The 288,358-nt window shown below is 33.4% G+C and overlaps 4 protein-coding genes and 2 long non-coding RNA genes across 10 annotated transcripts; 4 read left to right on the top strand and 2 right to left on the bottom strand.

The window, feature by feature from the left end:
* Positions 1-23,934: 23,934 nt before the first annotated feature.
* LOC126878533 (oxysterol-binding protein-related protein 1) lies at positions 23,935-183,295 on the top strand. 2 transcript variants are annotated; one of them, XM_050641293.1, is made up of 9 exons: positions 23,935-24,067; positions 24,140-24,267; positions 110,141-110,358; positions 127,193-127,451; positions 149,192-149,389; positions 163,601-163,823; positions 167,879-168,001; positions 168,122-168,330; positions 181,836-183,295. In XM_050641293.1, the coding sequence occupies exons 2-9, from the start codon at positions 24,242-24,244 to the stop codon at positions 181,936-181,938; spliced, it is 1,359 nt and encodes a 452-aa protein (XP_050497250.1). In that variant the 5' UTR covers positions 23,935-24,067; positions 24,140-24,241; the 3' UTR covers positions 181,939-183,295. The 2 variants fall into 2 exon arrangements, with proteins under 2 accessions (XP_050497250.1, XP_050497249.1); XM_050641292.1 differs by lacking the exons at positions 163,601-163,823; positions 167,879-168,001; positions 168,122-168,330; positions 181,836-183,295 and adding an exon at positions 160,178-161,025 and having other exon boundaries at positions 149,192-149,340.
* Positions 36,413-40,049, bottom strand: LOC126878532 (uncharacterized). The gene is made up of 2 exons (XM_050641291.1): positions 39,861-40,049; positions 36,413-39,785 (listed from the first exon to the last, which is right to left on the bottom strand). The coding sequence occupies exon 2, from the start codon at positions 39,635-39,637 to the stop codon at positions 37,133-37,135; it is 2,505 nt and encodes an 834-aa protein (XP_050497248.1). The 5' UTR covers positions 39,638-39,785; positions 39,861-40,049; the 3' UTR covers positions 36,413-37,132.
* On the top strand, positions 40,654-47,584 carry LOC126878531 (uncharacterized). Of its 2 annotated transcripts, XR_007695692.1 has the most exons (3): positions 40,654-41,528; positions 41,604-44,630; positions 44,706-44,846. XR_007695692.1 is itself a non-coding variant. In XM_050641290.1 (2 exons), exon 2 carries the CDS (start codon positions 44,854-44,856, stop codon positions 47,356-47,358), a length of 2,505 nt encoding a protein of 834 aa, XP_050497247.1. In that variant the 5' UTR covers positions 40,654-41,528; positions 44,706-44,853; the 3' UTR covers positions 47,359-47,584. The 2 variants fall into 2 exon arrangements, 1 of the variants encoding a protein (XP_050497247.1); XM_050641290.1 differs by lacking the exon at positions 41,604-44,630 and having other exon boundaries at positions 44,706-47,584.
* LOC126878535 (uncharacterized) lies at positions 52,807-61,186 on the bottom strand. Its single transcript, XR_007695694.1, has 2 exons — positions 61,100-61,186; positions 52,807-55,049 (listed from the first exon to the last, which is right to left on the bottom strand). It is a non-coding gene; the product is annotated as an uncharacterized LOC126878535 (long non-coding RNA).
* Positions 55,049-63,428, top strand: LOC126878534 (uncharacterized). Its single transcript, XR_007695693.1, has 2 exons — positions 55,049-55,135; positions 61,186-63,428. It is a non-coding gene; the product is annotated as an uncharacterized LOC126878534 (long non-coding RNA).
* Positions 183,296-227,328: 44,033 nt separating the features above from the next.
* On the top strand, positions 227,329-274,508 carry LOC114329559 (protein ABHD18). 3 transcript variants are annotated; one of them, XM_028278708.2, is made up of 8 exons: positions 227,331-227,641; positions 237,908-237,992; positions 239,128-239,307; positions 239,370-239,618; positions 250,128-250,217; positions 259,598-259,736; positions 269,119-269,572; positions 274,267-274,508. In XM_028278708.2, the coding sequence occupies exons 1-8, from the start codon at positions 227,550-227,552 to the stop codon at positions 274,340-274,342; spliced, it is 1,365 nt and encodes a 454-aa protein (XP_028134509.1). In that variant the 5' UTR covers positions 227,331-227,549; the 3' UTR covers positions 274,343-274,508. The 3 variants fall into 3 exon arrangements, with proteins under 3 accessions (XP_028134510.1, XP_028134509.1, XP_028134508.1); XM_028278707.2 differs by having other exon boundaries at positions 227,338-227,641; positions 259,598-259,784; XM_028278709.2 differs by lacking the exon at positions 250,128-250,217 and having other exon boundaries at positions 227,329-227,641; positions 259,598-259,784.
* The last annotated feature ends 13,850 nt before the right edge of the window (positions 274,509-288,358 follow it).

The following is a 288,358-nucleotide window of genomic DNA, read 5'->3' on the forward strand; positions in this document are numbered from 1 at the left end:
CGAGATGCGATCCCTGTAATAGCCACTTTACACGATGCAAGTAATTGCGAAATTTATTGCACAAGTTCTTGCAGCAAGAACTTCTGCAATAAGTTGCAACTAGCTTTCTGCAATAAAGTGATTACACAGTGCAAGTAATTGCATAAACTGACATGAAATGGACAGAAACTTTCGATATACCATAAATTTTGGGTTATGTTGTTTTTATAAATTAAAAATGTAATTTTTTGAGTAGAGTTATCGATATATTAGATTAAAAATGTTAGATTATAATTTGAGAAAATTATAATATGTATTATGTATAACAAAATCAAATAATACCTAATGCAAGTATACCTACAATACATTATTCATTTACAAAAGGAAATAAGTTGTTAAACATTGTTAAATACAAAAGAAATAAAAATAGAATATAGTTTCTTTAATCCCTATGTTGCATAATTAAAGTTATCCACCAGAATAATGTTATCTGTGAAGCGTGAAATTGGTAAAAAGTTCCTCTAGTTTTGTCAAAAATTGTTTAATTTGAAATTTCGGATGACAGAATATCAAAACAAACAGTGTAGCCTTAAAAGTTACTAAAAATATACCCAAATTGCAGAAAAAATTGCATGAAAAATAGGACATGTTCTATTTAGCTGCAACTTCTTGCAGCAAGAAATTGATGCAAGAAGTTGCAGCTTTTCTGTGCAATTTGCGTATGACACGATGCAATTTCTATTGCTGCAAGAAATTGTGCAATTAATTGCGCAATTAGTTGCATCGTGTAAAGTGGCTATAGGAGTTATGAATTTAAGGGAAACTGCTATCAAGTTAAGTAGAGGAGCTTTGATTGGGCAGTGTGTTCCCGTGGCTTCAATTTGCTCTGTGAATACCAATGAGAAATCATCGAAGGCGAAGTATCCAAAGGAGATTGTTGAGATGATCATTGAAAGATGCCAAGATCTTGATCATGAACGAACGGAAAAAGTGACATCTATGCTGATAGAGTATCAAGATGTTTTTGCTATTGACACGAAGGATAAGGGAAAAACAAGCATAGTAACGCATAAAATAAATACCGGAGACGCTCAGCCAATCAGACAACGGCCTAGACGACTTCCATTTGCAAAAAGAGATGAAGCCGAAGAGATTATCAAGGATATGGACAAACAAGGGGTAATTGAACCATCGAACAGTCCATGGACATCACCAGTAGTTCTGGTAAAGAAGAAAGATGGTTCAACGCGTTTTTGTATCGACTACCGCCAGCTCAATGCGGTAACAAAAAAAGATAGTTATCCTTTGCCCAGAATAGACGATACATTGGACACTCTCTCCGGTTCTCGTTGGTTTTCCACACTCGATTTAAAAAGTGGATATTGGCAAGTAGACATGGAGCCAGCCGATCGGGAGAAAACCGCATTTTCGATAGGATCAGGGCTTTGGCAGTTTACGGCTATGCCGTTTGGTTTATGTAATGCCCCTGCCACATTTGAAAGATTAATGGAGGCAGTTTTAAGAGGTCTAACATGGAAAACATGCCTGGTTTACTTGGATGATGTAATTGTGGTTGGAAGGTCCTTTGATGAACATGCCAAGAATCTAATAGAAGTCTTTCAACGATTGAGGGCAGCGAACTTGAAGTTAAGTCCGAAGAAATGTCACATGTTTCGACGAGAAGTTAAGTATTTGGGACATATTGTATCGAGTAATGGTGTAACAGCTGATCCTGAAAAGATTGAAGCAATTAAAGATTGGCCAGTACCAAAAGATAAACATGAAATTAGAAGTTTCCTTGGCCTATGTACATATTACCGACGATTTGTCAAAGGATTTGCCAATATCTCCAAGCCCCTAACAAAGTTGACGGAGGAGGGCAAAGAATATACATGGAGTGAGGAGTGTCAAAAAGCTTTCGAACAACTACAAAGGGCTCTGATCAGTGCACCGATATTAAACTACCCGGGACAGGCAGGAAAATTTGTTTTGGATACCGATGCTAGCAACAGTGCCATAGGAGCTGTTCTCTCACAAATCCAGGATGGACAGGAAAAAGTCATCGCTTATTTCAGCAAAGTCCTGTCGAAACCAGAAAGAAACTATTGCGTTACCAGAAGAGAACTGCTGGGTGTAGTGAAGGCTTGCGAACATTTCCATAAATACTTGTACGGCAGAAAGTTCCTTCTTCGAACAGATCACGCTGCTCTAAAATGGCTCATACAATTCCGTAATCCAGAGGGCCAGATGGCAAGATGGTTAGAACGACTGCAAGAATATGATTATGAGATAGAACACAGGGCCGGAAGAGTTCATTCAAATGCTGATGCCCTTTCGAGACGACCATGCAGTGCAAATTGTAATCACTGTGCCAAATTAGAGGAACAATTTTGCCCCATGAGACGAACCACCGTAGTTAATGAGCAATGGCAGCCCCGACAGTTACAAAACGCCCAAGAAGATGATCCATGTATAAAAAGAGTATTGGATTGGATGCAGCAAGGTGAAAGACCTAGTTGGCAGAACATTAGTGCATATAGTCCAGAAGTCAAGGCCTACTGGAGCCAATGGAATTGCCTGGTACTAAAAGATGATCTTCTGTACAGAACCTTTGAGAACGATGATGGTACAGAATCTAAGCTGCAGCTGATTGTACCTAAAAGTAAAGTGTCAGAAGTATTGCGTCAGTTGCATGACGGTACATCAGGTGGACACTTTGGTATTACGAAGACTCTGCAAAAGGTTCGAGAACGGTTCTATTGGGTGAACTGTAAAGATGATGTAAGAAGATGGTGCCGGAAATGTGAACTGTGTGCATCCGGTAATGGTCCAGTTGGTAAAAAGAGAGCACCCATGAGACAGTACAATGTTGGAAGTCCTATGGAAAGAGTAGCAATCGACATTGCAGGTCCATTTCCAGAAACCGATGCTGGAAATAAATACATTCTGGTAGCCATGGACTATTTTACGAAATGGACCGAGGCCTATGCATTACCGAATCAAGAAGCTGCTACCGTTGCAGAGGTACTTGTTAAAGAATTCTTCAGCCGATTTGGTGTTCCCTTGGAGATCCACTCCGACCAAGGGCGAAACTTTGAGTCAGCTCTTTTCCAAAACGTTTGTAAATTGATTGGTGCCAATAAGACCAGAACAACACCCCTGCATCCTCAATCAGATGGAATGGTCGAGAGGATGAACCGAACGATGGGTAAACACTTGTCCAAAGTTGTATCTGAACATCAGCGAGATTGGGACCAACACATTCATTTATTCCTGATGGCCTACCGCTCGGCCGTGAATGAAACTACAGGTCAAACACCAACCTGCCTGATGTTGGGTCGTGAAGTTCGTTTGCCCTGCGACCTAGAGTTTGGCTGCAGACCTTCCGAGGAATATGTTGCAGGCGAAGAATACGTAGACCGCCTGAAGTTACGAATGAACAACATTCATGAACTTGCCCGACAACACATCCAGATAGCCAGTGACAGAATGAAAGATCAATATGATTCTCGCTGCAAGAATGAAAGCTTCGAAGTAGGTGATCTTGTCTGGCTTTATAATCCACAACGTCGTCGAGGCCTGTGTCCTAAACTGCAAAGACAATGGGAAGGTCCGTATGAAGTTAAGAAGAAAATAAATGACGTAATATACAGAATTAAGAAGTTGCCAAACGGTAAACCAAAAGTTATTCACATAAATCGTCTTGCACCATATGCTGGCTCCAATGAAACAGAAGAAGCCCGAGTCCTCCAACAGGAAATGAAAGATGCCGCACAGCCAAGTTTTAAGGAATTTATGTCAAATTACGCAGAAAGAAAGAGTGCTAGATTCGGCGTGACCACAGAAGTTCAGCAAGATCTGTTTGGTGTTCCAGAAAACGTCTCTCTAGCCCACTGTGTTGCCCAAGACCTCGAGATGACTAAAGGAATCTCGTCCGTATTCAATAGAAAGTTCGGCCGCCTGGACGAGTTAAGAAATCAGCAGCCTAAAATTGGAAGGGTACTGCGATTTGAAGATGGTCCTCGATCTTTGCTGTATATGGTGACCAGGAAGTCTTATACGGACACGCCAAGCTATGAGAACATATGGCGTGCTCTATGTAATTTGAAGAAAATCGTGTGTAATTATCACATCAAAGATTTGGCTTTACCAAAAATAGGCCATGCAGTAGAAAATCTGGATTGGAAGATTGTGAGAAGCATGCTTGAAGTGGTCTTCAGAGAAACTGGCGTACGAATTACTGTGTGTTGCATGAACCCGAAGATGTCGGATCCTTCAAAGACAGTAGACTGTTATTTCTTCTTGAAGGGTGTATGCAAAGCTGGAGAGTCGTGTAGATTCCGCCATCCTGGGCCTTCATCTAGAGTTGCTGATCGGGACGCTCAGATCTTAAGAGGGGAGCAATGTAGCAAAACAATGAGTCACCAGCCGCAAGGCGTAAGCCGAGAAAAGTCTAGATCGAAGCACGCTATACGTGGAACCGATGCGCGGTTGTTGGAAGGTCACACGATAGTCGGAGAGCTGGCTTAGCCCGGAATGATCGAGAATAACGACTAGGATATATAAGGCATAATTTTTGTGAATAGAGTTAGTCTTAAGCTAAAGTTTGTAAAGTAAACTTGTATAAATAAATAATAAAGTCGTATATAAATACACGAACCGCTAGTTTTATTGTAATTAGAAGTAATTACACTAATCACGTTACAATATAAACTATAAAATATACATAACTAACATAGAAAACATGCGATCTGATAAAAGAATAAAACAAGCTAAAGTTAATTTACAATGTCATATAAATGCTTTTTACACGCGTCAATTGACTTTAATTTTAAAACATCCAACTTATAGGTCTGGATCCAGCGTATGAAAAAAAAGTTGATTAATAGCAAGCTGAAAATTTGTTAATAGCTTAAGGGTGTCTAGTGGGATAAACTTTGATATATGAGAACACTGGAACAGGGGCAGTTTTAATTGTGGAACAGGTTTAAAATTTTGAAAGGTCACACCACGAAAACGGCACATTTATTTTGTCCTACAGAACAGAATTAAACTCTCCGAACAGAGATTAAACTCTCATGCAAAAATCAGACTGCTATTTATCGCCTGTCATAATTCCTGTCATTTGACATATTCTACATGTTCCACTCATTAAAACGCCCATTTGGTGATAAATAGCAGTCTGAATTTTGCATGAGGGTTTAATCTCTGTTCGAAGAGTTTAAGTCTGTTCTGTCGGAAAATACATGTGCCATTTTCGTGGCCTGAGCGTTCCAAATTTTTAACCTGTTCTACAATTAAAACTTCCCCTGTTCCAGTGTTCCCATATATCAAAGTTTGTCTGATCCTTAAGTTATTAACAAATTTTCAGCTTACTATTAATCAACTTTTTTTCATACGCGGGATCCAGACCTGTTATTGACTATAGGCTGCATTGCGGCCGCTTTAATATATCAATTAAATTGATTGTGGCTTTATATAAAACCATTTTAGAGATTAAATCAAAACACCAACAATACAGCAACGATTAGCCTTCTACCTTTTATAAGTTAGAATTTGTTTTATTTTTATTATATTGATATTCATGCCACAATTAAAATTAGATATATTGATTTTTTGTTACGGGTAATGAACTGTTATAAAGAATCATGAAATTATATCGTTTAGGCTTGTGAGGCTATACAAACACCCAAAATTTAAAATTATTTGATTTATATAAGAACCCCCTCAAATAAAAAATGACTGCGCCCATGTGTAAATAGTCAAACAACAGCGGACCAGTCAATTTGTTCATTTCTTTCTTAATCCGTCACCGGTGTAAGCCTACCGAATAGACATAACTTTCTTTGCAGAGCTCGTCTCGGAGAGTTCTCTCAGACCCATCTGCATTTGTGAGTGCAGTCTCGAGGCTACTCTCGAGAGTATTTTGTCTCAAATGGGCACATAGCTTAAGATGCAGTCTTCTCAATATCCCTTCCATCAACAAAAATATTACGATTTAGCACCAGGTTAGTCATTATTTGCGTAGTGAGTGCAGAAAGAAAGGAAAGGAAGGAATCCCACGAAATGCTGCAAGAACTACGAGTTTCTCAAAAAGTAGGGTTGGAAATAAACTTTAAGGAAACTAAAATGATGACCAAATTAGTACCTAACGGACCATTGAAACTAGAAAACTGCCATATCGAAACAGTTGACAGATACGTCTATCTGGGCCAAGATATACAAATAAGTAGAGACAACCAAACATGCGAATTATCTAGAAGAATAGCTTTAGGATGGGCAGCGTATGGCAAACTAAGGGACGTGTTCAAGGAAAACATTCCAATAAAGCTAAAAAGAAAAGCTTTTAACCAGTACTCCCGGTGCTTACTTATGGAGCTGAAACACTGACATTGACTAAAGCATCAATAAAAAAATTACAAGTAGCACAACGAAAAATGGAAAGATCCATGCTTGGCCTAACTTTGAGAGACAGAATACGAAATGTTGAGTTACGGCGAAGAACTGGAGTGGAAGACATCATAAAACGCATTACGAAGTTGAAGTGGAAATGGTCAGGACACGTCACAAGACAGAGAGACAACAGATGGACAAAGAAGATTTTAGAGTGGCAACCAAGGGCAGACAAGTGAAGTCGTGGAGGACCACCTACCAGATGGACCGATGACATTAAAAAAATAGTGACAAACTGGATTGCAGCTTGAAGAAAGAATGTGAAGTCATAAAAACTGTTAAAATTAGAAAGATTCAATATCTGGGTCATATAATGAGGGGTGAGAAGTACGTATTACTTAGGTTAATTATGCAAGGGAAGATACAAGGGAAGAGAAACCCAGGACGACGCAAAATATCCTGGCTAAGAAATTTGAGAGAGTGGTTTGGTTGCAGCTCATTAGAATTATTCAGAAGTGCGGCCAATAAAATTAAAATAGCGATGATGATTTCCAGCCTCCGATAGGGGAAGGAACCTGAAGAAGAAGAAGGATTGCAGCTGCGCAGGACAGAGAAGAGTGGAGACATATTGAGGCCTATGTCCGACAGTGGACAAATTTGGCTCTGATGATGACAATGATGAATGCAGAATAGTGCATTATTTGTCATAAAAAATAGTAAGTAGTAAGTAAGTAAGGTATGCTTTATTTTCATAAAATTTTACCAATTTGTGTACAAAGCTTAAACAAAATAAAAAATACAATAAAAAACACAAAATAATAAAAAACTACAGACAAAACAAAAAGAAAAACAGACACCAAGTAAATGACGTGAGTTATACTACTTAATATAATTTTACAGTTATTAAGTACACATTAAAAAATTAAAAATTTTGCAAACAATATGTATACAACGTCAGAGCAAAAAGAAGGCGAACAAGGAAAAGGGAAAGGGAAAGTAAATCAAAAGTTCTATGCCGCTGCAAATATGTACAAATGTACTGGAAAGTAATAATCCTGCAAGTTAATTTGCTGAATTCAAATCGTTTATAAAAAAAGTCATTCACTGTATAAAAAGCTCTCTCTAGCAAATAAGCTTTCAAGGCCTTGCGAAAAGTGGGAAATGCTGTAATAGATTTGATGTTAGATGGCAGGTGATTGTGCATTTTTCTCGAATTGTATAGTATAGAGCACTTAACCAGCTCAGACCGTGGGGTTGGCAGATAAGGATTATGCTCCACGTTTCTAAGGGGATAGTTGTGAGTGGGTCTCTCTGGACCTTGTGATGCATGTTTGCGGATTAAACAAACGGATTCAAAAACAAACAAAGAAGGAAGAGTTAATATTTTAAATTTTTTAAGAATTCTTGGCAATGAACTCTGCTATTGAGTCTCAGGGAGTAACGAAGAGCTCTCTTTTGTAGTTTAAAAATACGCTCAAATTGAGTCGCACAACACGTACCCCAGAATGGAAGGGCGTACCGAAGATGAGACTCAAAAAGGGCATAATAAACGGTCCTAGATGTTGACAAATTCGTTTCCGTAGCAACTGATCTTAGCGCAAAACAAGCAGAACTTAATTTTTTGTGTAAGGCATCAATGTGCAAGTTCCATTTTAGAGACTTATCCACAATAAGCCCTAAGAACTTCACCGATTCAACTACCTCTAGACTGTTGTTATTAAGTACTAAAGGTTGCATCATACTGTTGTAAGGTAGGACTTTGGTTTTAGAAACGTTAAATAACAGGAGATTCGAATCGCACCACGATTTAATGGTGACTAGGTCTGTAGCTATGGTATTGCGAAGATCCATAATATCCGTGTTACTCCAAGTAATACTAGTATCATCTGCAAAGAGACATATTTTACCTTTAATGTTCAGACTAGAGATATCATTTATGTATATCAGAAACAATATGGGGCCTAGAACTGAACCCTGAGGTACCACACATTCTAATGGCATGCAAGAAGACGTCTTCGTGTCAACCCTTACAAACTGACTTCTTTAATTAAGATATGATTTAAGCCATTTAAGAGCCTTTCCCCTTAATCCATAGTGCTGTAATTTATCAGTCAAGATGTTATGGTTTACAAAATCGAATGCTTTAGAGAAATCACAGAAAATTGTTACTGTAGAGTGATGGTTGTTTAGACGGGAGTAAACATGATCGAAAAGGGAGAACATAGCATAATTCGTGCATTTGTCACTCAGGAATCCAAATTGATGTGGAGTAAGCAATTTGTATTTCAACAGAAAAGATAATATTCTTTTTTTTTACCAGACTTTCAATTATCTTCGACAACGTGGGCAGGAGTGCAATAGGGCGATAATTCGAAGCAAGATCTTTATCGCCTCCTTTGTGTATAGGAATAATTATCGCTGTCTTAAGGCAGCTTGGAAAAACTCCAGTTTCGAATGACCCGTTTATTAATGTAGTAAGATGGTTTAAAGTGCAATAAGGTAGAGCAGAAAATATTTTAAGAGTGAGGCCATCAGTCCCAGATGACGATTTATTTTTAATGTCATTTATTGTAGAGCGTAGTTCACCTAATACTATGGGTGTAAAAAAGAAACTATTTACATTCTTATGCGAAAGATATGAAATCGGATCCTGAGAAGGAGGTATAGTATTTGTTAAATTTTTTGCCACATTTACAAAGTAATTGTTCAGGGTCTCAGGAGAAGTCGGGATTGTGGTGGGAGAAGAAGTCTTATCTCTCAGTTCATTTACGATAGACCACGTTTCCTTAGCAACATTACCTGATTTAGCCAGCCTCGCATTATAATAAATTTCCTTGGCGGCCTTTATGGCTTTATGGTAAATTTTCCTGTAAAGCCTAACGTAATCATGGAAGGATATGTTGTCCGAGAATTTTTTTAGGTACGATAATGAGCGCATGTTCTTTGCAGATATACGTAGACCTCTAGTTGACCAGGGTTTACGATGTTTAGTTTTCATGGGCCTAAAAGGAAAGGATTCGTATGCCAGACCACACAATAGCTTTATGAATCTAGAAAACTCGATGTCGACATCAACAGAGCGGAAGTCCCAGACAGTTGTTTGACATAGGTGTTTAAATGTTAGAAAATTTTGTTCTCCAAAGACACGGAACAATTTTCGTTGCGTGTTTTCACTATTATTTTTTGATTTTAACCAAAATTAGTCAATACTGCTTCATGATCAGAGAAACCTGAGTTGAAAACAGTACAGTCAGTAGAATTTGGAGCCAAAGACGATACGACATAGTCAATGATACTAGAGCCAGTTTTAGTTATTCTGGCTGGAGAATTTACATGCATACCTATACCAAAGGAATAAAAGATAGAATGAAGAGATTCTTGAGCAGTACACACACTGGAGTAGTCAATATTTAGATCGCCACATAGAATTAATTTACTTTTTGAAGGAATAGATTCTAGCATAATAATATAATAAATTCTGTCTCAATACGGAAACAAAGACACGGAACAATTTTCGTTGCGTGTTTTCACTATTATTTTTTGATTTTAACCAAAATGTAGTCAATACTGCTTCATGATCAGAGAAACCTGAGTTGAAAACAGTACAGTCAGTAGAATTTGGAGCCAAAGACGATACGACATAGTCAATGCTACTAGAGCTAGTTTTAGTTATTCTGGCTGGAGAATTTACATGCATACCTATACCAAAGGAATAAAAGATAGAATGAAGAGATTCTTGAGCAGTACACACACTGGAGTAGTCAATATTTAGATCGCCACATAGAATTAATTTACTTTTTGAAGGAATAAATTCTAGCATAATAATATAATAAATTCTGTCTCAATAACAAATAAAGTTAAGTTAAATTGAAAAAGAAACACAATATTTCGAGAACATACTTTGATTTTGAATTTTGTAAAAGTACTAATATCGTCATCTTTATTGACAGTGTGAAATTGTTAGAAACGCAGTTTCCGGATTGAAAAACAGATCATAAATATACCAAGGCAGCAATATTTGACGATGTCTAATAATCTATTTATAAAGCACAATGTTGGTAAAATAATAAATTTTCTTTCAGTGAGCACTGCGAAAGCGCTCAACATTCTGTAAACATTAATAAGAATTATAATTACATAACTACACATCATCGAGAAAATATTTCTTAATTTATATTCGGTTTAGTCTTCTGTACAGTCTGAATAAAAACAAGAAAAGAAGCAAGAATGGATGGAAGAGCGAAGGAAATTTTAAGGTAGAAATGACAATGAATACAAAAAGTTGCAGAAGAATATACTAAGGGAAATAAAAAGTTCAAAATAAGCATGATTGATAAAGAAATGTACGGAAATTGAAACACTACAACGCAAACATGACCATTTCCGTATCGTCGCCTCAAAGCAACAGTAGGATATGTAAAAAAATGACTTTTGGGATAACCATTTCAAATGATTGGAAATAAACCCTTCTGTTGAGTGTAACACTAAGATAAATAAAAAATTGAATACTTTTTTCACAATATTACATATCCTTGTGAAGCTTAATTCTCTTTAACTCATATGATATTGTAACACTAAGACAACATACATATCCTACTATTATATTTTGTCGTTTACTAATTTTGGTCACAAAATATTAATGCAACACTAAGTTATCTACGCATATCCTACTGTTATAATGTAGTTATTGCCGAATTGCGAATATTTGTCTTTGTTTATATTAAACGGCTTGCACCCAGAATATTTATTATCTTCAGAAATCTTACCACAGTTCTACTATTACATTCATATTAAAAGTTGTATTGTGAGAATAAAAATGGATAATTCAGCCTCAGTCAATTTAAGTTATAAAAAATCTAAAATATCTAGTAGAATTCAATATTTAGTATATTGTATTGAAAAGGAAAGAACAAGAATACTTAAAAATGGTCCAATTTATGTTCCATCTAAATTGGCCACCATTGCTAAGTCAGCTAAAAAGAAAGGTAAGTTATGTGAAGTTACTGAGATGTCAACTGAAGAATTTTTTGATTGGAAAAAAATAGCCAAAGACATGAGAGCGAACTTTAATATTAATGAAAAAGGCCAAAAAGGTTTAATCAACGACATCAAATGGATTAAAGTCAAGAAAGGCGAACCTGAAAAAATTTTCTATAAGACTTCATTCAAACAGGAAGAATTTGATGTTATCAATATTACCAAAAGTTAAGAAGCCAGAGAGATAAGCCATCTTTAATTCTTGCCTATCAGCAAGCACCACCGATACGGCTTAAAAAAAAGAATGATTTAATGAGTATGTGCAACGATAACTTAATACCAAAGAGACACCATAATTTTTTCACATCGTTATCTGCATCCGATGTGACCACAACTAATTCTGATTAATTTTTCATTCTCTTTTGTTTGTCATTTTCGTTGTCAAGTTTTAAAATTGTCGGAAAACATGTATATTGAGTTTATAATTTATCTAATAAAATGTTTGAACAACAAAATTGTTTTGTTTTTTATAATAAAATGTGTAAAATTTTAAACAAAACTTCAGTACCATATAAGTTTATAGAGTGAGGACGTTTGAGTTGGAATAAATTCATTATCTCGAGAAAGGGTGAATTTGGAGAGAAATCCTGAGACAGTTCCATTTTTATTTTTAAATTATGACTCTTTGCCATATACATCATACTACTGACGTCATCCATCTGGTTGTGATGACGTAATCGATGATTTTTTTAAATGAGAGTAGGGGTTGTGTTATAGCTCATTTGAAAGGCTATTTAATTCTCTATTCAGTAATGTAAATATTAACACAATTATTTATACAGTGTGTTCAAAAAATATTTTCTTTATTAAATTATTTGACACAAAAAAAAGAATGTAAGCAATTTATTTAATTAAAAATACATTTTACTGCTGTCAGAAAAACAGGTGATAATGTTTATCTCAAAAATAAACATTACTTTTCGCTTAAATTCAATGGAGACAGGTGGGTGGCAGATTTAACATTGCATTTAAGCGAAAAACAATGTTTATTTATGAAATAAACATTTCTTTTTGTTTTCTGACAGCACTCGAATGTATTTTAAAGTAAATGAATTACATACACTTTTCTTTTTATCTCAATTAATTTAATAAATAAAAACTTTTTTTGGGCACCCTGTATAAATAATTATGTTAACGTTTATATTAATGAATAGATAATTAAATAACCTTTCAAATGAGCTATCGCATCACCCCTACTCTCATTTAAAAAAATCATCGATTACGTCATCACGACCAGATGGATGACGTCATTAGAATGATATATATGGCAAAAGTCATCATTTAAAAATAAAAATGGACCTGTCTCAGGATTTCTCTCCAAATGCTCCCATTCCAGAGATAATGAATTTATTCCAACTCAAACGTCCTCACTTTATAACACATATTAACGGATATCGTTAAAAAACAGAATAACTTTTAGAGCAACAGTAGGACAAGTAATTTTTTTTGCAATTATTTTTCACTTTTTTATAAATTAATATAAATATTTATGTAAGGCCTGTAAAGTTATATACTCAAACAAAATTCCATGTAAATCCATTCAAATATAAAAAAGTTATTAAGTAATGAAAAATTCGTAAAAATTTCAATTGCGTTTTTCTCGAAACTACAATATTTGACATATCCTACTGTTGCTTTGAGGCGACGATATACACAAAAAGTTTAAAGAGATACAGAAAACCAGAAAACTTACATGCATAGGCGCCCATACACACGTGCAGGAGGGGCCGTGCCTCCCCCCTAGCTTTTCGGAAAAGAACAAAAATTAAATTTATATTAAATAAACGTATTTTTGTCAAAAAATTATTGGATAATTTTGAGAGATAAATTGGAAACAACATATTTATTAATAAAATAATTCACATATTGGGTAATTAATAGTTTAACAGAAAATATGTGTGTCTGCGACAGCGGTCTATATGGAATGTGCATAATACACATTTCGCACAGTCAGGGTATGCTATTAACGAAAACATTGAAAGAGATTAGGAACGTGGGAACATAATATATACTGTAACCGACACCCAAAATTACAAATTAAATGAATCATTTATAATACTGCAAAAAAAATCATATCAACAAGAAATCCGATCTCTGACCGATAATCACTAATGAGCCATTCGTCTTTGAGAACTGACACTATATAGATAAAGTGTAAAATCTGTGATTATATTTGTTTTCTATAATATTAAGTTTTGTGTACCTACACCGAATAGCAGAAATATCTTCATAAGCAGAAATAAATTCATATGGAAAAATAATTTTTTAAATTTATTGAACATAGTTAGTCACATTTTATCTAACAATAAAACACGAAAACGTTTGTTTTCTATACTTCCACAAAATTTATTATATCTAAGTGACTACAGCTGTTTCGGCGGAGTGCCTTTCTCAAGTTTCTCCGCCGAAACAGCTGTAGTCACTTAGATATAATAAATTTTGTGGAAGTATAGAAAACAAACGTTTTCGTGTTTTATTGTTAGATAAAATGAACTTCCATCAAGTAACGGTCGAATCCATCAATTAGTCACATTTTAGTTTGCAAAAGTATTTTTTAGTAAGTAGATTATTTTTAAAGTGTACATTATGATGAACACAACAATTTTATTTAAATGAAAAACAGGTGATCTTTCATGACGAATGAGTGTTATATACAGGGTGTCCCAAAAGTAGCGGAAAGGTCGAATAATTCGCGAAATGGACATCGGATCGAAAAACTGAAAAATATGTGTTAAATATTTCTCAAAAATCTATGCGATGACACTAAACAAGTCCACCACTTCAACCCCTGGGTGAGGAGAGTAACTTTAAAATCTTAAATGGAACCCCTAATTTTTGTTGCAGATTTGGATTTTCCTTGTAAAAATAAGGAAATTTTATTCGAGCCATTTTGCGAGTTGTGGATAGATAGCGCTATAATGGGAAAAAACGATATATCGTGATACCATAGCAAAATTATAGAAACGGTCTAAAAGGCGGCACACATAGTGAAAGCGGTTTCCGCTAGCGGGCAAACCGCGCGGTTCTTGCGCGCGGGTATGGTAACACAGTGAAGACGGGTAAAAGCGAGAGAGATCGTTCAAATCTGGCAGTTGCGTCTACTACTTGTAGCAAAATGTCGTCTTCCGATGATGATATAATTGCTTTAGATTCTGTTTTGACTAAACTGAAAAGAAAGAGAGTTGATGTACATCCTATTAATCGAGAAAGATTAATTTATGGAGAATATCATCATCTATTTCAAAAATTAAAAGATAATGAACGATTCTTCCAGTATATGAGAATGACTCAAGAGGCTTTTAAAAATATTTTGGAGAAAGTGGAGTATCGTTAAAAACAATATTAAACGCTCAACTTACAGTCAACCAACAGAATATCGAAAGAGTTGAGAATATACATATCTGGGTACGAATTTAAATAGCGAATGGGACTACTCAGAAATTAAACAGCGAATAATAAAAGCGAAAGCAGCATACTTTAGAATGAGACCCATTTTCAACAGTCGAGACATATCATTAAAAACAAAATACCGTCTGTTGAAATGCTATATATTCACAGTTCTGCTCTACGGAATGGAAGCTTGGACACTAACTGTTACATCTATGAATCGGCTCGAAGCTTTCGAAATGTGGTGTTATAGGAGAATCTTACGTATATCCTGCGTTGACCGAATTACTAACGTGGAATTCCTGCGTAGAATGGGGAAAGAGTGTGAATTTCTCATAACCATCAAAACAAAAAAAAAATAGAATATCTAGGACATGTAATGAGAAATCAAGAACGTTACGGCCTTCTCCAACTGATTCTCCAAGGGAAGGTAAATGGTAAAAGAGGACCGGGAAGAAGACGCATTTCCTGGCTTCAAAATTTACAAAAGTGGTATAATACCACTACCACTGAACTGTTCCGCGCTGCGGTAGACAATGTCAAGATAGCCATGATGATCGCCAACATCCGGAACGGATAGGCACTTTAAGAAGAAGAAGGAGTATCGTTTAATTAAAAACTGGTGTAATTTACATAAGCAGGCTATCCTTCCGGAAGAAAGGCTTGTTATAACATTGAGGTAAGTAGTTTTGTTGTAAATTTATTTTTCAAGTTCTGATTTAGTTAATAGTTAATACTGGAATGGTTTTAGAAATACCTAAGTCACACAAAATTACGGTTTCAATAAGATTGACTTTATTACTTTTGTTTATTATAATGTACAATTATTTATAAAATTAATCCATGGAGAACTATTAATTCTTATTATAAAAGAGCGAATAAATTACATTATCATTGCAGTAAACATTAAAACCGCGCGGAAAAAACTAAATTCTCATTCTAGCAAAAGCGGTCAGGCGGGTTGAGGCGGTTGGCCCGCGCGGACCTGCTTTGACTATGTTCGTGTACATTTAAAGACGTGCATTGTTTTTGAAAACGTTTAAAAGCGGGTCCCGCTAGCGTTGCCCGCTAGCGGAAACCGCCTCCACTGTGTGCGCCGACTAATATCTCGAGAATATACCAAATGAAAAACTAAAAAACATGTGTTTAATATTTTTCAAATATCTATAGAATGACACCAAACAGGATTTTTCATTCCACACTCTGGAGGTGGGGTGAGAGTTAACTTTAAAATCTTAAATAGGAACCCCCGTTTTTTATTGCAGATTGAGTTTCCTCCTCAAAAAATAAGTAACATTTATTCGAAACTTTTTTTAGAATTGTTGACGGATGGCGCTATAATCGAAAAATGCGATTTTTTTGCACCATCTATCAACGATTCTAAAAATGTCTGGAATATATGTGACTTATTTTTCATAAGGATTCTAAATCTGCAAAAATAAAGGGGGCTCCTTTTTAAGATTTTAAAGTAAAAACTTGGTTCGACACATACTCATGATTAGTCTACTCGCCAAAGTTGAAGGCAGGGCTTTGCAAGCATTGTATTCTTTTCAAACGGGTTTTAAAGAGAGGCGCAACTTTTGTGGTACCCATGACAATTCCATTTAAAAACTTGGTCTAGTATTTAAATGTATGAATAATTTCTCACAACAGGGTTCAAACTAGGTTTTTTTAGGTGGTTTAAACTACAGTAGACTCCCAGGGAGTTCCATCCCATTCCTCTGGGATGGAGAGAGTATAATTTTGCATTATTTAGCGTTTTCTATGTTTAAGTTAAAAAGGCGGCAAAATCAAGATAGCCTGTAGGCGGCAAAATCGTAAATCCGGCCCTGGACTCCCTCTATAACGAGAACTGAAATGGTGGACTAATTATCTCGTTATAAGCGGATTTCGTTATATCAAACAACAATAATAATGACATTTTTTGATGCCTCTTACGTAGTTAATCAGATGTCGATGGTCCACCTGAAGAGTGAACAATGAGACTTCGCCGTCATAAATTGCAAATTTCCTATAATATTCAATATCGGTCGATAAACAGACAGAAGTTTATTACAGGTGGCCGAGTTTATTACAGCACTGGCCTCGATAATAAGACAGATGTTGGGCATTTCTATGTACAGGCAGTTGGGGCATTTATTTATTTATGATCATTACAACGCTAAAAACAGGTAAAAACACGTATTCTTCGATTTCAATTTTCCTCGTTGTAACCAAATATGCCTCGTTATAGAGCGTCATAGTTCAATAGGAATTTCAAGGGACACCTAATGTACCTCGTTATAAGCGAAACCTCGTTATACCCATGTTCGTTATAGAGAGAGTCTACTGTATATATTGTCATCCGAAATATACAAAATGTAATGTGCAACATCTTCACGTTTGGCCCCCCCCTAAAAATTTTTGTATGGGCGCCCTTGCTTACATGCTAGAATTCGGTTTACTATAAAGAGACCGAAATTATTAGACCGAAAGCAGTAGACCGAACTCATTAGACCGAAAAGCACTTTACCGAAACCTCACTAGACCGAACAGCAGAAGACCGAAAAGCAGTTATTTTTACTTGCCGCAGTAAAAGAAATAAGAATAATGTAATTACAACTAAATGTTATTTGGTTGGTTATTATAAACAGTTAAAATGGTGTTAACGTCACTCTACCCTTAATTTAATTTTACCTTCACTAAGTTGTTTAACAGATGAAAATTATATCATCAAACTATACAGAGTAACAATTTACACAGTCTTCTTCTTCTTTTTATATAGACATTACTCTATCTGTTTTTCAATGTGCCTCCAGTAAGTTGTCATTCCATCTTTTTCGTGGTCTTCCCACTGATCGTCTTCCTATTGGGGAACCGTCTCTCGCCGTCCTTACTACTCTGTTTGTTGTCATTCGGCTTATGTGGTCGTTCCATTCTACTCTTCTGCTTTTCACCCAGTTATTAATGTTGTCCACTTTGCATCTCCTTCGTATATCTGCACTTCTAGCTCTATCCTACAGCGTCTTACCATCGATTTTTCGCAATGTTTTCATCTCTGCTGTTTCTAGCATTCTTTTTGTCCTTTCTGTATCAGGTCGTGTTTCTGCCGCGTAGGTATGTCATTATTGGTCTGATAACTGTTTTGTAAATTCTGCCTTTCACTTCTTTTCCGATGTTTTTATTTCTCCATATTGTTTCATGCAGGCAACCTGCGGCTCTGTTTGCTTTATTCACCTGATCTTCCACTTCTGTTTCGAGCTTTCCGTAGCGATATTTAAACTCCATGACTTGTTCTATTTTTTGACCCTCCAGCTCTAATTTACACCTTATTAGATCTGCTGTTATAACCATGCATTTAGTCTTTTTTGGGGAAATTAACATGTTAAATTTTCTAGCGGTTATATTAAATTCGTGCAGCATACGTTGTAAATCATCTTCACTTTGAGAGATTAGTATTGCGTCGTCTGCATAGCAGATTATTTTAAGTTGTTTTTCTCCCATTTGGTATCCTTTTTTTGTTCTTACTTTTTTTATTATTTCGTCCATGATTAGGTTGAATAACAGAGGACTCAGGTAATCTCCCTGTCTCATCCCATTGCCAGCTTCAATTGGGTCAGTTAGTTCTTCATCTACTTTTACTTTTATTGTGTTATTCTGGTAAATATTTTCGATCGTTTTAATTATTCCTAGGGGTACCTCTCTTGCGTACAATAAATGGATACATAATTTACACAGTCAATATATAAAATAATACAAAAAAAATACAATAAACAAAAAGACAGATATAAAAAATCTTAGCATAATTTACTACAATTTTTTTTAATTTATGTACCATTTCGGTCTAATGCTGTTCGGTCTAGTGAGGTTTCGGTAAAGTGCTTTTCGGTCTAATAAGTTCGGTCTACAGCTTTCGGTCTAATGATTTCGGTCTAATTGTCGTGTACCTAAAATTCTTCGAAGATACAGCAAGAAGACCGACTGAATAGACTAAGAGCTAGAGCGGAAAAATCATCGTCATAAGTACAGTAGAACCTCGATTATCCGTCAGGGCACCGGACCAAGGGTATGACGGATAATCGAAAAGACGGTTAACAGAACATTAAAAAGAATTAAAAATTCATAGTACAACTCTCAAATTTCATTTGTATGTTTTGTTTGACAATATAAGAGGGATTTGTATTTGTGTTCGTACAATCGAATAAATTTAAAATATTCTGAAATCTTTGTTTCTTTTACTGTTGCTTCACATTTGGCGACGGTTGAATTTCTTAATCGGCATAAGATCATACCATCTACTTTATTGGCTTCTTCTTGTTGAGAATACCACTCGATGAATTATTCCATGTGCGATGCAGCTTCTCTAGATTATTTACGTAAATCTTTGTCAGTTACAATAGGTTCATCAACATATCTACAGTCAAATTCCAAGTCTGTGTCAGCTTCTGAATCTTTTTGGTCCGCCTTTGTTGCCATTTCAACGATTTCTTTATCTGTCAGCAATGGATAGCCGTTTGTGTCCTCATCACAAATCAAATTGACTTTTTTTTAATTTTTGTACATTAAAATTTTTGCTTATGTAGTCAATACAACGTCTGCATGTACCCTGACGGTTAACAGAGGTGACGGTTAATGGAGAGACGGATAATCGAGGTTCCACATATGGAGTTTTTCCTGTGAAATGCGTCCATTGTATATTGATAATTATGATCCCTTGCAGGCTGACACCTCAGTGGATACAGGAAGTAGCATAGTAGCAATAAGGGGTGAAAGGGGAAAATTAGTGCAGTCACTAAAGCTTTTCACCTCCTATTCGTTGAACCTCCATCCTGGTCGATAGTACACCGTCCTGGTCTGAATCCAGCCTGATATTCTCCTTTGATTTGTTCTGTGGAGTGACTTAATCGTTGATTTATGATCCACGTAAACACCTTATAACTCGCACAGAGTATGTATATGCCTTTGTACATAGTTATTATAACTGAGTTTGTCTTCTTTCTTGTGGATTGGGCATATACTTCCTTTTTTCTAGTTTCCTGGAATTTCTTCTGTATTCCACACGTCTGTTATTAGTTAATGAAACCTATCTATCAGTCTGGGTCCTTCGATTTTCAGACTTTCAGCTGGTATGTTGTCAATACCTGGGGCTGTATTATTCTTTAGTGCTTTAATGAGGTCCATTATTTCCTGTCTTGTAGGTGGGTATGGTAATTCATTACTCTGGTTCTTATCTTCTGTTATTGTGAAATCCGGTACTACATGGGCTGTGCTTGTTTGTGCTTTTTCTGTTAGCAGACCCTCGAAATACTTTTTCTATCCTGCTTTTATTGCTGCATCCTCACTGATAATTTTTCCTGCACTATTTCTAAAAAGAATAGTGCGTGGTTTAAATACCCCGCTGACTTGTTTTAGGGATTTATATGCACCTCTAGTGTCACCCTGATTAAAATCTTTCTTCATTCTTAGTATTTGGTCTTTTCCGTATGTCCTCTTCTTACTTTTGCATCTGTGCGCCTTTTTCTTTTGTTGGGTACTAATATTAACGGTCTTATCACTCTTCTTCTTCTTCTTCTTCTTTTTATATACACATAACTCTGTCTGTTTTTTCAATGTGCCTCTAGTAAGTTGTGGTTCCATCGTTTTCGTGGTCTTCTCACTGGTCGTCTTACTATTGGGGAACCGTCTCTCGCTGTTCTGACTATCCTATTTGTGGTCATTCGGCTTATGTGGTCATTACATTCTATTCTTCTGTTTCTTACCCGGTTATTAATGGTATACACCTTGCATCTCCGTCGTATATCTGTACTTCTAGCTCTGTCCGATAGAGTCTTACCATCGATTTTTCGAAGGGTTTTCATCTCCACTGTTTCGAGCAATCTTTTTGTCCTCTCTGCGTCGGGTCGTGTTTCTGCCACGTATGTCATTATTGGTCTGAAGCATATCTATCTATCTGGTAAGCAGAAGCGTATTCAAAACTATACGATCAACTTGATACCAGGGAAGGCGAAACGAAGATATATAAAATAGCCAAACAGAGAGCAAAGAAACAAAAGCTTTTAATCAGATTAGATGTATACCAGATGAAAATAATAAAATACTAGTTCACGAAAGGGATGTCAAAAAGAGATGGAGAAAGTACTTTGACAGCTTATAAAATGAATAATTTGACAGACAGCCTGTAGAGTTAACGGAGACAGTAGCAGCAATGGTCACCAAAATAACAAAGGAGGAAGTGGCTCAAGCGCTTCAAAAAATAAATAAAGGAAAAGCGGTAGGACCAGATGATATTCCTGGGGAAGTATGGAGAGCATTGGGAGAGACAGGAACAAGGTGGCTAGCAGGTCTATTTAATAGAATTATGAAAGTTGGACAAATGCCAGACGAATGGAGAAGCAGTATACTAGTACCTGTTTACAAAAACAAGGGAGATATATAACAATGTACAAACTACAGGGCTATAAAACTGCTTAGCCACACCGTGAAAATATGGAAAAGAGTAATTGATAGACAGATACGCGAAGAGACCGAAATATCCGAGAATCAATTTGGCTTTATGCAGGGTAGATCAACAACAGATGCAATTTTCATTATAAGGCAGTTGATTTAAAAATACAGGAGTCAAGAAAAAATCGCTCATATGGTATTCATTGATCTTGAGAAAGCATATGATAGAGTTCCTCGAGAGATTCTGTGGTGGGCACTCAATAAGAAAGGAGTCCCTGGTGAATATGTAAAGATTGTGTGGGATATGTATGGGGGATAACGATTAGTGTTAGGACAGGTGTGGGACGCACTGATAAATTTCATGTGAAAGTAGGATTGCGCCAAGGCTCGGTGCTTAGTCCGTATTTATTCTCATTAGTTTTGGACCAGAGAACAGCGAAACTACAGGGTAACATTCCATGGTGCTTAATGTATGCTGATAATGTCGTGTTAGTAGGAAATAATGAAAGAGACTTAGAACAAAAACTGGAACAGTGGAGGCAAGCTCTGGAAGAAAAAGGTTTAAAACGTAGTAGGACAAAAACAGAGTATTTGGAATGTTCATTTAAAGATGGAGTTACTACAAATATAATGGTATCTTTGGATGGTGAACTGATTGTAAAAAGCAATAGTTTTAAGTACCTGGGATCGGTATTACAGAGTAATGGAGAAATAGATGGAGATGCATGCAGTAGAATTAGGTCTGGATGGATGAAGTGAAAAGAAGCGAGTAGTGTGTTGTGTGACAGAAAGATTCCAATGAAGCTGAAGGGAAAGTTCTATAAAACAACCATAAGACCAGCTATGATGTACGGAACTGAATGTTGGGCAGTGAAAAAGAAAGAGGAACAACGAATGCATGTGGCGGAAATGAGAATGCTTAGATGGATAAGTTGAGTGACAAAGAAGAATAAAATTAGAAATTAGTATATTAGGGGAAGTCTAGGTGTGGCACCAATTGATGCCAAAATGAGAGAGCATAGGTTAAGATGGTTTGCTCATGTTCAATGTCGAGACATTAATCACCCAATACGAAGAATAGCTGAAGTGCAGATTCCTGGAAGGAGTAGGAGAGGAAGACCAAAGAAGACCTGGGAGGAGACGATAAGGCAGGACATGTTGGTAAAGGGGATTAACATTGATATGACCCAAAATATAATTGTGTGGAGAAATGCAATTAGGGAAGCCGACCCCGCCTACGGGTAAGGCAAAGAGAATGATGATGATGTAATTATTGGTCTGATGACTGTTTTGTAAATTTATGCCTTTCATTTCTTTTATGATATTTTTATTTCTCCATATTGTGTCATTTAAGCAACCTGCGGCTCTGTTTGCTCTATTCACTTAATCTTCCACTTCTGTTTCGAGCCTTTCGTAGCTAGATAGTGTGATGCCTAGGTATTTAAACTCCGTCAGTTGTTCTATTATCTGACCTTCCAGCTCCAATTTACATCCTATTGGATCTGCTGTTATAACCATGCATTGTGTCTTTTGTGAGGAAATTAACATGTTAAATTTTTTGACGATTATGTTGAATTGGTGCAGCATACGTTGTAAATCATCTTCACTTTGAGAGATTAGTATTGCATCGCCCGCATAGCAGATTAGTTTAAGTTGTTTTTCTCCCATTTGGTATCCTTTTTTAGTTCTTACTTTTGTTTATTATTTCGTCCATGATCAGGTTGCACAATAAAGGACTCAAGGAATCCCCCTCCCTGTCTTATCCCATTGCCGGCTTCAATTGGGTCAGTTAATTCATCGTCCAGTTTTACTTTTATTGTGTTGCTCTGGTGGATGTTTTCGATCGATTTAATTATTCCTAGAGGTACCTCTCTCGAGTATAACAAATGGATAACGTCCTTTAATGTGACCCTGTCAAATGCTTTCTTAAGGTCCACGAAATATAAATATGCCGGTTTGTTGTATTCCAACGAGTTCTCTTGAACTTGCCTCATTATAAATATAGCGTCAGTGCTTGACCTTTCCGACCTAAAACCTCGTTGTTCTTCTGCTAATGTTATAATTCTTATCACTCGTAGGGTGAAAATAGACAAAATCCGAATCAACTTCTCGGAGACCTTGACCTTTATTCGTACGGTGGTTATTATTAGTATATTAGTCGAAAAAAGTTACTCCCCCTTACTAACAAATAAAGTTTAAGGACATGTTTTGGCATTGACTTTCTTAAGAAGAAATTTACTCTAAGAAATTTCACGTGTTTCTTGCTTTCAACAGTTTGTTTACTAGAATGAATATTTATGTCAAAGTTTTCTTATTTCTTGATGAATTAATACTACAAAAAGAATGTTTTAAGAACAATTATTCAGTCTTCAACCAGGTAAACGTGCCAAGTTGATTTTTTCCAGTACAAGTTGATTTTTGACTACAGTCTGTACGATAATTGACAATTTGTATAGTCCTAAACTATATAAAATCAATTGTGTTAACTATTTCTCTCTCTCTTGTGTCCTAATTTACGAAATATTTTTGTCACTTCGCAATAATAAATGAACGATTGACATTTAATATTTAAATTCGTTGAGGGCTTCAGGTGTAGGTAGCAATATATTAGTTATGCTTTTACAATATACCTACGACCTACACAATGAAGTCCATTTCTGTCTCTTCGCCCTTGCGCAGTTTCGCGTCCCTGCAGGAGACTCTGTTTCTGTTTTCCCAACCGTTTCCCGGTGCTCAGAGAAGAAAACATTTGGTTTTCCACACATCAGCACCACCTTTATAAGGGCGTTTATAATAAGGGCGTCAGAGGTCGATGTGCAACTCTAAAAATTGAGTGCGGGGGTTAGAGGTGAGTTTCAAAACGATTCTCACCGATGCAATTTATAGATCGATACTTCTATAGTAACCGTATGTTTTTCAGTGCATCTCAGGCCAGACCACATGTCGATGGTTCAGTGAGGATAAGGGCAAATGATTTTGTTCTTGTTACCACAGCAAAGGGGTTTGTTGCAAGAGAAGAAGGATGGAACAAGCGGAAAGACAGTACAGGTATGTACTTATCACGTTTTTTTACTAATAACAGGTGTTTTTTATGACTTACGCAATATTTAACGTGTATATTCAAAAATTTTGTAATATCTGGTAGTAAAATAATTTCAGTATTAAAAATTGAATATAAAAAATATAGAGGCACAGAAATTGTTTTGATTTATGGCTGCTATTGATTTTTATGTTTTTGGAATATAAATTTAATGATTTACGCCAACTTCGTATTTTATATGGCTTCATAAAACTCTTTTATTAATATTTTTTTACTACATGCATTGATGGAAAAATGGAACGAAAGGGTGTCTTCATATACCTAACTTTAATACTAATAATACTAAAATAAATATTAAAATTATTATTGAGCAACTTAAAACGTTAATTCCTGAACAGTTTTTTATAACTTAGTTTCTTTCATTGTCTTCTACGGAATTTGACGTTAGTCGATTTGACGAAGCAATAATTTCAGTCTACATACAGGGTGTTTGGTAAAGAATGGGCCATAGCTTAACCTTAGATTCCTGAGGTTAAAATACGTCGATTTAAGCTAACTTACCTTAGTACAAAAGTTGATAATAACCTAAATACAGGGTGTCAAAGTTAAACTTTTATTTTATTTATTTTTGAATATTTCCTGACAGGCATGGGACAACAACACGAAATTTGGTAAGTGGTGCTGGTATTGTACAATCTACTAAATTATGTTAAACAAACATGTCTGGCTACTACCAGAGGCGTACGACGGGGGAACGTGGATAGTTGACCCTTCCCAAATTCTACGCCAATGGCGGAATTGCTATTTTAGTGTAATTTTTTGATTCTACAATACTTTCTATGTAAAAAAACATATTCTTCATTTGTAACGATAAGTTTTATTAATGATAAGCCATTACTTTTCGAGATATTTGAAGCTAAAATCGAAGGAGCATAAAACATTAATCAAAATAAGTGTAAATGTAAAGACTGAAATAGTTTTGTACACACTTATGACAACAGGTAAATAGGGAGAAGAGTATTTTTGAAGTGTGTAAAATAAATAATTCTTAGCTGAGCGCTTTCGGCTTACAAAGCCATCTTCAGAGCTATGGTCAAAAGGTTCAAAATACCACTATGAAGAGAGATGGATCCCATGTATGATATAAAATGCTTCTATTTCTTATGCAGTTTTTTTATTTTTTTTTATTTATTTTATGGAAAAAAACCTTGTCTGACTGTTGTTTTTCCATAAAATAAAAAACTGCATAAGAAATAGAAGCATTTTATATCATACATGGGATCCATCTCTCTTCATAGTGGTATTTTGAACCTTTTGACCATAGCTCTGAAGATGGCTTTGTAAGCCGAAAGCGCTCAGCTAGGAATTATTTATTTTACACACTTCAAAAATACACTTCTCCCTATTTACCTGTCAAAATAAGTGTGCCTTTTCATTTTTAACTTCAAATATCTCGAAAACTAATGACTATCGTTACGAATGAGGAGTATATTATTTGCATAGAAAGTAATGGAGAATCTAAAAATTATGCTAAAATAGCAGTTTCATCAGTGGCGTAGAATTTGGGAAGGGTCAAACATTCACTTTCCCCTGTCAGACGCCTGTGGTATTAAACACAAACGATTATTTAACATAATTTAGTAGGGTGTACAGTGCCTACACTTTCTGCCAAGTATCACACGGATAAGTACCATAAGGATATGTCAAATAGTTTTATAGTACCGGCACACATAGTTCTTAAAGTTTTAAATAAAGAATAAATTATTTAAAAAAAAAAGAATACTTTAAAATAATTTGACATATCCGTGTGATACTTGGCAGAAAGTGTAGGCACTGTACACCCTACTAAATTATGTTAAATAATCGTTTGTGGTTAATACCAGAGGCGTACGACAGGGGAAAGTGAATGGTTGACCCTTTCCAAATTCTAAGCCACTGATGAAACTGCTATTTTAGCATAATTTTTAGATTCTTCAATACTCTCTATAAAAATAATATACTCTTCATTCATAACGATAAAGTCATTAGTTTTCGAGATATTTTTTTTTTTTTTTTTTTTTGTTATGCTTTATTTAACAATCAGAATACATTAGCATCCTATAAGTTAAAGTGTTGGCTTGGGAGCTGGGCCCCTCATTGGCGTGAAGGGACTCCCTCCAATGAAGGAGTCCTAGATAGTCTTCATGTCAGCTGGCCATAATCTCTTCAACCTTCTGGCAATTGGAGCTTGTACTAGCGGCTGTAATACTGCGTTGGGGTGTGTTTCCATTTTCTCGTGGTGTTTGTTGTACCTATCTTTAATGACATCTGTGATGAATGGAACCTTCAGATCTTCATGTAATGTTAAATTCGACACGAACCAAGGTGCATCTGTGATCATGCGTAGTATTTTTGACTGGCTCCTTTGGATGATAGCAATATTAGATTTGCTTGCACATCCCCAGACTTCGATACCATACATCCATATTGGTTTGATTATGGTGTTGTATATCAGCAGTTTATTTTCCAAACTTAGTTTTGATTTTCTACCTATCAACCAGTAGAGTTCTTTGACTTTCATGTCTATTTGTTTTCTCTTCTTTGTTATGTGCACTTTCCAAGTAAGTTTAGAGTCTAGATGTATGCCGAGATATTTGGAAGAGTTGTTTTTAGCAATAATTTTGTTATTTATGTATAGTGATGGACACTGATCTTTTCTTGTAGTAAAGTTGACATGGACGGATTTAGCCTCATTTATCTTAATTTTCCATTTTCTTACCCAATTTTCTAGATTTGCTAAGTCATTTTGTAGGATGTTGGAAGCTTCTACTGGATCTTGGTGAATTGCTAAGATGACGGTGTCATCCGCAAAGGTTCCTATGACAGTGTGTGGAGACGTAGGAATATCTGATGTGAATAATACATATAGAATGGGACCCAGGACACTGCCTTGCGGAACTCCGGCCTTGATTGGGAATTTTTGCGAATATTCATCATTCACTTTTACAAGAAACTGTCTGTCGTGAAGATATGATTCGAGCAGTCGATAGAAGGATAGTGGAAAGATTTTAGATATTTTGTATAAAAGTCCATCATGCCAAACCTTGTCAAAGGCTTGGCTAACATCCAAGAATACTGAGGGACAGTATTGTTTTTGTTCTATTGCTAAATTTATTGAATGTGTTATTCTGTGTATTTGCTGAACTGTTGAGTGGCCTTGTCGAAAACCAAATTGGTGTGATGGAATCCAATCCTCAGGGAGTACTTCCTTATTTATTCTTTGAAGTATGAGTCTTTCTAGTAGTTTTGACATAACTGGCAATAAGCTGATTGGCCGATAAGATGAAACTTCGTTTGGGTTTTTGCCTGCCTTCAGTATTAAAATTATTTCTGCTGTTTTGAGTTGCGTCGGCCAGTAGTTTAGTCTCAGGATAGCATTGAAAATGTACATCATGAGTATGACTCCTCTGCGTGGCAGTTCTTTTAACATTTTGGAGGTTATTTTATCGATCCCTGGAGATTTTCTTGGATTTAGGAAGTTTAGTTCATTTTGAACTTCCTTTACAGAAAGTTGTTTGGTTGCGGGTATGTTGTTTGGGATATTTGAGAGATGTCTAGCTATTTCGTCATCAACTACATCACAGTTCGGTGTGAATACATTGGATAAGTATGCACCAAATAGTGAAGCCTTTTCTTTATCGCTTCTTGCCCATATAGCTGCAGGATTGCTGGAGTCACGTACAGGAGAATTCTGCATTTGAGGCTTGTTTTTGAATTTGCATGGTTTCCAGATGGAGTTATCACTTCGGTTAAGACCCTTCAAATATTCATTAAATGAACTTTCACGCAGTTCTTTAATTTTTGCTTTTAGTCGACTACTGGCTCGGTTGTACACTGTTCTGTCAACAGGGGCTTGCGTGCGTTGTAATCTAGCTCTTGCTTTTCGTTTTAGAGCTATGAGTTCCTTCACTTCTTTAGGTACAGAAATGTCTTTCTTTTGGATAGTGGGACGAGGAGTGGCTTGTTGTACTGATTCTATTAGGAGGTCATTAAAAGTTGTGATCGCCCCTTCGACTTCATTGGGTTCCTTTAGTCTGATGTCGAGTTTTACTTTTTCTTCAATTCTGGTACGATATTCTTCCCATTTGGTTTTCTTATTATGTAGTCTTGTGGGAGTTTTTCTATGTAACGCTGCTGTTCCTATTGAAGCTATTATCGGAGAGTGGTCAGAAGAAAGATCATGGCTTGGTATTACGTCTAAGTAAGGAGCTGGTAACCCATTTGTCACAAAAAAGTCAAGCAAGTCAGGAGTTTTAGCAGGATCAGTTGGCCAGTAAGTTGGAGTTCCTGTTGACAGGAATGCGTAATGCTTCTCTTGAATCACTGATGCCAATTCTCTACCTTTGGTTGTTGTAAGCCTAGACCCCCATAAAATGTGTTTGCTATTGTAATCACCGCCCGCAATAAATTTGGATCCTAGTGTATCGAAAAAATCACTGAAATGTTCCTTTTTTATGTTGTGTCGTGGTGGACAGTAGACGGCGGCAACTTTTAGATTATATGAGTCCATGCAGACGTTGACAGTTGTGGCTTGTAGAAAATTTTCAGCATATTTTGGCATTTCATGGTGCTTTATTGTGTTCTTTATTAGGATAGCAGTACCAGCATGTGCAGTGTTGTCTGGGTGATTGCTGTGATATGTTGTGTAATGTGGAATGTAAAAGTAGGATCTGTCAGTGAAGTGTGTTTCGCTGATGAGAAGCAGGTCTATGGAATTGTGTTTTAGAAATATTTCAACTTCTTGTTTGTGATGTAGAATGCCGTTGGCATTCCACAGTGCTATTCTAATAAACTTAATGAATTTTATTTATTAACGTAGTAAGCATATTCATCACCATGGTGTTTTGATGAATAAGTTGCTGAAACATGGCTTTGAATTCGTCTAAGAATCTATGTAGCATATCTGTTGTGGTGTCACATTGATTCTGCTGAGTATAATTGTTGGATGCTACATTTGCATAGGTCACATTATTTCTTACCGGCGTTGTTGTTGGCTTGGTGGTAAGATTAGGATGGGCATTTGGGCAACCCTGACTGCTGACTGGCTGTACATTTTGCCTATTATTTTGATTATTAGGGCGTCTCATTATGTTGTGATAGTAGCTACAACCTTTATAGTTGGCTGTATGGGCACCTCCACAAAGTGCACATGTTGCTGGAGTGTTCCTTGTTTTTGTGCAGGTTGATGTACTATGGGCTCCCCCACACTTAACGCAGACAAAAGGTTTATAACAGTAACCCTTGGTGTGTCCATATTGTTGGCATCGCGTGCATTGAGCTGGTCCATAGTTAGGTTTTGGAGGTTCTACCTGTATGATTAAATTTTGCATTTTTTGTATTTTATATACGTCTTTGTTATTTACCGCAGGCTCTAAATCCACAAAGAACAGATTAAGAGGCTCCTTAGTTCTTTTGTCCTTGGCATTGAGAATATTTCTGACTTGATGGCCTTTTGCGTTGAGTTCTTTCACTATTTCTTTTGTATCCATAGTGTGGTGAAGGTGTCTGATCACTACTCGGAATGCACGTTCTTCTTTGAGTTGGTATGTGTGGTGTACAATTTTTTTCTCACGCATATACGTTACTAGTTGCCTGTAAGACTCAACAGTATCACTAATTATTTTAATTGTATTATCTGCAAGTGTTTTTGTACTGTAGTGCACATCATCAATGGCATCTCTTAAACTTACTATCATTTTCTGGTAATCTGTTACTCCGTACACAAATATTGGAGGAGGTTTTATAGTTTTAGCTTCGGTGATATCTATTTGTTGGTCTGTTTGACTCTCTTCTACAGTTTCTTCTACAGGAAGCTGACTATATCTATTGCTTATATCTATGTCGAAGTTTTGTGAGTTGCTTCTTCTGATCTTCCTTCTTTTTGTATTCGTTACTTGTTGCCATTCGTTCTCGTTGGCTGCGTGTTGTTCCATCTCCTCATCGTCACTTGTAGAGGACAATCTGTGATAATATTTCTGACTGGTTGATGGTATATGTTGTGATTTTTGGATCATTGGTACCTGATGTATGTAATTTTGTTGATTAATTGGTACCTGCTGAGTGGAATTTGCTTGAGAAGCATCAAAATGTTGTTGAGATAAACAAGAATTATTATTATTCAATGCTGCTTGAGTTATTGGTTGAGAATTAATAAATTGTTGTACTTGCATATTTGTATCTGCTACACCCTGTATGTTGGTTTGCGAAACTGGCTGGCTATAGGAATCTCCAGGTCCATTACTAGCTGGTAACACATTCATGTTTTTATTTCACTTAAATTAGCACTGGGTTCAAAAACTCATTAAATTTCAATGTAAATGAAAATAAATATTTCATTAATTGTTTTTAAATTGTAGGTATCGGTTTTTAACAAAAATTCCGGTTCGAAATTTTTATCGTGGCGTACGTTGCTTGATGATTAAGGCAATACATCCGCACAGCACGAGAGGCGATTCGGTACGTTCGAGATATTTGAAGTTAAAAATGAAAAGGCACACTTATTTTGATTAATGTATTATGCTCCTTAGTTTTTAGCTTCAAATATCTCGAAAACTAATGGCTTTATCGTTACGAATGAATAGTATGTTATTTACATAGAAAGTATTGGAGAATCAAAAAATTGCACTAAAATAGCAATTCCGCCAGTGGCGTAGAATTTGGGAAGGGGCAGCCATTCACGTTCCCCCGTCGTACGCCTCTGGTAGTAGCCAGAAACGTTTGTTTAACCTAATTTAGTAGATTGTACAATATCAGCACCACTTACCAAATTTCGTGTTGTTGTCCCAAGCCTGTCAGGAAATATTCAAAAATAAATAAAATAAAAGTTTAATTTTGACACCCTCTATTTCGAGAATCTATTTTGTTGATATAAATTTCATTCCATTGTTCATTTTTTAAAACCTGTTTTAGTTTTCCCATAATAAGATTTTTAATTATGACTGGAGATTTAGATGTAACAAATTTTTGAGTTCCATTATTTATAAAAACGGCTGGCGTAAATTGATCAGTCATGTCAGTATGGAAACGATAGGATTAATATTAACTTACTGTTTTAACAGTCCATTATTTTTTTAAAAAGTTTCAACATCAAAAGTAAGTAAGTTACGATCAAAATAATGTTGATATCTTTTTTTTTGGTTTGTAAACAAAAATCGTGAAAATCACAGTCTAATTAGCATCCAAAATGAAATTAATGGTTACCGCTTCACAAATTACTTTACTTATGTCTTGTTTATAAGATATATAAGATTCGTTGGTTCAAAATGCTTATCTTTGAAAAGGAGGTATGCAAATTTTGAACAGCCATATCTTATATACCTAGTCAATTTTTGTATTACAGGAAAACAAATAGTCCAAAATATTCACAATAGCAAAACCAATATTTTCTTACTAGTTGAGATTTTTGGTATCACCGATATTTTTTAAGTTATTTAAAAAAAATTTTTTCAAAATTGAAAAAAAAATTAAAACCAATATTTTTCAAAAATGAGCACTTTGAACCGATAAGAATATTATGTGTTCGAGATATTCTAATGTATATCTAGCTTTTTTAATCTATGTAGATTAATAAATATTCATCATTCTCAACTCATGTAAGATGAAAATTACATAATTAGAATTATTTAAACATTATTTGAAATTATTCTTGAAAAACAAATAGCAAAACAGATTTTTCCAGTTAAGGTACTCTTTTTAAAAATATATATACGGTATAACGATAATAAATACTAAGAAACTTATAATTTGGAATTTCCATCCCTTCCTTACTCTGTAATTATGTGATAACAAGTCTGCCAACAAGCATCCCAACATCAGAATATTTTATAAGACGGTCTAGGCTATCATCTCGTTCTAATTCGAGCTATAGTAATAATAATTGGACATAATTGGATAACACGACAATTTGATAATTCTGATACCTAAACAGGATATATGCAAGACAGTAATAATTATAGACGTATCATAATCTTATCTTATCTAATCAAGACTTAAAAAACACACAAAACAATAATGGATGATTATCAAAATAAATTTGTTTAAGCAAAGGAAGTCAATCAATCGTTGATTCAACACATAAATATATTAGGAAATATTGGAAAAAGCTACAAAAAAAACATTGAAATATGTACCGGGTGTCTCAAAAGAATGGCTCTCGGCCATATCTCAGGAACCGTTTATAGTACAGCTTTGAAAAAAAAATATTTATAACAAAAGTTGCCTCGGGACAAGCCTGGAAATTATTTTCATAATTATAGGTTCACCGTTAGAGGGCGTAATTGAATATCAAAAATTTAAAAATCTAAATTTTACAAAATTTACCTAATGAAAGGGCACTGGAAATCTAATGATCGTATTCTTCATAAAAATCTGCGCATATTTGATTTCACAAGTTTAAGTCTACCTTTGCAAATAATAGGTGGGGGTGAGTGGGAAACTTCTTATGGAAAAATGGCTGTAAGTCCGGATCTGCTAAATCGAATTTTGCATACTTGGTCTTGTTGAAAACAGCTATTTTTCGTCAATGTAAGAGTCTTATTTTTGAAATAGCCTAATAAGCAATATGCCAGCTAGTAGGCGTTATTTAATTATTTTCGGAAATTTAGTTTTCTTTGGAGAATATTAAATACAAGTATGCATTTTTAATCCTGTATTACAAAATAAGACCAAATTAGCAACATAATACCGAAAACCTCATGTCGATACCTACCTTTTTTCTATCTCGAGATATTTTAAGAAACATGTAAATTTTAAACAACTGTTAATGTCACCGGTAACCGGTAAAGTTAAGGAAAAGTAGTGTGCAATGGAAAAATCAAAGAAACGTTTTCCAAATGTAAACGTATACAATTAATTAAAACAACAAGACAAACAACACTATAAAATATAACAAAGAAATAAAAGCAACTACTTACTTAGTGACGACCTGAATTTTCAAATTGTTGCCCATCATTTACTCTTTCAAGAGTAGATTGAACAGCAGTCTCAATTTCTGCTTTCGCAATGCTTTGAATGGCGTTTCGTATTCTCTAGATTCTAGATCATGTTTTCTCGAGTAGTGGGCCTAGCGGCAAAAACAATGTCTTTAATCCGTCCGCATAAATAAAAGTCTAAAACAGTTAATCTGTTCCTATTCGGTCTACTCTTGAAAGAGTAAATGCTTGCTTGCATCGAAAATGATGGGCAACAATTTGAACATTTAGGCAGTCACTAAGACTAAGTAAGTAGTTGTTTTATTTCTTTGTTATATTTTATAGTGTTGTTTGTCTTATTGTTGTTTTAATTAATTATATACGTTTACATCTGGAGAATGTTTATTTGTTTTGTTCCATAGCACACTACTTTTCCTTAACCTCGTTTACCGGTGACAATATCAGTTATGTTTAAAATTTACACATTTCTTAAGATATCTAGAGGTAGAAAAAATGTATAGACATGCGGTTTTCGATATTATGTTGCTAGTTTGGTCTAATTTTGTAATACAGGATTAAAAATTCATACTTTTCATACAAAAATTCATGCATATTGTATTTAATATTTTCCAAAGAAAACTAGATTTCTGAAAATAATTAAATAACGCCTCCAAGCTTGCATATTACTTATTAGGCAATTTCGAAAATAAGACACTTACATTGACGAAAAAGAGATGTTTTCAACAAGACCAAGTATGCAAGATTCGATTTAGCAGAACCGGACTTACAGTCATTTTTTCATAAAAAGGTTCCCACTCACCCCCACCTCTTATTTGCAAAGGTAGACTTAAACTTGTGAAATCAAATATGCGCAGAATTTTATAAAGAATACCATGATTGGATTTATAGTGGCCTTTCATTAGGTAAATTTTGTAAAATTTTGATTTTTTAATTTTTGATATTCAATTACGCCCTCTAGCGGTGGTCCTACAATTATGAAAATAATTTCCAGGCTTTTGACGAGTCAACTTTTGTTATAAATATTTTTTTCTCAAAGCTGTATTATAAACTGTTCCTGAGATATGGCCGAGAGCCATTCTTATTGGGACATCCGGTACATGTAGATTTAAAATGAACTTTTGACGAAGTTAAACAAAGACAATTATTAAATGTTCTAGAAAAATATGATAAATATCAAAAATAAGGAACAAGATAAAACTTACCATGAAAGAATCTTATTCTTCTTCTCGTAGCACTACAATCCCGCGAAGGTCTTGGCTGACTTCACAAATCGCTTCCATCTCGAGTGGTCGTCCATGACAGATGAATCAGTAAGCAGCTCCATTGTTCTTAAATTTTACCATATGCTATCTCTCCACCGCATTCGTGCACGTCCTAAGGGAGTCTATGGACATGACCAGCCCATCCTAGACGTTGGGATTTAATATCTTGGACTATGTCGCTTGCCCTATACATGTTTGACCTCGGCATTTGTTCTCATTTGGTATAGGCCCAGTATAAAGAGGGACAGTAGAACCACTCTCCGAAAAATTGGAAGTAAAATCTGTAGTCGCGCATGGCGACCGCGCAATGTTCCCAGTCGCTTTTGCCCCACTCTCGCATTGCTAGTCGCATAGAAACGTACGGCTTTTAACAGGGAAACCCGCATCCACCACTGGTGAATTACCAATTGCGTACTGCCGGTATTACTTCCTGAGATCAAAGCGCCGACAGAGGAGTGATTTTACTGGAACCTCTATATACTGTGGTATAGGTTAGTATTCGGATCGTGATAAGGTCCAAATATTCTTCTGAGGATTTTTCTGTCAAAACAGCTGAGTTTTTTCCATTACTTTGGATTACTTTCCATTACTTTCCAAGCTCACTACTGGTCCAGATGGCATCCCAAATTTCCTGTTGTGTTTGTACGATTGTTGTGCCATTATTTTTATTATTTAATAAATCCTTGGAAACTTCGACGTTTCCGATGGCCTGGAAGGAAAGTTATATAGTACCTGTATTTAAGAGTAGTCTGAAGGATAATGTTGAAAATTACCATGGTGTCTGCATCCAATCTGCTATTCCTAAGCTGTTTGACTGCCTTGTAGCTAAGCAGCTTTCTTGGTCTTGTCGATATTTACTGTCTGAGTCACAACATGGTTTTTGCAAAAATAAGTCCACTGCGACAAGTTTGGTATGCTATCAGTCTGACCTTCTTACTCAGATGGAGGATCGTAAGGAAATCGATGCAATATACACAGATTTCTCTAAGACCTTTGATCGTGTGGATCATCAGGTTCTTTTGTGTAAGTTGGTCTTGTTTGGTTTTCGTGCTGAATTTGTGGAGTGGATAAAAAATTACTTAACGGGTCGCAGTCAAAGGGTGAAGATTGGTAGTCATCTCTCCGATGAAATAAAAGTAAGCTCTGGAGTTTCTAAGGGTGGTCATACTTCACCTCTCCTTTTTAACATCTTTGTTAATGATATAATTGACTGCTTTCGTAATAGTAAGTGTTTAATGTTTTCTGATGATTTAAAATTCTGGAGAGTTATAGAAACGATTAGAGACCAAAATTTGCTAAAGGAGGATTTAGACTGTCTGCATGCCTGATGTGTTCAAAATAGACTTAATTTAAATACCAATAAGTGCTCTTTCATAAGTTTTACACATAAGGTTGGGAGAGTTGAAACTGGTTATTCTATATGTAGCCAACCACACAATCGCGTTTCTTTCATTAAAGACTTAGGTGTCATTATGGATGAAAAACTTTCTTTTGTAGAACACATTAATACTATTTCTGTGAAGGCATCTAAGCTTCTAGGTTTTGTTATGAAAAATTGTAAGTAACGAGATTGGTTTATTGCTCAATTGTTAGAACCTTGTTGGAGTACTGTTCGGTAGTTTGGTCCCCTTACTATCAAAACCATATCAATACGGTCGAGAGGATCCAACATAAATTTTTGAGATTTTGTGCTTACCATGTTCACACTACCATTACAAATCATGATTATTCCTCTATTGAACAACAATTATTATCTTTACCCCCACTTAAGAACCGTCGTGATATATCAGGTGCTATATTTATATATAAAATCATACATCGATTTATTGATTGTCCAAACCTGTTAAATCACATTAACTTTAAGGTTCCAAACCAAGCTCTACGTTACCACAATGTTTTTAACATTCCTTTCCACAGAACAACATTATGGTATTCACAACCCATTGGATAGATACATGGAGCTATTAAATGAATTTGATTATGATATTTTCAATTTAACTTTAACTCGGTTCAAAAGATCTCTTGCTTTGTGACATGCTTTGTGATATATATATATATAAGGAAAAGAAGTCTTTGCTGACAACGTAGAAAACGGAATTCTGAGGTTATTGGGATATGCAGCGGTGAAATAAGTGTACTCTTTTAACTAAGTTTCAAGCTTTCGAAAATGTTTATTTTCATCATCAGGAATAACTGAAATAAAGTGCTACTGTTAGTACAGCATCCTCGAAAACATACAGTACAAGGTGTAAAGGTTTAAAAACTTACGTTATTGAGATTTGCTTTCCGTGGATGTTATACTCACAGGTGACAAATTCACGCACCACTCATTGATTGAGTCAAATATTAAAAAATACATGGTGTAAAAGACCAAATTGACAAATTATTTTCTACACTAACACATAAGAAAAAGACAATTAAAAAGGTTTACATGCCACGTGTGCCGGCAAGTGTGAAATGTGAGGTTAGAAGTCAATGTCATTCCTGGACATACGCAAATGACACCACTTCTTCTTTTTTCTTTGTCTTATGTAGTACTAATACTTTAAGAATACACATCAAAAATTTACCAGAGTTTTGTTTGAAGTTAAAAACCAAAATTATAAATAATTTACATTTCAATGTACTGAAAGCTGGAAACTTTACAATGAATCAGTTGAAAAGACATCATTGAAATGAGGATAGTTGTCCAAACATAATAGATATGAGTAAATAGAGCTTAATTGATTTATGTCACTCCTTTTGTTCATTGCATTAGAATTCTGCGAAATGAAAGCCATCTCTAAGAACAGTCTTTTAGTATAGTTGGATTCAGAAGCTAAAACTCTGACCGATTCGTAATTCATTTTGTGATGTTCTTTATTAACATGTTCGGCAAGAGCAGATCTTTCAGGATATAATCTGCTATCACTGCGGTGACTAACTAAACGACTACCTAAATTGCGTGCGGTTTGTCCAACATATACCAAATTACAGTTGTTACAGGGAATCTGGTAGACAACGTTAGAACAATCCCTAATGTCACTCTTGTCCTTAACCTTTGAAAATATAGATCGTGAAGTTAAAGATGTTTTAAAGGCTATTTTCAAGTTAGGGATGTCTTTAAACAGTCTAGCCAGTCTGGGTGTTATGCCTTTCACGTATTTTAAAGAAGTATATAAACAATTGGCATTTTGTTCTCCGCTTGTAACAGTAATTTGCAACTCATCATTGTGGCGTATTATGTCAGGGGTCAAACTGAATAATATCTTGGTGACTAGGTGTTTTGGATAAGAGTTGTCGATAAAAAGGTTAGACAGGATTCTCAGGTTCTTCTGATGGCAAGAAGGATCACTGATAGCTATGATTCTAGCCTTCATTTGCTTAATCAAGTTGATTTTTATTGAGTGTCGATGATATGACCAATAGTTAAGAAAACGTCCAGAACTATGAGGTTTTCTATGCCAGTCAATTCTCAGGGAGTTGTTATGGGTTCTAATGAACCGGGTATCAAGAAAGGGGACTGAGCATAGATCATCCTCATGTTCAATTGTGAACTGTAATAGAGGGTCATAACTATTGAATACTTGCAAAATTTCAGCTGATCTATTGCTAGGAATAGCGAGGATTAAGTCATCCACATACTTTTTAACAAAAGGAATATAGAAGGACAATTCTGGGATCACCATATCCAGTAAATGATCCATCACATAACAGGCCAGAATGGGAGAGATAGTACCTCCCATAGGAGTCCCTTGTGTTTGTCTAAACACAGTATTATTAAATGTGAAATAGGTGTTGTTAAAAAGAAAGGAGATGAGTTTTTTGAAAGATTCCAAGCTAATATTGCAATGAGAACTAATAAAATTCCAATTGTTTTCAACAGCTATTAAGGCTGCATCTAGATGTACATTAGTGAACAAAGAGACTACATCCAGACTGATAATAACATAGCCCTCAGGTAACTGATAGTTGTTAAAGCTGTTAAAGACATCAAAAGAACTTTTTACGTCATATTCATTAGAGACATATGCATTGGTCAAAATCTCAGTCAAAAAAGATGCTAATAAATTAGTAGGTGAACCAATGCATGCAACAATGGGACGTACCGAAAGCTGTGGTTTATGAATCTTAGGTAAAGCGTAAAACTTGGGTATGACACCCTTATACCCTGTTAATTTTTTCTTTGTATCATCATCTATTTGTCCCGAACTGCATAATTCCTTGATGAGGTTATTGCATTTAGTTTGAACAGTATTAGTTGGATCTCTGTTCAATCTCTCATATATGTTATCAGAATTTAGCAATTGGAGACATAGATCTAAGTATCTCTGCTTCTCCAGAACTACAGTTACATTACATTTGTCAGAAGGCATGACAATAATGTTAGTGTTTTCACTAAGAAACTTACGAGTTTTATGTAACATAGCTCTGTAGAAGTTAAAGCTACTCTTACTGTTATTTTTATGTACATAATCAGTAATGATGTACGTAGATTTAGCTACTAGCACGTCCCTCAGTTGTGCATCCGTGACAGAGTGCATAATTGTTTCAACGTCAGCCAACATATCCCTGATAGGGATATCTTTCCCTACAATAGGTTCTATACTGAACTTTGGACCCAAAGACAAAAATCTAGAAATATCATCGGGCAAGGTTACATTGGAGAGGTTCTTAATCCAACCCGGTTTTGTCTTTAGTTTCAAGTTCAGTTCTTGATTAAATAATCTATTATATTTGTTAGTATTTACTAATTTGGTTTTATGAAAAGTTTTGTTATATAAAACTTGTTGTTTACTAGAAAAGTTGTTAAAAATGAATTCAGAAGTAAAGTCAATGATGTCTCTTTTGAGTTTAGATAAATTAGACTCTAAATTGTTAATGACTTTAATGCAATTAGAAATTTCTAAATTCAAAATTCTGTTTTCTAACCTGGTAAATTGTAAAGCATCCTTGTTCGACTGGATGTCCTGTCTTTGTAATAATTTAGTGATGGATGAAGTGGAGTGTATGATGTGTGTAGGTGAAATGTTTGATGATCTACATCTTAATAAAAAACATCTTTTATTGTATTCTCTTGCCAATTTTTGTTTAGTCTTTGACCAATCCTTGAGTGCCCGTACAGCGAGGTCACCATAGCGATATGCGATGTTCTGATAAAATCCCATGCCTTAAAAAGAAAAGGAAAAGAAGTCTTTGCTGACAACGTAGAAAACGGAATTCTGAGGTTATTGGGATATGCAGCGGTGAAATAAGTGTACTCTTTTAACTAAGTTTCAAGCTTTCGAAAATGTTTATTTTCATCATCAGGAATAACTGAAATAAAGTGCTACTGTTAGTACAGCATCCTCGAAAACATACAGTACAAGGTGTAAAGGTTTAAAAACTTACGTTATTGAGATTTGCTTTCCGTGGATGTTATACTCACAGGTGACAAATTCACGCACCACTCATTGATTGAGTCAAATATTAAAAAATACATGGTGTAAAAGACCAAATTGACAAATTATTTTCTACACTAACACATAAGAAAAAGACAATTAAAAAGGTTTACATGCCACGTGTGCCGGCAAGTGTGAAATGTGAGGTTAGAAGTCAATGTCATTCCTGGACATACGCAAATGACACCACTTCTTCTTTTTTCTTTGTCTTATGTAGTACTAATACTTTAAGAATACACATCAAAATTTACCAGAGTTTTGTTTGAAGTTAAAAACCAAAATTATAAATAATTTACATTTCAATGTACTGAAAGCTGGAAACTTTACAATGAATCAGTTGAAAAGACATCATTGAAATGAGGATAGTTGTCCAAACATAATAGATATGAGTAAATAGAGCTTAATTGATTTATGTCACTCCTTTTGTTCATTGCATTAGAATTCTGCGAAATGAAAGCCATCTCTAAGAACAGTCTTTTAGTATAGTTGGATTCAGAAGCTAAAACTCTGACCGATTCGTAATTCATTTTGTGATGTTCTTTATTAACATGTTCGGCAAGAGCAGATCTTTCAGGATATAATCTGCTATCACTGCGGTGACTAACTAAACGACTACCTAAATTGCGTGCGGTTTGTCCAACATATACCAAATTACAGTTGTTACAGGGAATCTGGTAGACAACGTTAGAACAATCCCTAATGTCACTCTTGTCCTTAACCTTTGAAAATATAGATCGTGAAGTTAAAGATGTTTTAAAGGCTATTTTCAAGTTAGGGATGTCTTTAAACAGTCTAGCCAGTCTGGGTGTTATGCCTTTCACGTATTTTCACGATCTATATTTTCAAAGGTTAAGGACAAGAGTGACATTAGGGATTGTTCTAACGTTGTCTACCAGATTCCCTGTAACAACTGTAATTTGGTATATGTTGGACAAACCGCACGCAATTTAGGTAGTCGTTTAGTTAGTCACCGCAGTGATAGCAGATTATATCCTGAAAGATCTGCTCTTGCCGAACATGTTAATAAAGAACATCACAAAATGAATTACGAATCGGTCAGAGTTTTAGCTTCTGAATCCAACTATACTAAAAGACTGTTCTTAGAGATGGCTTTCATTTCGCAGAATTCTAATGCAATGAACAAAAGGAGTGACATAAATCAATTAAGCTCTATTTACTCATATCTATTATGTTTGGACAACTATCCTCATTTCAATGATGTCTTTTCAACTGATTCATTGTAAAGTTTCCAGCTTTCAGTACATTGAAATGTAAATTATTTATAATTTTGGTTTTTAACTTCAAACAAAACTCTGGTAAATTTTTGATGTGTATTCTTAAAGTATTAGTACTACATAAGACAAAGAAAAAAGAAGAAGTGGTGTCATTTGCGTATGTCCAGGAATGACATTGACTTCTAACCTCACATTTCACACTTGCCGGCACACGTGGCATGTAAACCTTTTTAATTGTCTTTTTCTTATGTGTTAGTGTAGAAAATAATTTGTCAATTTGGTCTTTTACACCATGTATTTTTTAATATTTGACTCAATCAATGAGTGGTGCGTGAATTTGTCACCTGTGAGTATAACATCCACGGAAAGCAAATCTCAATAACGTAAGTTTTTAAACCTTTACACCTTGTACTGTATGTTTTCGAGGATGCTGTACTAACAGTAGCACTTTATTTCAGTTATTCCTGATGATGAAAATAAACATTTTCGAAAGCTTGAAACTTAGTTAAAAGAGTACACTTATTTCACCGCTGCATATCCCAATAACCTCAGAATTCCGTTTTCTACGTTGTCAGCAAAGACTTCTTTTCCTTTTCTTTTTAAGGCATGGGATTTTATCAGAACATCGCATATCGCTATGGTGACCTCGCTGTACGGGCACTCAAGGATTGGTCAAAGACTAAACAAAAATTGGCAAGAGAATACAATAAAAGATGTTTTTTATTAAGATGTAGATCATCAAACATTTCACCTACACACATCATACACTCCACTTCATCCATCACTAAATTATTACAAAGACAGGACATCCAGTCGAACAAGGATGCTTTACAATTTACCAGGTTAGAAAACAGAATTTTGAATTTAGAAATTTCTAATTGCATTAAAGTCATTAACAATTTAGAGTCTAATTTATCTAAACTCAAAAGAGACATCATTGACTTTACTTCTGAATTCATTTTTAACAACTTTTCTAGTAAACAACAAGTTTTATATAACAAAACTTTTCATAAAACCAAATTAGTAAATACTAACAAATATAATAGATTATTTAATCAAGAACTGAACTTGAAACTAAAGACAAAACCGGGTTGGATTAAGAACCTCTCCAATGTAACCTTGCCCGATGATATTTCTAGATTTTTGTCTTTGGGTCCAAAGTTCAGTATAGAACCTATTGTAGGGAAAGATATCCCTATCAGGGATATGTTGGCTGACGTTGAAACAATTATGCACTCTGTCACGGATGCACAACTGAGGGACGTGCTAGTAGCTAAATCTACGTACATCATTACTGATTATGTACATAAAAATAACAGTAAGAGTAGCTTTAACTTCTACAGAGCTATGTTACATAAAACTCGTAAGTTTCTTAGTGAAAACACTAACATTATTGTCATGCCTTCTGACAAATGTAATGTAACTGTAGTTCTGGAGAAGCAGAGATACTTAGATCTATGTCTCCAATTGCTAAATTCTGATAACATATATGAGAGATTGAACAGAGATCCAACTAATACTGTTCAAACTAAATGCAATAACCTCATCAAGGAATTATGCAGTTCGGGACAAATAGATGATGATACAAAGAAAAAATTAACAGGGTATAAGGGTGTCATACCCAAGTTTTACGCTTTACCTAAGATTCATAAACCACAGCTTTCGGTACGTCCCATTGTTGCATGCATTGGTTCACCTACTAATTTATTAGCATCTTTTTTGACTGAGATTTTGACCAATGCATATGTCTCTAATGAATATGACGTAAAAAGTTCTTTTGATGTCTTTAACAGCTTTAACAACTATCAGTTACCTGAGGGCTATGTTATTATCAGTCTGGATGTAGTCTCTTTGTTCACTAATGTACATCTAGATGCAGCCTTAATAGCTGTTGAAAACAATTGGAATTTTATTAGTTCTCATTGCAATATTAGCTTGGAATCTTTCAAAAAACTCATCTCCTTTCTTTTTAACAACACCTATTTCACATTTAATAATACTGTGTTTAGACAAACACAAGGGACTCCTATGGGAGGTACTATCTCTCCCATTCTGGCCTGTTATGTGATGGATCATTTACTGGATATGGTGATCCCAGAATTGTCCTTCTATATTCCTTTTGTTAAAAAGTATGTGGATGACTTAATCCTCGCTATTCCTAGCAATAGATCAGCTGAAATTTTGCAAGTATTCAATAGTTATGACCCTCTATTACAGTTCACAATTGAACATGAGGATGATCTATGCTCAGTCCCCTTTCTTGATACCCGGTTCATTAGAACCCATAACAACTCCCTGAGAATTGACTGGCATAGAAAACCTCATAGTTCTGGACGTTTTCTTAACTATTGGTCATATCATCGACACTCAATAAAAATCAACTTGATTAAGCAAATGAAGGCTAGAATCATAGCTATCAGTGATCCTTCTTGCCATCAGAAGAACCTGAGAATCCTGTCTAACCTTTTTATCGACAACTCTTATCCAAAACACCTAGTCACCAAGATATTATTCAGTTTGACCCCTGACATAATACGCCACAATGATGAGTTGCAAATTACTGTTACAAGCGGAGAACAAAATGCCAATTGTTTATATACTTCTTTAAAATACGTGAAAGGCATAACACCCAGACTGGCTAGACTGTTTAAAGACATCCCTAACTTGAAAATAGCCTTTAAAACATCTTTAACTTCACGATCTATATTTTCAAAGGTTAAGGACAAGAGTGACATTAGGGATTGTTCTAACGTTGTCTACCAGATTCCCTGTAACAACTGTAATTTGGTATATGTTGGACAAACCGCACGCAATTTAGGTAGTCGTTTAGTTAGTCACCGCAGTGATAGCAGATTATATCCTGAAAGATCTGCTCTTGCCGAACATGTTAATAAAGAACATCACAAAATGAATTACGAATCGGTCAGAGTTTTAGCTTCTGAATCCAACTATACTAAAAGACTGTTCTTAGAGATGGCTTTCATTTCGCAGAATTCTAATGCAATGAACAAAAGGAGTGACATAAATCAATTAAGCTCTATTTACTCATATCTATTATGTTTGGACAACTATCCTCATTTCAATGATGTCTTTTCAACTGATTCATTGTAAAGTTTCCAGCTTTCAGTACATTGAAATGTAAATTATTTATAATTTTGGTTTTTAACTTCAAACAAAACTCTGGTAAATTTTTGATGTGTATTCTTAAAGTATTAGTACTACATAAGACAAAGAAAAAAGAAGAAGTGGTGTCATTTGCGTATGTCCAGGAATGACATTGACTTCTAACCTCACATTTCACACTTGCCGGCACACGTGGCATGTAAACCTTTTTAATTGTCTTTTTCTTATGTGTTAGTGTAGAAAATAATTTGTCAATTTGGTCTTTTACACCATGTATTTTTTAATATTTGACTCAATCAATGAGTGGTGCGTGAATTTGTCACCTGTGAGTATAACATCCACGGAAAGCAAATCTCAATAACGTAAGTTTTTAAACCTTTACACCTTGTACTGTATGTTTTCGAGGATGCTGTACTAACAGTAGCACTTTATTTCAGTTATTCCTGATGATGAAAATAAACATTTTCGAAAGCTTGAAACTTAGTTAAAAGAGTACACTTATTTCACCGCTGCATATCCCAATAACCTCAGAATTCCGTTTTCTACGTTGTCAGCAAAGACTTCTTTTCCTTTTCTTTTTAAGGCATGGGATTTTATCAGAACATCGCATATCGCTATGGTGACCTCGCTGTACGGGCACTCAAGGATTGGTCAAAGACTAAACAAAAATTGGCAAGAGAATACAATAAAAGATGTTTTTTATTAAGATGTAGATCATCAAACATTTCACCTACACACATCATACACTCCACTTCATCCATCACTAAATTATTACAAAGACAGGACATCCAGTCGAACAAGGATGCTTTACAATTTACCAGGTTAGAAAACAGAATTTTGAATTTAGAAATTTCTAATTGCATTAAAGTCATTAACAATTTAGAGTCTAATTTATCTAAACTCAAAAGAGACATCATTGACTTTACTTCTGAATTCATTTTTAACAACTTTTCTAGTAAACAACAAGTTTTATATAACAAAACTTTTCATAAAACCAAATTAGTAAATACTAACAAATATAATAGATTATTTAATCAAGAACTGAACTTGAAACTAAAGACAAAACCGGGTTGGATTAAGAACCTCTCCAATGTAACCTTGCCCGATGATATTTCTAGATTTTTGTCTTTGGGTCCAAAGTTCAGTATAGAACCTATTGTAGGGAAAGATATCCCTATCAGGGATATGTTGGCTGACGTTGAAACAATTATGCACTCTGTCACGGATGCACAACTGAGGGACGTGCTAGTAGCTAAATCTACGTACATCATTACTGATTATGTACATAAAAATAACAGTAAGAGTAGCTTTAACTTCTACAGAGCTATGTTACATAAAACTCGTAAGTTTCTTAGTGAAAACACTAACATTATTGTCATGCCTTCTGACAAATGTAATGTAACTGTAGTTCTGGAGAAGCAGAGATACTTAGATCTATGTCTCCAATTGCTAAATTCTGATAACATATATGAGAGATTGAACAGAGATCCAACTAATACTGTTCAAACTAAATGCAATAACCTCATCAAGGAATTATGCAGTTCGGGACAAATAGATGATGATACAAAGAAAAAATTAACAGGGTATAAGGGTGTCATACCCAAGTTTTACGCTTTACCTAAGATTCATAAACCACAGCTTTCGGTACGTCCCATTGTTGCATGCATTGGTTCACCTACTAATTTATTAGCATCTTTTTTGACTGAGATTTTGACCAATGCATATGTCTCTAATGAATATGACGTAAAAAGTTCTTTTGATGTCTTTAACAGCTTTAACAACTATCAGTTACCTGAGGGCTATGTTATTATCAGTCTGGATGTAGTCTCTTTGTTCACTAATGTACATCTAGATGCAGCCTTAATAGCTGTTGAAAACAATTGGAATTTTATTAGTTCTCATTGCAATATTAGCTTGGAATCTTTCAAAAAACTCATCTCCTTTCTTTTTAACAACACCTATTTCACATTTAATAATACTGTGTTTAGACAAACACAAGGGACTCCTATGGGAGGTACTATCTCTCCCATTCTGGCCTGTTATGTGATGGATCATTTACTGGATATGGTGATCCCAGAATTGTCCTTCTATATTCCTTTTGTTAAAAAGTATGTGGATGACTTAATCCTCGCTATTCCTAGCAATAGATCAGCTGAAATTTTGCAAGTATTCAATAGTTATGACCCTCTATTACAGTTCACAATTGAACATGAGGATGATCTATGCTCAGTCCCCTTTCTTGATACCCGGTTCATTAGAACCCATAACAACTCCCTGAGAATTGACTGGCATAGAAAACCTCATAGTTCTGGACGTTTTCTTAACTATTGGTCATATCATCGACACTCAATAAAAATCAACTTGATTAAGCAAATGAAGGCTAGAATCATAGCTATCAGTGATCCTTCTTGCCATCAGAAGAACCTGAGAATCCTGTCTAACCTTTTTATCGACAACTCTTATCCAAAACACCTAGTCACCAAGATATTATTCAGTTTGACCCCTGACATAATACGCCACAATGATGAGTTGCAAATTACTGTTACAAGCGGAGAACAAAATGCCAATTGTTTATATACTTCTTTAAAATACGTGAAAGGCATAACACCCAGACTGGCTAGACTGTTTAAAGACATCCCTAACTTGAAAATAGCCTTTAAAACATCTTTAACTTCACGATCTATATTTTCAAAGGTTAAGGACAAGAGTGACATTAGGGATTGTTCTAACGTTGTCTACCAGATTCCCTGTAACAACTGTAATTTGGTATATGTTGGACAAACCGCACGCAATTTAGGTAGTCGTTTAGTTAGTCACCGCAGTGATAGCAGATTATATCCTGAAAGATCTGCTCTTGCCGAACATGTTAATAAAGAACATCACAAAATGAATTACGAATCGGTCAGAGTTTTAGCTTCTGAATCCAACTATACTAAAAGACTGTTCTTAGAGATGGCTTTCATTTCGCAGAATTCTAATGCAATGAACAAAAGGAGTGACATAAATCAATTAAGCTCTATTTACTCATATCTATTATGTTTGGACAACTATCCTCATTTCAATGATGTCTTTTCAACTGATTCATTGTAAAGTTTCCAGCTTTCAGTACATTGAAATGTAAATTATTTATAATTTTGGTTTTTAACTTCAAACAAAACTCTGGTAAATTTTTGATGTGTATTCTTAAAGTATTAGTACTACATAAGACAAAGAAAAAAGAAGAAGTGGTGTCATTTGCGTATGTCCAGGAATGACATTGACTTCTAACCTCACATTTCACACTTGCCGGCACACGTGGCATGTAAACCTTTTTAATTGTCTTTTTCTTATGTGTTAGTGTAGAAAATAATTTGTCAATTTGGTCTTTTACACCATGTATTTTTTAATATTTGACTCAATCAATGAGTGGTGCGTGAATTTGTCACCTGTGAGTATAACATCCACGGAAAGCAAATCTCAATAACGTAAATTTTTTAAACCTTTACACCTTGTACTGTATGTTTTCGAGGATGCTGTACTAACAGTAGCACTTTATTTCAGTTATTCCTGATGATGAAAATAAACATTTTCGAAAGCTTGAAACTTAGTTAAAAGAGTACACTTATTTCACCGCTGCATATCCCAATAACCTCAGAATTATATATATATATATATATATATATATATATATATATATATATATATATATATATATATATATATATATATATATACACATATATATGTATGGTATTGTTGATTTTTTTTTATTTAGAAAGTATAGCCGCATCCACCTTAATGGTGATTAGCGGCGGCTACAGAATACAAAGCTAAATTCTATAAAATATTCCTATGGATTTTAGAAATGTTACAATATTGTCCATTGAGTAATTAGTGCCCAATAAATTACTTATACATTAGGTATGTCCACTTGCACAAAACATGATTCTTAATGTAAGCTTTTATATCACTCGCGGTATTTCGGCACTCATCTTTTCTATATCAGCACATACGGCAATTTCACTCGCGCACTGGTTGGCTTTTTCGTTGCCTGCAATGCCAATGTGGGATGGTATCTATAAAAATCTGATTCGTCTAGCGTTTTCTTGAGCCTACATCAGTTCGAATTTTATGCGTTTCTCAATAGGACAGTTGGGATAGATCTTTTTAAGGGTTTGAAGAGCGCTTAGTGAGTCACTTAAGTTAACTGAATTAGAAATATCATTAGAATTCATATGCATGATAGCTTTGAGTACTGCATAGATCTTAGCAGATAAAATCGCAATAGAAAATTCATAAATAAGTGTTTGAAAGGTTGGTAGTCGATGGAAAAATTTGTCTATATTCTACTCCAGTAGCTTAGTGAATTTTATTATATGAAAATGTAAGTTTACTGGCTAAACTGAGAAGACTCGCCCTCGGATTCAGAGACCTCGTTACCCAAGTGTCGTAGGATTTTCTTTCTGAGAGTGGTGATAAAAGGTTTGGATGATCTGTTTTTCAATTGTTTATAAACTTCAGTTAACATATGGTGTAATCGCATTAGGTCGGGAGTAAAATCTTGAATAATGATATCAATAGGATTTTTCGCGCCAGTAATATTGCTAATAAGAAGGTTCAGTTGGTCATAATTGAAGACAAAAGGGGTCGAATGATTTTCGATAAAATTTTTGACAGGTTCAAGGTCATATGATTTTGATGATTTCAATGCAACATGCTGCTCGTCGCTTTTAATCTTCTTGGCTTTAGGTTTAGTTGTAGGTACAGTAAAGGGTTTTTCTGCATGACTTGTTTCTGGAGAAGTGAGTACCTCGCTGATACTACGTTTCGACTGAAGGTCGACATTAATGGCTATGGAGGTGTCCATGGTGCTAACTTCTTGACTTTCTTCTATATTAGAAGTGTTCAGATTATTTGCTGAGCTTTCTTCGATAGGAATTTGTTCGTGAGATAGAATTGTAGCATAGGTTGAGGCATAGTTTCGGGTGAGGAAGAAGAGATCGATTGACTGTTATTTGAATTTGCTATTGACTCCATTTTATTGGAACAATTTGTGGCGATGGGTCCAGACTTTTTGCAGGTATAACAGGCCAAAGTTTCTAAGAAAATTCGATATGTTGTATTATCGAAGTCTAAAAGGAATGAGTCGGGTAAGGAGATATTGTGAGGACTAACGTGTATTTGTCTTCTGAAGCTCAAAATATGATTATATTTAGGCAGATTAGAACTAATTTTTAGGAAGGTGACTGGGGAGAGAAGATTAAGTCCTATTTTTTGTAAATAATCAGTTAACAAACTGTGTGGTATACTGGGACATACGCCTGATAAAACGATACGTTCGGCTAGAGAAATCAGTCTTCTAGCTTGTACAATATTATACTCGATTTTTATTTGTCCGTGCTTTTGCATAAATTCGTCCACCAGTTGTTTGCTTGAAAGGTACATACATATCCGATTGTTCGATAATCGAGACGAAAATATAATATTTTTGGTTGTATTAGATTTCCCAACGGAATTAAGTAATCTTGCAGCTTCGTATTTTCTAAGGCGCTGAAGACAATCGCTTGAAGTTTCGACGGAAAAGGTGTAGAAGTTGCTGATGAATAGGTTTTATTGGTATTTGTCTGCAGTTGTTGTACATATTGCGAGTCAGAGAGACTCTGAATGTTAGGTTCGATTTTTAAATTTAACACGAGACATGTGTTTCAAACTAATACGGACCTGACCAGTAAGTTAGCATGTAATTAAACCAGTAAAAAAACTGGGATAAATTGTAGCTTATATCGTACTTTATTGATGTTATTAAATAAGAATTAGCCAAAACTGGTTTACCACGTTGTTAAACAAAAATAATACGATGGATGCACTTACTGGTGTCTAATAAACTTGTCACTGAACTATTTATAAATAAATTATTACTCTTTCTACACAAAATTTGCAATTTTCTTGAGACTAGAAATAATCACACCTTTCGTTAGGTTATTCAGGGCCGTCGTCATTGTTGAATTTTCTTCTTATTATATTTTGTATGTTTTTGGTATGTCTGTAGTGAACTTTTTAAATGTAAATTTTTGTTATTGATTCTATACTATAGGTAATTTATGTTTTGAAACCTAACTGATATTGTATTGTAATTTAACTGTTAATGGGGTTATCCCGTGTTTTAAATAAATAAATAAAATAAATAAATTACTTTTGTCAGTGTCCACGTCATCCAACCATCTTGTTATGGACCTTTCTTTTTCTTGTCTTCTTATCGGCTTCCATTGTAATATTGTCTTTGCTGTTTCCGCATCTTCTTGTCTCTGAACATGTCCCAGCCATGGCTAAGACTGTTTTTCACAAATCTTACAATATCATACCTTTCATTCAGTTCATTATCCTCGTCATTTGTCCTGATTCTCCATGTGCCGTCTTCCTCTTGCACCGGGCCACAGGGCCCCCGTAACCGGGCGTGCAACGTGTGCGGCGCACGCGGGCGTAACCCCAAAGGGGCGCCAAACCGAAGGTTTGGTAAATAAGAAATATTTATTTTAAATGAGATAATCATTTTTTATATACAATTTTAATTATTTCATGAACAGCTAGAGAAATCTCAAAAATCAAATAATAATTATTCCTGCCCTGAAATGTTGAACTTACTCCTCTAAAAATATATTTTGTTGTTCCTTCCTAATTTTTTTCTTTGAAGTAGATTGAAGTACGTTTGGCATACCATCCAATCGATTTTATGTTGTAATGTAAACTAAAGCGACACTCAAAATAGTCAAATAAACATCAAATCACACTCCTTCACGAGTAGAAACATAAATCATTAACACCCATAAAACGCAACTTAGCAGTTTACTTGTACAAAAACACAACTTGATAGATCAAGCAGTTTTACTCGTATAAAGTGAATCTTTTACTCGAATTTATAATAAATACCCTTAAGTAAACAAATACTCTATGAATTATGATTATGTATTTGAGCAGAGTGTGGGTCGGTTGGGCATGGGAAAATTTTGACAGCGTGGGAAAAATTTTATCTGCCACGCCCCACGCCACGCCCACCACAAAGCCACGCCCACCACAAAGCCACGCCCACCGCAAGCCACGCCCACCACAAAGCCACGCCCACCACAAAGCCACGCCCACCACAAAGCCACGCCCACAGACCAATGGTTGCCCACCGGCCAATGATTGCCCACCGACCAATGAGAAGGAAGCCTCGCCCACCCACAGCATCGCCCATGGACCAATGAGATCAAAGTCCAGCGACCAATGAGAACTTAGCCCCAATCACCGACCAATGAGAACTTAGTCCCGCCCAACGACCAATGGGAACACAGCCAGGCCCACCTACGTCACAAACCCTCGCCTTCCAAGATGGCCTCCTCTTTATTTCGTTTATCGCAAAATATACAGGGTGTAGTCAGAAAGCCAAATAAGACACTTATCCATGAAGCACCTATCTGCCATCTGCGCTGTTATTGGTTCGTTTATTACATGTAAGACATTAAACGAAAGAGGAGCAATCACAAAGACATTAGCAAAAGAGCATTAGAGCATGTCTCCGACCTGACTGATCATATATTGTTGGAAAGAGGAAGGCATGTTACCATATAAACAAAGATGTCAGCAATGACAAAACGGCACTATATCATATCTTCGTGTCTATTGGTCCAATTCGTGTGAATATGGTCTCGTTGGGAAAAAGAGGGGATATTGAATATGTTAACATAAAAACAAAGATGTCAGCAATGCCAAAACGACACTAGATCTTCGTTGCTATTGATTTTAGCGTAACAGCCGTTGAAGGAAAGGAGAAACATGGCAACACTGCCAAAACTGTAATATATTTGTTGCTATTGGAGATATTTTGACCTGTCAACTTAATGGGGATTCCACGTCTATCACAGTTCTCTAATCATGCCACCTGTCGGCTGCAACATGTAACTATGCCCAAGCCATCTAGAAGAACGTATACCATTTTTACAGTACGACCATCAAACATCCTCGATCTCCCTCCAATCATACATTCCTACAATGAACATATACCATTCTTACGCTGTGGCCAAACCAGCAAACATCTCACGTACAAGTCTTTTCTACGGAAAGTTGGGTAGTATCATGAAAATCACCAAACAAAAAAAAATGGTATTGCGATTCGCATACTGTATTTTATCTACTGCAAGGAGGGTAATATTATGTAGGTTGGTATTTTACTTTTATAGTTAAATAATCGTCTATTCAATATATAGGAGACTACATTTGCCATCTAGTTTTTATGTTTATTATTAGCTCTAATCCTTCCGTAAACGGAACATAATAATGTATACAACGTTTATATGATATATAAACCTTCGGTGTAGAATACTATGACGTTCCCCCCACTCATGGAAAATTCACAGATACACGATAGAATACTATGACGTTCCCCCACTCCTTCAAAATTCACAGATACATGATAGAATGAATAAAGCAAAAATCAGTATCATTCAATCATTCGATGAAGCAAGATGGAAAAAATTGAGTTGTTCAGAGGTCCGAACGCAGTCAGAAAAATTAAGCAGTTAAATGTAGATGATATACTTATTGATCAATGGATGACAAACACAAAAGTTACCTGCTACATCCTTTATGTCAGCGGAGTACCAGCATCATTTGTACTCTTATCGAAACGTGACTTTGATCCACTTGGACAACATGATGTACCAAGAGTATTAGAATACGTATACACTTTACCTAATCATCGGAGAAGAGGATATGCATGCAAACTTATACATCACATAAAGAAAAATAATGAATTCACTGCGTTCTGCTCCAACGAAGAATCTGAACGGCTTTTTTTAAAAAGCAAATGTATTAATCACGGCTTAATGAATTATAATGTAATGTTTAGATATCCATAATAAATTTATATAAAATATATCTTGTCTTATTTCTTACACGTTTAATGTACTTGTAAATAATAGATGGTGTAGCTTACAATGACAATACATAAAGATGCATGAAACTGCCATGGTTATTAATCCTATTTGATATCGCCCAATAGAAATATGGGGTATAATAAAATGAATGAAGAGATAAAGAAATGATAAAAATAAAACTTTTTTCATTTATCCACTCACTTATGCGGTTAAAAAAAACCTTAAAAAGGAAAAGGTATCTGCTGTTGCCATGCAACGCAGCAGTAGCACACACATTAAAAAACACATCCATCCTTGTTTGCATACAACAATACACTGATCCATAATATAAGAATCAATTTATAAATAATCACATAAAGCATATGATAGAGTGCCAAAGAGGCCTTATACATAACAGGTTGTTAAAACAGACATCTTAACGTAATTTGTCATTCAAAATCCTGTAATTTGAGGTGCTACATGATAAGATTCAACATATCAGGTAAATAATATAAGATAGAGGGTCAAAAAGGCCTTATACATAACAGGTTGTTAAAACAGACATCTTAACGTAATTTGTCATTCAAAATCCTGTAATTTGAGGTGCTACATGATAAGATTCAACATATCAGGTAAATAATATAAGATAGAGGGTCAAAAAGGCCTTATACATAACAGGTTGTTAAAACCGACATCACAACGTAATTTGTCATTCAAAACCCTGTAATTTGAGGTGCTACATGATAAGATTCGACATATCAGGGAAATAATAAACGATAATGTGTCAAAAAGGCGTTATATGTGACATGTTGTTAAAACCGACATCACAACGTAATTTGTCATTCAAAACCCTGTAATTTGAGGTGCTACATGATAAGATTCGACATATCAGGGAAATAATAAACGATAATGTGTCAAAAAGGCGTTATATGTGACATGTTGTTAAAACCGACATCACAACGTAATTTGTCATTCAAAACCCTGTAATTTGAGGTGCTACATGATAAGATTCGACATATCAGGCAAATAATAAACGATAATGTGTCCAAAGGGCGTTATACATGACATGGCGTTAAAACAGACACCGCAACGTAATTCATCATTCAAAATCCTTTAATTTGATGGGTCACACATTGATTTCTGATTATCCGTTCCGAAGATACATGGTACATTGCCATAACGGCCTAAGGGATAACTTGGTTGAGCTGTAAATGCTTATTTATTGTTATTGACGTTAAAACAAAGCCATTAGCATAGAAAAATCTCTTATCGCAGTTTGATCTCTAGCAAATCCTAATTCGCTCAATTTTGCACCAAGTGCTCCGTGCAATATATCAGTAGAAAGGTCTTTTCATGTATATTAAGAAAATCACTGACCAAGTGTGTTACGGTCATTATTTATGGCTGAAAACGACAAAAAACTACAAATTCTCAATGTACTATATTGACACAAAATGTACTTATATGGTACAAAAAAAAAAAAAGGCCTTATACAGAACATTGTGTTAAAACAGACATCACAACGTAATTCGTCATTCAAAATCCTTTAATTTGATGGGTCATACATTGATTTCTGATTATCCGTTCCAAAGATACAAATATTTGTACAAAATTATGAAAAATCGAATAATTTGAAATATTTACAAAAATATTTTAAGTTGTTTGTTAACATGCCGGGTGTGTATGGTTGATAAGAAAAGAGTGCAGACGTTATTTTTGTTAATATTAACCTCCAAAGATATGACAAGCCACAATGCTAAAAGTCCGAATGTAGTCGGATGATAACATGTAACCGCAGTTGTTATTTGTGTAAATGTTATCACATATTTTTAAAACTATAAGGTCTTGTTTTTGCAAAACACATTCAAACATTTGATCACGTTCATGCTGTGTGAATTTCGCCTATAAATACTGAAACAGACGAGCATATACCACAGTCGACATCTGACAGTTTCTACAGTATAGTTGCAGTGTTCAGTGGAAAATATTCAATTAAGGTAAGAGATTTTGCTGTTTATTTTACATATGGTTTTTATGAATTTATTGGTTTGCTATTTTTGTTAAATAATTTGGATGTACATGTGTTTCCTTTCATCTATGGGTAATACTGGTTTTAATTCTCTCTTCCCAACTTGTTTGCAGGTCTTCTAGGTATCTATATATACTTCTCTTAAAATAAAATGTGTGTACTATAGGTGATTTTATTCTTATATTCAATGTGATTTATTATAAGTAATTTTATTACTTGTTTTTATCATATCGTAGGATGTATCTGTCGCTAATATTTTTAACTGATTTTACGTTTTATCCCTAAAATAATAATAGCTGTTTATGACTCATTTCTACGGTACTTTTTCATCTTTTAATATTTCCTTGTTACATAAATAAATGAGGTAGGTTTTTACATTAAGATAATCATATTTTACTATTTAGTTCTAATACTTTCATGGTCTAGAATCCGCATATGGCCCAGAATCGGTATGCCGATACGTGGCCACTTTCGTGCACCAGAATCGTCATGTGGCGCAGAATCGGTATGCCGATACGTGGTCACTTTCATGCACCAGATTCCAGCTCATCATGAGCCAGAAGCGGTAGGCGGATTCCAGCTCATCATGAGCGGGAATCGGCATGCCGACTCTGGATCATGATGAGCCAGAATCGGTATGCCGATACGTGGTCACTTTCATGCACCAGAATCGCCATGTGACTCAGAATCGGTATGCCGATACGGGGGCCACTTTCATGCCCCAAAATCGCCATGTGGTCCCGAATCGGTGGTATGCCGACTCCCGGGCACTCAAGAATAGTAACTTTTTATGATACATTTAGCGCGGTACTCCGTCTTCTTTTAGCACATTTTTCTTGTTATCTGCATCACGATAATAGTATTTTACCGTTTAGTTCTTATTTTCTAATTTGAATTATAAATATGTGTTATTTCATGTTTTTTCAGGCATGTATGATGCAACACCCGTCCGTATATTTCTGAACAATTTTATGATTTATTTCAGTATCTTTTTATGCCGCATTCTACCGTACTTTTGTTTTTCAACAATATACAATGAAGCGTAGCTGTCATTTATATTTTATATACGACCAAGCGTAGCTGGTATTTATTTTTAACAGTGTGATAATAATCGTGTTGCATTTTCTATTTTATGTACGACCCAACTTATTTTTATTTTTAAAAATATATTGACACTCTTTGTAATGCATTGGGTTAGTAAATAAGAGACAATATGAGTCATTTTATTATTTCATTTAAATTTTTTTTTTTTTTTTTTATGCTAGTACATTATTACAGTTTTTAATTAAAAACTAAATGCCCTAGTCGATTTATTTTAACATTTTTATCCAGAGGTCCAACGACATAATGGTTAAACGATGATGTCTCGTAATCTATGCTTGTGCGCTGTTTAAATTGTCGGTCAGAGCGTTCAACACTCTTACGATGTTTTTTCTCAGTTTTCCGAACATTTTCACAGGGGCTTCGACGCATGTTTGAGTTATTTTTAAACAAAGGTTTTATGATCTTATTAAATTTATCCGGGAATGCTTGATGCCTCAAATATCCTAGGGAATCTCTATGAACACCTGTGACTTCTAATATTTTTTTTATAGTTTAGGCTATCATTTGGTGTAAAGTCTTGAGGATACATATAAAATTATAGTATATAGACCACAAGTAGCCTTGTACTTGCTATCGTTAATCAGTATATTCTTAGGAGCAAATTTGATTTCCATATCACCCATTAGCCATTTATCAGTTTTCCAAACATAGTGTGGACCATAAGCTCTATCAAGGTCTGGTGAATGATGCCAATATTTTTGAAGGTGTTCATCTTCTTCTTCATCTGTGCTTTCTTCATCCTTCTGGCGCATATTTCTCAAACGATTGTTTTGGTGTCCGCTGGTCTCTTCATGCTTCTCTGTCTGATGTGAAGTTTTCAGATAATTGTTTAGTTCTCCAAGAGGTTCAGTACTAGGTGTTAAAACTGTTTTGAGTTGTTGTTCACGTTGCATTATTATTTTGAGTGAATTATACTTTTTTTAATAACTTAGCAAGCTGCTTGACACGATGTTCACCGTTAATTTTCTTGTATCTGAATGCCGTTTCTCTAGTTAACACCTTTATCTATATCCGCTAACTCGCATCTGACATATAGCTAACATGCATCTGGCATACATCTGACTTGCATCTGACTAGCATCTGACTTGCATAGTATGACAGATATGTTAGTTCTGTCACGTATTAACGTGACAGAACGTGACAGAACGTGACGTAAAATAACGTGACAGAACGTGTCAGCACCTAACAGAACGTGACAGAACGTGTCAGCACCTAACTCTCTCTATCTCTCTCTCTCTTTCTCTGCTATCACACTTTCTTTGCGCTCAACAACCTTTTTGCTACAAGCATCAATGACGTACTTAAGTAACTAACAGAACGTGACAGTAACTAACAGAGCGTTACGTGAATGACGTAAATCACGTGACAGTACTCAACAGAACGTGACAGAACGTGACAGAACGTGACGTAAAATAACGTGACAGAACGTGTCAGCACCTAACAGAACGTGACAGAACGTGTCAGCACCTAACTCTCTCTATCTCTCTCTCTCTTTCTCTGCTATCACACTTTCTTTGCGCTCAACAACCTTTTTGCTACAAGCATCAATGACGTACTTAAGTAACTAACAGAACGTGACAGTAACTAACAGAGCGTTACGTGAATGACGTAAATCACGTGACAGTACTCAACAGAACGTGACAGAACGTGACAGAACGTGACGTAAAATAACGTGACAGAACGTGTCAGCACCTAACAGAACGTGACAGAACGTGTCAGCACCTAACTCTCTCTATCTCTCTCTCTCTTTCTCTGCTATCACACTTTCTTTGCGCTCAACAACCTTTTTGCTACAAGCATCAATGACCTACTTAGCTATAAAACAAATAATTAAAGAATTAGGTTATATTGTTACAAACAATATATCACTTGTTAATAGGAAGTACGTCATTGATGCTTGTAGCAAAAAGGTTGTTGAGCGCAAAGAAAGTGTGATAGCAGAGAAAGAGAGAGAGAGATAGAGAGAGTTAGGTGCTGACACGTTCTGTCACGTTCTGTTAGGTGCTGACACGTTCTGTCACGTTATTTTACGTCACGTTCTGTCACGTTCTGTCACGTTCTGTTGAGTACTGTCACGTGATTTACGTCATTCACGTAACGCTCTGTTAGTTACTGTCACGTTCTGTTAGTTACTTAAGTACGTCATTGATGCTTGTAGCAAAAAGGTTGTTGAGCGCAAAGAAAGTGTGATAGCAGAGAAAGAGAGAGAGAGATAGAGAGAGTTAGGTGCTGACACGTTCTGTCACGTTCTGTTAGGTGCTGACACGTTCTGTCACGTTATTTTACGTCACGTTCTGTCACGTTCTGTCACGTTCTGTTGAGTACTGTCACGTGATTTACGTCATTCACGTAACGCTCTGTTAGTTACTGTCACGTTCTGTTAGTTACTTAAGTACGTCATTGATGCTTGTAGCAAAAAGGTTGTTGAGCGCAAAGAAAGTGTGATAGCAGAGAAAGAGAGAGAGAGATAGAGAGAGTTAGGTGCTGACACGTTCTGTCACGTTCTGTTAGGTGCTGACACGTTCTGTCACGTTATTTTACGTCACGTTCTGTCACGTTCTGTCACGTTAATACGTGACAGAACTAACATATCTGTCATACTATGCAAGTCAGATGCTAGTCAGATGCAAGTCAGATGTATGCCAGATGCATGTTAGCTATATGTCAGATGCGAGTTAGCGGATATAGATAAAGGTGTTAACTAGAGAAACGGCATTCAGATACAAGAAAATTAACGGTGAACATCGTGTCAAGCAGCTTGCTAAGTTATTAAAAAAAGTATAATTCACTCAAAATAATAATGCAACGTGAACAACAACTCAAAACAGTTTTAACACCTAGTACTGAACCTCTTGGAGAACTAAACAATTATCTGAAAACTTCACATCAGACAGAGAAGCATGAAGAGACCAGCGGACACCAAAACAATCGTTTGAGAAATATGCGCCAGAAGGATGAAGAAAGCACAGATGAAGAAGAAGATGAACACCTTCAAAAATATTGGCATCATTCACCAGACCTTGATAGAGCTTATGGTCCACACTATGTTTGGAAAACTGATAAATGGCTAATGGGTGATATGGAAATCAAATTTGCTCCTAAGAATATACTGATTAACGATAGCAAGTACAAGGCTACTTGTGGTCTATATACTATAATTTTATATGTATCCTCAAGACTTTACACCAAATGATAGCCTAAACTATAAAAAAAATATTAGAAGTCACAGGTGTTCATAGAGATTCCCTAGGATATTTGAGGCATCAAGCATTCCCGGATAAATTTAATAAGATCATAAAACCTTTGTTTAAAAATAACTCAAACATGCGTCGAAGCCCCTGTGAAAATGTTCGGAAAACTGAGAAAAAACATCGTAAGAGTGTTGAACGCTCTGACCGACAATTTAAACAGCGCACAAGCATAGATTACGAGACATCATCGTTTAACCATTATGTCGTTGGACCTCTGGATAAAAATGTTAAAATAAATCGACTAGGGCATTTAGTTTTTAATTAAAAACTGTAATAATGTACTAGCATAAAAAAAAAAAAAAAAATTTAAATGAAATAATAAAATGACTCATATTGTCTCTTATTTACTAACCCAATGCATTACAAAGAGTGTCAATATATTTTTAAAAATAAAAATAAGTTGGGTCGTACATAAAATAGAAAATGCAACACGATTATTATCACACTGTTAAAAATAAATACCAGCTACGCTTGGTCGTATATAAAATATAAATGACAGCTACGCTTCATTGTATATTGTTGAAAAACAAAAGTACGGTAGAATGCGGCATAAAAAGATACTGAAATAAATCATAAAATTGTTCAGAAATATACGGACGGGTGTTGCATCATACATGCCTGAAAAAACATGAAATAACACATATTTATAATTCAAATTAGAAAATAAGAACTAAACGGTAAAATACTATTATCGTGATGCAGATAACAAGAAAAATGTGCTAAAAGAAGACGGAGTACCGCGCTAAATGTATCATAAAAAGTTACTATTCTTGAGTGCCCGGGAGTCGGCATACCACCGATTCGGGACCACATGGCGATTTTGGGGCATGAAAGTGGCCCCCGTATCGGCATACCGATTCTGAGTCACATGGCGATTCTGGTGCATGAAAGTGACCACGTATCGGCATACCGATTCTGGCTCATCATGATCCAGAGTCGGCATGCCGATTCCCGCTCATGATGAGCTGGAATCCGCCTACCGCTTCTGGCTCATGATGAGCTGGAATCTGGTGCATGAAAGTGACCACGTATCGGCATACCGATTCTGCGCCACATGACGATTCTGGTGCACGAAAGTGGCCACGTATCGGCATACCGATTCTGGGCCATATGCGGATTCTAGACCATGAAAGTATTAGAACTAAATAGTAAAATATGATTATCTTAATGTAAAAACCTACCTCATTTATTTATGTAACAAGGAAATATTAAAAGATGAAAAAGTACCGTAGAAATGAGTCATAAACAGCTATTATTATTTTAGGGATAAAACGTAAAATCAGTTAAAAATATTAGCGACAGATACATCCTACGATATGATAAAAACAAGTAATAAAATTACTTATAATAAATCACATTGAATATAAGAATAAAATCACCTATAGTACACACATTTTATTTTAAGAGAAGTATATATAGATACCTAGAAGACCTGCAAACAAGTTGGGAAGAGAGAATTAAAACCAGTATTACCCATAGATGAAAGGAAACACATGTACATCCAAATTATTTAACAAAAATAGCAAACCAATAAATTCATAAAAACCATATGTAAAATAAACAGCAAAATCTCTTACCTTAATTGAATATTTTCCACTGAACACTGCAACTATACTGTAGAAACTGTCAGATGTCGACTGTGGTATATGCTCGTCTGTTTCAGTATTTATAGGCGAAATTCACACAGCATGAACGTGATCAAATGTTTGAATGTGTTTTGCAAAAACAAGACCTTATAGTTTTAAAAATATGTGATAACATTTACACAAATAACAACTGCGGTTACATGTTATCATCCGACTACATTCGGACTTTTAGCATTGTGGCTTGTCATATCTTTGGAGGTTAATATTAACAAAAATAACGTCTGCACTCTTTTCTTATCAACCATACACACCCGGCATGTTAACAAACAACTTAAAATATTTTTGTAAATATTTCAAATTATTCGATTTTTCATAATTTTGTACAAATATTTGTATCTTTGGAACGGATAATCAGAAATCAATGTATGACCCATCAAATTAAAGGATTTTGAATGACGAATTACGTTGTGATGTCTGTTTTAACACAATGTTCTGTATAAGGCCTTTTTTTTTTTTTGTACCATATAAGTACATTTTGTGTCAATATAGTACATTGAGAATTTGTAGTTTTTTGTCGTTTTCAGCCATAAATAATGACCGTAACACACTTGGTCAGTGATTTTCTTAATATACATGAAAAGACCTTTCTACTGATATATTGCACGGAGCACTTGGTGCAAAATTGAGCGAATTAGGATTTGCTAGAGATCAAACTGCGATAAGAGATTTTTCTATGCTAATGGCTTTGTTTTAACGTCAATAACAATAAATAAGCATTTACAGCTCAACCAAGTTATCCCTTAGGCCGTTATGGCAATGTACCATGTATCTTCGGAACGGATAATCAGAAATCAATGTGTGACCCATCAAATTAAAGGATTTTGAATGATGAATTACGTTGCGGTGTCTGTTTTAACGCCATGTCATGTATAACGCCCTTTGGACACATTATCGTTTATTATTTGCCTGATATGTCGAATCTTATCATGTAGCACCTCAAATTACAGGGTTTTGAATGACAAATTACGTTGTGATGTCGGTTTTAACAACATGTCACATATAACGCCTTTTTGACACATTATCGTTTATTATTTCCCTGATATGTCGAATCTTATCATGTAGCACCTCAAATTACAGGGTTTTGAATGACAAATTACGTTGTGATGTCGGTTTTAACAACATGTCACATATAACGCCTTTTTGACACATTATCGTTTATTATTTCCCTGATATGTCGAATCTTATCATGTAGCACCTCAAATTACAGGGTTTTGAATGACAAATTACGTTGTGATGTCGGTTTTAACAACCTGTTATGTATAAGGCCTTTTTGACCCTCTATCTTATATTATTTACCTGATATGTTGAATCTTATCATGTAGCACCTCAAATTACAGGATTTTGAATGACAAATTACGTTAAGATGTCTGTTTTAACAACCTGTTATGTATAAGGCCTTTTTGACCCTCTATCTTATATTATTTACCTGATATGTTGAATCTTATCATGTAGCACCTCAAATTACAGGATTTTGAATGACAAATTACGTTAAGATGTCTGTTTTAACAACCTGTTATGTATAAGGCCTCTTTGGCACTCTATCATATGCTTTATGTGATTATTTATAAATTGATTCTTATATTATGGATCAGTGTATTGTTGTATGCAAACAAGGATGGATGTGTTTTTTAATGTGTGTGCTACTGCTGCGTTGCATGGCAACAGCAGATACCTTTTCCTTTTTAAGGTTTTTTTTAACCGCATAAGTGAGTGGATAAATGAAAAAAGTTTTATTTTTATCATTTCTTTATCTCTTCATTCATTTTATTATACCCCATATTTCTATTGGGCGATATCAAATAGGATTAATAACCATGGCAGTTTCATGCATCTTTATGTATTGTCATTGTAAGCTACACCATCTATTATTTACAAGTACATTAAACGTGTAAGAAATAAGACAAGATATATTTTATATAAATTTATTATGGATATCTAAACATTACATTATAATTCATTAAGCCGTGATTAATACATTTGCTTTTTAAAAAAAGCCGTTCAGATTCTTCGTTGGAGCAGAACGCAGTGAATTCATTATTTTTCTTTATGTGATGTATAAGTTTGCATGCATATCCTCTTCTCCGATGATTAGGTAAAGTGTATACGTATTCTAATACTCTTGGTACATCATGTTGTCCAAGTGGATCAAAGTCACGTTTCGATAAGAGTACAAATGATGCTGGTACTCCGCTGACATAAAGGATGTAGCAGGTAACTTTTGTGTTTGTCATCCATTGATCAATAAGTATATCATCTACATTTAACTGCTTAATTTTTCTGACTGCGTTCGGACCTCTGAACAACTCAATTTTTTCCATCTTGCTTCATCGAATGATTGAATGATACTGATTTTTGCTTTATTCATTCTATCATGTATCTGTGAATTTTGAAGGAGTGGGGGAACGTCATAGTATTCTATCGTGTATCTGTGAATTTTCCATGAGTGGGGGGAACGTCATAGTATTCTACACCGAAGGTTTATATATCATATAAACGTTGTATACATTATTATGTTCCGTTTACGGAAGGATTAGAGCTAATAATAAACATAAAAACTAGATGGCAAATGTAGTCTCCTATATATTGAATAGACGATTATTTAACTATAAAAGTAAAATACCAACCTACATAATATTACCCTCCTTGCAGTAGATAAAATACAGTATGCGAATCGCAATACCATTTTTTTTTGTTTGGTGATTTTCATGATACTACCCAACTTTCCGTAGAAAAGACTTGTACGTGAGATGTTTGCTGGTTTGGCCACAGCGTAAGAATGGTATATGTTCATTGTAGGAATGTATGATTGGAGGGAGATCGAGGATGTTTGATGGTCGTACTGTAAAAATGGTATACGTTCTTCTAGATGGCTTGGGCATAGTTACATGTTGCAGCCGACAGGTGGCATGATTAGAGAACTGTGATAGACGTGGAATCCCCATTAAGTTGACAGGTCAAAATATCTCCAATAGCAACAAATATATTACAGTTTTGGCAGTGTTGCCATGTTTCTCCTTTCCTTCAACGGCTGTTACGCTAAAATCAATAGCAACGAAGATCTAGTGTCGTTTTGGCATTGCTGACATCTTTGTTTTTATGTTAACATATTCAATATCCCCTCTTTTTCCCAACGAGACCATATTCACACGAATTGGACCAATAGACACGAAGATATGATATAGTGCCGTTTTGTCATTGCTGACATCTTTGTTTATATGGTAACATGCCTTCCTCTTTCCAACAATATATGATCAGTCAGGTCGGAGACATGCTCTAATGCTCTTTTGCTAATGTCTTTGTGATTGCTCCTCTTTCGTTTAATGTCTTACATGTAATAAACGAACCAATAACAGCGCAGATGGCAGATAGGTGCTTCATGGATAAGTGTCTTATTTGGCTTTCTGACTACACCCTGTATATTTTGCGATAAACGAAATAAAGAGGAGGCCATCTTGGAAGGCGAGGGTTTGTGACGTAGGTGGGCCTGGCTGTGTTCCCATTGGTCGTTGGGCGGGACTAAGTTCTCATTGGTCGGTGATTGGGGCTAAGTTCTCATTGGTCGCTGGACTTTGATCTCATTGGTCCATGGGCGATGCTGTGGGTGGGCGAGGCTTCCTTCTCATTGGTCGGTGGGCAATCATTGGCCGGTGGGCAACCATTGGTCTGTGGGCGTGGCTTTGTGGTGGGCGTGGCTTTGTGGTGGGCGTGGCTTTGTGGTGGGCGTGGCTTGCGGTGGGCGTGGCTTTGTGGTGGGCGTGGCTTTGTGGTGGGCGTGGCGTGGGGCGTGGCAGATAAAATTTTTCCCACGCTGTCAAAATTTTCCCATGCCCAACCGACCCACACTCTGCTTATTTGATAATACCTTTTCCCTTCTCGTCTATTAGGCACAAAAATTATTTACTGTTACTGGTGAACGGGTGGTTTCCTACAGTGAAAGGTTTAAAATTTTATTTTATATTGAAGTTAATAATTACGACTATTATTGCAGTACCCGTTGGGTTTATTCTGCCCTGATTTTAAACTTTTGTTTTCGTGTAAAAAATATAGGACAATCTTTTTTATTTGTTGTTATTTTAAGTGGTGTGGAAATTAAATTAATAATTGGGAAAATGGTAAGTATCATAATCATTACATATACCTATGTAATAATAATAATTCATTTTAAATATAATCGGGTTTCCTCTAATAAAATCCACAATTTACAATTGAGAAAAAAAAAAGAAAATTATGACATTTTTGCCTGCGTAACTTGGAACCATATGGGAAACTTTTTTATTATTAATTTTACGGAAAAAATTTACTCTTCATAAAATGCTTTGCATAGTCTTAAAACTAAAATACCACCAAATTAATATAAAATTGTATCAATCTTATTACGAGTAACAAAAATATGAATTTCGATCAAGAGTACCTTATATTTCACAATATCGAAAATTATTATTATGAAAAGTTGTTTGGAATTAATTAAAAACTAGGTCTTAATATGCAAGTACATCCTTTTAATTAATTTTTTTTTCTGAAATTACAGATACCCAACGCCCTTTTCATTTATTACGAATAATGTGATAACTCTTTTATTTTTAATGATTAATTAATTAATAATAATAAAAGAGTTATTACTTTATTTGTAATAAATGAAAAAGGCTAATTATTGGTAATAAAAGATTTTTCTACGACCGTTTAATAACATGCTCATTATTCGTTATTTTTTCATAGATAATAGCACCCATTACTGTACCCGTGAGTAATAATTCATTACTCACGGGCTAAAGTTACTCACGGGTCATTACTCACGGGCTGAAGTTAGATTCAAGTAGCGCATGCCACTTTTAATATTAATCGTATATAAACTGCAAATAAAATTACTTAAACTTGTTTATTTAATACAATAATTATTGTAATTTATACCAATAATTAACTTTTATTTTTTACGTTTTTAATTTTAACTGTAACAATGTCAGTATATTTTTTACGTTTATATCTTGTTTACTAAAAATTTTGACGTTTATCATTTAATTTAGTGACAGTGACATTAGCGCATTTTGTTTATGTTAATTGGAATTTATAACTAATATTGTGTTTGTTTTTCAAGTTATATTGTGTTAAATATGTTATAACATATTATGTATAGTTATATTATTATATTATAATAAATACCTAGTTAAATGTAAATATACATTATAACTATATATGAAATACGTCCACCGACAACAGCCATTTATTAGATTCACTGACAGTAGGTACAAATTTAAGCTTATAATTTTTCGAAAACGAATAGAACTTATATTGACTATTTCTAGTTGTATTTTTACAATAAATAAGAATTTAGTAATAGAAGGTAACCAATTTTTCAGCCACGTACTAGGGGTAAATAGCATTTAGGTATTTTTGTAAATTATTATTATTTAAATCTACAGTAATTGATAATTAAATTTTTTACTAATTAAAATAAAAAAAAGGTCGTAGAAAAAGTATAGTATTCTACTCGCATGTAATGGCTATTACTCACTCTGATAAATTACGACACTCGCCTACGGCTCGTGTCGCAAACTTCATCATCGTGAGTAATAGCCATCATTACAAGCTCGTTGAATAATATACTATTATTATATTATTTCTAATAAACGAAAAGGCGTTGTTGAAAAGTACAATTACATATTGTACGATAAAAAGTTCTTTATAAAAAGCTTTGCATGGTTTAAAATCTAAAATGCAACTATCAAATCCTATCAAATTTTATCAATTTTATATGAGATATGTGTAAAAGAATATGAGTTCCCATCAAGAGTAAAGTGCCTTTCTAGATCACAATATTTTAATTAGATGGATGTAATTGCACATTATAGAAACATAGTTTTTAATGCTGAACAACTTTTCATAATAACTTTTCAATATTGTGAAAACTAAAAAAATGTACTTTGCTCTTGACCGAAACTCATATTTTTTGGCATACCTCGTTTAAGATTCCTAAAATTTGATACTTGATGGTTGTATTCTGAGTTCTAGACAATGCAGATATTTTTATGAAGAATAACTTTTTCTCGTAAAATTAATAATAAAACACTTTCCCATATGGTTCCTAATTATTCAGACCACCTATATAAAATTTGTTTGAAAACTTTGAAATGACAAAATATTATTGTTTATTTACTTAAATGTATATTTTTAATTTAATATACAGGGTGTTTCATTAATTTAGCAAAAAAATTTAAGGGGAAAGGCGCAAAATGTCGCCTGTCAAAATTGTCAATGTGTTTTAAATGTATTAATTTTTTTAGAATCCTGAGAAAACTAATAAGTATTTTTTTAAAATTTAAACGCAGCATGGAAGATAACGTTATTGCCGAGGGCCGACAGTCACTTGGAATAAATAAAAAGTTTTTTTTTAATTAAATATTTGCAATTAACCCGGGAAAAGTCGCGCCCTTTTCTGTCACGAAATCGGTCGCGCATTAGATTTTATCTAATAAAACGGATTTAAATACGAATTTACAACAAATTTTTAGTTTATAGTATTTTTTTTACTTGTTATGTTACAAATGTTATTTCTAATAATTATTAAAGCTAATTAATTCTCACCAAAGCCATAAATTCCAAAAAAAAGAAGATGAAAGAAAAAGAAAAAAAACCCACGCATTACTACACCCTTCCTCAAAGTACAGTGGAACCTCGATAACTCGGATTAATTGGGACCGCGACCGATCCGGGTTATCGAAAATCCGAGATAGCCGGATAATATGGTAAAAATTAATAAAATACGGTATACTTACAGATAAACTCCCTTAGAATTGAAATAACATGAAATATATTTATAAATATGCACAGTACCTACTCATTAAAATTACTAAAAAAACACCAAACACAAACGTAAGCAAATGGAAGCGAACAATACAAGACACACAATACAGTTACAACGATGTAATGTTATTATTAGAGCAGTGAAAACTAAAGACCATTGTTTTTAAAAGAATTTTTTAAATAGTCTTTCCTAAACAATGCTGACAGTTTGAAATAAAAAGGAATAGATACTACAGACAGGTGGCTGTTGTTTCTGCGGCGTGTGCTGAGTCATTTTTAATATCGTATAGTTCAAATTACCCACATACACATTATCTCTCAAATATTATATTACATACATTGTTATTGTTGAAAGGTTTGTCTGATAATTAACTATTTTGATGGGAAATAAGCCACAATTAAATTGAAAAATACAAAATAGTGAAAATCAAAATGTTTATCTGATGAAATGCGGTCCGGGTTAGCCGGATTTCCAGGTTATCGGGGGCCGACTTATCGGGGTTCCACTGTACTTACGAGTGGAAAGTTATGTTGCAAAATTTTTCATTGAGTTATCACGAAAAAGGAAAAAATGTTACATTTTTTCTAACGGCGCGACTGCTCCCAGGTTAAAAATCACACTAAATTTTCTCTTTTATTTTCACCCCTGTAACTTATTAAAATAAACATTATAGAAGTTTTCAGGGACTTTCGGCCTCGGCCAGGTGTTTAAATTTTTTAAAAATATTTCTTAGTTTTATATAGTAGATTAAAAGGGCGCTAAAATATGTCACGCACGCGGGCGCCAATCAGCCTTGCGGGGGCCCTGCCGGGCCATATACTTTTTTCAGTATCTTTCTCTCGAATGTCCTGAGTTGGGCTTTATCTTTCTTTGTCATTAACCAGGTTTCACAACCATAGGTTATTACGGGTCTAATCAATGCTCTGTGGCTAGTCATTTTGGTTCTTTTGTCTAATAATTTCGATGTCATCAATCGTTTATTAGCATAGTACGATTGATTCCATGTACGATTCCCACTGGAAACACCTGCATTAATCTCGCTACTGACGGAATTCTTCCCGTCTTCTTGACGGATTGATTTTTTTGTGCCCATATGTGAAGGATCCACACGTTCAATGGTATTGTTATCTATTGCGATATTATTTTCATTGACAGGTGTTCTTTTGACGGTCATATACTTCTTTTCTTGTTTCGTTTATTTTAATCTCTCTTTGTCGTGCTTCAGAATCAATTTCCTTGAACGTTTCCATTAGTAGTGCAGTCATTGAAGCGTAAAATAGGTTTTTACCTCCGAAATTTTTTTACTGTGAACCGATTTACATGAGATTTTGGAATTAGGCTTATCTTACCCTTAACTTCAAAAGTGATATTGACCTGAACTCCTTTTTTATTTTTAAGGGGTGAAAACAACCCCTAAATGGAAAAATTGACATTGACCTATTTTATCGCCAGAAAACGTGTTTAATAATAAAGAGTGACATTTTGAAGTGTTTTCTAACACAATAACCTCATGTTAAACTCATTTTCATCCCCTTGAAAACCGTAGAACCCTCGCAAATAACCCCTAAATCGACAAAATTTACAAAAAATTAATTTAGTATAACATAAAAGATTTAAATATAGAGTAAATGATATTTTACGTTCTCTCTCTTAATTATCATATTGTTAACCCCCTTTCAACCCTTAAAAACAACCCCTAAATAGAAAAAAATTACAAAAATTTAATTTGGTTTGACAAGAAGACTTAAATATAGAGTAAATAATATTTTATGTTCTCTATCTTAATTATTTAATTGTTAACCCCTTTCAACCCTTAAAATCAACCCCTCGATTAAAAATTGTATGAAAAATTTCTTTTGATAAACTAAAAAGATTTAAATATCGTTCCACGTTCTCGAAAAAACTATGCTGGAAAATCATATGCTCAAGTTCTTTAACCCTTAAAACTATATATATAATCTTTAGACCTTCTACCCTCTCGGGTGTAGGTATTCTTTAACCCTTAAAACTACCCCTAAATTGAAACAGTGAATATGTATGATTATATGTACATTTAAAAATGTTTAGGTTACTAAGTAGAAAAAAATACGATTAGTTTTTGGGCCATAACTACTTCAATTTTGAAGCTATCACAACTTATAAACAACCATTTTAAAGGTAATTAAAAGAGCTACAACTTTCTTTATTATAATATGTAGTGATTTGAAACGGTGAAGGGTCAAAGGCTCGAGAGAGACTGTGGTTGCGCTACCGCGCGCTATTTAATCAATCATATTTTCGTCAATTTTTGTGCGATCGAAAAAACAAATAAACCAAAATTTTTGTCAAAAAACCTATTTTTTTATTATTACACTTTTTTACGTATCTTTCATTATTTTTGAGATATTGTGAAAAGAAAGGTGGTTTTCTTAAAATCGTGATTTTTTAATAAATATGTGTTTTAAAGTAGCGAAACTGCTAGAATCCATCAAACTCTTTATATTAAAGTTGATTCTAGACGGAATACGATTAATTTTAATTTTAATATGAGTGGATTCAATTTTTCAGCTGACAAGACACAATATATTATTTTTTCCAAAAAGCCTATTCACACTAACATACCTGCCTTAAAATTCGGCACAAAGTTTTTGAAACGATCTACAGAGATAAAATATTTAGGTTTAACATTCGACGAGACTTTAAGTTGGAAATCACATATTAAACAATTGGCTATAGCATGTCAAAATGGTATAAATCTTCTTAAATGTCTAGCCAACAAACAATGGGGTGCTGACGGAGATACATTACTACTGTTGTATAGAAGCCTAATCCGATCAAAATTGGACTACGGATGTATTGCATATTCTTCAGCGTCAAAGTCAAATTTAAAAATCTTAGACATTATATACAACAATGCATTACGCATGATATCTGGAGCTTACAGAACAACTCCTGTTTCAAGCCTCGAGTGGGAACTTGGAGAGCCATCATTACATGAACGACGAAAATTACTTAGTCTATCTTACGTTTCAAAACAATCATCATTACAACCTGACAACCCTTTTCTTATTCAGTCATCGTTATCTAGTATCAACATAAGGACACATTTACCATTTCAATTAAGGATCAAAAACATTTTAAACTCTATTGAAATTTTTAATTTTCCCTCAACACATTCAGCAAACGTAAACACGGCATCTCCCTGGTTAATACCTTTGCCTACTTTAAATTTACAACTATTATCATACCATAAATCTGAAACCTATCCACAAATATTTATAAACAATTATAATAGAATACTCTCTTCTTTCCCTGAATATATCCAAGTTTACACAGATACATCTAAAACAACTTCTGGTGTAGGATCGTCATTTGTTATAAGAGACATAATAAAAAGCTTCAAATTGCCCACAGAATCCACTGTGATAACTGGAGAAATGTATGCAATATACAGAGCTCTAAATCATATACAAACAGTCGAATCAGAAAAATTCCTTATTATTACTGACTCAATCAATTCCCTCCATATACTATCAAAAATGTACACCTGCAACCCGATTGCTAAATTAATTAAAAACAAGATGCAGCAGCTGAAGAACAAAACATTAGTCTTCGTGTGGGTACCGTCACATATAGGCATTAAAGGAAACGAACTAGCTGATAAAAACGCTCGAGAAATAGCAAATTCTCCAAATATCAGACCAATAATGAAAGCACTAGCAGAAGATCTCAAACCGTATTTTAAACAAAAGCTTATAATGTAATTGGACTAAATGTTGGGAAGAAAAATCTTCAAAGTTGAAAGAAATAAAACCAAATTTTGGACGATGGAATAACAACTCCCCTAGCAGTTTCTTTAAGGTAGTATTAGCCAGGCTTCGATTGGGACACAGCAAACTTACACATGAATATCTAATGAAGAAGGAACCTCAACCAAAATGTTCGAGTTGTGATGTGCCGTTAACAGTGAAACATGTATTAACAGAGTGTCCCAAATCTAGCGCTGAAAGACTAACTTATAACACCCCATCAGTTATAACGGAGATTTTTAGTGTCTGTACCAGTGAAAATATTGTGAAATTTTGAAGAGACTGGAACATATTGTACCACATATAATTATGTTATTTTTAGTCATTATTGTATAGTTATACTTCAAGTTCATTCTCAGTTAGAGTTGACTCCAACTAATTGGAGTCAACTCCAACTGAAACGAGCAGTAAAAGTTGATTTTAAAAATTTAAATCAACTTTTACTAGTTGGAGTTGACTCTTCCTGGATCGATTCAGTAAATGTTGATTATACGAGAATCTCAAGTGCATTTTTGATGAGTGTGCGTTTCTTTGTTTTGACCGTTTTAACTACTTATTAGTATAGTCTGTAACGTCGCCCCCGTTAGGTAAATTATTCTGATTCGATTTTTTGCACAAACTTACTCAAAGAAATACATCCGTATAACAATCCTTATAACAAATACACAGGGTGTCACGCGGTACCGCGGTCAAAAATTTGTTTAACCAATTTTTGTTAACCAAATTCACAAAATAATTTTTATCTACTCTATCTCATATTATGTAAAGCAGCGGTTCTCAATCTGTGGTACATGTACCACCGGTGGTACATATCATTATTTGCGGTGGTACACAAAACACACAAAAACTTAAAATAGTAGTACATAATAAGTCTTGATTATACAATCTAAAAATATAGAAATATAATAAAAGAAACTTTAGATGGAACATGGCTCAAAAAGACTGAGAACCGCTGATGTAAAGGTTTTATTGTGTGAAAATTGTAAATACAGATAGCAGTACATGAAGGGTTTAAAGTGTGTCTGAAGTAACAATCTATTTTGTATGAATATAATTGCGAAACATAAATTTTTTTGACATAAATTTTATTAATAATAAGATAAATTTTGTTCAATATTTTTAATAATTAAAGTAAATAAATTTTAATTTCACTCAAATAAATAAACGATTGCTGCCATTGACCACTTACATTCAATCTCGGTTAATTTGATTAATAATCGCGGCAGGTAAAGTAACATTCTTCTTTCAATACAACAAAGTGTTACTTTACTGCCGAAAATGAGGGCAAATGAGTACAATAATGAATGATTTTAGTGAAGTCAGAAACTAAAAAAAATCAAAGATTAAAGCTACCTCTATAAGATCCTGAAGAAATTTTTGTCATTATTTCATTAATAAGATATTATTTTTAATTATCAACAATGGGCGCTAAGCGTGTATTGAGGCGGCCGTCAATGTGAGTGCGAGTGAGATTCACCATTGGACGGCCGGAATGGTGCATCTCTTTAGCACTCACCATTGACGGCCGCCTAATACGCACTTAGCGCTCATTGTTAATAATTATAGATAAAGCTTAGTAATAAAATAGTGACAAAAAATTTCTGCTGGATCTTGTAGAGGGGGCTATAAACTTTGATTTGGTCACTTTCCGACTTTCATAATAATGGATTTTAACCGAGTTATTAAGCCTTGAAAATGGCTATTTTCGCATTTTTCAAATTTTAAATCGCGTATAACTCGACAACAATCAATTTTAGAGAAATATCACAAAATACCTTTTTTTGCTCAGAATAACCCAAATGATCTAAAAAAAATTACTCAAGCGAAAAAATTATTTTTGTGAATTTGTCTAAAAAAAATTGTTTAAACAATTTATCGATCAAGGTACTGCCTGGCACCCAGTAGATTTGTTATAAGGACCTCTTTTTTAGTAAGTTTGTGCAAAAAATTCGAATCGGAGTAATTTACCTGACGGGGGCGACGATACAGCCTAGACTAATTTGAACATATTCAGTAACATTTAATTTCTAGAATCGGCTGTTTGTGTGAATCAGAATCAACTTTTACTAAATGGCATTGGGAAGAGTATACTTTTCCTAGTTGGAGTCTACTTTTACTAGTAAATGTTGAATATAAATCTTCATTTTATATTTATAATCAACTTTTACTGAAACCAGCCGTTAGAGTTGACTTCAACTAGTTGGAGTCAACTCCAACTGGATAATCAACTTGAACTGTAACATATAGACCAAATCCATCCGCTAATATCCAATATGGTTGATGCGGCTTACTTTAAATAAAAAAAAAATAATTTTGGTGGAAATGGCACTTATGAAATCCAGTGATTTAAAAGAAAAACCATTAGATGTTCCTCTTTTTTTCATTACAGCTCACTCATTTTACGTACAAAAGATTTTTAACAGTGCTCATTTTAAAGCTTATTTTCTATAAAATCCTTTCTCATTAGCATGCATACAATTTATTTGCTCTCCGCTAGATGGCATTGAATACTTACATCGATTAAATTTCACACAAAATAAAAAACGGCTTTGATTTTCAATATCTCGCTTAATATTGCACTTAGGACACTACTTAAAAACCAGTTTGTTCATTTTTTTACCTGCTACAATTTTGTTCAGGATAATATTATCGTTAAAATGCATATTTTTGGAGATATTTGCAAAAAACTGTTGAAAATCGTGAGAAAATTCCGAATTTTCAATTGCCAATAACTTGATGAAAAGTATTGGGTTTTTAAAAAAACTTTATACAACATGTTTTAAGAACTAGGTTGAACAGCATCGTTTGACGCATGTATTCCTACTTGGTTCAATAATTACAAATATAACGAAAATTGGGAGATAAAATTTCATTTGTAAATATACGCGCGCATTCGGAAGAAAACAAAGGAATTAAAGGAAGATTTTTATAACTTACTGGCCTAAGTAGATGAAAGCATCCCCAAGTATGATCATAGTTCTTGGAGATGCCAATGCCAAAATAGTTAGAGAGGACTTATTTATGCATTCTTCTTCTTAAGGTGCCGAGACCGCTTGTCGATCGTTGGCTCTCATGTTGGCCAGCATATTAACACTCACTGTCTTATTTACAGCCGCACGAAATAGTTCAGTGTTAATTTTCCCAAACCATTGGCGTAGGTTTTTAAGCCAAGAAGTTGTACGGCGACCCTCACTTCTTTTTCCCATTATTTTACCTTGCATGACAAGGTGAAGTATGTCACTTTTTTTCTGGGTGACGCATTATATGACCAAAGTATTCCAATTTGCGCCTTTTAACCGTGTTCACTACTTCGCAACTTTTATTCAAACGTTGCAAAATCCTTTCGTTTGTGACTCTTTCTACCCAACTGATCTTCAGAATACAGCGGTAGACCCACATCTCAAATGCTTCTAGGTTTTTTAAAAACGATTCTGTCAGGGTCCATGCTTCAACCATGTAAAGTAGTACTGGGAATATATAACATCGAACCATTCTTATGCGAAGTTCCAAATTTAGATCATGACTGCACAGGATTTTCTTAAATTTCATAAAACTTGTTCTTGCTTTGGCAATTCTACTTTTTATTTATGTACTAGGGTTCCAGCTTTTATTAATATGAGTACGAGTACCCAGATATACAAGATTACTTACTCGTTCAAATGAGTCATTACCGATTGTTACGTTATAGTTATTATTATTTACGGCTGCTTGTTTACTAATAACCATAAACTTTTTTCTTGCGTTGGGTTTGAGTCCATATATCGCGCAGAACGCCACCATTCGGTTCAATAACGCTTGAAGATGTTCAATTGATTCTAATTGATGGATTCGACCGTTACTTGATGGAAGTTCATTTTATCTAACAATAAAACACTGAAAACGTTTGTTTTCTATACTTCCACAAAATTTATTATAACTAAGTGACTACAGCTGTTTCGGCAGAGTGCCTTTCTCAAGTGATATAGTTTACAATGTGTTTGCCTTTTTAAGTCTTCAACTGAAGAGGTTGAGGAGTGGGGAGCTGTTTGTCTCGAGTTGGTCATTCAGAATTATATCTGTATTTTTCAGTTTATTAATTTCCATAGATTCTAAAAAAGATAGCTTAAGGCCTTTATTTTGAATATGCAGAATTTGAAACTCTTCATTGAAAGAATGATTATGATCTAGAAGGTGAAGTGCGTATGTAGAAGTGTCTGTTTTTCTATTGTTGAATGCCCTTTTGTGTTCTGCTATCCGTTTGTCAAAAGTTCTGCCAGTTTGACCGATGTACATTTTCGGACAGTCACCACAAGTTAGTTTGTACACACCACTCTGTAGTTGCTTTCTCTTTCGGCTTTTATTGTTCTTAATATATTTGCTTAAGTTGTTGTTAGTTCTGAAAGCTGGTGTTATTCCTTTCTTTTTTATGTATCTGGCTATTTTTGTTGTTATCTTGCCAGTATATGTGAGAGAGCAGAAGGTACTGGGTTCTTTCTGTGGTGGTGGATACACTAATTTCAGGGCTTTCTTATGGAGTTTTTGGTTTAAAATTTTGTTAACTGTTTGTTAGTTATAGCCGTTGTTTACTGCTATTTGTTTAATGATGTTTAGTTCTATCTCGAAGTTATTTTTTGTCATGGGAATTTCTGTCAGTCTATGTATCATGCTATGCTAGGCTGCTAATCTGTGTTGTGTAGGATGGGATGATGAATTGTGTATAGTTGTGTCAGTATGGGTAGGTTTATGATATACGGAGAACTCATGTTTGTTGTGTAGTCTAGATGTAACGATTTCCAACGATTTCCAACGATTTCCGTGCATACATAGACTGACAGAAATTCCCATGACAAAAAATAACTTCGAGATAGAACTAAACATCATTAAACAAATAGCAGTAAACAACGGCTATAACGAACAAACAGTTAACAAAATTTTAAACCAAAAACTCCATAAGAAAGCTCTGAAATTAGTGTATCCACCACCACAGACAGTACCTTCTGCTCTCTCACATATACTGGCAAGATAACAACAAAAATACCCAGATACATAAAAAAGAAAGGAATAACACCAGCTTTCAGAACTAACAACAACTTAAGCAAATATATTAAGAACAATAAAAGCCGAAATAGAAAGCAACTACAGAGTGGTGTGTACAAACTAACTTGTGGTGACTGTCCGAAAACGTACATCGGTCAAACTGGCAGAACTTTTGACAAACGGATAGCAGAACACAAAAGGGCATTCAACAATAGAAAAACAGACACTTCTACATACGCACTTCACCTTCTAGATCATAATCATCTTTCAATGAAGAATTTCAAATTCTGCATATTCAAAATAAAGGCCTTAAGCTATCTTTTTTAGAATCTATGGAAATTAATAAACTAAAAAATACAGATATAATTCTGAATGACCAACTCGAGACAAACAGCTCCCCACTCCTCAACCTTTTCAGTTGAAGACTTAAAAAGGCAAACACATTGTAAACTATATCACTTGAGAAAGGCACTCTGCCGAAACAGCTGTAGTCACTTAGTTATAATAAATTTTGTGGAAGTATAGAAAACAAACGTTTTCAGTGTTTTATTGTTAGATCAATTGATTCTGTCACTAACAAGTTTTCATTTATTTATGCCTACGATAGGAATATACAGTTTTCATTCAACAACGAATGAAAATGGTCACATGGTAATAAGGACAGATCCACAACCGATTTTCGGTGGGGGAGGGGGTAGGGTTAAAAATTAGGTTTTTAAAATAGTAAGTTTTAAGGCACTTTTCACACACTTTTGAGTCCCATAAAGACATCCAAAACATCGTTATTAATAGTACTATATTATTCAACGAGCCTGTAATGATGGCTATTACTCACGATGATGAAGTTTGCGACACGAGCCGAAGACGAGTGTCGCTATTTATCAGAGTGAGTAATAGCCATTACATGTGAGTAGAATACTATACTTTTTCTACTACCTTTTTTATTTTAATTGGTAAAAAAATATAAATATCAACAACTCGAGAATAGAATTATAATTTATAAACAATAAATGTTGTTTACCAATAGTACCTACACGGCTGAATAATTGCTCGACTGCTATTAGCAAATTGTGCTGTCTTATGTATTGTAAAAATACAACAAGAAATAGTCAATTCAATTTCTATTCATTTTCTAAAAATTATAAGCACACATTTGTACCTACTGTCAATGGAATAAATAGCGGAAATGGCTATTATCGGTAAACATATTTTATAAAGTTTTAATGTACATTTATAGTTAACTATATATTTATAATATAATAATATAACTATATAGATATCATCATCATGAAAGAGCCTCGACCTTTCCAAGTCTATTACGCCAGTCAGTCCTATCCATTGCCAACCGTTGCCAGTTTGCTGGGCCTATTTTTCTCCCATAATCATCTACACCATCCTTCCATCTAAGTTCTTCTTGTAATGTCCTCACACTCAGCATCGAACCAGTTATTGCGTGATGGTGGTTTTTCTGGCCCTAGAATATTATTTGCTGCGTCTTTAATATTACTTTTACACATTTCCCATTGTTCGCTGGTTGTTAGATTCTCATTAATTATGCAGTTAGTTTCGATATAGTTCTGAAACCTTCCTACCGTTTTCGGATTTTTGAGGAGTTCAATATTAAGGCGCGTTGTTTTGGTACTTATCTCCTTCTTCGCGTTTGAGATTCTAGCTCGAATTATTGTGCTAACTAGAAAGTGATCTGAATCAATATTGGCGCCTCGATAGGTCCGGACATTCATTAAGTTTGAGAAGTGTCTAGCATCTATGATCACATGATCAATTCAGTTGTTGGTTAATCCATCGGGCGAGGTCCAAGTTCCCATATGTACTCGTATTTTTTTTTAGAAAACATGTGCTTCCTACGATCATGTTCTTTGCGGCTGCGAAGGTGACTGCTCGGTGTCCATCCGAATTGGTATTATTAAGGAGACTATATTTACCGATGTGCGGTATATATATTTATTCCCTTCCGATCTTTGCGTTCAGATCACCGATTACTATTTTAATGTCACTTCTGGGACAACTGTCATATGTTCTTTCTAATTCATCATAGAATTCGTCCTTTTCTTCGTCTTCATTGTCCATCCTCTGTTGGGGTATGTACAGCTGGTTCCTAAAAAAACTGATACGACTCTTAAAGCGTATTTTGTAGAAAATTGAGCAGTGTATTTTGAAGGATAAATACTTATCATTTACATACTGTCACTGTTGCCAAATCTTAAAATTTGTCAGATAACTTATTCTGTTCAACCTTTAAAAATGGCTCCACATGCTAGCAAAGAACTAAAAACAAGAATTGTCACGAAATTAGAAGATGGTTGGTCACCATCTGCAGTAGCGAACCATTTTAACGTAAGCAGAACAACAGTTTTTAATATTAATAAAAGATGGAGAGAACAAGAAACTCTCGAAAGAAAGCAAGGTTCTGGAAGACCAATAAACCGATACGACTTATTTTATTCCTTAATGATAATTAAAATAATAACAACAACCCTATTTTATGTAAAAAATATCATTTATAGTAATATACTCTTTATAAAATGCAGTAATTCAAAAATAATTGTTTGTTTATTTTATTATTTGTCATAATAAATATAATATACTGTCAGATCAATCAAATACACTGCTCAAAATGTTCAAATCGTACTAAGAGTCGTATCAGTTTTTTAGGAACCAGCTGTATATTAATAAGGCTTATATTAAAAAACTTGCCTTAAGCAGCTCATTCGTGGATTAATCGGCTTAAGATCTATAACTAAATGCTTGACTTTATTGTTGACTATAAAGGCTGTCCCAAATTCATGTCTAGTTCTATGGCAGCTATAGTATATGTTGTAGTTTGTTTTTTGAATTATGCCATGACCGGTCCATCGTACTTCTTGTATCGCAGTAATATAGGCGTTATATTGTGCTAATATGTCGCATAGTTTGCGGATGTTTCCAGGTTCGTTGAGTGTGCGAACGTTCCAGGTAAATACTTTAAGATCATTGTCCTTATTTCGTTGCATAGGTCGTCGTTGAGATTTCCGTCCGGCATCTTTAACTTTAGATTTCGTAACTATGGATTTTTAGGGGGTTGGGTAGTTAACCCAACGCCTAACCCCCTTTTCGGAGGGCCATTTCACCAGCTCTCGTCAGTTCCCGACCCAACTTTCCACCCGGGGTTGGATACCGGATCTCCAGATTGGGTTGCTCGGTTAACAGGGGACACCAACGTGAAGGTGAGAGTCGGATTTGAATAGAAGAGGCTAAGTGGAGTAAGCTGGAATCAACTCCATGTTTACGCATTATATATCTCGCATCTCCCTATAATTTGGAATATTTCCCAACATGTTTATTAGATTATTTAGCCTCAAAGTATTTCAAAAACATATTTCATAAACCAAATAATGACAGGATATCGTGGCATCCCTATCTAAATCTGATTAAATATGTACAATTACGAGTACATACATAAATGAAATATGAGGTTATAGTCATCTAAAAACGCACTTATTTTTGTTGAAGATCCATTGAATTTTCAAAAATTAGTTTTTAGGTTGTATTATGTTGAAAGAATATTGTTGGCACCCTTTTTTAAGACGCAGAAATACATCTCAATAGTAACAGATACAGTGGAACCCCGATAGTCGGCCCCCGATAACCCGGAAGTCCGGTTAACCAGGACCGATTTTTATTAGACAAACATTTTAACAATAAAACTGTATGTAATATAATATTTGAGAGATAATGTGTATAGTCGGTTCACTAAACTCAGACACAACTGGCTAGATATTTTAGTAAGTAGTTTTGCCAATTTGGTAAAATTGGCAAAAAAAATAATTACTAAATAATTAATAATTACTAAATAGTTAGTAATTTTGCCAATTTTGCCAAAATTGGCAAAAAACAAAAAAATTACCTACTAAAATCACTAACCCGTTGTGTCTGAGTTTAGCGAACCGACTTTATTTGTGTAATTTGAACTATACGAGAGTAAAAATGACTCATGGCACACGGCGGCAGAGCCACGTTCATTGGCTCGGATTATCGGAAACAACAGGCACCTGTAGTATTTCTTTATTTATTTCAAACTCTCTTAGGATTGTTTAAAAAAGACTAAAAGACTATTTAAAACATTCTTTTTTAAACAATGGTCTTAGTTCTTCACTGTTCTTAAATAACATAACATAGTTCCGATTGTGACTGTATTGTGTGTGAGTCTTGTATTGTTCGCTTCCGTTTGCTTAGGTTTGTGTTTGCGTGTTTTTAGTAATTTAGATGTCAGGTACTGTGCATATATATGTGTATTTCATGTTATTTCAATTATAACGGAGTTTATCTGTAAGTATACCGTATTTTATTAATTTTTACCATATTATCCGGCTAACCCGGATTTTCGATAACCCGGAACGGCCGCGGTCCCGATTAATCCGAGTTATCGAGGTTCCACTGTACTACTATAGAGACAGTAAATCTTTTGAAACTGTTTGAGGACGTTATAATAAAGAGGAACTATTACAAATATACAAATTTCTGTAAAAATGAACATCTCGCCCTATACATATATTATTAAACAATGGGAGCAAAAACTTTTTAATGGTCATTTGTTATTCCCCATAGGAGCCTCTATACGAGGTAGGAGTATGTACAGTTCCTCATGGCTCATCCTGTAATATCTCATATAAAAGCCTTCAAAAAACCTAGCTGAATATATTAAATAAAAATCACCCACACTTTTAAAATTTTGAAATCGTACTATTATCCAAGAATACTGTGTATTTTTCTTGTTTTTCTTCCTCTCTATAACCAAGTGTTCTTATTGGATGACTGACTGATATAATACCTCTTGTTTCTTCGGTCTTAATCCGGTCAACTTAGACATCAAAATGCTTGGCAAATAACAAAAATTGCCGGAGAGCCAAATTTTGGTGGAGAGCTAGGGTATACCATAACAAATAAAGTTTAAAAAGTCCCCATCGATCCCATGTGTGCGTTAAAAGTTATTCGGGGTCAAAGGTCAAAATTTGAGATTTTTTGGATTTTTTTCGAAAACGGTAAGTTTTATCAAAAAAAAAACCTCAAACCAAAGTTGTAGATCTTAACATTCTCTACAAAAATTGTCCTTACAATTTTTTTCCTAAGAGTTACCATTCCTAAGATATCGCGATTTTAAAAGTTACTTTATACATTATATGCACATATACGTATATACATATGTGGCCCTTAAGACAAGTATAAATGCCTATTTGTGTTTCTTTTATATAGTATATTATACTATTCTGAAAATATTTCTTCAAAAGTCCCAAACTGAATTTCCTCTATCCACGTGGCATTGAAAAACATTTGGCTATACCATTGTTTAAAAAAGAAAAGATTGTCTATTATAGGCAATGGCTACAGTATTGTCCGTAGGTCTGGTTCATAATATTATCTGTTTCTTTTAGTGCTAAAGGTTCAGTTCAAGTGAATATAAGTACTTATTACAAGCGTCTACCGTTTAGTACCGTTACCGTTATTTGTACAATTTTATAGTTTTAAAAATGTCTCAGTTTTGCTTTATTTGCAATAAACTTTTAAGTGAAACTAAAACAGTTGTGGTTGATCGTGGAATGCCAAATTTAATCGAGGCTAGTGTCGAGAGAGGTGATGAGTTTATTGAGTATTTAAGAACTCAAAAATCCGTTACAATACACGTTAATTGCAGAAGATCATACATTCGGAAAACTTCAACCGCTGCAGTGAAAAGACAACGTGAGGAGGAACAGGCTAGTACTTCAAAAGTAAGTCCACCTCATACTAGAACGCGAGTAAGTAAATCATATTTTTGTTTTAAAAAATACTGTTTATTTTGTGGCAATGAAGCCAATGAAGAATCTGAGATAAAGAAAGCACAGCATCTTCGAAAAATAATTCGTAACGTGACTACACTAAAATTCAAAGAATCCCTGTTGAAATTAGCTAAAGATCGTCCTGATGATGTTTCGAAGGCTGTTCTTGAACGTATTAATCTTGAGTATGATTTAGTCGCTGCTGATGCAAAATACCATGACAGTTGTTTCAAATCTTTCTTAAAACCTAATACTGGTCGTAAAATTGGCCGTCCACAAGATGAAACTGTAAACTCTGCGATGGAGAAAATGTTTCAATTCATAGAAACGAGTGATGATTGCCAGTTTTCGTTGGATGCATTAAGGAATGTTTGTCAAGATATAGTTTTAGATGACAGAACTATAAAAATACGATTGAAATTGAAGTATGGTAGTAGAATTATTATTACAGAAAAGCCTGGAAAATTAACATTTATTTGTTTTATTGACAATTACCAAGATATTTTAAGTCAAGTCTGGTCAAGTTCAAACATGGCTAGGCAATGAACTGAATCCAGAAGACTGGGGTTGGAAATTAATAGATAATACTCTGGAACCGATTAAAATCTTACTCCCACCTGCTCCAGAAAAACTCCTTAACACTATTTTTTGCAATTGCAAAAAAGGTTGTAGTGCCAAATGTGGATGTAAAAAAGTCGGGTTGCTGTGTTCTCTAGTGTGTACCAACTGCCAAGGTCAGTCTTGCTCAAATGTCCAGTTTAGTACAACAGAGGAAGACTCCTGTGATTTTAATGAAGAGACCAATGACTCAGTCACATTTGAACAATTTTTGAACATCCAGCAAGAGGAAGAGGAAGAAGATGAAATCGAAGAAGACTTGACTTTTGAAGTAGACTTTCAAGAACATGAATCTGTTTAAAATATCTAAAGAAATCAAAACAATAGTTAACCTAATAATCAATAGCAATATCAATAATCAATATCAATAATAAGGTAATATCTAGAACTTGACCGGTATTGTTTCCTTAAATTATCCTAAAATTGTCAAAACAGTTAGTGGAGTAGGCCTACAGGGGAAACCACGGTAAAAAAAACGCTCCGAGTACACTACCTCACAGGTGGTGTGGAAACGTGTGCATATCATGTATAATGTGACTCTTTGAATCGCGATATCTCAGGAATGGCAACTCTTAGGAAAAAAAATAGTAAGGACTATTTTTGTAGAGAATTTTAAGATCTACAACTTTGGTTTAAGGTTTTTTTTTGATAAAACTTACCGTTATCGAAAAAAATCCAAAAAATCTCAAATTTTGACCTTTGACCCCGAATAACTTTTGACGCATACATGGGATCGATGGGGACTTTTTAAACTTTATTTGTTATGGTATACCCTAGCTCTCCACCAAAATTTGGCTCTCCGGCAATTTTTGTTATTTGAAATGTCTATATAGACCGGGTTATCTTGTTTCTGATAAATTCGTAATTATTATATTTCAGGTACCCAAGTATTTCTGGTGTCGTTACATTTTTTCTCCATTGCTACGCAGAACTATAAAGTGTTTTGCTTGGGGACACTTTATTTATTTTTCTTTATTCCGCCAAGTCGTAGGTGATGTAATGAAACGATCCAATTATGCCAATGTCTTTTCATCCAAATCAATTAAGAGATATTAAAATTAAGATATAAACAATAATAAACTTCAGTGTTTAAAAGTTCTTAAAATTTCGTCGCAAATACATAAACAACGTCTCTTTTCATTCCAAATCAATTAAGAGATATTAAAATTAAGATATAAACAATAATAAACTTCGGTGTTTAAAAGTTCTTAAAATTTCGTCGCAAATACATAAACAACGTAGATATCTTTGCTTGATATTGTTACTTAAAAATTCAATTAGTAGAATAAATAACCAACTTATTTCACTGACCGGTGAATCTTAAAATAATAAAGAATGGAAGTGGTTTTTATGGTAACATCCATGGAAATACACTATTAAAAAATACAATAATATTTACGCTTCAGCGGACCAACGAAATAAAATTACACAAACACAAATTCAAAAGAAATCAAAAACAAATGGATCAATTTACCTACACACATCGGAAAAGTCTATAAGGAATAGGGATATTTAAAAAACGAGACGTAATTTGTTCTTTAATTGGACCGCGTTATGTAATAACGGATTAACCGCCAAAAGTCTAAAATCGAGATATTAGTGCCATCTTGGAGCTAGGGTGCAAATCTATGTATAAAAATATGTTTTTTGTAAAAAAATTTAAAAAAAAAGCTGTTTTTAAATGCCTGTATTAAGCGAAATTTTTTATTTTATTAAAAAAAATCTCAGACTAGGATTTGTAATATCGAACTAAACGCCAATAATGGTACATAATCCATTGTCATAAACAAAAATCCGCATCTTTGTAAGTGTAATAACGAATCAAGCGCCACGAATAGTCGGTTAATTCTTTATGACAAAACATAACATATTTACTAACGTTTAAGATAACGAATTAAAAGACATCCTTTGTCAGGCAACATCACATTAAGCGCCAAATATGTCTCTTAATCCGGTATTCGGATCTTAACTTATGCATATCTTAAAAAATCATTAACGAATTAAGCGCCATTTGATCGAATAACTTTTAAAATATAAATTATTTTTAAAAAATTTTAAACACATGTAAAAGTCTATTTACATTTGCATTAATATATTAAATATGAAACATGTCAGTATTATATTTTAGAAATAGTACCAAAAACAAATTTAAAATCTTTAAACCGATTTATCTCAAAACTACATTTTGGCGCTTAAACCGCTATTACATAACGCGGTCCAATTATTTTTAATAAAATAATAATCGATTTTTAAATGCTTTTATTTAGTTCAATAGTTTGCGTCAAATCTTTATACGTTAATTTGAGTGCCTTTTCTCCAATCCAAATGAATGAAAATTTGCAGACATATGCATTCGCGGGATCAATACACGAATAATCAATAAACATTTTTTTTATGTTTATTAATTGTTTAAATAAAAAAAAAACGATTTTAATGGAAAATGCTTAAATTCTCTTGTTTTTTACAATGTAAAAACTTGAAACTTTTACGTGTTGTAGCTAATGATATGAACTATACATAATTTCACTTTTTACGTTAATTGTTTACGTTATGCTTCATAAATAAACAATAAAGTTTCAAATTGTTTGCCGATTCCGACTACTTTTCATGTTAGTACATCATATGTTTTATACATATTTTAATAAACATGACGATATTAGTCCAGGATAATAAGGTTTTTTCCATGACACTTGAACAGCCAGAGTACTGAAGCGTTTTTTCGACAGGTAATACCTATAAGAGCAAATTGTAACTATTTCCTGCGTAGGATCTGGCGGCCATTTTTATTTATAAACAGTTAAGTGTCAAAAAATGCCATTTTTCACTTTTTTTTGAAATCAATGGAAAACAGGATAACTTATGGTTTTTTTAGTACAAATATCTTCGAGATTATGGAAAAAGCTTTAAAATGACTTATTACAAAGTTTGATATACTCATTTATTGTTAATATAATTGCAAAAAAAGGTCGGAATTGCAAAAAAAATTATTTTCGCCATAACTATTGTAAAAATTAGTGTACAGCTTTGAAATTTCTGTCAAATAAGGGTTCTTTGGTGCTTAATATGTGATAAAAATTTCAAAGCGATTCATTCAATTGTTTAAATTTTATTCAAATTGTTTATCCCAGAGAGCATTCTTTTTGCACTAACATAATTCAGAAGAAAATGACCTTAGAACCATCCCACAGGTGTCAAATGAAAGAGCATGAACTATATTTTCAACTTGGTTTAAAAAAAGTGAATAAAAAAGGCATTTATTAGTAATAAATAATTATGCAAAATTATCGTAAATCTTTCCTTATAAACTTTTTATTTTGTTATATAAGAAATTATACATATTTATTACAATTTTTTATCAATTATGATATAGATAACATTACTTGGTAGTTGTGCACTTAAAACAGGGTAAAAAAGTTAATTTTTTTTGGAAAAAGTTATTCAAAAAGTTTATAAAGAAAAATTTACGATATTTTGCATAATTATTTATTACTAATAAATGCATTTTTATTCACTTTTTTAAACCATGTTGAAAATGTAGCTCATGCTCTTTTATTTGACACCTGTGAAATGGTTCTAAGAGCATTTTTTTCTGACTTATGTTATTGCAAAAAAATGCTCTCTGGGATAAACAATTTGAATAAAATTTAAACAATTCAATGAATCGCTCTGAAATTTTTATCACATATTGAGCACCAAAGAACCCTCATTTGACAAAAATTTCAAAGCTGCACACTAATTTTTAAAACAGTTATTGAGAAAATATTTTTTTTGCAATTCCGACCTTTTTTCGCAATTATATTAACAATAAATGAGTATATCAAACTTAGTAATACGTCATTTTAAAGCTTTTTCCATAATCTCGAAGATATTAGTACTAAAAAAATCATAAGTTTCACTGTTTTCCGTTGATTTGAAAAATAAAGGGAAAATGCCATTTTTTGACAGCTAATTGTTTATAAATAAAAATGGCCGCCAGATCCTACGCAGGAAATATTTATAATTTGTTCCTATAGGTATTACCTGTCGAAAAAACGCTTCAGTACCCTGGCTGGTGAAGTGTCACGAACAGGGTATATTTTTGTCTTATTACCCTGGCCTATATATTTTAATGTTTGAAAAGTGTAAGACTAAAAAGTAAAAAATAAAAAATATGAAAAAAAATTTTTAGGAAACGCTTTTCTTTAGTTACGAGTGACTAAAATTAAAAACATTATACAAAAAATCAACTAAAAAGCAAAAAATAAAAAAATTGAAAAAATCTAACACATTCGTTAAAGAAAAGCGTGGGGCGAAAACCGTTTATTCGATGAAGACGCTTTTCTTTGACGAATGTGTTAGATTTTTTTTATAATATTTTTAATTTTAGTAACTCGTAACTAAAGAAAAGCGTTCCCTAAAAATTTTTTTTCATATTTTTTATTTTTAGTCTTGACTAGGATTTAATATACAACAAATTTGTTGGAAAGTATAACGACAATATCAAAAATAACGAGAATACCTTTCAGAAATGCCAGAAATAGCAAGAAGTACAATTAAAACAAAATTAGGTCATCACAAAATATGATCGTAATAAGAAAGAAACAAAATTAATACAAAGTATGGCATCCACCCTGGTTTATTAGACACTATTGGCCAAAAAAATCCTGACACCTTAAAAATGGGTCATTTTTGATATCTTGAATCTCCTAAACCTGTTGTCCGATTTTAGTGATTTTTTTAATATGTTACAGCCTTATTCTTTATGAATCTCGATGTAGTAATATTGTTGCTGAACACGTACATGTCATTGTATACCGGGTGTAACAGTATTACTGTGTTTTTTCCACAAAGTTCGGAACACCCTGTGGAATATTCTAGCACTTAAACAATATTGAAATTAAAACTCAATTGTAGCCTTAGGCTTTCTTAACATTATATTTTTGACTCATTTACTTATGTTGGATAATCAAAAAATTAGGTGCTTTAACAACTAGCCATGTTCTTCATCAATACAGGGTGTTTCTAAATAAGTGCGACAAACTTTAAGCGGTTAATTCTGCATAAAAAATATTGACAGTTTCCTTCCGCAAATGCTTCGTTTCCTAGATACAGGATGTTGAATTTTTCCTTACAAACTGATGATTTATTTATTGCTCTAAAACCGATTGAGATATGCAAATGAAATTTGGTCGGTTTTAAGAGTTAGTTATTTTACATTTTTTAACATACAACTAAAAATTTTATATTCACCATTGGCGTGCATACAGGTAATATGACCGGGTAATATGACCACATGCACGCCAATGGTGAATATAAAATATATAATTGTATGTCAAAAAATGCGCAATAACTACCTCTTAAAAACCACCAAATTTTATTTGCATATCTCAACGCGTTTTAGAGCAATAAATAAATTATCAGTGTGTAAGAAAAAATTCAACATCCTGTATCTCGGAAACGAAGCATTTGCAGACATATATTTATAAATCAAACGGTCATTATTTTTTCATGCAGAAATACCCCTTAAAGTTTGTCGCAATTATTTAGAAACACCCTGTATTGATGAAGAATATGGCTAGTTGTCAAAGTACCTAACTTTTTCATAATCCAACATAAGTGAATGAGTCAAAAAGCAGAATTTTAAGAAAGGCTAAGGACGATAGAGACGATTTCTTACAGTATCACGGACTATGGTTACCTTATGTGTCCGCTGTAATTCGCTAACCAATTCAGGTCTTGTAATTATTGGTTGTCTTCTATCGGTTAACACCATGTTAACACTAAAAATCGGTCTACAGCTGCAGTTGTAGCACGCTTACGTCATAGACGTTCGGCTGGACTTCCAGTGTCCCAAAAACGCCGCCACAATTGACTTGTAACACTTTGTGAGACTCCCATACGCCAGATACATTTAGTCCAGGACGCATCTGTTTTGAGATGGACGTTGAGAGGTAACTCATATTTTTTTGCAGAAATTGCTTGAAAGTTACTCATACATATAATAATAATTGAAGTATCCTCCCACTTAAAAAGGTCCGGAGCATTGTATAAATAATCAAAATGTCAAAAAATGAAGGAAAAATTCGATTTTTTCTTCGTTTTTTGATTATAACTTTGAAAGTATCCACTTCCGAGAAAAGTTGCACTGACATAAAACTTGCGTAATTAAATTTCCTACAATATAGGATTGGTTAAAGATTTTAAAAAGTGTCACCCTTGTTGCAAAATAGCAATAATTGCGAAAAAAACCGTAAAAAAACAAGTATTTGCATTTTACGTTTTTCAACCATTTATGCTACACTTAAGACCTTTATATTTTAACCAGAAAAATTTTATGGTATAGTAAAAGACTACTGTGCATTTCAATAAGATCAGTTCAATAGATTTTGCAAAATAAATTTTGAAATCCAGCTTTTGCAAAAAAAATTAAATTTTCAAAATGTTGCAGGACTGAAAATAAAGCAGATAGCAAGTTGAAATTATTTTTACTATAGAAAAATATTGTACCTTTCATTTGCAGTTTGCAAAATTAAAATCGGTTAACTACTACGGCATCGGGAATTTTTTTGAATAAGCATTAATTTTTGGTATTACGCGCAGGACAGCGGTGTTCGATTCACACAAGTTGATTTCCACCAAAATTTCTTCCAATCTGTATCTAATATATTATTTTCTTACTCTATATTTTGTTGTATTTTAATATTTTAATTCCACAAAAATCAAACTAATTTGATTATAGTTTGTGAAATATTGTTTAAACAATTGCATATATGTAAAAATAATAAACTTTTATTCTCTAAGTTAAAATACACTAAGCGCCAAAATTAACGCACCACCTTAAAAATGGGACATTTTTAATATCTCATATTTCCTAAACCTGTTGTCCGATTTTAGTGATTTTTTTAATATGTTATAGCTTTATTCTTCAAGAATATCGATGTAATAATATTGTTGCTAAACAGATAAGTGTCATTGTATAACAGGTGTAAAAATGATAGTGGGTTTTTTCCTCAAAATTTGGAACACCCTGTGGAATATTCTAGCGTATATAAAATATTGAAATTAAATCTCAACTGTAACTTTAAGCTTTGACTCTTAACATTTTGCTTTTTGATTAATTCGCTTATGTTGGATAATAAAAAGATTAGGTACTTTAACAACTAGCAACGTTTTTCATCAATACAGGGTGTTTCTAAATAAGTGCGACAAACTTTAAGGGGTAATTCTCCATGAAAAATAATGACCGTTTGGTTTATAAACATATGTCCACAAATGCTTCTTTTCCGAGATACGGGATGTTGAATTTTTTCGTACAAACTGACGATTTATTTATTGCTCTAAAACCGGTTGAGATATGCAAATGAAATTTGGTAGGTTTTAAGATGTAGTTTGTATGTATGCCATTTTTGGCATACAATTAAGAATTTTATATTCACCATTGGCGTGCATACGGGTAATATGACCGGGTAATATGACCGGGTAATATGACCCGTATGCACGACAATGGTGAATATAAAATTCTTAGTTGTACGTCAAAAAATGCGCAATAACCACCTCTTGAAACCCACTAAATTTCATTTGCATGTCTCAAACGGTTTTAGAGCAATAAATAAATCGTCAGTTTGTTAGAAAAAAATGAACATCCCGTATCTCGGAAACGAAGCATTTGCGGACACGTTTATAAAGTAAACGGTCATTATTGTTTCATGCAGAATTATCCCTTAAGTTTTGTCGCACTTATTTAGAAACACCCTGTATTGATGAAAAACGTTACTAGTTGTTAAAGTACCTAACTATTTTATCATCCATCATAAGCGAATGAATTAAAAATCAAAATGTTAAGATAGCTTAAGTTTGCAGTTAAGTTTTAATTTCAATATTTTATATACGCTAGAATATTCCACAGGGTGTTCCAAAGTTTGAGGAAAAAACACACTAACATTGATACACCCGGTATACAATGAGACTTATCTGTTTAGCAACAATATTATTACGTCGATATTCCTAAAGAATAGAGCTATAAAATATTTAAAAAATCACTAAAATCGGACAACAGGTTTAGGAAATATCAGACATTAAAAATGTCCCATTTTTAAGGTGGTGCGTTAATTTTGGCGCTTAGTGTATATTAACAAAGAAAGTTTTTGCTAAAAAAAGTGTTATTTCAAAGGACAGGGTATGTGTTTTTATTTTGCAATAAACAAATTTATTTATTTATATCGAAATGAACTAAAAATTAAAATTTATCAATCATTATCAAAGGTCATTGAAATGCCCAATCAGAGCAAACGTATTCGCTGTCCTGCGCGTAGCACCAAAAATTAATGTTTATTTAAAAAAATCCTGACGTCGTGGTAGTTAACCGATTTTAATTTGAAAAATTGCAAATAAAAGGTACAGGATTCTTCTATAGGTAAAAAAAACCAACTTGCTGTCTGCTTTATTTTTAGTCCTGCAACATTTTGAAAAATTGATTTTTTTTGCGAAAGCTGGATTGCAAAATTTATTTTGCAAAATTATTAAACCGATCTTAATGAAATTTACAGTATTGTTTTATTATGTCATAAAGTTTTTCTAGGTGAAATATGAAGGTCCTAATTGTAGCATAAATAGTTGAAAAACGTAAAATGCAACTACTTGTTTTTTTATGTTTTTTCGCCATTATTGCTATTATGCAACAAGGGTGGCAATTTTTAACTAATCCTATATTGCAGGATATTTAATTACGCAACTTTTATGTTGGTGCAACTTTTCTCGGAAATGAATACTTTTGAAGGTATAATCAGAAAACCAAGAAAAAATCGAATTTTTCCTTTATTTTTTGACATTTTGATTATTTAAACAATGTTCAGGACCTTTTTGAGTGAGAGGATACCTCACATATTATTATATAAAAAAAAATGAATAACCATTTTCAATTTCGTTGCAAAACGAAAACACAGACGAACCATATTCCAGTCCAATCAGAGAGTGCTGAAAGCACCCCTACCGGTTTCGAAACTTATTAGTCTCTTATCAGGAGGCACATATGCTGCTCTCCCTGATCCAACCAAAACAAACCCCAGCGTGCAGTCCCGGATTGCAACGAACGAAATGGCATAGATGCCCTAGCGGCAACTGCTAGCAAAAGACTAAGTTTTCACTCTAATGGCATATAAAACAACATAATGCTATTCTACATCCCACCAGAATGAAAACAATGGGAACCCCATTGTTTTCATTCTGGTGGGATGTAGAATAGCATTATGTTGTTTTATATGCCATTAGAGTGAAAACTTAGTCTTTTTATTATTATATAAGTTATTTTCAAGCAATTTCTGCAAAAAAATGCAATGCAAAAAATATGAGTCACCTCTCAACATTCAAACGTACTAATATTTTTACAGATTCGCCCTGGTCTAATTAGTTTGCCGCATACCACATTGAAGAAAACCTACACCCCTATTTATCTAATTAAGTTAAATGACGTACTTTCATGATAAAAACTAATACATATTGTCAATGCACTAAGTAAATAAGAACTTTCTAGTCTAGAATGAACAAAATCGAAACTACCAGAATATTTACTGCAGTATAAAACCTAGTTTTTTCCTCTCCTGTAAAAAGCTTTGTCATATATTCGTTATAGCTTTTGCTGTTATGTTTTATTCACAAAAATTTACAGGATGAGCAACCGTAAATTTTCTATTTAAATTTAAGAAATATGGTACAGAAATATCCCTATACTTTTCCAATGTGTGTAGAATAGTATGTAGTTACAGTCATCAGCATTACTACATAGTTCGGTTCTACATTTCCATTATGTAGTTCCTAGTTAATAGTTCGTAGAAGTTAATTCTTAACGTCCATCAAGTTAGCAGAACAAAGTCAGCAGAACACAGTTATTCTTATACCATATTTAAGTGTAAATAAAATGCAAATTTAATGTTCCAAGAAAAAATTTATAGCTCTTTATTGTAAAAAGTTATCGCATGTTCTGCTAACTTGATAATCAAGCTAGCAGAACAATAGTTCAAAAATTTGATAAATCATTTATAATTGCATGCTGAAGTATTCTCTGAATTAAATGCAAATTTAATGTTCCAAGAAAAAATTTATTGCTCTTTTTTTTAAGTTATCGCATGTTCCGCCAACTTATTTTCAAGCTAGCAGTAGTTCAACTTTAACATTGAACAGTAGTTCAATAATTATTGATAAAATATCAAATAATTGAATACCACAGTATTCTCTGAATTAAATGCAAATGAAATGTTCCAACTATAAATTTAATTAAGAAGTTAATAAACCGTGGGAATTTTACCAATAATTACTACCAAACGCAGATGCGATTGGAAACTGTAGAACCATTCTCCTTCACTGCAAAATAGAAGTTTTTGTACCATATTCAGGGTTACCAATTTAGTAGATTTTCTACTAGATCTAGTAGAATTTCTTGTGATTTAGTGGGAAAATTTTAAATCTAATAGATTTTAGAATCTGGTAGAAAATATAGTAGATTTTAGTAGTAAACATGCGATAACTTAAAAAAAAAGCAATACATTTTTTCTTGGAACATTAAATTTGCATTTAATTCAGATAATACTTTAGCATTCAATTATAAATGATTTGAATTTTTGAACTACTGTTCTGCTGGCTTGATTATCGAGTTAGCAGAACATGCGATAAGTTTTAAAAAAAAGGGCAATAAATTTTTTCTTGAAACATTAAATTTGCATTTAATTCAGAGAATACTTTGTCATTCAATTATATATGATTTATCAAATTTTTGAACTACTGTTCTGCTAGTTTGATTATAGAATTAGCAGAACATGCGATAAGTTTTAAAAAAATAGGTCAATAAATTTTTTCTTGAAACATTAAATTTTCATTTAATTCAGAGAATACTTTGGCATTCAATTATATATGATTTATCAAATTTTTGAACTACTGTTCTGCTAGTTTAATTATCAAGTTAGCAGAACATGCGATAACTTAAAAAAAGATCAATAAATTTTTTCTTGGAACATTAAATTTCCATTTAATTCAGAGAATACTTTGGAATTCAATTACTTATAATATATGATTTATCAAATTTTTGAACTACTGTTCTGCTAGCTTGATTATCAAGTTAGCAGAACATGCGATAAGCATAATAGGTGTAATAAACGTGTTTAGTAAATATTTTTTACAATGATATTGGTTGTTTATCTCCAAAAATAATTTCTTGTAATAGCAAAAAATATCTTAAGTCCACTTTACATCAACAATAAATTGAACAAGAAATTGACCAAGTTATTCAAGGCCAAATTTAACGTGTACAGTATGTATGGCTTGTAAAAGAAAATGAAGCAATTTGATGAAATAGAACAATTGAATATGTTTTATTTTGTCAAATTTCTTTATTTTCTTTTTATTCACGGCAAAATTGGGTGTTTTGTATAAGTCAAATTTGACCTTGAATAAATTTGTCAATTTCTTGTTCAATTTATTGTTGATGTAAAGTACACTTTAGAAGAAAGTTTATTGTGCATTAATTCACTTTTTATAAATTAAGCTAATACCGAAATACCGGTATTTTTATTATAAATACCGGTATCGAATACCGGACAAAAATCGTCCGGGATTCCGGTATTCGGGATCCCAGAATTCCGGTATTGTAAGCCCTATTCGTACCTATTTGGAAAATGTAAAAAAAATAATGTACTTACCTAGTACTTGCTATGCTATACCCCTAGTAGGCAATGCTTTAATTTACATAATCTGATTACGAACAAACTTTCTACAAATTTTCATCTAATGTATCGTTTTCTTACTCTATATATTGTTGTATTTTAATTCGACAAAAATGAAACTAATAAAAATTCATATAAACAAAATGTCAAAAAGTTGTCCAGTTTGTGTATATTCCCACATGACGTATACGCGAAGGTTGTGAAGTTTGAAATCGCTTCGACTCTCGTACGGCGGGATACACGGGAAGTAGGTTCAAGCCCAATGTATCATTTTTTTATTTTTTTTATAGATTTTATGACTGTAAGTATATTATTATATAATTTTTTTCAGAAAATACGTATTTAATTAAAATTTTTGGCAACAATTATTGTTCAGAAATCATTTGTGGCATTTTTCAATGTATTTGTGTGTGTTTTATTCTTTTATTTTTTTAATTTTTGGTATTGTTTTAATAAAAATTTTTGGAAAGTAGTAGAGAAACTGTTTAAAGTATATTGATTTAGTTGAAATCATATAATAGAAGTATACCTAACTTCTTACGTGCGTACAAAGTACACACATTCTTTTATTTTATCTTCTTCAGTTACCGAAGCTACTACCTATATGTTTCACCCAGTTATTTCATCACGTGCATTTTTATTGGTTGCAGCTTCACTAGCTATGAATTTCCGTGTGAAGCTGAATTTAAGTAAGTTTTGGTTCTGTTTTCGAACTTGTTAAGGGTATTTTCTTTCTGCTGCTTTTTCTTGCGTTTTTATGCTCCACTCTCGAATCGTCTTTCTTTTTTCCATGTGTAGTACTGTTCCTATTGTTACCAAAGAGTATTCATTAGCGATTTGTTCTCACAACATGGACTTTCTATGCATTGGTGTCATGGCAAAATTAGCAGTGCCTAGAGTTTCACGATATTCGATAAAAATATCGATATTGTATTGATATCGTATCGAAAATCAATACGATATCCATACAATACACACCTTAGCAATATTAATGTCCATACGATACTCATTAACTGAAATCAATACAATACTCTTGTATTGTCGATACGCTTGCCTCGATATTATTGAATATATCGATATCGAGAAAAAAAAAACGCCACAGTTGTTTAATTATATCTCGTGGAATAGGCATTTAGATAAGTGATCTGCAAACCAAGCATCAGCTGTTATAATATTTTACACTTGAGTGCTTGAAATTGAAGCTCTTGTGAGTGACTAAATGACTGTTATGATTACACTGTTTATATCATGTGGAATTTGTGGCAATACCTATTATGGAAGTAAATGATAATAACGCAAAAATAATTTTCAACAAAAATAATGAATTGCGATTTATTCCGAATCTCCAGGATTTCCCTATCTTTTCAAAAGTAGTTTTTAAACAATAGATACAGAATTAGTAAGTATTAGTCGTTTCAAAGAAGCATTCAGCTATATTCAATTTTTACAAGAATCTATAAGTTATAAGAAATATTTGTAATATTTTTAGAATAATGCCCATTTGCCTTGCCAAGCATTCAAAAGTGGGCATAAAGAGCCTACACAGCTCAGATATATAATTATTCTTTTTATGTCGATATTTTATCGAGTATTGTATTGATCTCGTATCGAAATCAATATCAATACGATATTTTTATAAGAAAGTATTGCCGATATCGATACTCGATACGATACTTCATTGGCATAACCAATACAATACTCAATACTTAAAAAGTATCGATATTGTATCGTATCGTGAAACTCTAGCAGTGCCGGTACGCACTTTCCTTAACTTTTTTACAAGTAAAATATTACTCTATGTTTTTTTAATACAAGTTACGTTTGCATATTTTAAAGTGTATATGCATTTGCTTAATTCAAAATATTTTATTTACAAAACCTAAATTCTCTATTTTTTTTTCTTTTCTTAACCAGTGCCGGAACGCCGCTCCGGCGCGTTCCGGCACCATGACACTACTGTTTCTATGTGAACAAAAGTATGCATTGTATTGTAATGTAGTTTTATACGTCCACCATTACTCTTATGGTATTGCTCGATATTTGAGTTTTTCAACATTTATAGTTTTTATTTAATTCTAATTATTATTTTTTCGTTTTGGGCCCTGCGAGGCCCCCTTTGGGGCCAAGGCCCTTAGGCAACTGCCTACATTGCCTATTGGTTAATCCGGCACTGATTGGATTTTCTGTTATAACAATTCATTTTATCTTTTTTGGGGAAATTACCATCTTAAATTTTCCGTCGGTTATATTAAATTTGTGCAACATACATACATTGCAATTCTTCTTCATACTGCGTCGTCTGTAGGTATAGCAGATTATTTTAAATTGTTTTTGTCTCATTTGGTATCATTTTTTAATTCTCACTTTTTTTTTATTCGCTACAAAGAAGAACTTCAAGAAAATAGACAGGAATACATAAATACATCACAAAAGCACTACAAATTAAATGGGCAAGTCGTAGAATTAAATGACGAATTCGTTGAGAGAATGATTAAATCACTACAAAATAAAAAAGCATGTGGTCCAGAAGGAATCCCAGCGGAACTTATAAAAAATCTAACTGCAAAATTGATCAAACTAATAACCTTAATTTTCAACAACTACACAAATGGAGAAAATATACCAGAAAATTGGAAAAGAAAATGGATAACTCCAATATACAAAAAGGGTAACAGGAAGACTGCAAGAACTATCGCTGTATTACTGTAACCAGCACCTTTAGCAGATTATATGGAAAAACTTTAAAAACTCTAATAGAAAATTAATATGCACATTTAGAGATCGAACAACAAGCAGGATTCCGAGCAGAAAGATCCTGTATCGACCATATCTTCACGCTCGACCAACTCAACGAAAAAAAAAGTCAGAGACAGAGAAATACATCTACTATTCGTCGATCTAACTAAGGCATATGATACCGTACCACTTTGTAAATTATGGCAAGTCCTGGAAAAATCCCCTATAAAAATATAACTTTAATAAAAGCAGTGCAAAATTTCTATAACAACATCCAAGCAAACATAAAAATCAACAACAGATTATGATATAGCTTCATGGTGAATAAGGGACTACGACAAGGATGCAGCTTATCGCCAACACTGTTTAAAATCTATATAAATGAGGTCTTGAATAAGTGGCGGAAATCGTGTTCTGGAATGGGTATACAGCTAAACGACGACTCAACACTATACACACTGCATTTTGATGACAGTCAGGTGGTGATTGCCCAGGATAAAGATGATCAATGGTTATGACAAACCGGCTGTTTCGAGAATACAAAAAATGGGGCCTATACGTTAATTTAGAGAAAACCAAATATATGTGTATAGGAGGACAGAAAAATGAGTAACAACTAGAGGGCGATATGGTTATCGAGCCAAGCTATTATTATGTATACCTTGGAACGAGAATCCAACAAAGGACAGAATTCGAAATAGAGGAAAGAATTATGAAAGGAAAGAAAGTAATAGGAGCTTTGAACTCACTACTTTGATCAAAAACTATATCAAAAGAAAAGAAAACACAGCTATATAATAGCATATTTAAAAGCGTGGTACTGTATGGATATGAAACCTGGCAACTGAATAAGCGAACAGAACAAAAGTTGCTCGAACTAGAAACGAACTTCTGGCCAAGATCTGCATCTCCAGAGTTTCACATATAACGAATGAACGGGTACGAGATATTATGAATAGAAAAACAAACATAATAGAAGTCCAACAAAAACAACTGTGTTGGTATGGCTATGTACAAAGAATGAAGGAACATCGACTCCCAAAGCTAATAATGGAATGGCAACCCCGGAAAGAAGGAAAATGGGCAGACCGAAAACAACCTGGATAAGTGGAATCCAGAAAGCCATGTCTGAGAGAGATCTCCGACCAGGATATTGGACAGATCGACCCGGGTACCGGGTGTCCCAATAAGAACGGCTCTCGGCCATATCTCAGGAACCGTTTATAGTACAGCTTTGGGAAAAAAAATTTTATAAAAAAAGTTGCCTCGAGAAAAGCCTGGAAATTATTTTCATATTTGTAAGTCCACCGCTAGAGGGCGTAAATGAATGTCAAAAATTTTAAAATCAAAATTTTACAAAATTTACATAATGAAAGGGCACTGAAAATCCAATCATCGTATTCTTCGCAAAATTCTGAGAATATTTGATTTCACAAGTGTAACTCTACCTTTGCAAATAAGAGGTGGGGGTGAGTGGGAACCTTGTTAAGAAAAATGGCTGTAAGTCCGGTTCTGCTTAATCGATTTTTGAAAACTTGGCCTCGTTGAAAATAGATCTTTTTCGTTAATGTAAGAGTTATAATTACGAAACAGTCTAATAAGTAATATGCCAGCTACGGGGCGCTATTTTATGTTTTTTAGAAATCTAGTTTTCTTTGGAAAATATTAAATACAAGTATGCACTTTTAACCCTGTATTACAAAATTAGACCAAATTATCAACAGAATATCGAAAACCGCATGTCGATACCTTTTGTCTATCTCAAGATATCTTAAGAAACGTGTTAATTTTTAAACATAACTGATGATGTCTCCTGTAAACGAAGTTACGGAAATCAAAGTGGAAACAAGTAGTGTGCTGTGAAAAAAAATTAAAGGGTGACACTTGCGGAATGCCGACAGAAGTGAATACTTACTATAGATTCGATTATATTCGTTTTATTCAATTAGATTCCATTCGATTAGATTTAATTTTATTTAATATATATATATATATATATATATATATATATATATATATATATATATATATATATGAAAAAACAAAAGATGTAGATCTTTGAAACACACTCAGTGATCAAAAGATCCACATGTACTGGTTTAACGACCACTCGTACGAAATCAAACAAATGAAATAGAGAATGTGGAAAAATCCCCTTACGAATAACTCACACATCCACTATTTCTGGCTGGGAAAAATTTTTCGAATAGAATCAAAGATCCAAACACCAGTTCTTAGAAATGTGTTTCGCCCTCTTCAACCTCCGTGGGCTCATCGGTAAAGATGAGAGGTTGAATATCTTTAGACACATTCCATCAAAAAACAACATCCGAGACATAGACATAACAGGAGCGTAAATCTACGCCCAACCTGAAAATGACAGTCTTAAGTTTTAATTCCCTAATTACTTTAGAGTAAGTAAGATAATGTTTATGAAAAAACAAAAGATGTAGATCTTTGAAACACACTCAGTGATCAAAAGATCCACATGTACTGGTTTAACGACCACTCGTACGAAATCAAACAAATTAAATAGAGAATGTGGAAAAATCCCCTTACGAATAACTCACACATCCACTATTTCTGGCTGGGAAAAATTTTTCGAATAGAATCAAAGATCCAAACACCAGTTCTTAGAAATGTGTTTCGCCCTCTTCAACCTCCGTGGGCTCATCGGTAAAGATGAGAGGTTGAATATCTTTAGACACATTCCATCAAAAAACAACATCCGAGACATAGACATAACAGGAGCGTAAATCTACGCCCAACCTGAAAATGACAGTCTCAAGTTTTAATTCCCTAATTACTTTAGGGAATTATTAATTAATATATATATATATATATATATAAAAATATATATATATATATATATATATATATATAAAAATATATATATATATATTATATCTATAATTTAATATAAATATATAATATATACCTAATTTAATACATAATATTATATACTAGTGATTTTACCCGTTAAAATTAGGATAAGATATAAAGATACATAAAGCTTTAAATTATTATTTTTCTTAATAATGTAACCGATATTTTTAATTTAAAAATTTAATTACTGATGAAGTATAGTAAATACTTCGTGTAAATTTTAATCGTAAATAATGCATGGAAGAGTTCATTTATTTTTAGATACTCTCATTAAAGAGGAGGACGTTATACAAAAGTGACTTTTTTAAATTTGTTGATTACATTATTCCTTTCAACCTACTTATCCTCAAATTGTATTTTTAAACATCCTATTCATTTTATATAATAACAATTAAATTCACTATCAAATTTGAAGTAAAACTTCTTTTGAAAGTTTGCTAATTCTAAAATTAATGGGTAAAATCACTAGTACAGTTTGTCAAACGTAACAAAAAGTTTAAAAATTTCGGCGATTGCAAGATTTTCAAACTCTTTCCTACGTTTGACAAACCATATATATTATGTATTAAATTGGGTATATTTTAAATATATTAAATTATAAGCATAATGATAATAAATAAAATTAAATCCAATTAAATGGAATCGAATTGAATCGAACCGAATATAATTGAATCTATGAGAAATATTCACTTCTGTCGGCACTCCGCAAGTGTCCCGCTCTAATTTGTTTCCATAGCGCACTACCTGTTTTCACTTTGATTTCCTTAACTTCGTTTACCGGTGACATTATCAGTTTGTTTACAATTTATACGTTTCTTAAGATATCTCGAGAAAGAAAAAAGGTATCGACATGCGGTTTTCAATATTCTGTTGATATTTTGGTCTAATTTTGTAATACAGGGTTAAAAGTGCATACTTGTATTTAATATTTTCCAAAGAAAACTAGATTTCCGAAAAACATAAAATAGCGCCCCCTAGCTGGCATATTACTTACTAGGCTGTTTCGTAATTATAACTCTTACATTAACGAAAAAGATCTGTTTTCAACGAGACCAAGTTTGCAAAAATCGATTAAGTTGAACCGGACTTACAGCCATTTTTCCATAAGAAGTTTCCCACTCACCCCCTCCTCTTATTTGCAAAGGTAGAGTTACACTTGTGAAATCAAATATTCGTAGAATTTTGCGAAGAATACGATGATCGGATTTTCAGTGCCCTTTCATTATGTAAATTTTGTAAAATTTTTATTTTTAAATTTTTGATATTCAATTACGCCCTCTAGCGGTAGACTTACAAATATGAAAATAATTTCCAGGCTTTTCTCGAGGCAACTTTTGTTATAACATTTTTTTCCCAAAGCTGTACTATAAACGGTTCCTGAGATATGGCCGAAAGCCATTCTTATTGGGACACCCGGTACAATTGATGACTCAGGGAATACTCCTCTCTTATTCCATTGGCAGCTTCAATTATTGCCAGTTAGATCTTACTCTACCTGTGTAGACTTCTGAAGTGCTGAAAATATAGACACTAATTTACGAATAGCAGCATCCCCAATAACTATATAGGAATCAGAAATCTGCAACAAGTTGAAAAACGAAATAGTCAACAACAAGCAAAATAGTAACAACTTCGTGAAACGTACCTACTATATAAGGCAACTTTGCTAAATATTTATCATCACCTTTTTTATGATTTAAAGAAGAAGAAATCCTTGAGGAAACGTATTCCTAAGGTTTTTTGTAAAAAAATAGTTTCAGCTATTTAAATTTCTTGATAATATAGTCATTTTTACCGTCCCCTGTAAAATTTTGATTTGTTTTAACAATCTATTTTTATATTTATCACTCACTGTAAATTTCATGACAGGAATTATAATTCATGAGAGAAATAGTGGTTATTAATTAACTACCCTTTATATTCACATTTAATAGTCTTCGCTTGACAAGTTTCTGCACTTATAAACTGATTATGAATAATATAAAATAGAGTATGTGGGTTATAAAGTTCATTTTATTAATATTGCAAATTCTGATTTAATTATGGCAGAGCCAAAATTCAACAGGTCCTATTATGTCTGAACACTTAATTGAATCTTTAATAGTTGACAAGCTAAAATATATTTTATCCTTTGACCAAATCTCGCTTTAGAAGACAAAAGGAAATAAACGCAGTAAGAAATACATCAAAGCAAATTCAAATAAACTCAGAACAAATAGCTAGGGTATGTAAAGAATATTATGAGAAAAAATTTGATACCGAAGTAATTAATGAAGACGACAATGTAATAAATGAAGGCTAAGAAAAACATAGAGCTAGAGCAAATAAGTAGAAAAGACGTAATAGAAGTATTTTCATAAAAATAGGCAAGGCAGGTGATGTTGAAGTTGAACCGGAAATGGTCAAATACATTGGAGAAGAAGGAACAAACAGGGTATAGAAAATATATAAAGAGGCGTGGGAAAACCAAACAGAAATCCCTAAAGACTGGAAGAACAACATCATCGTGCCAATATACAAAAAAGGAAAACATGTAAATGCGATAACTATTTATAGTTATCACAGTGTTTGCTCTTGACCCTTTTTCTTCGTTGGAGGACTGTAAAAAATCAACGGGGTTTTTGAGCACTTTTCGTGATGTCCTATCTTTTTTGCAAAATGGTGTCTGCTGTAGGAAATTCACAATAACTTTACATTCGATGAATTGTGCATTCGACCAACTGTTTGTCGACCAAATGTTGTCGACTAATTTTACGTCGACAAAGTGTTCTCGACCAACTTAACTCCAACACCGATATAACTACCCTTTATATTCACACTTAACACTCTCCACACTGGAAAAGTTTCTGCACCTAATTTAAACTGATATGAATAATACAGGGTGTCCAGAAACTCTCCTCACAAACGAAGACCGGGAATTCCTCAGATAATTTTAAGACAATTTAACCCAATTCACGTAGTCCGAAAATGCTAAGGGAGCTGGAGCTCTTTGAAGATGGCGTCTTGTAATTAGTTTTTTTAAATACCTCCAGGACGCTTCTATGTAGAAAAACTAAAACTGGTACGTTCATTTAGCTTGCAGAAATAAATCGATTCCATAAATTTCGAATTTCCAGTACCGGTCATAGGCGTCCGTTTTGGGTAGGGCAACGGTTATTTTATCGCATAACTTTTTGTCTTTAACTTTTAAGCATTTTTGATAATGGATTATAAAATTGTGAGGTATTCTAGTACTACAAAGTACTCTTACTTTAAGTCGGTACAATACACCGTTTTCTAAAAAAATCTTCAAAAATTAAAAAAAAAACTATTTAGAAAAAGGAAAACTGGTACGTTTATTCAGGGGCGGCGATAACGGGCCTACAAGGGATGCACTGCAGGTGGGCGCCTCTGCATGAAGGGCGCCATAATGAGCTATTTTTCCACTGGTGTTATAGAAAATACTAAAATAGAAAAATTTATTTTTTAAATGTTTAAATTCCAGCCCTAATACTCTACTCTGGGAACAGCTTGGTACCACTCCACTATGGAGTGTAACTGGTTTGATCTTCGGACATGTGGGTCCCACTGTTCCATTAGAATACACAAAATTTTGTCTCCTGAGGCTAGCGTTATTAAGTATGTGTGTGTGTGGGGGGGGGGGTGTGCCAGGGCTAGTTTTGCAGGCAGCACCTCATACCATAGCGCCGGTACTGCATTTATTTATCTTCCAAAAATGAATCGATTTCGTCAATTGCAAATTTCTAGTACCGGTCTTATGCATCCGTTTTGGGTAGGTCAACATCAGTTATTATATCGCATAAATTGTTTGTCTTTAATTTTTAAGTATTTTTGACGCTAGATTATTAAATTATGAGGTATTAGTCTAAGAGCTAGTGAACCCTCCGACTAACGGTCGTCCTGTAAGGCTAGAAATTTGTCTAGTGATAATTCATAGCACACCAAGGCTAAAAACCATGACCTGGCAGGCATCAGCGGTGCATGTGTATCTACCAGGTGAATCGAAAAGTGCAAATTTAGGGGATAAAATAAACTTTCTCCTGTAAGGTTTAAATTTAAGTATGTGTTTGAGTAAGTCATTTAGAAGAAATGTGTACAATGACAAGCGATTCTGAAGAGCATAAGACCTTTCCAGGCGAGGAGAAAGATTAGGGGTTTTTCCTAAAATTATTCTTTTTGCATCGTTTTTGAATCATTCCAAACAAAAAAGGTCTTTAGTGATTTTTCTCTTAAGTTAATAGTTTTTGTTATGTAAGCGATTGAAAATTTTGAAAATTGCGAAATCGGCAATTTTTAACCCTAAATCGGACATTTATCTAAAAATTTCAATGTTGCCAAGGTACGTAGATATTCTTTAAACATTGATTGATGAAATCCCGAAGAGATTTTTGCAATAAAATTTCGAAAACCCCTTTGTTTTTTTAATTGCTAATCAAGCGGGCGCGACACTGTAGTATAAGTGAGGACGTTTGAGTTTGCATAAATTCATTATCTCGAGAATGGGCAAATTTCAAGAGAAATCCTCAGACAGGTCGATTTTTGTTTTTGAATTAGGACTTTTTGGCATATATATAATACTAGTGGCGTCATCCATCTGGGCGTGATGACGTAATCGATGATTTATTTAAATAAGAGTAGGGGTTGTGTGATAGCTCATTTGAAAGGTTATTTAATTCTCTATTCAGTAATATAAACATTAACATAATAATTTATACAGGGTGTACAAAAAAAATTTTCTTCTATGTGTCAAATTTAATCAAAGTTAATTTAATAAAAAAAAATTTTTGTACACGATGTATAAATATGTATGTTAATGTTTATATTAGTGAATAGAGAATTAAATAACCTTTCAAATGAGCTATCACACAACCCCTACTCTCATTTAAAAAAATCATCGATTACGTCATCACGCTCAGATGGATGACGTCACTAGTATTATATATATACCAAAAAGTCCTAATTCAAAAATAAAAATAGACCTGTCTGAGGATTTCTCTTGAAATTTGCCCATTCTCGAGATAATGAATTTATGCCAACTCAAACGTCCTCACTTATACTACAGTGTCGCGCCCGCTTAATTAGCAATTAAAAAAACAAAGGGGTTTCCGATATCGTATTGCAAACAATCCTTTGGATTTCATCAATCAATGTTTAAAGAATATCTATCTACCTTAGCAACTTTGAAATTTTTAGATAAATGTCCGATTTAGGGTTAAAAATGGCCGATTTCGCAATTTTCAAAATTTTCAATCGCTTATATAACAAAAACTATTAACTTAAGAGAAAAATCACTAAAGACCTTTTTTATTTAGAATGATTCAAAAAACCTAAAAAAAATTTGTTCGATGCAAAAAGAATAATTTTAGGAAAAACCCCTAATCTTTCTCCTCGCCTGGCAAGGTCTTATGCTCTTCAGAATCGCCTGTCATTGTACTCATTTCTTCTAAATGACTTACTCAAACACATACTTAAATTTAAACCTTACAGGAGAAAGTTTATTTTACCCCCTAAATTTGCACTTTTCGATTCACCTGGTAGATACACGTGCACCGCTGATGCCTGCCAGGTCATGGTTTTTAGCCTTGGTGTGCTATGAATTATCACTAGACAAATTTCTAGCCTTACAGGACGACCGTTAGTCGGAGGGTTCACTAATCTAGCTTTAAATCGGCAAAATACACCGTTTTTTTTTTTGAATTTTTTTAAAATTTATTCAGATTCAAAAGACGAATAATTTTCATACCGATGTTTCTAGAAAAGGTTTATCATACCGACTTAAAGCAAGAGTACCTTTTAGTACTAGAATACCTCACAATTTAATAATCCATTACCAAAAATGCTTAAAAGTTAAAGACAAAAAGTTATGCGATAAAACAACCGTTGCCCTACCCAAAACGGACGCCTGTGAGCGGTACTAGAAATTCGCAATTGATGGAATCGATTAATCTCTCCAAGCTAAATAAATGTACCAGTTTTCGTTTTTCTACATAGAAGCGTTCTGGAGGTATTAAAGAAAACTAATTACAAGACGCCATCTTCAAAGAGCTCTATCTCTCTGAGGAAGCATTCTTGGACTAGATGAAGATGAATTGAGTTAAATTGTCTTAAAATTATTTGAAGAATCTCCAGACTATTTTTGTAGAGAATTTTAAGATCTACAACTTTGGTTTAAGGTTCTTTTTTGATAAAACTTACCGTTTTCTAAAAAAATCCAAAAAATTTCAAATTTTGACCTTTGACCCCGAATAACTTTTGTTGCACACATGGGATCGATGAGGACTTTTAAAACTTTATTTGTTATGGTATACCCTAGCTCTCCACCAAAATTTGGCTCTCCCGCAATTTTTGTTATTTCAAATGTCTATATAGACCGGGTTATTAGAAGAATTGGTCATTGACAATAAGACATTTCCAGCTGTTGTGTTTGTGTTATTCGGCATGAATTTGGTTTTATTTTGATTTATATGTCATCCCATTCGTTCTGCTGCTACTTACTATACTAACTAGGTTAGGATTTTCGTGGTTCTCACCCTGTTTCTTGTTATAATCGCGTAATATTCACGGTAAGTCTGTTTTAGACTATAACATAAAATGATATAAGAAAATGGTATAACAAAAACTTACATGAAATGATTGTGTATGTACAATATTAATACAAGAAGTTTTGTGTATTACATTGTCACATTTTGGTATCAAAATATGTTATGTGATTCTGCGCATTACATCCTAAAAAAGTACTTTTTTATATTTTTGTGATGGTACATGTACTGTTAATCTCAATTTTCTTCTTCTTATTTTATAACAATATTTTAACCCCATTTTTCTCAACATTTAACTAGTTAGTTTTATCTTTGATATTTTATATTACAAAGATATATTTTATATGATGGATAAGAAAACTCTATTATTATCAGCTACTTCCATTGCAACATTTCTTAAAAGAAAAGTTAACCTTAAAAGAACCCATGTGACAGTATAACGAAAATAACTTAAGTCCGCATGCCTGTGTACTAAAAATTTTTTTCAAATAGGACATGTTCTAATTTGTATAACATTTTCTGTTAACAGATTTTGTTTCCTGTTTTACATTGTGACAAAACTTAGTATACCATTTTCTTATATCATTTTATGTTATAGTCTAAAACAGACTTTAACCTCTTATTATAATGTCGCACTGTAGTTCCAGATGCCGAAAGGTGGCCATGAACTTTTAAAAGCGTATATTGTACATACACTTCGGAATTACAGTAAAACCTGCCATATCCGGATCAATGTGGTGACAGACCGATCCGGATATGAAAAAATCCGGATATCAAGACCACTACTTCTTTTACAGTTTCTGAAAGGGTTTCTCCTTCACACATTCCAGTAATCAACGCCGTCAATAACTTTCGTCGATAGACACGTTTTATAGATTCTATAATACATTATTTCGCCATCTTTTAGTTCTTCTTTTAGTGCGTTGTCCAACAGCAGGACTGCCTTTTTCGGTAGATTTCGGTAGATCCGGACGGCGCAGAACCGTCCGGATATGGGGAGGTCCGGATATGACAGGTCCGGATATGGCAGGTTGTACTGTATGTACTTTCGTACTTAGGGGTTTTTGGCATCGCTGATTAGGAATATGAAATTATTTTTTTGAAAAACAAAATGGCGCATCCAACATGGCGGAAAGGAATTGAAAATATCAATCAAAACGCAAATTTTTTTGTGAAATTTGGTAGTTTAATAGGTAGCTGATTACAAGTATAACATAATTTTTCTGAAAAAAAATGGCGAATCCAATATTGCTGAAATAAATTCGAAAATTTTATTTTAAACGCTACATTTTTGAAATGTTATATTATAAGGAACTTTTGAAATTGCTGATTACAAATACATTTTCTTTTTGAAGTATAATATTAAATATTATTTAATGTTATTAAATTTTAGAACCTATTACTTATTTACATCCGCCCATAAATACGCAACAATCGACAGAATCATGTAATATGCGTCATTTCACACTTTTGTATTCAAACAACTGCCAGCAATAGCAATTCAAAGGCAGTTAAAGGCAGCTAAACCAATGTGACTCTGTATCTTCTGACTGTATGTACATTTTGAGATTAATAAACATTGATGCAGAATTATATACCTTTTGAATGTATTTTTACGAAATTTTGATTATTTAAATTATATTGCATAAAATACAGTGACCACATAAAAATTGCCTAGTTTCTTTATCAATCTATTAATAAATCACAGAACGGATTATTTTAGTCCTTTAAAAATAGCTGAATCGATTAAAATAAAGCGAGATTTGGTCAAAGGATTTAGGATATTTTTAGCCTTGCCAACTATTACAGACTCAATTAAGTGTTCATGCATAATAATCGGGCCTGTTGACTTTTGGCACTGCTGTAATCAAATTAACAGAATTTGCCATATTAATAAAGAAGAATCCGTGCTTGTTATTGTGCCAGTCTGCCGAGCGTTTCTGATCCCACACATTTCTTTAATTTTCTTATGGAGAAGTCTATCATCATGTTTATTCTGTAGGTCTTCTATCTCTTCGCAAGTTTCTGCAAGCCACTTTTCTTTTGCTTCCACTATCATTTTTCTTATTAATCTTTGTATTTCTTTATATTTATTCCAGTCTTTGTTCTTGTGTTGTTGTCTCACATTCATCATTTCTAATATTTCATTAGTTATCCATGGTTTGTTGCCTCTTTGATTTGTGGGTTTAAGGTGGTCTTCAGCTTTTAGAAATACAGTCTTAAGTTCTCTCCATATTTGGTTTAAGTCGTCGGATTCTTCTGATAAATCAGTTTTCTTTTGTCTGTTTTTAAGTTCTCGACATTCGTGGTTAAGTTCTTGTGATATCTTCTGTTTTGTTTCTACGTTCTTGAGTAAGCTCATGTCTGATGTCTGTTCTCTCTTCTTTCTTTCTTTTATGCTTTTTAAATTTAGCGACAAGCAAGGTATGGTCGGAAGGGACATCTGCACCGGGGTAAGTTTTTGTGCTTTGTATGCTATTTCGGTATCTCTGGTTGATCATGATGTAATCTGTTTGGTTTCTGACGCAATTTTTATCATTGTCTTGTGGCGATTTCCATGTGTATAGTCTGCGCGCAGGTAATTTGAACCATGTATTCATAATAGTAATATTCTGTTCTTGACAAAATTGAAACAGCCTATCGCCTCTTTCATTTCGCTGACCTAATCCATGTTCTCCAATGATATTCTCAGATCTACCTTTTCCCACTTTCGCATTGAGGTCTCCCATTATTATAACTATTTCGTGCTTTTTTGTAAGCTGCATCAATCCTTGTAGGTCTCCGTAGAACTCTTCTATTTCAGTGTCGGGTTTATCAGTTGTTGGAGCATATACCTGTATGATATTGATGTCGATTGGACTTCCATGTAATTGTAGAAGTAACATACGATCCGAGTGGTAGATCACATTTTTAATGTATTTTGAACTACTAAACTTTAATCCTTCTCTTTCAAGAATTTGTCTTTACTTTTTGATTCTAACTTTAGCCTTGGTTGTTATAATAACTGTTTGTAACCAACAAACTGTGACTAACCATAGATTTCGCTGATGTTTACTTACTACATCTAACTCCAAACATTATTTTCAGAAAATGCTTGCCAGTTCCTATGTACCGCAATGAATTCACCAGCTGGCAGGTTTTAAAAAATTGCATCGGAAAAGAATTAACCACAATCGCCATGCCAGTCGTTTATAATGAGCCGCTGAGTTTTCTTCAACGTTTGGCAGAGTATATGGAGTATGCATATCTGCTAAGGAAGGCAGCAGAACAGGAAGATCCTATTGAGAGAATCCAATTAGTAATAGGCAAGTAACAAAATATTTATTTTGGAATTATTATTGTTAACACGTATCTGGTGGTCTGTTAAGTAACCTTGTAATGTTAGCACTAACACATTAGTCCAGTCGCAACATAGGGGGTCCCGTGGGAAATTTTAGCTCGCCGTGATTTGATGGTGGTATTATGGGTATTTTGGGTCGCTGAATCCAATGAAAGTGGTCTGGAAACCTAAATATGGTGCGTTTAATTGTTATTAACAAGTTATGGTAAAATTGGGTATTTTTCAGGTATTATTAGAATCCCTGTAAATAAATTGATAGTGTTAAGGTCTTTTCCGGTATATTTTTGGTCGCTGAATCGAATGCGACTAGTCGCGATTATTTAAAATATGTTCTTATTAATTTTGTTAATAATAAAATAATTGATGGATTCGACCGTTACTTGATGGAAGTTCATTTTATCTAACAATAAAACACTGAAAATGTTTGTTTTCTATACTTCCACAAAATTTATTATAACTAAGTGACTACAGCTGTTTCGGCGGAGTGCCTTTCTCAAGTGATATAGTTTACAATGTGTTTGCCTTTTTAAGTCTTCAACTGAAGAGGTTGAGGAGTGGGGAGCTGTTTGTCTCGAGTTGGTCATTCAGAATTATATCTGTATTTTTCAGTTTATTAATTTCCATAGATTCTAAAAAAGATAGCTTAAGGCCTTTATTTTGAATATGTAGAATTTGAAACTCTTCATTGAAAGAATGATTATGATCTAGAAGGTGAAGTGCGTATGTAGAAGTGTCTGTTTTTCTATTGTTGAATGCCCTTTTGTGTTCTGCTATCCGTTTGTCAAAAGTTCTGCCAGTTTGACCGATGTACGTTTTCGGACAGTCACCACAAGTTAGTTTGTACACACCACTCTGTAGTTGCTTTCTCCTTCGGCTTTTATTGTTCTTAATATATTTGCTTAAGTTGTTGTTAGTTCTGAAAGCTGGTGTTATTCCTTTCTTTTTTATGTATCTGGCTATCTTTGTTGTTATCTTGCCAGTATATGTGAGAGAGCAGAAGGTACTGGGTTCTTTCTGTGGTGGTGGATACACTAATTTCAGGGCTTTCTTATGGAGTTTTTGGTTCAAAATTTTGTTAACTGTTTGTTCGTTATAGCCGTTGTTTACTGCTATTTGTTTAATGATGTTTAGTTCTATCTCGAAGTTATTTTTTGTCATGGGAATTTCTGTCAGTCTATGTATCATGCTATGGTAGGCTGCTAATTTGTGTTGTGTAGGATGTGATGATGAATTGTGTATAGTTGTGTCAGTATGGGTAGGTTTATGATATACGGAGAACTCATGTTTGTTGTGTAGTCTGGAAATCGTTACATCTAGAAAGTTTATGGAGTTATTCTGTTCTGTTTCTATTGTAAACTCAATATTATTATGAAGTGAATTAATATATGATAGAAATTGGTCAAGTTGTCTGTTAGTTCCTGTAAAGCATACTAGTATATCATCCACGTATCTCCACCAATATAAGAACTGTTTAAATACGGGATGTTTAGAAATTGTTGTTTCAAGTTGGTTCATAAATATATCTGATAGCAATGGATTTATGGGTAATCCTCTAAGCCCATTGCTATCAGATATATTTATGAACCAACTTGAAACAACAATTTCTAAACATCCCGTATTTAAACAGTTCTTATATTGGTGGAGATACGTGGATGATATACTAGTATGCTTTACAGGAACTAACAGACAACTTGACCAATTTCTATCATATATTAATTCACTTCATAATAATATTGAGTTTACAATAGAAACAGAACAGAATAACTCCATAAACTTTCTAGATGTAACGATTTCCAGACTACACAACAAACATGAGTTCTCCGTATATCATAAACCTACCCATACTGACACAACTATACACAATTCATCATCACATCCTACACAACACAAATTAGCAGCCTACCATAGCATGATACATAGACTGACAGAAATTCCCATGACAAAAAATAACTTCGAGATAGAACTAAACATCATTAAACAAATAGCAGTAAACAACGGCTATAACGAACAAACAGTTAACAAAATTTTGAACCAAAAACTCCATAAGAAAGCCCTGAAATTAGTGTATCCACCACCACAGAAAGAACCCAGTACCTTCTGCTCTCTCACATATACTGGCAAGATAACAACAAAGATAGCCAGATACATAAAAAAGAAAGGAATAACACCAGCTTTCAGAACTAACAACAACTTAAGCAAATATATTAAGAACAATAAAAGCCGAAGGAGAAAGCAACTACAGAGTGGTGTGTACAAACTAACTTGTGGTGACTGTCCGAAAACGTACATCGGTCAAACTGGCAGAACTTTTGACAAACGGATAGCAGAACACAAAAGGGCATTCAACAATAGAAAAACAGACACTTCTACATACGCACTTCACCTTCTAGATCATAATCATTCTTTCAATGAAGAGTTTCAAATTCTACATATTCAAAATAAAGGCCTTAAGCTATCTTTTTTAGAATCTATGGAAATTAATAAACTGAAAAATACAGATATAATTCTGAATGACCAACTCGAGACAAACAGCTCCCCACTCCTCAACCTCTTCAGTTGAAGACTTAAAAAGGCAAACACATTGTAAACTATATCACTTGAGAAAGGCACTCCGCCGAAACAGCTGTAGTCACTTAGTTATAATAAATTTTGTGGAAGTATAGAAAACAAACATTTTCAGTGTTTTATTGTTAAATAAAATAATTGTTTATTCCTCGAGAAGCTCGAAATAATGCGCTATCTACAGCAAGTTTGTAGTCTTTTTCATAGTATTTTTATACGCTAGATCAATTGCCACTAGTCGTAATAGCTTAAACCACGTTCCGACTTTGTTATTAATAAATTATTGCAAAAATAACGGTTTATAGTACGTTTACTCACGGTTTTTGCTCTAAATTTTAGAAAACTACTTGGATTGACATGAAATTTGGCATACACGTAGCTAACATGTCAAACAAAACAAGTGATTTCGTGCCGGTGTGTACTTTCACCCTGGGAGTGAATTTCACCCCTTTTCGGGGGTGAAAAAAGAAACCTTTAAAATAAGTCCGTAATTGGATAAACTGATTAATTCTAAGCAACTTTTGTTCTATACAGTTTTTTCCCCAAGTTAATACTTTTCAAGTAATTTGCGAGTGAATATGTTCATTTTTCAACAAAAAAAACACGTTTTTGGTGGTTTTATAAGCACTTTCGAACTGATGAAACTTATAAATCAGATCATATAAATACAACATAAGTAAAGCAACTTGTGAAGCGGTAACGATTAATTTCATTTGAGATGCTAATTAGGGGGTGATTTTCCTGTTTTTTTACCAAAAAAAAGGAACCAACTTTACTTTGAGCGTAACTTGCCTATTTTTGATACTAGATACTTTTCCAAGAAACAAGAATAAAGCTTTTTTAAAGGCTTTAAAAAAGCTGTAATGAGTTTTTCTCAAAAAGTGCTTCATTTTTTGGTTATTTTATGTTGAAATATTTGATTTGTAATTTGACGAATATGAACCTGTTGTTCATTTGCTACAACTCTGCTTCTACTGGGTCTACGGACCTCACACATACACCATTTTTTTCACTTTTTATAGTCTATATTTTTGCTAAGAAAAAATTTTTTTAAATACTTGCTTTTTGAGTTATTTGCCAAAAACTGTCTAATAACGTGGGTTTTTTGTTGAAAAATGAACGGTACATTCCATGTCAAACCACTCAGGCAAAAAATTTTGGATCTCCGATTTGTCTGAAAATTGGTATATAGCTTCTGCGGGACGTAGAAATAAGATATTTAAGGTCAAAAAATCTTCTTCTTCTTTTTTTCTCAAAATGTGATTTTATGCGATTTTACAGTGATTTGGTGTTTATTTAAACAAATTTGCATTTTCTGTCGTAAAGTATTAATGAAAAACATAATATTATTATAGAAAGGACTCAAAAATGTCATTATATGGCATTAAACAAGTTATTTTGAATCAAAACAAGTTTTTGATCAAATTTTATAGTGTAAAAAACGTTAAAATACCGTTTTTTACATTTTCCTCCATTCCCAAAATACATCATCATCGATTTGGCTGAAAATTTGCCCACAGATATCCAAAAGATAGAACTTTAAGTGGTTAGAAGGATTTGAATTATATTACAATACCAAAAAAGTTACATGCAGTAATATCAGACTCACAAGTATATATTAGTCCAGTCGGGATAGCATTTGACCTTGAATGCCGAGCTGCCCAAAATTTTATTTTTCTGATCTTTAAGGGAGTCAATAGTAGCCTAAATTTAAAATCACGAATGAATTCCTCCGTTACGTTAGCCGCCATCTTGATTTTAAAGGAGAACCTGTTTGGCTCAATATCTCCGCCATTTTTAACTTTTCGGCAAAAATGGTAGGAACTGAAATTGTTCCAAATAAATCGTATTTACAATTATTACAATTTCTTTGTAACAATTTTTGTCGTGAGGTCGATATTTTCGAGTTAATTTTACTTACAGTAGACGTCTATATTTTTGACTATAATATTGCATGTAACTTTTTTGGTATTGTAATATAATTCAAATCCTTCTCACCACTTAAAATCCTATGTTTTGTCTATATGTGGGCAAATTTTGAGCCAAATCGATTATGATGTATTTTGGGAATGGAGAAAAATGTAAAAAACGGTATTTTAACGTTTTCTACACTATAAAATTTGATCAAAAGCTTGTTTTGAATCAAAGTAACTTGTTATAATGCCATATAATGACATTTTTGAGTCCTTTCTATTAAAATATTATGTTTTTCATTGATACTTTACGATAGAAAATGCAAATTTGTATAAATAAACACCAAATCACTGTAAAATCGCATAAAATAACATTTTGAGAAAAAAAGAAGAAGATTTTTTGAACTTAAATATCTTATTTGTACGTCCCCCAGAAGCTATATACCAATTTTCAGACAAATCGGAGGTCCAAAATTTTTTTTCGCTCCAAAATTGAGTGATTTGAAATGGAATGACCCGAACGTATTCACTCGAAAATAACTCGAAAAGTATTGACTTAGTGAAAAACTATATAGAACAAAAGTTGCTTAGAATTAATCAGTTTATCCACTTCCATACTTATTTTAAAGGTTTCTTTTTTTCGCCTCCGAAAAGGGGTTAAACTCACCCCCAGGGTAAAAGCGCGCATCGGCACAATATCATTTGTGTTGTTTGACATGTTAGCTACTCGTATGCCAAATTTCATGTAAATCAAAGTTGTTTTTTTAAATTTAGGGGAAAAGCCTTGAGTAAACGTATTATAAACCGTTATTTTTGCAATAATTTATTAATAACAAAGTCGGAACGTGGTTTAAGCTATTACGACTAGTGGCAATCGATTTAGCGTATAAAAATACTATGAAAAAGACCACAAACTTGCTGTATATAGCGCATTATTTCGTACTTCTTGGCGAATAAACAATTATTTTGTTGTTAACAAAATAAGAACATATTTTGAGTAATCGCGACTAGTCGCATTCGATTCAGCGACCAAAACTACACCAGAGAAGACCTTAGCACCATTAATTTATTTACAGGACTTCTAATAATTCCTGAAAAATACCTAATTTTACCATAATTTGTTAATAACAATTAAACGCACCATATTTGGGCTTCCAGACCACTTCCATTGGATTCAGCGACCCAAAAAACCTATAATACCACCACCGTATATAGAGGTTCCACAGTAAAATCACTCTTCTGTCGGCGCTTTGATCTCAGGAAGTAATACCGGCAGTACGCAATTGGCAATTCACCAGTGGTGGATGCGGGTTTTTCCTGTTAAAATCCGTATGTTTCTATGCGAATAGCAATGCGAGAGTGGGGCAAAAGCGACTGCAAACATTGCGCGGTCGCCATGCGCGACTATAGATTTTACTTCCAATTTTTCGGAGAGTGGTTCTACTGTCCCTCTTTATACTGTGATACCACCATCAAATCACGGCGAGCTAGAATTTCCCACGGGACCCCATATGAATTTGAATTCTTGTTAAAATTAAATGGGATTTGTATGCATTCTGTGATGAAATTATTCAATTAGCAACATAACATTAAACTTCAACGTATTCGAAAAAAATTTAGTGTCGAGATTTCTGTCAAAATAACTGACTTAAATAAAATATAAAATACACTTAGCTTACAACTGCGAACAATTCAAACTAATCGGATATTACAAATGATTACGAACCATTACGAACTTGCCGGTCTCCAGTTACGTCACGACTTCAGGATGTGCAATAATATATTATCTTGTTATTTATAGTATCATGCTTCAGACTACACTGTGGAATTTTGGTTCCATGAATTTTGTAATAGCCCTATATCTATACATTGGATGTACCACATACTGGACGGCCCATCGATACAGTTACATCGGAAAATGTGAAGAAAGTCCACGAAATGGCTTTCTTCTTCTTTACGTGTCATCTCCGCGACGGATGTTGGCAATTATCACGGCTATTCTGATCTTAGATGCTACTGTTCTTAATAGTTCGGTTGATCTGCATCTGTATCTGTACCATTCCCTCAAGTTACGCAACCATGAGATTCTTCTCCTTCCTCTTGCCTTGGATTTTCCCTTGTATAATTAATTGAAGTATGTTGTATCTCTCATTACGCATAACATTCCCCAGGTATTGCAGCTTTCGTGTCTTGATGGTTTCCAATATTTCCATTCTTTTGTTGACTCTTCTCATGATTTCGTTGTTTGTTACATGCCCAGTCCATGATATCTTCAGGATTCTTCTATACAGATGTTTCAGATGCTTCCAACTCTTTAGTAGTCGACGCGTTAAGTGTCCATGCTTCTATCCCGTAAAGTAGATTCGAGCAAATATAACACCTTGCCAGCCTAACTTTCAAGTCTAATTTCAGTTCTCTTGCACAAAGTACCTTTCTCATTTTATTGAAGTTTGTTCGAGCTTTCTCTATTCGAACTTTGATTTCTTTGGAGTATGCAATCGTTTGTGTGATTATTTATTCTGCCAAGATAGTTGTAGTTTTCAACTTGTTCTAAAGTTTTACCGTTAATTGTACACCATCCATTTTGTTTTCTTTGTGTTGATTGTTAAGCACTTTGCAATACATTCGTTGTTTACAACATTCAACAAGGTTTGAAGGTCTTCCAGACTATCTGCCATTATTGCGGTGTCATCTGTGTATCTGATGTTATTAATGATTTCACCACCGATTTTAACACCTTCGCGGCGGTTATTTAACGCTTTCTCAAAAATTGGTTCGGTGTAGGCATTGAACAATGTCGGTGACATAGCACATCCTTGTCTGACACCACGCTTAATAGAAACTTTAGCTGAAACTTCTTGGTCCAACTTAATACAAGCGGTCTGATTGTAGTAAATCTAAAAAGAAGACTATATCGAATAAAATAAAAGAATTTTATGGAAAAACATGTTTTCGATTTCAAAGGAGGTTACTTATCAAATCATCTAGTATGTGGTGCAAGTAGTGAGGATTTTAATAAAGATTATATGTACCTAGTTCTAAAACTGTGTTCTTGTAGTATTTTTATGTAATACACTGATCGAAACGAAAAAGGAGCCACTAACTTAATTTAATGTAAATTGTTTATTGCATTAGGTAGGAACTTAAGGGTTTTTATAGGTAAATGAAAGAAAAAAAAAGTTTCTTACCTTCGTTTTTCTTGTATTCAATAAGAAAGCAAAACTTGATACATTTTGAACTCACATTTATTCCGTTATTGAATTGCTGTCGATATTTCCGTTAACGTTGTTAAGAATTAAGGATAGATTTTGATGTGCCTGGAAGGCCACGAAGGCGCAGAATGTATCTGACAGCGATTCAAATTGCTAGGACAATAACTAACTAATTAATAGAGGTTACTAATAACTAATTCATAAAGGTTACTCAAGAAATCGTACAGCATAAATGTTAAATGTTAGTCGTCCCGCGATAAATAAAGCCTGATCCAGACATTAAGGGTCAATTTCTCATACCTGCGTTAATCTATAGTTCAGTTGACTGAGGTTCACCGGTGAACTTCGGTTTTGTTTGGAATGCATTTCTCATTGTCAGTGCACGTTCTACAGCTTTCGAGAAATGCCAATAGATAACAAAAGGTAAAAAACTATCGCCATTTTGTACGACCTTTTTATGCTGTTTTTGAATAAAGTTAAATTTAAGTACATATTTATAGTCAAATAGTAATTTTAATAATTATAAATAAATGTGAGGCGATAAACTACCCCAGATAATTGAAATAATATTCGAGAATAATATTTCAATCAACTATGATAGCTATCGTCTACCCTAGACTAGCTCAATCTCCCAAGTTGTGAGTCCACCTTGTCCTAATCAAAAACATGAACAATGAAAATGCAGAATGGAGCAAATAAAACAATAATATTTAACTAATTACATTTATTTTTCATAAAAGACATAATTAATGTATTAAAAATAATTTACAAGACCTTGCCGAAACTTAACAGATCAGAGATTATACTTATCGATGGCACTTGGTATCTGTCTGCGGGTTCTTGGTGTCTTGCTGTTGGTTCTGCAACGGGCTCTGGCGACGTGGATGTTCTGGGCCACCGGGTGTAAAGATGTTGGTCGGTTTCTAGGTGTTTTCTTACTGCAGCATCGCCGGCGATATTGGGGGCTCCAGTTTCAGGGAGTCTTCCCACGAGGTGAAGGGTTGTCCGGTGAAGATTATTATTTGTCCAGAAAACTAGAATACATACAAGTACAGGGTGTAACAAAAATACAGGTCATAAATTAAACCACATATTCTGGGACCAAAAATAATTCGAATGAACCTAACTTACCTTAGTACAAATATGCACATAAAAAAAGTTACAGCCCTTTGAAGTTACAAAATGAAAATAGATTTTTTCGAGTATATCGAAAACTGTTAGAGATTTTTTATTGAAAATGGACATGTGGCATTCTTATACAAGGAGCATCTTAAAGAAAAATTATAGTCAAATTTGTGCACCCCATAAAAATTTTATGGGGTTTTCTTCCCTTAAACCCTCCCAAACTTTTGTGTACGTTCCAATTAAATTATTGTTGTGGTACCATTAATTAAATTCAATATTTTTAAAACATTTTTGCCTCTTAGTATTTTTTCGATAAGGCAGTTTTTATCGAGTTGCGAGTTCGTTTTTAATATGTTTACATAAAAATTTTATGGGGGTATTGTACCTTTAAACCCCCCAAATGTTTGTGTACGTTCCAATTAAACTATTACTGCGGTACCATTAATGAAACACAGTGTTTTAAAAACTTTTTTGCCTCTTTGTATTGTTTCGATAAGGCACCTTTTATCGAGATGTGGCTTCTTTTTTAATATGGTTCGAAATTTTCATGTTATTACCAAGTCTCCATAACCGTACTTAACCGTATACAAATATGTGGTGGATTTGACAAATATTCAAAATATCTCGATAAAAACTGACTTTTCGAAAAAGTACTAAGAGGTAAAAAAGTTTTTAAAACATTGTGTTTAACTAATGGTACTACAATAATAATTAGATTGGAACGTACATAAAAGTTTGGGGGGATTTAAAGGAACAAAACCCCCATAAAATTTTATGGAGTGTCCAAATTTCACTATAATTTTTTCTTAAGATACTACTGCCATAAGAATGCTACGTGTCCATTTTCAATAAAAAATCTCTAATAGTTTTCGATATATTGGAAAAAATCGATTTTCATTTTGTAACTTCAAAGGGCTGTAACTTTTTTTATGTGCACATTTGTACTAAGGTAAGTTAGGTTAAATCGAGCTGTTTTTGGTCCCAGAATATGTGGTTAAATTTATGACCTGTATTTTTGTTACACCCTGTATATTAGACACCAAGAATAAATGAAAGATATCCTTGCCATTCCATGAAATAATCCAGAAATGTTGCAGAAAGGCAAGGTTAGACAAAATTAAGAGTAATAATTAGTATAAGTAGTTAAATAGTTGTAGATTACTACATACATATTATGAAAATAATAGATATAATGTGAAATTTATGAAATAATCACCATGAGGTGTGAAACTAGAAAGTAAGGTTAGATAGGAACATAAAAAGATTACGGATATAGGCTTAGAAAAATGTGTACAATTGTGTTTAACACTTACCCCAATTAAGAACGTCTGTTTGAAAATGTGGCTATGAGGCCAGACATTGCCTTAAATAGATTTTAAAATAAACAGAAAAAATATTCATTTATTTTGACAAAGAGGAAGGGTTTCACTTGACATTGACAGACTACGAGAGTGGGGGCTTAAAATTTGAAACGAGAAAAGACAGTGCGAAGTCACTGTCATGAACCACAGAAAGATTGAATAAGAATGTGAATGCTGAGATAGAACAAGAATGTTGAGATATGCCTATAAATGACGAAAGAGGGAGCCAACCAATTTTTAACGGGAAAAAAGGTAAAACAAATAGAAGAGGATTATTATTAAAGAATTATTAAAGAAAATAATTATTTTAAAATAAAATAGCAAAGATGTGACGTTTGTAACGTTACAAATGTAATAAAAACAAAAATAATGTTATCGTTATCGTTAGGCTTAATATAATAAAATAGGTTATATTTATATTATGACAGTGTTTCGTGTTAATACAACGCATGCGTAATCCATGAAATCATCTGAACTAGGTTCTGAAATCTTTGAACGGCCGAATTCCAGCGTTCAAGTTGAACGTAGTTTAAACTGCCATCGGTTGAACGTGAATTGAGAAAGACGATTTTGACATTAAACTGGCGTTCACTAAAAGTTCAGGTTAAACTGGAGTTGAACTTGATATGAGAAATTGGCCCTAAATGTATGGAGTTATTAGTAGACAACTTATACGCATCATGCAGGGGCGACTACAGACAGACAGATTCGACTTTTACAAATATGGGCCGTCAGAAATCGTCGAAGTACTACTTGAACGCCACAAAATAAGTTGGTAGAAGGTAAGGGTACGAGAGTAATTACTCAAACATACATAATCGGCTTCACGAACATGGGTTGAATGCAAGAAAGCAAGCTAAAGTACCTCCTTTGACCCCTGCACATCGTGGAGCCAGACGCTTGTTTGTAGAAGAAGACATGAATTGGACCACGGCACAATGGAGTAACGTGATGATTACTGACGAGTCCAGATTTTTTCTAAATTATGTTGATGGACGTGTTGTCTGCAGAAGACCAGGCGAGAGCTTTTTAGATTCAACAATTCAAGAAACCTGGGCTTTTGGAGGAGGTTAGTATTAGTTACTCGGCGAGGGGCGATGACGGCAGAGCTGTACATTAACGAAGTTCTTGAAACACATGTTGTCCTATTTGCTGAATAAATGGGTTCAGAATTTATCCTTCAGCAAGATAATGCGAGACCGCACGTGTCCAGGATAGTGCAAAATTATTTGACTGCCACACTATTCAGGATGGACTGGCCAGTGAGGAGTCCAGATTTAACATTGGACACATTTGGGATACACTCTGAAAGCACTTAAAGTATCATCAGCTACTAAGACACCTACAACATGTTGAGGAAGTTCTCGTAGAAGAATGATGGGAACAACTAGATCAAGAAACTATTCGAAATATGATTGAAAGCATGCTTGGACATTGTACAGAAGTCCGGCGAGTTAGAGGAGTCCATACAATCTAGTTTAGTTAGTTTAGTTAGTTTAGTTAGTTTTGTTTTAAATTAATTTTTAGCAACCATGCTATTAGAAAAATAAATCGAATTTTTGATTTTTATCACCTTTTATTTTTTTTTTCCACAAGAAAATTTACAGTTCAGTTACAAAAACTTTGCTACATTTATAACGGAAAGCCTTAGATGTAATTAAATCAAAATAATATAATCATAAAAAGAATTAGTTCAAAACTGCGAACATCTTTATAAGTGGCTCCTTTTTCGCTTTGATCAGTGTATGTATAATGTAATGGGAACTAACCACGATATTAAGTGAAAATATGTTTTGATTTCCCCGTAGGAAATCATTCCCAAAATATACACTTCTCCAAGAAATTAACGCACCACCTTAAAAATGGGTCATTTTGATGTCTCGAATTTCCTAAACCTGTTATTTGATTTAAGTAATTTATTTAATATGTTATTGCCTAAAGCTTGTCACGCACGGGGAGCTAAACTATAATACAGGGTGTTTCATTGGAAAAGTAACATACGTTAACTGTAGAAAGAGGAAACTTAGGCAGTCCAAAAATATCATACTTAATGGGTCTTACTCCATTAATAACAAAGATACTGGGTGTTTTATCTATTTTGCCATTCTCTTAATTGGTCCATAACTTTTTAACCATACTGTATATTTATTTTATATTTGGCACGCAAATATCGTTAAAGGTGTACAATAAATTAATTTATTTAAAATTTTAAAAAATCCTGGAGCGGATTAAAAAATATTGGAGAAATATTCCGACCCAAAAACAACACCCTGTACATTAAATTTTTTTAAAATGGATTTTTCAGTTGAAAAGAGGATAAAAAACTAAATTTAGAGGTATAATTTGAATTTTCGGCAAAATGATTTTTCTGGTGAAATTTTGAATTTGAATTCTGAAATTAAGTGAATTGCGAGAGCTCTAAATGGAAAAAAATTGAAATACAGCTTACAACTTGTCAACCACACTGTATATTGATTTTATATTCAACACGCAAATATTCTTTTGGGTGTCCAATCAATTAATTTATTTACAATTATAAAAAATCCAGGTCCGGATTAAAAAATATTGTATACATTTTCCGACCCAAAAAACACCTTGTATATTAAATTTTTTTAAAATGGATTATGCATTTGAAAAGAGGATGAAAACCAAAATTAGTGGTATACTTTGAATTTTCGGCAAAATGGTTTTTCTGGTAATATTTTGAATTTGAATTCTGAAATTATGTGAATTGCGAAGCTTAAAGTAAAATAAATTAAAATATGACTTAATTTTAATTAATACCATTATTTAATCTAAATTGGTAAAATATTAACATTTACACACATAACAATAATTTTTGATGACCTCTCTGTGGCTCAGTGGTAAGAGCACCTACATTTGGATCGAAAGGTCGTGAGTTCGAATCTCACCAGGGTCAGAAATTTTTCGTTAATAATAAATTAATAAATGAAAATAGTTTCTGTCCTTGTGGGATCGGTACTCACCGGAGTGACCGTAGACGTTCGGATACAATTAGCGTCTCTTTGCAAAGACAATGACAATTTGCAAAGTAACAAGACACTTACTCAACACACACACTACACATGACACTAGGTACCTAACTACAAAAATTTACCGTACCTACGTATAAAAAAAATAATAATTTTTAATGTTGTTGATTAAAGTGATGTATTCTTTATTGACCCTTTATTATTTATTCATTATTTAAAGATGAATATTCGCCAAAAACTATTTTTCACACATAATAAAAAAACACTAAAATATTAACATTTTACAAATTGACATAATTTCAGAATTCAAATTCAAAATTTTACCAGAAAAATCATTTTGCCGAAAATTCAAAGTATACCACTGAATTAAGTTTTTTATCCTCTTTTCAACTGAAAAATCCATTTAAAAAAAATTAATGTACAGGGTGTTGTTTTTGGGTTGGTATATTTTTCCAATTTTTTTGAATCCGGACCTGGATTTTTTACAATTGTAAATAAATTAGTTTATTGTACACCTTAAATGATATTTGCGTGCCAAATATAAAATAAATATACAGTGTGGTTAAAAAGTTATGAACCAATTAAGAAAATGGAAAAATAGATAAAACACCCAGTATCTTTGTTAATAATGGAGGAAGACCCATTAAGTACGGTATTTTTGAGACCGCCTAAGTGTTCTCTTTCTACAGTTAACGTATGTTACTTTCCCAATGAAACATCCTGTATACAGCGTGTCTACTTAAGTTGGAAACATTATGGGAAACTTTTTTATTATTAATTTTACGAAAAAAAGTTATTCTTTATAAAAAGTTCTGCATGCCCCAAAACCTAAGATTCAATCATCAGATATCAAATTTTCTCAATATTATACGAGGTATGTCAAAAAATATGAATTTCGGTCAAGGGTAAAGTACCTTTATTTCTCTCAACATCAAAAATTCTTATGATAAAAAGTTGTTTGGAATTAAAAACTAAGATCAAATATGCAATTACATGCTTCTAATTGAAAAAAAAATTTTTTTTTCTCAAATTTATGGATACCCAACATCGCTTTTAATTATTACAAATATGATAACACGTTTATTATTCATTTTACGAAAAAAAGTTATTCTTCATAAAAAGCTTTGCATGGTCTAAAATCTAAGACACAACCATGATATATCAACTTTTATTAATTTTATACGAGGTGTGTCAAAAAGTATGAAATTCGCTCAAGATTATAGTACCTTTATATTTCACAATATTTCAATTAGAAGAATGTAATTGCATATTGAAACATAGTTTTTAATTCTAAACAACTTTTTTAATAACCGTTTTCAATACTGTGAAAAATAAAGGTACTTTACTCTTGAGTGAAATTCATATTTTTTGACATACCTCGTATAAAATTAATAAAATGTGATATCTGATGATTGCATCTTCGGTCTTAGGACATACAGAGCTTTTTATAAAGAATACCTTTTTTTTCGTAAAAGTAATAATAAAAGAGTTATCGTATGTGTAATAAATAAAAACGAAGTTAGTATCAATAAATTTGAGAAAAATTTGGAAAATATTTTTTTCCAATTAGAAGCATGTAATTGCATAGTTGATCTTAGTTTTTGTTTCCAAACAACTTTTCATAATAAGAATTTTCGATATTGAGAGAAATAAAGGTACTTTACTCTTGAACGAAGTTCATGTTTTTTGACATACCTCGTATAATATTGACAAATATTGATATCTGATGATTGAATCTTAGGTTTTAGAGTATGCAGAACTTTTTATAAAGAATAACTTTTTTTCGTAAAATGAATAACAAAAAAGTTTCCCATATGTTTCCAACTTAAGTAGACAAGCTGTATATTATAGATTTATTCGCGCAGCATACCCGGGCGTATCCTGAACTTAGCGTTCTCCCTCTGGGTAAGTTGGGGTAATAAAGGGTGTTTTTAAATATGGCAAAATTTAGGGGGTAATTCTGCATGGAAAAATAATGATAGTTTGCTTTATAAACGTATGTCCGCAAATGCTTCGTTACTGACGATTTATTTATTGTCCTAGAACCGGTTAAGATATGCAAATAAAATTTGGTAGGATTTAAAAGGTAGTTATTGCGCATTCTTTGATATACAATTAGGAATTTAATATTCACCTTTGGCGCGCATACGAGTAATATGACACTTATGTGCGCCAGTGGTGAACATAAAATTTTTAATTGTATCTATGTCAAAAATTGCACAAAACTACCTATTAAAACCCACCAAATTTCATTTGCCTATCTCAAATGATTTTAGAGCAACAAATAAATCGTCAGTTTGTAAGAAAAAATTCAACACCCCATATCTCGGAAATGAAGATTAGCGGACTGTTTATAAAGCCAACTGTCATTATTTTTTCATGCAGAATTACCCCTTAAAGTTTGCGATACTTATTTAAAAACAAAGTACCTAACTTTTTTATCATCCCACACAAGCGAATAAATAAAAAACAGAATGTTAAGATGAGGCTATAGAAAATGAAAATAATAAGAAATAAAGCTCCCGGAGGAGACAATACCTTTAAAGAAGCCGTAAAGATTGGAGGAGACAGACTTGTAAAGAACGTATAGGAACTGCTCAACTTATGTCTACTTCAAAGTGAAACACCTAGAATATGGCAGAGTGCACTTACTATCTTATTACAAAAAAAAAGTGTGATCCAACAGACCTCGAGAATTACCCACCCATAAGCCTATTAAACCACCTCTACGAATTATTTACAAGAATAATAACAAATAGACTGGAAACATAATTAAATTTTTACCAACCTAGAAACAGGCAGGTTTTAGGAAAGATTTTGGTACTAACGACAACATCCACTATATAAAAGGGATTATACAGTGCGTAAAAAAAGTAGCTCATAAATTCATTATTTCGTAAACCGGCTACTTTAAGGAAAAATTCCGAAACAGGTCGATTTTTATTTTTATTTTTAAATTACAATTTTTTGGCATATACATTATATATTTTATATATATAATATATATATATATATATATATATATATATATATATATATATATATATATATATATATATATATATATATATATATATAATAAAATATATAATAAATATATATATATATATTTTAAGTTTTCTCAGCATTTTTTTCTTAAGTTAAATAAATTAAAGGGTTGTTTGGGGGTGAAGGGGATGAGCTCAAAAATCAAAACTATATCATTTCAAGAGCTCATAAATAGCTCGTAATTCTGCCGCAAAAATCGATTCATTATTCCTATTTTTAAGTAGTGGGGGGCTGACTCAGCCCCCCCCCCCCCCCACTAAAATATTAAATTCCTGCTCAGTGGAACGAGCTCAAAATTTTTAATTTACGGAATATGAGAGCTCATAAATAGCTCATAAATTAGGGCTATTTGTTTTTTAATTTTTGCAAGTGGGGGGCGGCAGCTCAACACGGGTTGGAGTTTGCGGGGGCTCTAAATATGTAGAAACGTCAAAATAAAAGTATTTTCAATAAAAATTATGGTTAATTTCTTTTAAATAAAGATATTGAAAAATTGAACAAATATTATTTAAAATGCAACCCTGTCTGTATTAAATCTTCCCTAGTCCGTATTTTACGATTCAGGTTACGCTTTTTTCTGTTCAGGATTTGCCGTAAGTGCTCTGGCCTCGAATTGGGACAGACTGGGGAAGCCGTTTAATCCACTTTTAGGTGAGACCTTCGAATTAAAGCGGGCCGAGTTCAAAATGGTTTGCGAACAAGTCAGTCACCATCCTCCGGTGTCGGCGTTCCATGCTGAAGGTGAGGGTTGGATCTTCCACGGATCTATTCATCCGAAATTAAGTTTCTGGGGAAAGAACGTCGAGATCCAGCCGCAAGGAGTTATTACAGTGGAATTTCCAAAGTAATTTACCCCATACGCGAAACAAATTAGGTTGCACGTCATATTTACCGTGTTGCCACATTTTAATTTTCAGTACAAAATCGGCGTAATCCAATAAATAAAATTTACAAAAAAAAAACAAAAATTTATTGCTCTCACCACAGAGTTATATTAAATAACTTTAGAGGTAGAACTCTCATTGATTGTATTAAGAATGAATTGAAGCCGGCTATAAGAGGCGGAAAAAAATAAGGGAGCAAGAATTTCAAAAATTACACTTAAATTCAAATAAGAAAATTTAATGAAGTATTATTTAATTTATTTATAATTACAATAGGTTGTTAAGACTAAGGGCATTTTTATAAAACATAATGAATAGGGTTAACTCGACTACAATCACAATAAATATGCACTAGAAATAAACAGATATAAATATAGAAGCAATAGAACTACTAGACGAGGAGAAGATCGAAATCCTGGTAAAGCTGTTCAATAGAATTTATGACACTGTAATCCGGTCAACTTAGACATCAAAATGGTTGGCAAATAACAAAAATTGCCGGAGAGCCAAATTTTGGTGGAGAGCTAGAGTTTACCATAACAAATAAAGTTTTAAAAGTCCCCATCGATCCCATGTGTGCAACAAAAGTTATTCGGGGTCAAAGGTCAAAATTTTAGATTTTTTGATTTTTCTCGAAAACGGTAAGTTTTCTCAAAAAAAAACATCAAACCAAAGTTGTAGACCTTAACATTCTCTACAAAAATGGTCCTTACAATTTTTTTCCTAAGAGTTACCATTCCTGAGATATCGCGATTTTAAAAGTTACTTTATACATTATATGCACATATAAGCCACGTATATACATAATGTGGCACTTAAGACAAGTATAAATGCCTATTTGTGGCTCTATATATTATACTATTCTGAAAAATTTCTTCAAAAGATAATCAGTCCCAAACTGAATTTCCTCTATCCACGTGGCCGTGAGAAACATTTGGCTATACCATTGTTTAAAAAAGAACAGATTGTCTATTGTAAACAATGACTACAGTATTGTCCGTAGGTCTTGTTCATATTATCTGTTTCTTTTAGTGCTAAAGGTTCAGTTCAAGTGAATATAAGTACTTATTACAAGCGTCTACCATTTAGCAGACATTACGGGCTTACAGTGACATTGGTATTTGACGGTTAAAGTGACTCGACAAAGAATATTAAAGCTGCAGTGCAGAACAACGTCGTCGAACTACAAAAACATCATCGGGTTCCGAGATTATCTTTGATGAAAATATAACACTTCCAGCGAATCAGCAACAATTTTTCGCTAACATTAATAATAAATGTCGTTTCACTTCCATGTTAACTGACAAATTCACAGCTGCGAATATTGAAGTGAAACAAGCTAAAAATGACGCAGATGTCCTTATAATTGAGACAGCAATTGAAAAATTTAAGGCAACAAACACAACAAAATTGTAGTTGGTGAAGATGTTGATTTGTTAGTTCTGCTTACTGCAAGGACTCCAGTAGATAAAGTTATTTATTTTCTGAAACCTGGAAGGGCTCAACAGCGAACAGAGATATACATTCTTCGAAAAGTTTATCGGCTTATCCCAAATGCCAAAAGTACATTTTATTTTTACATGCGATAACCGGCTGCGACACTACGTCAGTAATGTACAGAAGGGGCAAAACGTCAGTACTTAAATTATTCAAAAAAAGAGATTTGACTGACTGCTGTAAATTTTTTACAGAACTTGATTCCACACCGCAAACAATAATTACGAAAGGAATTCGCTTTCTTCTTGCGGTTTATGGAGCTCCAAAAAAATTAGTTGTCTTGATAAATACCGATACTTAACTTTTGTAAAAAATACGCGAAACAAGAAACAAGTATCAAACAAATGAAATAGAGAATGTGGAAAAATCCCCTTACGAATAACTCACACATCCACTATTTCGGGCTGGGAAAAATTTTCTGAATAGAATCAAAGATCCAAACACCAGTTCTCAGAAAGTTCGGTGAACCAACTTTGTATCTTTTGATCACTGAGTGTGTTCAAAGATTGACTTCTTTTTTTTTTTGTTTTTTAAAGAAACAAGTACAACTATCATGTCTTCCTCTAACATCAGCATCTGCTTTTCAACATTTGTATCGAGTATATTATCAAGTTCAAACATGGCTAGGCAATGAACTGAATCCAGAAGACTGGGGTTGGAAATTAATAGATAATACTCTGGAATCGATTAAAACCTTACTCCCACCTGCTCCAGAAAAACTCAACACTATTTTTTGCAATTGCAAAAAAGGTTGTAGTGCCAAATGTGAATGTAAAAAAGTTGGGTTGCTGTGTTCTCTAGCGTGTACCAACTGTCAAGGTCAGTCTTGCTCAAATGTCCAGTTTAGTATAACAGAGGAAGACTCCTGTGATTTTAATGAAGAGACCAATGACTCAGTAACATTCGAACAATTTTTGAACATCCAGCAAGAGGAAGAGGAAGAAGATGAAATCGAAGAAGACTTGACTATTGAAGTAGACTTTCAAGAATATGAATCTGATTAAAATATCTAAAGAAATCAAAACAATAGTTAACCTAATAATCAATAGCAATATCTTGACCGGTATTGTTTTCTTAAATTATCCTAAAATTGTCAAAACAGTTAGTGGAGTAGGCATACAAGGGAAACCACGGTAAAAAACGCGCCGAGTACACTACCTCACAGGTGGTGTGGAAACGTGGGCATATCATGATGTATAATGTGACTCTTAGAATCGCGATATCTCAGGAATGGCAACTCTTAGGAAAAAAAATAGTAGGGACTATTTTTGTAGAGAATTTTAAGATCTACAACTTTGGTTTAAGGTTCTTTTTTGATAAAAGTTACCGTTTTCGAAAAAAATCCAAGAAATCTCAAATTTTGACCTTTGACCCCGAATAACTTTTGTTGCACACATGGGATCGATGGGGACTTTTAAAACTTTATTTGTTATGGTATACCCTAGCTCTCCACCAAAATTTGGTTCTCCGGCAATTTTTGTTATTTCAAATGTCTATATAGACCGGGTTACTGGTTACATTCCTCGAGAATAGCTGCAGTCATCCTTTTTAATGCACAAAATGCGATGACCACCGCTTAATCAGTTTAATGAGCCACTTGTTGAAACTTTTTCTTAGGATATTACACTCAAGAATGTACAAGATACTAGGAGAACTTAGCGGGACATTAAAATTTGGTTTTAAGGGAGGAGTAGGAACAAGAGAGGCAATTTTATGTTTGAACACCTTAATACAAAACTCCTTAAGCGCTGGTTTCCTCGAAAGCGGCACCGACAAACTGCGACCGTAGCACTGCGATGAATTACGTCAGATTATGGTGAAAAAGTCAAGGTTCTTCACTGCGGCAATGGAATATGCAAGCTCAGCAAGCGATGGTTTCCAAGTCATCCTTGGAAACCACCGCTATATCTTGCATGGTACAGTTTTTTATGATGTCATTCATCGCAGTGTTACGATCGCAGGTTGTCGGCACCGCTTTCGAGGAAATCAGCGCTTTTGATCAGTGGTCGGCAAAGTGCGGCTCCGGAGCCGCATGTGGCTCTTTGGCTTCTTAGGTGCGGCTCTGGCACAAATATCCACGGAAAGCGCAATAATATTTTCATTTAAAAAAACTTGGTGGGAAAAACATTACCTACATCTTATTCTGATAAATTAGCTTTTATCAAACTTACAAACTTTATCATTTCTCAAAAATCCCCTTGATGCTACGATAACCGAGTTGAAATTTTCTCCTTTTGAAATTGGCATTTTTTTGCATGGGCTGTCGTCAGTCAGCCAGTCACAACAAGTATATTTTAAAATCTAAATACATTTCAAAAATATAAAACAAAACAAAAATAAGAAAGATAAGGAAACGTTACCGTAAAGGTGGTTGTTAATATTACAATTATTATATTCAGGAGTTAAGGTAGGAATAAGACAGGGTCACTTGCTTCTTCTCGTCTAGGGACCCTTCAAGACATTTCGTTTAGACATAACTAGACCAGGGGCCTGATTCTAATTCATTTCGACAGTCGCAATTTCATTTCGACACCGCCATGACAGCCGCAGAGTATAGCGATTCTTATTCATTTCGATATTAGTTACAACTGGGGATATTAACCTTATCATGTTGACACTGCTCAAAATTTGGGTTGGCGCTCCGGTTTATTGGAATTTGTTGATAGTCTGGGAAAATTATCGAAAAAATGCCATTTTTGGGAAAAATTATTTACCAGCTATTTTATTGCTAAAATCGAATCTTAAGATTGCATATATTAGTAATAATATGGGGTATGACAAGTCCGCAGAAAGTGTGTTATTTTATTTATAAACAAATTAGCACTCCTAAATCTTCTTTTTTTTTCAATTAGTGCATGCTCTGTAACTCCTAAGATTTTTCCTTTGAGCCAAAAACACTCAAATAAAATTTCACCGTAATTTAGTTCTGCACAAAGTTATTTTTTTTCCGATTTCCTTCAACAAAAATTTTACTTTTACCTCTGATGACATGAAAGATTTATTATAGTAGATTATACAGAGGGGCTAAATTATGGAGTAAATTCATTTCTTTAAAACGGACGATTTGGAGCAAAATCCCGATAGAGGTCGATTTTTATTTTTAAATTACAATTTTTTGGCATATATTTCATACTAGTGACGTCATCCATCCGAGGGTGATGACGTAATCGATAATTTTGTTAATGGGAATAGGGGTCGTGTGGTAGGTCATTTGAAACGGCGTTCAATTCTCTATTCAGTAATATAAACATTAATATCATTAGGTATTTATACAGGGTTGCCAAAAAATAATTTTTTACTGCTGTCAGAAAATAGAAAAAAAGGTTTATTTCACAAATAAACATTTCTTTTCGCTTAAATTAAATCACAAACAGCCTCCCTCCTACCTATTGGCAGTTTGAACATTTAATTTAAGCTAAAAGCAATGTTTATTTTCAAAATAAACATTTTTTTCTGTTCTCTGACAGCAATAGAATGTATTTTGAGTTAAATAAATTACATGCATTGTTCTTCTTGCGTCAATTAATTTAATTCAAAAATTTTTTTAGCCTCCCTGTATAAATAATGATATTAATGTTTATAATACTGAATAGAGAATTGAACGCCTTTGTAAATGAGCTACAACACGAACCCCTATTCCTATTTAAAAAATAATCGATTACGTCATCACGCTCGGATGGATGACGTCACTAGTTTAAAATATATGCCAAAAAAATTTTATTTAAAAATAAAAATCGACCTGTTTCGGGATTTTTCTCTAAAATCGTCCATTTTAGAGAAAATGAATTTATTCCATAATTTAGCCCCTCTCTGTATATCAGGAGACCGGCGACAATCTAACCAATAGTTTAGCAATAATTAAAATGTTATTTAAAAAATTTCGGTCGAAATAATAACCAGAAAGATTATGATACACCAGAATAACTATGATTTTCGTATAAAAAAGCACTATACCTATTCAACGTACCTTACAGGATTGAAATTGGACCATTTGAGCGGTCTCAGGAATGTTATAAAGAAACAATTTTTTGGCTTATAAACAAACAGAACCCTCAGAAAATATTAGATTAAACTAAATTAAGTTAACGCAGAAGAAGAAAGAAGAAGAAGAAAAAAAAATTGAATTGCGAGGAGTGATTCCAGGTGTAACCGGTCAAATTTGACCGGCATTTGCGACAGAGTTATAAACAACAGGATTTTAATCTTTGAACCATTAGATACCTTTTAATTCCGGTCCTCTTTGTACATACAAATTTTCATATCTTCAAGACACTCATAACAAAAAAGATTTATGTCACTGTCACCAAATTATTTAATTATTGATAAATAATTACTTCTCTCAAATTTTAGTTGAAAATTAAAGATTTTTTTTGGAAAACCCGAATTTTCCGAGGAAAATTTCCGTCGAAGGAAATTGGAATAAATTATCAATGTGCAGAATTAAATTACTATTTTTATGCGAGTGTTTTGGTTTTTATAGTTTTAAGTTAAAATTTTCGGCGTTATAGAGCAATAATTAAAATAAAAAGATTTCGGTGCGCTAATTTGTTTATAAACAAAATAGCACACTTTCTGTGGACTTTGCACAGCTATATTACTAATATAGGAAATCTTAAGATTTGATTTCAGCATGTCCAGCAATAAAATAGCTGGTAATTAATTTTCCTTGTTTTTTACTAATTTTCCCAGATTATTACCTTACATCTTTCATTGAGTTGATGATTCATGTTGTGGACATTCTCAATTATTATATTTCTAATTTAATACTATTCTATCTAATTCCTCAAAACAAGCAAATTTCAATTAAACCCAGCCATATTAATACCTTTTGCTTTAGTTTTCCTTGCAAGAAATAAACAAAACACATCTAAACTAAACCTAACCTCGCTTTTGGCCATTCATTCATCTCCGTGTCAAATAATTTCGACATCGAAATTATAATTTCAACCACTCTTTTGAAGTCGCTATTAATTTCGATAATCGCTATTTCGTGACGTCATTTCGTTAGTTCAACTAAAATCCACAAGGCTCGCACAGTCGCATTTCGACGTCGCCATATTGAAAGCGACTTGTTTAGTGTCGAAATTTGATTTAGAATCAGGGCCTAGGTCGCGGATAGGAGGTAAATATATATGGGATAAAACAAAGGTAAATATCATTTGTGGATAATGCTTAAAGGTTGATTTTACTTTTACAAATAAATTCCATTAAAGAGTCATATATTTTTTTCCTATTTAGAGAAAGTACGTAACATAAATTATAAGGTGGAAATATATTATATTTTAATAAATTTTCAATTAGTTTATTAGTTTGTTGAGTATACTTTGAGCACTCAAAAAATATATGATTTAAGTCTCCCTCTTTTTGACAGTCTAGACCAGCGATACTCAACCTTTTTCTTTCCTGGGCCACATAGTAGCTATTGCCACAGCTTGCGGGCCGCAATCAAGATTAAGTAGTATAAAGGGTGTTTCATTGGGAAACGAAAATTCTTGAACGGCAAATAGAGGTAAATGACGCGGTTCTAGACATACTAAATTTATTGCTTCACCGACTTTATAACCGAGTTACAGGGTGTTTTATCGATTTTGCCCATAACTTTAAAACCACCTTGCATATTTTTTTGATATTTGGTACACATATGTCACATTTAGAACCCAAATCACCCAACTACTAATCACAAGAAAAATCCAGGTCCGGAGTAAACAAAATTTTAAATCCATTGTGACCTTGAATCAACATCCTGTACATTGAAATTTTCAAAACCAGTTTGCACATTTGAAAAGAGCTTTAATGGAGCTTCCATTTTTTGCGCATACAATTCAATGATTTTAATTTCGAAATTATGTCGAAATTTTTAAGAACTCGATCTTTCAAAAGACATATTATGTCGATATATGTAATTTCAAAATTAATGTCATTAAATTATCTGCGCGAAAAATTGAAGCGAGTAATTAAACTTAGCTTTTTGTGCTCTTTTCAAATGTGCAGACGAATTTTGAAAATTTTAATATACAGGGGGTTGTTTCAATGTCAATTATTTTTTTTTTTAGTTAATTTGGACCTGAATTTTCCTTGTGATTATTAAATGGGTCGTTGCAATTTGTAAATAAGTATTGGTTATTTTTAAAATGAGTATGTATTCATTAAATTTAATAATTTATTATTAAAAGTTAATAATACTTTGCTTTTTAATCAGAGTTCTTAAAAATTTCAATATAATTTAAAATTAAAGTCATTAAATTGTCTGCCTCACGCCCAAACACGCCTCAAACACTATCAAATGATTTAAAAAACACGTGAAATTTGACAAATAATTTGATCACAGGGGCGTTTAGTTAGCCTGTGAGCCGCATAAAAAACTCTAGAGGGCCGCATGCGGCCCGCGGGCCGCAGGTTGAGTATCACTGGTCTAGACATATATTTGAAGATAAAATGTTCATTTTCGCCAAATGAAAAGGATAACAGGTACGAAATTGGCATTAATAGCTTTAAAATACAATTTCTGAACTTAAGAACAAGGAGGTATGGCGCTCTAAATTCGAACGTCTTTGTGTTAAATTGGAAATATTGGAGAAGAAAAAAATGTTCACAACACAGAAAGTGGTCTGCTTTGAGTGACCTGGATAAGGAAGACATGATCATTTTCAACGCTTTCGTTAGTATTCCTGATTCTTATAATCAGCTGAAAAAGCTCACGTTTGCTGTTCTTACCAAAAGGAGACCAGAAGAGAATTGACCAGAAGGAGATCTTTTTTCTTTTTTTCTTAAAGTTCAATCTCTAATCGGAGGTTGGATGTCATAATGACTATGGTCACTTTGTTGGCTGCTGCTCTGAACAGTTATAATGAACTACAGTTAAACCATTCTCTAAGGTTCCTCAGCCAGGAGATGCGGCTTCGTCCTATGCTTCTTCTTCCTTGGATCCTTCCTTGCATAATAACTCTCACCAACTCATACTTTTCTCCTCTTGTAATGTGACCCAAATATTCCAATTTTCTTGTTTTTATACTGTTCATCATTTCTAACTCCTTATTTAAACGTCGTAGCACTTCAACATTGGTAATCCTTTCAACCCACTGAATTTTCAATATTCTTTTGTAACACCACATTTCGAACGCTTCTATTTTTCTTATGTATTGTCTCTTCAATGTCCAAGCTTCCATTCCGTATAGTAATATAGAAAATATGTAGCATCTTAGAGCCCTCAATCTGAGAGGCAACTGAAGGTCTTTGTTTGTAAGCAGTGTCTTCATTTTTATAAATGCTTGCCTTGCAGTTTCAATTCGGACTTTAATTTCTTTGCTTTGGTCATTTTTGTCATCAACCCAGGTTCCCAGATATTTGTATGACTTTACTTTTTCTAATTGGGTTTGCTCTAGTATTAACCTTACATTCCCATGTTGTGTTTTTGAGACAATCGTAAATTTAGTTTTTTTCTTGTTTATTTTGAGTCCATATCGAACGCAATAATCGTTAATTCTATTTAACAATTCTTGTAGCGATTGTCTGCCATTATAACGGTGTCATCAGCGAATCTTATGTTATTTACTATTCTTTCGTTTATAGAGATTCCATCACAGAAGGAGATCAGAATTATTCAAAATCTATACTGGAACCAAGTGGCAAAGATGAGGTTTAATCAAGACCAATATACGGATGAGTTTGAAATCCGGAAGGGTGTCCGCCAAGGCTGCATACTCTCTCCGATGCTTTTTAATTTATATGTGGAAAATATATTCGCGGAAGCATTATAAGGCACGAAATTAGGCATTAATGTGAACGGTATACAAATTAGCAACCTACGCTATGCGGACGACACAGTGATTATAACCGATAATTTGGAAGATCAGCAGTTATTATTAGATAGGGTGAAGAGCATAAGTAAAAACTATGGCCTTAAGATCAACATTTTGAAAACGAAATATATGGTCATTAGCAGAAACCCTCCAGAAGACCCGATAATATGCATAGGTGACGATCGTATAAAATGCGTGAAAACTTTTAAATACCTTGGCACCACAATCAATGACCAATGGGATCCACAACATGAAATAAAAACCCGAATACAAATAATGGCAAGACAAGTTTTTATGAAATTTAGACCGCTCCTATATAATCAAAACGTAAATTTCTTAATACGCTACAGCAGAGGCGTGCGGTCCATGGAAGCGGGGGAAGCGCCGCTTCCCTATTTATTCGTCGATATAAGAAAATATATTATTAATTAATATTTAATAATAAAATTGTTTCCCTAATCCAAATAATCTACATATTACCTAGCCAATAGGCATTGAAAAATATTAAAAATTAATCGCGTACGAACGAACTCAATATGCACACAATTCAACTATTTGGTCCACTCCTGGCAGAAGCGCATCTCAAAATCGCCGCTTGTCATGCAGTTGTCCCTTTTAAAATTGGTTAGGGTTCAATGACCGCAGCCACTAGTCGCGCGAATTTTGGTATGCCATGGAAGCGCTCGTCGTATCGCCTTCCCGAAAGTGAGATGCTTCGACTGTTACTGCTGCTAAGGGGTGCTTAGGTATTACATACATTCGCTTAAAGAATATTTCGATTTAAATTTTTTGCAGAGATATTTCCTTTTACTGATCTTTTATTTGACATTTTACAGAAATCAAATGGTATTGCATTTTGTATAAGACAAATTGATGACTTTATTAATACGATAATTAAAAAAACGAGAGCAGTTTAAAAATATCTGGGATAAAACTGAACATATGGGGTTTGAACATGAAAGAAAAATAATGAAGATTGATAATTTCGGAGACAGAGAGACAGAGAAAACAGAGGAAACAAAGAGACCTATTGATAATATTCTACAACAAATGAATTCTAGCTTTCAAAATTTTAACGATTTAAAAGTTGTAGAATTATATATAATCTTAATATTTCTAATTATAATTCATCAAAATTTCCCACAGAGGAATTTATGTCATTACGATTAAATAATGAAAATTTTTTGATATCCCAGCTTTGCATTCTCAGTTAAGTATCATTTATGAAACAACTGACATGAATGATAAAGAAATACCCAGAAAGCTGGGATTTCTTTATAACTACTGGTTTAAACAAGTCGCTGTGTGAAGTGGTCAAGTTGTGTGAATTAGTACTACTAACTATCCCAGCCACAAGTGCATCAGTTGAACGAAGTTTTGCAGTATTAAGATGCATTAAAAGTTTCAAATTAAGAGTTTAAAAGAAATTCAACAAGCGAAGACAGACTTTGAAAGTTAGCCCTATTATCCATTAAAAAAGACTGCATTCAACAATTATCAGAAGTTGATAGGAGAATAGACTTCGAGTATAAATAAGTGTCATTTTAGTGAAAGTTGTGGGTTGTGGAAAATGCCTCGGAGTATATATTTTTTTTAAATATGATTCTTCTTTAGAAAACCAAGCCCGGCGCGAGGACTCAAGGCCCGAGCTAGCAATACAGATCAATGATAGGTCACTAGTCACTAGAAATAGCGGGAATAGAGTGCCTCACGCATTCACGCGTCACGGATTTAGTGTGTGAGTCCTTGTACGCAGGACGTCTCACATAATTAAGTACTTTGCTGATAGAGAGCCCCTGCGCATCAGAGTGTTATCAGGTGGAAAGTTGCTCGACCCTCGACCCTTAAGAAAATATTTTTATATCCTTATTGAATCGCTTCCCCTTTCGAAAAAGTCACCGCACGCCACTGCGCTACAGAATGGTCAAGTGCTACATATTCTGGTCCATCTTGCTTTATAACATGGAAACGTGGACTTTGAAAAGAACATCAATCAACAAACTTGAAGTATTTGAAATGTGGTCATTGAGGAGAATGATGCGCAAACCGTGGGTGGATAGAGTTCGAAACGATGACGTCCTTAAGACAGCCGGCGTGGAAAAAGAACTCTTTGGATTAATTAAGAAACGCAAGATTAGTTACCTTGGGCAGATATTAAGAGGAGAAACATATGAAATACCACAGTTAATCCTACAGGGGAAGATCGAAGGTAGGAGAGGAGTCGACCGCAAACAACTATCCTGGTTAAGGAATATTAAGGAATCGACAGGAATACACAACACAGGCGAGCTGTAAGAACAGAACCTTAGTAATGAGATAGTCACCTACGTACTTTGGTGTATGGCATGTTATTAAGAAGAAGAAGAAATAAACAAACCAAGGGACTTGAACGTTACGAGGAGCACTTCCAAATCATGATTTGCAAAGTAGTTATATACATTTTAATCCCAAATCATGATTTACAAAGTTTATAGGGGAAAGGCGGGCAAAGCGGGGTAGCTGCCTACAACGGGGTACCCCCTTTTCTTTCAATATCACTCGCTCCATCTCTACGACGTTAATGAAATTATATTTTAGACGCCTGTTTACGCCTTCTGTCATAAAGCAGATACATACAGAGAGGATCTAAATTATGGAATAAATTAATTTTCTCTAAAATTGACGACTTTGGAGAAAAATCCTGAAACAGGTCGATTTTTATTTTTAAATTACAATTGTTTGGCATATTATACTTCATACTAGTGACGTTATCCTTCTGAGCGTGATGACGTAATCAATGATTTTTTTTTAAATGGGAATAGGGGTCGTGTGGCACTTCAGTTGAAAGGGTGTTCAATTCTCTATTCACTAATATAAACGACAATATGATTATTTATACAGGGTGACCAAAAAAATAATTTTTGCATTAAATTAATTGACGCAAAAAGAAGAATGTATGTAATTTATTTAACTCAAAATACATTGTACGGCTGTCAGTAAATAGAAAAAAATGTTTATTTCACAAATAAACATTTCTTTTCGCTTAAATTAAATCACAAACAGCCTACTACCTACCTCTTGGCAGTTTGAACATTTAATTTAAGCGAACAGAAATATTTATTTGCCAAATAAACATTTTTTTTTCTATTGTCTGACGGCGATAGAATGTATTTTAAGTTAAATAAATTGCATGCATTCTTCTTTTTTCGTCAAAAATTTATTATTTTGGCCACCCTGTATAAATAATGATATTAATGTTTATATTACTGTACAGAAAATTGAACACCATTTGAAATGAGGTGCCACACGACCCCTATTCCCATTTAAAAAAATCATCGATTACGTCGCCACGCTCGGATGGATGACGTCACTAGTATGAAATATATGCCAAAAAGTTGTAATTTGAAAATAAAAATCGACCTGTTTCGGGATTTTTCTCTAAAGTCGTCAATTTTAGAGAAAATGAATTTATTCCATAATTTAGATCCTCTCTGTATATACTGTTGTGAAGTCGATTGTTGTGAAGAGTACATGTGCGTTTTTAGTTAACCAAGTTATAATATCGGCCGAGAAATAATCCATCGTTAGCATTACTAAAACAATTTATTATTTAATATCATTACTTCCAACTAACAGTGAATGTGTTCTAGAGTATTGGTTTGTCATTATGTTAAAAAATAAAAACTTGTAATAATTTAAACAGGTCATAATCTCAAAATCTTCTCTTTGGGCAAAATGGGATACCAATAGGTAGGGTAAAATGGGTTACCCTTTTTACCATACCTATTGGTAGTCTTTACCCTTTTACCATACCAAGTAAGATAGCCGATGATCAAACCAAATCACAGACGAGTAAGAAATCGCAATTGAATAAACTAAAAAAGTTTGTTGTTGATTCCATGTTGTTGATGTTGTTTGATTCCAATATAAATTTGCAATTATTCGAACATCTCTGCCGTCCAAGCCTATGTCTTTTAGAGTTTCGATCAATATAGAGTGCTTAACACGATCAAATGCCTTTTGGAAGTCAATAAAACAACAGTATATATCTACAGATATATCTCGACATCTTTGAGCAAGTACGTTCATTCCAAACAATGCCTCTCTCGTTCCAGACCCGTTACGGAAACCAAACTGTGTTATCCAGGTCTCGCATTTATTGTAGATACGACCATGTATTGCTAACATCCAAGCAAATCTCCGAAAAATGAAAATTCCATTTGACCCTGGGTTGATGGAAGACCGAACAAATTGGAAGAAAGTTGTACAGTCAGCGAGGACCTACCCAGGGTTGTAGCGCTACCCAGCATAAGATAAGATTGTGGTTTAAGTAAACATTGAATACAATCTACAGGGCCGTGCCGTGCTATGATGCGGTGAGGCAGTCGCATCAGGCGGCATCACAAGGGGGCGGCATAATCAGTAAAATCTAATATAATAACGGATAATTCAAGATTGGAGCGAAGTTCTGAAAAGAATTAGACTTTTGGCCTCACAATGTTTAGCTTTTCGTGAAACAACTGATCATTTGTTTGTTTGTTTCAACCTAATAATGGAAAAATTTTAAAGTTAGTAGGTACAAAATGCTCTCTGAGTTTGATCCAGTAATGGAAGAACATATCAGGAGAGTTTAACGAGAGTCTGATAAGTGGTTTGTGACTTATTTAAGCAACAGTAGGCAAGATGATTTGATAAGTTTAATGGGTAATGTTATTTTAAACAAAATTTTCGAAATAGCAAAAATCGCTAAATATTTTTCGATAATCGCCGATTGTACCCCAGACGTAAGTCATATTGAACAGCTCTCATTGACAATAATAAGAGTTGTCGCTTTTAATTCTAGTCAGAATAAATTATCGAAGAATTTTTTATTGGTTTTTTTTAAGCTAGTGATTCAACCGGTAAAGATTTAACAACTTACTTTGACAAATTTTGAAAAGTTATGGAAAAGCGGTGTAGTATAAAGATGTTGCAATATGTAACTACATAGTAATTTGTCAGATTGTGTAAAAATGTTATCAGAAACTATTAGGTCTGGATCCCGCGTATGAAAAAAAAAGTTGATTGCAAGCTGAAAATTTGTTAATAGCTTAAGGGTGTCTAGCCGGATAAACTTTGATATATGGGAACACTGGAACTGGGGCAGTTTTAATTGTGGAACAGGTTAAAAATTTGGAACGGTCAGACCACGGCACAAACGGCACATTTATTTTGTCCGACAGAACAGACTTAAACTCTCCGAACAGAGATTAAACGCTCATGCAAAAAATCAGACTGATATTTATCACCTGTCATCATTCCTGTCATTTGACATATTCTACATGTTCCACTCATTAAAATGCCCGTTTGGTGATAAATAGTAAGTAGTCTGATTTTTGCATGAGAGTTTAATATCTGTTCGGAGAGTTTAAGTCTGTTCTGTCGGACAAAATACATGTGCCGTTTTCGTGCACAAATTTTTAACCTGTTCCACAATTAAAACTTTCCCTGTTCCAGTGTTCCCATATATCAAAGTTTGTCCGACTAGACACCCTTAAGCTATTAACAAATTTTCAGCTTGCTATTAATCAACTTTTTTTTCATACGCGGGATTCAGACCTATATAGAAAAAATGAAAAGTTACCGTCAATCTAGCTATGACCAAATGAAGATTACTGCTAATGAAATTGCAGAAAATCTTGATATAAGTTCCGAATTTCCAGCTGAAAATTAAATTCGAGCCAGAAGAAAAAAGCGCCAATTAGATTACGAAAAATCTGTGGATGAGTTCTTAACAGAGGAAGATAAATTTAAAATAAATGTTTTCATCTATATTTTAAAAATTACCATTAATTCTTTGATTGTCCGTTTTTGGCTTCTATAAAACAGTAAAAAAATAGTGTATGAATCTTCATTCAATACTTTCAACAGAAAAAGAATAAGAATTGGATATAGATAAGTGATATATCTCAAATGATACCATACTCCATGAAACCTTTTTTAAGGTTTTGAGATTTTGAACTGTTACCAAAACTGTGCCAAAATACACTAATTTCTTTATACCCAAATGTAGTTGTATCACGATTTTTATTAACACTGCCTGTCTCGGTAGCTAGTGGAGAAAGAAGTTTTTCAAAATTAAAAATTATTAATAACTATTTACGAAGGTCCATAAGACAAACAAAACTTAAAAATTTAGCACTCATTTTAAAAGAGTCGTCACTAGCTGCTACTTTAGACTACACCAAGCTGATTGACAGTTTGCCAAAATTAAGGTCAGAAGGGCAAAATTGTAATTTTTGTAAATGTTATTTAATTTTAATACAAATTTCATTTAATTTAAGTTGTGTTCTGTTTTTAAAATAAAAGTTTTCATGTCGAAATCGTAAATTCGTAAAAATTTTGTGTCGTTTCATTTAATAAAAAAAGTTTCAATAATACTTAAGGGGCGGCATTTCGAAGACTTGCATCATATTGAAAAGATGTACCGCACGGCTCTGACAATCTAAACACTAAAGTCTAGTTATGTTTACATTTTTTTGCCCTCTTATTTGTGTCCATCTGGCGGACACCACGCAAACTAAGTTTTAAACAAACGGCTTCGCTTCATCCACTTATCCTCCAGTTCTAGATCTAGTTTATTATTACTACATCTATGTCTCCCACCTAGTTGTGACGTGCAACGATATTTGTTTTGCTATATTATCGAACAGTGTAGATAGTGGCGAAACTACAACCATAGACATATTATAATATCTAGACTGCGCGCTGCCATCTAAAACTAAGTGACGATTGCGACAGAGAAAACTGCGGCTATTAGGTGGGAAGTCTCTTTCTAATCGGAGGAGTTCATCAAATCGGCGACAGTGGGAAAGTGACGTGATCGATAAAGCCAACGTCATTGGATAAACTCCGTCGATTAGAAGGATACTTCACCCACCTAATAGCCTCAGTTTCTCTGTCGCAATCGTAGTTTTAGATTGCGATCGCAGTCTAGGTGTTACACGCAACCAAACTTATAATGGAATCACCATGTATTTCAAAGCAATATTCATTTTTTTTGAAAAAACTTGTTATTGTTGCGAAGAATAAAGGTTTTTATTGAAAATAAACAAATCGATAAGACAATCAGATAGTACAGCTCGATACGGTATAGGTTATTTGCTTAATACTCCAGGGAAATAAGGCAAAAATATACCATGTTCGGGACACTTGAGCAGCCAGGTTGCAAATGGGTTTTTTGGGTACTATATACCTAATACATTATATATACAAAAATGCCCGTCGCAGTTCGGACGAGAAATTTAGTTATTAACAAATAAGTGTCAAAAATGGCAGTTTTTTCGTTTAAATCGCTACGGGTAAAAATAGGGCAATTAAATACCTTATTTATACTATTATTCTTTTAGTAGATGAGCCAAGGTTTAAAATAGCAGTTCTTGAATTTCGGTTCAATCATTTGTTGCTTCAGAAATTGCAAAATAAGACTAACATTTTAAAAATAAAAAAATTGCTATAACTTTTGTCAAACTGACCTTAAGACTTTCGTATTACACAAAAAGTTGAGAAAAACAGTCCATATAATGCAAAAAAAAATTTTAAGATGATTCGTCAATTAGTTTAAATTCTATTCAATTTGTTTTTCCCAATGAGCTTTTTCTTCGCAATATTGTTGTTCAGAAAATAGTAATGTAATAGCAATTCTGTGAAAACCACATGAAAGAAGAAAAGTCATGTTGTCAAAGTATTTTAAAAAAATCATTAAAAAGTCATTTTTATCATTCCGAAAGCATTTTACTGAAGTAGGGTCATTTTTAGTTCATAAACAATTTGAATAACTTTGTTAATATTGACTGTATAATTAAACTACTTTGGGATTAGGAAATCTGGTATTTTTATACGAATTTTCAAAAAACACTTTTTCCTACGTTAATTACAGTCAAAGTTAGCCACTTTTTTATTTAATTGACAGCTACTTTTTTTATAACAATTAAGCAACCCAACTAGCGCCATTTCGAAGTTGAAGGTATATAGTTTATGTGTAAAAGTTTGAGTAAACTTTAAACTTCAACAGAGTTGTTAATAAAGCTTTAAAAATAACGTTCTAACAAAATCGATTTGTGGTCGGTGGAAATGAATTATTAAAATCCGTGCACTCAAAAAATGAAACTGATTCTTCAAACATATGCTGCGATTAATATCTCCAGAGCTTGCTGATGGATTTTGATCATATTTTTTTTTAAATTGTATGTACTCGTAGTCTTGTAGAGTACGTTATGTACGTAAATCCCCACCTAACATTTCAAAATGTTAGGGGGAGTTCCCCTTATCACTCAGGGATATGAAAAATAGATTACGACCGATTCTAAGACCTACCGAATATACATATATAATTTCATAAAAATCGGTCAAGCGGTCTTGGAGGAGTATGACAACTAACACTGTGACAGGAGAATTTTATAGATGTAAATATATGTAAATATATAGATGGCTATTAACAAATAGGGGTTGGTGATGGAAAAGTGTAAATTAAGGGTTGTATGTGTTTTTTAATCCTACATCATATAAAATTAAGATAGACAATTTTGTCCAAAAAAATTTAAACAAATGTCAGGGGGGCTACCCCCTTATAACTTATGGGTATGAAAATAGATTAAAACCTATTCTCAGTCCCATAGGATATACTTGTAAAATTTCATAAAAATCGGCCAAGCCGTTTCGGAGTAGTATGGTAACTAACACTGTTACAGGAGAATTTTATGTATATTCAAGTAACTGTGAATTAAATAATAAAAGTGGCTAACTTTGACCGTAATTAACATAGGCGAAAAGTTTTTTTAAATTTGTCTAAAAATACCAGCTTTTGAAATTCCAAGGTAAATTTACTCTACAGTCAATATTAACAAAGCTATTCCAATTGTTTTCAAGCCAAAAATGTTTCTACTTTAGTAAAATGTTTTCGTAGTGACAAAAATTACTTTTTAATGATTTTCTTCGATAACTTGAAAACAAGACTATTGTTCTTTCATGTGGTTTTCACAGAATTTATATATAATTATTATTTTCTGAACAATAACATTACAAAAAAAAGCTCTTTGGGATAAACAAATTGAATAAAATTTAAACTAATTGACGAATCGTCTTAAAAATTTTTGTGCAGTATATGGACTCTTTGACTCAACTTTTTGTGAAATATAAAAGTTGTAAGGTCACTTTCGCGAAAGTTATAGCAAATTTTTTATTTCGAAATTTTACAAACAAATTATCGGGAACAAATTAGCGGACCAAAATTAAAAAACTGCCGTTTTAAACATTGACTCATCTGCTAAAAGAAGAATACTATAAATAAGATATTTAATTATCCTATTTTTACCTGTAGCAATTTAAACGAAAAAACTACCATTTTTGACCCTTATTTGTTAATAACTAAAATTCTCGTCCGAACTGTGACGGGCATTTTTGTATGTATAATGTATTAGGTATATAGTACCAAAAAACCCATTTGCAACCTGGCTGCTCAAGTGTCCCTACAAAAACCTTATTTCCCTGGAGTATAAGTTGCAAATTGAACGAAAATAAATAATCTAATTTTTGCTTCCAAAAGCGAAAATATGCCTCATGTGGGGTTATAGAACTTACAACGGGGAAAGATATTGGTCTTGTGGAGAAAGTAATGTTCTCAGAGGGACATATCTCTAAAGCTATGCGTAACACTGTGTCCAAAACCTATGCTAGGTAACAGGAACTAGGAAAGCTTAAAAATATAGCAAGGGGAAGTCGCCAAAAAGTAATAATGGCTCGCTACGATCGTTTAATTGTCCAATCAGCTGAAAACACCCAACAATTTCTCACCTGCAGCTCCAAAGGCAGCTTTTGGAAGCTACGGGTGTAACTTTTTCAGTTGAAACGATAAGAAGAAGAGTTCGTGCCAAGAAGTATACAGCAGGAAACAGTTATGAGTTCCCGAGTTATCCAGGCAGCACAAGATTGATGTCTTCACCACCAAAACTGGAACATTGGGAATTGACAAAATGTGCTATTTTCAGAAAGTCAGGATTGGTGTAAAATCAGATGACCCACGAAATCAGATCTGTTCACAAATCATCATCATAGTCATTAACATCTTAGTAGATGTGTTGTGGTTCATAATTGGGCTTCAGCAGCTCGGACAGTTTGATTGATAATATTTCTCCACTGGTCGCGGTCATCAGTTACATGTATTGCCTCAGTATACTGTTTGTTGAGAAGCTTTTTAGTAATGTCCGCCCATCGCTGTGGAGATCTTCCGCGTTGGCGTTGAGTCTGAGGCCTTCCTTGGACCACCAACCGCTCCATTTTGTGATCACTCCGATGGATATGACCAAAGAACTTTCAAATTCTAGAGTAAACGGTACTGGAGAGACGCTGATCCGGTTTAATTTCATCCAGAACCGAGACATTTGTACGGCGAGCCGTCCATGGAATTCGAAGCAGGCGTCTCCATGTCCACATTTCAAAGGCGTCTATACGTCGTCTATCTGATTCTTTGACTGTTCACAAATATACAAGGGGAAATATAATGTTCTGGAGAGGAATTGTGATCCGTAAAGAAACTCCTTTATTTTTCATCCAATCAACTTTATCTGCTCACGGGTCTGTTGATAACCTGTAGTTAGGTTCTGGAGAGATGCAACAGGACAAAATTTAATTTTCCTGCATGAGAATGGATAGAGACATCATTGAAGCAGAAGGTATCCCTTGTTTGGAGTGGACTGCTTGCTCACCCGAGCTTAACCCTGTAGAGTATTTGTGGGATATGCTTAAAAGAAAAATTAGAGTTTGCCGGGATAATCCACAAAACACCGCACCGGCTAGTGTAAGCTGCTCTTGAAGAATGGAGCAACCTACCAGAACAAAATGTTGATAATTTGATTAGGAGCGTGCCCACGCAAACTGAAGCTTGCATAAGGACTAGAGGTGATAACACTGACTACAAAAAAAAAATAGAAAAAAATATAAAAACAATTTAAACATTATTAGTTTTACATTGAAATTTTTTTATTCTATTGACTTTAAAACAACTAGTTTCAATTTGTTTGTTAAATACTTTATTGTTTTCTTTAATTGTTACGTATTTGATATTAAATTGCTTTAAAATAAATTATATATGACTTCGTGTGTTCGTTTTATTTAAATTCGCACGAAATAATAAGAAATATCAGATGATTCCATATAAGTTTGGGTGTGTGTGTATACAGGGTGTCCAGAAACTCTACCGACAAACGAAGACAGGAGATTCCTCAGATAATTTTAAGACAATCTAACCCAATTCACCTAGTCCGAAAATGCTTTCTAAGGGAGCTAGAGCTCTTTGAAGATGGCGTCATGTAATTAGTTTTTCTTAAATACCTCCAGAACGCTTCTATTTAGAAGAACAAAAATTGGTATGCTTATTTACTTTCCAGAAGTGAATCGCTTCCATCTATTGCGAATTTCTAGTACGGGTCATAGGCGTCCGTTTTGGGTAGGGCAACGGTTATTTTATCGCCTAACTTTTTTTCTTTAATTTTTAAGCATTTTTGACTCTGAATTATTAAATTGTTAGGTATTCGAGTATTAAAAGGTGCTCTTACTTTAAGTCGATAGGATACACCGTTTTCTAGAAAAATCGATTTGAAAATTTTTCGTTCTTTGAATGTAAAAAAAAAGATTAAAAAAAATCTATTTAGAAAGATGAAAACTGGTACATTTATTTATTTTCCAGAGATTAATCGATTTCATTAAGGGCGAATTTCTACTACAGGTCATAGGCGTCCGTTTTGGGTAGGTCTACAGTTATTTTATAGCATAATTTTATTGTCTTTAATTTTTAAGTATTTTTGACACTAGATTATTCAATTATGAGATATTCGAGTACTAAAAGTTACTCTTGCTTTAAGTTGGTAAAATACATCGTTTTTTTTTATTTTTTTCAATTTTTTTTTTCAAATTCCCAAAACTAAAAACTGTCAAATCGATTTTTCTAGAAAACTATGTGTCCTACCGACTTAAAGTAAGAGTACCTTTTAGTACTAGAATACCTCGCAATTTAATAATCCAGTATCAAAAATGCTTAAAAGTTTAAGACAAAAAAGTTATGCGATAAAATAACCGTTGCCCTACCCAAAACGGACGCCTATGACCGGTACTAGAAATTCGCAATGGATGGAATCGATTCATTACTGAAAAGTATACATGTATACAAATTTTCGTTTTTCTAAATAGAAGCGTTCTGGAGGTATTTAAGAAAAACTAATTACATGGCGCCATCTTCAAAGAGCTCTAGCTCCCTTAGGAAGCATTTTCGGACTAGGTAAATTGGATTAAATTGTCTTAAAATTATCTGAGGAATCTCCTGTCTTCGTTTGTCGGTAGAGTTTCTGGACACCCTGTATAATGTACATAGAACTGATTTGATTTACTTCTAGGTTAAAAGAAGCCTATTGGTGGTCGAATGTTAAGTGTATTGTCCATAATATTATAGTTGGAAAACTCTGGATGGAACAAATCGGCAAAATGGAGATAAATAGCTACGCTTCAGATATTAAAGCCTATTTACATTTTAAAGCAGCTACAGGTAATAATAAAGAGCTGCATAAAGTTGAAGGGTTTATTACAAATAAAGCGTAAGTTTTAACTACCCGTTGTAAAGGCACATATCCACTAGGTTGACGCTCCGCGCTCCCTGCAACTGCTCCAATCGATACGGCATGCACTCCTCTACATATAAACCGCCACCGATTGGATCACCGAGGCGGAGCGCGCACGGTTTCACGGTCCGGGTGCGCCAACGTATCCATTATATAGAGGAGTTGTAGGTGCGCGGAGCGCTAATATAGTGGATACGTGCCTTAATATGAAATTTTTACTTAATTTTAGTAAAAGTAGGATTTTCAATCAGTTTTGTTGCTGGATATTAACTGTAGGCTTATTAAGTTTGTCACGCAGGGAGAGCTATAATACTAAAATATTATGTATATAAATTGTATATAGAAATATCGCTCACTATTGTAATAAGTGAGCCTGCATACACGGAACCATAATATATATATTTTTATATGTGCGACATATTATATAAAACAAGTACATATATCTCAAATATGCCTCATCGAGCGATATTTTATATTTATATTAGTACATATTATTTCATTCTCCTTGTTACGCCTCTAGACCGGTCTAGTTAGACTCAAAAATAGGAGTGAGGTTACAATAATTACCATCAAGCTGAAAATTGGCAGGATTGTTTAAAATACCATCATAAATGAAATCTAAAATCTGACCCGAGCTAAAAAATTTACGCGGGGTCAAAGGTCACCAAATATGGTTTTTAGCAATTTTCAGCGAAACGGTAAGTTTTCTCATAAAATTAGTTCTAACAAAAAATGTAGATTAAATAATTATCTATAAAAAATACCTTAATACTTTTTTTACTAAGAGCCACCGTTTTTGAGATACAACGATTCAAAATGTTGAAAGAGTTGACTAATCGTCATAATATGTATTAGTACACCACGTATATACATCACTGAAGCTGTAATACAAGTAAACATAATATTCTGTCGGTCAACTAACTTATATTACACATAATAATATAAGATATTATAAATATGATAATGTTTCTACTATACAAATTGCGGTCTACCGAGGGATGCAATGTATAAGCTGTATTATATTACAGTGCTAACAAAAAATCTTTACAAAGTGAATGTAACGCGAAAATCATAATAAATTTTTATTTCAATTTTACGGCTTATTCCCAACAAAAATAGTAAATTGATATGACAAAGTATTAACTTAAGATAATTCTTGTTACTTTTGCGTCTTATTCAATTTGTAATGTACGGAGCGCCTAAAAAAACTACGTGCTTAGATAAGTTTCGATATGCATGTTTCTTTAAAAATACTCGAAATAAAAAACAAGTGCAGTTATCTTGTCTTCCTCCAACCTGAGCGGCTGCTCATCAACATCTTTTTCGGTTATATTACCAAGTTTAAGTGTGACTTGGTTATCAGTTAGATCCAAAAGACTGGGGATGGAAATTAGTCGACAGTTCATTAAAACCAATTCAAACTTTACTCCCACCTGCGCCGGAAAAACTCCTAAACACAATTTTTTGCAACTGTAAAAAGGGATGTAGCGTTAAATGTGGTTGCAAAAAAGTTGGACTGTTTTGTTCGGTAGCATGCACTAATTGTCAAAACCGGTCGTGCTCCATTGTTCAATCACCAACAATTGAGGATTCATTTGATTCTATCGAGGAGCCATGCGATGTGTCATTATTGGGGCAATTTACTTGCACACAGGATGAAAAAGAAGAAGAAGAAGAACTAGAAGGTAAAGAAGAAGAAGAAGAAGAAAAAGAAGAAGAAGAAGAAGAAGAAGAAAAGAAGAAGGAGAAGAGGGAGCAGAAGTATTAGAAAATTATGAACCAGTTGGATAAATTTCCCTTTTTTTAATTTATACCGCTTTTTATAACTTTTATCATTTTTAACCCTTGCCAATATCAATTATTCAATAGCTTCAAATTAAACAGAATCATAACAGATCCGTGGAATAGGTCTACTGGGGAAACCACGTTAAAAAAATGCGCTAAGTACACTACCTAAAAGTTGATGTGGAAACGTGTGCACATATTATGACGATTACAACTTTTTGAATCGTTGTATCTCAAAAACGGTGGGTCTTAGAAAAAAACGTAATAAGACATTTTTTATAGATAATTATCTAATCTACATTTTTTGGTAGAACTAATTTTATGATAAAATTTACCGTTTCGCTGAAAATCGCTAAAAACTATATTTGGTGACCTTTGACCCCGCGTAAATTTTTTAGCTCGGGTCGGATTTATGAGGACTTTTTAGATTTCATTTATGATGGTATTTTGAACAATCCTGCCAATTTTCAGCTTGATGGTAATTTTTGTAACCTCGGATGTGTAATCTACCTCGGAGTACTCCTCACTTTTCAATCTACCAAACCGAAGTGCGGTTTGTTTATAATTTATTGACGTACTTCGTTCCGGTTATTTAAGTTCCAGACGAACACCAAAAATGCACAGTTAGGAAATTGTTTAACTATTATGTAAGAGTGATTTTTATTTCTTCTTCTTAAGGCGCCTTCTTCATTACTGAAGGTTGGCTATAACTACAGCAAATAAAATCGCTCTCTATCTTAAGCGGTTCTTAGTATCGAATGTGTGTCCATGCCTGTCCAGTTCCTTACGTTCTTCAGCCAAGATCATTTTCTTCTTCCTGGACGTCTTTTTCCTTCCACTTTCCCTTCCATTATGAGTCGTAAAAAGTTGTATCTTCCTCGTCTGTAAATATGTCTTAGATAACTCGTTTTTTGTTTTTTTACAATATTTAGGAGTTCTCCCTCAGTCCCCATTCGTCTCAGCACCTCGTTGTTGGTCACGTGCTCTGTCCAAGAGATCTTCAGCATCCTTCGAAAAACCCACATCTCAAAGGCTTCTTTACGCATCATACTTGTAATTCCGACAGTCCATGTTTCCACTCCGTATAGAAACATGGAATAAATGAATGTTTTTACACATTCTTCTTCTTGTAGTGCCTATCCGTTTCGGATGTTGGCGACCATCATGGTAATCTGTACTTTGCACACTGCTGCTCTGAAAAGATTTGTAGTGGTTGTGTTGAACCACGTACGTAGATTTTTCAGCCCCGAAATCCTTCGCCTTCCTGGTCCTCGCTTTCCTTCTACTTTTCCATGTAAGACCAGTCGCAGTAGTCCATATCTTTCACTGTTCCTCATGATGTGACCGAGGTATTCGATTTTGGCTGTTTTTATTTTGATTAACAGCTCTTTTTGCATTCTCAGCAAAACACCCTCATTAGTAATGTGGTCGGTATAAGATATCTTCAGGATTCGACGATAAAACCACATCTCAAAAGCCTCAATTTTCTTGCAGGTGGCGTCTGTGAGAGTCCACGACTCAACTCCGTACAACAGTATAGGAAAGAAATTTAGGTTTATTAGGAATTTTTTCATTCTTTGAAAAGCGGACCTAGCATACTCTATATATCGACCTCGTGGTCAAGCTCGTTTGTTATCCAGCAACCGTCGGTATTTGGTGCACGTGTACGTAACAGCCATTAATTTTGTTTTATTTGTGTTTATATTCAGCCCCCAGCCACAGAATTAAGAACAACTTGTTTTCTATTCTGTGCCCCAGCTATCTCCCTCTCTGGTTATGACATTCAAAAGTCGTTGCAAACCCTCAGCACTGCCCGCAAGAATAACGGTGCCGGCTGCGCATCGTAAGTTGTGCCTATACGTATTCTCCGTTGATTTCTATTCCTTCTTCAATATTTTCGAAAGCATTTTAAAAGATCTTTTCGGAATATATATTAAATAATAGTGGAGAAAGTACACACCTGACGAACTTTGCTGTTAGACGATTGTCTATTTTGATTGACGCCATTTGATCCCAATATAGGTTTTTAATAAGGGCCACATTGTTATGGTCTATAGTAGTCTATACCATGTTGCGTTAGGGTTTTTATGAATTCTGTGTATTTTACTCGATCAAACGCTTTTTCGTAATCGATAAAACAGAGAAACACTTTTTCGCTGATCTCGGATTTTTGTCGTAAAATCTGGAGGCCAAATAATGTATCCCTCGTACCAAGCCCCATACGAAATCCAAATTGATTGTCGCTCAGGTTTCTCTCACATTCACTGCATATACAGGGTGTCCAGAAACTCTACCGACAAACGAAGACAGGAGATTCCTCAGATAATTTTAAGACAATTTAACCCAATTCACCTAGTCCGAAAATGCTTCTTAAGGGAGCTAGAGCTCTTTGAAGATGGCGTCATGAAATTAGTTTTTCTTAAATACCTCCAGAACGCTTCTATTTAGAAAAACGAAAATTGGTATGCATATTTACTTTTCAGAGATGAATCGATTCCATCCATTGCAAATTTCTAGTACCGGTCATAGGCGTCCGTCTTGGGTAGAGCAACGGGTATTTTATCGCATAACTTTTTTGTTCTTAACTTTTATACATTTTTGATACCGGATTATTAAATTGTGAGGTATTCTAGTACTAAAAGGTACTCTTGCTTTAAGTCGATAGGACACACCGTTTTCTCGAAAAATCGATTTGAAAGTTTTTTGTTTTTGAAATTAAAAAAAAATTGAAAGAACTTTTCAACAAAAAACGAAGTATTTTACAAACATTAAGTAAGAGTAACTTTTAGTACTCGAATACCTTATAATTTAATAATCTAGTGTAAAAAATGCTCAAAAATTCAAGACAAAAAAGTTATGCTATAAAATAACTGTTGACCTACCCAAAACGGACGCCTATGACCAGTACTAGAAATTCGCAATTACTGAAATCGATTTATCTCTGGAATATAAATAAATGTACCAGTTTTCCTCTTTCTAAACAGTTTTTTTTTTTGAAATTTTTTTTTAATTCAAAAAGCGAATGATTTTCAAATCGATTTTTCTAGAAAACGGTGTGTCCTATCGATTTAAAACAAGAGTATCTTTTAGTACTAGAATACTTCAAAATTTAATAATCCAGTGTCATAAATGCATAAAAGTTAAAGATAAAAAAGTTATGCGATAAAATAACCGTTGTCCTACCCAAAACGGACGCCTATGATCGGTACTAGAAATTTGCAATGGATGGAATCGATTTATATCTTGAAGATAAATACGCGTACAAATTTTTGTTTTTCTAAATAGAAGCGTTCTGGAGGTGTTTAAGAAAAACTAATTACAAGACGCCATCTTCAAAGAGCTCTAGCTCCCTTTGGAAGCATTTTCGGACTAAGTGAATTGGGTTAAATTATCTTAAAATTATCTGAAGAATCTCCTGTCTTCGTTTGTCGGTAGAGTTTCTGGACACCCTGTATACGTTGATGTACAATTTTGAGTAAAATTTTCAGAAAATGAATCATCAGGATAATTAATCTCAACTGTGAGCTATTTGCTTTATTTTTCTTGGGTAGCTATAGGTATAAATGTCGATTTAGCAAGTCTTCTGGGAAGATTCCATAAGCCAAAACTCCATTGATTCTCCTAGAATGGTAGCTGCATCATCTTTGGGTAAAGGTTCAAAAATTTTTTCAGAGATAAATTTTTTAATCGATAAATGCCAACGAACGGAAAAGGCGCACCGGCCCGTGGGCCGGCCGGCCAGTCCGGGCGTGCTGGCGATATATTAAGGTTATAGCGTGTCATAGTATATCTTGACTATGCCTCGTCGAGTCGTCGAGCGGTATTTGATATTATTTATATTAGGACATATTTCGTTCCCCGCTGTACTCCTCCTCACTTCTCAGTCTACCATCACGCAGCGTGGTTTGTGGTTTGTTGTATGTTGTATTTTGTGTTTAGTTGTGTTTCGTTGAAAGGGCAAAATGGAGCAACTTATCAAGAGCGTGAAAAAATATCCATGTATATGGAAAATGGATAGCGAACATTATAAAAATACGGAATTGAGGGAAGCAACATGGAGGGAAATAATTAAAGAATGCGGTTATACAGATGGTGAGTAATTTATTTGAAAAATTGTTTAATTTTATTGCATACATAAAATTACGTAGACCTACTTCTTTTTCTTCTTTTTGTATATATGTTATAGTCAAAGCCCGAATTTCAGGCACTCCTAGGTTTGACTAGGCAATCCTTAGGTCTGACTGACGGTCTTCGTTAAAGCCCGAAATAAATTACAGTTTCGGCCTTTGACTAGTTAAACCTAGGAGAGACTAAGTTGTTCAGGCAAAGGTCGAAATTTAATTTTATGAAATCGGGGTTTGACTAGTCAAACCCCGATCAGCTATTAAAATGTCGTAATTTGTTAGATTAGGTTTAATAAAACGTCATATTTTAATTTTAATGTTTATTATTCTTATATTGTCGGAATGAAAATAAAAAAATTGTGTGTATTCTCACATATCGAGGCATTATGGCATTTAGAGTTGCACAATGCGTTAGACCTTTTACACTTACATAATTTTGAAGAGCATTTCTCATTTCACTTTATAGAGCATTTTATAAAGCCTTTTCCACCAAATTTAGAATATTTTGTACCAACTTCTCTTAGAGACAGCTTAACGTCTGGAACATCTTCGAAATTAAGGAAAAAGTGTGTTTACTGTTCCGTATTTCGTACCAACTCTAGGTAAACCGTCTGTTGTTTTACCTTGTATGTTACCCAAAACATTTCGAGCATCTCCTTTGGCTCTATTAAAGCTGGGGATAGGTATTGTTACAGTTTTTTTAAATAATTAGAATTTATTTACACCATAACAAATGAGAAAATTATTTATCATTAAATATTTAAAAATATTAAATTTTTTACACAGAATAAAAATATTTTGAGGGAATAGATTCCACAGAATTGTATGAGTTTAGTATACACTCCCAACATTTCCAATAATCCTTCTTTTTTTAATGAAACCAACTCTATTTGAGCTGTTAATATTGTGAGGTAGGAAATTTTATGTTGTACCTTTCCTACTCTGAATCTGTCAAAATGTGTCTGAATTGAGCGAACGGAGTTTGATTATTATTTACACGTAATTTGGTCAGTGGCGGATCCAAGGGGGGTGTCACGGGGTCATGACCCCCCAGACGAAAATAAATAAATATCAATTTAATAATCTTAAAAAAAGAAAAACCGAGAGCCGTCAAGCAAAAAAATTTTTAGGCCCATCCAAAAAATAATTGAAAACCCACTTACTTATGCTAGGGGTGGTAAGACTAAGTGACCTTGCATCAGAGACAAGTATTTAAATCACCCTCAAGATCCATGACTCCCCCCCCCCCCCAATTTCTGAATCCGCCACTGAATTTGGTTTGACCAAGTATATGGTCAAACCTCAAACCAAAAAAAGTTACATGCATGCGTTGTGCACAGATAGAAAATATTAAAATAAATAAAGGAAAGGCGATTGAAGGTCTTCATGCCCAGGCTAATGCTATGAAACAATTAAGTGAAAAAAATTTCCTGCAATTTCGATCGTAAAAACTGTAACAATACATTATATCCCCAGCTTTGATAGAGCCAAAGGAGATGCTCGAAATATTTTGGGCATCATACAAGATAAAACCACATTTTTTTCAAGAAATCAAATCGAGAATGCAAAGAGAATTTTTTTAATTTAGAGGATGTTCCAGATGTTAAGCTGTCTCTAAGAGAAATTAGTACAAAAGATTCTAAATTTGGAAGACCAGGCAAAATGCCACTGCAATAAGAAATTATGCTTCAAAATTATGTAAGTGTGAAAGGTCTAACGTATTGTGCAACTCTAAATGCCATAATACCTCAACATGTGAGAATCAACACTTTTTTTTATTTTAATAACAATATAAAAATAATAAAAATTAAAATTAAAAAATGACGTTATATTAAACCTAATCTAACAGATTACGACATTTTAATAGCTGATCGGGGTTTGACTAGTCCCACCCCGATTTCATAAAATTAAATTTCGACCTTTGCCTGAACAACTTAGCCTCTCCTAGGTTTGACTAGTCAAAGGCCAAAATTGTAATTTATTTCGGGCTTTGACTAAGACCATCAGTCAGACCTGAGGATTGCCTAGTCAAACCTAGGAGTGCCTGAAATTCGGGCTTTGACTATAACATATACATGAGTCTGTCGGTTTTTCGATGTGACTCCAATAAATTGTTCTATTGTTTTCGTGGTCTTCCCACTGCCACTGATTTTCTTCCTGTTGGGGAACTGTCTCTCGCCGACCTTACTACACTACTTTACTGGTCATTCGGCTTGGCTTACATAGGTATGTGGTCATTCCATTCAACTCTTCTGTTTCTTACCAAGTTATTAATGTTCTCCACCTTGCATCTCCGTCGTATATCTGTACTTCTCGCTCTGTCCCAGTGTCTTACCATCGATTATTCCTATGATTTTCATTTCTGGTGTTTCTAGCAATTCACGGAGTCATCTGCTTAATATAAGATATGCAGATGATACCGTGATTATGGCAAGCTCTGAATTACTACTAAACAAAACAAACAGTTTCTGTGAAGAATATACAAACAAGCATTACATTTGGGAAATGTACCGATAGAAAGGGTTGATAAATACAAATAGGTACCTAGAAACCTGGATTTCAGAGAAAAATGATCAAACAACAGAAATAAGGACCAGGATATAAATAGCAAGAAATGCGTTTATAAAAATTAAAACAATTCCCTGCAATAAAGACCTTAGGTAAGAACTGAGAGTAAGAGCTTTGAGTTGCTACGTGTTCTCGATACTCCAATATGAACTTAAAAGCTGGACATTGAAGCAAGAACACATAAATAAGCTACAGTCATTTGAAATGTGGTGTTACAGAAGGATGCTTAGAATAGCATGGACACATAAGAAAACGAACACGGAAGTATTGCGAGAAATGGGCAAAGAATATAAATAGGCGAAATAATAAACTCAATTAAAATAAGAAAGTTACAATATCTGGGGCCCGCGGCCTGGATAAGGGACACGACCAGAGTAAGCAAAAAAAAAGTGGGTGGTCCTTATTCTGTTGGACATTAAAAACGCTTTTAACTCAGCAAACTGGGGCCTCATTATAGACAGAATAGTCGATGTGGGGCTCCGGAATATGTGTCCAACATAATAAAAGACTACCTATCTGAAAGAACCGTATGCATATCCAAGAAAAAGAAGATGAAAATGACCGCGGGAGTACCCTAGGGGTCAGTCCTGGGACCCTCACAATGGAATATATTATACAGGGTGTTTCATTGGGAAACGGAAATACTTTAATGGTGAATAGAGGTCACCGAAGCCGTTCTAGGTATACTAAATTTTTTGCCCTACCGACTTTTATATCCGAGTTACAGGGTGTTTTATCGATTTTGCTCATTTCTTTCCTAAGCCATAACTTAAGAACCACCCTGTATATTTTCTTAATATTTGGTACACATATGTCTCATTCAAAACCCAAGCGATCGACATACTAATCACAAGAAAAATCCAGGTCCGGATTAACAAAAAATTATAAAGTAATTGTGACCTTAAAACAACACCCTGTATATTGAAATTTTGAAAATCTATTTGCATATTAGAAAAGAGCACAAAAAACTAAGTCAAGTGGTTCTCTTCGATTTTTCGGCCAGACAATTTTTTAACTTTAATTTTGAAATTATATTGAATTTTTTAAGAACTCAACATTAAAAAGCAGGATTATTAACTTTTAATTATAAATTATTAAATTTATTGAATAAATACTCATTTTAAAATGAATCAATACTTATTTACCACTTTGGAAATAACCAATTATTAATCACAAGAAAAATCCAGGTCCGGATTAACAATAAAACATAAAGTTATTGTGACCTTGAAACAACACCCTGTATATTGACATTTTCAAAATTTGTTTGCACATTTGAAAAGACCACAAAAATCCGAGTTTATCGGTTCACTTTGATTTTTTGTGCATAAATTTATAAACTTTAATTTTAAAATTAAATATATTCAAATTTTTAAGAGCCCTGAAATTAATAAGCGGGTTTTTAAAACACTTTTAATAATAAATCATTTAAATTAATGAAAAATACTAATTTTAAAAATAATTAGTTATTGTTTACTGCGTTAGAAGGACTCATTTACTAATCACAAGAAAAATCCAGGTCCGTATTAACAACAAAATACAAAGTAATTGTGACCTTGAAAAAACACCCTGTATATTGAAATTTTTAAAATGCGTTTGCACACCTGAAGAGAGCACGAAAAATTAAGTTTAATGTCCCGCTTTAATTTTTTGTGCAGACAATTTAATGACATTACTTTTGAAATTATATCGAAATTTTTATTATGAGTTCCAAGAGTTCTTAAAAATTTCGACATAATTTGAAAATTAAATTCATTAAATTGTCTGGCCAAAAAATAGAAGCGAACGATTAACTTAGTTTTTTGTGCTCTTTTCATCCTTATGTGCAAACGGATTTTGAAAATTTCAATATACAGGGTGTTGTTTCAAGGATACAATTACTTTAAATTGTTTTGTTAATCCGGACCTGGATTTTTGTTGTGATTTGTAAGTGGGTCGTTCGTTGTGGTCTTTTCAAATGAGCAAACAAATTTTGAAAATTTCAATATATACTGTTGTTTCAAGATTACAATTACTTTATGTTTTTTTGTTAATCCGGACCTGGATATTTCTTGTAATTAATAATTGGGTCGTCCCAATGTGGTAAATAAGTATTGATTAATTTTTGGCCTAGGCCATACTAGTTTATCCTAACGTGCTTAGGACAAACTAGTTTGGCCTAGGCCAAACTAGTTTGTCCTGAAATCGGGTTTGGCCGATAACAGATATATATACCTAGAGTATTGTAAAGTAGCATGTAGCTAGATATCTAAAACCAAAAAAGTAATTCTAACATGTTTTTTTTTTTCAGTAAAGGAAGCAAAACATTTATGGAAAAAATTACGAGATGGGCATAGACAAGCCATATCGAAGAAAAAACCAGCTACAGGACAAGCAGAAATTGACACTAGGCCTTGGAAATACGAGAAACTGATGGAGTTTCTCCTTCCTTATATATCTAACCGGAGTAAATCCACTAATATCATGTCTTCTCGTATAACTAGGACCAACACTGTCAGAGGAGCCACGCAAAGTCCCGGCGAAGACTTAGAACTCCATGAAGAAATTAAAACTGAGACCATCGACGAGGAGCCGGCAAACACCTACCGACCCAAGAGAAAAAATGATAACATCTTAGATTATTTACAAATACAACAAACAAAACGAAACAAGAGGTCATCTGAACCAGAGGTATATCGGAGAGAATTTTTGAATCAATCAGAAGTTAAGTCACCAAAATTGAAAACTGCTACTGAAAAATTTTTCGACAGCATGTGCGACATGAGTATGACTCTGCCTGAATATGTCCAGATTAAAATTCAACGACAAATATTTCAGACTGTCATGAAAGCCCGGGAAGAACACTTAGAGAGTCAGCCTGGAACCTCCGGACTAGTGGGTTTGAGTTATCCAAAAAATGTGGGCCAATCCGGATCTTCTGCATCATCTGGATCACGTCCTTCATCTGCTCTTTCACATAGCTCTGCCGTATATGATGTGTTATCGCTACAAATGGAAAATCCTCCAGCAACAAGCCCACAAGAATTTCCATTATCAGAATAGTTTGTACATGAGCCAAATACAAATGTAATATTTTACTTTTCCAATATAACTCTGTAATCGTTTCATAGAGATTAATAAAAGTTAGGTTTAATAGTATTTATTGTAGTTTACTTACCTCAAAGTTCCATGGATGTAATACTGTCACCCATATTTTCCTGATGTTGATGTAATACTGTATTATTCTTCTTCCTCTTTATAAGCAATTTGCTTGTTCATTGGCGGATTGATACCTCTAAGGTTGTCACTCCATCTTTTGCGCGGTCGACCTATACTTCTACCGATTGGTGATTTATCTCTTGCTATTTTGACCACACGTGTCTCCCGGCTTCTGCTTATGTGGTTATTTCATTCGTTTATACAATGTACGTTACATTTTCTTCTGATGTTTTCACTCTTCCGATCTCTCAGCGTATTTCCTGTAATTCTTTTCAGTATTTTCATCTCTGCCGTTTCCAGTACTCTTGTTGTGGCTATACTGGGTTTTGTTTCTGATGCATAAGTCATTACTGCTCTTACACTGACTTTATAAATTATTAACTTCAGCTCAGTGTTAATATGTCGGTCAGCGTTACCACATTTAGTAGATTTCTACTTTTTTGGTAGATTTTTGACATTTCTGTAAGAATTCTAGTACGCAATATTTTTTAGTAGATTTTTGGTAGATTTCAACATTTTGTTATGAATAAAATGAAATTTGCTTTTTTTATTATTTATCATGTATTTATCACATTTTTAAATTAATTTTAAAGCTTTCTTGTTCCAAAAAAAGCTGACAACGTCGCTTTTCTTTCATCGTCATGAGCACATGTGAAACAGGAAACAACAAACAGACTTCCTTCGTCTTCGACTCTTACTTACTTTACTTTTTACTTCCTCTCCAGTCTCCAATTCCAATTTGTGCCTTGTATATACTCGTCTGGGTTGTTTGTTTGTTAGTAAACATATAAATATAAACATAACCTTTATTCAATAGAGGTCAATAGGTCAATATTATATTTATTTGGTGCTGTAAAATTATTGCATAAGTAGAATCTACTTACATTTCCAATTTAAGAATGTTTTAATTAGAATTTTAGACATTAATTCCTCAAGTAGAATTTACTTACATTTGTAATTTACAATTTAAGATTTTTTAAATTATAGCCAAAATGAAAATTTCATATGACAAATGACAGATAACTTTTACATGATGGCCGCTTTCGATTTTTAATCGATAGTTATCAATATTGAATAATTACTAAATCGGCAAAGTTTTGATTTGTTTTATATGGATATAATTACAAAATACTACGGAATTTCACTTTTTGACATAAATTTAATTAATAATTATGTTCATTTTGTACAATATTTTTAATAATTAACAAAAAAAAATTTAAGTTCACTCAAATAAATAATCGATTACTTCCATCAAATTCACATAAATTACTAGTATAGCTGTTGTTTTTATTATAAAAAAAAATCATAAATTATTTATACAAATATGTTAATAAAGTTTCAGTATACTTTAGTTTTTGATTTAGTAGATTTTAGTAGATTTTGGCCAAACATGCAGTAGATTTCGTAAATAAAATGTGGCAACGCTGTGTCGGATTCGCCATACAGTGATATTAAGGTATCCTGTCAGTCTATTTGCTTTTTGTACTTGATTTCTCACTTCTTTATCCAGGTCTCCGTAGCTGGGCAATATAATTCCCAGGTATTTTATTTCGATTATTTGTTCATTACTGATGCCACCAATTTCTATTTTACATGTGATTGGTTCTTTACTGATTACTATTTTTTTTAATTAGATAGTGAGGTTGTAATGAAATTGATTTCTAGACCTAGCTCCAGGATTTTTTCAAGTATAAAGTCAATGGGGATATAGTCAGATCAATAAGAGCATAGGTGGTTTGCTTAAAGAGTAGCGCTGGCTTCCCACGATCCGCACTATCGCGGACCAGCTCGCACCGTGGGAAGTGTCTCGTCCGTGGTCCGGTCCGAGCACAGACACAACTGTGCTGGTGGGTGTATCCGTCGAGATATCCGGTAAGATAAAAGATGCGGTATGGGTCCGTGCGACTGTTTTAACAGACGGCAAGTCAGAAGTTGTTCATTCGCTGACACAAGTAGTTGTCTGTGGTGTTGCTAAAGTGTGTTGCAGTGGTTTTCAGGAGTTTCTTTGCTAAAAACATGGAATGGAAGAACGAACTTATTTTTGATTTTTTAAATCTGTATCAAAATGAACAAACTTTATGGAATTCTACCTCTGCCACGTCAGAGCATAACAGGAACAATATATACGATGCATGGAACCGTATAAAGAATCAAGTAAATGATAGTACCGTTTAGATTAAAGAGTTTAAAAAAGAAGCGGGTTAAATCAAACACTACACAGACGGACCTACACAGACTGTCACGGACCATGGGAAGAGCTCTGTCTGCGGTACGTTGCCGTCCGTGGTCGTCGGTGCGTGATGATCCGTAGAATCGCAGACCGTGGGAAGGAGGTATAAGAATTTGTAGTAGTCCTTTTTTCTATGAGATTTTATAAGCAAAAATGTAAAAGAAAGCTATATTGCACTGTATTTCATTTACTCTCACTTTACTGGATGCATTTGACGTACCTAAACAATTTGAAAGAATTCTAAACTAATTCTTATATTTAATTTATATAATAAATAATTTTTAGCAATGAAAAGCTTTTATTCGTCTATGGAAAATGGTCGGACTATGTTAAGGTTACAGACTTAGATTCTTTTGACGAGTATGTTCGAGCACATCCCCTGCAGTTTGCGGGGCTTTCCGAAAACAAAAGTCCCGGTGCATCCCCGTCACGTTCTTCCAAAAAGGTGCTTCAAAAATTGAATAGCCTGAAAGTTAGTTCATTGAACAAATCGCAATCCACTTCAGAGGTAATCACAGTTTTGAAGTCAATACAGGTGAACCGAAATAAGAATAGACGTTGCGCGCTAGCAAATTTCAAATTACGGAAGGAACATTCAGATCATTAACAACCGTTTGGCTGTTTATGTGAATAGTATTACTATAGGGCTGATTCGCGACGTCGCACAGTGGTTCCAAATGCTGAAAACGTGGTCATGAGGTAAAATAAAAAGTCCCTATTTAGGGATTTTCATTTTTACAGTTGTTTTCTCATACTATCGTAAAGTCGTCATACGTAGGTATAATGATCAGACCGGATCTATTCTTACTCATAACTCCGGGACAAGTGAGCCATGTACGACACCGTATTTTGGTCGGCAGTGAAAGTTAAAAAGAACGCATGTATTGAAAACGCTGTAAAATGTTTTGTAGTTTATCAATTTTATTGCTAAAAAGCAGATTCTTCTTTTTTTAATTGTCTATTGATCTAAGATAAAAGTTAAAAATTATAGAGGCTATTTATTGGAATCAGATAGCAATCATATACAGACCAATGGTAACACGTCAAGGCCAATTGAAATACAACGAGGTGTCAGACAGGGTTGTGTGCTATCGCCCATAACGTCTACTCTGAGGTAATATTAGCGAACGCTTTATCGCACTCTTCAGAAGGAATCATGATAAACGGGCAAAGAGTAAATATGCTATGCAGATCACACGGTATTAATGACTAATTCGGACCATAGTCTACAGATACTGTTAAATAGGGTTACTGGGAGTTGTGAAAAAAATGGGAATGAAGATCAATGCTGTGAAACCCAAAGTTATGAAAATATCAAGAAACAAAAATTTACCCCTTCCAATATATGTGAACCACCAACAGCTTGAATACGTAAACCAATACAAATACACCCATACCTCGCTATACGGCCGCTCTTTATACGGCATTTCGCTATAAGGGCGCTCTTCAGTTAAGGCACGTTTTTGATTTACGGCCTAAAATGTTTCGCTATAACAGCCAAAAAACTTTTTTCGATGTTGATACATTTACATTATGGAAAATTGTATTAATTCGATTATGGAAAAAAATGGAAACATTATTGATTATTATATGAATTGAGGACAATAACAAACAGAGAATGCCAATAAGCCAAAAGAGGTGGTTGCTATTACGTGACTATTTCCAGTTGGATCCGGCGTCCTACAGGGCAGAGTCTTATACCTAGATACTGTACACACCGGACTTACCAACAATTTTTCAAACCACTACAGCTACATATGCAGATGACACAGCAGTGATGTCAGTACATCGGAACCCACGGACAGCTTCCCAACTTCTTCAACTAGCCTTCTTCAAACCTGAACAAGTGATTAACGTATACGAAACAGGGTTTTACTGAAAGCGAATGCCTGATCGCAAGTACATTTTATAAACCGAAAGCCTGGTTATATCTAAGATGTCTAAAGAACGATTAACATTGCTACTTAATGCAAATGCCACGAGTAATTTAAAGCTAAAACCAGTTAATATATTTTTGACCGAAAATCCAAGGCCTCTTAATGGATTATAAATAAAAATCAATTATCCGTCACATGGAGATCCAACAAGAAAGCTTGGATGACTAAGGCTACTTTTGAGTATTGGTTCAAAAATCACTTTTGTAGAGAAGCGAGATTTGCGAGACAATGGGTGGAATGCATAAAACGTAGTACCTGCTAATGCTTCAAGTATGTACTACATTTTTGAAGATTTTACTACACTTAAAAAGCATTAAATGCTTTGTAAGTGTAGTAAAATACTTACAAAGCATTTGTAAGTGTAATAATGCTGTATAAGTGTAGTAAAATCTTCAAAAATGTAGTACATACTTGAAGCATTAGCAGGTACTACGTTTTATGCATTCCACCCAATAACTTAAATAACAAAGCTTTGCCAATTTTGGATAAAGCACCAGGGCATCCTACTAAATTATCCGAACTATCTGAAGATGTCATGATTGAGTATATCAATCAGTTGATTTGGATAAAATAAAATGCCTCTCGAATGATAAACCATGTTACATATTTAAAAAATTTGGAACCGATTCCATTGAATTTGTATTAGAGTACTTGATTCCTTATACGGCTTTTCGCTCTGCGGCCAAGTTTCGTGGAACGTATCTAGGCCGTAAAGCGAGGTATGTGTGTACCTTGGTTGGTGGTTCAACAATCAACTTGATTATAAACAAGAAGTAAGAGCGAGAATAAAGGTAGCCCGACAATTATTATTATTTTGTAACAGTAGCATTAATATCAGCCTTAGATGTCGTTTTCTGCATTGCTATGTGTGGTCAATACTTTTGTATGGAACGGAGGCCTGGACACTCAAAATAACACTGATGAACAAGTTAGGAGCCTTTAAACTCTGGTTTTATAGAATAATTTTGAAAATACCTTGGACAACCCACACCGCCAACAAAAATGTTCTGAAGAGAATAGGTACAGATAGGGAACTGATAAAAATCAATAAAGTCAGAAAAATTCCTTGATCATCCAGGGCAAGATTGAAGGAAAACGGAGTCTCGGCAGGCGCCAGATTTCATGACTTAGAAATATGAGAGACTGGACCGGCCTTGATTCAATATCTTTGTTTAGAGCCGCATTGGACAGAGACAGATTTGCCAGTGTAGTCGCTAACCTCCGCTAAGAAGAAGAAGAATTTCAAAATAAATCAGTAAATATTTGTAAGAAACGTGGCAATTATGTAATTTAAGCCCCGAATGAATTCTGCATCCCTTCTCCAATTTGTGCGCAGCTCACGTCTATTCCTATATCGGTCGGATTATACCCAATAATAAAACAGTCATTTAATATATGTATCGTCGGTTAAGAGTCTATATCTGCTAAGTCCATGATCACATATTTCACAGGAGAGCATAAAAACTGTAGCGATCAAGAAAAAGTATTAAGTATTCAATTGGTCAAAAAGTGTACCTAATAGATTTACACTCTTAGAAGACGATATGCCATGTTGATGATGAAATTTCGTAATATGTAGTATACAGGGTGTTTCATTAAGAATGTCCAATCTCTGAGTTGTAGCTTCTAGAACTCAAAATATTAAGATTTAACCCAAATAAAATGTGGCTCCTGACTGAGTTACATGGTGTTTTATTTAAAAATTTAAAAACTATTTTACTCAGTATTTTAAAACTATTCGACGTATCCTTTTCATACTCAGCAATAAGTGTAGGTACTATACATCCTATGAAATTATGTTAAATAAACGTTTCTGGCTTTTACCAGCGGCGTACGACAGGGGACAGTGAATGGTTGACCATTCCCAAATTCTACGCCACTGGCGGAATTGCAATTTTTAGCGCAATTTTTCGATTCTCCTATACTACCCATGTAACGTACTCTTCACTCGTAACGATAAAGTCATTATTTTTCGAGATATTTGTTAAACGTGTAACGGCACAGATATTTTGATTAATGTATTGTGCCGCTTAATTTTAAACTTCAAATATCTCGAAAACTAATGATTTTATCGTTAATACTGAAGAGTATATTATTAGATATTTAAAATTAAAAATTAAGCGGCACATGTTTAACTTCAAATATCTCGAAAACTAATGAGTTTATCGTTACGAGTGAAGAGTATGTTATTTACATAGAGAGTATTGGAGAATCGAAAAATTGTGCTAAAATGGCAATTCCGCCAGTGACGTATAATTTGGGAAGGGTCAACCATTCACTGTCCCCTGTCTTACATCTCTGGTAATAGTGGTAATAGCCAGAAATGTTTATTTAACATAATTTCATAGGAGTGTATAGTAAATACTTATGTACACTTTCTGCCAAGTATGAAAAGGATACGTTGAATAGTTTTAAAATACCGAACAAAACTAGTTTTTTAATATTTTATATAAAACACCCTGTAATTCAGTAAGAAGCCATATTTTATTTAAGTGATTTTGGTTAAATCTTAATATTTTGAGGTCTATTATAGAATATACAACTCAGAGATTGGACATTCTTAATGAAACACCCTGTATATTAAACAAAATAAAAAGTGCTAGTCTCTATATCTTAATACTTTTAGGATGTTAGTCTACAAGAAATGCGTGATAATGCAATATGCCAAAATCATCACACGTATTTCATAGAAATTCCTAATTCAACACTTATCTGGGAATCTGATCGAAGGCCAGATCATACTTCAGATGTAAGTTTTCTAACAAAAAAAATCTTGTCTAGAAATTTTTTGTTATACATATTCTGATTTTTCCCCTTTTATCCACTAATTTCATATTCTCTCCAATGCATATACGTTTTTTGTTTGTAGTACTACAATTTTACCAATTTTGCGATGTCTTTAAATGAAATAGAGAATAGTGATCCCTTATGTCCCACTGATTCGAGACTTAGACCCGATATAAGGAAACTTGAACAAGGAGATATTGAGGGCGCAGCTACTGAAAAAACCAGATTGGAGGAGAAACAACGAGATGCGAATAAGAGCCGGAAGAGTAAGAAATCACCGGAGTGGAATCCAAGGAAAGTATAGAACTTTTTAATTTTTCTGATATGGTATATTGTTGTCATCTTTGAATCCTTTGTTATGAATGTTTATGGATTGCTTGTGATGTATTTGTTGTTTCCCTTCTTCAGTATTGTGAAATTATTTGTTTATAGATGACAATGGGTAATCTTTTTTTGTCAAAACCTTTGGTAGCAAGTTTTTTTCTTCCCGAAATATAAGTATTGTAGCGAGTTTAATAATTAAATAAAACCCACGGTTCGGATTTATATATGACTATTTATTTGTAACAAGTTTACAACTCAGAATTTATCTGACAACTTCTCTAAACTTAACATAATCGTTCCTCATATACTAAAATACGTTCTTCGAGAATCATCCGTGCCCATCTCTAAACATCGCGCTCTGGCTTCTGGCTACATACATAATACAATATTATATTCATAGTTAGATTTGAATAGTCCTTAGGAGGTGTGATCATAAATATAATTAATGAATAAGAGAACTTAAGTAATAAAAAAATATAACTGATGGGCTTCATGACTATCGCAGCTTTAACTTTTTTTATCATTTAACATATTACAATTTTATTGTTACCTTTATTTCATCGTCAGTACATGTATTATACAAGGTGTATAATAAATGTATTATATATAGGGTGGAAGGCCCTTATGGAATAAAATTATTTCTGTCCTTGTTTTAAAATTTTTTTAAAAACGCTGAAACCCGTTCAGTTTTATATATAAATGTAGGCTTTTTAAACCTAAATTAAAATTTAAACAGGGTTTATTTTTAATGGAACACCCTATATATTTTTATATTATTAAAAGCTACTTAACGGCCTGATTTCAACGACCCATATCATGTATGGTGTATTATGAATAATACAGGGTGAAATTTTGAAATTACAGTGTATGGAAACCACTTATGGAATAAAATTGTTTGTGTCCTTATTTTAGAAAATTATAAAAAACGCTAGGATACGTCAACTTTTCAATTTAGATATGCTCTCTTTAAACATTAATTAAAATATACGGGGTGATCCACACAAGTCTATCATAGTCCATGATCTTTAATTGTAATGAAACACCCTGTATATTTTTATGTTTTTCGAATTTGCTAAATAACTTCATCACAAAAAAGTGGTATAGGGCCTATTATGAATAATACAAGATGAAATTTTAAAATTATATAGGTTAAATTTTCGTCAATATATTAAATAGGTACCTAGGTACATAAAATTTTGAAATTATCTAATAATTTATCATACTTTAAATAATAGTAAAGTATGTATATAATAATGGTATTTTTAAAATTAGCTAAATAAAGACATATATTTTCTAAACTAAGTATAAATAATATTTATTTTTTTTTTGGTTTTGTGTTTTTAATATCTTGACGAAATTTATTAATAATTTAAAAATTTCACCTTTTCAAAATTTCACCTTGTATTATTCATAATGGACCCGAATACTACATTTTTTTTAGATGAAGTTATAAAGTAGCTTGTAAACACATAAAAATATATAGGGTGATCTATTAAAACTAAAGATCATGGACTATGCTGTACTTGCGTAAATCACCCTGTAAATCTAAATCTATGCTTGTAAAGCGCCCATTTAAATTTAAAAGTTGACCTGTTCCGGCATTTTTTATAATTTTTAAAATAAGAGCACAAACAATTTTATTCCATAAGTGGATTCCATAGTTATTAATTTCATCCTGTATTGTTCATAATTCACCCTACATGATATAGTTAGTTGAAATCAAGTTGTTAAGCAGCTTTTAAAAATATAAAAATATACAGGGTGTTCTATTAAAAATAAAGCTTATGGACTCTGTTTGACTTTTATGAATCACCCTGTAAATTTAAATTTGTGTTTAAAAAGTGCAGATATTTATTTAAAAATCGACGAGTATCAGCGTTTTTTATAATTTTTCGAAACAAGGACAGAAATTATTTTATTCTACAAGTGCCTTCCACACTGTATATTAGACGTATGTTGCCTAATAATAAAAAAATCATGTTTCTGATTGATTTTTATTATTAGAATATATTCTCAATAATTATATTTAATCCTACTAAAGAAAACAGCACTTCTAGAAAGTTTCACAACTGATATTAAAAGCTAAAATCTCCCAATCATAATGGCAATACATTCGAAATTTAACGGATCTACTCACAACGTGACGTCATGCGCGACCTGAACGAAATTAGGAACGCTACATATCATATCTTGGGTTATTGTATCATGATCGCGATATTGGAGTAATTCTATAGAATTTAGGCTCCGCCTACCAGACAACCGAGTGTCACCGTTAATTGTGGTCGGCCAAAAGTAACTGTTTCGTTACAGTATTTTAAACAGAGCAGGTGTTTTGGGCTCTTTCATATAATATTTGATAATTCTTTTTTTACGTTTACGTTGTAGTTAATGTTGATCCTCAAGAAACTTGATATAGACCAAAAAGACATAAGATGCATTGAAAACTTGTACTCGTATCAAACGGCACAGCTAAAAATAGACAATTCTACATCCAAACCCATACATATAAAAAGGGGTATTCGACAAGGATATGTGCTTTCCCCTCTTTTATTTAGCATTTATTCGGAAGCCATATTTCAAGAGTTTTTGGAAGATGCTGAGATGGGAATCACAGTGAATGGAGTATTGATCAATAACATACGATATGCTGATGATGCTGTCTTAATTTGTGACAACATAGTCGATCTTCAACAACTTGTCACTATAATCGGAGAATACAGTATGCAACTTGCATGGTGCTAGCATTGTGCTACAGTCTGAACAGTGGCGTAGCTAGCCCCACAGGGGCCCGATATCAAAGATTGTCGCGGGGCCCTTTTCCACCACTGATATGGCATAGTCACAGTATATAGAGGTTAGTGCTAAAAAAATGTTCAACAAAAGAAGCAAAAACGCTTGTATAGAATAGAATAGAAATATGTTTATTGTCACTGAAAGTTTTACAATTTACAAAGATTAGGAAAAAAACAATAACAAATAGAGTTTACTGAAATTACATAAGACGTCAATAGTATTACAAAATAAAAGATAATGAAATAAAACAAAACAATACAGAGTGTTTCATTATTAATTGGAAATAGTTTAATGTAGATTCCAGGGCTTAAAATATTAAGGGTTAACCTAAATCACCTACTCCGAAAATGCTTCCTAAGGGAGCTGGAGTTCTTTAGATGGTGACTTTTAATTAATTTTTTTAGATACCTCTAGAACACTTCTATTTGGAAAAACCAAAACTGGTAAGTACGTATATTTGTCTGCCAGAGATAAATCGATTTCATAAATTGCGAATTTCTAGTAGGTACCGGTTACAAGCGAGGGGTATAGAAGCAAAAGCAGCAATCTCCATATTTTCCCCAAATTGAGTTATTTCTACCATCTATATCTTTGTGTTCATATCTACAACTTCACAAAATATTGTGTAGCAAAACCCTCAATATCTTGTGCAAAAACAGCAATCTCCATCGGTCCGCTAATGGCTACACCGGCAATCTCCATTTGAAAATTCTCTTTCCTGAACAATTTGTCAAAGTGGAGATTGCTGGTTTTGCTTCTAGACCCCTCAAGCGTCCTTTTTGGGTAGGGCAACGGTTATTTTATCGCATAACTTTTTTGTCTTTGACTTTTAAGCTTTTTTGACACTGGATTATTAAATCATGAGATATTCTAGTACTCAAAGTTACTCTTACGTTAAGTCAGTAGAATACACCGTTTTCTAGAAAAATCCGTTTTGAATTTGAACAAAATTTGGAAAAAAATTCCAAAGAAAACGGTGTAGTTTACCGACTTAAAGCAAGAGTAACTTTTAGTACTAGAATACCTCATAATTTAATAATCTAGTGTCAAAAATACTTCAAAATTAAAGACACAAAATATGAGGCGATAAAATAACCGTTGACCTACCCAAAACGGACGCATCTGACCGGTATTACAAATTCGAAATTGATCAAAACGATTCAACTCTGGACTAAACGTACCAGTTTTCGTTTTTTGTTTTCATAATTTTTTGAAAATTTTTCTTAAATTAAAAAAACACAAAATTTTCAAATCGACATTTCTAGAAAACGGTGTATCCTACTGACTTAAATCAAGAGTACCTTTTATTACTAGAATTCCTCAAAATTTATTAATCCAGTGTCAAAAAGGCTTAAAAGTTAAAGACAAAAAGTTATGTGATAAAATAACCGTTGCCCTACCCAAAGCGGATGCCTATGACTGGTACTAGAAATTCGCAAATTATGGAGTCGATTTATCTCTGGAAGATAAATAGGCGTACCAGTTTTCGTTTCTCTAAATAGAAGCGTTTTGGAGGTATTTAAAAAAACTAACTACAAGACGCTTTCTTCAAAGAGCTCTAGTTCCTTTAGGAAGTATTTTCGGACTAGGTGATTTGGGTTAAATCATAATATTTTGAGCCCAAGAATCTACAGATAAATTATTTCAAATTATTAATGAAACACCCTGTATATTGCAAAATTTAAATAAATTGCAAATTGCATAATACAACCTTAGGAACTAATAAGTTCTGCGTTTAACACCCAAATATAGATAATAATAAATCTAAAAACTCTAATAAACCAAAATCGAACAATAGATTTGAATTGTTGAGACTCATTGTTTTAAAACAGGTTTAGTATTTTCAAGCCAAGGGTAAATGAACATTGAAAATGAAGGTAAACAAAGAAGCTCTGTACTTTAACGGCGTGCGACCGGTATACCTAAATATAATTTATAGATAAAGAACAGATTATACGAAAATATACGCAAACAATACATATAGTGTTTCAATGTTTCAAATGTTCAAAGCTAAAGCGATTACAAATATTCCAATTTGGCATTATACGTTATACAATGTCTCACACACAGCCAACGATGAATAGACAATAAAAAGTAGTTTAAAAACAAAAAAGCTCTGTAGTTATAGAAAGGCGAGAGGCAGAAAATAGATAGGTACCTGTACATACATGTAATTTATATATAGATAAAGAACCCATTTCACGAAAATGTCGATATCCATACAATATACACTGTTCAAAGCGTTTTATTAGTAAAATAATTTTGTAGAATATTTTGTTCAATTTTCTGAATGGAATTTTGTTTGGACATGTTACGCTGGAGCCTCTGAATGTCGGGGGCCCCGTATAATTGATACGGCTGATACGGCGGTAGCTACGCCTCTGAGTCTGAACAACACAGAAAGGATGAAGCTTTTCTCGAAGACGACGACGCAAAAACTGGGTTTTGTTCTGCAACAATATGTGCAGACCTGCCAACAATAAAAAAAAATGCTGTGGAGCACCCTATAAAAGTGATAATTTTGTCAGTCATTATCGGCAAGGGTACTGGACGTCTGTACGTAGTAAAATGAATGATACGGCAAGACCAGTACAAGACTGGTTTTAAATTTTATGCAAGATGGAGCTCCTTGCCATACAGCATGGTCTGTTAAAGCTTTACAGAAACTTTATCAGATTTGGCAGAAAAAAACATCCTTGTGTTGGATTGGCCGGGTAATAGCCTCGATATGAACTCCATCGAAAACTTTTGGGAGTAAAAGAAAACAGAAGTAGCTAAAGATATGATCATAAACAAAACTCAGCTCTTAGAAAGAATAATTTATGTGTGCAACCATCATCCTCAAATGCAGGAAATCGTACAGGTTTGCGCACTGATAGTATGCCGCGCATAATTAAAGCTCTAGTATCGGCTAAAGGTGGCTCAACAAAATATTAGAGAGTTATTAGAGAGATATCGAAACCGTCGTTTGGTAATAAAAGATCCTTTATTTTGACACTTTTGACATGTAAGCATGGTTATTTATGTCAAAATAAAGGATCTTTTATTAAAGGACGATGTTAAATAGGGTTTCGATATCTCTCTGCCAACGTCTTTTAAGTCGGCCCGTAATAAAAGATCCTTTATTTTGACATATAAGCGTGCGCAGTATTGCGTCTTTTATTTTTGTCCTTTAATAAAATACAGGCCGCCTGTATTTAAGGAAAATTCGAGGACGCCCTTCTTTTAATAAAAGTTCCTTTATTTCGACATAACGTGTCAAAAATGTGAAGAAAAGTCTAACTTCACTTGTATTTTGAATTTATCTTGTCGTTTCTTTTGATTGATAATTTTATTGTGGGATTGATATTTGATTAACTTTCATCATTAAAGTTGTATGTTGGGTTTTATTTATTAAAAAAAAACTCTAAGTAATATTCTCAGATATAGATTATTGATGTTTTGACCCAAAGGAATATAAAAAAGAACATTTTATTGAAGCTTGAGTGATTACAAAAAGTTGTAAAAAGGAATATTATGTAAATAAATTTAAAGTGTTATTAATTACAATGATCAGACATAGATTATCATTAACTCATTTAAACTCAATATATTTTACATTTTTGTATAGAAATAAATATTTATTATAGATATAAGAGGTAATTTCAATAAATTTTAAAGAAGGTTAGGATTTGTTAAAATTCTAGATTCAAAATAGAGTTCAATTCAACAGGTATATAACAGGTTAGGTTAACAAAATAAAACAAAGGTTTAAGTACTTATTTATGTTTGAAAATTTAGTCTTTTATAGATTAGAATCTATAAAGTTTTTAATCAAAAGTATTAATACACTTTCATTTTCATGCCATCTTCTTTTGGTTCCTATCCGTTTCGAATGTTGGAAATCATATTAGCAATCATAACCTTGCTAGCTGCAATTCTAAACAGTTCCATTGATATTCTCCATCTACTGGGTCTTCTCTTACCTTTGACTATGCCTTGCAATATGTACTGCAGCTGGGAGTAACGGTGCTGATTTCTCATATGTGTCCCAGATACTGCAGTTTTATGCGTTTAATGGTAAACACAATCTCCAATTCTTTCTTCATTACTCCTAGAACCTCCTTATTCGTGATTCGTGATCCATTTCATGCCATCAGTGTTTGTTTATTTAAACACTGCCAAAAAAATTAATAAAAAACCACCATAAAGCTTAATTCTTCTATTATATTTTTGTCTATGGGGAAGTTTATTTGACAGATTAGATATTAGAGGTATTATCATTTACAGATAACTAATTATTGGGAAGTTTATATAACAGTATCCTTAGTATCTGTCTTTTCAGCTCCGGATAACTAGTTAACGGGAAGTTTTTCTCTGCCAGATATCTATTAGTATCTTGTCAGATAAACTTCCTGATAACTAGTTATCCAGAGGTGAAAAGAGAGGGCCATAATGAATCTTAATGAACAATGAACATATTTTAAACGATAAAAGATCAAACGCCAATAGCAGTATATATTTATAAATTTATTATTTAAAACCTGCTAATGATCATAAAATACTTAAAATCAGTCACCAATATAATATTTATATTTATTTATAAGTTTATTAACAAACTGCAGTCCAATAAAAATAAAATTAATTAAAGCTAGCTTTAAATATCCAACAATATTTTTAAACAAACACACACACAATTTAGTTGCATTAGATTAGCTCCTGGTTGAAAATGTACTGCCACAGCTTCTATATCAATATCAATAGCACACTCATTTGCCAGTATTTCAACGTTTTCTCTATTATCTACTGCAATATTATGTAAAACTGAACAAGCTGATATTATTCTTTGAACAAAAGGTAACTTGCATCTCATTACATATGTTAAAATGGGAAGTCTCTTCAAAATACCAAATGTTCTTTCAATAACAATTCTTGAAGGGGTTTGTGATTGATTATAAAACACAACTTCTGTCTGAATGTTCTGCAATGGTGTCATAGGTAGTTGCACTATTCCCTAATAATATATTCTGCAGAAATTCCCCATTTTATATACCCATAATCCAAAAGTATTTAAAAACTCCTAAAATAGTAGGTATTTCCAATTGCACTTCCATATTATTGAACGATGAGTATTATGGAATATAAGTTGTTGTCTAAACATCTTTAAATGACAAAATAATTAAATTTAACGTTTTACTCTTTTCAATTATCTTATTTTAACTTTTATCTTATCATCAAATGGAATTTTATAGGTTATTTTTATATTTACAAAAATATATCATGTCATTTGTCAAAATAAAAGATTCCTTAACTGCGTTTGCAATACCACTCTTTTAGACCCGTCCTGTATTTGTCTTTTATTAAAGTATCCTCTAATAAAGGATCCTTTATTTGCTGGTGGCAATAACTCTCTATTAACATTTAATTGTCGTTATTTCGGATTTCCTTCGAGAGTTAATAATAGTCCAGAGAAATAAGGTTTTTGTCGGGACACTTGAGCAGCCAGGCTGCAAATTGATTTTTTGGATACTATATACCTAATAAGTACATTATAAATACAAAAATGCCCGTCACAGTTCGGACGAGAAACTTAGTTATTAACAAATAAGGGTCAAAAATGGCAGTTTTTTCGTTTAAATCGCTACAGGTAAAAGCAGGGTAATTAAATATCTTATTTATAATATTCTTCTTTTTGTAGATGAGCCAAGGTTTAAAATGGCACTTTTTGAATTTTGGTCCGATCCTTTTTTGTTTCAGAAAGTGCAAGACTAAAATTTCAAAAATAAAAAATATGCTATAACTTTTGCGAAAATTGCCTTAAGACTTTCATATTGCACAAAAAATTGAGTCAAACATTCCATATAATTCAAAAAAAAATTTAAGACGATTTGTCAATTATTTTAAATTTTATTCAATTTGTTTATCGCAAAGAGCTTTTTTTCGCAATGGTATTGTTCAGAAAATAATAATGACATAGCAATTCTGTGGAAACCACATGCAAGAATAATATTTATATTTTAAGTATTGAACAAAATCATTAAAAAGTCGTTTTAATCACCCCGAAAAAAGTTTAGTAAAATAGATTCATTTTTGGCTTCTAAACAATTTGAGTAACTTTGTTAATATTGACTATAGAGTAAATCTACTTTAGGATTTCAAAAGCTGGTATTTTTATACGAATTTTCAGAAAAAATGCTTGCCTAGGTTAATTAGGTTCAAAGCTAGCCACTTTTATTATTTAATTCGCAGTTACTTCTATATACATCAAACTATCCTGTAACAGTGTTAGTTACCATACTACTCCGAAACGGCTTGGCCGTATTTTATAAAATTTTACACGTTTATCCTGTAGGACGTTGAAGAGGTTTTAATCTGTTTTTTATACCCATAAGTTATAAGGGGGGTTGCCCCCCTGACAATTTTTTATTTTTTGGACAAAATTATCTACCTCAATTTTATATGATGTAGAATTAAAAAATACATACAACCCTTAATTTTCACTCTTCTATCACCAACTTCTATTTGTTAATAGCCATCTATATATTTACATCTATAAAATTCTCCTGTCACAGTGTTAGTTTCCATACTCCTCCGAGACCGCTTTACCGATTTTTATGAAATTATATATGTATATTCGGTAGGTCTTAGAATCGGTCGTAATCTATTTTTCATATCCCTGAGTGATGAGGGGAGTTCCCCCTAACATTTTGTAATGTTAGGTGGGGTTGTGTGTACATAACGTACTCTATAAGATTACGAGTACATACAAATTAAAAAAATTATGATCAAAAGCCATCAACAAGTTCCAGCGATATTAATCGCAGCATATGTTTGCAGAATCAGTTTCATTTTTTGAGTGCACCTATTTTAGTAATTCCCCTCCACCGACCACGAATAAATTCTGTTCGGACGCCATTTTTAAGGCTTTATTAACCACTCTGTTGAGGTTCAAAGTTTACTCAAACTTTTACACATAATCTATATATCTTCAACTTCAAAATGGCTCTAGTTAGGTTGTTTAATTGTTATAAACAAAGTAGTCGTCAATTAAATAAAAAAAGTGGCTAAAGTTGACCGTAATTAACCTAGGCTTTTCTTTGAAAATTCGTATAAAAATACCAGTTTTTCAAATTCCATTGTAGTTTTAGCCTAAAGTCAATATTAACAAAGTTATTCAAATTGTTTATAAGCCAAAAATGACTCTATTTTAGTAAAATGTTTTCTGAGTGATAAAAATGACTTTTTAATGATTTTTTTTTAAATGCGTTGAAAATATGACTATTATTCTTTCATGTTGTTTTCACAGAATTGCTGTATCATTATTATTTCCTGAATAACATTGCGAAAAAGAAGCTCTTTGGGATAAACAAATTTAATAATATTTAAACTAATTGACGCACCGTCTTAAAATTTGTTGTGCATTGTATGGACTGTTTGACTCAACTTTTCATGCAATATCAAAGTCCTACATTCATTTTCGCAAAGGTTATAGCAATTTTTTTATTTTCGAAATTTTATTTTTATTTTGCAATATCCGAAGCAACAAATAATCGGAAAAAATTCAAAAAAGCTATTTTAAACCTTGGCTCTTCTACTAAAAGAAAAATATTATAAATAAGACATTTAATTACCCTATTTTTACCTGTATCGATTTAAACGAAAAAACTCTTATTTTTGACCCTTATTTGTTAATAACTAAATTTCTCGTCCAAACTGTGACGGGCATTTCTGTATTTATAATATATTAGGTATATAGTATGTACCCAAAAAACCCATTTGCAACCTGGCTGCTCAAGTGTCCCGAACATGGTATATTTTTGCCTTATTTCCCTGGTGTAATAAATACATATTTGGTGAATAATAATGATGTTTTATTTGTAATAAAATATAGACAATTAAATGGACAACCAAATAACATACATTGTGTCTGGTACATACAAAAAACCTATAGTATCACCTTAGAATTTAGTATCACCTTAGAATTAACATTTTTTATAAAATCTTATAGTGCGTTTAATAATTTGGCCAGGGACTGCAAAGAAAATTTATATTTAAACAATTAAACATTGTTTATGGAGAACAGTTTATGGTTTATGAATATGACTCTAATTGTTAGATAGGTATCATATCATTTCGCGTTAGTAATATGAAAGAAATTTGAAAATTTATTTTGTTATTGCAATAGAAATTTTGTGGTGATCTTTTCAGGCCCTATTAAAATGCGGGCCCGAGGCAGGTGCCTCACGGGCCTTGTGGTAAAATAGGCCCTGTATGCAAATGGGATTAGAGATTAATACCAAAAAGACCAAAGATACTTGGATGCACTTAAAAAAAACTTCACCGTAACACTGAATACCAAGTCCATTGAAATAGTGAGCAATTTTAAATACCTAGGAACGTGGCTTTTTGAAGACTGGGCATCGGACAGGGAAGTAAAATGAGCAAGCTCGACAAGCTTTCGTAAAATTCACGAAGGTACTGACCTGTTCAGAGTTCTATCTTCAACTGTGACTAATTTTTACTAAGTGCTACGTATGGTCGGCGCTGCTATATGGCGTAGAGGGCTGGACACTCAAAACGAGGGATACAAACAGATTAGAAGCTTTCGAAATGTGGCTTTATCGCCGTATCCTAAAGATACCATGGACGGCGAAAGTCACAAATGTAGATCTCCTTAAAAGAATCAACCAAGAACGCCAACTTTTCGAAACAATCAAGGCGTATCTGGATCACATCATGCGAAATAAAAAATACCAGTTCCTTCAACTTATAATCGAGGGTAAAATTGAAGGTAAGAGCGGAATGGGGCGCAAGAAAATGTCCTGACTTCGAAACATAAGGCGATGGGCAGGGATTAACGACATACAATATCTGATACATATTGCAAGAAATAGAGAGTTAATGGAAAATGTGATCGCTAACATCCATTAGCGGATTTGCATCTGAAGAAGAACACGTTGTGGTTTGACTGGTAATTTGTATCTGTTGTTGTGGGTTGCTTTCCTGTAAACTTTGTTTGCATATCGTGTATCCTCTTTTGTGATTAACACACCCAGAAAAGGAAGTAAAATATTGTTTTCTTTTTCCATGGTGAGGATACAGAGTATGCAATCAAAGTGTATCTTCTGTATTTGTATTTGTTGTCTATTTAAGCTAGTAAAACAGATTTACACTAGAACACAATTTTTATTATTGATTTGAACACGAGGCTCCTTTATAATCAGCCGTGTGATGGATGACCGAAGTTATCTTTAACGTTTGAGTTAAAGTTAAGATTACTCTCAGGTATAACGATGCCCATAACTATTTAGGTAAAATTCGGTGTGATGTATTCTTCACAGTTATGAGATAGTTATTTTTTAAACGTTATATTAGAAATAACATCTGAGGAACAAAGTTTGACGTAACAAAGAGAACCTTTGTAGAAATAGTACAAGTTGGAGTGAACGTGAGAGATTGTTCGGAACATGCCTCAGGATGGATAGATGATCGTAAAAGTAAATACTCATCGTCGGCCACCGTCGATGACCGAACAGTGCTGAACAGCAAACAGCTGTTCGGGTTCGGTGGTGTTTCAAACGGTAGATAGAAACAGGGTTGCCAGATTGGTGTATATTCCCACAATTTTGGGGTAATTTGAAAGCGTCTAGAGAAATTTTTTTAAGCAGAAATTGTAGTGGAATTTTTTGGGGGCTGAAAATTATGGAGGATTTTAAGGGGTCATGGTAAATTAAATTTGCGAATGTACATAGAACTGTATATTATACGCCCATATAATCGAAGATGATAGGAACTATTAATTATTTCCAGGGCCCTCGTTGATAAGTAGTATAATTTCAGTTTACTGTTCTCTTCATTTGACTACTAATTTATTAAAATGCGGCAAAAATTTAAATTTGGGGTATTTGAGCTTCAATTTGAGGGAATTTCAGTTTCTAAGTGGGGGATTTATAAAATATCATCTGGCAACTCTGGATAGAAAGCTCAGTAGGTACTTAAAATAAAATTTCAACTTATATCTCTCAATTTGATTTTTGTATAATTTTTAAAATTGTATTACCTTTCTATTCTTAACTATTAAATTATTAGCTTCTAAATTCACTTGATTTCTGTCTAAAAACAAGTCAAAAGATGAACCTAACTTTACATATCCTTACATAACATGGGCGCCCATATAAAATTTTTTAGGGGGGCCAAACGTGAAGATGTTGCACATTACATTTTGTACACTTTGGATGACAATATAACAGTTTATGGCACCCGAGAACCTAGGGGGGCCACGGCCCCCCTCTGTCCATAGGTATGGGCGCCTATGTTACATAACTACAAAGCTATCTCATAACTTTAGGTTTAACGTCGCGTTATAAAGTGACAGTTGATATATCAGATAACTCAAGAACTGTCAAGAAATAACGCAAGTAGTTAAGTTAAATATGATACATCACACCAATTCGTGGATTATAACTTAACTACAGGATAAATTTACGTTAAAGATAACTTCGGTCATCCATCACACGGCTGCGTGTCGATGTTTTTCCCAAGTACCTCATGACAAGTGACATGACCGGTGATGTGGGAGGGAGGACATGACATAAATTAGACAAACAACACAAGTGACATGACATAAATTAGACATACAACAGTATTGTGATGTCTGTTTTTTCATGCTGTTCTTGTTATTAATACTTATTTCTACCCTTTAGGTGGTTCAGCCTGGGAATAAATCCATACACGAAGCAAGAAGATTGGATGTATAACGGAAATTATTGGAACAGACAGTATACTGACCCTGATATATTCTAAGTAGATTGTACGACGAATTTAGAGATTGTAGTAACCAAATAATAAGTGTTAGAAATGTCCCCCCATAGAAGTAGATGTCGATGTGTGCCAAATGTGCACAAATTGTTACCATAAAGAAAAAAGCGCTTCCGGGGATATTGTGATTCATGTCAATTTTATTCATTTAAAATTGGAAGTATAAAGTAGGTTTGACTTAAGTGTCGACAAAAAACAGAAGAAACCTTCTAGGATATGCACTATAAATAAAAAAGTATAAATACATATAAAGCAATCAATTGAAATTTTAAAAAACGAAATAATAGTGATTGTTAGTATTAAATTTAGGATCTATTTTTCTGGAAATCTACTTGTTTAATCACTCAACTAAGAGCTGTAAAAAGTAGTATTCTTAAAAGCAATGTATACTGTAAGTATTTAATGTACTTTAATATAGTGCGTACCAAATATAACGCAACTTACTAATTTTTCGATTTCTGATGCGGTATTGTTCAATTTTTCACATGTAAAAAATAATATTATATTTCTTACTGTATCAAATCTATAATAATTACAATAATAACAAAGCCAACCCTGTCCTGTCCAGTAGTACCTAATACATCCCTACTTAATTTCATCCCTTCCAATACAGACAATTATTGTACTTGCGGACATTTGCGAGGGAGAAAAACTCTCTCTTCTACTACTGCCCATTGAAGAGTAACATTGTATATCGAGTGCCACTCACCTCGCGTTAAGGGTACATTCTCTCTCTTCCAGTACTGCCCATTGAAGCGTGAAGTTGTATATCGAGTGCCACTCACCTCGCGTTGAGGGTACATTTGCTTTCTTCGGTGACATTACCCATAGCATACAAACCGGTTGTGCTACCCCGTACGTCACACCAATATTATTCTTTTGGACATTTCTATCTGGGTTCCAGTGACGTGAAACAAACACTGTTTACTTTAAAAGTACTAGTGAATCCGCGAATAAGGGTTAATCGTGCACGAATCCCTGATTAGTCAAAACGTGAGTGAACTCATACACCTGTTTAACCAAAATGCGAGCGAACTGCCGAACTGGTCCACGTGTGTAAAAAGGCCGCATATGAAATGCCTCCCGAAAAAGGGTTTCTTACCTGTCGCTAAAAAGGTCACATACGAATTGCCTCCCAAGCTTTAAATAAATTACATGCTTCTAATCTTTATGTGAAGGTGAGACGTTGCCACATCTTCGTCCCTTTGTGAATTTTTGGCAAAATTTGTATTTTGTTATTTAATTTATTTTATTTTCAACCTTTATTGTATGTATTAAACATTATTGACACTAGGCGGTATTTATAAATTTCAACTAACTTCATATGTAGGTAATTAGTTTTATAACCATTTTAGTATATTTTATAATAACCATTATTTTTTGTTATTAATAATTTAACAAAAAATGCAAAAACGTAATAAGTATTTTATAGATTTATTAAAAATAACATCACAAAAAACTTATTTGTAAAATATTACAAAATGTGTATAGAAATATAAAATTACAAAATATTTTTCCTAAATTTATATGATACTACTTTGACAAATTCTAATCTATTTATTTTACATTCTCTTAATTCTAAATTTTTTTCATTCAGATTATTTTTTAATGATTTTAACTTCCAATCGTATAGTAAGATATTTGATCACGTGTTTAATTCTGTCCAATCAGATTAAAATTATACTGAGAATTATCTACTGTAGAAAATTACCGATAGAATTTTTTTAAGTAGATTGTTTCTGTTTAATAGCAACCAGTTTCTTAGTTTTGACAACTGTCACATTTAAGATAATATCCATAATATACGTATTAAAAAATAATCTTACGAATATCACACGACAGTAAGAATAAATAAGAAAATAATGCTTCATTTTTACTCAAATTTGTTGTCATTGGGCAATAGCCACTCGAGCCCTGCGGGCTCTCGTGTCTATTGTCAGACAACAAATTTTCGAAAAACTGTCGCATTATTTTCAATTTATTCTCACTCTCTTGTGATATTATACCCGAAAATTTATTTTTGCTGACTTTCCACAACAATTTTTTTTGGTGTCGAAACAGAATAATAATATAGTATTCAGTATTTGAAATTGTAAAATTATGTATATCAATAAAATTATTAATGTTAGGATGAGGGCAGTACAAAGAAGAATTATACTTGGAATGAAAACTTTCGCATGGGTTTGTGGTTCTTTGTAAGGATGAAGAGTGTTCAGTCCAAAGATGTGGAAGAAATGTCGAATTTTCAGATATGTAATTATCAACAAGAAAATCACAAAACTAGGTGACTCTTTCATCGACTGGTTTAATTTCTGCCAAATCTATAGCAAAAAAATCGCTAACATCTTCAGGATGTAAGAATGAACGACCAAAAATATAAATAAAAAAAATCCGTAATTTCGGTTGAGTCAACACCTTTTTTCTGGTATTTTGAAGCCAATCCCAGTGCTTAAACCTTTCTATACCATGTCTGACCCAAATGAAAACGACATCGATGAAGATATGCTTCAGGAAATGCCATACGAATACCATTATGAATAGAAATTTCAAAGTCTGAAGTTATTACTTTAGGGGATACAGGACAATTAATTTTAAAACATTCTTCTAAGATATGTATATTTAAAAGCGAGATAATAAAGATTACTTTTTATCTTGAATTAAACAAAAGACAAGAGGAATATAATGTCCATTTTTCAAGCCATGTATACTAAAAACAATTGAGTGAAAAAACGAGGACAGTATTCAAAAGTTCCATCAAAAACATACCAATTGGAAACAGTCGAAGGAAAACGAAGATTTGAAAAACATGTCAATATAACAATATGATTATCTTTGTCATTTTTAATTATAAAATTTGCATTTCTATTTGTAATAATAGAAGATGAATCAAGAGCTTTATGAAATTCAGATATATTTTTGGGAAGTTTAATTAAAGAATTTGTGGTTCTATTTGCCAATAAAGAATTTGGCCAACATTTTTTGAAAACCGAATGTAAAACCATCAATTGATAGTAAAGGTTTGACCTTTTGACTGGTATTTATCGTTGATTCCATTATTTCGGATGTTATGACTTAAACACAATTTGATCTTGAAATCTACGAACTGACAAGCTTGAAATAGACAAACTGACTGACGCAGGAACTAATAAAATTTCAAGTATTTATACAACATTTAGCCCATTAGCACAATTTACAAAAAAGAATATAAAGAAACAAATAGATTAAGGTAAAAGTACCTATTCATGGAATTATAAATATGGGAGAGATTAGAATCGGAATTGGAATTACCCAGAAAAGCTGGATATTAGATTGTCGGGTAACAACTTTCTTTTCTAAAAAGAAATATGTCGTACTGTGAAATATTTATGTGAAACAAATTTTATGTACACTGCATTAAGAAAAATCAAAATAGATACCTACCTATTTAAATTATGATTTGGCAACATTGTGTCATTTTACAGAGATTAAATAGACAAAATATCAGCCTAAATGATTAACGAAACGGAGGCATTTCGATTGTACCTGGGAGGCATTTCATGTATGAAAATATTTACCTGAAAAAGTGGGAGGCATTTCGATAACGCCGTGTAAAAACCGGTAGCAGTGGAAAATTAAAAAAGAAGTCCTGGTAAGAGTGTTATAAACGTATTTATAATATTGTCTGTTGATATAAACCCTTATTTATAAATTCCCATATGGGTAATAGTCTTTGTGTTGTAGCTGTATCGGGTCTTGTTTCTGATGCATATGTCATTATTGGTCTTACACTGTCTTTATAAATTCTTGACTTCATCTCAGTGTTAATATGTCGGTTTCGCCATATAGTGTTATTAAGGCATCTCCTGCCAATCTATTTGCTTTTTGTACTTGATTTCTCACTTCTTTGTCTAGGTCTCCGTAACTTGACAATGTAATTCCAAGGTAGTTTACTTCCATTACTTGTTCAATACTGATACCATCAATTTCTATTTTGCATCTGATTGGTTCTTTACTGATTACTATTGTTTTGGTTTTCTGCTCTTATGTTAAATCTGTGGACTAATCTTTGCAGACTATCTTCATCTTGGGCTGTCAATATTGCGTCGTCTGCGTAGCAGAGTATTTTTACTTCTTTATTTCCATTCTATATCCTCTTCCTTTGTTGACGTTTTTGATGATTTCATCCATGATTAAATTAAAAAGCATAGGACTCAATGAGTCTCCCTGTCTTATTCCGCTGCCTATATCTATAGGTTCTGTAAGTTGTCCATCTATTCTGACTTCCATTTTGTTGTTTTGGTAGATGTTCTCAATAGTTTTTATGATATCTAGGGGGACTTCTCTATTATACAGAAGATGGATTACATCTTTGAGTCCTACTCTGTCAAATGCTTTCTTTAAGTCAATCAGACATAGAAATGCTGGTCTATTATACTCTAGTGATTTCTCAGTAATTTGCTTTATGACGAATATTGCATCTTTACACGATCTTCCAATACGAAAACCCTGTTGTTCATCTGCTAAACTTATCCTCTGATTCATTACGTCTTGTAAGATTTTAGTTGTAAGTTTTAGGGTAGTATTTAACAAGTTGATACCTCTGTAGTTTTCTGGCTGCTTTTTATCTCCTTTTTTGAATAGTAGAATTAGTTCGCTCGTTCTCCATTCTTCCGGTATTTTATTGTGTTTTATGATTTTGTTAATTAATGTGGTTAATTGTTCTGTCATTGCTGCTCCACAATATTTCAATGGGTGAAGTCGAGTTCGCTCCGCTTCGTTCAGGTATAGGTATATTTTAGAAGGGTACGAATTGGCTCCCGCATGAATGCGGGTAGGCTCTCATATAATCGTGGAAACATTAGACATTGTTGCCAAATCGTGTAATATTTATACTGCTTAGGAAATTTACATAGTGATATAGACTTTTTATAGGAAAATTATACTTTTAGACAAATACTTTTAGAGTTTGTTTTAGTTCAACATTGGCATATGTGGCAATTTTAACACAAATTATCGGTGTCGGCCGGTATGCGCTCGACCGTTTTGCGCTCTTACCTGAAATCGGCCGGTTTGCGCTCTACACTCTAATACCCGAAAGTTAAGTTAGGACCGAAGGGTTAGGTCTTCCTCCTTTCCCGTAGATATTTCTAGGAAGGTACCTGTTTCTAACAAAAAGAGAAAATTTGAAAGAAGTGACAACGCTGGGTGATATTTTCGACATGTTTAGGTAAAATAAATTGTGTCTATGGGAGCCAATTCGGACTCTACCTTTTTTAGTTCAGGTAAAATTCTTACCATTGGGAGCGAACTCGACCCCGTCCATTTCAATATAGTGATATATTCAATTCAGCTCATTTCTTCAATTAAAAAGACCTCTAGATTGCAGTTATCCTAGATTTCGTTTTGAAATATTATTCATATAAACATTAACTTCATTTAATAAAAAAAACCCATCAGAAATTGAAATATTATTATGATACGATAATTTTAGTGCCCACTGTACACATATTTTATTTTCAATTTCTTTCATTTTGAACTGTCTATTAAAAATCTGTACCAAATTTGATATGCAGTATATAAGCTTTCTAAAGCTGCATGAAATTTTAGTATTTCATACAACTTGAAACTTTGAATGTAAATTTCATAATATTCTTCCAAAAAATAACAAATGTAATTATATTATATTCTTTGTCTTTCATACAAGTTCATAGTTATGACACATTATGTGAGAAACCAGAACATGTTTAATTGAAGATTTTTTAGCTACTGTATCTCAGCAGCAGGTGGTGAGTAAAAGAAATAGATGAATACTTTCTTCTATTAAAAAGTACAATAAAAATGGACATACAAACAATCAAAGTACTACAGTCCTAAGTTAGGACTGGAGATACAGGAAGTGGTCACCGTTTAGTTCAATCGATACTAAAGATGAACAAAGAAACTGGAAATAAAAAAATAATCTTTAAACTGTAATCACAAATGAAATTAGTGATACTGTATAGATGATTACTTATGAACATATCGTTCCCAGATATATATTTAAAATAACTGTTCAGGTGGGCATCCACACACGAGAGAGAAGTAGCAAAAAAAGAACACAACCCCGTTTCAGTATTTTACCTATTAAATAGACGAATATTCTTCATGAAACTTCATTTATTTTTATGACTGCCGTTTTTCATTCAATAGCTTTTAGTACGACTTCATACTAGCCTTCATCCTAGTCTTCATAAGGCGTTTGAAGGCATAACTTCGAAAATACCTAATTTGATTAAATGGAACATTGGACACTTGAATATCTTAATCAAGCAAAAATGTATTATAGATATATAAAAACAATAAAGAATATATATATATGTACTTACAAGAAAGCACAAAATCAACAGACTTAAAACAGACACAAATAAAATACAAATTGGAACAGGAATGAGGCAGGCATGCAAGTTTACCTAAATTGTTTAACCTAGCCTTATAAGGAATATTAAAGAAACTTGATTAGGCCGATGAGGCCTAATTAGGGGAATGAAATGAACGGAGAATGACTCAATAACCTAAAATTTGTGCATGATACAGTCATAATCGCAGAGAATAACGAAGGCAAAAATGTCCAGCTGTGGGTGCACCAAAATTGAGAAAAAGAGAAGATAAGAAATAAAACAATAAAACCATTTGGGAAAATTAGGGAAATTAATAGCTCTCGACACTTCAATGAAAGATTTCAACATTCAATCTTCACTTGTATACTGCTGGACGTATATCTCGCTCATAATTTTCCATCTCTTTCGATCTTATGCCTCTTACATTCAATTGGGTATTCTACTACTCTGCTTCGGTAGGCATCATCTCTTGGTCTCAATTCCAGTATCCGTTTTGTCCATATGTTATCTGTCATTTGAGTCACCACGTGACCTGCCCAGTTCCACTTCAGTGTTTCTATTCTCTTTACAGCATCAGCCATTCCTAATCTTCGTCTGGTCTAAGAGCTAGCAACGTTTTCGAGCAACTATTTTAAGACAACTGATTCTTTAATATATTATTCCCTATGCATCCTAGAACACCTTACCGGCCATCTGGCTACTGAGACAGGTTGCGTTCATTACTGCGCAGCGCACCTGTACAGGTAAATATATCGAATTTAAAATTATTTTAAGACGAAAAATTTTTTTGCCATTACTTGTAAAGCCATTCTTAGAAATATGAATTATAATTGCTAAACATTTCTGTGGTTGCTAAATACGTGCCAGACGCTATAGCCTAAATGGCTATCAACGTTTTCGAGAAAGTATAAGTTGTTTTCATTCTGGTGGGATGTAGAATAGCAATATGTTGTTTTATATGCCTTTAGAATGGAAACTTAGTCTTTTTGCTAACAGCTGATTCTTTAATATATTAGTCCCTATGAATCCTCGAACACCTTCCCGGCCATCTGGCTACTGAAACAGGTTGCGTTCATTACCGCGCAGCACACCTGTACAGGTAAATATATCGAATTTAAAATTATTTTAAGATGAACATTTTTTTGCCATTACTTTTTAAACATTATCAGAAACATGAATTACAATTGCCAGACATTTCTGTGGTTGCTAAATGCGCGCCAGACGCTATTTATTATAAATCATCATCATCATTCTCTTTGCCTTTTCCCTATGCGGGGTCGGCTTCCCTAATTGCATTTCTCCACACAATTCTATCTTGGGCCATATCAATGTTAATCCCCTTTACCAACATGTCCTGCCTTATCGCCTCCCCCCAGGTCTTCTTTGGTCTTCCTCTCTTACTCCTTCCAGGAATCTGCACTTCAGCTATTCTTCGTATTGGGTGATTAACGTCTCGACGTTGAACATGACCAAACCATCTTAACCTATGCTCTCTCATTTTGGCATCAATTGGTGCCACACCTAGACTTCCCCTAATATACTCATTTCTAATTTTATCCTTCTTTGTCACTCCACTCATCCATCTAAGCATTCTCATTTCCGCCACATGCATTCGTTGTTCCTCTTTCTTTTTCACTGCCCAACACTCAGTTCCGTACATCATAGCCGGTCTTATGGCTGTTTTATAGAATTTTCCCTTCAGCTTCATTGGAATTTTTCTGTCACACAACACACCACTCGCTTCTTTCCACTTCATCCATCCAGCCCTAATTCTACTGCATGCATCTCCATCTATTTCTCCATTACTCTGTAATACCGATCCTAGGTACTTAAAACTATTGCTTTTCACAATCATTTCACCATCCAAAGATACCATTTTATTTGTAGTAGCTCCATCTTTAAATGAACATTCCAATTACTCTGTTTTTGTCCTACTAAGTTTTAAACCTTTTTCCTCCAGAGCTTGTCTCCACTGTTCCAGTTTTTGTTCTAAGTCTCTTTCACTATTTCCTACTAAAAAGACATCATCAGCATACATTAAGCACCATGGAATGTTACCCTGTAGTTTCGCTGTTATCTGGTCCAAAACTAATGAGAACAAATACGGACCAAGCACAGAGCCTTGGTGCAATCCTACTTTCACATGAAATTTATCAGTCTCTCCCACACCTGTCCTAACACTAGTCGTTACTCCCTCATACATATCCCTCACAATCTTTACATATTCACCAGGGACTCCTTTCTTATTGAGTGCCCACCACAGAATCTCTCGAGGAACTCTATCATATGCTTTCTCAAGATCAATGAATACCATATGAGCGCTATTTATTATAAATAATAATAGAAAAATTTAAATCATTTTAGTATGTCTGTAATTTTAATATATTATTAACACATAAATAAATGCAAAATTAATTTGCCAGACATTAACTCGGTTGCAGTCATCAGCCAGACGGATTTAAAATCGTTTAAAATGATATATATTTTCATCAAAACGTACGCTGGCTGTGTTAAGAATTAAGACAAACAAAAGATACAGGTAAATATATTTAAAATTAGTTTAAGACGAAAAATTTTTTTGTCATTACTTTTTAAACATTATTAGAAACATGAATTATAATTGCCAGACATTTATTTAATTGCTAAATGCGCGCCAGACGCTATTTATTATAAATAATAATAGAAAAATTTAAATCATTTTAGTATGTCTGTATTTTTAATATTATATTATTAACACATAAATAAATGCAAAATTAATTTGCCAGACATTAACTCGGTTGCAGTCATCAGCCAGTTGGATTTAAAATCGTTTAAAATGATATATATTTTCAGCAAAACGTACGCTGGCTGTGTTAAGAAATAAGACAAACAAAAGATACAGGTAAATATATTTAAAATTAGTTTAAGACGAAAAATTTTTTTGTCATTACTTTTAAAACATTATTAGAAACATGAATTATAATTGCCAGACATTTATGTGGTTGCTAAATGCGCGCCAGACGCTATTTATTATAAATAATAATAGAAAAATTTAAATCATATTAGTATGTCTGTATTTTTAATATTAAATTATTAACACATAAATAAATGCAAAATTAATTTGCCAGACATTAACTCGGTTGCAGTCATCAGCCAGTTGGATCTAAAATCGTTAGAATGATATATATTTTCAGCAAAACGTACGCTGGCTGTGTTAAGAAATAAGACAAACAAAAGATACAGGTAAATATATTTGAAATTAGTTTAAGACAAAAATTTTTTTGTCATTACTTTTAAAACATTATTAGAAACATGAATTATAATTGCCAGACATTTATGTGGTTGCTAAATGCGCGCCAGACGCTATTTATTATAAATAATAATAGAAAAGTTTACATCATTTTAGTATGTCTGTAATTTTAATATTATATTATATTAACACATAAATAAATGCAAAATTAATTTAGGCATTAACTCGGTTGCAGTCAGCAGCCAGATCAAATTAAAGTTGTAGGGTATTCCAGTAATATATTAGTTATTACAGAAAGATAGCGGTAGAGTAGACTGGCGGAAAGAGACAGGAATAAAAGACAGGAATGTAATTTTGTTACCCCCTCTGTTATTTTATCATATATCTCAACATCATTACAGGAATGTAAAATTTGTTTCTTACACTTCAATTGTTTTCGATCTTTTCCACAATAAAAACATATTCTTTTATTACCTGTGTCTTTTGACTGATGATCATCAATCGGCGGGATTTCAGGACAAAAGTTTGTTTCTTGGAAATTTGAATTGGTACATGAACTTGAAGAAGCCTCGTCATATGCCACTGTTTCACTTATACTAATTGAAGTTTTTGGTAATAATGTCTTAGAACTAGATGTACCAGAAAAATCTGTCGACGATAAATTGGAAAATTCATCACTATCTAAAACAGTGTCACTCACACTTGACAGCGAAAAACTTGATGTATGACGAAGATTTGACAAAACTGAATTAATGTCAGATATGTTACGATACTTAGCCATTAAGGCCGCAAAAGAATTGTAACATTTTTTATGGTATCCATCAGTGGTATTCACTTGGTCCGGTAACTGTACATTATTATATTTTAAATTGTATTTAATACGCGCACTCAAAACTTCTTTACAATTTAACAGTTTTTCATCCACAAAAGTTGTTACATTCTCGTTTTTTTCCTTGCAAAACACACATTGTATTTTATTTGCCATTATATTGTATCACAATTACTTTTCACTAAATAGAAACTCGACAAGAATTGTTAACAAACTGTGAATTTATTGTGACTGACCCATCTTAATAACATGTGCGGACAACCTTCACCCCCGAAATTGTCGTATCTTTTGTTTGTCTAGTTTCTTAACCCAACCAGCGATCGTTTTGCTGAAAATACACATTATTTTTATGATTTTAAATCGATCTGGCTGGTGAATGCAACCGAATTAATGCCTGGCAAATTAATTTTGCATTTATTTATGTGTAAATAATATAATATTAAAATTTCAGACATACTAAAATGATTTAAATTTTTCAATTATTATTTATAAAATATAGCGTCTGGCGCATATTTAGCAACCACAGAAATGCCTGGCAATTATAATTCATATTTCTAATAATGTTTAAAAAGTAATGACAAAAAAATTTTTCGTCTTAAAATAATTTTAAATTCGATATATTTACCTGTACAGGTGCGCTGCGCAGTAATGAACGCAACCTGTCTCAGTAGCCAGATGGCCGGTAAGGTGTTCAAGGAAGCATAGGGAATAATATGTTAAAAAACCAAGTGTCTTAAAATCACTGTTTTCCCGACGTTGCCAGCTCTTGGTCTAGTCGTAGCTACAGGTTTGGGATCTTTTCTCGCAGTGAATCGCCCCACATAGTACGCTCTCTCGCCCTTTGAGCCACACGAATCTTTTGCAATGTTCTCCTTGTAGTAGTAGTCAACTTTTCCGCTCCGTAAGTGAACACTAGCAAAACACAATGATTAAAGGTTTATTCTTTTAAGATATTGGTATGTCGGATGATTTGAAAATGTTCACTGGCCGAAGGTTATATTATACCAAGTCATACTCATTATTGGCAGGATTGCTCAAAATACCATCATAAATAAAATCTAAAAAGTCCTCATAAATCCGACCCGAGCTAAAAAAATTACGCGGGGTCAAAGGTCATAAGGTATAGTTTTTAGCGATTGTTAGCGAAACGGTATATTTTATCATAAAATTAGTTCTAACAAAAAATATAGATTAGGTAATTATCTATAAAAAATGTCTTATTACTTTTTTTCCTAAGAGCCACCGTTTTTGAGATACAACGATTCAAAAAGTTGTAATCGTCATAATATGCGCACACGTTTCCACACCACCTTTGAGGTAGTGTACTTAGCGCGTTTTTTAACGTGAATTCTCTAGTAGGCCTATTCCACGGATCTGTAATGATTCTGTTTAATTTGAAGCTCTTGAATAATTTATATTGGCAAGGGTTAAAAATGATAAAAGTTATAAAAAGCGGTATAAATTAAAAAAAGAATGTGTGTGTACTTTGTACGCACGTAAGAAGTTATACTTCTATTATATGATTATAAACGAAATTAATATACTTTTTATTTATATTTTATTTAAATATTAAATTAATTTATACTTACTACTTCTCAAACATTTTTATTAAAACAGTGCCAAAAATTAAAATAATAAAAAAATAAAACACACACAAACACACTAAAAATGCCACAAATGATTTCTGAACATTAATTGTCGGAAAAATTTTTAACTAAATACGTATTTTCTGAAAATAAAATTATATAATAAATATACTTACAATCATAAAATGTATAAAAAAAAATAAAAAAATAAAAGTTTCTATTGGGATTCGAACCAACTTACCACGCGGCTGGTATTTGCGTTGTATTGGGATTCTCTCGCATTAAAACTGCGCCACAGGGACATCTTGTCATTATTTGCGAAGATCGTCTAACTAAACAGATTAACCTTTTGACATTTTTAACTTATGTAAATTAAATTATTTTGATTTTGAATTGAAATGATTTAGAATTGAAAAAATACAACAAAACATAGAGTAAGAAGACAATATATTATGTAAATATAAATATAAATTATGTAAATAAAAGTATTACATACTACTTATGTATTTTGGTAGGTTTAAGGTAGATATCGGAGCCCGTATAACGACTAATAAATTTCGCAATCACTTGCGTCGTGCAAAGTGGCTATGTTCAAATATCATAACAAAATTTGATCAACTATCTATAAAACACTTACCAGTGAAAGATTCTTTAGCTTTGAATAAGCGAGATCTGCGGCACTCATACTAGGCACAGTTTGATGAGCTTTCACATTGGCATGAAACAAACATCTCTTCTATGTAAATAAGTCCAAAAATATAATATGAAAACTATTTAAAAAGGCAGTATAACCATTAACTAACTTTTTGTTTGTTGTTTCTCTTCCTACAAATTTTAAAACGCAACAAGCATACATTATAACCAAACGCAGTCCCACAGCTGTGCCACAGCTGCCATATTGAATAATTTTTGTCATGTCATTTGAACATCCAATCAGAACAAAGTTATAATGCGCATGCGCCCGGTCGCTAGGTTTTCCCATATAAAATTTCACCGTCATTACGCCCGTAAAGAAGTATAACTTCAAAAAAAAGGGAAATTTATCCAACTGGTTCATAATTTTCTAAGACTTCTACTTCCTCTTCTCCTTGTTCTTCTTCTTCTTCTTCACCTTCTAGTTCTTCTTCTTCTTGTTCATCCTGGGTGCAAGTAAATTGCCCCAATAATCACACATCGCATGGCTCCTGGATAGAATCAAATGAAAAGTTTTGACAATTAGTGCATGCTACCGAACAAAACAGTTCAACTTTTTTGCAACCACATTTAGCGCTACATCCCTTTTTACAGTTGCAAAAAATTGTGTTCCGGAGTTTTTCCGGCGCAGGTGGAAGTAAAGTTTGAATTGTTTCTAATGAACTGTCGACTAATTTCCATCCCCAGTCTTTTGGATCTAGAATGTAGCTGATAACCAAGCCACACTTGAACTTGGTAATATACCCGAAAAAGTTGTTGATGAGCAGCCGCTGAGTTTGGAGAAAGACAAGATAACTGCACTTGTTTTTTATTTCGAGTATTTTTAAAGAAACATGCATATCGAAACTTATCTAAGCAAGTTTTTTTTAGGCGCTCGATACATAGAGAGAAGAAAGCTAATTCTGTTGGAAATAACTTCTTGTGGTGGAGTTGAATTAGTTTTTTTTTTTAGAACTTAACAACATTCAAGTAATATATTAGGTTTAACACGTATTTTCACTCCGGAGTAGTACTAGACTCAAGACTAATTAATACCTCGAGGGTGTCATCTACCTAAAGGATTTCGCCACCCAGGAAGATAACGGTGTTATTTTCATAATAGTAAACAAACTAAATTTGCATAAAGTTTATTGTGTATTAAAATGTTTATAGCAATAAACATTTTGCCTAGAAAGTTGGCTTTCATAATTATGTTCAAACCCTGAGAAAAGAATAGGTACAAAACCTATCTTTACAAATTTAATAAAACGCATAAGTAAGAAGAATTATTATAAGTTAATACTTTGTCATATCAATTTACTATTTTTATCGAGAATAAGCAGTAAAATTGAAATAATAATTCTTATTATTTTCGCGTTACATTCACTTTGTAAAGATTTTTTTGTTGGCACTGTAATATAATACAGCTTATACATTGAATCCCTCGGTAGACCGCAAGCTGTATAGTAGGAACATTATCATATTTATAAGATCTTATATTATTATGTGTAATATAAGTTAAGTTGACCGATATAATATTATGTTTACTTGTATTACAGCTTCAGTGATGTATATACGTGGTGTACTAATACATATTTATTTTTTATTATGACGATTAGAACTCTTTCAACTCTTTGAATCGTTGTATCTCAAAAACGGTGGCTCTTAGGAAAAGAAGTAATAAGACATTTTTTATAGATAATTATCTAATCTATATTTTTTGTTAGAACTAATTTTATGATAAAACTTAACGTTTCGCTGAAAATCGCTAAAAACCATATTTGGTGACCATTGACCCCGCGTAATTTTTTTAGCTCGGGTCGGATTTATGAGGACTTTTTAGATTTCATTTATGATGGTATCAGTCTTATACGACGGAAAAGCTCAACGGTTTGGTTATTTTTCCTATGCGAATCTGGTGACCTAGGTATTTACAGACCAATACCTGTGGACCGATTCTATAAGATCAACGCGAAACAATTACGTTCGTTATCCGACGATTTGCTATTGTAAGCTCATTCGGGAAGAACCGGAGAAGCAGATCACGAAGCCGATTACAAAGCGAAAGCGAACTTTTGGCTTGCGTTTCGTTTCGCTTTCGATAGTGATTGGTCGATCATTTTCACGTGGTACACAAGCGCAAGCGCTAAGCGGGTTGTTCGTTGTTGATTCCACAAGAATTCTGTGTTTTTGTTGATAATGAATTCGTGATGCTGTTACACCATATCTTCCGTAAGTTCCTGTAGCTCATCAAAAAGGAATCGAACTAGTTCTTTGCTTAAGCGAAAAATATCAATAAACCTTATATCTGTTAAACCAAATGGGTCACTTCTATCTCGAAGGAGCCCGCTTTCCTCTCGCGTTAACCGTAGATGGTTTCTTCGCGAGTTTTCCATAATATAGAACAAATTGCACCGGCAATATTTTTATTAAAATATAATAAAAATATAGTTATTCAAGGAAATAATTGAATCAAACTTGTGATTATAAGCCAATAAGGTTATATAAATACGTCATGTAACTGCTAGTTACTCTTCTTCTTTCTTTACTTCTTCTTTTTTTACTCCCTGCACGTATATTTGCAATGTTGCCGTAATTATTTATTCATACGTCGTTTAAACTCGTATATTATCGTATGCCGCTATGATAACGAAGCGAAAGCGAAAACTAACCTTATAGAATATGAACATAAATCAACTTCGCTATCGTTTAGCTTAGCTTTCGCGATAATAACGAAAATTATAGAATTCGCCTACTGGTCTATGAATGTTGTTCCTACGCATATTCCTTCGCTAACTACAAGATTTGCTATCATCTGGGTTTTAGATACCTATATTTATTTTCAATCCCCCTTCTAGTGAGGAAAGGTAGAGCCGATTTAAAAGTTCTTTGGCCTCATCTATCCTATAAGCTATTAGCAAAATATCATCGGCAAACCTCAGGTGGCTAAGGTTTTCTTCATTTATGTTTATGCCCTTGTCGGTCAGTTTTCGGTTATATGGTGATGATTTGAATTTGAATTTGAATTTGAATTTGAATTTGAATTTGAATTTGAATTTGAATTTGAATTTGAATTTGAATTTGAATTTGAATTTGAATTTGAATTTGAATTTGAATTTGAATTTGAATTGGAATTGGAATTGGAATTGGAATTTGAATTGGAATTGGAATTTGAATTTGAATTTGAATTTGATTTAGTAGTCCTTAAAACATACCCTTATTCTTTTATAACGCGTTTAAAAAGCATTTATCATGCATAGTTATTTTAGTCAGTTTTATTTGTGCCTTTGGCAAAAATATATTTCTGACACGAAACCTCAACATTAAAATACTACATAGTAGAAACAAACAGTGGCTTTAACATATGTATAATAAACAACTAGCATAATCGTCACATAATATTGCATATAACTACAAATGGCATTGTAGTGTTTGGAAGTGTTGCAAAAATGCACTATTCATTTAATAAGAATTTCATGTGATCTCAAATGCAATAATTATTAAAAGATTGTATTCTTATTGCAATAGTTTATTATACAAAACTTAGTAGGTATATTGTAGGCATATTATAACATATCGATGGTATAGTGCACAGAAGTGGTAAGTACAACTTTTTTAGAAAATTGATAAGTACACATAGTACATTATTTTGACTCAAAGTTTATTGTGCACAAATGTGGTAAGCATATAATGAAACGTGTAAGAAATGCAAGTTGACATAATGTGGTAAATGCCAAATATAAGAAAAATTAAATAAGCCAAATGTTGTATGTGCCCTTACCACAAATGGTTTCTCTCCACTGTTCTAATATTATGATACTTCTGATGATGAATAAATATTTGTATTCAATCTTTTTGCGAATTACACAATTTTTCCTTGATATTTGTTATTTAATTTCATTTAGAAGCTTATAGTATATACCTGTCAAATGGGTTATGTAGAATATAAGAAACTCCACATGTGGTAAGTACATACCTATAACTTTCAAATGGCTGTACTGTAAAATGTTAGTTTTTGCACTTACCATTTCTGTGCACTATACCATCGATATATGTTACCGGGAAAACCCAAAATCGTAAGTTTGACTTTAGTAGTATTTGGTCTTTAAACGACATATACAGGGTGTTTGGTTACGAATGGGCCATAGCTTAACCTCAGATTCCTTTTTTTATTAAATTCCTGAGCTTAAAATAGGTCGATTTAAGCTAACTTACTTTAGTACGAAAGTTGATAATAACCGAAATACACGGTGACAAAGTTAAACTTTTATTTAATATATTCTTGAATATGTCCTGACCCTGACAGGCATGGGATAACAGCACGAAGTTTGGTAAGCGGGGGTTTTTTGGAAAGAGAAATCTAAATTCGCCACCAAAAATGATATATTACCCAGAGGGCGCCACATACTTCTCTCAGCGCTCATTTAATTCGTTCAATTTTTTATCCCTCACTCTACACACTTTTTGAATCAAAACTTTTATTCTCTTAACATGTTTTCTTAAAAAAGATATACCTACTACATTGATATCATTAAACTCAACCGTTTTCGAAATAAACGCATTTTAAATCTGCGATGCAACATAATTTTTTGCATAATATCAATGTAGTTACCTACACCCGAAAAATAAACTTGAAACCACAATAATTGTGGTTTCAAAAAAATAAATTTCATTTAAGGAATTTGCTATACATTTTTGGAAATTATTATGGTTTTAAGTTTATTTTTCGGGTGTAACTAAAATGATATTAAGCAAAAAATTATTTTGCATCGTTGATTTAAAATGCGTTTATCTCGAAAACGGTTGAGTTTAGCGAGATGAAAATAGTATATCTTTTTTAAGAAAAATAATAGGGAAATAAATGTTTTGATTCAAAAACTATGAAAAGTGGGTAATAAAAAATTGAATGTATTAAATGAACGCGTGAAAGACGCGTGGAAGAAGCTATAATAGTTATTTATGTACCAAGTCAGTAAAGTTACTCTTTATCGAACGAGTCTGATATTACGAGCAGAGCGAGCGTAGTGAGCGAGGCGAATAACAGACGAGTTCGATAAAGAGTCTTTACTGACGTGGTGCATACAAAATTTTATCGCCAACAATTTGATATTGGCTTTAACACTTACAATTTACAATTTTAGAACTTTTTAAATTTTAGACGTCAGAATAATTTCATGACAGTGATGACAGATAACTTTTGCAAGATGGCCGCTTTCGATTTTTAATCGATAGTTATCAATGTTAAATAATTACTAAATCGGTAGAGTTTTAATTTATTTTATATGAATATAATCGCAAAATACTACAGAATTTCACTTTTTGACATAAATTTAATTGATAATATGTATCTCAAATTGTGTACAATATTTTTAATAATTAAAGTAAATAAATTTTAAGTTCAGTCAAATACTCGCCATTCGATTACTGCCATCGACCACTTACATTCAATCTCGGTTAATTTGATTAATCACGGCAGGTAAAGTAAAATTCTTTCAGTACAATAAAGTGTTACTTTACTGCCGCAAATGAGGGCAAATGAGTACAATAATGGATGACTTTAGTGGCGGTTGGCGATAAACAATACTAAACTTGGAAAAGCGGCAGGAGAGGACCAAATAGATCCAGAAATGATAAAATGGATGGGTGAAAAAGGATAGGACTGGCTATTACAGATATGCAAGGAAGCATGGAGTACAGAGAAAATCCCAGATGACTGGAAGAAAAACATAGTTCAACCAATATACAAAAAAGGACAACATAATGAATGCGAGAATTATAGAGCATTTTGCTTGTCATCGGTCGCCTTCGAGGTATACACGAGAATTATAGAAAAGCTTCTAAGATCAGTGATAGAGAAAGAATTGGAAGACGAACAGGCTGCATTCAGATCAAACCGTCAAACAAACGATAACGTCTACATTATAAGGAATATAATAGACAGACAATGCCGTAAAGGGGATGAACTATTTCTCATGTTCGTTGATCTGAAGGCGGCATTCGATACAATAAACAGAAAAATAATGTGGAAAATATTGGACAGTTATAATATACCAAAAAAGATGATAAAAGTCATAAAATCTATATATGTATTTGGAAGTAAAAGGCCAAGTACAAATAAATGGAGAAAGATCAGGCACTTTTAAATGGGATAAGGGAATTAAACAAGGAGATGGACTAAGCCTCCTCTTGTTTATAATAGTCATGGATACTTTAATAAAAAATACCAAAGATCAAGCAAGAAACCTTCAATATATAGTAGGATATAAAAACTTAAATGCAATAAAGATCAACTTCCTTCTAAACGCTGATGATATAGTTTTAATCACAGACAGTAGAGAAAATGCAGAAACTAATAGATATTTGGCAAAAAAGAGATACAGAATTTAAAAATGGAAATGAATCTCAACAAAACAAAACTTATGATAATAAATGAAGATGAGAAAAAAGAAATGAATACTAATATAATAGTAAAGGAACAAGTAATAGAACACGTATCTACTTTTGAATATTTGGAAAATATAATAACAGATTATGAAAAAACGGACTTGGCAATAAGTAATAAACTGAAGAAAGCAACTAACGTGTATTACTCTTTAAATAATACAATTTTTGGAAAGTCAGAAATAAACAACAAACCTAAACTCAGAGTATATAACAGCATAGTAAATCCGATAATGACATATGGGGCGGAAACATGGATTGTGCAAAAGAAACATGAATCAATGATAAACGCGACCGAGATGAAATACATGAGAAGAATAGCTGGAGTTACGACGTTTGATAAATTCAGAAATGAAGATATAAGAAGAGAGCTGGAACAAGAACCGATAATGAGGAAGATCGAAAACAAACAATTAAGCTGGTTTGGACTCATACAACGAATGGAGCAAAAAAGAATTACAAAGAAGGTACATGAAGCCAAAATGGAAAACAAAAGAAAAAAGGGAAAGCCGAGGAAGACATGAATGGACCAGATCCAGAATATAGGTGAAAGAAGAGACATGAGTATGAAGAACCTGGCCACCAATAAAAGCGCTTGAAAGAAATGGATAAAAGGCGGAACCCGACATCCGACGCCCTGAAGGGCACTAAGGATTATGAGAAAGAAGAAGAAGAAGTGAAAGACGTATGTGGCGCCCTCTGGGTAATACATAATTTTTGGTGGCGAATTTAGATTTCTCGTCCCAAAAAAACCTCCGCTTACCAAATTTCGTGCTGTTAGCCCATGCCTGTCAGGACATATTCAAGAATAAATAAAATAAAAGTTTAACTTTGACACGTATTTCGGTTATTATCAACTTTCGTACTAAAGTAACTTAGCTTAAATCGACCTATTTTTAGCTCAGACGTCTAATGTTAAGCTATGGCCCATTCGTTACCAAACACCCTGTATATTTACCACAGAAAGTCAAAATTTCCCATTTCGGTTTTAACGGAAACATACACATCTTTTGTATGATTTTATGTAGCGTGAAAGATGGAAGGTTCTAATATTCCTTTTTAACCAAGTCAATATTTGGGGAACACATTAAAATTCAAATATATAATAAAATAATTAATAAAATAAACTATTTATGTTTTGTTAATAAATAAAACTGTATTGTTATTTGAAGCTGTGTTTTTCTTTAACCAGAATCACGACCAAGAGACAAGATCAATGGGAGATTATGATAGAAAGATGGAAGATGAAGATCTTTGCTACATCTGGTTTCAGTCTATTCCGGTTTATTTTTCGTATTCACAAGACTTTCTTTGTCTTCCTCAAATATCTTCCAATATTTGTCGGCCTAGTTGGACCTAATTGGGAAGTCGTAGAGCCAAAAGTCAGTATTCATAACCAAACTTGGTAGGCTAAGCCTAATATAAGTAAGCCTAAGTAAGCGTAAGCCTACGTAATAAGGTACTCAGCCACGAAAACATACTTCTAGACCCGTCTTCTTTTGTCTGATACACCGCTCTATACAGGGTGCGCCAAACCTCTGGTCTTCTTTGATTACGGCTAAACTATGAGATATACAAAAAAATGTTTATAACAAAACTAATGTGTATCAAAGAGGTCTATAATTTAAAATTATTTTCAATTATACAGGGTGAGTCAGAACGACGGTATGAACCAAAGTTTTATTTTTTTAAATGGAACACCCTGTATATTAAATCATTTTTAATATAATATTTAAATGTTGTTCTGAAGCTATTTCCTTGTGGCATTTTTATGATTAATTATTTATATGGGAAATAAGCCACAATTAAAATGAAAAAAATTATTTTATTAACGTTTCGACGCCCAAATCGGGTGCCGTTGTCAAAATACAAAATATTACTAAAATAAACTAAAGTGTTGTTGCTAAGCAAAAAAAATTCTTCTAATAATTTATTTAATCTCACTCATTTATATTGGCAATTCAGATAATATTTAAAAATATGAAAAATTTGTATAAGGTCTTATAGGCCTAAAGTTAATAATTTTCGAAATATTTACATTTATATTGAGAAAAATGGTAATATTTATAGGGCTGTGGATTATGTTTCCAAGAAAATAAAAATTTAGGTGATAGGTCAAAGTTTTTAAAATATAGTGTTATTTTTAAATAATTTAATATTTTTTACTTTTAGCCATAAAATATACAGTGTGATCACTATTTGCAAATACAAAATTTTCTCATTTTTTTAAATGGGACACCCTGTATATTAATTTTGCGTTTTGTAGTAAATATTACCACCATAGGAAAATATAGTCTGCATGAAACAACGAATGAAAATGGTCACCTCTTAATAGATTTTGCAAAAGAAAAAAACATGGTCGTTATGAGCACGTACTTTCAACACAAAAGAATATATCAAGGAACATGGAGATCACCAGATGGAAAAACCATAAATCAAATAGATCATGTGCTCATCGAAAAAGACATGGAAAAATGTATAAAGAACATAAGAACATATAGAGGACCGGATGCAGACACAGATCACTTTATAGTCGGAATACAACTTAAACAGGTTATACCAGTTCTTAGAAATCAACAGAAAAAAAGGTACAAAGTAACTAAACCTATTAGACTACTGTCAGAAGAAGAACAAAGTAAATATGAAAGACTAGTCACTAGAGAACTGGAAAATATTGCAGAAAATGAAAACATCGAACAAAAATGGACGCAAATAAAAGTATGTATGACCAAAGCAGCGCAAGTCAGTAATAAAAATATAAAAGATGGATTCAAAGAATGGTTTGATGAAGAATGTAAAATAGAACTGGATGAAAGAAATAAGTTAAGACTCAAAATGATGCAAGTGAAAACACCAGAGATGGAGATACAATACAACGAACAAAGAAAACGAACTAAAAGAATCATAAGAGCAAAGAAAAGAAAGTACAACGAAGATAAATTGAAATGCATAGAAGAAAACTATAAAAATGGAGAAGTCAGGAACTTATATCAAGGAGTAAAAAATGAGAAAAAGGGGTTCCAAAGAAAACCTGTACACTACAAAAGCAAAAATGGAAGGAATTTAGTAAGCGACGAAGAAATACTGAGCAGATGGAGAGAATACTTCGAAGAGCTTCTAAATGAAATTCCCACAACAGAATATGCAGAAGAAGAAGAAGAAGGACCGAATGAAAATATTGATCAAGAAGAAATACAGGAAAGACCGCCTAATGAAAAAGAAATAAAAGAAATAATAGAAAAACTAAAGAAAAACAAGAGCCCAGGTAAGGATGAAATAACAGCTGAAATGTTTAAATATGGAGGACCAGTACTAATTAAGCATTTGGAAAAGCTGATAAAAGAAATTTGGGAACAAGAACACATACCAAAAGAATGGACTGAAGCCACACTGTGTCCAATTCACAAAAAAGGCGACAAAAGTTTATGCCATAATTACAGGGGAGTAGCCCTACTAAACGTTGCATATAAAATACTTGCAGTACATATAAAAGACAAGATAACACAAAAGATAGATAATGACATAGGAGAATATCAATGTGGATTCAGAAGAGGACGCAGCACGGTGGATCAAATTTTCCTGCTGCGTGAGATACAAGCGGAAAGCTACGAATACGGAAAATCTACAATGGCCCTATTCATTGACTTTAAACAAGCTTTTGACAGAGTTAAACGAAAAGAAATATACAAAGCACTATGTGAAATTGGAATTAGTAAAAAATTAATAAAGATGGTAAAAGTTACACTCAGAGAAACAGAGAACAGGGTTAAAATAAATGGAAAGGAAACAGATAAGTTTAGGGTCGGTGAAGGGGTACGACAAGGAGACCCACTGTCATCACTGTTGTTTAGTATCCTTCTTGAAATAGTCATCAGAGAAGCCGAAATTAACAGGACAGGACTTGTATACCAACGAAAACACCAATGCTTGGCATTCGCTGATGACATAGTAATGATAGCCAGAAGCAAACAAGAATTAAAAGAAATACTAAAAAGACTAGAGGCGATAGGAAGAAAGAAAGGGATATACATAAACGAAGAAAAGACTAAATATATGGAATGGACAGAACGAGAATACACACAAGGACAATACCTGACAATAAACACAGAGGCAAAAATATATAAATTCGAGGAAGTAGAGAGATTCCAATATCTAGGAGCGACATTCACTAGGAGACCAAATATAAAAGAAGAAATCCAAGCGAGAATTATGGCTGGCAATCGTTGTATCTTTGCTCTAAACAACTTATTGAGAAATAAGAACATATCTAGAGGGGCTAAGATAAGAATATACAAGACAGTGATAAGACCTATAGTCTTGTATGCCAGTGAAACATGGACGATGAACAAATCCGAGCAAGTCATGCTTAAAGTATGGGAAAGAAAAGTCCTAAGAAAAATATTTGGCGGAAAGATATGGAATGGAATGTGGATAAGAAGACCAAATGTGGAATTGGAGAGGATGTATGGTGAACCAAACATAGTAGGGATCGTAAAATCACAAAGACTGAGATGGTTGGGACATATCCAAAGGATGCCAAACACGAGACTTCCCAAAAAAATACTAACGGGAGGAATAGGAGGAAAGAAGAAGAAAGGTAGACCGAAAACCAGATGGAAGAAAGATGTTGAAAAAGACATAGAAGAACTGAAAATCACAAATTGGAAAAATAAAGCAGCAAATAGGAGAGATTGGAAAGGAATAGTAAACCAAGCCATGGGCCTTCTAGGCCTGAAGAGCTAAACTATATAGTAAATATTACAACCTTTCTTTTGGTGTAAGGTTGTATGTACCTAGCATGTTTCGTTTTGTAGATATTTTAAAAAAACTATAGATTTTACGTTTTTGCGGATTTTTTATTTAAAAATTTTTTTGCAAAAAAAATAATTATAATCGTTTTAGAAACATACACTAAAATATAAAATATGAAAATAAAAACGTAATTAAAGATTAAAATAAATCGTATGCTAGTACAATTCAATTGAATTTAATAACTTTAAATTATTTTACAAAATATATTTTACCATATTAATGAATGCATAAATTAGTTACTAAATTAAATAAAAGTTACTAAATTAAATAAACAACCAAATTTTAAATCAACCGTAGTCATTTTTCTACTACAGCAACTTTCCTGTACCAAATTAATTGTTAGTTAAATTGTATTTGGTTAAACTTTTAATTTACCTTTTAAATTTACTTACATACATCTTGAGAATATAAAAATTATTATAAAGTATGCTTTGAAACAAATGAATGTTAAATGTATCAGCCAAATTATTTATTAATATAAATAGTATTTACTGGTGTCACAAAAACTGGTAATACTTTTGTAGTTGAAATTTTTGTAACAATTTTTTATATTTTAAATTTTAATTTTTTAACCGAAAAATTTTTGGATATGACATTTGTTTTGGGCGAAACCATTAGAAATTATTACCAGCTTTTTTGACACGAGTAGGTACATAGGTACATACTTCTTAATATACTTCCATAACGTTCATTTGTTTCAAAGCATACGTTATACGTTCTCAAGATGTAGGTAAATTAAAAAGTTATTAACTGATCTTACTCGTAAATACAATATAACTAACAATTAATTTGGTACAGGAAAGTTGCTGCGGTAGAAGAATTACTACGATTGATTTAAAATTTGGTTGTTTATTTAATTTAGTAACTAATTTATGTATTCATTAATATGGTAAAATATTTTTTGTAAAATAATTTAAAGTTATTAAATTCAATTGAATTGTACTAGCATACGATTTATTTTAATCTTTAATTACGTTTTTATTTTCTTATTTTATATTTTAGTGTATGTTTCTAAAACCAGATTATAATTATTTTTTTTTGCAAAAAAATTTTTAAATAAAAAATTCGCAAAAACGTAAAATCTATAGTTTTTTTAAAATATCTACAAAACGAAACATGCTAGGTACATACAACCTTATACCAAAAGAAAGGTTGTAATATTTACTACAAAACGCAAAACTAATATACAATTTAAAAAAAATGAGAAAATTTTGTATTTGCAAATAGTAATCACACTGTATATTTTATGGCTAAAAGTAAAAAATATTAAATTAGTTAAAAATAACACTATATTTTAAAAAGTTTGACCTATCACCTAAATTTTTATTTCCTTGGAAACATAATCCACAACCCTATAAATATTACCATTTTTCTCAATATAAATGTAAATATTTCGAAAATTATTAACTTTAGGCCTATAAGACCTTATACAAATTTTTCATATTTTTAAATAATATATTCAAAAATGATTTAATATACAGGCTGTTCCATTTAAAAAAATAAAACTTTGGTTCATACCGTCGTTCTGACTCACCCTGTATAATTGAAAATAATTTTAAATTATAGACCTCTTTGATACACATTAGTTTTGTTATAAACATTTTTTTGTATATCTCATAGTTTAGCCGTAATCAAAGAAGACCAGAGGTTTGGCGCACCCTGTATAAAATTAGATTATGCTAAATTTTAGACAAGGGTACATTTTGTGTAAAGCGATAAATAGAAAAATACACAAACTAACGAATATACCAAATGAAAATAGAACCATCAACGAATGTTAGTACATACAAATCTCTATTCTAGAGGAAATAAAGAGTCTTTGAAAACACCTACAATATTGGCAAACAGGAAATCCTAGACCAGATGGAAGTTCGACGGAAACATAAAAATGGAAATCATAACGAATACCGTGAAATCGACAAACACGTAAAAAAATTAATCAAACCAAACAATCTTGCCTCGAGAACTCGTGTAAAGAAATGGAAGACCTCCGAGAAAACACATAACAATTTCATCCTCCACAAGAAACTTAAATGTAGCTCCCGAATTAGAAAACTGAAAAATACTCAAGTAGGTACTTACTTAAAAAGCCAGTAGCGAATTTGTTAGAGGGGGTTGATCCGGGTTGAAGCCTTATCGCTGTGTAAAAAAAAACATATATTTATTAGCATTTAGTATTAGTATTTAGTATTAGCATGTAGTTTTTTTTTTGTCGATTTAATTATTTGTAAATTAATTTAAGTTGGTTAGGGCCATGAATGAGAAGTATACCTACTGGTCAATTAAATGTTTCCACTTCTACATATGTATGTATGTATGTGCGTGCATAAGTATTATATGTGCGCACATGTACCTAATGTATTATGTAATGCAATGTATTATATTTGGAATATTGTAGCAAACAGTAATTTATTATCTATCGTGGCTGAATGGATCAAGTAATCCAAAGCCAATAAGGAAGAAAAAAAAAAAATTTGTTAGCACTAAGCCTACGTCCAGACGAGCGACAAATTAACGCCTATAGCCTATAGTAGCAGTAAAATGAAGCTCGAAAAATGAGGCCTACGGTGAGTCTTGTGAATAGCCAGACTGAGCTGTAAATATTGCTGCAGCGAGGCTTGGACCGGGCCAGATCAAATCCATGCTGAGATACTTGTGAGCACATAACCATACTTATATGGAATCACCATGTAATTCAAAGCAATATTTATTTCTTTTGAAAATACTTGCTATTGTCTTCTTCTTCTTCTTCGCGCGACTAGGATTACTCCTGTTTGTCTGCCTCTTATTCTGTTTCAGTTGTTGTTGACTGTACATTGTCTTTCCACCTTTTCGGCGGCCTTCCAACGGGTCTTCTGCTATACGGCTTGTTGTTTTTACAGATGTTCGCTAATCTTTCTGGTTCCATTCGGTTTACATGTTCGTTCCAGTTTTTCTTTCTTGTTTTTATCCACCTGTTAATATTTTGAATTTTGCAACGTTCTCGTATACTTCTGTTGCTTTGTCTGTCTCTTAATGATATGCCCGCTATTGATCTTAATACTTTCATTTCGATATTGTTGATTTGTTGTTTCGTCTTTCTTGTATCGGTCCTTCTCTCCGCTGCATATGTTAGGATAGGTCTTACTGTTGTCTTGTATACTTTTATTTTGCTTTCCATGGTCAGATATTTGTTTCTCCATATGGTTTCTCGGAGGCAACCACTTACTCTTGCCGCTTTTGTCGCTTGTGTTGTGGTCTCTGTTCTTATATTCCTGTCACTAGTGATCTCTACTCCTAGGTGATTGAATTTCATTACTTGTTCTACAATTTTGCCGTCTATTTCTAACTTGCATCTACGCGGCTCTTTACTTATATTGTTTACATTTAGTTTTTTCTACCGATATTCTTATATTAAATTTATTTGCTGTGAGATTGAAAGTGTGGAGCTGCCTTTGTAGGTCATCCTCGTTATCAGCAATTAGTACTGCATCATCGGCATAGCATAGTATCGTGATTTTATGCGCTCCCATGTGGTATCCATGTCGTTTTCTGACTTCGTGAATTATTTGATATTTTTTTCGCTTTTCATATTCGCTTTTTCCTCGATTTTATCTTTTATGACTGCCGTCAACAATGCTGTTCATCAGACTAATGCCTCTATAATTTTCAGGACTTTTCGAATCTCCCTTTTTGAGTATCGGTAGCAGGAGACTTTCCATCCATTCCGCTGGTACTACTCCGATATTTATTATATCGACAAATAATTTTAGGAGCCATTTGAGTAGTGTTCTTCCTCCATATTTTAGCAGTTCATTATTTATCTTATCAGGACCAGGTGCTTTTCTATTTTTTAATTTTTTTATTCGTTCTTGTAGCTCTTCTTCTAATATTAGTACTCTATCGTGGGTTTCATTAATGTTTATTTCTCTGTTCTCTTCTTCTCCTTCTCCATATAATTTCGCGAAATGCTCAGTCCATTGTGTCTCCGTAATGTTATCTATCCGTATAAATTCATTCATTTCTGTTTTTTGTCTCCTTATCATCTTCCACACCTTTTTATAGGATCCATAGAGGTCGTATTCCATATCTTTGGTAAATTTCTCCCAGTGTTCCTTTTTGATGTTATCTATTTCTTGGTTTACTCTATTCCTGATTGTCACGTAGTCGTCTCGTGCCTCCGGTGTCTTCACTCTTTTGTATGTTAGGAAAGCTTGTTTCTTTTGATTTCCTCGTGCTTTCACCCTTTCGTCGTACCATGGAGTTTTGTATTCACGTTTATTTCTGTTGACTTTTCTTTTACCTAAAGCTTCTTCTGCTGCTTGTAGGATACTTTTTCTAATAATTTTCCAGGTTTCTTCTATATCCTTTTTAGTCTCTAGGTTATGGCTGTTTAGCTTTTCTGTTAGTCTGTTTCTGTACAAGTTTTGTGTCCCTTGGTCTTCTAAGCTTTCTATGTTTAACTTTTCTTCGACTTTTGTATTTCGTTTGCGTTGTGTGTTGATTTCTATATTTATTTTCCATAGATAGATAGATAGATAGATACATTTATTTCCTTTTAAAATTTTACAATTTTATGGAAAGGGTGAGAACAAATATTTCGTTCCTTTTTTTTTCCCCTTTTTCATCCCAAGAAACACACAATATGTTTATTTTAGGGATAAACAAAAGAAAGAAATAAATAAAAAAAAAAAAAAAAAAAACAACGAGTTATATAAGAATTAATTAAAGATACAAAGTATAATTTACGTATTTAACTATTCATTTATGATGAAAGACCTAAGTTTTAGAACATTCCAGATATAGCTAGCTATTATTTTAGCTGAATATACTGTAATGTTATTTAAGGTATGAGTTACAGTATCAATATCGGCTATATAATTAATGGATGATTGTTTCATACAAGAATATATTGGACAATCAAAAAGTATATGTTCAATTGTTTCTAACTCCTTATTGTTACAAATAGTACAGATTTCATTAGGATTAATTTTATATGTAGAATCCTTATAAGTGAACGTTAAGCAGAATGAATTACATAATCGAAGCTGTGCAATAGTTCTTGTAATCTGGATGGGCATTTTTAGGCATAAGTATTTTTGACTTAATTCGGAAAGAGCTAGGTGTTTATATAAGGGGAGAAAATTGGATTGCTGACAAAGAGAAATATCTAATTCTGAGAGCTTATTTTTAAATTTGATTAACAAGGCTTTTCTATTCAGTTGTAGGGAATGAAGGGAGAGATTATTCCAAATAGGTTCAGCATCAATAAAAGTAAAAAGTGATTTTACCTGCGCTGCCCAGTTATACCTGCTATCGGTCTCCATCAGTTGTAGTTGACGAAAAAAGCACATTTTGGGGTAACGGGAATCGTCCATCATATAAATTTTCTTTAACCAGTTTAGTGTCCACTTGAATATATTATACAAGAGTTTGACTCTGCCGCATTCTACTCTGACTATGTAACCGGGTGTGGATATGGGAAGCATAAGAATTCGTTTTAGGAATTGTACTTGAACTTGTTCGAGAACATCTACATAACGGAGTGCCCATACAGAAATACAATTGGAGATTGTACTTGTTACTAATGCATCAAAAAGTTGTAGCCTCGTTTGCATGCAGTCAATTTTAAGTTTAGCTAGAACAGGTATAAGTGCTCCAGTTGCTTGTTTAGCTTTCGCATTACTCACATCTGCCATTTCACGGAATAGAGACGAAGAGGCAAAAGTCACTCCAAGGTAATTATAGGTGTTAGTTAATAGAATGGGATATTGATTGAAAGTGAATTTAATATTATTTTTTAAGTTATAAGGACCCCTAGAGAAACACATAATTTTAGTTTTAGCAGTATTGACAGTAAGTTTGTTTTGTTTGCAGTAATCCTCCAACATTTTTAATTTTTTTGATATATCGATCTCCGAGTGACCTAATATTACCAAATCGTCAGCGTATAAAAGCATAAGAATTTCATTTACGTTATTAACATTGATGCCTTCTGCTCCGCGGCTTTTAAAAAAATCTTCGATGTCTGCAAGAAATAACGCAAATAACAAGGGACTGAGGACTTCTCCCTGTAACACGCCCTCACAAATGTTAAACGATTTAGTATATTGCTCGTCAGCATTAACCCTAAAGGTAGCATTAGAATAGAAAGATTTAAGTAGAAGTACAATTTTAGAGCTAATACCTAAAGCAAAAAGTTTAGACCAGAGCAACGCGTGGTTAATGCAATCAAAAGCCCGCTTAAAGTCAACAAACAATACAAATAGCTTGCGCTTTTTAAATCGGAGACGAAATTGAATGATGGATGTAAGAGTATAGACATTATCGTAACAACCACGTTCTTTACGAAAACCAGATTGGGATTCGGGAAGTATATTAAACGATTCTACCCAATTGACTAAACGGTTCAAAATAATTTGCATGAATACTTTAGTAATGCAGTTTACTAAAGCAATTCCCCTGTAATTGGAAGGATCGTTAGAGGGACCTTTTTTGTGGAGCATTTTTAGAGTAATTTTCGACCAACTATTAGGAAAAGTGGAAGTGTTGAAGATAGTATTGAAAAATGAGTTAAGGTATAAGATCCAGTTATTTGGTAAGTATTTGTAAAACTCATAGGGAATATTATCAGATCCTGGAGCTTTGTTGTTTTGACAGGAATTTAAAGCTAAGTAAATTTCATTGGTGGTAATAGGATTATCAAAATGCGGATTCCTCGCATCGAAATAGAGGGTTGTGTCCACTATCCCGGCTCCCATAATTTCAGAGTAGAATGTTTCCCATGTTGCAGCAGGTAAAGATATGTAACTATTTGAAATATTTCGAGCTCTTTTAATATGAAACCAAAAAGTTTTTGAGTCAGTAGAGTTGGAAATATTACCAATAATATTTTGTTGAAATTCAGTTTTTTTTACTTTTAATAATTTTTTATACTCTGCTTTAATAATTAAGTATTCGTTTTTAGTTTGATTTGAGAAATTGTTTTGTTGACAAATTTTGAGTTTACTTTTAACTGATTTCTTTAGATCTCTACATTGACAATCATACCACGGTTTGTGTTTATTAGGTCTGTTAGGAGCGATTATACTTTTTGACAGCCCAAGATTATCAGCTGTTTTATAAATATTATCCAACAGGTTTTTGTTTGCCATTTCGACATCATGAATTATGTGCACCCCCGCCGAATTTTGCATGTTTAGTTTATAAGACAAAACTAAAGATTCATTTAACTTAAAAATAGTTTTATTTTTTATTATAGTTTCTTTCATAGGTGAAAGATACGTTTGAGTTATAAAGCATGAAACAGGAAAGTGGTCTGATAAAGTACACGTTGTATTTACGTAAACATCATTAACAAAGTGCAAATGTGAGTTATTTACCCAGACTAAATCTATTGTACTCTTGCCCATAGGGCCGACGAAAGTAAATTTTGCAGGCCGATCAGAAATACACCTACCATTTAACAGACAGAACCCGTTAAAATTCATGAAATCAAGAAGGCATCTACCTTTTGCATTAATTACAGTATCTAAACTTTGTCTCTCGTCAAAAAAATTTGTGTTTTCAAATATTTCAGGAGGGGATACGTCATTGTCTGAAACACGGGAGTTAAAGTCTCCTCCAATAATTATAGGTGTATCATTAAATTTCTCTAAAATATTAGATAACACCTCCTGAAATAGTGACAATAAATATTCAATACTTAGACTAGGTTTAAAATAAACGTTACAGACTACAAATTTATAATTATTGCTAGATATTAAACAAAAGATCCACCAAGGTGATTTATCAATACAAACAGAAGAAAGGTTGGGATTACAAAAAATTGATAGACCACCGCTAGCCCTACCCAAGGATTTTTCTTTTATGGCAACTGAACTGGCACATGAGTAAGTAGATAAATAATTTGAAAATTTTATATTTTCGGTAATAACCCATGTTTCCGATAAACAAAGAATGGGTATATCATTGAAATCACTTAAAAAGTCATTAACACTATTAATTCCTTGTGAGTTCCAAAAAACAATGTGTACTGATTGCTATTCAGATTTCGAGGAGGCAGGTTTTACAACTTTTAGGCCAGACTCTCGATTAGGTGAAGACTCTTCCTCGCGAACTCTTTTGTTGGATAGTATTTGAACGATTTGCGGAACTCCATAAACATATTTAATAGTGAGATTTGTTTCAGTTTTTAATCGTAACTCTAGTTCTGCACGTAAATCATTTAGATGTTGACGCTGTTTAGGTGTCATATCAGAGATTATCTTAACTGAAGGATATAAATTACGAGAAATATTCTTCTTGTTTCTCAAAACGTCCAATGCAGCCTTAGGAGTCCCAAAAATAACACGATAAAGACGAGGTTTGTTATTATTAGTATTTTTTCCAAGACGATAGCCGGACTGGATACAATTCGCAGAATTCGGAGATAAGTGCGTAATTACTTCTTTAATTATGCGAGCGTCATCTTCGGGTGATCTTTCAGGAATTCCTAGGAGTAGGACGTTCTTTTCCCGCTTCAAACGCTGAGTAGTTTCGTAATATATATCATCTTGTGACGGAGTTGTAGAGTTCACTAGTTTTTCCAAGGAACTAACTTTTTCACGAAGAAGATTATTTTCATCACGAAGAGCGGATACATCCTTCATGCAGTTTTCAAGCATTTGTGATTGTGTAGAAAACTTGTTATTTAATTCTGTCACAGAATTTGTGAGAATGGATAATTTGTCCATAAGTAAATCAAACTGATGGTTGCTGAGTAGCGAGGCTGAAGACATAGATGGCTCATTCTGAAGAGTAATGTTATTCGGAGAGGCTCTACAGGTATTACAATGCCAGTTCTCAAATGATACGGATGTTTCATTGCAACCATTTAATTCTGATCGAGCACATCTTTTATGGCATAATTTGTTGCAACTTAGACAAGAGACCTGGCTATCGATCTCCATTAACAAATTATTGCAATATAAGCACAGAGATTTTAAAGACATTCTTCTAATGAGGTGCAGGTTTATGTTTTTTTGAAGTTGTTAATTAAACTAATGTATGTAGTAGATCCAAAAAAGACTTACTGTTTGATTAATTAAAAACAATCAATGGCACGAAACTATATATTTTAGAGAGCAATTGTAAACACGTCTGTACACCACGGACTTTCAGTTCTCACTCATCTGGTATCCATGTCGTTTTCTGACTTCGTGAATTATTTGATTCATCATCATATTGAATAACAATGGGCTGAGCGAGTCTCCTTGGCGGATTCCTCCCTTTAGTTCTATGCGTTCTGTTTCTCCTGTTGACATTATAACTCTGGTCTTGTTGTTCTTGTTAATTTCCTTAATTAGCCTTATTATCTGGTGGTCTATTTGTTCAGCTTGTAATAAATTTAAGATATCATTTCGCCTCACCCTGTCAAAAGCACTTTTTAAATCTACAAAGCACATGTATGCTGGTTTTCCATATTCAATAGACTTTTCTACTATTTGCCTGATAATAAAAATTGCATCTATTGTGCTGCGGTTCTTCCGGAAGCCTTGCTGTTCATCTGCCATATTCGCTTTTTCCTCGATTTTATCTTTTATGACTGCCGTCAACAATGCTGTTCATCAGACTAATGCCTCTATAATTTTCAGGACTTTTCGAATCTCCCTTTTTGAGTATCGGTAGCAGGAGACTTTCCATCCATTCCGCTGGTACTACTCCGATATTTATTATATCGACAAATAATTTTAGGAGCCATTTGAGTAGTGTTCTTCCTCCATATTTTAGCAGTTCATTATTTATCTTATCAGGACCAGGTGCTTTTCTATTTTTTAATTTTTTTATTCGTTCTTGTAGCTCTTCTTCTAATATTAGTACTCTATCGTGGGTTTCATTAATGTTTATTTCTCTGTTCTCTTCTTCTCCTTCTCCATATAATTTCGCGAAATGCTCAGTCCATTGTGTCTCCGTAATGTTATCTATCCGTATAAATTCATTCATTTCTGTTTTTTGTCTCCTTATCATCTTCCACACCTTTTTATAGGATCCATAGAGGTCGTATTCCATATCTTTGGTAAATTTCTCCCAGTGTTCCTTTTTGATGTTATCTATTTCTTGGTTTACTCTATTCCTGATTGTCACGTAGTCGTCTCGTGCCTCCGGTGTCTTCACTCTTTTGTATGTTAGGAAAGCTTGTTTCTTTTGATTTCCTCGTGCTTTCACCCTTTCGTCGTACCATGGAGTTTTGTATTCACGTTTATTTCTGTTGACTTTTCTTTTACCTAAAGCTTCTTCTGCTGCTTGTAGGATACTTTTTCTAATAATTTTCCAGGTTTCTTCTATATCCTTTTTAGTCTCTAGGTTATGGCTGTTTAGCTTTTCTGTTAGTCTGTTTCTGTACAAGTTTTGTGTCCCTTGGTCTTCTAAGCTTTCTATGTTTAACTTTTCTTCGACTTTTGTATTTCGTTTGCGTTGTGTGTTGATTTCTATATTTATTTTCCATAGTACCAGGCCATGGTCGTAGTCACTCTAATGGTATGTAGAGGTCCATTATCATGCAATAAAATAAAATTTTCTCCTGTTGCACCTCTGCAGAGCCTGACTGCAGGTTATCAACATACCTGTGAGCAGTTAAAGTTGATTGGATGAAAATTAAAGGAGTTTTTTTACGGATCACAATTCCTCTCCAGAACATTACACTTCCCCTTGTATATTTGTGAAGAGATCTGTCAGTTCTCGTTCTTGCTTGTCTTCCTCAACCTCTAAGTACACGATTTCGTTGGTCATCTGATTTTCCATCTGAAAACATTAAATCCTGACTGTTTTTGAAAATAGCACATTTTGTCAATTCCCAATGTTCCACTTTTGGTGGTGAAGACACCAATTTAGGCTATCAATCTTGTGCTGCCTGGATAACTCGGGCACCCATAACTGTCTCCTGCTGTATACTTCTTGGTACGAACTCTTCTTCTTATCGTTTCAACTGAAACAGTTACACCTGTAGCTTCCAAAAGCTGTTTTTGGAGCTGCAGGTGAGAAATGGTTGGGTGTCTGAGAACATTACTTTCTCCACAAGACCAATAATCTTTCGTCGTTGTAAGTTGTATAACCCCACATGAGGCATATTTTCGTTTTTGGACGCAAAAGTTAGTTTATTTATTTTCGTTCAACTTGCAACTCAAGCAAATAATCTATACCGCACCGGGCTGTACTATGCGATTGTCTTATATATTTGTTTATTTTCAATAAAAACCTTTAATCTTCGCAACAATAACAAGTTTTTTCAAAAGAAATAAATATTACTTTGAAACACATGGTGATTCCATATAAGTGTGGGTGTGCGTATATAGTAAGGAGATACAGAATCACTTTGGTTTAGCTGCGTATAACTACCTATGCATTGCTGGCAGTTGTTTGAATACAAAAGTGGGAAATGACGCATATATTACATTATTCTGGCGATTGTTGAGTATATGGGCAGTTGTACCGGGTGTCCCAATAAGAATGGCGCTCGGCCATATCTCAGGAACCGTTTATAGTACAGCTTTGGGGAAAAAATTTTATAACAAAATTTGCCTCGAGAAAAGCCTGGAAATTATTTTCATAATTTTAAGTCCACCGCTAGATTGCGTAATTAAATATCAAAAATTACAAAAACGAAATTTTACAAAATTTGCCTAATGAAAGGACACTGAAAATCCGATTATCGTATTCTTCATAAAATTCTGCGCATATTTTATTTCACAAGTTTAAGTCTACCTGTGCAAATAAGAGGTGGGGGTGAGTGGGAACATTGTTATGAAAAAATCGCTGTAAGTCCGGTTCTGGTTAATCGATTTTTGCAAACTTGGTCTTGTTGAAAACAGCTCTTTTTTGTCAATGTAATAGTTATAATTTGGAAACGACCTATTACGTAATATGTCGGTTAGGAGGCGCTATTCATTTTCTCTTTAGAAATCTAGTTTTCTTTGGAAAATATTAAATACAAGTATGTATTTTTTTCCTGTATTACAAAATTAGACAAAATTAGCAACAGAATACCGAAAACCTCATGTCTATACCTTTTTTCTATCTCGAGATATCTTAAGAAACGTGTAAATTATAAACATAACTGTTACTGTCATATAAGTGGAAACATATAGAAGCAAGTAGTGTGCTTTGGAAAAAACAAAGAAACATTTTCCAGATGTCACCGTATATAATAAATCAAAACAAACTATGAAAAACTCTGATACTGGGGTGACGTTTTTGGGGATATTTCATTGCATATATTCTAGCCGCAACAGTTGCATTTCTTGTGCATTCAAAGAATGTGGCTAGCATGTCAAATGCTTCTTAGTTTGTAAGAATCATCTTGAATTTCACTCTGTATAAATTTTATATAAATTTTAATAGAAACAAACCGCAACAAACCATCAATGAACAAATTTTTATGTTTTACTGATTTGACACATAATTTGACACATGATAACCTTTTGAAGTTAATACTTCTAATAGTTATATTTTTTCCATAGCACACTACTTGTTTCCACTTTGACTCCCTTAACTTAGTTTACCGGTGACAATAACAGTTATGTATTTATCTTAGTTGGGAATAGGATAATTGATATTAAAATATAATTAAATAAAAATTAAAAATTTGTGTAGAAAATCTGATGTTTTTATATTTTCTACGATTCATCGAGAGAAAAGCAAATGCGTGGAGGCAACAATTCATAAAAATTTACATATTAACGCTATTTTTTTGGTATTATTTTAAGTATTAAAATTAGTGTAATATTTAAACAAAAATAAAATTAAACTCTTTAAAATATATTTATTTCGTTAAAATCATAATAGTAGAAGTATAACTTCTTACTCGCGTACAAAGTACACACACTCTTTTTTTGTTATATTTTATAGTGTTATTTGTCTCATTGTTGTTTTGATTCATTATATACGGTGACATCTGGACAATGCTCCTTTGTTTTTTTTCGTAGCACACTACGTGCTTCTATATATTTCCACTTATATGACAGCAACAGTTATTTTTAAAATTTACACGTTTCTTAAGATATCTCGAGATAGTAAAAAGGTATCGACATGCTGTTTTCGGTATTCTGTTGCTAATTTAGTCTAATTTTGTAATACAGGGAAAAACATACATACTTATATTTAATATTTTCCAAAGAAAACTAGATTTCTAAAAAAACAATAAATAGGGCCTTCTAGCCGGCATATTACGTAATAGGCTGTTTCCAAATTATAACTATTACATTGACGAAAAAGATCTGTTTTCAACAAGACCAAGTTTATAAAAATCGATTAAGCAGAACCGGACTTACAGCGATTTTTTCATAACAAGGTTCCCACTCACCCCCACCTCTTATTTGCACAGGTAGACTTAAACTTGTGAAATAAAATATGCACAGAATTGTATGAACAATACGATGATTGGATTTCCAGTGCCCATTCATTAGGCAAATTTTGTAAAATTTCGGTTTTTTAATTTTTGATATTCAATTACGCCCTCTAGCGGTGGACTTACAATTACGAAAATAATTTCCAGGATTTTCTCGGGGCAACTTTTGTTATAAAATTTTTTCCCAAAGCTGTAGTATAAACGGTTCCTGAGATATGGCCGAGAGCCATTCTTATTGGGACACCCGGTACATAATAGGTTCTGAATATTGTACTTCATAAAGAAAATGTATTGGTAATCAGCAGTTTCAAAAGTCCCTTATAGTATAACATTTTAAACAAAAATGCGGCTAAAATAAAATTTTCGAACTTCTTTCGTCCATATTGGATCCGCCATTTTGTTTAAAAAAAAAAGTAATGTTAAATTTGTAATCAGCTACCTTAACCTACCAAATTTGACAAAAAATTTTCCTTTTTGATTGATATTTTCAATTTCTTTCCGCCATTTTGTTTTTCAGAAAAAATAATGCCAGACTCGTAATCAGCGATGCCAAAAACCCTTAAGAACGAAAGTAATTCCAATATGTATAAACAATATACGCTTTTAAAGGTTCATGAACACGTTTTCGGCATTTGGAACCACTGTGCGCCACTGCCACCAATACATGTATTATAGGATAACACAACTATGAAGTAATGTTGGTGGGCAACATTAAATTGGAGGGTCCGAGAAGTTGGGGAGAGATTATGTCCAGCAAACGACGGCACTGTTGCCAGATTCCTTTTAGCGGGAATTTTAAAATTTGGTTTTAAATTTGACAGTTCTGTTTTCTCAACTCAAAAATCTTAACCTTACTTTTACAAGTGGTTAGGATTATTATGTATTTTACATAGATATATAATACTCTAGATTGCGCCCTGCGATCTTAAAATGGGTGACGGTTGCGACAGAGATAAATGAGCCTATTTGGTCGGTAGTCTCTTTTTAATTTAAGGGGAATATCGACGACGTGGACGTGAATATCCCACTTTATCGAGTAATATATGTTGACAGTTGGAGCTGGAGCGGGTGGTGACGGGAAATGGTCTTTGCTCTTCGGACGTGGATAATCGTGGTTCGAATCCCATACCAACTTTACTTTTTTTTATTTTTATTTAATCAATATTGCGTTTATTAGATATTTTTACATCTGAAAAATGGACCTAAGTAAATCTAGCAGATAATAAATGTATGTATAGTAAGTTAATATTGGAATACATAATTTGTGAATTGCATAGTAAAATAAAAGTCATTCGTTATTAATATAAATTCGTCCTTATTCGAATGATGTGAATGTTTGTTTTGCTTCTACTTTTTTAAAAAATTGTAACAATAGTTTTTGTAACAAACAGCAAAGTCCACAATTTTCAGAAACTAACTTTTTGAGAGGAATATACTCCTTTAAGATAAACGTTGTGTGCAAAAACGACACCAGTCCAGTAAAAACATTAGGAACAAAACTACAATATAACTCTGAATTTTGATGTCATCTATTTCATCCATCTTTCGACTATATAGTTAGTTTTCTTTGCTCTTCTGTAAAATTAGGAATATGTGACTCATGTTGTTTTTGAAATGACCGATTCAATTAATAAATCGATGGTACTTTATGTTGATATTAATTATTGGTAATTTTTTACGAATATTTTTAACAATTACTTTATACTATTCTACAATTAACTTATTAAAAAAATAACATTGGCTTTTATATTTTTAAAAATCTATAGGTACCTACACAGTTTTTCTTATTTGTTATATATTTCTTTGCATAGATTTACTTTAGAGATGTAATAATATCTAATAAACGCAATATTGATTAAATAAAAAACAAAAAAAGTAAAGATTGGTATGGGATTCGAACCAGGATTATCCACATCCGAAGACAAACGACCAGTTCTCGTCGCCATCCGCTCGAACTGTCAAACTATCTAAAATACTCGATGACAGAGTAGGATAGTGACGTCGTCAATACTCCCCTTGAATTAGAAAGAGACTACCGACCAAATAGGCTCATTTATCTCTGTCGCAACCGTCACCCATTTTAAGATCGTAAGGCGCAATCTAGAGTATTATATATCTATGATATTTGAGAATAAAGAACTCTCTTCCAACAGAACCAAAGTGGCATTAGGCTAATTTCAAAATTCCCGCTAAAAGAAAAAAGTAAATCTGGCAACAGTGCCGTCGTTTGCTGGACATTTAATCTCTCCCGAGAAGTTGCTACGTTGCTGCCATGTGTTCTTACAATAAATCGGAAAAAGCATGTGCTATATTTTTATTAATTTATTTATTAACATGGAAAACATTAACTATGTAGATAAAATAACGAGAAAAAATTTTAAATTTCTCTAATTATGTCGAAATAACAAGATTTTAGTATCAATAATAAAGTTAAAAAGTGTAAAATAAGTAAAATTCTGCTGCTGTAAGATTTTACTAGGTATTGTAACAAAAGAGAAAACTTGGCCGACCGCCGTATAACAGTAAACACCTCGAGAATGACGTCATCGAATGATCTAGGCCTCGGCGGAAAGGAGGAGGAACTTCTCGAACATACGACCCGTAGGCGGAACACGCTGATAGCTAGAGATGGGCGTCGATTGTTCCAGAATAACAACTGGGTATAAATACGGGCATATTTGTAAATACAGTTTAGTCTTAAGCTAAAGTTTGTAAAGTAAACTTGTATAAATATAAATAAAGTCGTATATAAATACGAACCGCTAGTTTTATTGTAATTATAAGTAATTACAATAGTCACGTTACAGTTGGTGTCGGTGTTCGGTTAACTTAGTGCGATATAAATAAGTGAATTACAGAGAGACTTTAAAAGACTTTTGAACTTTATTCGTCGGGAATAACCGGAGTGCGTTAATTGTTCGGTATTCGGAAAGACTGTTAAAAGACATTTTGGAAAGTACGTGTGTGCCGACCAAAGATGTTGCTACAAGAACTTACAGTAAAACAGCTCCGTGAACAGCTAGAGGAACGGGATCTGGACAGCAGTGGGCTCAAGATAGTCCTACAAGCACGACTCGAGGATGTCCTCACGAAGAACGGAGAAGACCCAAAGACGTTCCACTTCCAGTCAGCAGAACAAGTAATCTTATCGAAATTAAAAACTGTTTCTAAAACGATCGATGAAACTTCTAGAAGAAGCGACGAGAAACTTGAAGAAGTTAGTAGAAAAAGCGACGAGAAATTCGAAAATGTTGCTAAAAGATTCGATGAGACTTCTCAAATAATTAAAGACGTATGTAGTCAAAACAATGAGAAATTCGAAAGTGTTTCTCAAAAGATTGATGAAACTTTTAAAGAGGTCTGTAGGCAAAACAACGAAAAACTTGAAGAAGTTTGTAAACAGAACAATGAGAAATTTGAAGAAGTTTCTAGAACATTCGATAAGATACAGAAAAGTGTAGACGACAATAAAGAAATGTTAGAAGAGAAGATCAAACAACTAGAGACTATGGTAACCAATACGAAAGTTCTACCTTCAGTTAATGCAGTAGTTTTGGCCGTAGAAGAGAAGATCAAAGAATTAGAGAGCATGATAACCGACACAAAAGTGCAACCGTCAGTTAATGCAGTAGCTTTAGATCCTGTAGTGAAAGATGAACTACCGAGAGACGAAATGTCGCATAATATGAGATTCAAATTACCACCATTTGATGGAAAGTCCTCTTGGTCCATATACCTTAGACTTTAGACAATTCGAAGCTATTGCGACCGCCAATCATTGGACCGAACAGGAAAAGGCTGTTTCCTTGACTGCTGCTTTACGAGGTGATGCTGCAGATATATTAAGATCAATTTCTAAGGGTCAAGAAAATTGTTACCAGACCTTGTTCACTCGTCTAGAAAAACGCTATGGAGATGCCCATCTACAACAAGTATACAAAGCACAATTGCGAAGTAGAAGTCAACGAGCAAGTGAGAATCTGCAAGAATTTGAAGCAGATGTGGCTCGTGTGGTGCGGTTGGTTTATCCAGAGGTGCCAGACAGCGTTTTAGAAGAAATTGCAGTAGATACCTTCGTCAATGGGCTGAAAGATAATGAACTACGGAAAGCTTTACGACTAGCAAGACCGAAAGTTTTAGATGAAGCACTTGCTATTGCCTTGGAACACGAAGCAGCTAGCCAAGCTTCACGAAACAATCGAGTAATAACCGTGGAAAAAGGCGATAAGAGAAAAGATGAACGTTTGGTGGAAATGGTACGGAGGGTGATTCGTGACACGATGCCGAAGAGACGCATGAAGAGGGCTGGAAGAGTTGGTTCACATACAGATGCTTCCTCGATACGGCCATGCAGTGAAAGTTGTAATCACCGGCTTAAAGTAGATGAACAGCTTTGCCCTGTGAGACGAACTACCGTCGTTAATGAGCAATGGCAGCCACAACAGTTACAAGAAGCCCAAGAAGACGATCCATGTATAAAAAGAGTATTGGATTGGATGCGGCAAGGTGAAAGACCTAGTTGGCAGAACATTAGTGCATGTAGTCCAGAAGTCAAGGCCTACTGGAGCCAATGGAATTGCCTGGTACTAAAAGATGATCTTCTGTACAGAACCTTTGAGAACGATGATGGTACAGAATCTAAGCTGCAGTTGATTGTACCTAAAAGTAAAGTGTCAGAAGTATTGCGTCAGTTGCATGACGGTACATCAGGTGGACACTTTGGTATTACGAAGACTCTGCAAAAGGTTCGAGAACGGTTCTATTGGGTGAACTGTAAAGATGATGTAAGAAGATGGTGCCGGAAATGTGAACTGTGTGCATCCGGTAATGGTCCAGTTGGTAAAAAGAGAGCACCCATGAGACAGTACAATGTTGGAAGTCCTATGGAAAGAGTAGCAATCGACATTGCAGGTCCATTTCCAGAAACCGATGCTGGAAATAAATACATTCTGGTAGCCATGGACTATTTTACGAAATGGACCGAGGCCTATGCATTACCGAATCAAGAAGCTGCTACCGTTGCAGAGGTACTTGTTAAAGAATTCTTCAGCCGATTTGGTGTTCCCTTGGAGATCCACTCCGACCAAGGGCGAAACTTTGAGTCAGCTCTTTTCCAAAACGTTTGTAAATTGATTGGTGCCAATAAGACCAGAACAACACCCCTGCATCCTCAATCAGATGGAATGGTCGAGAGGATGAACCGAACGATGGGTAAACACTTGTCCAAAGTTGTATCTGAACATCAGCGAGATTGGGACCAACACATTCATTTATTCCTGATGGCCTACCGCTCGGCCGGGAATGAAACTACAGGTCAAACACCAACCTGCCTGATGTTGGGTCGTGAAGTTCGTTTGCCCTGCGACCTAGAGTTTGGCTGCAGACCTTCCGAGGAATATGTTGCAGGCGAAGAATACGTAGACCGCCTGAAGTTACGAATGAACAACATTCATGAACTTGCCCGACAACACATCCAGATAGCCAGTGACAGAATGAAAGATCAATATGATTCTCGCTGTAAGAATGAAAGCTTCGAAGTAGGTGATCTTGTCTGGCTTTATAATCCACAACGTCGTCGAGGCCTGTGTCCTAAACTGCAAAGACAATGGGAAGGTCCGTATGAAGTTAAGAAGAAAATAAATGACGTAATATACAGAATTAAGAAGTTACCAAACGGTAAACCAAAAGTTATTCACATAAATCGTCTTGCACCATATGCTGGCTCAAATGAAACAGAGGAAGCCCGACTCCTCCAACAGGAGATGAAAGATGCACCACAGCCAAGTTTTAAGGAATTTATGTCAAATTACGCAGAAAGAAAGAGTGCTAGATTCGGCGTGACCACAGAAGTTCAGCAAGATCTGTTTGGTGTTCCAGAAAACGTCTCTCTAGCCCACTGTGCTGCCCAAGACCTCGAGATGACTAAAGGAATCTCGTCCGTATTCAATAGAAAGTTCGGCCGCCTGGACGAGTTAAGGAATCAACAACCTAAAATTGGAAGAGTATTGCGATTGGAAGGTGGTCCTCGATCTTTGCTGTATATAGTGACCAGGAAGTCTTATACGGACACGCCAAGCTACGAGAACATATGGCGTGCTCTAACTAATTTGAAGAAAATCGTGTGTAATTATGACATCAAAGATTTGGCTATACCAAAAATAGGCCATGCAGTAGAAAGTCTGGATTGGAAGATTGTGAGAAGCATGCTTGAAGTGATCTTCAGAGAAACTGGCGTACGAATTACTGTGTGTTGCATGAACCCGAAGATGTCATACCCTTCAAAGACAGTAGACTGCTATTTCTTCTTGAAGGGTGTATGCAGAGCTGGAGAGTCGTGTAGATTCCGCCATCCTGGGCCTTCATCTAGAGTTGCTGATCGGGACGCTCAGATCTTAAGAGGGGAGCAGTGTAACAAAAGAGAAAACTTGGCCGACCGCCGTATAACAGTAAACACCTCGAGAATGACGTCATCGAATGATCTAGGCCTCGGCGGAAAGGAGGAGGAACTTCTCGAACATACGACCCGTAGGCGGAACACGCTGATAGCTAGAGATGGGCGTCGATTGTTCCAGAATAACAACTGGGTATAAATACGGGCATATTTGTAAATACAGTTTAGTCTTAAGCTAAAGTTTGTAAAGTAAACTTGTATAAATATAAATAAAGTCGTATATAAATACGAACCGCTAGTTTTATTGTAATTATAAGTAATTACAATAGTCACGTTACAGTATATATTTTTTGTTTATTATAATCTATATGAAAATAAAAGTTGTAAAATAAATTGCAAAACAAGTAAAAAAAATTCTGCTGTTTTAAGATTTTAGTATATGCTTTTAGTTTATTATTATCTATATAAAAATAAGATTTGTATAAATAATAATAAGGTCGTCAATACAATAATTACCTACAGATTATCTAGTAATATTACATAGCATCTTCTCACCTGAACTCGAAATGCCATCGAAAAAACTCTAACATTGATTAAAGACAGAGATATTAAATATAATGTAAATAATAACAGACTCTAGAATATATGCAGCTGAAAACACAGATATACAAGTTCACAGAAATATTAAAAAGATGTGATAATAACAGGCTCCAGAATATATGCAACTGAAAATACAGATATACAAGTCCACAGTACTATTAGGAAAAATAATTTGTCTAAAATGGAAGTTGTACTTTTTAATATACATATTAAGGCATTTTAATATTTAAAAAAAAATACAAAATACAGTAAAACCTCCGTTAACCGAAACCTTTTTAACCGAAACATCGTTTAACCGAAACGGCTGACAGTTTCAATAATTTCGTCAATAAAAAGTAAATTTAAAGAAAGCAAGAAAATTAACGAAAATGAACATGATTAGAGTGTTTTTTTAAAGAAATCTTCTATTTTCTTTTGACAACGATGTTTTGCAGCTATATCTTTCCAATACGATGTAATTTGGTACAAGAAGAATACAAAAAACAATATTATTTTTAACCGAAATTATTGTTATCCGAAACGGCCTTCCCCCCAATTATTTCGGTTAACGGAGGTTTTACTGTAAACACAAAAATAGCGTACTGACGAAGTGAACACTTTTCAGTAACTAAGTCAGTATTCAGGTACATTCATTCCAAATAATAAAATAATAAAAAGAAATATATGTAATATAATAAAAAGAAAGTCATAAAATGTATATCTGCGGAATATCTGTGCAATCTGGCAAACGCAAATTTAAACGTTCTGACTCCATTGCCAAATCTCTCCAGTAATCTATCAGGGCAATTGCCACAAAAAAATTTCTAGTAATTAACAATTAACTGCAATTAATATCAAAACAAGCAACAAATATTTATTCGTTTGTGTTTTACATAAATTAAAAAATATCAAAATCCATAGAATAATGCAAAAGGGTAGTTTTCGAAGTTTTCTCTGTATATTTGAAGCGTGCAACATACTATACATTATAATCACATGGCAACACTGTCAAACGTCAATTCAACGTTCTATGAAAATCTATAGTAATGTGGCTAACTTCTCGGACCCTCCAACTTAATGAAGTCCTAAGTTTGTTAAAGTTAAAGGCCTAAAAAAAGAAGAAGAAAATTATATTTTGATTTTGGTCAAAATGTCAAAATGTGATGTGCTCCTAGGGCTTCAATGTCAAAAATTTAACATTTTTAACTTTGACAGTTTTTGTAGAATGTAAGAAAAATTTTATACTTTATAAATATAAACATTCACATTTAAATAAGTTTTAATGCAGTACAGTTGAAGGGGTAGGTTTGTACTTGGGTCCTATTATTAAATGAAAGAATGCCAGTAAGTCGTCTAGATGTAATATACAGAAAACTTCTGTTATCTAAATTTTTCACAAAAGGATGGGGGTCGGCTGATAATTTACAAAGGTGAGTTAAATTTGTTTAAAAACAGGCTGAAATGATTTCAAAGCACAAATTATTGGTAAATAAAACCCGGCAGAATAATTAAATCATTAATTTACATATAAAACTCTGTTGAGTAAATACTTGTGGGTCTCGAGATTTGTCAAGCAGCTTCGTGCTCCCGACACAAACCATGGCCGGTGACTAAAGGCCTGGTTTTTCTGACCAGATCGGCCCAAAATATTTCGTTGATATGGCAGGAAAAAGATTCGCTCTATCTCGGGGAATTATTCCTCTGTTTGTGGTTTGTATACATACAGTCATTTTATTGTGATATAAGTTTCAGTGTCAATTTTATGTGTATTTAAAAGAAACTCCTAAAAATAATGGATGCAGACATGACTTTGTTTATTGCTATGATCTTATGTAGAAGAAGAAAAGGATGACGACAATGCGTCTGCGATATTAGAAATATGTATGGAAATAATACAAGTCTAAAAATGTTTGAGAATAGATCCAAGGAAGGTCTTTACGAAATGTTGGTAGTAAATCATCTTAAGGACAGTGAAGTTTAGAAAAAAAATTTCTGTTTACTCCGCAACTGTTCCATACTGTACTGAATTATATAGAGGAGGAAATAACTTCGCAACTACAAACAAACTTCATATCTTTGTAACTTTTTAGTTTCTTTACATACAAAGGAGGATTTTCCTTAATTCTTCCATTAATATTTGATCCTCTAGTGCAGAGAACTATAATTTATGATATTTCTTAGTTCAAGTATTACGTAACGCAATTTTTGAAGATTTTTGACCTCCCCTCCCCCCCATGTAACGAACCGTAACGTTTTTATGTACCCCCTCCCCCTACCTAAACATTATGTAACACCCAAGTGACCATTTGAACCTAAATGGAAAACTAGGTTACGAAAAGTACCGGAAACCTGGTAAAAGAACTTTGTTATTATTTTAATCGCATTTGAGGTAATAATAAAAACTTACAATCATCATACAGCCTCAAAAATCCACTGCTGAACATAGGCCTCCTCCCCTCGTTTCCAACCACGTCTATCCTGCGCCGCTCTCATCCAGTTTTTATTTAACTTTCTTACGTCGTCAGTCCATCTTATAGGCGGCCGACCGACGCTTCTCTTGTCTTCTCTTGACCTCCATTCCAATAACCTTTTTGTCCATCGCCCATCTGTCATTCTTTTTATTTATTTATTTATTTATTTATCCACGGGAAAACCCCATTAACAGTAAAATTACAATAATACAATAAAAAAAAATGAATAAAAAAAATGAATTTTTTTGAATGAAATGAATTGAAATTCTGGCTGTGTGTCCTGCTCATCTCCACTTCAACCTGGCTATTCTTTTGATGACGTCAGTCACCTTTGTTCTTCTCCTGATTTCTTCGTTTTTGATTTTGTCTCGCAGAGTTATTCCTAACATTGACCGCTCCATTCTTCTCTGCGTTACTCTTAGTTTGGTAGCCGAGGCTTTAGGTAAGGTAAGTGTTTCTGATCCATACGTCAAGACTGGGAGGATGCACTGATCAAATACCTTTCTCTTTAGGCATGTGGGCAACTCACTTTTAAAAGTTTCTCTCAGTTTTCCAAATGCTGCCCACCCAAGAACAATTTTTCTTTTTAGTTCATGTGTCTGGTTATCCCTGCCAATCGTAATTTCATGTCCCATGACATGAAATATGTCCAAAACTTAGAATAATAATCTTTTATTACTAATTTTACATTTACATTTACATTTTTCCTACTTGACCCCATCCTTACATACATTTTTGCTTTCATCCTTTATTGTTCTTCTCATGCATTCTTCTATTTTATCTTTTTTAATAAAAAACTTAAAATAAAATAACATATTTATTATTTCAATATTTTATTTTGCTTAGTAAAAATTTTTGTATAACAAATAATATACGATGTTGCCAGTAGTTTCGGAAAAATAGTGAAAAAAATGTGTAAAACTTTTTGTTCTTCAATGCCCTGTATCGTGAAAACGCATGCCGTTACAAAAATCTTGTACTAAGCAAACCCCAATTATTTTTCAGTTTTTCAAATATCTTAGAGATCGTGTTACCTTTTTCTGAAACACCCTGTATATATAAGAAGGCACTTATGGAATAAAATTATTTCTGTCCTTGTTTTAATCAATTTTAAAAAAACGCTGAGACCCGTAGATTTTCATATATAAAAATGTGTGCTTTTTAAACATAAATTTTAATGTACAGGGTGATTCATGCAAGCCTACCGTAGTCCATAAGCTTTATTTTTTAACACCCTGTATATTTTTATATTTTTAAAAGCTGCTTAACAATCTGATTTCATGGTCTTTATGAATAATACAGGGTGATCATTTAAAATTATAATGTATGGAAACCACTTATGGAATAAAATTGTTGTCATGTGTCATTATTTTAGAAAATTATAAAAATGCTAGGATATGTCAACTTTTAAATTCAAGTCTAGCATAGTCCATTATCTTTAATTTTAATTAAACACCCTGTATATTTTTGTTTTTAGAAGCTGCTTAACAACCTCATCTCAAAAATGTTTATTATGTAGGGTCTATTATGAATAATGCAAGGTGAAATTTTGAAATTATGTATGTATAATTTTCGTCAAGATATTAATCACATAAAATTTTGAAATTAATAATTCAGGAATCACACTTTAAATAAGGGTATTATTTTTTTTTAATATCTATCAATTTTTTAAACTAAGTATCAATATAGTGGGTTTTGTATTTAATGCTTTTTATTTAAAGACATTTTTAAATAATTTGAAAATTTGCGTATTTAAAACATTAATGAATACCTACTGCAGAAAACGATTTCAGAAAACATACATGATTTATGAACACGTAGTTCCCTCTACAACCTCTAAATAACATCTTTATCTTTTAATCTTTTGTTTATTTATTTATTTATTTATTTATTTACGGGCAAGCCCAATTCAGAAAATATTATTACAAAAAAAAATATTACAAAGACAAAAGCAAAACCATAAACAATGTCAACACAAAGAACAAACATTATAATATGTATTGGATAACAAAGCTAATAAGTTAAAGGAAAAAAAACATTACGATATAAAAAACAAACAAAGTTTAAGCTTAAAAAATTGCTGATAGAAATTATATCACTAACATTGTATGTTCAACAAATGGTTTTTAAATCTATCCAAGGAATTGCAGACAGAATATATTTAAGTCATTTAGAGAATTCGCAAGTCTAAGTGTTCGTGGTAAAAAATTGTTGTAAGAATAGTTATATCTATGAAAGCTTATGTGAAAAGTTTGAGTTTGTCTTGTTGACCGAGTAGGTACAAAAAGACCAATTTTGTGGAGAGAGGTCCATCTTTAATTATTACAAACACATGTTACTGTGCTTCATCTGTGTTACAAATTTTAAGATTTTTTCACTTGAATAGGTACTATTGTCCTGTTGTCGGAACATGAGCGGAGCGTGAGGGTGCAACATAATACAATTCAGGGGTCTATGTAAAACAAAAGAAATTCCGTAGTTTTTTTTTTCATTTAAGTTAAAAAAGAATGTTACGTAACGCGCTGTTCGAACCCCCCTCCCCCCTCTACTGATTTGTGCAGTTATTTTTTATAAAATAATTTTCACCCCCGAGAAGGGGCGGTATCCACCCTCAGGGTAAAGGCGCAAGGTGGCACCATGTCACCTTTGTTTCTTGAGGTATCCTCTAACCACTGACCAATTTTCGTGAAAATCGATGAAGGTTCACCGAAATTGAACGCGCCATAACGTTTTACAAGACCCCCCTCCCCCCAAACTGCGTTACGTAATACTTAAACGCTCCCTTACCCATAGACATCTTTAAGATATTTAGGTAAGGTGGTGTGTACTAACAAAAAAAAATACAAAGGGCCTAGCTGGGTAAGATGATGAAAAGTGCCCCCAACTCGATTTGAATTCCATATAGGTCACCGTTTATCATATATAGTGAAATTAACTTTCTGAAATTTTTAGCCCCCTAGGTGGTCATGTGATTCACCTAGAGCCTAATTAGGGTTTTTATGTTTTTATTTTTTATCTCAGCCGCATCGAGAACTAGCGAAAAACTTTAAATAAAAAAGTTGTAAGCTTTAAAAAGTTCTTTGCGAAAAAATTTTTGTTTTTAATTTTTGGCGGGAAATTTAAATTTTAGAACGATTTCAAAATTTTAAATGAGTATAAAAAAATAACTAAGACATTCGTTTTCACGAAAAAAATATATAACGTGCATTTTTGCATAATGTTTCACCCTGAATTTTTTCAAATTTTTAAAATTGGTGAAACGTACCGTTAAAAATAAAAAACCGCATTTTTTCGGGTTTTTTTTCCTTTTTTTGATAAAATTTTATACATATTTTTCAAAAAAGGTAACACCGTCACTGAAGTAGGTAAAAGACTGAAAAATAATTGGTGTTTGCTTAATAAAAATTTTTTGTAACGCCATCCATTTTCAAGATACAGGGCGTTGAAAAATACAAAATTTTACACATTTTTTACGATTTTGCCGAAACTACTGGCAACATTGTAATAAAATTTGGCGAGTTTTAAGAGGTAGTTGTTGTGCATTTTTTGACATACAACTAAAAATTTTATATTTATCATTGGCGCGCATAGGGGTAATGGTCTGAACTTTTTAAAGAAAAAAGATAGTACGCCACTGACATATTTCAAATTAACAATCGCTTTTGAATTCCTCGTTCAATTTATGACAAAAAATCTATCTTCCTATTTTTTCACACGAGGCGACGTTTTGCTGCAAAAAATAAAATATCTTAACGCTTCCAAAGTATTCGAATTAGTTTTTATAATGGATGTACGAGTTTATGTAGATGTAGAAACGACTAATAGTATAGTATTTTTACTACAAAAACGTTATTACGTAGGTCAAAATTTTTGACGTAAGAGAACTGTCAAAACATTAGAATGTGACTTTTATAAAAACATGGCAATAAGGAAAAGTCACATTCTAATGTTTTGACAGTTCTCTTACGTCAAAAATTTTTACCTACGTAATAACGTTTTTGTAGTAAAAATACTATAGTATTTTATTTCATAGAAGTTCGAATACTTTGTAACAGTTAAGATGTTTTATTTTTTGAATAAAAATGGCGCGTCGTATGAAAAAATAGGAAGATAGATTTTTTGTCACAAATTGAACGAGGAATTCAAAAACGATTGTTAATTTGAAATATGTCAGTGGCGTACTATCTTTTTTCTTTAAAAAGTTCAGACCATTACCCCTATGCGCGCCCATGATAAATATAAAATTCTTAATTGTATGTCAAAAATGCACAACAACTACCTCTTAAAACTCGCCAAATTGTATTACAATGTTGCCAGTAGTTTCGGCGAAATCGTAAAAAATGTGTAAAATTTAGTTTTCTTCAACGCCCTGTATCTTGAAAATGGATGGCGTTACAAAAAATTTTTATTAAGCAAACCCCAATTATTTTACAGTTTTTTACCTACTCCAGTGACGGTGTTACCTTTTTTGAAAAATATGTATAAAATTGTATCAAAAAACGAAAAAAAACCGAAAAAATGCGGTTTTTTATTTTTAAAGGTACGTTTCACCAATTTTAAAAATTTGAAAAAATTCAGGGTGAAACGTTATGCAAAAATACATGTTATATATTTTTTTCGTGAAAACGAATGTCTTACGTCATTTTTTTATACCCATTTAAAATTTTGAAATCGTTCTAATATTTAAATTTCCCGCCAAAAATTAAAAACAAAATTTTTTTCGGACAGAACTTTTTAAAGCTTACAACTTTTTTATTTAAAGTTTTTCGCTAGTTCTCGATGCGGCTGAGATAAAAAAATAAAAACATAAAACCCCTAATTAGGCTCTAGGTGGGTCACATGACCACCTAGGGGGCTAAAAATTTCAGAAAGTTAGTTTCACTATATATGCTAAACGGTGACATATATGGAATTCGAATCGAGTTGGGGGCACTTTTCATCATCTTACCCGGCTAGGCCCTTTTATTTAAAGCAATTGTTGAAATTGTTGAAATCAAAACTCATTTGATTGAAACAAACACAAACTTTTATTCACAAACAATCATACACCTTTTCTGAAATTTCGTTCAGATCTTTTATGTAAACTGTTCTTATTTATTTCACATACATTCGGTTTTAATGGAAACAGTAACTTAAGTTTTTTTGTGCTATATCGCTAAAATATTTCAGGCCGATCTGGTCCGCTTGGTTCGCTCAGGTAGCTGTAATATGAATAAACTAAAATAACATAGGGAAGATCTGGATAAAGATCTTCTGTAGAATCTATCTATAGAAGAATTAGTAAGGTAGTTAAGATGTATGAAGATCAATTATATTCTATAAGTTATAAAATATATGAAAAAAAATAAATCTGACAAATGAAAGGAAAAGGAAACAAGATAAAATAAAGTAATTGGATAATTTATATAATATTAGTATTGCTAGTACAGTAAAATCTTGATATAACAGACCTTTATTTAAGGGACTTCGGATATAACGGACAAAAAATCTGGTATAAAAAAATTAAAGACGCCTCTGATAATGCTTAACCAGTCCTATACCAAGATACATTTCATACCAATGGGGTCTCCATGGACCCCAAACGCTGTATTTTACAAAAAAAAATTATAACATTTTTATTATAGTCTAATGAGGAAACATTTCTAATTATAGGCATTTTCGTAATTTTAGAGAGTTGATTATAAAAAAGCAGAAAATTTCAAAAGTGCAAACAACACTTGATTTCTTTTTCAAAGCTGGATTGCTGAAAGCAAGTGCATTGATATCAAACAGCAACGCTACTTCACGACGAATGTCTGAAGACTAACGAGAATTTTGTTTGGGTTTTGTATTTTTTATTTATATCTAAATACATTGTAGGTACATATTTTCAAAAAAATTTAAATCTATTTTTATATAACGGACTTTTGGCTTTAACGGACAACCCTTCCCCCAATTAGTCTGTTATATTGAGGTTTTACTGTACTATTTTGCCGTGCTTAGCGAAAACGCCGTATCTGCAAAAATCTGAAAAAATTAAATTTTTACTTCTTTCTAACCCAAATGTGCATATCTATCTTATTTGCTTATTAAAAATGACTGTAAGTTAAGCCAAAACACATTAAACACAGCACATCTTATGCCGTATCCTGTGTAAATGTATATGAATACTTCAAACAAAAATCGATTTTACTCAAAAGTGATGTCTCTGTAGATACAGCGTTTTGGCTAAGCACGGCAGTATTAACATAAATATTTATATGTAATGATGTATGTTACCGGGCAAACCCGATTTCAGGACAAACTAGTTTGGCCTAGGCCAAACTAGTTTGTCCTGAACACGATAGGATAGTTTGGCCTAGGCCAAACTAGTATGTCCTAAATGCTATAGGATAAACTAGTTTAGCTTATTCCAAACTTGTTTCTGATATTAATATAGACTCTGCAGGATAAACCGGTACGGCCTAGGATTAACATTGTATTATACCTACAAAGCCAAAATAAAGAGACAAACTGAATAAAATACTCTTGTACTTGAAAAATAATCATTTTTATTAATTTTTTGCTTGCAAGCCGCACTTGATAAAGTCTTGCCCTGATCCAACTGAATCCCTCGTATTTGCAACCCTTGAAGTTATTTAGTGCCTTGGTTTATATCTGGTAACTCTAAAAAGTTTGATGGCAAATGTCGAATTCTGAGATAAAAAAATTAAAAACGTAACAGAGATCGTAATACCCCAAAATGTTAGATAAATTCTTAAGTAAGCAAAAATAAAACCCAGAATATAGTTTCTGAAGTTGGTACACCACGATTGGTGACAATTTTTTTGGTGTACTTTAGAAACTATATTATAGGTTTTTAATTTTTTCTTACTTAATAATTTATCTAGCTTTTTGGGGTATTAATGTCTTTAAAAGATTTTAAATTTTTTTAGAACAGAAATCGACATTTGCTATCAATGTTTTTAGAGGTAGCAGATGTAAACCATGACTCTGAAATATCATTAAAAATTACAGCTACGAGAGATTAGGTTGGATCAGTACATTATTTTATCAAATGCAGCTGCAACAAAAACTGTTCCATACACAGATGCAAGTGCAAGAAGGTAATAATCCTCGGCAACTCTAAGTGTATACAAAGCACTCCATGGAAAAATAAATAATAAGTTTTATAATTGAGGTATAATTATTGCTTTTATAAAAAAACTGTTACCAATTGCCAATTTTTTAAAATTACACCTACTACTTAGAAGTTGTTTTACAACTTCTAAGTATACAGTAGGGATGGGAAAAACATACCGGTTTAAACCTAAAACCGGTTTTTTGACTTCGCAATAACCGGTTTTACCGGTTGTTTTTTTGTCCCGGTTATAACCGGTTTTTTCTTTTTAAAGTAAAAACCGGTTATTAGGCTTTTACGGTGATTAGGATTAGGTTAGGTATTATTTTGGATCCCAATCATAATTATTATTCTCAAGTAATTATTCCAAACAAAACCATAATTCAAATTTTATTTTATAAAATAGAGAAGCAAACTGAAAGTGCAATCTCACATCAGCCAGAAATAATTATTAAGTTTTATTATAATATTTCCTTGAAAAGGTATTTGTAATCATAATATTTACATAAGAAGTGATCTGGTTGAATTAGACGCAAACATCATCCATTTTTCACACTTAACTCTTGACATTGAAAGTGGTTGAAAGACTTTTTCTGATTACCAAAAATAATGCTCTGAATATGAATATCGAATTACTGATTACGAATACGAATCTCCAAGAATTTCGCTACGTTTTCAAAACGATACAATCATACAGGAAGTATTAAATGAGTTAAAATGTACCTATTCTACAAATATACAAACGTGTTAAAAGTAATACATGTTCTTTCGATAGTACTAATTTTGATCATATTGATATCGAGTCAAATGGAGTATCGCAAACTAAAGTGTATTGTAAATGTAACTATATAACCTATTGGATTAAAAAAACCAAAAACCGGTTTTTCCAAAAACCGGTTTTTTTGGCCGGTTATAACCGCCAGGTTAAACCGTAAGCAAAAAAAACGGTATAACCGAAAACCGGTGTTTTGTCAAAAACCGCCATCCCTAGTATACAGCCAACCCAGGGAACTATCCCTTTTTAGATTATCATTTGAGTAAAAATGGTTATTTTCCAATTACAGAGTCTTTTATTCAGTTTATCTATTTATTTTGGCTCTGTAGGTATACTATAATATCTGTACTAAACCATACTAACTTATCCTGCGGCAAGGTCTGTATTAATATCAGGATAAACTAGTCTGGCTTCCTATTTCATTCTTAAGCTGTTCCGTATCAGACGTACTTATTGGCAAACCCTTCATTATTAAATTATTTTTCTTTCTGATTTCTAAAGTTAGCTCTAATTTATCCTTTTTTTTTTTTGTTTCATACTCATTATTTCCTTTTTTAAATCTTCATTTTCTTGAATTATTTGTTTAAGCTTTTCTTTGTACTCACTATTTTCTTTTCTGAGTTCTTTCATTTCTCCTACCAACTCACCTACCATGTTTTTTATATCCTCTAGTTCCGTATCTTTCTTTTTATTATCAGTTATTAACGTTTTCATCATTTCCGTAATTTCATTCTATCTCCAACAATTTTTTTTTTTTTCGTGAGTTCGATACACTCTTCTGCTCTTACTAAAGATTTCTTCCAAATTCATTACCTTTCCTTTTACCATCCTCTGATACATAAGCATCGCTGCCGCTGTCCGTCATCATAATTTCAATTCCTCTACTATTACAAATTACTATTATACTATTACTATTATACTATTATATTATTTGACTGTATTATACTCGTATTCCTATTTCTATCTGAATGTTGTTTAATTTTATTTATGAAATAAATAAATGTTTTGCAAACAAAATACTTTTTTACAGTAAGTTTTAATTCAAATTGTTTATGCACGAAGAATTTGACACCGATTCCAACAAGGTCAAATTTATAAATTAAAAATCACTTACCGATCGCAAAATGTTAAATCATAATACTTCTGTGTCCCCTTCTGTTGTACACAAAACAACATTCACAACATTAAACAATCCTAAAATCAATCCTAAATCAATTTACATCAGGTACATCGTCCTCTTGTACCTCGAGACCTTAAGGTACATGAGGACGGCTTAAGTAAGTAAATACTAGTTTGGCCGATAACATATAGATCCTTTTTAAATTATTAATAGTTTGTTCTATTTTTGTAGGTTATTCAAGTTTCGAAAGACTGTATCCAACAGAGAATGTTCTTATAAATTAGTGCCAAATGATTATCCAGTTAAAATAATAAATGTAAGTAGAACTAATATGATTCAATAGGTGGTAGTTATGAAATTTGATGAACAATATTTTCTCTTTTAACACCATGGCTGCGTTACGAGACAAATAGACCTCGTATTAGATTAACGGTTAGCTGCATCAACTTTCTACATATATGCCTAGTAATGCACTCAATGTAAGTTTATAAATATCTCTAAACCCAGCCAAGGTGGTAACATTTTTTAATTTCTATTTGTATTTTTAAGTTTATACATTACATTTTTCTATAGTTTGCTACATTGGAATAGTTTTTAAAACATCCTACTTTCAAATATTCCCTATTATAATAAATGTTTTGGGACTAAAACTTCAATAACATCCTAAAAATGTTAAAAGATCTACTAATAGAATTCTTCTTCGTCATGTACCCTGCCATTTCAGGACGTTGGTTACCATCATAGCTATCTTAATTTTATTCACTGTCATCCTAAATAGCATGCTTGTATTAATACCATACCAACCTCACACAAGTTCTTCACTATGTATTCTTTATTCGTCCTTGCGTTTGCCTCCTATTTTCCCTTGCATAATATTTTGTAGCAACCTAAATTTGGGACCTCTAATTGCATGTCTGAAGTACTCCAGCTTTCTCTTCTTGATGGTTTTTATAAGCCCAATAATCTTGCTGAGACGTTCCCATATCTCTTTAGCATTGGTTCTCACTTCGTCTATCCACATCTTCCTTGGTCTTCGTACCGGCCCACCTCCCACCATAGTTCTGTTAAGCGTTCTACTAGGTGTTCTGTCGTTATCCATTCTTATAAGGTGACCTGTCCAGCGCAATCTTTGTGGGCGCAGTCCAAAACTGCGCCATAAAATAAGACTGATAACATGTACCAGTGAAATAAGTAGATTGGCAATGCCATTTTTATATATCTGTTGCATATTACCTTGGGACATCTTTCTAAAAGCAGCTCTGACCTGCTAAATTCTGAAGCTAATTTCACTGTGACTCTCTGCTACAATTTAACTGATATTCAAGTTACTCAATTTGCTCAAGTTTGATTCACTACCTCATAATTGACTTTGAATCTCATAATTTTGCAAATAAGAACAAAATTAAGTGCTTTACATGGTATTTTTACTTGATACTTGTAATTTTTTATAGATAGTGGACAGAACTGATTGTAAAATAATAGAAGGCAAATTTAGAAGCCCATTTGCTACTTTCCTGCCAGGACTAGTACCTGAAGAAGTACAAGATTGTTACTTTCAAATGCTGCTTCCTCTGAAGTGGAAGAGTGAGTACAAACCAGTATGCATTCATCTAGCAGGGACAGGTGATCACGTAAGATCAAAATAGTCAATAGCACTCATAAATAATAACCAACATCAAATTAATGTTTCCAGTATTTTTGGCGAAGAAGGAATATTATGGCGAAACCCTTACTGAAAGAAGGTATTGGAGCTATTATATTAGAGAATCCCTTCTATGGTGTTAGAAAACCAAAGGATCAAATTAGATCTAGTCTTCACCATGTGTCTGATATTTTTGTTATGGGTGGCTGCCTTATATTTGAGTGTATAGTTCTTTTAAACTGGTGTGAAGAACGTGGTTTTGGGCCTTTAGGAGTAACTGGGATTTCTATGGGAGGTCACGTAAGTTGTAATATAGCTTTTTGCTCTATATATTTATTTTATATATTTATTTATTTATTAACACCTTGGCTGCGTTACGAGACAAATCTACATATTACATATTACATTAACGGTTGGCTGCATCGACTGTGTTGGAAAGCACAGTGGCAAATGGGGTGTACGGGACATATATGCCCCGTAATGCACCCAACGTAAGTTTATAAATACCTCTAAATGCAGCCAAGTTGTTAACAGGATAACATAATTCAATTTCAAGTGTAAATATAAAGAATCTTAAACTAAATATGTTGAACAATAATCAAAGCAATAAACAGCAACAACATATAAATAACTATATCATCAAAATTAATACATTAAAACAAAAATATGGAATCTACAAATCATTTAAAGCTAGTTGAATGCAGTAGTAAGAGTCGAAGGAGAACTGACAGAGGAAGTAAGTATACTTAGAGGAGTTCGACAAGGGTGCATACTTTCACCCTTCTTATTCAACGTCTACAGTGAAGTGATATTTCAAGAAGCTTTATTGGATATTGTGGAAGGTATTTTGGTCAACGGAAATAGCATTAATAATATTAGATATGCGGACGATACGGTCATATTTGCAAGTGACATGGAAGCTCTACAGTACATAATACAACATGTATACAATGCAAGTGAAAGGTACGGACTGCAAATGAATCTCAAGAAAACGAAATCAATGATATTCTCAAAAAAACCACAAAATGTAGATAACCTGATCATCAATAATACAGCGATCGAAAGAGTAACAACATATAAATATTTAGGAACGTGGCTAACCGAAGATGGAGATCAAACAAAAGAAATCAGATCTAGAATAGAAATGGCAAGAAACACGTTCATATAATTGAAGAACTTACTTTGCAACCGTAACCTTAATCTAGAGATCCGCACAAGAATGCTACGTTGTTACGTTTTTTCTACTTTACTATACGGCATGGAAGCGTGGACAATAAAACAGTCTGAAATCAAAAAATTAAACTCCTTTGAGATGCGGTGCTACAGGAGAATCCACAGAATATCGTGGACTGAAAAAGTAACTAATATAGAGGTGTTACAAAGAATGAAGAAAGAATGTGAAGTCATAAAAACTGTTAAAATTAGAAAGATTCAATATCTGGGTCATATAATGAGGGGCGAGAAGTACGTATTACTTAGGTTAATTATGCAAGGGAAGAGAAACCCAGGACGACGCAAAATGTCCTGGCTGAGAAATTTGAGAGAGTGGTTCGGTTGCAGCTCATTAGAATTATTCAGAAGTGCGGCCAATAAAATTAAAATAGCGATGATGATTTCCAACCTCCGATATGGGAAGGAACCTGAAGAAGAAGAATGCAGTAGTAGTAGTAGTAATCTTTATTTCGAAAATTGTACCGGGTGTCCCAATAAGAATAGCTCTCGGCCATATCTCAGGAACCGTTTATAGTACAGCTTTGAGAAAGAAAAATATTTATAACAAAAGTTGCCTCGGGAAAAGCCTGGAAATTATTTTCATAATTGAAGGTCCACCGCTAGAGGGCGTAATTGAATATCAAAATTTAAAAAATCAAAATTTTACAAAATTTACCTAATGAAAGGGCACTGGAAATCCAATCATCGTATTCTTCATAAAATTCTGCGCATATTTGATTGTACAAGTTTTAGTCTACCTTTGCAAATCAAATAAGAGGTGGGGTGAGTGGGAACCTTCTTATGAAAAAATGGCTGTAAGCCGGTTCTGCTACGTCGAATTCTGCATACTCGGTCTTGTTGAAAACAGCTCTTTTTCGTCAATGTAAGAGTCTTATTTTCGAAATAGCCTAATAAGTAATATGCTAGATGGTAGGCGTTATTTAATTATTTTCAGAAATATAGTTTTCTTTGGAAAATATTAAATACAAGTATGCATTTTTATTCCTGTATTACAAAATTAGACCAAATTATCAACATAATACCGAAAACCGCATGTCGATACCTTTTTTCTATCTCGAGATATCTTAAGAAATGTGTAAATTTTAAACATAACAGTTACTGTCACCGGTAAACGTGGTTAAGGAAAAGTAGTGTGCTATGGAAAAAACAAAGAAACATTTTCCAGATGTAAACGTATATAATTAATTATAACAACGATAAGACAAACAACACTATAAAATATAACAAAGAAATAAAAGCAACTACTTACTTAGCGACGACCTAAATGTTCAAATTGTTGCCCATCATTTTCGATGCAAGCATTTACCCTTTAAAGAGTAGATTGAACAGCAGTCTCAATTTCTGCTTTCGCAATGCTTTGAACGGTGTTTCGTATTCTCTATAGATTCTAGATCATGTTTTCTCGAGTAGTGGGCCTAGCGGCAAAAACAAGGTCTTTAATCCGTCCCCATAAATAAAAGTCTAAAACAGTAAATCTGTTGCTATTCAATCTACTCTTGAAAGAGTAAATGCTTGCATCGAAAATGATGGGCAACAATTTGAACATTTAGGCAGTCGCTAAGACTATAAGTAGTTGCTTTTATTTCCCTGTTATATTTTATAGTGTTGTTTGTCTTATTGTTGTTTTAATTAATTATATACGTTTACATCTGGAAAATGTTTATTTGTTTTTTCCATAGCACACTACTTTTCCTTAACCTCGTTTACCGACGACAGTAGTAACTGTTATGTTTAAAATTTGATTTAGCAGAACCGGACTTACAGCAATTTTTTCATAAGAAGGTTCCCACTCACCCCCACCTCTTTTTGCAAAGGTAGACTTAAATTTGTGAAATCAAATATGCCCAGAATTTTATGAAGAATACGATGATTAGATTTCCAGTGCCCTTTCATTAGGTAAATTTTGTAAAATTTTGATTTTTTAATTTTTGATATTCAATTACGCTCTCTAGCGGTGGACCTACAATTATGAAAATAATTTCCAGGCTTTTCCCGAGGCAACTTTTGTTATAAATATTTTTCTTTCTCAAAGCTGTACTATAAACGGTTCCTGAGATATGGCCGAGAGCCATTCTTATAGGGACATCCGGTACATACATATATACAAAGACATACACATTATACGCAGAGCGAAACACTCATCAAAAAAGAAAAAAATTACAGAAATCCTGTTACATATTTGAATTCATAAAATATATCACCTTATATGGTTCTATCGACAATAGTAATCTATGTACAGCCTTTTTACACTGAGTTAGATTTCTAATCACTCTAGTGTCATGGGGCAATTTATTGAAGAATCTCATTCAAGAATATTTGGCACCTTTTTCTGTCACAGTCAATCTGTGAATGGGGTAGATGTACTTAATCTCCCTATTGTTATAACAGTGTATAGGTAGATTCATTTCAAATAGATGTTTATTTCTGAAGAGGAATCGTAGGCATTCCTCAATATACATATATTGCAGGTACTGTTAATATATTGTTAGCTTTGAAGATTCCTCTACAAGATGCTCCAAATCTTCTTCTTCTTATACTTGTTGTAGATCTGTCGATCTGTTAATTCCGACGTTGAAGTATTTCTTGAAAGGTAGACTGCCAGCTATCTCTCCATCTTTTTGGTGGTCTCCCCGGTGAACGCTTGCCTGATGGTTTTCCTTCTAGAGCAATTCTTGGTAGTCTGTGCTCCTCCATTCTTTTTACATGACTGACCCATTCTCATCGTCTTTGTCTGCCCTATCTGACTGCATCTTGCACGCCACATTGTTCCCTGATGATGTTGTTTCGTATTCTATCTCTTCTTGTCTTCCCTGCTATTGCTCTTAGTGTCTTCGTTTCGGCTGTTCGTAGCATGCTTTTGGTTTTATTGGTGTCTTCTCTTGATTCAATGCCATAGGTCATAACAGGTCTGATGCAAGTTTTATAAATTCTAACTTTGCTGTCCATTCTCATATATGGGTTATTCCAGGCCACATCTCTCAAACATCCGGGCAAGACAGCGGCCTTGTTAATTTGTCCTCTTAGGTCTTTGGCTGGGTCATGATAACTTGATAACTCTACACCTAGATATTTGAATTGGTTTAGCTGTTGTATGGGCTTTCCCTCTACCACGAGCTTGCATCTAATTGGGTCTTTCGCAGTGGTAATGCATTTTGTTTTCTGCGTGGATATGTTCATGTTGAGTCGTCGACATGCTTGATAGAATCGATAAAGTTGTCTTTGTAGGTCATCCTCGTCCTCTGCAATCAGGGCTGCATCATCCGCATAGCACACTATACTGATTCTACTGTGGCCGAGTCTGTATCCTAGTTGTAGCGATTCCACATCTTCTATTATTTCATCCATTAGCATATTGAATAGAAATGAACTGAGGCTGTCTCCCTGCCTGATTCCTCCTGGTGTTGGTATGTTGGCCGTAGTGGTGTCGTTTGATTTAATTTTTGTCGTTTTGTTATTGTTCATTTGTTTTATGACTTCAACAATGTTTGCCGGTATCCTTTTTTGCTTAATTTTCTTTATTATATCGCTAAGTCTGACTCTGTCAAATGCTTTCGTTAGGTCTACGAAGCAAATATATGCAGGTTTGTTATATTCCAGGGGTGGTGAACAATATCCCTTCGTTGGCTCAGTGTAGTTGGTCTTTAAGTTGTGATGGAAACACCAAATAATAGTAGCAGAGTTTATTGATGAGACTTACACTATGGATGTTGACCCGGGGTACTTTGAGTAAAGACTTAAATGATGAGCGTTGAAGACAATCACTCGCGTTAATGAATTAATAATAATTGAATTTCTAGACAAGAGATCTTAGTTTTATATAAGTTTAAATTGGGTCAATGTAAACACGGGCCCCGCGTGATTTTGTGTATCTAATTAAGGTAAATTGTTTATCTTATGTCAGCAACTTTTGGCTGATGTCCAAATTATATTATTGATAATTGACCAAATGTGTATGTAATTTAATTAATTACGTGTGTGTGTTTAATAACAAATAAATGCATTCGATCTACTGGGTGATAAAATGATACTGTCCAATTTCGGATATGAATACTGAATATTTGATATTGGACATACTGCGGAATCGGGCAAAAACTGGCCCAAGGGTCAATACTCAAAGTTTACATATAAGTATTACATAAAATAGTCAACTTCAAACATGTTAATAAATAAATAGTTTAAGAATAATCAACAATCTTCCAACCGTACTCTAGCTATCAATGTCCGACTCTATCTCTAGATTAAAATTAGGGCAATTGGATGAAAATGTGGAGAGTGGGATGTCGGCCTTTGAAGTCGACAGTACATTGTTATGCCGATTACTACTTAATACAGGTACTTCCTGTTCGTTAGTCTGAGTATGTGGATTCCCTGAACGACATAGTCGTACAACAGGACGGTATTTCCATAACGTGAGTATCCCAATTATTACCATTATAGTAATGGTCCCGGTGGCTACAAAATAATGCCAATTAGATTCTGGAATCGATTGCCACTGCGTATGCGTCATTTCTTGTTCTAGACTTTCCTCCTCAAGTAACGCGTGACGTAGCTCTCCTCCTGGTATGTCCGGGTAGGTGTTTAGAGGCATGTTAAACCTGCGGGGTGTCCTCGCCACCAATTGGGCCACGGGAGTGATTGGAGCCTTCAGGTAGCTTGTTACCGCTCTCTCCATCCCACTGCTAGTGGGGAGTAATGTAATATTTTTCGTTTGGGCGATACATTTGGGTGAAAGTTTCAGGAATAGAAAGGAATAGAAAGTTTCATGAACAATATCCCTTCGTTGGCTCAGTGTAGTTGGTCTTTAAGTTGTGATGGAAACACCAAATAATAGTAGCAGAGTTTATTGATGAGACTTACACTATGGATGTTGACCCGGGGTACTTTGAGTAAAGACTTAAATGATGAGCGTTGAAGACAATCACTCGCGTTAATGAATTAATAATAATTGAATTTCTAGACAAGAGATCTTAGTTTTATATAAGTTTAAATTGGGTCAATGTAAACACGGGCCCCGCGTGATTTTGTGTATCTAATTAAGGTAAATTGTTTATCTTATGTCAGCAACTTTTGGCTGATGTCCAAATTATATTATTGATAATTGACCAAATGTGTATGTAATTTAATTAATTACGTGTGTGTGTTTAATAACAAATAGATGCATTCGATCTACTGGGTGATAAAATGATACTGTCCAATTTCGGATATGAATACTGAATATTTGATATTGGACAGGTGGCCAAACTGCGGCTCGCGAGCCACATGCGGCTCTTTGAAGGATTACTTGTGGCTCTCGATTGTACCCGAGTTATTTTTCAATTTTGTATTAGATATGATTTAAAAAAAATTTTATCGTTCCATAATATGTGTTTCAAAATGTCTTTTAATTTACTGACAACAAACATGAAAGACTTTGTAACAAATTCCTTTTCCATCCAAGATAAGAATGATATGACACATCGAAAACTGCGCTAACGAACATTACATAAGAGTGGCGCAATGTAAAAGTCAGTAATCAACCGAATCCAGACCGATTTTTGTATAACTCTTGCTACAGATGTAATTTGTATTAGGTACACATTTTGCATTTAAGTCATTTTACTCGACTTAGAAAAAAATTTTTACCATATTATACTAGAAAAACTTAACGAGTAGGTATATAAAAAAGCCGAAAGGAATATTGACCGAACTCCAAAATAGATTTGAAGACTTAAAATATGTTAAATCGTCTCTTCATTTTTTTCCGAATTCATTTGAAATGAACATAGTTCATAAGGTGAATTTTTTATTATTACCAATATATGACCCAAACAACATCTGGAGAATTAAAATTAATAGAGACGCAAGAAGATCAAGCTCGAAAATAAAACTATTCGACGCAGAATACCGAATTTTGGAAATTTGTACCAGAATCCAAGAAGGTACCCTAAAAAAGAATGCTTGTCGAATTATTTCCATATTAGGAACAACGTACTTGTGTGGACCATTTTATTCCATTTTATAATTCGTGAAATCCTAACACCGATCAATATTACCTAACCAGCATCTAAAAGAATTACTGAGAAGTCACATATTAATCACCAAATTCTAAAGAATTATCAAAAGAAGGTAAACAAAGATGTAATTAAGTTTAAATATTTCGTAATTGTATTTCGGTTTTCAGTAAGTAAAAGTTGTGTTAAAAAAATTGTAAATACCTTCTATACATAGATACTTTTTGAATAAGTATTTTATTGCGGCTCGCGAAAAACTTCAACTTGTGAAAAGTGGCTCGGACTATTAAGAAGCTTGGCCACCCCTGTTATATTCTATCGACTTCTCTTTCACTTGTTTCATGACAAATATTGCGTCCGTCGTCGACCTGTCTTTTCTGACTCCTTGCTGTTCTTCTCTGTTCTTTATCTGTGATTCCAATTTATCCTTGAGTATGCCTGTGAATAACTTCATTGTCGTATTTAAGAGAGTTATTCCTCTGTAGTTGTCCGGGCATGATCTTTGCCCTTTCTTAAAAATCGGTATTGTGATACTGGTGTGCCAATCTTGTGGTATCTCTGCTTTGTCTAAGATTTTGTTAAACAATGTTGTGAGACAATTAGTGAGTTTCTGAAAGCCGTATTTCAGCAGTTAGTTCGGTATGCCATCAGTACCTGGCGATCGTCTATTCTTTAAGATCTTCATTCTCGCTTCTACTTCAGTTTCTTTAGTGATATACCTGTCTTCTGTATTGTAATCGTGTTCGTCATTGGCGTCTCAGCTCCAAATCTCATTTTTTAATAATTCTGAGCGCTCGTTTCTGACATAAAAATATCTTCTCAAGTTCATTACTTCCACCATAAAAAATTGCCCCATAAAGCACCAAAGATTCAAAGTTTGAAAAATAAACTGTTTTTAGGTCATCTTGATTCTTAAGTCCTTCATAATATTTACTCTCTTTATAGACTAAGAGCCGCTATAGATGAAATTTCTTAATCATTTTAGGCACGGTGGGACCCTATAACTTAAATAGTAGAACCTAAAAGAAAACGTTTGAACACTGTGCCGTCACTTTTCAGTGGCACATGCGTCGACAGTGGCGCATCAAACTTTCCACTTATGGACGGGGTAAATAAATTAAAAGTTACCCTCCCTTACTAACAGAATTATTTTTTTTTTATTTTTTTAAGTTCTATGTGATTAACACATAGGACTCAGCGTAATTTTAACCCACCACCCCCTTCCCCCTGCCCCCACCATCAAAAACTTCATTTTTGGTTTTTATTTTTTGTTGGTGGGATGCAATAAATTTTAAAATTTCAAAAAATTCACACGCATAGCTGAGGCTTTTATAAAACACACTTATTTTTTGTAGACCCATAGGTAGAGTATACATAACCTCAAAAAATTAAAAGGAATTTTTTTTTTTCAAAAAAGCGTATAACTTTTTTTGAGGAATAGCTGCAGGTCTAATTTTTTTTAATCTTGTGTGTTTTATCAAACACTATATTTTTAATTTTTTCAGATTTTTCCGTAAGGCCCCACCTTCAAAAATCCGAAAAACTCTTTTTTGGGGGGGTTTTGGGAGATTTTCCCTATTTTATAGACTTCATAATATATCAAATAAATTTTGTTTTTATAGCTTATATGTAACTTGAAGTAACTGAGTCCTTTAGAATATTTAAAAATCAGAAAAACACGTTCAAACCCCCCAAAACCCCCTTAAAAAACAGTTTTTTTGGATTTTTGAAGGTGACCAGCGTTACAGAAAAATCTGAAAAAAATTAGAAATATAGTGTTTGATAAAATACACAAGACTAAGAAAAAATTAGATCTGCAGCTATTCCCAAAAAAAAGTTATATACTTTTTTCCAAAAAAAAAAATTTTAAAATTTTTTTGAGGTTATGTACACTCAACCTACAGGTCTATAAAAAATAGACGTGTTTTATAAAGGCCTTAACTATGTGTGTGAATTTTTTGAAATTTTAAAATTGATTGCATCCCACCAAAAAAAAATAAAATCGAAAATTAAAGTTTATGATGGTGGGGGCAGGGAGAAGGGAGTGGTGAATTAAAATTACGATGAATCTTATGTCTTAATCACATAGAACTTAAAAAAATGAAAAAAATTAAATTCTGGTAATGAGGGAGTGTATTTTTTAATTTATGTATCCCGTTCATAAGTATAAAGTTTGATGCGCCACTGTAGACGCATGTGCCAATAAAAAGTGACGGCACAGTGCTCAAACGTTTTCTTTTAGGTTCTACTATTTAAGTTATAGGGTCCCGTCGTGCCTAAAATGATTAAGAAATTTCACTTATAGCGGCTCTTAGTCTATTAGTGATGTATTGCAAAGCTGGTAAACAAAGACTGTTGGAACTATAGATATCTAATACAGTAATATTTACCTATATTCAAGCTCATTCCATTATTCTGATCTCAATTGAAGAGCTTGGTGCAATAAACGTCCACATGCACTTTTCATACTTTTGAGGAAAATGTTCATATATCGATCCTAAGGCGTATGCTATTAACATTTTTGGTACAATAACCGTTCACATTGTTCTACGTTGAATTTCTGGCACACTACATGTACGGTTTTTGCTCCAAACTGTGCGGATATCTGTTTGAAGGCAACAAACGTTACCTTAATTTTGACAAAAGTGGTTTTTGACCGGTTATTGCACCAAGCCCTTCAATTAATACAGTCATTAACACTGTTTACTCTTGCATGTAACGTAGCATATGCAAATAATAAAAATTCGAAAAACTGAAAATTGAAACCAACGTTGTTTATAAACAGATTGAAAATCCCAGCTTAAATCCCTGAGGAACACCAGAATGAGCTGAAATGAGATTAGATAAGTGGTTCTTAACCATGATTTTGAGACTTTCAATTAGAAAATGTAGTTGTTTTGTCGTATTTAGTTTAGGATTCATATTTGAAATTGAATTGTAAAAAGGGGTTGTCCTGTTAATAAATAAATAAAAAAGTAAATAAATAAATAATACCTCCATTTTTATGCTTGTAGTTTTAGAAATGAAATAATGGTTGAATGGTTAATAAATTTATGAAGGTTTTAGTCAAAAGGGAGCAACCAAAATCATCAAAAATGTAAGTTAAATATGTCTTAAGAACTGCATTAATTTTTGAAATCAAATCATTTTTACTTAATATATATGTACAGCTGGTTCCTAAAAAAACTGATACGACTCTTAGTAAGATTTGATTATTTTGAGCAGTGTATGATTGGTTTGACATTATATTATATTTATTATGACAGACAAATAATAAAATAAACAAACAGCCAATTTTTGAGGTTGAACGGGTTGAACAGAATTAGTTATTGAACAAATTTTAAGATTTGACAGTGACAGTGACAGCATGTAAATAATAATTTATCCTTCAAAATACACTGCTCAATTTTCTACAAAATACGCTTTAAGAGTCGTATCAGTTTTTTGGAACCAGCTGTACATACATTCAATATCATTATTTTTAGGTAACTGTGAAATATTTGGTTATTCTTTTTTGAGCTATTTTTTTTATATTTTTTTATGCAAACAAACGCTTTTTCAATACAATTTAAGCACCCTTCTTTAGATGGCTTCTTTAGCAGCATCAAACTGGCCCAGACCTTTAGTGCTAGTCCCTTGCTTATCATGGTCCACTGCATCATCTGTATTTACAGAGGTAAAATATAAATATTTAGGGTATACAATTTATTTAAAGTATTTTTGTGTTGTATGAACATTTTTTGATAACTATATGGTACAAAAGTTTTTTGGTAAAAAATTTTTTTATTTGTTAGTATATTCCGATACAAATACCTTCAAGTCTTCAAAAAGATATGTAGAAGCTATTACCTTGTAATTACTTGAAAATCTTTTACCACAAATATTTTTTTTCAAGTTTGGAAAAATTTTTATGGAAGGCTACAAGGACCTTACGAAGGCAGAACTATACAATCCCACCAGTAACAACAGAAACAGGAAAATCGATAAAAAGTTCACTAGAAAAAGCAGAAATATTAATTTGTGACACACCTTGAAAATATTTTACGCCAAATAACGGAAAATACTCACTACAAACTGAAGAAGAGATTATTTCAATACACACAAAACCTTACCGTAGAACTTCCTGAAAAAAGATTCACAAAAATTAAGTAAAAACCTGTCAGCAACTCCTAGAGAAAGACTTGCAATTTCTGACACAGTTATTTATCTCTACAGGGTGTCCAAAAACTCTCCCAACAAACGAAGACCGGAGATTCCTCAGATAATTTAACCCAATTCATCTAGTCCGAAAATGCTTCCTAAGGGAGGAGAGCTCTTTAAAAATGACGTAATTAGTTTTTTTTTAAATAGCTCCAGAACGCTTTTACATATTTATAAAAACGAAAACTGGTACGCCTATTTATCTTCCAGAGATAAATCGATTCCATCAATTGGGAATTTCTAATACCGGTCATAGGCGTCCGTTTTAGGTAGAGCAACGGTTATTTTATTCCATAACTTTTTTGTCTTTAACTTTTAAGTATTTCGCCGGTACCTATGATTAATGTGATTCCTAATACATTTCCAGTGAAAATAATAACTCTTTTATAAGTGTTGGCGATACAATTCTTTTTTATATGCGTGTCCGCGAAGATTATAACTCCCAAAATATTTATAACGAAAAGATGTAGTCCATAATAGATGCCGAAGAAAATAATTATTTCCCTTTCTGTTTCTGTTTCTACCGACGAAACAATTATTTCTGGGAACTTTTTAGTAATTATAATTTTCGTGGACCCAAAAACAGAAATGATGTTTTTTGGCTGATACTCCTCAAAAAATAATTTTTTTAAAAAATAATTTTAACACTTTATTAGGTATTATAACTTTCACAATCATATAATCGAAAATAATATTTTTTCTATATAAAATAATTAATAATTAATTTTTCTTCGATAAAATAATAGCATTCTTCGGAGTTATACTTTTCGTAGGCTACGGCGATTTTTGATACGGGATTATTAAACTCTGAGGTATTCAGTTCTAAAAGGTACTCTTATTTTAAGTCGGTATGATTCACCGTTTTCTAGAAAAATCGATTTGAAAATTTTTCGTGTTTTGAATTTGAAAAAAATCATCAACAGAAACTCCAGGTAAAGTAGTCCATTATATAGTTCAGGGGTGGCCAAACTGTGGCTCGCGAGCCACATGTGACTCTCTGAAGGATTATTGTAGCTCTCAATAAATGTACCTGAATTACTTTTAATTTTTGTGTTTCAAAATGCCTTAAATTACTGACAAAAAAATATAATAGACCAAGTGTAACATCAGGACTTAGACAAGGAGACCCCTTATCACCGTTTTTATTCAGTTTGGCCTTAGAATATGTAATAATTAAAATATCATCTGAGCTGACAGGGGGATTTGCGAATCGAGGACCAAAACTATTGTTGGCGTTTACTGATGATCTAGGTGCATTCGCTCATTCTACAAGAGACGTGAGAGAGGTGTTTTCACAACTCGAGGAAGAAACAGGCAGTCTGGGTCTTCGAATAAATGAAGAGAAGACAAAGTTCATGCCAGTAATCAAAAATCCAAGACCAAGAGTTAGGCAGAACATAACCATTAATTACCACAACTTCGAAGTTGTAAAAGAGTTTAAATATCTAGGAGCGGTAATCACAGATGCCAACCACATATTATAAAAAGAGGTCTGAGCAAGGATAGCTGCGTGGAATAGAGCATTATACTCCCTATCATCATTATTAAGATCTAAGCTGCTAAAAAGACAATCTAAATAATTAAGACTGTACATGCCAATTATTCGCCCAATCGTTACATATGGAAGTGAAACATAAACTCTACATCAGCGGGAAATAAATAAGTTGCTGGTATTTGAAAGAAAAGTTATCAGAATGATATTTCGCCCTCAAAGAGATGAATTAACAGGAGAGTCCAGAAGGCGCCGCAAAGCTGAATTATTAGTGACTGTGTGTGGTACTGAAAACATCGTTAGACATATAAAAGCTAATATAAGATGGGCAGGTCATGTGGTAAGATCAGCCGAAGACAGAGTGTTAAGGACAGTGTTTTTGAGAGACGGTAGATCAGTAGGCCGTCCCAGAACAGGATGGAAGGATGGTGAAGAATAGAAGTATCCTGAGCTAGTAAAGGCTGCTCGTAGATTTATTTGCATATTTGAAACAACGATGTGAACCATTTTATTTCACTTTAAAATTCGTGAAATCCAAACACTGAGAAAAATTGAATACCTTTTTTACACTTTTTAAATAATTGTTTAATTGCGGCTGGCGAAAAATATATCAGCTATCTTTAAGCTAGACATGAACCAAGTTAGTTTTCATTAGACATGAACCAAGAAATTCATACATGTTTTATTGATTTCGAAAAGGCCTTTTACAAAGTACGGCATGAACCACTAAGGCAAGTTCTAATAAACAAAAATATAGACAGCCGAGATATTCGAATTATATGCAACCTATATTGGAATCAAACAGCAAATGTGAAGGTTGAGGGTAGGCTAACAGAAGAAATTCAAATCAGTCGAGGAGTCCGACAGGGATGTATCTTATCGCCACTTTTATTTAATCTGTATAGTGAAGTCATCTGTCAACAAGCACTCGCGGAAGAAGATGTTGGTCTGATAATAAATGGTGAGACGATCAACAATATAACGATACATTTTTGGCAAAGTAACGTAAGTGACATTTTTGGCAATCATGTTTTTCCATTAAACAAACGCTCTTATTGTTTAGAAGGTACTGCCGGAGTGTTGTAAGCCTAGACATATTATGTTTGAATTAATTCTAGGCTTACTACACTTTGGCAGTACCTTCTAAACAATAATAGCTTTAGTTTAATGGAAAAACATAAAATGTCACTTACGTTACTTTGCCAAAAATGTATCGATAAGGTATGCTGACGATACGGTTCTCCTATCGGAAGTCTCAATATATACTGTAACAGTTACGGCTTGAAAATTAATTTGAAGAAAAAACTAAAGGTAATCGCGAAATCAAAGAACATCAGAGCTTATCTTGTAATAGACAATACAGCGATTGAGCGTCTGTCCTGTTATAAATATCTAAGTGCTTGGATCACAGACGATACTGATCAAACAAAAGAGATTAAATGCAGAATAGAAATTGCTAGATCAGTCTTTAATAGAATGCGCAAACTCTTTTGCAATCGTGATATCAACATAAAGTTACGAATACGAATGCTGCGGTGTTATGTCTTTTCCACCCTGATATATGGAGTTGAGGCTTGGACACTAAAACAGTCGACCATAAAAAACATCGAATCATTCGAGATGTGGTGCTATCGGCGCATTCTCAAAATATCATGGATGGACCGCGTCACTAACACGCAAGTACATACTCCCAAACTTTAGACAAAAGATGCGAAATTATAAATGAGATAAAAACTAGAAATATGGAATACTTGGGGCACATTATTAGGGGTGAAAAGTACGAACGTTTAAGAAATATCATGCAGGACAAAAGAAATGTGGGAAGAAGAAAAATATAGTGGCTTCGAAATCGACGTGAATGGTTCGGGCGTAGTTCGATTGAACTTTTTAGACGCGCTGCTAACAAAGTCGCAGTGGCCATGATGATTTCCAATCTCCGCTAGGATTGGCCCGTGAAGAAGAAGATCTTTCTTCTTCTTCTTCATGTGCCATCTCCTCTAAGAAGGTTGGCAACCATCACGGCAATTCGCACTTTCGATACCGCTGCTCTAAAGAGATCAGCAGAAGTGCAATTAAACCAAGCTCTCAAATTGTTTAACCAGGAGATGCGTCTTCTTCCGCGACTCCTTCTACCCTCCTAAAGAAGATCTTTAAGTGCTTACTAATGAAAGTACCTACTTAATTAGTGTTTGAGAAGTTTATTTTGGTTTACTGTCAAAATAGGTATATGAATTGATAGATCGCTTTGGTGTAGATGTGTGTAGACATGTAGTTATCAAAGGATCCTCATATTTGCACACATTTTTTGAAGTGGTCATTGTTTTTTAATATTGTTGAATTGGCATTAAGTTTTTAGATTTCTATATTATCATTTTCAATTGAATGTATTTGAAATCAATTAGGCTAACACAAAAAACTCTTTCGATATATGTATCAAAGGGGAAATGTCATATGACGAGACAGTCTTATTGGAAATGGAAGAAATTAACACGATGTATATCAGAAATTTGGATAATAAACTATAACATGTAAAGATGTGTGGGAGAAAATAATATAGTTGATATACAATTCTCTCCGAGTTACATTCAAGTACTAACGATGACAATGATACTAATAAAATTAAAGATGAACAGTCACAAATGGACACCGAACTAACTTCCGAGTTTGTATGAAGAGTAAGACAACTAAATCGGTCACATCTTAATGGTAAAAATTTGTTTAAGGAATTAAATTTAATACGTACGCCTGTTTCGCGCTTATCGCTGTTTGGTATTATAAAGTGGTCAAAAACGGATATAGAAAGGCTTCAGGGAAAAGTAAGAACACTTCCCACAAAGGGACAAAAGCATCATCCACGCCGTGCAGTAGAGAGAATATTACCGCGGTAGCGGTACACAGCATTGCTTAAATTGCGCACCTCTGCATGGGCGCAGCTCAAGAGGTCAACCAATACTATGTGTATGTTCACAATACAGCGTTGAACTATTGGTTGACATCAGGAAAGATGTTTCCCGAGACAGGTTGTTTCCTACTTGCCATTCAGGATCAGGTTATTCCAACCAGAAATTACCTGAAGTATATTGTACTAAGACTCTCAGGTCCAAAACGACAAATGCCGATACGGATGCCCAAGAAACCATTCAACATATTACCGGGGGCTGCCGGGCGTTTGTCGGAACTGATTACGAACGCCATGACTCAGTAGGAAACATTCTTCATTAAGAACTAGCTAGCAATATTGGACTTCTCCAAACCGATTATCTCCCTTATTATCAATATGTCCCTGATAGAATGCTTGAAAACGACAACTAGAAGCTATACTGGCTATAAACTTACTAGGCAAACAACATTAATAGATGTGGCGATACCTAATAACAATAATCTGCGTGTTAAGCACAACGAAAAGATCGCTTAGTATAGAGATCTCGGAATACAAATAAAGGAGACAATGGAAATGGAGAATGGAAAGTACCCAGATAATACCTATTGTTCTTTTTATTACTGGAGTCATTCTGAAGAACCTCATAGAAAACATCAAAAAGCTAGGTCTAAATGAACATCTTTATAAGACTATGCAGAAAGCTGTGCTACTCTCGACGTTAAGATGCGTACGAAAATTTTTGGGAGATACTCCGGCGTATTAAGTCACCTAGGACTCGATAATATGGAAAGAGTCCCACTATAGCTCAATCCTTGTGATATTTAAGAATCCTTAGGGTAAGAACCGAACAAGTGGGTCGCGGTGGAGGTGGAGGTCGCGGTCGATGTCAATATTCATGTAAAACAAACACATTGTAGTGAATGGAAGAGAACAGAGCAGGTAAGTCGCGGTTGAGGTTTAGCGCGATGCCATCTAGGAAGTTTACATCGATGCTTTTGAGAATAAAATGAGTTTGTTTTACGTGGATGTCTACTGCGCGGCCTACAAGGATGCTTCCCTGTGATTGGTCCGTTCGAAGCCACGTTGTTATTACCTGCGCTATCTGAGTTGATACTTTTTATATAATCCCTTTTTTTGTATTCAGTTTATTTTTGAATTTCTAAAGTAATTAAATTCAGTAAATTTTTGAAATATGAAGGAGGATCTGATTTAACTACAGCTGACATTTCATCACTATCATCACTTGACTGAGACAACATCGCAAAAGCACAGTCTTTTTGTCATTCAAATTTCATTGAACTACATCACTTGATAGTGGTTCTAGCTCGACTTACAGCGCAGGTGACTTCCTTGCTATGTGCTGTCGACATCGACCGCGACTTAACTAGTAACATCAGTGGCGTAACAAACTCCGTCGGGCCCCCCCCCCCCGCAGATTGGAAATGGGGCCCCCTTTAAAAAATTACCCAATGCGGCATGTGTAACAAATACCTATATGTGTTACAGCCCAATGAATCAACGTAAAATATGGCGATACCGTGTAATTTTCAGTGTCACCACAGAAGTGGTCAACTCAAGACTTTTCGAGTTATTTATGAGTAAAAATGTTTATTGTTCAATAAAAAAAAACACGTTTTTAGGCGATTTTTCGCAAATAGTTCGAAGAGTAAGTATTCGATCGAAAAGAACATTGTTAGCAAAAATGTATCTAGCGTATAAAAAAAGTGAAACAAAAATTAAGTCTACCGACTCAGTAAAAGAAAACTTGTAGCTCATGAAATTGACTTATTCTTCGTCAAATTCCAAATCGAATATTTCAACGTGAAATAACCAAAAAATGAAATACTGTTCGAGGAAACTCATTAGAACTTTTTTAAAGTATTTAAAAGAAGCTTTATTTTTTACAAAAGTTTCTAGCATCAAAACTAAGCCAGTTACGCTCAAAATACAGTTAATCCCATTTTTTGGTAAAAAATTGTGAAAATCTCCGCCTATGTAGCACCCCAAATGAAACTAATCATTATCGCCTTACAAATTACCTAACTTTTTTATACGACCTGTAAGTTTCACCGGTTCAAAGTGCTTATTTTTAAAAGGGTTCTAGTTTAAGGGCTTAAAAGAGTCACTAATCACAAGTATATGCAAATTTTAAACAGCCATGTCTTAACCAATTTTTGTCTTACAGAAAAACAAAATAAAGCCAAAATATTTATAAAAGCAAGACCTACCTACATTTCTTTACTCATTGAGATTTTTCGTATCACTAATACTTTTTAAGTTATTTTGAAAAAAGGCATTTTTCCAAAATAAAAAAAAACTTAAATTTTTTCAAAAATAAGAACTGTGAACCGGTCAAACTTACAGATCATATAAACAATAAATATTTAAAGTAATATAAATGGTAAAGCGTTAATGATAAATTTTATTTGGGGTGCGAAATAGGGGCAGATTTTCACGATTATTTTTACCAAAAAAGGGGCCAACTTTATTTTGAGCCTAACTCGTATAGTTTTGATGCTAGAAACTTTTATAAAAAATGAAAATAAAGCTTTTTTGAAACATTTAAAAAAAGTTTTAAGAGTTTTTCCAGAAAATTGCTTAACTTTTTGGTTATTTCAGGTTAAAATATTCGATTTGGAATTGGACAAATACGAATAATAATTTTTCATGAGCTTCAACTGTGCTTTTACAGTGTCGATAGACTTCATGAATAAGTACACCATTTTCTGAATTTTATAAGCTTCATTTTTGCTACAAATATTTTTTCGACATCTAGTATTTAATTCGATAAATATCTATTTTTGAGTTATTTGCGAAAAACCCGTCTGAAAACGTTGTTTTTTTAATAAAGATTTTCACTCGCAACTGACTTGAAAAGTATTAGCATAGATTAAGAAACTCTATAGAAGAACAAAAGTTGCTTATAATTAGTCAATTTATACATTTCCGGACTTACGTTAAACGTATGTTTTTCACCCCAAGCAGGGGTGTCACCCCCGAAGTAAAAGCAACCAACGGCATAAATCCAACTTTGAAGTGGAGTATAACTAGAACCTAAATCCAAATTGTCAAGAAAATATGTCCGTCGTGACGCTGATAATTTCACTTCAAAACTGTCATTTACTGAGCTATTGGTGTATTTATGCATTGTTTATGACGACTTACAGTTTTCATCTTTATTGGCATACAATAAAATAGAACAAAAATTACTAAATGATTACATTAGTATTATTCTATGAGATGAACAATTTTCTTCGTGCACTATCTACTACCAGCGAATATATCTACAATTTTATTAATTCGGATGGACAACTTCATTTTCAATACTGCACTGCTTAAAAAACGTATGTATGCAAATAATATAAAAACACATTCTTACATATATTAGACAACAAGATGGGGCGCTTGACATATTGGGGCTTCATGCTGCAGGAGCCTCTGTTACGCCTCTGGCTAATCGTATCGAAATACTAAACGTAGGTAAAGATTAAAGAGAAACCCCATTTCGGCAAATTGCAATTCTCAATTATTTCAATAGTCACGTACAAAGCATTATAGTTTATTGTCGTTACCATAAAATTTCGGTAGGCCGGAAGGGATTTAAGTTTCTAGATATTGTGAGATGATTCACTTGGCATTGGCAAATACGTCTATTTAGAATTACGTTTTTAATTTTAAACACATAACGTAAAATAATATAACAATAACAGATTTTTACATAATATCAGATGACAAGATGGGGCCCCTAAGCGATTGAGGCCCCCCGCAAGCTTCACGCTGCGGGGGCCTCTGTTACGCCCCTGAGTAACATCCACCGCGACCTACACCTCCACCTCGACCCACTTGTTCTGTTCTTACCCTTAGAGGGAGTGAAAGCTGTATGGCTAAATCTGGACATTAAAGATGAACAGAAAACAATATCAAGTATTTGTGCGACCTTGATGTACAGATCTTAATGTAGGGACTGGTTCTTTTGTTTTATAAAGGCGCTTTGTCACCGGGTCTTTAAACAATTTAAACTTGAGCAAAAAGTACAAAATGATACAGATAATATCGAGTCGCAAAGAGGTCCACTTACTGTTTAGGAGTCGTAGGTACTGCCATCCAGACTTCTGAGGGCCCTCAACTGCATTTATCACCAATAATTGCGTACACCTAGTCCATATACGAAAACTAGCTTAGCCGTGGGTTGACTAGCAACTGTCTCCTTTGCCCTTTTTCAAAGACACAAAGCTTCAGTTTTTGTACTAATTAAGCAAACCTCTCTTTACATCGCGATAGAAAGCAACACCAAAAATAAAAATATTGGGACTGGTTGATTTCCTCGTGTAAATAAGTTAATTAATGAAAATCCAACAGTACTGTAAACAAAAACGTTAATGCAACCAATAAATAATTATCCACAATGATCAATAAGTTTAATTGACAAATTTTTATCATTTACTGTATCACTATAATTTTTTAAGATCTTTATAATTTTTAGGGTGTAATGAGTGAGTCAATTGATTGGGAAATGCTGCAAGACCAATATAAATCCAACGACCTTTTGTGCAATAGTCTCTCTAAGCAATGTAAAATCGTTGATAACCCCTTTTTGTGTGACCTTAGCCAAAATTTGCCAGGTAATATTTTCATTAGATCCGTGGAAAAGAAACTAGCAGATATCAAGGGTAAATACGATTGATTATTATTTGGGCTTTTATCAAGTAGCATATTTATCATTGGTTTAATCGGAAATCAGTATCAGGTGTATTAATGGGCCGTAGTAATAGACCAGGGAGCATCTGTAAAAATATTAGTACATTTGGACGTTGAGAGGTGACTCATATTTTTTTGCAGAAGTTGCTTGAAAATAACTAATATAATATTTCAGTTATCCTCCCATTCAAAAAGGTCCGGAACATTGTTTAAATAATCAAAATGTCAAAAAATGAAGGAAAAATTCGATTTTTTTCTTCGATTATAACTGTAAAAGTATTCATTTCCGAGAAAAGTTGCACTGACATAAAAGTTGCGTAATTAAATTTTCTACAATATAGGATTAGTTAAATATTTTAAAAATTGTCACCCTTGTTGTAAAGTAGCAATATTTGCGAAAAAACATAAAAAAACAAGTATTCGCATTTTACGTTTTTCAACCATTTATGCTACACTCAGGACCTTCATGTTTTACGCAGAAAAACTTTATGATATAATAAAACAATACTGTGAACTTCATGAAGATCGGTTCAATAGATTTTGCAAAATAAATTTTGCAATCAAGCTTTCGCAAAAAAATTCATTTTTCAAAACGTTGCAGGACTGAAAATAAAGCAGACAGCAAGTTGAATTTTTTTTACATAGAAGAATACTGTACCTTTCATTTTCAATTTGCAAAATTAAAATCGGTTAACCACCACGGCGTCAGGAATTTTTTTAAATAAACATTAATTATAAATTAAATAAATTATAATTATAATTTAAATAAAGTAAATACATTTGTTCAAAATAAAAACACATACTCTGTCCTTTGAAATAACACTTTTTTTAGCAAACACTTTCTTTGTTCATATATTTTAAATTATAGAATAAAATTTTATTATTTTTAAACATATGCAATTGTTTAAACAATATTTCACAAACAATAATCAAATTAGTTTGATTTTTGTGGAAATAAAATATTAAAATACAACAAAATATAGAGTAAGCAAATAATATATTAGATAAAGATTGGAAGAAATTTTGGTGGAAATCAACTTGTGTGAATTGAACACCGCTGTCCTGCGCGTAGCACCAAAAATTAATGTTTATTTAAAAAAATTCCTGGGGCCGTGGTAGTTAATCGATTTTAATTTTGCAAATTGCAAATGAAAGGTACAGTATTCTTCTATAAGTAAAAAAAGGTCAACTTGCTATCTGCTTTATTTTCAGACCTGCAACATTTGAATGAATTTTTTTGCGAAAGCTGCATTGGAAAATTTATTTTGCAAAATATTTTGAACCGATCTTAATCAAATTTACAGTATTGTTTGACTCTATCATAAAGTTTTTTTGTGTAAAATATGAAGGTCCTAAGTGTAGCATAAATGGGTGAAAAACGTAAAATGCGACTACTTGTTTGTTTTTTCGCAATTATTGCTATTTTGCAACAAGGGTGACAATTTTTAAAATTTTTAACCAATCCTGTATTGTAGGAAATTTAATTACGCAACTTTTATGTCAGTGCAACTTTTCTCGGAAGGGAATACTTTGAAAGTTATAATCAAAAAACGAAGAAAAAAATCGAATTTTTCCCTCGATTTTTGACATTTTGATTATTTAAACAAAGTTCCGGACCTTTCTGAGTGGGAGGATAACTAAATTATTATTATATGAGTAATTTCCAAGCAATTTATGCAAAAAAATATGAGTCACCTCTCAACGTCCATCTCAAAACAGATGCGCCCTGGACTATAATGGAACAGCCAGGAAAAAACTGTGTCTAATTTTTTTTGGGAAGAGGGCAACTTTTTGTACAAAATTTATAGGCAAAATATTAGCTCAAACTTTACATTACTAAGTTATCGTGAACAATTGTAAGGATACCTATGTTTAGAACAATTAAGCTACATTTTTTGTACAAAAATTGTTTCCATCGTAAACTTGATGTGTTATGAAATTTCCTTCGTAGCAATTTTTACTGACACTTTTCGTGGTCCACTCTGTAGGTAACTGACTACTGAATTGTTAAACTAATATTTTAAGAATTCTGAACAAAAATTTCTTGCTTTTAAAATTTTTGTTGGGCCTGTCAAAACAATTCTGTTCGTATTTACACTACTGCATGTGTGTAATTTTTTCCATGACGATTTTTCCATAACATATGTGGCCTTACAAATACAGAAAATTTCTGTTTTTGACAACACCTTTTGTATATCCTGCTACTCATCACAAACTAGCAAAGCGTTTATTCTAAATCAATTTTCTCTGAATTAGGTGCAGATAAATTGTCTTTGAGTAGGAAGATGAAGTTTTTCAATCCTAAAAGCAACATTAATAATATTGAAAATATTAAAAATATTACTAAAAGATTTTTAAATTGAAAAACTTATTGGTACATTTTCCTCCAAGGCTTCTACAATTTGCAAGCCAAATGGATGCTGCAGTGAAGACAAAGGGAAGGAATTCTACACTATGCAATTCACATCCCCGTCTGCAGCTTGGTAAAGTTCCAACGGAAAATGCACCTAGTTACTCTACGGAGTAATACAATATAAAATAAAAATGTATACCATTTTTATTCAGTTGCAATGCGAAGGCAAAACAATCTTACTTTTCAATTAGAATACGGAGTGCAATCCAGCTCTCTGAATCGCGATTTTCTATTCTTATTGGAATCTCATCGGAGAGAGCGCAGGCTTGTTCTTAGGCTTGTTATCTTTGAGTAGTTTTTCAGATCAGATTAGATTAATGATGGACAAATCTGAGAAATAGTATGGAATGCAATAATGCAAACCACAATTAATGCATTTTGATCATTGCAGAGTCAAATGCGTTATCCGGATCAAAAGTAATGAGTTATACTGAAGAATTGGCCCCTTTGCCAAAGAATACATTCTCCTTACACCCAAGTTTCATCGACGCCTATACAACGGTACAAAAGTCTTGATAATTGGTTCGAAAACTTACCAATATGTCATAAGAAACACTCAAAACAGTTGAGATTTGCCTCAGCTGCACTTAACGTGTTAGAGCTTTGAAATTGAAATTGTTATCACGATGTCCAACTGCTCTGCTATTATCAGAAACAGACTAATTATACAGGGTGTAACAAAAAGGCAGTCATAAATTAAACACATATTCTGGGGTCAAAAATAGTTCGCTTGAACCTAACTTACCTTAGTACAAATATGCACATAAAAAAAGTTACAGCCCTTTGAAGTTACAAAGTGAAAATCGAGTTTTTCCAATATGTAGAAAACTATTAGAGATTTTCTATTGAAAATAGACATGTGGCATTCTTCTGGCAGGATCGTCTTACAAAAAAAATAAAAGCGTAATTTGTGCACTCCGTAAAAATTTTATGGGGGTTTTGTTCCATTAAACCCACCAAATATTTGTTTACGTTCGAATTAAATTATTATTGTGGTACCATTAGTTAAACAAAATTTTTTAAAACTTTTTGCCTCTGTCGTTTTTCGATAAACCAGTTTTTATTTAGATATTTTGAACATTTGTAAAATCCAACACACATTTCTACATGGTTAAGTAAGATTATAGATACCTGTTAATGATATGAAAATTTATTTATAATTTACATTTTTTAGGTAGGTATATTTTGAAACATATTAAAATAGAAGCCACATCTAGATAAAAACTGCCTTATCGAAAAAAATGCAGTTTTTAGAGCCAAAAAAGTTTTAAAAACATTGTGTTTAACTAATGGTACCACAATTATAATTTAATTGGGACGTACACAAAAATTTGGGGGTTTAAGGGAACAAAGCCCCCATAAAATATTTTTGTAAAAATATTAAAAAAGAAGCCGCATCTCGATAAAACTGGCTTATCGAAAATATACTAAGATGCAAAAAAGTTTTAAAAACATTATCTTTAACTAATGGCACCACAATAATAACTTCATTGGAACGTACACAAAAGTTTGGGGGGTTAAGGGAACAAACCTCCACAAAATTTTTATGTGGTGCACAAATTTCACTTTTATTTATTTTTAATATTCTCCTGCCATAAGAATGCCACATGTCAATAGGGAACTTGCACATAAAAATATTTTTGCACAAAATTGTTAATTTATGTTTACAAATATTATGTTCAAAATATTACGTCTTAACAATTAATAGTGTACGTACAACAGCTGATAATAGTTCCGCGCCCATATTTACCGTTTCAAACAACTTAAAAAAGCGCGCGTTTGGGTCTGACGTCACCAACCATGATGTTTACCCAGAGATATGTAAAAGGATATACTTGACTAGGGATATGCCACTCAATGCATCGAGGTGTAACGTCGACATAGGATTGAGTGGTCTAGCCATCTTTGTCAGTCACATGCGCGGGATCGCTTGGTTAAAAGAGATAGATAGACCACCGATAGACTGTTTCCATACTGTTTCCGCGTTACGCTTTTTTGGTGAGTATGCCGAGTCTCGCTTAATATGTCAATGTGTTTACCACTGTTCTCGTTTTACTAGTGCCAGACGTGCACTGACAAACTGACGTGAACTGACAAAATTAAATACTTATATCATATTTCTTAAAAAAAATTAAGTATGTACATAGATACTACTAAAAAAGAATGTGTGTGTACTTTGTACGCACGTAAGAAGTTGTAGGTACTTCATAATATAATCTAACTTCATATTATAATTTCAATGAAATAAATATACCTATCTACTTTAATAATCTAGTTTTTTGTATTGTATTCAAATATTAAACTAATTTTAGAAAGAACAAAAAGAATACCAAAAATTAAAAAAAAAAAAAAAGGATATGACTTTGTCAGGATTCGAACAGGAAACCTCTCGATCCCTAGGCGAATGCTCTACCGATCAGCTACCACCGCTTTTGTATTCAGTCGATCATTTCTCGGACATAATTACAATCACGGTGACAGATACATTAATTGAAAATAAACATTTTCAATAATACTTATAAGAAGGAAGACAAATCCACAGACATAAAAATTATAATAAATATATTTACTAAAAACACTAATAATATATTCTTTTCACGCACACCTTATTTGCGCTACATAACTTAAAAGATGTAGCGACTAATATAGTATTTTTACTACAAAAACGTTATTACGTAGGTCAAAATTTTTGACGTAAGAGAACTGTCAAAACATTAGAATGTGACTTTTCATTATTGCCATGTTTATAATAAACAATATCGTTTTTGTAGTAAAAATACTATACCATACTATCGGTGTGCGCATGCGCCAGGGAATGTAAAAATTCACCCTCGTGCCTAAAGAAATATAACTTGAAAAATTACTTATAAAAAGAAAGGATGTTTTATTAAAATATATAAATACATATTTAGTTTAAAATTTGAATTTCATTCTCACATAAAGAAATAAAAAATATTTTATGGATAAAACTATTTTATCAAAGTTGTATTCCATTTATTTTTAATATTTAGCAGAGCCAAATAGATGGGGGAAAATATTTACATTCCAAAAGTCTTGTGCTATACTAATCAAACTGTCAATAAGATTTGCGTCATATTCTATCCAAATATAAGTAAATTTAGATATATTTTCAAAGTCTGTATCTGCTACGCAAAAAAGCACTTATTTTTTAAATAGAAACGTTTGCAACGGTACTTGTGCACTGTACATTGTAACATTGGTTATTTGGTTGTCTTTAGTTAAATAACTAGAAAAGTTTTTACTTGATTGTGGACAACAACATTAGATTTTAGCTTTCTGTCTCGGTTTTCTAACAACACAACTTTGTAAATCCAAAACGTAAACAATCCATAAATTCCCTTATAATAATTAAATGTTCCGAATATACTTCCGGTCGCAATATTTTGTAATAAACAAAACTAAAACCTATCATTTATAAATATTTTAAATTCATAACAAAGAAGAAAGAAAAAAAACTTAAAAGTAAACAAAACTTTTAGTGATAAAAGAAAGAGTAATTAAAACCTCTTGTTATAAACAATTTAAACAAGCTTATTAATAATACTTACTTATTTGTCTTAATACCTGATTAATTTCAGTTTGAAACTAAATAAACTGATTATTAGCTATACAAGAACACAAATTATTTTAATATTTAAAAATATATGCAAGTACCCTATTTTAATAGAAAATCTCGAATAGTTTTCGATATATTGGAAAACATCGATTTCCATTTTGTAACTTCAAAGGGCTGTAACTTTTTTTATGTGCACATTTGTAATAAGGTTCTATCGAACTATTTTTGGTCCCAGAATATGTGATTTAGTATTTAATTTATGGCTTGCCTTTTTGTTACACCCTGTATAATGGTCAAGATTTCTGCAATATGGCGTCATTTCTGTTCTAGGCCATGTATTTATGGAATAATGCTCGTGTGTTAATTCCTATAAATGCTTGATAAGAGTTTTTGTTTCACGAATTACCGATTAAAGAGAAATTAAAAAACCTTTTTTGTATGAAGGAATCCAGTATATTAAAAAGTACTAACTACTTTGTATTAACACTGATAACTAGATGCTTTACATAATGTTTCTAACATCGCTAAATCTGGGCTTAATAGGCTGCTGGATAAAAAACTCGGAAATTTGTGTTTTTTTATGATTATATTCAATTTTTTTATTAACCCCGCTTTATTAGAATCTCTCTATACGCTCTCAACCTAAATAGTTAGGTAGATAATAGACAATAAGTAATAGGACTGACTTTGTTAAACTTAGTCTTTAATACACTAAGCAGCAAAATTAACGCACCACCTTAAAAATGGGACATTTTTGATGTCTCGTGTTTCGTAAACCTGTTGTTGTAAAAATTAGTAGATTTATTGTTTAAGTCCGTATTTTTTTTGTTGTTTGGTGGAAATGGAACCCGCTACAAGGAATTTGACCCGCAATGAGTGTGTTCAACTAGTGTCCTTACGGACTTAGTTACCATGCTATCGGCTCCTTATATTGGTAACAATTTTTTGCTAATTCACGATACTGCAAGACCTCACGTTGCACGAACTGTAACCGAAAATTTACAACAGGTAAATATACGGACTTTTGAATTGGGCCACCGCATAGTCCAGATCTTAACCCAATCGAACATTTATGGGACATAATTGGCAGAAAAGTGCCTATCTTCTGGAGATGTTGTCGACAACATTGACCCATCTTATTCTATTTACGGCAGCTCGAAATAGATCAGTTGACGTTAGACCAGTACAGTCCACTTCCTAAGATTGGCCAGCCAGGATATACGTCTACGTCCAGGGCCTCTCCTGCCCTCAATCTTGCCTTGTAGAATCAACTGCAGCAGTCGGTATTTTTCATTACGAATAATGTGGCCGAAGTAAGCCAATTTTCTGTTCTTTACGGCGTTAATTATTTCTTTGTCTTTTCTTAGCCTATGGAGAATAGTTATATGTATTAGTTGTGTGGTGTATACAGGGTGTAACAAAAATAGTTCGAATAGACCCAACTTACCTTAGAACAAAATTTGTAAAACATATGCACATAAAAAAAGTTCTAGCGCTTTGAAGTTACAAAATGAAAATCAATTTTCTCGAATATATCGAAAACTATTAGAGATTTTTTATTGAAAATGGACGTGGCATTATTATGGCAGGGACATCTTAAAGAAAACTTATACTGAAATTTGTGCACCCCCTAAAAATTTTATGGGGTTTTGTTCCATTAACACCCCCCCCCCCCGCTAACAAAACTTTTGTGTACGTGCTAATTAAATTATTATTGTGGTCCCAGTAGTTAAATTCAATATTTTCAAAACTTTTTTGTCTCTTAGTATTTTTTCCATAAGGCAGTTTTTATCGAGATGCGGCTTCTTTTTTAATATGTTTACATAAAAAAATTTATGGGGGTTTTGTGCGTTTAAACCCCTCACATGTTTGTGTACGTTCCAATTAAACTATTACTGCGGTATCATCAGTTAAACACAGTGTTTTTAAAACTTTTTTGCCTTTTTGTATATTTTCGATAAGGCACCTTTTATCGAGATGTGGCTTCTTTTTTAATATGGTTCGAAATTTACCTAAAAATGTAAATAATAAATTTTTCAAATTATTACCAAGTCTTCATAATCGTACTTAACCATATACATACAAATATGTGGTGGATTTGAGAAATATTCAAAATATCTCGATAAAAACTGACTTTTGGAAAAAGTACTAAGAAGCAAAAAAGTTTTTAAAACATTGCGTTTAACTAATGGTACTACAATAATAATCAAATTGGACCGTACACAAAATTTGGGGGGTGGGGTTATAAAATTTTTAAAAAGTGTCCAAATTTCACTATAATTTTTTCTTAAGATACTACTGCCACAAGAATGCCACATGTCCAATTTCAATAAAAAATCTCTAATATGTAGTTTTTGATATATTCGACAAAATCGATTTTCATTTTGTAACTTCAAAGGGCTGTTTCTTCTTCTTTAGGTGCCGTGTCTGTATTCAGACGTTGGCCATCATCGTGTTTACAATTTCCTGAAACCTTTCTCAATCGGCTGCTGCGCGAAATAATTCTTCTACTGTGGAGCCACACCATTGTCTAATATTACTCAGCCATGAAAGTTTCTTTCGACCAATCCATCTCTTTCCCTCCACTTTTCCTTGTAATATAAGGCGAAGCAAATGGTATTTAGTAAAATAAGAAAATCTACGGTTTCGTTTTGATTTAAATCTGTCTCCCTCCATCCTCCGATAGTACTATTTCTAGGTCTACCTGTTGTCAAGGAGGCTCTGATGAAGACAAATTTTACACCAACACGACCGTAGTTTCTCGATATAAATTAAAACTATTTATATCGCAGTATGGTTAGAACGCCCTCTAACGGGGAATAAGTGAAATGAATCTCGACTCGAGCCTCCTTGACAACAGGTAGACCTAGAAATAGTACTATCGGAGGATGGAGGGAGACAGATTTAAATCAAAACGAAACCGTAGATTTGCATATTTTACTAATGCCATACTCTGTATTAGAGTACACAGACTCGTTTCATACTGGTTCTCTGAACCGTAAATTGGAATATTTTCCTAACGGTGCCTTTTGGTATTGTCATACCTGGGTTAAACAGAGAACTTGAATCGAGTCGAAATTCATTTCAAATGGTATTTAGGTCCTCGAATTATGTGGCCGAAGTATTCTGTTTTTCTCCTCTTTATGATGCTTATGAGCAGATTGTATATGATATTGATATGAGATATTACAAGTTTAATGTAGTTTTATTACAATAATTATTATTAAAGTTAAAATGAAGAAATCCGATCTTTTTATCCAGCAATGTGTTATTAGTTACAAAATTTTTTAAACCATAAATACATATTTTGTTTTAGACCTGGATATTCCAATACATTTATTTGACGATTCCAATATCCACATGTCCAATATAACACCCCACCAACTGATCCATGTTTTGAACGACTGTCGTGATCTGACGCATAGAATGTCTCACACAGTAAAGAAACTGCTTGCAGAGAAAGAATTCGATTCTTTCAATCTTTTAAACCCGCCTAAACGTCCAAAACTTAACAAGAAAGTAATGGAAATAAAAATGAAGAACAAGGAGGCTTTGTGGTTCATGAGGGGCATGATGGATGAGTGTACCCATTTAAGAAACTTTTCGGTTCCTTATGACACATCCTTAGTGATTTCTATTTGTGCCACAGCGGACGGATATGTACCCAGGAATGGGGTGTCAAGGCTGGAAGATATCTGGCCTGGGGCTACTGTTAAATATGTTAATTGTGGACATGTCGGTGCTTACGTGTTGCATCGAAAACTTTTCAGGTAATTTTAACATTCAAGCTAGGAAAAGGCTTCCAAGGCTGTTTTTAAGGGAACTTTTACTTTCTAAATTGTAAAAAAGCAATTATTTAAAAAAACAATTTTTAAATATTAAAAAAAAATTAAAGCACTCATGGGAGTGCCGACAGAAGTGAAAACTTCTTATAGTATCTAAATTACGAGCACAATGCTTCTTCCCCATCCAAAAAGAAGTGCTATACCTATAATATATACGCGTTGCGTACGTTCAATGCTATTTATGTATACATATACATAATATATATACGTACGAAATTTAGTTTGGCAAAGTGATGACGGTCGCAGACACAATACTTTTTCCCTATCTAAAAAGTGCAAAACGTCCCTAAAAAAGTTTTCACTTCACAAATTTATTTCGTCGAAGCAATAACGGTCGCTAATTTAATACTTTTTCCCCATCGAAAAAGTTCAAAACGTCGCTAAAGCAGTTTTCGCTTCAAAAATTAGTTCGTCGAAGCAATGACGATCGCGATGACGGTTGCTAATTCAATACTTTTTCCATATCTAAAAAGGGCACAACGTCCCTAAAGAAGTTTTCACTTCAAAAATTTATTTTCGTCAAAGCAATGACGGTCGCTAATTCAATATTTTTCCCCATTTAAAAAGGCCAAAACGTCCCTAAGAAAGTTTTCGCTTCAAAACATTATTTCGTCGCAGCAATGACGGTCGCGATGACGGTCGCTAATTCAATACTTTTTCCCCATCTAAAAAGTGCACAACCTTCCTAAAGAATTTTTCACTCAAAAATGTATTTCGTCGAAGCAGTGACGGTCGGGATGACGGTCGCTAACTCAATAATTTTTCCTCATCTAAAAAGTGCACAACGTTTCTACAGAAGTTTTCACTTAAAAAATTTATTTCGCCGAAGCGATGACGGTCGCTAATTCAACACTTTTTCCCCATTTAAAAAGGGCAAAACGTCCCTAAGAAAGTTTTCACTTCAAAACATTATTTCGTTGAAGTAATGACGGTCGCGATGACGGTCATTAATTCAATACTTCTTCAAGAATAACTTCAAAACAAATATATATCAAAAATATATCCAAAAAGTAGAAATCTGCCGAATGTGGCAACGCTGATACAAAATAAACACAACTGTCCAACTCGAAATTCAATTGTCAAATATTCTTCTTTTCAATTAGCCTTGTACCACATATATTAACAATCCACATTATGTGTCGCCATCTCTAATTTCGGAAGCTCACTATATATATGGAACCACTTTTTTCCATTGAGTGCGCGGGGCATGACTTTCACCATGTAATCTAGTCGCACCACAGCTCAGATGTTACCTGGGGCATAATTTTAAAATAGTTCAAACATCCATGCTTTAATTGGCATTTTTAACTGATGTTTCCTTAACGGACCACTTGTACAGGGCTTTGACCCACATATTTTTGTGAAACTATATCTTGGTGGTTAGCATGTAAACTTCACGTGAGTATAACCGACAGCTTTTTTAACCATAATCAAAATTTCAATCTTGCATTATTTTATCAGGTTATATTCATTTTAGGTAAGCACTGATGATGACTGGTAAACCAGTCGAAAACTAGTTATGTGATTGTGATGTAGCCCTTTTTAGGGATTTTAAATATATACCTTTTATAAAGGATTTACTATTTTTTGTATTACATGGTATACAGCCAACTACAGGAAAACTTTTTCCTTGTGGATTTTGACAAATATTCACCAAACTCAAGATCGTTTTCAGGCCTTTATACCCTAAACCAAGAATTCTTTTAAGGGGGGTATGGTATTCGACTCGCCTTGCCGCGGTTTAGCGCCAGCACGTTTGAGCGTAGTGAGAACCGTTCAGCAACTGTTCGCCTTCTGTTTTGTAGGTTACTCCGCGATGCAAAAAACATATTCCGATGTGCATCACTTTACGATTTGACAGACAAATAAGAAGATAAAAATGCAGTTGTCAAAACTTTAAACGCGTTTTTCTCAAAACTCCTTTTTCAAATACGGTGGACATTGTAACTCAAAAACTACTCGGCCCATCCACCTGAAATCCGATTTAAATAAATGTTGGTGCGTTTTATTTGTTATTATAGCGCTGTTTCACATTATAAGAATTTAAACGTGCGAGGGTTAGAACACACGACAACATTCCAATGGTGGCTCATGTAATCATATGGAGCCTTTCTCACTAGACGGTGGTTGGAACGTTCGGTAAAGCCGCCGTGTTTATGCCGTCCCTCGCTTATAACAACAGACGGCAGCCGTGCGGTGCCGTCTTTACGCACTCCTAGCGTAGGGTACTTAATGCATCCTTTAATATGATACTGTCGTTCACACGAAGGTAGTTTCATTGGTTGTTTGGTACATTATTTTCATTTACACTTTGTTGTGGCTGTTTGAAGTAGGTGCATATATTTTATATTATGAGACCTGCTCTTTGGGACAAAACAATAGAAATATATAAAGATAGAAACTTGACGCGAAATGCTTGGAATGGTGTATGAAGTGCACTTAACATTGAATTTGATGAATTAGGTGATAAAGAAAAAACACATTTGGTAAGTACAGCAAAATTAATTATATGTTACTGATAACAACAGTAATTAAAACTGGTAAGTATATTACAGTAAACGTTATTTTACATATTTGCAATTAACGTTGAGTATAGAGGGTGTTCCATCAATATGTGTGAAGATAAAAATATATAAATCGTATCTTTTTGCGTTCATAGGATGGACCCAATGAATTCGGTTTCGGTTCCTCTTATTTATTTCTCTTTCTTCGACGATAAAGTAACCACAACGCTATAATTTGATTTCGCTCCATATAATATAACTATACCTTTTATTCTACGGAATTATATTTAGTTTTATAGGGTAAACGACTCGGTGAAGACTGGAGTAGGGCGGCCGTCACGTCTTGTGTGAAATTATCTAAAAACAATATTTAAAACGAACGGAACAACATTTAAAAACGAGTGGATGACGGAGGGTCTTTTAAATTCTGTACATGAAAAACATAGATTGTAATGTTGTTCTGAAGCCATTTACTTGTGGCATTTTGGTAATAAACTATTCTAAATGGGAAATAAGCCACAATTTAACTAAAAAAATGATTTTATTAACATTTCATTCGTAAAAATCATTTTTTTAGTTAAATTGTGGCTTCTTTCCCGTTTAGAATAGTTTATTACACAGATTATATGAGCTAATTAGATGAGCTAATCCTTGATCCCACAAATAACTTAGTAGAACAACGATTATAAAAACAAATTAAGACTTTTAATTAAAAACATAATGAATTAAATACGTATTACAGTACATTAGGACAAAAGTATGGACAAAAAATACCCATTTGTAATAATACATCGTAATGATACATATCAGACATCGTATCATGTACCTACCTCAGCCACAAAATATAAATAAAAATAATATACCAAACAACACAGCAAAATATCTTTGCGACTCAATTCTTATTGTGTGAAAAGGACATGTTCGTCAAAACTACCGCACGAGAAAACCCTCGCACGTTCAAAATTCTTATAATGTGAAACAGCCCATATTCTGTGTGACAATTTACTACAATTTGACCATAAAATAAATATTTTTTAATCATGAAAAACAAGAAAAAATGCGATGTTTTCACAATTTTTTTCAAATTTTTCGTCATTTTTTCTCTTTGGGTAATTTTTCACTAACGGTGGTAAATTGTCACGTGAGAATCCCTCCATTTTCAAATGCCGTACGATTTTTTTGTTTAAAAGATCCCAAACTTAAGATTGATTGTCCGCCATTGGAACAACTTTTTTGGAGGCCTCGATTTTGGCGTCCTCTACAATATGAGTGTAAATGTATAAATGAAAAGAGGTGTATAATCACCACCACACTCTAACCCCGGGAGCCCTTAAGTGACTCGAAGGAGTAAGTTTACAGGCACATCATGCTTGGTTGTAGTGATTATTGAGAATGATTCTAAAATGTATTATCTCTTGTTGGCAACATGAATTGGGTCATTAGCCACACGGCAAAAGAACAAAGGTTTTACTTAGTCAGCTAAATTAAATGTCTATTGCCAAAATATTGTTTATAAATTGCTACAATTAAACAAATTAAATAACCCGCACATGTTTAAATACGATAACAAATTGGTTCGTGTGATGTACTATGCTCGCGCCCTAAGACTTAAATATAAATATGTAAAAAGCTTATGTTCATATTTAATTAAAGGGCTGAGAAAATAGTTCTTGAAGAAATGCTTAATTTTAGCCTTCTAAAGTGGACTACTACCTTAAATGACTACCGGCTCCAAGCATTTTTCCGGTTTTCAAGACAATAATTTTCTATAAATTTCAATAATGAAACACGTGCTCGCTTTTAATTTTTAGAAAGCAACTGCCATGTTGCAGGTGCACAGGTGAGGCGTCGCGCGCGGTGTTGTATACAAATGAGTTTTAGCTCATGTAGATACCATTATAAATACAGCTTAATTTCGTTTCTATTTCGAATTTCTTAATAAAATTTTACGACACTATTTCTACGATACTAAGGAATGTGCTGACGTAAAAAACAAAAACCGATTGTTTGAAAATTTAGAAAGTAAAAGTCCCCTTAAATAAACATTTCGTTTTAAAATAACCGTTGTGTTTTGGACAACGTAGTAAAGTAGTAGACTAACGAGTATTTTTGTAGGGATTCTATTGTGACAGCTTTTGAACATGCCAAGAAAAAGTTCGGACCACCTCCTCCAGGCAGTCTCCAAATTTAAAAAGACTTCTAGTATTTATAACGAGTGCCTTAACTGTACTGTAGTTCAAAGACTTAATGATAAATAAATTTTATGTAAATATTGTATAATTAATGTGAATAGTAAAATATGTTGTAAGATAGTTTGTACAATTTTTACGGAATCGATTAAATTAAATCGATATTTTCTTATGAGATTTTACTATTCCTAGTTTTTTTCTTCCTGAATTCCTTCATTGGTACTGCTACATTCATTATCAACAGTTCTCTTAGTCCTAAAGCTTTTGTTCTGTACCTATTATACAGGTTGTAACAAAAATACTGGTCATAAATTAAATACATATTCTGGGACCAAGAATAGTTTGAATGAACCTAACTTACCTTAGTACAAATATGCACATAAAAAAGTTACAGCCCTTTGAAGTTACAAAATGAAAATCGATTTTCTTGAATATGTATATCGAAAACTATTAGAGATTTTTTATTGAAAATGGACTTGTGGTATTCTTATGGCAGGAATATCTTAAAGCAAAATTATAGTGAAATTTGTGCACCCCCTAAAAATTGTATGGGGTTTTGTTCCCTTAAACCACCCCAAACTTTTGTGTACGTGCCAATTAAATTATTATTGTGCTACCATTAGTTAAATTCAATATTTTCAAAACTTTTTGCCTCTTAGTATTTTTTCAATAAGGCAGTTTTTATCGAGATGCGGCTTCCTTTTTAATATGTTAATATAAAAAAAATTATGGGGATTTTGTGCCTTTAAACCCCCCAAATGTTTGTGTACGTTCCAAATAAACTATTACTGCGGTACCATTAGTTAAACACAGTGTATTTAAAACTTTTTTGCCTCTTTGTATTTTTTAGATAAGGCACCTTTTATCGAGATGTGGCTTCTTTTTTAATATGGTTCAAAATATACCTAAAAATGTAAATCATAAATAAATTTTGATATTATTACCTAGTCTCCATAATCGTACTTAACAATATACAAATATGTGGTGGATTTGAAAAATATTCAAAATATCTCGATAAAAACTGACTTCGAAAAAGTACTAAGAGTTAAAAAAGTTTTTAAAACATTGTATTTAACTAATGGTACTACAATAATAATTAAATTGGAACGTACACAAAAGTTTGGGGGGTGTAAAGGAACAAAACCCATATAAAATTTTTAAGTGGTGTTCAAATTTCACTATAATTTTTTCTTAAGATACTACTGACATAAGAATGTCACATGTCCATTTTCAATAAAAGATCTCTAATAGTTTTCGATATATTGGAAAAAATCGATTTTCATTTTGTAAATTCAAAGGGCTGTAACTTTTTTTACGTGCACATTTGTACTAAAGTAAGTTAGGTCTAGAATATATGATTAAATTTATGACCTGTATTTTTGTTATACCCTGTATAAATTGTGCCAAAATCGAGGCATTCCACAGTAATTACACATTCTTTCTATGTTTTCTTATTTGTTTTTTAGTTTTTGATCCCTTAGTAAGTTCTTCCCATTGTTCCTAAATCTATTTTCTGTTTCTATGCTTTAGAGAGCAAATATTGAAGTAGTCAAAACAGCTCGCATACTTTGGCGTAGGTACAGATAATTGAGAATGGCAGCGAGGAAGAAGAACTACGGAAAAGGATAATGCTTGCTAACAAAGCATATTTCTCTCTGCCGCAGGTGTTTAGATCCAAAGACAAGTACAGTTCAAAGTATTTATACCGATTGAGAAATGTCTCATGGTTGGTATGGGCCTTTAATGAAAGCGACAAAGAGATGTATTTATTATACATTTAAAAAATGCTAGAAGATATACGCCGGCAAAGCGAGGTAGCGCCAACAACCCACTTCGTGTAGTAGGTAGGGCTTTCTCAGCACAGCGTTGCCAAAGTTGATTTAAAAAAGAAAATACCAAAGTAGAAAAAATTATAATATTTAACTTTTTGTAAACGAATATAATAAAAACATTATTTAAAATAAAAAAACTCAAATAAAAAATATTGTTTTCATCCATTTTAAAAATATGTGAAAACGTTGAAATATAATTCAACCTTTTTCACCCTTTTTTTTTAAAATGGGTGAAAACAATATTTTTTTACTTAAGTTTTTTCTTTTAAATAATTTGTTTATTATATTCGTTTACAAAAAGTTAAATATTATAATTTTTTCTACTTTGTTATTTTCTTTTTTAAATCTACTTTGGCAACGCTGTGCTGAAAAAGCCCTACCTATGACACGAAGTGGATTGTTGGCGCTACCTCGCTTTGCCGGCGTATATCTTCTAGACCGTTTTAAATGTATAATAAATACATGTCTTTTTGCCGCTCTCATTAAAGGCCCACACCAACCATGAGAAATTTCTCAATCGGTATAAAACCATCATACGGCCAATAGCAACATATGACGCAGAAACATAAATATAGATCATGAGAGAAAAGGCAATAAGCCTTATCAATAGTTTTGAAAGAGAAAGAAAGATATTAAGACCCCCCTGCAGCAATTTTTTTATTAAAGTTTATTTACTACATGCAATCAATATATAAAAATTATAGGCATGTTTTTTGTTTGTACAAAAGGGTGTATGTATAAATTTGGATTTGTTATTCAGTGATAATAAAAACTCCACTTGTCTCATAGATTATTAAAATGTACCTTTAAAGCTAAGTACTTCACTTCACTGCAGCTTAGAACGTATATGATAGCTCCAATGGTTTGTGCCTCTTCAGTGTTCGAGTCTGCTCACTATTATCTAGCAGGTTTAGTGCAAGATTGGTTGGATGGTTTTCCAATTTTACCAAATAGCGGCTGTTGTATTCACTTACTATTTCCTTAACTGTGGCTACTTGGAGATCGTCTCGGATTTCCCTGTTTGGTATAAACCAAGGTGCATTTGGTATGATGCGTAGTACCTTCGACTGAAAGCGTTCCAATATCTCTATGTTTGAGTTTGCGGCCGTACCACATAGTTGTACACCATAGGTCCATATTGGTTTTAAGGCTAGTTTTTTTACCACTAATTTGTTTTTTAAGCTAAGTTTTGACTGTCTTCCCAATAGCCAATAGTGTTTGCTGAGTTTCAAGCCAAGTTGTTTTCTTTTGTTGAAAATTTGTTTTCTCCAGGTCAGTCCTTTCTCCAAGTGCATCTCTAAATAACTTGACGCTGTCAGATTGAGACAGATTTTGTCCATTTAGTGGAACAGGTGGCACTGTACCTCTGCATTTGGTAAATGTAACCTGCACTGATTTTACTTCGTTGACTTTGATTCTCCAGTTTCTTGTCCAATCCTGAATTTTCACTAGCTGTTGTTAGAGAATTCTTGCAGCTATGACTGGGTCTTTGTGTTTGACCATTATCGATTTATCATCTGCAAAGGAAGCTGTGATTGTTTTGTTGCTTACTGGAAGTTCAGCTGTGTAGATAAGGTGGATAAGTGGACCAAGAACACTGCCCTGTGGTACCCCTGTCTTTATCAATGTGATTTCTGTTGTTGTCTGTAAGGATCTCACAGTAAAATATAATATAATACTTTTAGGTAGGATTCCATAATAATGTACAGTGTTTGGGGGAGTGATTTTTTAAATTTATCATCCATCATGAAAAACCCTATCAAAGGCTTGACTCACATCTAAGAAAGCAGTCGTGCAGTAACTTTTTTGTTCAAATGCTTCATTTATTTCGTCCACTACTCTGTGTATCTGTTCAATTGTGCTATGATCCCTAATGAATCCGAATTGGTGTTCAGGAATCAGGTGGTTTTCTATTATGGGAGTCAATCGGGTTATAAGTAGCTTTTCTAGGAGTTTACCAAGGACTCGCAGCAGGCTGATTGGCCTGTATGAAGTTACTTCATTTATAGGTTTTCCAGGTTTCGCAATAAATATAAGCTCGGCAACTTTGGGAACGGGTCGGCAAGTATCCTAGTCGTAGCACTGCGTTGAATATTGTTGTTACTAGCACGATCCCTTTTCTTGAGAGTTCTTTAATAAGACGGCCTTTTATCAGATCAAACCCTGGAGCCTTACCTGGATTTAAGTTTCTTCTGATTGTCTCATGTACCTCTTCAAGAGTTTCTTTGATCGTAGCTTCTATTTCAGGCGTGTTTTGCGATGGAAGGGGTTGAAAACTTCCTCCAGATATTCTCGGAAGGTATTTGCTTTTTCCTCATCAGTGCGTGCCCATGTTCTTCAGCAATGGTATGTGGAGAATTAGCTTCAATCACGAGTTGTATCAATATTACAAAGAACCCTCTCTAGCAAAATATGCAAAAATACGAATTTTGCGCTGTGCAGTTCACCTTATAAGAATGGATAATAACAGACATATATGGACAATATATAGGGTGTCCCGAAAATATTGGTCATAAATTATACCACAGATTCTGGGGTCAAAAATAGGTTGATTGAACCTCACTTACCTATATACAATAGTGCACACAAAAAAAGTTACAGTCCTTTGAAGTTACAAAATGAAAATCGATTTTTTTTCATATATCGAAAACTCTTAAAGATTTTTTATTGAAAATGAACAAGTGGCATTCTTATGGCAGCCACATTAAAAAAAATATTAAAGTGAAATTTGTGCACCCCATAAAAATTTTATGGGGGTTTTGTTCCCTTAAACCCGCCCAAACTTTTGTGTACGTTCGAATTAAATTAATATTGTATTACCATTAGTTAAAAACAATGTTTTTAAAACTTTTTTGCCTCTTAGTACTTTTTCGATAAGCTAGTGTTTATCGAGATATTTTGAATATTTGTCAAATCCACCACATATTTGTATATGGTTAAGTACGATTATAGAGACCTGTTAATAATTTGAAAATATATTTATAATTTACATTTTTATGTGTATTTTGAAAAAGAAGCCACATCTCGATAAAAGGTGACTTATCAAAAAAAGACTAAGAGACAAAAAAGTTTTAAAAACACGGTGTTTAACTAATGGTACCACAATAATAGTTTAATTGGAACGTACACAAACATTTGGGGGGTTTAAAGGAGCAAAACCCACAGAAAATGTTTATGTAAATATATTAAGAAAGAAGCCGCATCTCGATAAAAACTGGCTTATCGAAAAAATACTAAGAGACAAAAAAGTTTTAAAAACGTTGTGTTTAACTAATGGTACCACAATAATGAATTAATTGGGACGCACACAAAAGTTTGGGGGGGTTTAAGGGAACAAAACTCCCATAAAATTTTTATGGGGTGGACAAATTTCACTATAATTTTGTTTTAAGATGTACCTGACATAAGAATCATACATGTCCGTTTTCAATAAAAAATCTCTAATAGTTTTCGATATATTGAAAAAAATCGATTTTCATTTTGTAACTTCAAAGGGCTGTAACTTTTTTTATGAGCACATTTGTACTAAGGTAAGCTATGTTCAATCGAACTATTTTTGACCCCAGAATGTGCGGTATAATTTATGACCAATCTTTTCGGGACACCCTGTATAACAAGGATTCCACCACAGCAATTATTGTAGTGGCCAATGCAATTAAAAACGCTGCAAACGCAAAAAATTAGGCGTTATTTGTCATTATAAGTGCCACAAGAGCCTTTCCTATAGAGACAAGTAAGTGTAGTCTAGTAACTTAAATCCTAATGTGTGTGTATGAGTTTGTTTTTACTTAATAAGGTGTCTAGTTGAGTTTTTTATTGATAAATTCTGTTTAAGTAATTAACTTTATTATCAAATTTCATAAATGAACAATAATGAAGCCCAAAATGCGTTTTTATTACATTAACCAGAATTGTTAGGAAAGTATTAGTAATAACCGGTAAATCTAATTATAAAGGCATTATTAATCACATTGACCAGCTATTACGGTTACTATTAATATTTACCGGTAATTATTACTACAGACCGGATTTATCACATCAACTGTAACAAATATACTGCCAATTATACCAAAACAACAATTTGATCAACAATACTTGGCTACATACTTCTTGTCAATGATTGATCAACACTGATCTGATCAACAATGGTACAAAGAAACGTGAGTCTCCAACAACGACGTCTCAATAAAGCAGATCAATCATGTTCTGGTAGATGCCAGGGGGTAGTTACTGCCTAGACGTAAGAAGGGCGGATGGAGACACATATCATTTTCTTGTAAAAACAAGAGTAGTATCCCAAAAAACAAGAATGCCCCAACAACATTAGGGAATACCGAAATTCTGCGGGATATTGAGACAGCAGAAATTTCAAAAGGCTATACAAATATCGCTAACACAGACAGAGGAGTATAAGAACCTAGACTCTGCTTGGAAAAACATAAACAACAAAAAATTGTTCGATAACGATTTGCATGAGCTCTAAATGAAGCACAAGAAGGCATAAAAGTCAATGGAAAAATTATGAACAACATCAGATACGCCGATGATACAGTACTGATTGCTGGCAGTGAAGAAGAACTACAAATTCTGTTAACCAAAGTAGTGCGAGAAGGAGAACTATATGGTCTCAAGGTGAATATAAAAAAAACTAAAACAATGGTAATTTCAAAAAAGCACACACCAGTTATAAACATCCTAGTCAACAACAATCTCGTTGAACAAGTAAAAAAGTTTAAGTACCTAGGATGTTGGATACATGAAACCTTAGACCTTAATTTATAGTATCATGCCTTAGACCAAGAACAAGAGATTAAATGTAGAATACAACAGGCAAGAAACACCTTCTTAAAGATGCAACAGTTACTCACTGCCCACAATCTCGATCTGTCACTACGATACCGCATGATAAAGTGTTATGTATTGTTGTGATCTTACTTTTGAAATCTAATGATGTTCTCAGATGTAATTTATCTTAATTAATTAATCAATAATTATCTTATTAATTAAACAGATCAAATACCAATATAGTGTCAATCTCAGGGCTAAATTATAATATCAATTACTTACTTTCGTGGCTTCAAAGTATTTCTCAGTGGATTCCTAATCGGGATAGATAAAAGAGAGTAAAATAATACACACATACGGATTTCAATTAGAAATTATAAAAATCGTTTATTTTATCTAAATGGCAATATCTGCTAAATATTTCTTATATCTTATCTTTCTATCTTTATTTAATACAACAGTTACAAAAATGGGAATCTTATTTCTTTTTGTCTCCAAATTTATTTTATTTATAATGAACTATTTTGATTTATCAGTAACAAATTGATTGAGGTTTGATGAAATTTTTATAGTGACTGTGTAGCTCAATTTTCAATGTGTTATTTAATACACAAACCATACATTCATGTCATAACAAAATAGACTGACCTTTACTGATGATTTGACAATGTCTTCACACAAAACACGTTTCCTATTTGCTTGGGTTGCGATCCAAAGACTCGTCCAAGTCTTCCAGTAATGCCTCTGGTCCTTTGAAAACTAAGCCTCGTACAGCCCTCGTTCCTGCCTTCTCCTGATGCCGTGTTCTACCTTTTTCAAACACTTCAACAAAACCGGGATACTCTAGACCCAAGGAGTTATATACTATCTCGACTCGGTCTATCACTCGTTCCACGATATCTTACTTTTTATTTTTTTAAAGACAAAACTAACCAACCCGGCGTTTCACTTTTTTGTACACTCTTCTCGAAAACTGGACTTCGCCTCTCGATCGCTCAAAACACCTTCTTGACTCTCATTGCTCATTCCTTCTCCTCCTTCCAAATACCCCTTCCAGCATTCAAAAATCAACCAATCCAAAGCAACTTTCAATTATCCGTATTTACCAACACTAACTTTCCTTTTTCTAAATATCTTAATAGATTTCAAGAAAAAATAATATTCCCCATTTCAATTTTACTTTCCACATTAACCCTCTTTACAAATTTAATAACCTATTATCTTATTTGCTAGAATATGAATTATCGGTGGTTATTCACACCTTTCCACGAACACTTTCTTTTTAAACATCACTCTAATTGTTTACTTGAGTCGTATTGTTCCTGGGGTTCGTAAACACTTCTCCGAAACACTTTCTTAAAAACTACCTATACATAATTTGTTTTATACAGGGTGTTCCAAATTTACATGCCCGCGGTCGAGAAAAACGAAAACCTTTATTTTTATTTGAATTTTAAATATAACTATAGACTTTTATTTCTTATGTCAAATAGGAATATAACAGTATATAGTGTACTGTTGCACGGCGTGGAAGCTTGGACGTTAACAGTCAGCTCGTTACGACGTTTAGAGAGCTTTGAGATGTGGGTATTTCGTCGTATGCTGAAAATTCCATGGACCGACCGCGTTAGAAATGAACAAGTTTTAAGGCGTATGAGTAGAGAACGTGAACTCACAGAAATTGTCAAAAGACGTAAAACATCTCATCTTGGACACATATTTAGACACGACAGGTATAACTTCCTTTAACTTATTATGGAAGGGAAAATAGAAGGAAGACGCGGTACGGGTAGACGACAAATGACCTGGCTGCGCAACATCAAAGAATGGACAGGATTAGACTTTCAAAGTCTAATAAGAAAAGCCCAAAATAGCTAAGAAGACGGCACCCAAAGAAGAAGAAGAACGATTGCCTGAAGTTCATAAAAGAAAGAAACATTGCTAGAAGGGACATGCTACAAAATCCTTCGCACAACAACAATGAAAGGTATAAATAGGCAAGGAGTAAAGGCCAATTTATCTTAGAACGGGACGGGGCGTAGAACAATAGACGGTGCACGTCCCCCGTTGTCGTTCCGTTCCGTTGTACTATAAACTAGCAAATGTTTCTCATTACGCACGATTCTTCAACGTGATCCGTAAGGCAAATAAGCGTTAATGAGAGATATAGAAGAAAATCGGGAGAACAACCAAATAAGACAATTTTTTCAAGGAGCAGAGATCAATGCCGGGTGCTAAGCAAAAACAGGAAACTTCCTTCAAAACGACAGTGGACAGCTTATTACTGATAGGATGAAAGATATCCTAAAAACCTGGAAGGAATACTCCTATCAACTCTTAAACGACAAATCCCGCAGAAATACATCAAACATAGAAGTGCATACAGCTGAAATAGAAGACCAATACCCGACACACGAAGAAGTAACCCAGGCAATAAAAAAAACTTTAGGCTGCGATGTCATACCCGCAGAATGCTAAAAACACAGAGGAGAATAGTTGTACAGATGTACATTAGTATAGTATATGGCTTAACATCCCATGTGGGGTTTCGCCGCTTTCGCTTTCTAGATCCATTTTACGGGGTGGATCAGTCCCCATGATCATTGTATTTGTTCACTAATATGTCTCCATTTCTTCCGGTCTATTGCCCTCTCTTTCCATTTTGTAATTCCTGCTCCTCCTAGGTCCTCTTCTACTTCAGTTAACCATTTCGATCTGGGTCGACCACGTCTCCTTTTTCCTCCTGGTTGCCACAATATCATAGCTTTTGATACTGATTCTGGTCCTTGTCTCCATATGTGACCTAGCCATTTGGTTCTTTGTACTTTTATTTTCTTTACTATATCTTCACCATTTAATTCTTCTAAAATTTCTTTATTCGTTCTCCTTCCATAGTCTTGTTCTTCGATTCTCACTGGACCCAGTATTGTCCTTATTATCTTTCGTTCATTTATCCTTAATTTCTCTCCTTCTTTTTTTTTGTCATAGTCATGGTTTCTGCTGCATACATCGTTATTGGTCTTATTATTGTTATATTATATATATATTCATTTTTGTTTGTTTGGTCAATATTTTACTCTTTAGTAGTTTTCTATTTGCTTGGTATACCCGGTTTGTCGCAGTTATTCTTTCTTCGATCTCCGTTTTTCTTTCCCCTTTGTTATTTATCATAACGCCCAGGTATTTAAATTTCTGTACTTCCTCGAATTTTTTATTTCCTATCCTTATCTCTCTGTTTTGTTCTGCTTTTCCGAGTCTCATTAATTTTGTTTTCTTTTCATTAATTCTTATTCATATCTTCTTTCCCTCTTCTTCTATCTCCATTAATAATTTTTTCATGATTTTTCGTGTTTTAGTTACTATCGCTATATCATCTGCATAGGCGATTAGTTGGTAACCTGATGCTCTTAGGTTTCCCTTGTGGATCTTTCTTAGCACAAAATCTACTGTCACAGATCTACATTACACAGATCTACATTATACAAGCTAATTCAAGGCATTTGGCGAGAAGAAACAATGCCAGCTGAATGTAAAGAATGAGTTATTGTACCAGTACCACGTGGACACGTGAGTTATTGTACCAATACCACGGTGGCGAGATAATATAGCAGGAGGCCTTAGAGCAATGGATGTGGAGAATTTGATGGAGATTGCTCAAGAGAGAGTTATGGTCATATATTGTCAAGTCGGCTGAACCCACGAAGGGTTGTAATACCACGAAGTGGGAATAAATGTTACATTCTTTTTTTATTAGATCAGATCGACGAATCGAACCTGGACGTGTTATACAGTGTGTCTGCGTAATTTGGAACCTATGGGAAACTTTTTTATTATCAATTTTAGGAAAAAAAGTTATTCTTTATAAAGTACTCTGCATGGTCTAAAACCTAAGATTCAATCATCAGATATCAAATTTTATCAACAGTATACGAGGTATGTCAAAAAATATGAATTTCGCTCAAGAGGAGTAATAAGTATAATACCTACCTATATAATTTTATACCTTTATATTTCACAATATCGAAAATTGTTATTAAGGAAAGTTATTTGAAATTAAAAATTATGTTATAATATGCAACTCTTCTAGTCAAAAAAATAATTTTGAAGTTTTTTTCAAATTACGGATACCCAACATTATTTTTATTACGATAACTCAGTTATTAGTAATTCTACGAAAAAAAGTTATTCTTTGTAAAAAGGTCTACATAGTCTAACAACTAAGATGCAATTATAAGATATCAAATTTTATCTATCTTATACGAGGTATGTAGAGAAATATGAATTTCGTTCAAGAGTAAAGTACCTTTATTTTCTACAATATTGAAAATTGTTATTATAAAAAGTTATTCGGAATTTAAAACTATGTTTCAATATGCAATTACATCCTTCTAATTGAAAAATAAACGTTCTTTACTCTTGAGCGAAATTCATATTTTTTGACATACCACGTTTAAAATTGATAAAATTTAATATCTTATAATTTCATCTTAGTTGTTAGACTATGCAGACCTTTTTATAAAGAATAACTTTTTTTCGTAAAATTAATAATAACGGAATTATGGTAATAAACATTATGGTGGGTATCCGAATTTTGAAAAAAAAATTTCAAAATATTTTTTTTTTAATTAGAAGAATGTAATTGCATATTATAACAAAATTTTTAATTTCAAACAACTTTTCTTAATAACAATTTTCGATATTGTGAAATATAAAGGTATTTTCCTCTTGAGCGAAATTCATATTTTTTGACATACCTCGTATACTGTTGATAAAAGTTGATATCTGATGATTGAATCTTAGGTTTTAGACCATGTAAATGTAGAGCACTTATGAAGAATAACTTTTTTTTCGTAAAATTGATAATAAAAAAGTTTCCTATATGGTTCCACGTTACGCAGACACACTGTATATAGGGTGAGGCAGATAACTGGCCTATTAGAAATATCTCGAGAACTAAAGGCAACAGAATCATGAAAATTGGAATAAAGGGGTTTTGAGGGATGATCTATTAAATGAAAATATTTTCATCTCTTTGCAACTTCCGGTTATACCGGAAGTTGCTTATAACTTGGTTTTTTTAAATGGGACACCCTGTACATTTTTACATTTTTGGATTCTCCTCAATATCTTCTTTCTTAAAATATGAGATTTTGTAATATTATACAGGTTATTTTAAAAGATATTTACGTTTTTTTATTAATTTCGTAGCAACATTCACACCCTGTAGAATTGTAATAGTTTGACATTAAAAACTCTGCTTACGTTTAAGTAATTTTTAATATAGTCTATTATCGTTAAGAATCATTAGTATAGCTAATTTTGAAATATTAGTATACAGGGTTGGTCGAAACTCGGAATGAATATTTTCTGAGTTTTCTTAAATAGAACACCCTGTACTTTAGTATTGTAATGAAATAATATTTCATAGTACTTTTTTATTTTATAAGTATTCCCTATACCTAACTGCTTTAATTTGTGAGTTATTGGTGATTCAAGCTAAACATTAATTGCAACAAAAAATACGTAAAATTTTATTAGGTTGGCCATGAAAATATTCAATCACAGACAATTTTTCAGAAATAAATACATATTAATCCAGACCGATCCTTAAAATTACCAATAATGGTTTAGCTATCAAAATAGCTACGTAGTTAAGATTGTTGGTGCGACTAACAATTAAGCAAAAATTAAAGCAGTTAGGTATAGGGAATGCTTAAGAAATAAAAAAGTACCATAAAATATAATTTCATTATAATACTAAAATACAGGGTGTTCCATTTAAGAAAACTCAGAAAATACTCATTCCGAGTTTCGACCAACCCTGTATACTAAAATTAAAAATTTAGCTATACTAATGATTCTTAACAATAGTAGACTATATTAAAAATTATTTGAACGTAAGTAGAGTTTTAGTTGTCAAACTACTACAATTCTACAGGGTGTGAATATTGATACGAAATTAATAAACAAACGTAATTATCTTTTAAAATATCCTGTATAACATTACAAATCCTCATATTTTAAGAAAGAAGACATCGAAGAGAATCCAAAAATGTAAAAATATACCTGTCCCATATATATATGTCCCATTTAAAAAAACGAAGTTATGAGCAACTTCCGGTATAACCGGAAGTTGCAAAGAGATGAAAATATTTTCATTTAATAGATCATCCTTCAAAACCCCTGTATTCCAATTTTCATGATTCTGTTGCTTTTATTTCTCGAGATATTTCTAATAGGCCAGTTATCTGCCTCACCCTGTATAGCGACCTTTTGGCCTTTTTTCCTAACCTGCTGAATAAGGATAAACAAAATCACAAACACTACAAATTTTAGCAGGATTTTAAAAAACTTTTTAAAATAAAGTCTTTACAAAGACAAGGAGTAAGTCGACGCTGCCAAGCCAAAACGGCATAAACGCCAAAATGACCACTTTTTAGTTAGCTGCACTAAAAAATAGGATTTTAATTTCCGCACCAGACAGTCAACGCGGAATAACCGCAGAAAAAGTGAAATAGGTGTAATATAGGTTTAAAATTTTTATAAACGCCAGTCTAGTCACGCACGTGAACACCGACGTGAACACCGATTGACATAATCGCCAGTGCCCGTAAGATTATCATTGTGTACATTTCGGTCCAGTAATAATAGTAAAGGTATGTATTTTTACAATTTTTATGGATAAGTAACATGGTATTATCTACCTTTGCAATATTTTCAATTTGTATTGATTTTTGAAGCGTAAACACACTGAATTTCTTTAAAAACTATGAGGCGTTTATGCCAAAACCACATACTTACATCGTGGTTGACACAAGTGCCATTCCTCAATGGTATTCTTATGCAGGTTTCTTATTTAAAAATTGCGTAAATAAAATGTTTATTTTAAAATATTCTATTGTAACTTTGTACTAGTGTGATGAACAATTCATTTTGTATTACAGCATAGAGTTCAAATCAATTTTATATAGCTAAAAATGGCTATCGATTTTTGGCGTTTATGCCATTTTTTTGTTGCACATGAATAGCAGAAGTAAAAAAATAATGGCCTTGCTAAATAAAAATAAAACATATACCGAATCAGTACAAAATGATATACTGACTGACAATAATCCCCCTATATTTCCCTTAAAGGTTTATGACATTTATAATGCCAACATTGCAGAAGATTTTAGCAATGACATTATCATCTTTGAGGAACCACCAGACGTTGCAGTAGAAGAAGAAATATTTAGTCACGATCTCACATCATGTTTCAACTTAACAGAAGATAATGGTTTGGATGCCGGTATAAGTAGTGATCAAAATAAGGAAAATACAAGCAATCAAATCAATACGGATGTTGAACCAAATATTGACAGTGATTATGAATTAGAATCCACTACTTATTATTAGATATCC

This window comes from Diabrotica virgifera, chromosome 10, assembly GCF_917563875.1.
Source record: "Diabrotica virgifera virgifera chromosome 10, PGI_DIABVI_V3a".
NCBI classification, from domain to species: domain Eukaryota; kingdom Metazoa; phylum Arthropoda; class Insecta; order Coleoptera; family Chrysomelidae; genus Diabrotica; species Diabrotica virgifera.

Coding starts and splice junctions, on each gene's coding strand:
- LOC126878533 (XM_050641292.1), top strand. CDS start 24,242: ATGGAACAAGCGGAAAGACAGTACAG. Junction 24,268..110,140: donor CAAGCGGAAAGACAGTACAG/GTATGTACTTAT, acceptor CATTATTTTCAG/AAAATGCTTGCCAGTTCCTA. Junction 110,359..127,192: donor GAGAATCCAATTAGTAATAG/GCAAGTAACAAA, acceptor TTTTCTGTTCAG/GATTTGCCGTAAGTGCTCTG.
- LOC126878532 (XM_050641291.1), bottom strand. CDS start 39,637: ATGGGATTTTATCAGAACATCGCATATCGCTATGGTGACCTCGCTGTA.
- LOC126878531 (XM_050641290.1), top strand. CDS start 44,854: ATGGGATTTTATCAGAACATCGCATATCGCTATGGTGACCTCGCTGTA.
- LOC114329559 (XM_028278707.2), top strand. CDS start 227,550: ATGCCAGTAAGTCGTCTAGATGTAATATACAGAAAACTTCTGTTATCT. Junction 227,642..237,907: donor TCGGCTGATAATTTACAAAG/GTGAGTTAAATT, acceptor CTATTTTTGTAG/GTTATTCAAGTTTCGAAAGA. Junction 259,785..269,118: donor GAAACTAGCAGATATCAAGG/GTAAATACGATT, acceptor ATTTTGTTTTAG/ACCTGGATATTCCAATACAT.